General features: G+C 40.6%; 16 protein-coding genes and 1 long non-coding RNA gene across 30 annotated transcripts; 10 read left to right on the top strand and 7 right to left on the bottom strand.

Moving 5' to 3' along the window:
- Positions 1 to 447: 447 nt before the first annotated feature.
- shisa8b (shisa family member 8b) lies at positions 448 to 27,514 on the top strand. The gene is made up of 5 exons (XM_055057630.1): positions 448 to 810; positions 2,072 to 2,744; positions 14,282 to 14,406; positions 21,000 to 21,113; positions 23,400 to 27,514. The coding sequence occupies exons 2-5, from the start codon at positions 2,104 to 2,106 to the stop codon at positions 23,930 to 23,932; spliced, it is 1,413 nt and encodes a 470-aa protein (XP_054913605.1). The 5' UTR covers positions 448 to 810; positions 2,072 to 2,103; the 3' UTR covers positions 23,933 to 27,514.
- Positions 27,515 to 28,605: 1,091 nt separating this feature from the next.
- On the bottom strand, positions 28,606 to 32,212 carry desi1b (desumoylating isopeptidase 1b). The gene is made up of 6 exons (XM_055057631.1): positions 31,866 to 32,212; positions 31,775 to 31,819; positions 31,609 to 31,678; positions 31,406 to 31,515; positions 30,383 to 30,505; positions 28,606 to 30,066 (listed from the first exon to the last, which is right to left on the bottom strand). Exons 1-6 carry the CDS (start codon positions 31,934 to 31,936, stop codon positions 29,985 to 29,987), a joined length of 501 nt encoding a protein of 166 aa, XP_054913606.1. The 5' UTR covers positions 31,937 to 32,212; the 3' UTR covers positions 28,606 to 29,984.
- Positions 32,213 to 33,453: 1,241 nt separating this feature from the next.
- xrcc6 (X-ray repair complementing defective repair in Chinese hamster cells 6) lies at positions 33,454 to 39,936 on the top strand. 2 transcript variants are annotated; one of them, XM_055057695.1, is made up of 13 exons: positions 33,454 to 33,522; positions 33,949 to 34,038; positions 34,768 to 34,880; positions 35,066 to 35,207; positions 35,275 to 35,526; positions 36,014 to 36,200; positions 36,702 to 36,888; positions 37,625 to 37,793; positions 38,269 to 38,430; positions 38,619 to 38,748; positions 39,089 to 39,189; positions 39,310 to 39,426; positions 39,512 to 39,936. In XM_055057695.1, exons 2-13 carry the CDS (start codon positions 33,966 to 33,968, stop codon positions 39,715 to 39,717), a joined length of 1,839 nt encoding a protein of 612 aa, XP_054913670.1. In that variant the 5' UTR covers positions 33,454 to 33,522; positions 33,949 to 33,965; the 3' UTR covers positions 39,718 to 39,936. The 2 variants fall into 2 exon arrangements, with proteins under 2 accessions (XP_054913670.1, XP_054913668.1); XM_055057693.1 differs by having other exon boundaries at positions 33,480 to 33,539.
- A 128-nt stretch (positions 39,937 to 40,064) lies between these two features.
- Positions 40,065 to 43,584, top strand: LOC129377559 (GTPase IMAP family member 4-like). The gene is made up of 8 exons (XM_055057593.1): positions 40,065 to 40,211; positions 40,355 to 40,409; positions 40,636 to 40,713; positions 41,303 to 41,353; positions 41,464 to 41,514; positions 41,613 to 41,663; positions 41,803 to 41,853; positions 42,562 to 43,584. The coding sequence occupies exons 2-8, from the start codon at positions 40,367 to 40,369 to the stop codon at positions 43,293 to 43,295; spliced, it is 1,059 nt and encodes a 352-aa protein (XP_054913568.1). The 5' UTR covers positions 40,065 to 40,211; positions 40,355 to 40,366; the 3' UTR covers positions 43,296 to 43,584.
- A 1,824-nt stretch (positions 43,585 to 45,408) lies between these two features.
- Positions 45,409 to 54,618, top strand: josd1 (Josephin domain containing 1). Its single transcript, XM_055057687.1, has 5 exons — positions 45,409 to 45,562; positions 46,953 to 47,767; positions 48,923 to 49,051; positions 51,922 to 52,116; positions 52,553 to 54,618. The coding sequence occupies exons 2-5, from the start codon at positions 47,409 to 47,411 to the stop codon at positions 52,650 to 52,652; spliced, it is 783 nt and encodes a 260-aa protein (XP_054913662.1). The 5' UTR covers positions 45,409 to 45,562; positions 46,953 to 47,408; the 3' UTR covers positions 52,653 to 54,618.
- A 330-nt stretch (positions 54,619 to 54,948) lies between these two features.
- On the top strand, positions 54,949 to 73,340 carry cbx7b (chromobox homolog 7b). 2 transcript variants are annotated; one of them, XM_055057466.1, is made up of 7 exons: positions 54,952 to 55,346; positions 57,179 to 57,222; positions 58,699 to 58,764; positions 59,563 to 59,629; positions 59,804 to 60,113; positions 60,894 to 61,093; positions 73,253 to 73,340. In XM_055057466.1, exons 1-7 carry the CDS (start codon positions 55,278 to 55,280, stop codon positions 73,271 to 73,273), a joined length of 777 nt encoding a protein of 258 aa, XP_054913441.1. In that variant the 5' UTR covers positions 54,952 to 55,277; the 3' UTR covers positions 73,274 to 73,340. The 2 variants fall into 2 exon arrangements, with proteins under 2 accessions (XP_054913440.1, XP_054913441.1); XM_055057465.1 differs by lacking the exon at positions 73,253 to 73,340 and having other exon boundaries at positions 54,949 to 55,346; positions 60,894 to 63,740.
- On the bottom strand, positions 66,416 to 94,238 carry ep300a (E1A binding protein p300 a). 4 transcript variants are annotated; one of them, XM_055057461.1, is made up of 31 exons: positions 93,725 to 94,238; positions 89,880 to 90,526; positions 87,661 to 87,834; positions 87,219 to 87,537; positions 86,285 to 86,404; positions 85,734 to 85,961; positions 84,816 to 84,921; positions 84,588 to 84,713; positions 83,558 to 83,675; positions 83,309 to 83,444; positions 83,064 to 83,135; positions 82,887 to 82,972; positions 82,591 to 82,743; positions 81,137 to 81,631; positions 80,037 to 80,436; positions 79,830 to 79,948; positions 78,756 to 78,819; positions 77,328 to 77,503; positions 76,168 to 76,256; positions 74,928 to 75,038; positions 74,762 to 74,818; positions 74,617 to 74,694; positions 74,425 to 74,492; positions 73,213 to 73,363; positions 72,814 to 72,960; positions 72,590 to 72,703; positions 71,945 to 72,110; positions 71,658 to 71,825; positions 71,378 to 71,539; positions 69,864 to 70,145; positions 66,416 to 69,606 (listed from the first exon to the last, which is right to left on the bottom strand). In XM_055057461.1, the coding sequence occupies exons 1-31, from the start codon at positions 93,816 to 93,818 to the stop codon at positions 66,613 to 66,615; spliced, it is 8,220 nt and encodes a 2,739-aa protein (XP_054913436.1). In that variant the 5' UTR covers positions 93,819 to 94,238; the 3' UTR covers positions 66,416 to 66,612. The 4 variants fall into 4 exon arrangements, with proteins under 4 accessions (XP_054913436.1, XP_054913438.1, XP_054913437.1 ...); XM_055057463.1 differs by having other exon boundaries at positions 74,928 to 75,008; XM_055057462.1 differs by having other exon boundaries at positions 86,291 to 86,404.
- A 2,831-nt stretch (positions 94,239 to 97,069) lies between these two features.
- l3mbtl2 (L3MBTL histone methyl-lysine binding protein 2) lies at positions 97,070 to 115,376 on the top strand. 4 transcript variants are annotated; one of them, XM_055057558.1, is made up of 18 exons: positions 97,070 to 97,225; positions 97,523 to 97,946; positions 98,021 to 98,126; positions 98,221 to 98,354; positions 108,118 to 108,190; positions 108,317 to 108,393; positions 108,611 to 108,728; positions 109,728 to 109,862; positions 109,939 to 110,024; positions 110,107 to 110,353; positions 110,722 to 110,792; positions 111,515 to 111,619; positions 111,729 to 111,876; positions 111,986 to 112,068; positions 113,321 to 113,555; positions 113,665 to 113,730; positions 114,601 to 114,729; positions 114,800 to 115,376. In XM_055057558.1, exons 2-18 carry the CDS (start codon positions 97,596 to 97,598, stop codon positions 115,111 to 115,113), a joined length of 2,478 nt encoding a protein of 825 aa, XP_054913533.1. In that variant the 5' UTR covers positions 97,070 to 97,225; positions 97,523 to 97,595; the 3' UTR covers positions 115,114 to 115,376. The 4 variants fall into 4 exon arrangements, 3 of the variants coding, with proteins under 3 accessions (XP_054913533.1, XP_054913534.1, XP_054913535.1); XR_008607940.1 differs by lacking the exon at positions 114,800 to 115,376 and having other exon boundaries at positions 113,665 to 114,017; positions 114,601 to 114,714; XM_055057559.1 differs by lacking the exons at positions 97,070 to 97,225; positions 97,523 to 97,946; positions 98,021 to 98,126; positions 98,221 to 98,354 and adding exons at positions 100,053 to 100,383; positions 100,639 to 100,817.
- LOC129377543 (uncharacterized) lies at positions 98,929 to 99,988 on the bottom strand. The gene is made up of 2 exons (XR_008607941.1): positions 99,672 to 99,988; positions 98,929 to 99,379 (listed from the first exon to the last, which is right to left on the bottom strand). It is a non-coding gene; the product is annotated as an uncharacterized LOC129377543 (long non-coding RNA).
- Positions 115,377 to 115,698: 322 nt separating the features above from the next.
- On the bottom strand, positions 115,699 to 121,557 carry chadlb (chondroadherin-like b). Of its 3 annotated transcripts, none has more exons than XM_055057576.1 (12): positions 121,488 to 121,557; positions 120,774 to 120,847; positions 120,009 to 120,170; positions 119,603 to 119,797; positions 119,200 to 119,355; positions 118,937 to 119,082; positions 118,520 to 118,801; positions 118,216 to 118,435; positions 117,239 to 117,515; positions 116,747 to 117,159; positions 116,509 to 116,675; positions 115,699 to 116,411 (listed from the first exon to the last, which is right to left on the bottom strand). In XM_055057576.1, the coding sequence occupies exons 2-12, from the start codon at positions 120,831 to 120,833 to the stop codon at positions 116,174 to 116,176; spliced, it is 2,316 nt and encodes a 771-aa protein (XP_054913551.1). In that variant the 5' UTR covers positions 120,834 to 120,847; positions 121,488 to 121,557; the 3' UTR covers positions 115,699 to 116,173. The 3 variants fall into 3 exon arrangements, with proteins under 3 accessions (XP_054913551.1, XP_054913552.1, XP_054913553.1); XM_055057577.1 differs by having other exon boundaries at positions 117,239 to 117,512; XM_055057578.1 differs by lacking the exon at positions 120,774 to 120,847 and having other exon boundaries at positions 121,488 to 121,530.
- Positions 121,558 to 122,686: 1,129 nt separating this feature from the next.
- rangap1b (Ran GTPase activating protein 1b) lies at positions 122,687 to 128,722 on the bottom strand. 2 transcript variants are annotated; one of them, XM_055057531.1, is made up of 16 exons: positions 128,628 to 128,722; positions 128,204 to 128,324; positions 127,971 to 128,098; positions 127,392 to 127,451; positions 127,120 to 127,299; positions 126,912 to 127,046; positions 125,917 to 126,075; positions 125,718 to 125,831; positions 125,546 to 125,645; positions 125,330 to 125,414; positions 124,711 to 124,867; positions 124,512 to 124,586; positions 124,307 to 124,409; positions 124,008 to 124,096; positions 123,083 to 123,204; positions 122,687 to 122,875 (listed from the first exon to the last, which is right to left on the bottom strand). In XM_055057531.1, exons 2-16 carry the CDS (start codon positions 128,313 to 128,315, stop codon positions 122,800 to 122,802), a joined length of 1,695 nt encoding a protein of 564 aa, XP_054913506.1. In that variant the 5' UTR covers positions 128,316 to 128,324; positions 128,628 to 128,722; the 3' UTR covers positions 122,687 to 122,799. The 2 variants fall into 2 exon arrangements, with proteins under 2 accessions (XP_054913506.1, XP_054913508.1); XM_055057533.1 differs by having other exon boundaries at positions 128,204 to 128,327; positions 128,628 to 128,710.
- A 528-nt stretch (positions 128,723 to 129,250) lies between these two features.
- Positions 129,251 to 143,820, top strand: zc3h7bb (zinc finger CCCH-type containing 7Bb). Its single transcript, XM_055057530.1, has 21 exons — positions 129,251 to 129,472; positions 130,108 to 130,169; positions 130,268 to 130,304; positions 130,395 to 130,592; positions 130,691 to 130,849; positions 132,203 to 132,343; positions 132,418 to 132,460; positions 132,536 to 132,774; positions 133,602 to 133,887; positions 134,768 to 134,826; positions 134,934 to 135,033; positions 135,882 to 136,043; positions 136,129 to 136,334; positions 136,779 to 136,879; positions 137,001 to 137,182; positions 137,661 to 137,740; positions 137,940 to 138,193; positions 138,268 to 138,373; positions 138,522 to 138,630; positions 139,075 to 139,208; positions 140,033 to 143,820. The coding sequence occupies exons 2-21, from the start codon at positions 130,108 to 130,110 to the stop codon at positions 140,066 to 140,068; spliced, it is 2,694 nt and encodes an 897-aa protein (XP_054913505.1). The 5' UTR covers positions 129,251 to 129,472; the 3' UTR covers positions 140,069 to 143,820.
- Positions 143,821 to 145,108: 1,288 nt separating this feature from the next.
- Positions 145,109 to 156,715, top strand: tefa (TEF transcription factor, PAR bZIP family member a). 2 transcript variants are annotated; one of them, XM_055057615.1, is made up of 5 exons: positions 145,109 to 145,350; positions 151,196 to 151,552; positions 152,412 to 152,632; positions 153,552 to 153,763; positions 154,862 to 156,715. In XM_055057615.1, exons 1-5 carry the CDS (start codon positions 145,275 to 145,277, stop codon positions 154,881 to 154,883), a joined length of 888 nt encoding a protein of 295 aa, XP_054913590.1. In that variant the 5' UTR covers positions 145,109 to 145,274; the 3' UTR covers positions 154,884 to 156,715. The 2 variants fall into 2 exon arrangements, with proteins under 2 accessions (XP_054913590.1, XP_054913589.1); XM_055057614.1 differs by lacking the exon at positions 145,109 to 145,350 and adding an exon at positions 149,045 to 149,422.
- A 990-nt stretch (positions 156,716 to 157,705) lies between these two features.
- phf5a (PHD finger protein 5A) lies at positions 157,706 to 159,381 on the bottom strand. The gene is made up of 4 exons (XM_055057619.1): positions 159,268 to 159,381; positions 158,935 to 158,958; positions 157,974 to 158,140; positions 157,706 to 157,888 (listed from the first exon to the last, which is right to left on the bottom strand). Exons 1-4 carry the CDS (start codon positions 159,317 to 159,319, stop codon positions 157,799 to 157,801), a joined length of 333 nt encoding a protein of 110 aa, XP_054913594.1. The 5' UTR covers positions 159,320 to 159,381; the 3' UTR covers positions 157,706 to 157,798.
- A 1,192-nt stretch (positions 159,382 to 160,573) lies between these two features.
- On the top strand, positions 160,574 to 171,362 carry aco2 (aconitase 2, mitochondrial). The gene is made up of 17 exons (XM_055057638.1): positions 160,574 to 160,674; positions 162,194 to 162,336; positions 162,457 to 162,715; positions 162,944 to 163,036; positions 163,724 to 163,882; positions 164,304 to 164,454; positions 164,538 to 164,642; positions 164,761 to 164,852; positions 165,515 to 165,620; positions 165,704 to 165,861; positions 165,965 to 166,038; positions 166,906 to 167,017; positions 167,103 to 167,381; positions 167,461 to 167,652; positions 168,308 to 168,440; positions 169,443 to 169,564; positions 169,661 to 171,362. The coding sequence occupies exons 1-17, from the start codon at positions 160,639 to 160,641 to the stop codon at positions 169,793 to 169,795; spliced, it is 2,349 nt and encodes a 782-aa protein (XP_054913613.1). The 5' UTR covers positions 160,574 to 160,638; the 3' UTR covers positions 169,796 to 171,362.
- A 1,339-nt stretch (positions 171,363 to 172,701) lies between these two features.
- Positions 172,702 to 180,558, top strand: csdc2a (cold shock domain containing C2, RNA binding a). Of its 2 annotated transcripts, none has more exons than XM_055057682.1 (4): positions 172,702 to 172,867; positions 176,992 to 177,189; positions 177,310 to 177,432; positions 178,201 to 180,558. In XM_055057682.1, the coding sequence occupies exons 2-4, from the start codon at positions 177,002 to 177,004 to the stop codon at positions 178,361 to 178,363; spliced, it is 474 nt and encodes a 157-aa protein (XP_054913657.1). In that variant the 5' UTR covers positions 172,702 to 172,867; positions 176,992 to 177,001; the 3' UTR covers positions 178,364 to 180,558. The 2 variants fall into 2 exon arrangements, with proteins under 2 accessions (XP_054913657.1, XP_054913656.1); XM_055057681.1 differs by having other exon boundaries at positions 176,860 to 177,189.
- An 11,717-nt stretch (positions 180,559 to 192,275) lies between these two features.
- Positions 192,276 to 201,845, bottom strand: LOC129377541 (ATP-sensitive inward rectifier potassium channel 12). The gene is made up of 3 exons (XM_055057556.1): positions 201,751 to 201,845; positions 201,389 to 201,646; positions 192,276 to 193,743 (listed from the first exon to the last, which is right to left on the bottom strand). The coding sequence occupies exon 3, from the start codon at positions 193,581 to 193,583 to the stop codon at positions 192,282 to 192,284; it is 1,302 nt and encodes a 433-aa protein (XP_054913531.1). The 5' UTR covers positions 193,584 to 193,743; positions 201,389 to 201,646; positions 201,751 to 201,845; the 3' UTR covers positions 192,276 to 192,281.
- Between the last annotated feature and the right edge of the window lie 30,240 nt (positions 201,846 to 232,085).

Here is a 232,085-nt window from a genome sequence, read left to right as displayed (position 1 = left end):
ACATAGCAGCCATGTTCAACATTCACACTTTGAGGAAATAATTGGCTCTGAAGTCAGGAAAACACAGGAATATTTTTTCAAAGCATTTTTTTTTTGACTACAAAATGCATAATGCTAATATTTTTGGTGAATGTCGTGTCCAAAAAATAAATCCCTTCTCAGGGTATAAAACAAACAAGATGGAAAAAAAATCAGGAGTCCTGACTAATTACTGTCTTTCAGAGAACATCTTAGTTTTTCCCTCCATTTTTTCCTTTTTTCTTCCTTCCTCCCTCCTTCCAGGCTTTTTTCCTGTGGGTATGATGGGAGATGCAGCTGGATGTTATGCCCCCCTCTACACTCACATTCAGATACAGAAACACGTGCTTCCTCTCTCTCTTTCTCCCTCTCTCTCTCTCTCTTTTTTCTCTCTTTCTCTCCCCCCTTCATGTCTATCTAACTCTGCGGAGAGGTAAACAGAAGGGGAGATCTCATTTAGTTCCTGAACTGTTGCAGCGCTCTGTGCTGCCGCTCACTCTCTCTTGAATCTTGGTCATTTAGACGCACCAAGGAGACAAAAACAAAACAAAAAATCTTGGACTGGACTTGCAACTCGGAAGCATTTACAGAAGGAGAGAAGGCAAGAATCAGAAAGAGCGACAGGGATCAGAGGAGTGCAACGTTTTGCACACAATAAGCGTCCAGCTGCCATGGAGAACACATGAGCAACTGCAGGAATATGAGGAGTGATGCTGCTGAGTGAACTTTGTGGATATCACTGAATTCATTCCCTCAAACTTGTGGAGGGAGTTGACTGTAAAGACAGAAAAGGTAAGAAATATTCATTGTGTTTGTTTCACTGCTCATTAAGAACCCCCTCTGAAATTTTCACTTTATAAAGAAAAAAAGAATTGGTTACCCTGGTTTCCTGGATGTGATTACTGACTTTTTCTTTAGTAATATAAAAGTGGAATGATTTTCTTGAATCAGCACTTGGTTTAAAACGCTCTCTATCCTCAATGTTTCACCGATTCCTTAAACATGATGCAAATACCTTTATTTTAAGGTCAGTTTTAGAACCACTTTCTGCTGCAAAATGACATCCAACAAAAAGACAGTTTTTCATTTTTTGGTGTTCAGTCCTGCATCTTACATGATGGGTCTGGTTGCCTGACAGTGTCAGAGGCAACCAGAAAAGGGTCGCAAAGCTGACTTTATTGAATTAACAGCAGGACTGACTGTGATTGGGCAGGCTACCGCCATTTATAATGCAAGATGAAAATTACCTTATGCTACAAAATAGTGCAGTGCATAAAATGGTGACAGGCAGTGGTACTAGACTGGGGTGACCCAACACAACTTTTTCACTACCGCTAGTGAAAAAGTTACAACATTTCAAGACTGAAATTACAACATTGAGTATTGGACGATATCGATATTGACCCGATACAATATCAGCAAAATCATAAGTACTTTTTTTACTTGTGGTGTGGGATGCTAGAAAAGGTTGGATCAAGTGATGTTGTCATGACAACACCTGACATGTTTATTATTTAGCAATTGGTTTGATGCAGGATAGAAACGCTGAGCTGCTAAACGCTGGACCAGACTAAATGCTGGGCCATACTAAATGCTGGACCAGACTAAATGCTGGGTCAGACTAAATGCTGGACCAGACTAAATGCTGGGCCAGACTAAATGCTGGGTCAGACTAAATGCTGGACCAGACTAAATGCTGGGTCAGACTAAATGCTGGGTCAGACTAAATGCTGGACCAGACTAAATGCTGGGTCAGACTAAATGCTGGGTCAGAAATGCTTATTTTCTGGCACAGAAAATAAGCATTTCTGAAATTTATGATTTCAGAAATTGGTCCTGAAATCAGAACCAATTTCTGATTTCAAGACAGTCCTACCAGGGGTCAGCAACATTATGCCCAATTTTTTTCAGCTTTGTCCGGTTCATTATGAAACACAAAAAAATTGTCTTGACATTTTATGTATCAGTGCATCTAAATGTAGCTTTCCTGTGTGTGACCTTTGTTTTGTCCCAACACTCTGTGTCTGAAATGTCCCCCTCCGGTTGCCTGAAGGTGGGACACTGGAGACGGAAACTGTGAGAAGCATGGCGGCCACCAGCCCTTCCTCCTGCCACCCTTTTCTCTTCTTCTTCCTTTCTTTCCTGGTCAGCCGGCCAGCGCTCACCCAGGACACTTCCTTCTCCACGGCGACAGTAACCGAGGGCGACCCTGCGTTGACCTCCACCAAACTGTCTAACCAGACAGCGCCCAGCTTGGAGGACGTAACCCAGGGCACACCTCTGGAGACGGGGCTCTCCACCCCCACCAGCGGTGGCGACGCCGACGACGAGGACGTCCCCCCGGTTGGAGGGACCCGTTGCCAGGGTTACTACGACGTCATGGGCCAGTGGGACCCACCGTTCAACTGCAATGCTGGGGTCTTCCTGTACTGCTGCGGCACCTGCTTTTACCGCTTCTGCTGCCAGTTCCGTCAGCAGAGGCTGGACCAGACCATCTGCTCCAACTACGACACGCCCATCTGGGCCAACACCGGGAAGCCTGTGGCCACCATCACTGAAGGCCAGGGGGATTCAGACCGCGATCGGACGCACCTCATCGTTTACATCATTTGTGGCGTTGTCGCTGTCATGGTGTTGGTGGGCATCTTCACCAAACTGGCTCTGGAGAAAACCCGAGGAGGAAGTGGAGGAGGGGCGGGGATACCTCAGACTGACCTCAACTCCAGGTGAGGAAATGTGTCTGGAAAGCTCCTGTTTGCTGTGTGACCAGTTCTGTGACTGGTTCTGCTCACTCATCTTAGGGGTGAAATGTCACAAATATTTTAGGCATTCCTTCTTTGCCTAAGATGGAATAACAATACAACATACAATACCAAGAACTGCAGGCTCAAGCTTCAAGTTCTCTAACTGAAACTTGAATTTCAGTTTGACCCAACTGGGTCAAATTTCTACATACAAACTCAAGCATAAGTTTAATTATCTACATAATACTTTCTGAAATATCCCTTAGCACGGTGCATCTCCAGATAGGCTTTTTATAACTATCAACACCTTCTTCTTGACAGAGAAGAGGTAGAGTTAATTAACTTCATGGGTTTTATACCAGATCTCAGGCTTTTAAGCGTAGTTTGCACATTTTCACAGGGTTAAAGTCGGGGGATTTTGGGAATCCATTGAGCAACCCTTCCATTGCGCATGTAGATCATTACCCAAAGGTTGACCTCAGCTGTCACCCTATTGTGGAACAAGTTTATCAAAGGGTTTGGTTGGTTTGACACCGAGCAGCGTGAAAATGAACCACAACATCTGAAAATGGAACAAATGTTGCAACTTTGGTCTCCAAACGTATCAAGTCTAACAGAATATCAGGTGTGAAAACACCCTGAGCTGTCTCGCTGTTCCCAGTTGTAAAAACAATACCTTGTTGCCATGGTTACACATGGTACAAAAGTAGGAAAGTAAGAGCAAGAAATCCTTCCAGCAACACAGCATCCAAAACCAGAGGAAATGATTGTCCGATCATGCAACGCCTCAACCAAAAAAAGGAACAAAAGTCTACAAAAAGAATAAATCAGAATCAACGTAACAGAAGCTGCTCCAACACGAGCGGCGTAATGCCAGAAGACTGTGTGTTTCTGTGTGTTTGCCCTGGAGGTGGAACCATAATGTGAGTGAAAAGGAATATTGATCATGAAACATGGAAATGCAGTGGAAAAGTTCTGTTAGGGGAAGGATAGATTTTCATTAGAGTTAGTAATGACACTCATTGGTCATAAGCTGCCATCTTTAGATGAAAGTGTACTTATTGCTCTGGATTATTATTTTTTCTTTATGAGGCAGTAATGAGATGTTTGCTCATAAAAGGAACAAGATTTCTTTTCACCGTGGCTTAAACTTTTGTTTTTGCTCGTTTTGACTGTTTCTAATTGTGTCACTTTTCTCTTTTATTTCATTGTGCTTCTATTTTCGTTTGGGTTTTTGGCTTCCTCTGTTTCTCAGAGACATTTCCGTGCCACTCTTTCCCTCTCTTTCCCACCACATGCCATTTTATTTGTCCTAATCTTTAATGTATTTACCATAAGCCTTCCAACATCCATATTTATTAACACCCTTGGCAGGGACATGTAAAAAGCCTTCCAATACATTTTCATTTCACAAAAAGGCAACATAGATGTTATACATCTATTCCCAGTAGACGCTTGTAAGCACTTGAAACCTGAACTTTGGTCAAATGAGACGTAGTTTGAGCTTACATGTTGGACTGGTGTGCAAAAAAAAAAAAAAAAAAAGCTTTAGCATGAAATGTCATGGAAAAGCTCATCATCCCCACTGCTAATTATAGTGGAGGGCCACCTGGGTGGACCTAGCAGTTTCCAATTTACTGCCTCTCAAAGCAGCCCTCCCCCATTTCTCCTTCACTCAGTCCCTTCAGACTAGTCAGCAGCAATCAGCAAACACCTAGTGGAACTGCGCATCTGCTGAGCTTATCATACAAACTACCTCTCAGTGAAATGCTGGTAAAAATTTTGTCAAAGGGTCAATGGAGGAGTCATGTTGCGATGACTTCCTGAAGGCTGAGTTTCAGACAGAGCAGGAGCTTCTTAAAGAGACAGAGGCCCAATTTCAAGATATTAAATTATGAAGTCAAATTTCTTTTAAGTCATGTTTGATATGTACAGCATATTTTAAAGATTTGCACGTAATGTAGCTACTTGATTGCGTTACATAATGACACTGTGCCTGGAAAACAGAATATCGCCCCTGGTTCTGGTTTTCTTCATCTTTCCCTCATCACCTTCCTCACAGACCCAGACACCTTCGCTGCTAGCATCCTCCAGTATGGAGCTCTGTTTCTATTTCTCCTACGAACCTGAACGGCACACACACACTCAAACACACCCAGACAAGCAGGATTAATACATCATGCAGGGTGGCACCTCACTAAAATAGCAACAGTCTTGCTGCATAAATGGGCTGCCTCTGTGAGCCCGTCTCAGCAGATTACCTCCCCTCCCTGAGATTAAACACTTTTCTATGAGATTACGGCTCCTCCGCTCCTGGAGTGCTCTTCCTCCGCGCTTGTTTTGTTATTAGCCTGCTGACATAAATCCCCCTCGGTCCTGGAATGCATAGCCAGGAGCTTGTGTGGCACACGCACTTTCTTAGGTGATATCTGTGGCAATGAGCCCACCTACTTCAAAGTTTGGTCATAAAGAGGAATGTTTATTTTATTTCATGACACTTACTTCGTTCTCTCTTCCAGCGTTACGACTGTGGAAGATGATTAACTCTGAAATCCTGATAGTTTCCCCAAAATCAGTTTGGAAATTAAAATCTGGCGCCTGTAATCCTGAACGCATGAGTTCTGCAGTGCTTGTTCCAGCTGAGGGTCTTTGCTTGTTTGCACTCTGCCCCTCTTCCTCACACTCAGCCAGCAGTAAGGAACAGAAAGGGCCGCCCTCGGCATTAAAGTGTCACGTCTAATGAAGGGCTCCATCTGCGGCGGGCCCTCAGCTTTGGTACTGAGAGAGTAAACAACCACCGGTGACCTTCATGATTTCACACAAACACAGCAACACATGTTCTCGCGCTAATTCACAGTTTCATTAGGAATGGGAATGATAGTCGTGGCATTTCGGTTCGGTGAGTGCAACTCAGATGAACTCGGAGAGAGAAAGAGAGAAAGAGTTCAGGACCGAGATCCGCACACCAACAGCGACTGGTGCAGGTTAACACTGGACTGCTGTGAGAAACTAATCCTGTTCCTTAAACCTTTTTGCATCATTAGAAACCACAAACTTCACTTCATTTCATTGGGAATTTATGGTTTTCTAGGTTTTATTCTTTACTCTGATGCACCTAAATAACATCCAGTACAACTGGTACTACACTGCAAACAACACAAAATCTTACTAAATATTTCCATATGGTTTTTCCAGTTGTTTGAATAAAACCAACTCTAAACAGTTGGGGGTTTTAATATTGATCTAAAGGAACTCCGTGTTTGAGCTGTTTTTCAGTTTTCTTGAAGTTTGTTCCAGATTTGTGGTGCATAGAAGCTGAATGGCGCCTCCCCCTGTTTGGTTCTGGTGATTCAGAGCAGAACGAGAATCAGTTCTAGACCAGAGGTCTAGAAATCTGGCTTTCATGGAAGAATGCAAAGGAGATTGATACCAAATATTGATTTAGAAGAAGTCCTTCCCATTGGGCACAAACTGCGTGGGATGCGAAGCAAACATGTGGGACAAAATGCTCTGCAGGTCCCACATGTTCAGAAGAAACGAGGCTGGCTCAGCAAGCTTGCTAGGGATTGTGGGAAACGGAGTAAATTGTCACAAGAGATGTAGCCAAACACCTGAATATGTGTAAGCCTTTAGATTGAAATCCAATGACATTAGACTGGCCCAGTCAAAGTTCAGACCTAACCTCAACTGAGAATCTGTAAGCAATTCATAACGTCTTCACTTCTTGCAATGCTTAAAGTCCCAACGGCTTTTGAATCAGCACAGAGACGACACTCACATTTATCTGTTGCATGTCAATCTGTTGTTCACATGACCCACATCCTCTCTCTGAGTGTAAATAATCGTTGTATAAGTGAGGACACTGAGCCAACGTTGTGTAGGTTCTGCTCTGATTTAAGGCAGATAAACATGGATGAGCCACAGTCGATGCAGGTTGAACTAATGGGCCGTTTCCAGCCAGCAACAAGTGGGCTCACCCTGTCTGTCCTCCACATTCATTGAGCCGACAGAGCAACGGTTCATATTTCAAGGGCATTTCTCTCACAGTTTGTCAGGACTTTTAAAAACTGATTTAAAACTTTAAATTGAACGACATCAGGGCTAGTCAGTCATTAGTTATTGACTAGCCTAATGTAAAAAAAAAAAACAAACAAACAGAGACAGTAACAAAAACATAGCTGATGCTTCTCAACAATGTGTTGTTGCTTCATGTTTAAACCCACATAAAAATGTGCTGTTGGACCTACCAACATGTAAAACAAGAGACTGCATGATGACGGGAAAAACTGATGCAGGGAAAATATTTACTGGTCGGAAAACTCTTTATTTTAAATGTCACAAATCAATGGAAAAGTATCTTTAACTGGTTAACACTATAAACCACAGATTATGGCTGTTTTAAAAAAGTACATTTCTGCCAAAATTAATCAGAAAGGTTTCTAGAAAAAACTTCTTTTTTTTCCGCTGAATTTGTGACTTTACCAGATCAGAAATTTCCAAGATGTTTTCTGGAAAATATCTAAGATTAATCTAAACATTTCTGAGTTTTTGGGTGGAAATTTCTCTCTTTTTTTAATCTACAATGGTCCTGAAAGAGCGTCGTATACATTTGAGGTTTTTGAAAAAAGTTACACATTTAGATAGTTTTTTTCACAACCCACCTGTGATTACAGCTTTGATGACATGGGGCAATTAAGATACTGATGAACGGCGATGAGATTCCAGTTCCTAATCATCTCATCACCAGCCTTCATTACAGCAATTAACAGTTTTGCCATGTGAACATCAGAGATGATGGTAATTTCCCTTTTATTGTCTTCTGGGCAGGGTGGTGTGTTTTAGGGGTCGATAGAATGTTAACGTGGTGGTTTATGTATAATGCAATTTTACATTTCAACCAAGGCTCACCAAGGTGCTGAAAGAAATGCATAAAGTAGAAAACATAATGCACATATAAAATATGGAAAAATATTAATAAAATATAAAAACTATATCTGAAGATTTGAAAAGGAGCTCAGCTGATCTGGAGAGTCCCAACGTTTAGGGCCGGCATGTTTCCAAACAATAAATTGTCACAAAAAAAAACTGATTTCAACTAGCTAGTACATTATGTAAAATGTACTTCTTGCTAGCTCTACATTATGTTACATTGTTATTCATAAAAACATACTTGAGTGTTACTTTGATTTCAAGGTCTGATCTGGAATCAGACTCGATTCCAGACAGCAGGTCTTTTTCTTTTTTTATCTTTACAGGTAGTCCACTCAAAGGGTTCTGAGAAATGATACTGAGATTTGACTGCAGGTTATGAACCTTTGCGCACATTTTGGATTTAAGATCAAGGCCTCATTTTCCAGAGTTACATAAAATAATCTCGCTCTGGGCTGCATCAGAATTTCAAAGGTTTCTTTTTTGTTTTTTGCTTCTGCACACCATTTTCAGTCAGTTTGATAGAATCTGGCTGGGTAGACTTTGCATACCCTGCTGACAAGCAGACATGAAACAGGCCTCTGATTCAGCAGAACTTACTTTAGTGGAGCGAAGCTGCAGCATCATGTCTGCTGCTGGCACAACTCAGGAACCCTGAGATGAACTGCAGGTCCAAAACAACCCAGAGACAGACGACTCATTCAAACAGGGTGGGATTATAGGATGAGTTCTGGGTTAGACGTTTAACCCCTGTGTTGAATTTACGGCCGGTTGATTTAAGGCAAGAATGTTGAACATGAGCCAGCTACTTCGGAAGGCTGATGCTACGTGAGGTGAACAAACTGGTTCTCAAAAGCTGTTAACAAACCCACTGACATGTGGGTGATGATGCATTTATTGCAGAATTTCACAAAGACGACTTTATTGTTACATTTATCATGAAATAATATTTTTTCATCTTCCAATCTAAAATGTTTGAAGAGTTTCTTTCCTCTCTGCTAAACTTCCGCCTCCTGCAGGGCTGTGCTGTCACTCTGTCACCACGGCCTGGTCCGCATGCATGCACGCTTCCACGCAGACGTGTTAAAGCGTACCTAATGTATGTGCCTGCGTCACCGTTTGGCACGATTCTTCCCAAAATGGAGAGACAAAAATATTGATGGATTTCTGGTTGCATCAGAAGTGACAAACCACCCAAATCCCTCAAGCTGCGTCACCCTCTTCCTCCATCTTACCTTCCAGGCTTTACTGGGCCCACACAAACCTAAATGTGGGTCAGCATCCACAGTGACTGGAGGGTCTGGCTGTGTGCTGTTTATGCTTGTTTTTTTTTGTTGCTTTGTTTATTGGAGTAAAGGGAATGAAAAAATAGGAAGGTGGGTGCGGGGGGGGGGTTATGTCTTTAACTTGGTTTTTCAGGCATAAAAAGTGTTTCTGTATTTTTACCCAAAGCCAAGATTTTGTCTGTTGCAGTCGATACAAAAATGGAAGTTCTGGTTCTCTGGTACACACCACTGGCTCCATCTTATCATTTTCCCACACTTTGAATTGATCATTTGTCTGTGGTTTCAGAAATACCAGCAGTCAAAAACATTACCTGAATAATTAACATTGTAAGAAAAAGAGACTTTCTGTTAAAGAACTAATAATGGGGAGCAAACTCTCTGCCTTTGTTTCTACAAATTGATTTTCAGAAGTGTGTTTCTGTATTTGCAGAATTACTTTGGACACTTTATGTCTCTTTATGTAATAGACCATCACATTTTTAACATGGCAGTGCATTTGGATTAAACACCTATTTGTTTTTTTGTTGTAGTTTTTTTTATTATATTCTTTTTATTTAGTTCTGGTGAGTATGGCGTGGGATTCAAACTCTACTTAACCTGGACGCCTAAAGTAAAAGGTTGTCCTTCAGAAATCATCTACTACTACTAATAATAATAATACTAATAATAACAGAGAGCAGATGTGTGTCCAGTCGTGACGCAGCATATCCACACCAAACTGTTCCAAACATGAAAACCTCTGATCATCGTAGCATTTCGCAGCGTCTTCAGTTCTGAAAGTCCCAGGTTTTGTTTTAACATGTATTCAGACGCATAACCCCGCTTTTTGTTTAATAGTTGGCGTGAAACCGTAACTAGAACACAACACTTACAGCAACAACAAATATGTTCACACTGATTTCATTTAGGCAAGCAAATGAGCGACGCAAACACTTCCTGCCAGAATTATTTTAAACCACAGGTCACAGATGTCTGTAAATAAAGAAGTATCAGAGATATGGGTGTTTTAGCAGTGTGTCGTCATAGTAACTTAGACATCAGTGACGGGGACGGTAGCCTGAACTGTTTCCTGGTTTTTAGTAAACAGTAAAAGTCATTTTTAGCAGCAGACAGATGCTGAGATTAGCAAAGGACATCACACGCTAACATTGCATCCACAAACATAACCCTTAATCTTATTCTCTTATTGTAGATACTAATTATTTAATGCGATCTGAACTGCTAGTATGTGAAAAAATAAAAAAATGTGAAATCCTGCGAGGATGAGCGTCATAACTAATCAGTGTGTGTGATCTAATCTGGTAATTGATTGTTATAGAACATTAGCAAAAACTCATCTCACTGAATCTGTAATGTGATCAGGAACCATGAAGAGAACATGGCTCAGATTCAGTTGCATAATTTAATCCAGATTATTAAAGAGCAGTTGCTGATTTAATCGCCAGAGCATTGACGAACGATGGAAGTATTCAATGTACAGCACATCAGCTGCAATAAATATAGTTCTTCCTATTTATCACTGAGTAAAGAATCGAGTCTGAAGAGAAGAGGGAGACGCTGTTTGCATGTCAGTCATAAGAACTGGCTCTAAATTCAAACAACACAGATAAAAAATGTAAAAACAAAATCATATTCAGCTCCCCACTAGAGCTAACATGAGCTACTTTATTTACAACTCTTTCAAGAGATATATAAAAAAATCTATGACTTATTAAATGCTGGTAGATGAGATCTTTACTCAGTCTGCATGGTAGCTGTATCATCACTTTGCACGCAAGACTGATCGCTAATGATGACTAGCATTGGTTTTAGCTATTGTCAACATATCACGCTACATCATAAATGTACTCCTGATATGTAACAGAAAACAGGATGCAGTGCTTTGCTACTAGATAACAATGTCCAAGGGTATATAGCATTTCACATTTCACAGGTCAGTGAAAAGTTTTCATTTTAAAAAATAGAGAAAGAGAGGGAAGTAGGTCAGAGATGCTAGCTTGACTTTGAGAAACTTAATATGTAGATGTGTTGTGGAATTCAGTGTGTTTCGGTTCAGTTTTTTTCTTTTTTTTTTTAAAAAGCCGACCCTCACATGTTTTCTCTGGTTAACGTAACCAATCAAGCACCGCTGTCTTCTGATCACAATCAGTATACTTACATATACTCCAGTGTTACTGAATTTGTGTAGGTCTCACAAAATCCACTGTTATCTACCACACCTTGCTCCAGCTCATTCTTTTCTCAGTTGGGGGGTTAGCTTAACTCCTTTGGAGGCATCATCTGAAATTCTAATGAAAAGTCTATAAACACCATCCAGCCTGGAGGCAGGTGCAGATTTTGTTGGAGATTAAACGTCTAAATCAGCAAGTTGTTTGAGCGGCGAGCCAAGAGAAGAGAGCATAGCTTGAAGGCAGTGAGTCAAAGAGGGACGAGCAGCAGAGAGAGTAGAGATGAAACACATTTTTAGATCGGATCCAGGTAGAAAACGGGCCAGAGAGAGAAAAGTGTTAGAGTTTAAAAGTGAAGGGAAAAAAGGGGCTTTTTATGCAGCGTTTAAGTCTTTGTGGTGCGATCCAAATGTGGAGTAAGCAGACGAATGCATCCTGATCAAAAACCTGTGAGTGAGCTCGGTGTGTAGGAATGGATTCACAATCACTCTGAGATCTGAATCAATTTAAATGAATGAATACAATTTCCTGATGCTTCTGTAACAGGAGCAAACCTAAACATTATTCATGCAGCTCCCATCGATTCTGAACCCGGACCTACTCATCCTGATGATTGGGATCGTTAACATTCACCTCATGCATCTATTACGACAGAGTGTTAGGGCCAGGGTAGAAAAAATGTCTTAAATCACAAGACCAAAGTCGTGACATAGCAAGAAGAAATCATACCGCAATTAAACCACAATATTAAAAGAATAGTTGTAAATAAGGTTGCAGATAATACACTCGAAATGTTACGAGTAAAAAGTTGTAATGATTTGAGATGAAATTTATACCACAAAAAGTCACAATATTACAAGAACAAAGTCATCATCATAATAATACCAAAAAAAGTTGGAATGATACAAGACAATGCGGAATGATGATATTACCTGAAAAGTCGCATGAGAAATATGAAATAGTACAAGAATAAAGTCATAGTATGACCGAAACAAAGTTGTAACATCAGTAGAATGAAGTAGTAATTTTATAATTCCTAAATAAAAAAAATAACAAATTAAGATGGGGACTAGTGAAACATCTTGTGGAGTTATTATTTTCCTATTTTACAAATAGGAAAATAATATTTCCACACACCAGCAGTAGTTTGAAATGATTGAGTGAGTCTTTCTTGCAATTTTAGGACTTTCTTCTGATATTTTTCTAACTTTATTCAGCTAGTGCTATGGCTTCCTTGCCATAATATTATGACTTCATTCTCTTGATTTAAAAAAAAAAGAAAAATCTCTCAGTCTGGCCTTAATTCTCAGCTGTAATTAAGCCTCCGTCTCAGGTGATAACCAGCGGGGTAATGCGGAGCAGCCTCTGTGACTCTGACCCTCCAGAGTATCATCACACCTGCAGACAGCTCATGAGCGAAGTGGCTGGGTGTGAACAAGCGACCCCTGGCTGTAGTTGTCAGGTCAGTGATGCTCTGTGTGTGTAACCTCAGGGCTGTAGTAGTAAAACAGAGGAGTGTCTGTGGACATCGACTTTGAAGGCTGGCCGCAAATTCTCAATCGGATTTAGGTCATAAGACGTTATTCAATTAATTCATTTTAACGCGTTAAAAGTTTATACATATATATATATATATATATATATATATATATATATATATATATATATATATATATATATATATATATATATATATATACATATATATATATATATATATATATATATATATATATGAGTGTGTGTGTGTGTACACACATTGTAAGCACTGAAACATTTGGATTTGCATGTTTCTTGTACATCTATAAATCTGACTCCTGCTGTGGCGATGGGCAACCAACCTGCTTCACCGAGAGTTAATTTCTGCTGCAAGGAATGATCTGATTGGACGCTGGAAATGATTATGTTGTATTGTTACGTTAAGAGGAGTCAGCCTAAAATAGCATCTCTATTCCTCGCGTAGTGCTGCAGCAGCGCAGACGTCCCCAAAGCTAAACGTCAGCATCCACATTTCTAAAAAAGCTCCATGAACGATCAGAGATTCCTGAAAGACCTGAAACATGAATTGGTAAAACAGCATTTTGCAACATATAAATAATAGATTAAAGACAATACATATCTTCCTTATTGAGCTTCTGTTTTTATTTAATCAGTAATTTAGTGGCAAAAATGTGGTTTGGACTGAAATTCTGTTGATATGTGGAGTTAATTCATTTCAATCCCTGCGATTAACTTTGTGAGAAATGTTTTCATGGAGTCCCACCGCTAGCATGAGCACACTAAGTGTTTCTGCAGTCACATTTGCTGTGTTGCTCCTGCAACACATCAAGAGCCAGAGAGTCTAAATGAGGCCATATTGCATGGATGTCATGAAGCAAAAAGGCCTCTGGTCATGTTCAGCTGGATGAGATGTACACTCTAAAAAAAAAAACACACACGGACACTGAAGCCGAACACGATGGACTTCTTCAATCAAACAACCTACTGCATATTTCTCTGTTTTATGAGTTGCTGTGCTTAGAAAATGTAAATGATTAAAGCTGGACTTCTTGGGTCAAACCTAACCGAAAATCACAAATCAGCATTAGCCTGGGAATGCTTTGTTAATATGTTTCCTAAAGACAAATCAAATGCAGACTTAATGTGTTCAAGAGGATTCTACATTTTTAACATTACTGTTAAAGGAGTTGCACGATGGGGCAACAGTTAGCCATGTTGCCTTGCAGGAATAAGATCTTGGATTTGAATCCTGCCATGGAAAATGGATGGATTTCTTTAGGGAAAATGGAAAAAGGAATAAAATGAAGAAACTTAAACATTTTTCCATTCTCAATTTTCTTTCTTCCAAACAATTTAGAGTGATTTAGTAATTGGGAATGAGGGAAAATAGGCAATCCCAAAGGTTAAACATTTTCACTTAGGATATTATTTAATAAACTAATATACCAAAACAATAGTGTTGATGTTGAGGGTGGTGATGCCCTACATACGACGTGTCGACATATCGACAAGTAGAAATTCAAATTCTTTGAATCACTAAGTTTAACAGTTACTTGGTGTCTTTGCACAACTTTAAATCAAATAGCGGCTCTTTGTGTCGCTTCAGTTGCTTTAATAAGTTTGTGTGAGTCCGCAGGACGCTGACAGACCTGCTGAAGCAGCAGGGCAGCGAGGCGAGCTTGGTAGAGAACGCCGCGGCTGGATCGTCCAGCGGAGGGAGAGCCAACGGCGTCTCGGCCAGGATGCCACGCAGCAGGAGTGGTGAGTGCAGATCCGCCGTCTGGAGGCATCAGTTCACAAATCCAACCTTCAGTTTAAAGTTATCATATGTTTTCCAGGCATGCAACATCATTTTATAGCACAATCAGCACAAAATGCTGTATGCATCAAACATGATGTCGCAATTCAACACCTTGAAATTGGGTCTTCTTCTCTTTAAAAAATCCTGCTCTTTCTGAAACTCCACCTACAGGAAGTAAGTCATCACAACATGGCTCCTCTATTAAACCTTTAATAGAGGAGTGCTCAGTGTAGGAGCTCTGAGAAGTAGCTCAGCTGAGGAGCAGTTCCACCAGGTGTTTGCTAATCGCTGCCGGCTAGTCTGAAGGAACCTGGATGAACAAATCAAGGAAACACTCCATGTATTTCTGTAGTAACATTATAATATGATGGAAAGCTTAAAAAACTGGTATTACTGCCTCTTTAACTACATTTATGCATAAGACACCTATGAATTTCTTAAATAAATGTAGCTGAAGCATTTCTGTTTTAATTTTATTTTATTAAGTCTCCACATTTTTACTGTGTTCAATGTTGAAGCAAATTTGTAACTGTAATCTTTTACTACAAGGCTCATTTTTTGGCTAGAAGAGAAAAACAAGGTAAAATAGTCAAATCTGTGCAAATGCAACTAGCCATAACCAGACTAATAATTTAAAGGATTAAATCAACGTTACATGTGATAATCTGAGTTTGTCTTATAGAGAGGATAACGGTAATGCTAAGGGTTTCCATAGCAACCATTTATTTTAGGGTGTTTTTCTGTGCATTTTCAAACAGTGTTGTTTATTATTGTGAAGGTTCAGCTCAATTCAATTCAAATATACTTTACTGATCCCAAAGGGAACTTGCTGGTGATGGAGGTAATGCAACCTGTGCCTACAGGTGAGAAAGAAAACAAAAAGTTTAGGAAAAGTCTTTTTTTTTTTTATTTGCTGTAATTGCACAGTCATTTTTAACAAATAAATATATATTGGAAAGCAGGGAGCGCAACTTTAGAGGAGCTCATTAAGCTGCTTTTCCTGGAAATAACTAAACAAATCCCCGCTGTCGAGTTTTTTTCTTTTTTTTTTTACAGTCTGCCTGCTCAATGAGCTCCTCCACTGCTCACTGTGTGACACCGTGTGAGGAATTAAACATGTCAGCCCTGGATATCTGGGGCTTCATGAAAAATCGCCCACGTTGCACACATTGTGGCTAAAGGATTTTGATGGATCTACTGCTGTTTGTTCTGCACATCTGATCTCTTGTCAAATCTGTCAGAACTGAGGTGGAAGTTCAGACAGTCAAGATCAAATCCATTTAGTTTATCATCTTGTTTCTCTTAAAAAAGACAAACGAAAAGGTAAACAATCTTCAGAATCAGGCTGTGCAACTAAAATAATCACTTTAATGAAAAATAAACAAACATATTGTTTTAATGTATACATCTACAGAGATTACATGCACTTCTGTCATTCCTGATTTAATATTAATATTTGTAAAATGGCTTAGCAGTTCAGACCCTGAGCATGTTTGACTGTTAGTGTTGAACTCCATAATCATCATGTTAATGTAATCAAGCTGAGCTCCATTAGGCAGCTGGTCTTTCCTTACATTCGACTCAGACGCAGGTTGGCTTTGTGCTCAATCAACACATCATTCATGCATATGTGACGCATTTTAATTACCCACTTTAGTGTACTTTATCAGGACTTGATGTGATGAATCAACACAAAGCAGTAAGTTAACTTTTTTATATGAATAAAAAACTGAAAAGTGTGGAGGACCCTTGTTTATAGTCTTCTTGACTTAGTTCTTTATTTGAAACCATTCGTCCTGAAATTACAGCTGTGTTCTTCTTTTTTTTTTTTTTTTTACCAGCTTTCTATATCTAAAACATAATATTTTTGCCCATTTTGAGTTGAATAGTAATAGAAGTTTTCCTGAAATGTAAAACATATTTTTCTGGTAATTATGTTGAAAAACCCAGTCGACAAAATTAGGGAGGGTTTTGCACCTTTAAAGAGGCTGAAATAGATTAAATTGACTTTTTTGAGCTTTACATCATGTTATAATGTTATTCCCAGATGGAAAACACACCTGGAGCGTTGGCTTCATTCTTTTATGCATGTTTGAGGAATTATTTCATCTACATGGCAACCATTCAGCAGTGCAAAACGCCTGGCACCGCCTAATGAGAGGTGCAATTTCCAAACTTCTGAGATTCCCTCTTATAGAGCAGTCCAACCCTGAGACTCCTTCAGACTAGCCAGTAGCAATTAGCAGACACATGGTAGAACTGTGCATCTGCTCATTATAGGAGCTGCTTCCCAGTGAAACGCTGGTAAAAATGTTGTTAAGGGTTAATAGAGGAGCCATGTTGTGATGACTTCCTGATGGTGGAGCTTTTAAAGAGACAGGCTCAATTGAAAGTCCTTAAATCACAAAGCAAAATTTCTTTTAAATCATATTTGATATATATATAGCATTTTTGTAACATGTTACAAAAATGCTTAACTGAAGTTAACATAGTTGAGTGTGCCATGGTACATTGCACTATGTTCCATGGAAAACATGGTTCACTTCATCATATGAGGTTTTCTTGATGAATAAAAAAGTTAGTAATGGGAATATTGCCTCAACAGTAACTATAAGACGTCACCTCATTTAAAAATTTTGTTTGTTTTTTTTTTGCTTTGTTTTTTTTCTTTCAGCCATATTCAGAGCACCACAGTGTTTACAATGAATCACCCATTCTGTCCTAGATCTTCACTATTTCCTCTCTCCAGTCCAAAGTTTGCATCAGGTGCACAAATGTTTCTGTAGCATTTTAGGATAATGAGGTTGTGGTTAAAAAAAAAAAAAAACCTTCCTAACTGAGCCACAGGACAGAGCTGAGTCCAGCGGAACAGCATTGGATTTTCCATTACAGATGAGACAACAGACAAAGTGTTGGAAAAAAAAGTTCTGCTCATTAGACATAGTGACTGAACCCATTTGGACTGATGGGTGTTTCTGTTAGAGCGACTGAGGCTCATCTCTGTGGCCCATCGCTGATTTTATAAGTATAGAGACAGAAACTAATCATGTTGTCATGGGAAATAAAAGCAGCAGGAAAAGATTCATTTGTGACGCCTGTCAGTGTGTCATTAAAGTCTCTCGTTTTCAGGGATGCATCGACACGGAGGCCATTTTGTTTGCCTGCGCTAACAGCTAGTGCAGTTAGCGGGGGATAATCAATAGCTTAATTTCCTACATGGCTCCACACGAAGGCAAACATCCAGGCGCTGCTGTTGGACGTTCTGATGGCATATTTAAGACATTAGACCAGGAGTTCCTGAAGTGGGGGGTCAGGAGCCCCCAGGGGGTCGAGAGACCAAGTTGGGGGTTAAAGATGATTTCAGATTCATCATGATGTGACCTCTGAGGTGTATGGAGAGCAAAAAATAGGACAAAACTACATGGATAACCACATCATAAGATAATTACATCTTAATTACATTAAGAGGTAATTATATTTAAGTATGGCTTAATGGGATATTTACAAGTATGAATCCCATTCAAAAGGTTTATTTAAAAATATCTATTAAATTAAAAAGAAAATAAGTCCATTCATCAACACACGTGATAATGTCTCTCTATTATTTATTTCGGAAATAAACAAATTTAGAATGATGGAGGTAAACATAAAAAACAAATAAATATTAGTTTATTTAAGACTTTTCACCAGTTATAAATACAGTTATATTTATTTACTTATTTAAGGTTTAGCTAACCAGGCATGTCGATTGAGAATAAATCTCGTTTTTGACAATTTACTTAAACGCTCACTTTAAAACAGACTGATGTTTTCAAGCATTTATTTCTCGTAATAATTGCTTTTTTTCTTAAACTAGAATAGCAGATGATTGTAATATGACATCATGAAATGAAATGATTTCAGACTTGTGTAGGGCTTTAATAGGACACCCAAAGATGCTGCCCTTTGAATTTCCGTTTTTAAAGCCATTCTCTTTAATGCATTAAATCTGCCACATTAGTTACGTTTGGTTTTGAAACACAACTTTGACATGCCAGAGGAGTCACAGATCTCTGAAGCTGCATCTGTGAAGACTCACATTAGCAGTCTGTGCCTGTTCTAATCTCTGTACAGGAGGCAAATATTTGGACTGAAAACCTCCAGCCAGCATGACTCAGTGCTGAAAAGAGGCTGGAAGCGAAATGAAATGACCTAAATATGAAACGACAACTGCAGAAGTAGAGTGACCCAGTAATAAGTGCCACTTGATGACATGAATTTCACCTTTTCCTGCTTTTAAAGTGAGTTGTTTTTTGGGGTGGGGGGGTTGGCATTACTCTCTCTCCTTTATTACTTTCCCTACGGCAGGCACACACAAAACATATAAAGAAATACTTTCTCTTGGTCTTGAACATTCACTAAAGACCAGTTCAAAGCACGGCCACATAATGTCGACCTATATTTTATGTGTTTGTGTATCTGAGTCGGAAACGCACATGTATTCCAGGGCAACTAAGATTTATTTCAAATTCAACGTATAACAGTCAACTTTGTTTTAGTTAGTTTGTGTTGAGCAATCAGTATCCTACCTGAAGTAGACTGAGAGTAGTACATAACGCTGAAACGATTGTTTGTTAATCAATCGTTGTTCAGGTTGTCACGCTCATCTGCGTCCACTGTGGCTGCGAAAACATCCCACTGATAATTGACCACTTCATGCTGCATGTTCATCAGCTCAACATTTCATTGAATTAGCCAGATGCAGTCAGCAGCCTACACATTTTGTGGCTCTACCAAGGCGCAGACCCACCAATGAATGAAAACGCCTGAACTTCTTCAGCATCTTATTCCATCTCCTGTTCAGCACATTAACTCTTTTTCGGAAAAGCCAAAAACCACTTGGAAATCCAGAAAGTTATTCCACGTTTCCACCTTTTCTAATGCGATGACTCAGAATGCACATTAGACTCAGGATTTGGCGCTTCAGGCGAGGGCTTCATCTGCAGAGGTGAATTTTTAAGCAAAAAAAGCAAAACAAACAGAAATATTAAAATTGGCTTGGTGTAGTTTATGCCACCTTTATGAATCATTCATATCCCTTTAATATTTCCCCATTTTACTCACGATTCCCAGAGTCCCCCTGTGCTGCTTGTGACAAACTGCTATCCAGGGATGTCCAAGGTGCGGCCAGAGGGCCATTTGCGGCACCTGGACTGATTTTGTATGGCCCATGACTGCAGTTAAAACATACTACAAATTAGCCAACTAACACAGGGCAGCATTACAATGGAAAATATTTGGTACAACACAAATGTTTGCTGCGTAATAACCACACTTCCTTGCGTTCTCTTTAATTTCACAGAACAGTGCACCCCATTCATTTGCAGCAAATAGCAGAAAATCACCAATACTTAGAAAAAACAACGAATAAAACAGAACAACCACTTTCCCTTTCTTTCAGTTACCCTCTGTCTCTTTCTCTGTGCTCATAATTTCCACCGTTTCTCTCTAATGTCAGCCTGTAAAGTACTTAGCATTCATAAGTTGCTGCTCTTGCGCATATTTCTCCATCCTTCCCAGCAGTGACAGGATCAGATGAAACTACGTCTTCAAAGCCATGCTGTTTTATCTTTTATATATATATATATATGTGCACACATTTAAACATCTGACCTTAATTTAAAAAGCATATCAATGAAGTTGATTTTGTTTTGTAAACTGAACATGCAAGCTAGTGAACTGATTAAACAGAGACATAAAGATTCAGCAGATGTTGTGAGTCTCAAATGACCTGGATGCTTAAGTGTCCCTGTGAGCATCCATGAGTGCTGTGCATGTATTTATCCATCCCTGCGGCGGACACCACGCGCGCCGGGTGCATCAGATGGCTTCATTAATGCTAAAAGCCAGAGCTTTACTCCCTCTCCCGCCTGTTCCATTGTTCATTAACCTCGGTTCCTTCGGCACGAGGCCGGTTGGCCGTCTAGGATGTACCACTGCCTCAAAGTCACCAGCCTCATAGTAAAGAACTAACCTGAGCTCCTTACTATACAGTATGTTGGTATCACATTAAATTACTGTAAACTCTGTCAAAAGACCATGTCAGTGTTTCTAGCCTATACATGCTAATGGACAGGAGAGCAGATCAGAGCATGACCAATCTAGACATGCTAGTCACTAGTCCTTCTCATTTCCCATTTGCTGGCCGTTCACTTACTGATTATATAATTAATCAGCTCAGCAGCTAGCTTTGGATTGGATATAACCTACTGCCATGAGGAAGTAGTAGTGGTGTGCAACAGTCATAATTTTGGCCCTTGAACTGCAGCATACTGTAACAATCTCTTTCCACAAATCTCTTGCAGATGTACAAATCTCAAACTCAGAAAGTTTGAGATTTGTAGAAAATTTTTTTGAAAATTTTGGAAAAATTTGCAAGAAAAAAACTCAGAAATTTCCATGGAGCTCATGCCGCATGCCCCCCTGCCCGGTTGCCAATGTGGCCCACATCAGAACCGCCACTGACTATATATTACTGTATGTTTTACTTGTGTGTGTGTGTGTCTCTTAACAGAGCAGTACCAGCTGAATAACGCAGCCTATGGCGCATTTGGACAGGGCCTTCCGCAGCCGCATAATAACCACAGCACACTGGGACTCAACAAGTACGCCTCCCTCAAAGCCGTGGGTACGTGGCAACACCCCAACACTCTCCAAATGACGCTGACTGCAACCGACACAGTGACCTTTACTGTATTCTCAAGATAGCAGTACAGGACCTGCATAAAGACGAGGCTGCCTTTCCCTCTGGACAAACCAGGCGTCGATCTTAAAGACTTAACTCCACATGTTCCTCATGGCATCATTTTTCTACTAATTATCAACGACAGGGATCTAAAATCTTGCTGTTTTTCAAGTAGAAACTCCCCTTTTGCCGAGCATAGTAATCATTCTGTAGAAGGGAATTTTCTGATTTAGCCAGTCTTAGGAAAAGATTGGCTGCTGCAGTTGTAGAGAAAATGTGGTTTTGCAAAGGAGCGCTGAATGTAAATGTTTTTAAAAATGTTTCCTAAAGCGTCGAAAGTCTATTGAAGCCAGAGGTTTACACACGCTGATTAAAAATGACGCTTTTTGTTTTTTCTCACTGCCTGAAGTTAAATCAGATCGAACTTCTGTTAAACTGTTAGTTACCAAAATAATGTCAGTTTGCTAAATGCCAGGAAACAGTGAGACGCACATAATTCACATATAGAAAAGGCAGCTGGCGATCGAGACCATATCTAAAGTCATTTGAAGGAAAATGCAGCTTGAGAAGCTGAAATACCTGGTCAAAATGCTACGAGACACGCGATTGGCTGGCATTCGCAAAGCAGCCAATCCAGGAGGCCCATAACTCCACTGTTAAAACTGTAGAGGCTCTTCACAGATTTACCACAAGGTCAGGTAATGCAAACTCAAAGAAATTACGTAAAAGGGGAATTCAGATGTTTTACACCGAAATAATATATATATATATATTTTTTTTATGTAGCCAAATATTTTAGTGTATATTTAAAAATATCAGCAATATCAGCCTAACACCACAATGATAAAACAGCTGCATTTAGAGGCCAACTGTTTCCAAATTAAAGCACTTCTACAACATTTTAGCTTTTTTATTTTCTTTTTTGAAGGAATTAACCTTTAGATTAAATTTATGACACGATTAACTTACAAACTTATGACGTGATTAAAATTTTCGTTCCATTCAAGCAATGATCTAATAAAGTAGAAAAAGATGGTACAAAGTTGCTTTAAATGAAATAAAGCAGGTATTGTAATTAGACTTAGTCTTGGTCCAGGGATGACTGTAGAGTCTGGTCCATTGAAATCATCTGACAAATATTCACAGGCGATTTTTAGACTTCTGATGGGGGGATTTATGAAACTGTCCGACACGCATGTCTTTACGCTCATCGTCTCCATTGCACTTTTCAGGAAGTCTGTCCTTCTCAGGCTGCCATATGCCGCCAAGGTCTCAGCAGAAGATGAGTGAAACTGCTGGCTCACCTTCAGGGCATGCAGCGATTTAAAACAGTGGAAAACCCTCTGACCTTCTTCAAACCATTCCCCTCATCTTGACCTTCTTTTCTTTTCTATTGTTTTTTCTTTTTTAATTCCAATCCAGACTTCTTTATTTTTGAAAAAACTAAATCAAACTCTGCTAGAGGAACTAAGCTTTCAGCTCCCCCTAAACAAACGATTTGAGGAGCAGATATAGGCAAACCCGAAAACTTGACAGAAGCCTCATTTTTGCATCGGCAAGTTCCTATTAAGAAACATGCTGAGGGCAAGGAACCTAAACACATCGCGGATTAAGAGTGATTCAGAGATGGGTGTTCTTCCCGAGACAGACTGTGTTTTCACGTGGACGGTACGTTTAGGGCTGCTTCTATCTGACTCAGTGCTGAAACACACTGTGACAAATTCAACATGACTCCAAAGAGTAAACAAGTTTAAAGAGGCCAAATGGAAGAAAAAAACGTTTTTCTACTGTTGGCCTAATTATCAAATGAAAATTCATTTGTTGCAGTTATTTAAGAATATGGCAAGAATGTTCTTTCTGTGGGAAAAGCAAAGGCTGAGAATAATAAGAAATATAAATATATATCATATATAGCAGAGGTATGAGGCAGCATTTATGCTAAACAAATAATTATGATTGTAATAATTCTTGAATAGAAAACAAATGTGAGGAAAAGTGACATTGTGAATGTTTGTTTCTTTATATATTTGGTAGTTGGTCTGTAGATATGGAGTCCCTGCCCAGAAGCTAATGCTGTTTGCAGCATTCAGGAAGATAAAACCACTACAGTTTGCATCGCATAAGCTCTGATAATGACAAAATTGAACACTTTAATAATGTTTTAACTAGAAACTTTTTCAATGAGGAGTTGATCTGAATTTGAGATACGTCTTGCGTTTCCCTCTGCAGCAGAAACCGCTTCCCGCAGCTACTACAAGAGCTTTCCTGTCATGGACTTCTCCAGTTACCAGCCCGTAGCGCCTCCTGCCTTCCAGCCCTCGCAGCCTAAGGAGAAGTCCTACATCCACCAGCCTCTGCCTGGGCACCGCGACCTCCACACCCCTCTGTCCATTTCCATCCCGTCCAACCACCTGGAGCACTCGCGCCTCCCCAAGACCAACACGCACCCGTTCATCTCCAACTCGGCCTTCAAAGCCTGGGAGCCGGCCGGCCGCCACGTCCACAGGCAGACCTCCGCTCCGGCGCACACCTCCTCCTCTCTGCACAGCTCCACCCGGAGACACGGCTACTCAACACGACGGCAGCAGAGCATAGAGAACCTGCAAGAAGTGGTTAACCACTCCTATGGAGGCGTGTATGGAGGAGGAGGCGGAGGGCAGGGTCACCACGGCCACGGCCAACACGCTTCTCAACCCTCTTACTACAACCACAGCAGGCAGAAGAGCTACTCCACCCACAGCGCCACCGAGGTGACTGTCTGAGTGACTACCACAAAGAAAAACTTTGGAGCAAGCTGCACTTCCTTACAGTCCAACATGACCGGGGTTAAGCAAGGACACGCCTTCCAATGTACACAAAAAAAGCAAGAGCTCAGATATTCAATATGTGGGAAAAAAAACAGGGGACAGAATCATTGCTACTCATGAGGGACTCAAGATAGAAAATGGGGCTCAGGCTCCTTCCTGCTGCATTGGGGGTTGAAGATGTTTAACCGCCAAAGTTTTGCGACATCACTGGATTACGGATGATCAAGCTCTGGATAAAACAAATGTTTCTCTGTCTATATTTTAGAACTCGGAGCTTTGCTTTGTCCACAAACATGGTTTTATTTTAAATGTTTTGGTTTTAATATGGATGTTGGAGGAGCAAATTCCAAACCTGTGTTAGCCTGGTAAAGGTTCTGGTAGCTAACCTGGATATGAAACCAAAACCCAACTAGTCACACTGTAATTAGTTCCTTTAATCCAAAACAAAAAAAGAGCCACATTTTAGGGAACTTATGCTGTCTTGCCTGGAGTAAAGATGGTGTATCAGTGACACTGCTATGCAATATGGGACAGTTGGGAGTAGATGGAGTTAGTTAACACCACTTAGCTAGGCAGTTAGCTGCCTGGCTAACCAGCTGATCATATTAAGTCTGTGGTTAAACAATGACTGATCATTTTATCAGAGTCTGGTACTACCCAGAACCACCGAAACACCAGGATATATATTCATAACAGAAGAGGAAAAGGCTAATTTTAGCGTCTTTCATTGTTTTTTAATGAAATATGCTAATTACGTCAACATAAACCATGAAACAGAAAGATGCATCTCATACAATGGGAGAAGCACATAAAATTCAAAACTGGCTTACTATAATTGCTTTTTGTTTCTGTATTTATAATAATGCAAACAGCTTGGAAAGCTAGCGTACAAGCTAATAATGCTACTAGCCTTGTAGCTAACTTGTTTGTCCAAAGAAATTCAAACTATCTGAGAAACTGGAAAGTTTTTGTCATTAATAGTAGTTCATAAAGACAATTTTCATTCTTAAAATAAAACGAGTCTCAAGGTAGTTGAAGTAACTAAATGTTTATTTCAGAAATAGTTATACGATAAATTATAGTTAGCCTGTGTTCAAACTGGCTTATGTTTTGTGGTTATGTGTAGAAAACTGCTCCTTTGAGTTTTATAATTCAAACATGGTGTTTATTTTATGCATTTTCAATAAATATAGGGGGTAATAGAGTAAGGAATCATGCAGTGCCTTGCAAAAGTATTCATACCACCTGAAATATGAATTATGTCGTATTTAGTCACTTAATCACAGCCTCCAACGTAATTTATCTAGTTTTATGTGAGTTTTTGGCCACTTTACACAGAGACCCCAAAATAAAATCCTGCGCAATCAACTCCCCTGAGAAGACCTCTGTTATTTCTAATTTAATCTCAGAATAAATAAATAAAAACTCTTTCTGTTTCCAGGTGAACAAAGCTAGTAGAAACACCCCAGAAGACCTGCAGCTGTAACTGCAGCCGGGTTCTAACAGGCAATGACTCAGAACTTCAGAGTGTGAATATTTCTGCAAGGCATTGAAGTGACGACTCCTTTTAACCAACAGGGGTATTTTTTTTTCTATCAGATATCTTTTGTTGCACTGTTAAAAAACACAAATAGTAATAAAATGATCAAATATGCACTGATTCTTTAACTTGATAAATGCACAGAACTATTTTTTGTTGTTCAAATAGTGTAGGGGTTCATGCAGCCCCATCTTTGCTTTATAGGGCTGACTTCTGTCAAATTTTTCACTTCATTCATGACCTTGAGTTAAAAAAAACAACAAAAAACTGCAGTTTCCAAAATGTACGACTCGTCTAGTAAATAAAAAGAGCGTCCTGGAGTGATCGGCATAAGTTTAGGTCCTTTAGTGACGACTGAGAAGTTTGAAATTGTGTCGCTTATGGTTTAGGGAGATCAAAAAATACGCCTCGCTTTATTGTACAGCTGAAGAGTTTCGCTCACTGTTCTCTCGGTCCACCTCTATCCGTTGGCCTTTCCCCTGATTTTCCGCCATGAAACACACTTTGCATTCTTTTCCGTCAGGCCAAGCGTACATGGACAGCTTCCCTTGGGTCACATTAACTTGATGGTGAGGACAATTCCACCGTCATGTCAGTTTCTATCAGCCTCCATCCCAACAGGAGAGGGGGTGAGGGGACAGCGAAGGAGCCAGAGGCTAAGACTCTTTAGAAAAAGAAAATAAAGGAGGTAGAGAGTAGAGGAAAATAGAAAAAAAAAACGTACGTTGCTACGTGTCTTCCTTCCTCGGAGGGGGAAAGGAAAGGAAGTCAGTGTACATCTGGGTCTGTCACTCCTGAACTGTTTGAGTCGTAACTTCCGAGTGTGTAGATGTGTGATTTCTGACCCGCGGGTTATTATTGCAGGGGAATTTATTGAGGCACTTCCAGGCCTGAAGGATTTGACATCTTTTATTTGATGTGGCCTGGATTTCAAAGGACGTTGTACGCAGCTGCAGCTGTTGCTAGGTTCACGCAGCAGCTGATGGAATCCCTCGCCTGGACCTCACAGCGGACGAGACCTGCAGGAACCGGCGCAGTGCTCGGCGCATCCATCTAGGAACGCTTCCCGTTAGATTAGACAATGAGATTTGTTGGTTTTCTGGCAGGTTCTCATTTTGTTTTTTGTTTCATGTTGTAAATCGGCGATGCTTTAGCGTGGGTTCTGAGTTTTGAAATTAGGTGAGAGAATCTGAATTGTTCATTATCAACTCCTGGTTACGACATTGATCGAGGACTAGAATGATTGCAGCAGCATAGTCTCACTGAAATATTTAGAAAAAAAATCCAACCGTTGATTCAAAGTCATTCATTTGTTTTGAGAAACAATCATTTTCAGAAATATCACTTGGGGTCACTAAGTCTTCATGACAGCCATGCAATACCAACCAGCCTACCATCACAAACATAAACTCAGAGTTTGCTGAAAAAGTGAACTGGAACTGGGTGCCAGCACGGACACTGTTTTGTTCTGATGAGCCGACCGGTTTCACAAGGACTTTCTAGCTATAGTGTAGCAGGTAATTGAAGATGTCAGCAAAATCCAACTTGGTAAAGATGTTCCCAGGGGTTTGCTTCTTAGCAAACAAAAACAAAATAAATTATTAGCAACAGTAGTAACATGAACCCAAAAGACATCTCAACATTCTGATGTTTGAAAAAGGGAAATATTTTTAGTAATCCTTATTGGCCTAAACCCAGAAATGATTCGCCTGATTGATTGGCGAAAACTCAGTGCATGTTTCAACGTGGATCCATTGTTTTCCAAACTGACATCCAGATCTTGTTTTATTCCACACATCGTCCAATCAGAAACTCACCTTTACTTTAACGGCTCAAAACAGCTCACTGCAGGTTTGACGCATTTTCAAAAACTCCTGTATTCCAGTATTTTTTGTTTGTTGTTGTTGTTCATTTGGCTGCTTTTTACCACTAGATGTAATCACTGGAGTATTAATGAGTGCTGTGACAGAAAATAAATCAGACTCTTGTTTATCTTTCTCTGCACCCCGTTTTTCTGAGCTGCGATGCAGGAGTCCTCACTGTCTGTGTTTGCTGGTTGTTATTAACGCTCTAAAAATGGTCCCTGGTCTTAGCTTCCTTCCCAGATTCAGGGAGAAAATGTTTTTTATCACTGTATTAAAAAAAATCAAAACAACAAAAAACATTTTTGTATCTGCTTTGGTAAACTACTTCACCTGTTTGTTGTGCGTTTATATATAAAATTTTACCGTGTGCGTAGATGATTTCTTTTATGCACACTGTTCTTTGTTGTTTGAGGAAGTGCATCAACTTAGAACAATCCTGCTGTTCTATTATAATCACTGTCTATGTAAAGGTGTTCCTTTCTCTTATAAGGGCTGTAAACAAGTAGCTGTTAACTGCAGTGACATTACTCCATGTCAGGCTCAGAATGACTGTTCAGTGATGAGTGGTGCAACTTTCTCATGTGCAATTTTGTAAAAAATAAAACTATTTATGGAGCGGAGGAAAACGGGACAAACGTGAACCGTATCATTAAAGTTCCTGTTCAAAATATGACAGAGCTGCAGAACATTCATATTTGCATCCGTTTTTGTGATCTTGCAGGCTTTACAAGGTGAAAGCTTGCTTCCAAGACTTTGAAACTAATCTACAGTAGCATAATATATATATATATATATATAAAAAAAAACATGACAAATGATATTTATGCTTATATAAATGCAAAACAGCACATTGGTGTGACAATATGCAGAAAAAGGTGTATAAATATATTGTATTCATCTGTACTTCTTGCAACTAATTTATACCCAAAATGTTCTTTGTAAGACTTTGTTTAGACACGGATGCCACTTTTAAAGATGAAATAGTAAAGACTGTATAACATATGTGAGGCTTTGTCTGTTTTATTTTAATGTCAAATGTTTTGTTGAGAGGTTAAAACCTCTAAAATATCGTGCTTTCTATACCAAAGTACACTCAATTATGCATTTACAATATAATCCATGATGCAAGTCAACACTTTTGGCTATGTGAAGCCATCTTGTGGTTGTTCTTCGTACTACATGGACACAACATTCACATTTTCTCAACAGAAGACAGAGAGAGCTTATAGCAGGGAGACTTTAATAATTCAGAATCAGAGCTTCATTTTCAAACATTTAACAAAACCCAACTTTAGCATCATTTGAGAATAATATGTTTCACTTACACAACTTCACACTTAAAATTGGGATTAATAACATTTAAATGAGGTAAAACATGTAAATTAAAGCTTGTTTTTTTGTTGTTGCCCTTAGAGCCTTCTGTAGGTAATGTATACTTTTTTTTCATCTGTAGTGACCTGCACATAATTTATAGTCATAATCAAAAAATTTAACAAGAGTCCAAAGGAAAAAACTACTTCAGATAAACTTGATGTCTCAACATCATTAATAAGGCCACTTTGTACAAATACCTGATTTTGGTACTTAGTGCATAAAAACAGTCCCTGCCAATGATAAAAATCCAAATGTAGCAAATCAGAGGTATGTAGCTGATTGGTCCAGAAAAAGAACATAAAAAATGTTACTAAATGACATAAGGTTCAAATATGATGTTTGTTTTTTTAAAGTGCTTTTTAAATACATTTTAGAGATACCTTAAAATGGGTAAAAACAGGTTTCCAAGACAATATTATAAAAAACTAGCAGAACAGTTTTGACTACCCAGTGATGGTGGGTCTTACATTTGAGCTTTAGGAATAGAATACAAATTAATACCACAACCTAACCAGAAAAGAGCTTCATAGATTTGTAATTTATACTCATCAGCAGCTAAAAAACAAACTGTCCCCATAAACTCTTAAGGAAAACCATCAGGTAAAAGTAGATTTTTTTTTTATGTTTCTTTGCAATGTGTTTAAGTGGACCCGACAGCTACCTATGTAGCTAACTGTGTAGCTATCGTAGCTACGTGTTTTTACATTCTATTTTAGCTAGTCATCCATGTTGCAGACGGTTGTCAGCTGTCACCAATTTGGAGACAGACAGTAAAAGGCCAACATTTAATCAGAACAGAAGATTTGTACTGCACTTGAAAGATAAATCCCGTTTGTAGATTAGGTTCAGTACATGGCAACAGGATGTTTTGTAAAATCACTGCACCGTTAGTAGTTTTTGATGTTAAATCAATGGGACAATTTCAAAACTATTCTACAGCAGAAAACACATTTTTGGCTGAGCAAATGGAAGTAAGTTTATGAACAAAAGCAAACAGAGTGAAAATGTTTTGGTTTTTTTTTTTTTGTCCACAGGCTTAGTTTGCTGGTTTTTCTTGCCATATATTTACATGCAAAAACAAACCTTGAAGGTGACTTTTTTTTTTTTTTTTTTTTCAAAAGTAGAGTAAAGGGCTCCAATGATGGCAGCTTAGCTGTAAATGTGACTGGTAGCAGAGGTTGCTGGCACAAAGGTTATAAAGTGCATTCTTCTGTATGCATAGCTTTATTTATCGCTGTCCAGTGATGTTGTTTCCTCCTGGATTTATGGCCATTGAGTCCAAGAGCGGGCGGAGGGCCTGGCCAAACGGACTGCAAAATGAACACAGGGAGAGAGACGCTGAAGTCAGAACAAATGCAAACAATCATTCGCTTAGAGGAGTATACAGTGCCTCTTGATATATTTCACTTCACAAAATGCAAACTGTAATATATTTAATGGGAGTCTCTGTGACAAACAATAAGTCCAGGATGGCTCTGGAGGAGGTAAAAACACGCACGGCTCGGGTAGAACGGATTTCAGATCTTAACGTTCTGATTCGCTCTCCAACAGCAAAGAATGTTAAGGAGTAGCGACAGCAATATTTGACCAACAAGTTAGACATGGTTCATGGACGTGAAAACTTACGTGGAGAGTATTTCCGATGGAAGGTCTGTGATGTACGACGGGATCTTTTTGCCGGTGAGGAACTGTGCCACGTCGTTGCTGAAGGTGTTGCAGTTGTGCTCAAACACGTTGTACTTGTCGCCTCTTCGCAGCCAAAGAATGGAGAGGAAAAACAAGTTTCATATTTTGGAGAAAACTGTAACCCGGCCAACGCGAGAGAAAGGCGAGAAGTAAAAATAAATCATTTCATTCAAACATTTAAAAAAACTAATATTTTTCAAAACAGCTTTACTAAAAGTCAACCAGTAAAATTACTTATTTGACCAAAACAACGGTGTCCTATTAGAATATGTGTCTTTTAGTAAACATGTTACAAGGTAGAGTTTTTGTAAAGCTTGATAATTGGCCAAGAAACTGCAATTGGTGCACCCCTAGAGTCATAAAACCCCAGAGCACGACAATGCCCCACCAGGGTTCCTTTGGTGACTGGCGGGGTTGTTTTGTGAAAAACGCAGCGTTTGGAATCTTTGTCTCAAACGCCCAACTTCAGATCAAGATACATTCTCGCGCAAGGTTTCATGAGATTTCAGGAAAGTCTGGAAGTTTTCTTTGAGAAGAAGGAAATCTGAAATTCTTATTAAGTCCAGAGAATCCAGCAGTTTATAATTATTATTGTCATTATTCCTGCAGCTCCTTCAACGTAGCATTTAGCCGCTTTACCACATTCAGTCTCATCTTTCATCATGGTTAGAGAAATTATTTATTTTGTCCCCTGTTTTCTCCTGCCTTCATAATGTTATGGTGTGATAATCCAGCTAATGCTGTGGAGTAATTTTGTACCCTTCTCCCGACTGATACCTTTGAAATCTGTTGCTTTAGCTAAAAGATTCAAATGAGAAGATTTGCGGACGTAAACTTAGAAAGCTGCTTCAACAAGACGGATTGAAGGGCGTTTAATCAGGTTATCACAGGTTCCTTTCTATGTCCTTTTCCTATTTTAACCAGATCGAGGTCCGCTGCATGCACTTCAATGTCTGCCGCTACCTGTAGTCTGACTCAGCCAGCGACTCCAGATACTCCATAAACAAATCTTCATTCACCTCGGTGTGACCCAAATCCACTACTGAGTTCGGCTGGCCCAGCACAGTGCCACACTGAGAGAAAACAGAACACACACGTCAAACGTTTAGTGGACAAACACCAGTAAGTCCTCGAGCCACTACTGGAAAGATGGAGATGATTCTTACAGGCAGGCAGTGGTTGATTCCTGCTCCACCAAAAAAAAACTCTTTTCCGTGGACAACAATACCTGTGTGCCTGGAAAAAAAAAGAAGAAGAGGCAAAGAAGAGGCTTTTATATTGTTACCAAAATAAAAGCTGGATAACGAGCTGTCATTCAAGAAATATACTCACCATATGCCGTCTAACTGTCTCCCTGTGAGGATAAACACACACAGTCTGTTTATAATGTTTTTCGGTCCCACAAACGTACCTAGCAACAGACTCGCGAGCCATTCCCCGGGACAGGTCGTAAACGAACAGTTTCACCGGGAAAGAGGAGTTGTTCTGGGCCATGGAGCAACAAGAAGCAACAACGAGCAACAAGGAGCAACACGAGTCTTTTCCAACTGAAACCAACGGCGAAGTTGTCTGACTTGACTCGCCAAAAGTTGACCTAGCAACAGAAAACGTAAAGTAAAAGCAGGGTTATAGAAATCACGACGAGATAAAGACTTAAACCGGGAAATTCAGTCAAGTTCAGCTTGAGATTGATGGGCGAAAACAGTGCTGTGTCACTGTCTTAATGTCATAACGTGACTGTCAAAAAGTGCCTCCGCATTCTGTACAATAAGCTCCACCCCCTTCATTGTGATTGGTCAATATATTTACTTCTCAGCAGAGAGGCCAATGAGAACCGAGTCTTCTTTGACGTGAATGGAAGGCTGACAGTGCCAAAACATTACCCTGTTTACTGTACATGTACAAATATTTTTAATATAAAGACTTATTTTTTATGTGTAAAAAAAAAAGCTACTTGAGAACTAGAATGTGTCAGTTATCATCATTCTTATATACTAATACTCATTACTACTTTATTCACTAATCTGCAATTTACACAAAAATATTGCCAACGTTTGAAATGAAAAGGAAAAACCCAAGAGGACGATTTAGCATCTCCTCTTTGTTTGCTTCCCAATGTGAATGTAGATTTGAGATATCCATAAAGAAGTCCAGATTAATAAAGATTGTAACAGGGCAGGTTTAGTAAGTAATAGATCATTTAGCTGTGTATGAGTAGAGCAAAATAAAGTACAAATGTTTATAGTTCAGATTTATTGTTATTACTACGGTCTGTTTTGCCTTTCTTGTCCAAAAGACATTCTCAACTAGTGTATGAAATCTATGAAATTATTTTCAGCCTTACACAATTTAAAGTAAAGTCTAGGTTTATGTTTTAACCTGCTAATAAAGGCATTGAGGGGAATGATGAGCAGATCATTTAGCTATGAAAAAACTTAGAATAATGGAAATTGTCTTTAGTAAATCCGAAATTAAATTGATTATCAAGTACCAAATTAAATTTGGATGACAGCAGCTTTGGTAGGAGGGAACTAAAGATCAACATTTGTTTCTCCCTACTTTCTGCTATGGAGACAGCAGAAAGTAGGGAATATAGAAACAATTGAAGGAAGTTGAAAAGAACAAGCAGCGATGATTAAGTTACAGCTACAACATGTAAGGCTGTAGCCAACATGGAGGGTATTTATTCAAGAGGAAAATGTGGCATGGATATGAGACAGTAAAACATAAAATTTAATGTGAACATCGCTTGTGTGGAGAGTGATTTAAAACAAGAATTAAAGAAGCATTAAGGATGAATATGGCATTGGTTGAACATGAAAAGATAAAGAAAGTATTTATTACATTTCTAAAGGAAATGGGAATACATATTCAAGAATATAAGACAGTTCAATCAGGCAAGACAGATACTGTGGTACACACTCCAGCACAGTAGATGGCGATAATATATCATAACTATAGTTGCAAACCGACAAAAAAAAAAAAAAATCAAAGAAGAAAATGTTTTGGCACCATCCCGCTTCCATACCGGCGCGTTCACGTATCCGAGCTCCCATTGAAAGTAGGTTGGACTTGGACTGGTAAGTTGTGGAGCGCGGTAAGTGATGAGGACCACTGAATATCTCTTATTCCTGTGCTTATTTTAGTATATATAGTTTATACGCATCACAAAGGAGACGGAAGCGTCATTAAAGCAGGTGGAAGTTATCAGTCTATCAACACAGAGTGGTTACGTTAGGCTAGCTAGCTAGCGTTATTGTTAGGCTTCAGTTGGTTTTATTTTAGAGGTAATAATGGCACTGAGTAAATCTTAGCTGACTTCTAACTTGCGCGTAGTTTCGACGTGCGCATTTGAGATTTCCGCTGAACACTTTGCTGCACAGCAGTTGACGCTTAAGAACGGATTTGTGAATACAAAGTTTCTGCGTAAAAGACGTTGCTTACGTGCGAAGCACGGACGCAAAACGTCCAAGGTGTCTTGTTGAAATGACTGCGTCCCGGTGCAGAGCAGACAGCCGGCCAGATGGCGGAGTGGAACGCTTTCTACCAGAACGAGGACGACGAGCAAGAACAAGAGGAAGCGGAGCTGAGTGGAGGTAAAACCATGTTGGAGCCAGATGCCTGGCATCACTCTGATCTGTCCAGATCCAGACCTGAGTACAGTGAACTCATCGGCTTGATTAAAAAAAAAAAGAAACAACAGATTGACATACGGCAATATGGTAGAAATGGTCGTCAGAAAATGGGTCACTATTAAGGTCATAAAGTTACTTATAATTCCTAAGGTATCTGGGGACTACACCATTACACCATCACTTGTGTCAAATTCTGATTTGAATGTTGCAGCTGAAGTCAAGACTCAATAGTCCTGACAACATTATTCCAATTGTGTTAAGGTCAAATTTTGGTAAGTTGTTGTGAATTCCATCTCTTCTGCTGCTGGAGTCCATATTTAGTTTCAGAGAGATAATATTCTGTACACCTCGCTTGTGACAAACAGTTATTCTTTTATATACATTCAGACTTATCACATATGTGCTGCGCCATACAAATTTGACATCCCCCAACACATAGCTCTAACTTAAAGTGCAGTCTTTCATACAGGCACGCACTTTCCACACCTCCTTCCGTCCCTCTCTTGAAAATACATTTCTACATTCACAAGATCATGCTGGCGTCACAAAAAAGCCACTCATCAATCTAGCGTTTTGTTTTTTATTAAGTTTCTCTTTTTGAAGTGTTTATTTTATGATGACAGCATCCTGGAGTTCAGACAAGTTGAGGGTAAAACATTGCAAACTAAAGCAAGTGTCTGTCTTTGACAGGAGATTACAAAGTCTCAGGCAGGGACAGCCTGGTCCTCTTGGTAGACGCCTCAAAGGAAATGTTCATCAAAGGCGAAGATGGACAACCCTCTAACTTTGACATGACCATGCAGGTAACAAGTTCAGTTGTTTTTGTCTTTGTTTGTTTTTTCAATCCTGTTGACATTCTCTTACCTCTGTATTCCGTTGAAACAACCAAAACCTCACATCTTTATGTGTTTTCAGTGAAACATTCTTGAAATGGTTTTAAATCTTCACGCTGCCGAGATGAATTCATCCCCATCTCGTGTTGCCGCAGGTCGTGCGGAACGTGTACACCAGTAAGATCATCAGCAGCCACCGGGACCTGGTGGCTCTGGTGTTCTACGGCACAGAGCAGAGCAAGAACCCCAGGAACTCATTCAAACACGTTTACGTGTACCACGACCTCGACGAACCAGGTCAGAGGCCGCGCGGCGGCGAAAGGGGAAAGTTACGGCGTGAGAGTTAACACCTCTGCCCTTCCAGGTGCGAAGCGGGTTCAGGACGCGGATGCTCTGCGGGGCGAGAAAGGCGCGCAGCTCGCAGCGCAGACGCTGGGGAGCGGGGAGACGTCTCTGGGCGACGCCTTGTGGTGCTGCGCCAACCTCTACAGCGACATCAAGCTGCGCCTCTCGCACAAACGCCTCATGATCTTCACCTGCAGGGATGATCCACACGGGGGCGACAGCGCCAGGGACCGGCAGGCCCGCACCAAAGCCAGCGACCTGAAGGAGACGGGTCAGTTTGGAGAAAAGCTGCCTCTGTTGACATGGTTAATAAAAGTGTCTTCTGTCAAGAAAGTACATTAGGTTGCCTTCGTCCTTTAAAGAAAATAATCACATATCCACAAAATTGATGCCTAACTTTAATTTTATGTTCCTCTTCTGACAGAAATTGGTTTACTTGTAGGGATGAATCCCAAATAACTTTGTTGTATAAGATATTCCCTTTGACTTAGCCATGATTCCATTTCTCAGCTTGAATTTTTATGTGCATTTTAACTTATTGTCACGTTGCAGGTCCTCTGACGATCCCTGGTAGAATTCATGGCAGATTTAAATTTATAGTACCTAGGTGCCTACATATGTTAGAAAACCCCACGTAAGCACGTGTAAATCACAACCGTTTTCTAACTTTACAGCAGCATCTGACACACAAACGGTTTGCAGCTTCCTGTTCGATCAGCCTGTGTCTGATCTGTCCTGACCCCTCTGGGTGTCCTCAGGTGTTCTCATCGATTTAATGCACCTGATGAAACCGGGCGGCTTCGACGTGTCGCTCTTCTTCCGGGACATTGTGAGCCCGCCCGAGGACGACAGTGAGCTGGGCCTGCAGCTGGAGCCGTGCGACAAACTGGAGGACCTTCAGAAACGGGTCCGGGCCAGAGAGACCAAAAAGAGAGCCTTGGCCAGGTAACAGGAAAAAACAAAAAAAAACATTTTTTTGTTTCTACACAGAAAAAACATCTGTCTCCGTTTTGCCATTTACTTGTACTAGGTCAAATAGTGGAAGACTGGCTTCTATATTGTATTGGTACAAATAGGACAGAGACAGAAGGACATGTTCTTTAGTTCAACCCAGATATTTACATACGCTGTAAAAAAAATGAGAAGCTTGTTGTATTTACCTGTTGACATTAAATTAGATTTGTTTCATTCTCATTGTATGTGTGCAGTTAATACTTTCTGCTAAATTCCCAAAATAATGACGACTTTTTGTTTCATTAAGCCAAAACCGTACAAATAATTAATAATTATTGGTATGTAAACATCCGGTTTTAATTGCATGGAATCAAATCGTATCAAAAAGCCAGAATTTCCCAATACGACCAAACAAATATTTCCATTCACAGGCCCCCTGCTGGTAGGCTATGTGTTCACACCCTGCCTGTCCCTGTGCTGTGTCATGTTCAGGTTAAGTTTGACTCTTGGTGAGGGTCTAAACGTGGCGGTGGGCGTGTACGCAACCGCGGTGACGGCTCGGAAACCCGCCCCCGTCAGACTGTACCGAGAAACCAACGAACCGGTGCGCAGCAAAACCCGCACCTTCCACACTCAGACCGGCAGTCTACTGCTGCCCAGTGAGATCAAGAAGGCCCAGGTACGTGATGGCTGGGTTTAAATATGAATGAACTTTTTAAAATGAAATTATTAGCGTTGTTTGGCTGTAATGCTTAGGACCATTTCTGGGCCTTATGAGGGCCAATGCCTAGTACCAAAAAATGCGTTGTTCTTTACTTCACATGTGTGCATTAGTAACATTTTCAGGCTATTTGTAATTTAGAATAATAATAAAAGAAACAAAGCTATGGCAGAAAGTAAAATTTTGTTTCAGCTCAATTAAAACCCGACATAAATATTGATCTTATTTCAGGGGTAAAGAGGCAGTTAGTCAACCTGGGGCGTGGCGCTGCTCACTGCTTAGTCACCATTGTATCGAACTCAGCTCAGGGGGTATAGTGGCATGCTATGTATCTTTAATTGTGTTCTAAAAACAAAAGTTCTACAACTCACCCTAAGAAACTGAGAAACGCTCCTGCAGATATCAATTCCTTCCCGTGTTTTCTTCCCGTCGATATCTTCATTTTCTTTAAACCACTTAAACACAATCCTTTGGTAAGCTAAATGCACACTTTGCACTTTGGGTTCGCATCACAACAAATGATGGGCCACTAGGCGGCGTCAGCTGTCCACAGTTTGATAGACACTGATCTAGAAGTATGGCGTGAGTTAATAGGGTAAATGTCCGGGCTGGACATAAATGCAGTAATTAAAGTGAATGGAAGTACATACAGAGCCCTAATACGGGTAAAATTACTAACTTGTGTGTGTTGTAGGTGTACGGTAGGAAACAAATAGTGATGGAGAAGGATGAAGTGGATGCCATCAAGAAGTTTCACGACCCCGGACTGTTCCTGATCGGATTTAAGCCGATGGAAAAACTCAAACTGCATCATCACATCCGACCTTCTGTTTTCATCTACCCTGAGGAGGACGAAGTGAAAGGTAGAACTGTGGATCTGTTCTAATATTTTGCTTCATTTTAAAGCTCTTCTTCTGGCTGCATTTAAGGGACTAGTGTTGGCTCCTTCAGACTAGCCAGCAGCAATTAGCAAACACCTACTGGATGTGCTCATCAGCTGAGTTTGTTGTAGGAGCGACTTCTCAGTGAAACGCTGGTAAAAATGGTGTTAAAGATTCAATAGAGGAGCCATGTTTCGATGACTTCCTGAAGGCGGAGTTTCAGCCGACCAGGAGCTTCTTAAAGAGACAGAGGCTCAATTTCTACACGTTAAATTAGAAACTCCAATTTTATTAGTCATATATACTAAATTTAGTGTTTTTATAACAATCGAAGTTGCCATAGTTACTTGATTGTGTTTCAAAATGCCACTATGTGTCTTGAATATACATAACACCGCCCCTTTAAAACTGTTTTGTTTTCTTTTTGTATGTGTTTGTTGTTGTTTTGCTGCACCAGGAAGTGCCTGTCTGTTCTTTGCTCTGTTGAAGAAGTGCATGGAGAGAAACGTGTTTGCTCTGTGTCGCTCTGCCTTCCGCCGAAACTACCCACCCAGGTTTGTTGCCTTGGTGCCTCAGATGGAAGAGGTCGACGAAGGGAAGGTCCAGCTCACACCTCCAGGTAAACGACCGTTGGCATTCTCGTGTTTGCTGTGACGCTTGGTGGTTTTAGCGTCGCAAGAAGCCAAAAGATTAAACCTAGATCAAGAAGTTGAAGTCATAAACAGAATCTCTGTTGCAGCTATTTTTTTTTTTGTTTTTTTTTCTACGATGGATGTACATAGATCTACTCTCTGCTCCCTTCATTAGGTTTCAATGTCATCTACCTGCCGTATGCCGATGACCTGCGAACTCTCGATCCTCCTAGATGTCCGCCGGCCTCACAAACACAGGTTAACAAGATGAAGGAGATCATCCAGAAGCTCCGCTTCAAATACAGGTCAGTTTACAAAGACACAGGTTTTAGAAAAATTCTCACTTGTAAAATATATGCAAGCAGAAACATTTGAGAAGCTTGGAGTTTACAGAGAGAGGAGCTGACAGTAATCATGTCACTAGTGTTTAGTGTGGGGTTTTTTTTGGTTTTTTATTAATGTTCAAATTTATATAATAAATAAATATGCTTTTATTGATCCCATTTTGGGGGTTGGCTTTCATTTATTTATTTATTTCGTCTGTTTGCAGTGCCTTCGACATGCCGTTGTATAGATGTGATGACGTCTCATTATTTATTGTGGTCCTCTCTGTAAGCTGCTTCCTTCCTCCTCCATGTCATGCAGGAGTGATGCTTTTGAGAACCCGGTCCTCCAGCAGCACTTCAGGAACCTGGAGGCCCTGGCTCTGGACATGGTGGCTCCAGAGGACATCGAGGATCTCATTAGTAAGAAGACTTACTTTACTTTCTGTTTCCCCACATTCAGTACTTCTGTCTCTACTCTCTAACCTTCTGTTTTTCTTCCTGTGTTTTTGTTTTTATTTATTTTCTTTTCCCACACCTCAGTGCCTAAAGTGGACCAGATTGACCAGCGACTCGGCCCTCTGGTGGATGAGTTTAAGGATTTGGTCTACCCTGCCGGATACAACCCAGAGAGCAAACCGGCTCCCAAACGGAAAACGGGTCAGACTCTCGATTCGGTTTCCGCCGCCGTGCTTCAGATCAGACGCCGTTTCCAGCCTGATTGTGTCTTTCTGTTCGCGTGCAGTCGATTCTGGAGCTGGGGCCGGAGCCGAGAAGAAGCCCAAAGTGGGGGCGACGGCGGACGAGCTGAAGGCCCACATGCAGAACGGCACTCTGGGAAAACTGACCGTGCCGGTGCTGAAAGAGGCCTGCAAGCAGTTTGGAATCAAAACCACCGGGACCAAGAAGCAGGATCTGATAGACGCTCTGAACGAGCGACTGGGTTCATGAGGACGTTTTCAGACATTCAGGGAGGTTGTTTTTTTGTATGTGCCGGATTAGAGAAGTAGTGAAAGTTAAGTGGAAGAACAAGCTGAACGTCTTCACTTGTGTTGTGGAAATCCCAAATCTTCTTTTCCAGGCAGAATCATTGGCACACGACTGTAATTAAACAGACAAGTGATGATTATTGATAATGTGTTGCATTAAAACATTTCTTTATAAAAGCGACTCTTAGTTTTTGATTATTTCAAACTGAAAGAGGTCGTAGTTCTCAGGCAGCATTTCCAGTTCTGCCGAAAAAGAAGGCGCGCCCTTCCAAAGGCAGGCCCATCACACACATACCTGGAGGCGTTCTGACGTCTCCGTTCGGGACAATAAAACAGGCGCTGATCGTGTTGAGGGAGCGTCTCCACACTCAGCAGGAGAAAAACGTCCCGCATGTGAACTGTGTCGGAACCAAACGACGTTTCTCAGGAAGGTTTACTTCAACACACACACACAAGGTAATGAGTCTTCAGATCCGTTTTACTGTTCAGAGGCAAACATAGACTTTGTGCTTTGTTGGTCTTTGCTTATTGAAACCACATGTTTCCGTATTGTTTCAAAATAAAGGTTTGAGGTGTGTGCGTGTGCTGTTTTTATAAAGGTTGATGCTGAAATGGAGTGTCAGTGTGAAAACAATGCCGAGGCTGCCCCTGCTGGTAGGAATCTAAGTTTATGAGAAAAAAAATCCATTATTTGTGTTAAACGTGACAATGTAGGAATTGATTTGACCTCAGAAGGCCTTGCATATAAAAGATACCGCAATTGGTTTAATTTTGGAATGCTGTGTGACTTGTGATACATGTGAAAACAAACACACACACCCCTACGAAATAAGTGGGAAATAGCAGTGCTGTACGAATAATCCTTCTTTATTTTGTTTAGGCTGGGTCATGGGAGGCAGCAACATCCAGATGGGAGCCTTCGCTGTGGTGGGCTACCTTCTGTACAGGTTTTCACAAAGTCAGTCGCATATTCACAATCTAATTTTAAACAAAAAAAAAATACTCAGAGTAGTCGCATTGTTCTGCTAATGTGTCTTTCACTGAAGTACGGAGCTTGGACACAGTGCCTGCGTGTGTAGCAGTCTGATCAATGTCCAAATTTAAATCATATCAAGAGGTTATGACATGACCTTACACATGCTAAATGTGGTTAAAAAGCATGCAAAGAGTGAAACAAAAATATTTAGTAGAAGTTTGAAGATTTAATAGAATAGAATAGATAGCATTTATTGTCACTGAACAGGATTCAATGAAATTTAATGAAAGCATATTTTCCTGTTATGGCCTTTACTGTCAAATGGATCATTTCATTTATCGAATGCAGTAAAACTTCAATAAAATACATTGAAGTTTGTGATTATAACGTCACCAAATGTGACAAAACTTCAGACACTTTTAAGTTCTGTCACAATTCCTGTTATTTTCTGTTTCATGACACAAGGATTGATAATATATTAAGACAATGGACTAAGGTGACTATTATATGAAATTCTCACAGTGAGAGTCATTTTTATCCAGACGTTTTACGCCGTTTGGTTTTCCTGCAGCTCTCCCGGCGCTGATCCGTTGGCCGATTCGTTTCTTCTGCTACATAACTGGTGAGTTTCTTTGGGGGGGTTTTGGTTCCCCTCTGACATATTGACGCTTCACCACAAAGTTTGGCCGGAACCGGAATCACAAGGCAAACGTTTTGTTGGTCCTGCCTCAGGTCTGCCAGCTCTTTGGGGCTGGGTGAGCCGCCTGGTTGGAACCTTCCGCGGTACGAATGATCAGTCTTCCACCCAGTGATGAGCTTCCACATGAGAGCTTAAAGCAGCCGAAATAACAACTCTTTTACTTTTCTCCTCTTTGTCTCAGGAATCAAGAACCTGTTGAAATGGGTTTCTCGGGTTTGGCGGTTTCTAGACGGTGAGCGCCTCTTCCTTTTCTGGAGGGTGATGTTTTCAGTGTTTCATAAATTGAAATGTACTGCAACTATTCCAGGAACAAAAACACTAAAGCCTGTAATTACAACTTAGACTAACGTCTTAATTTGATGTGTCCTCAGCATTTTCCTCCAAATTCAAGTGGATGGTTCCCATCATCAGAGCCATCACAGGTCATTATGCTCCTCTTTATTGTTTGAAATTGTGTGGTAATTTCCCAAAGGTTCTCCTTACTTCCGACAATTCTCCTCATTTATATTTTGAAAAGTAAATCTACTTTAACGTTTTTAAAAAGGCATTTACATTTCCAGTGACATGTTACCAATTTACTGGCAAAAAGCAGAATTGCGTCGCTCCAAAATAGCTCCAAAAAGTTTATTAAAAAAAAAAGATATTATTTGTGTTAAACGTGACAGTGTAGAAGCTGATTTTGCCTCAGAAGGCCTTGCATAATAAAGATGCTGCAATTTTGGAACTTTGTCAGAATACTATTCACACTTCCCACCGGATTGGCAGCAGTTACTTCCATCATTGCAAATGTATAAACTAAGAAAATGTTTTACGTCAGTGAGTGTATTTGCAGTCGCACCTCCAGCCCTTTCGTTTCCTGAAAAGCTCTAATTATAGGATCCACTAACAGTGGTGGTTTATGCATGAATGTGACCCTGCATGACCTCTTCCTTCTGCCCCCAACAGCCCACCTACCCAAAGCACCCTCCCAGATTCCCCCAGTCAATTGTTTTTTGTTCTGGTTATCTTAATCTGCTGAATTATGACAATACACTAACAATAAAATAGACTCTGTTTATATATATATATATATATATATGTATTTTTTAAGATCATTTAAGTATTTGCATTAAAACTTCTCACGTCTACAGGATCGTCTGAAGATGGACCACAAATCAGTGGCACTTCACGAAAGTCAGATTTGAGGTTGATCTTCCTGGGGCCAAACGTAGCGGACCAATACATCATAGCGGACGATTTGTTAGCATTAGGCAGCAACAAGACGAGGCCATTCAGCGACATGGCAAAGAATAGCATCAAGCAGACCACAGTACTGGACGGCAGAGAGATTACAGTGATCAGCACCCCCGATGTTTTAGGGTCGTCGATGGGGAACGCCAGCCGCGCCAGGGAGGCCCTCAGGAGCCTCCAGCTCACTACTCCCGGTCCGCATGCCTTTCTGCTGGTAATCAAGGCTCAAGGCTCCGGCGAGTCGGTCGGCCAGGACCTCAACAGAGCCTTTCGAGGAACGCTTGAGCTGTTTGGAGAGGGAGTCACAGGATACATTATCCCGGTGATCTCTTATGTGGACGGCAGACAAAGCTTCACCGTGGAGGAGCTGCTTGAGGGGCTGGAAAAGACCTGCTCTTTATGTGGTCAGAGTCCAGAGCTTGTGGACATCAGTGCATGCATTCCACCTAAAGGACAGTATTCAACTAGAAGGTCAAAAGACTGTGCTTACAGAAATCTGGTTGAGCGGGTGTTGGATGTGAAGGACAGTAGGGGCCATTTTGTCCATGTGCTGTACAGGAGGGAGGACGAGCTAAGGAAGAAGCTGCTGGATGACATGTCCTCCACACTGGCTCAACAACTGGACCACAGGTAGAGAGGGCAACTACACAGAGAGAGGAGTTGGAGTGTTTGATATCCTCGGCCAAAGAAAAAATTAAAACACATCTACATATATTTGTTTTTGTTGTTTTTTCATTTGGCCTGCGGTTTTGTCACTAGCTGCATTTCCATCGAAAATGTGTGCAAAACTTTGTCGATATTTTGATAATGTTGAAAAAACACATTTGTAACAGCGGTGTTTACATAAAATAGCAAATGCTGTTATAAACACTTGGAAATATGTTTGCACACACAGTAAGTTAGTAAAAAACATCCTTCAACTACTCATCTTCTTCTTCGTTGTTTGAGCCTGTTGTAACATCTGGTTGTTGATCACGTGACTCCAGTGATGCCAAGAACATGTCTTCATTTCCATCCATCGCGCCAAAACCTTCTTTTTTTTAATCAAAAAACGCTGCAATATGTATTAATTGCAACGTTTCCTTTAAAGCTGCAGTATGTAATTTTCATAAAGTGTTTCATGGAGCAACTATAACATCTGAAGAAACACCGCTCCCAACCTAAACTAACCAATCAGAGCCAGGAGGTGGATCCTGGCGCTGGTTGGTGGTTTCTAGTTGCCACTGGGAGAAAGCAGAGGAGCATTTTTTTTTTTCATATCATTGACAAACCAAACTTTCATGACATAGTGACAGTTGCAACAAATATGTAAAAAAAAACAAAAAAAAAACTTGGTCCACAGGGTGAATTATTAGATATTTTCTCGAGCCAACACCAGAAACGGCTTAATCAGGTTTGTCACATTTTCAACTCCAAATTCCATTTGGACTCTTTTTGTAAGTTATGGGTTGCACGTGGCCTTCACGTGTGATTTAGGGCTTTCACATCACCAACAAATGAAATGAATAGGTTTTACATGAATAAATGAATTTATTTAAAACGCGGCAATAAACAACACATTAATTAACCGCTGAGGGAGAGATGTGCTCTACCAACCTACAGCTGCAAAAATTGCTTGTTTATTTATATATATATATATATATATATATATATATATATATATATATATATATATATTTGTGTGTGTGTGTGTGTGTGTGTGTGTATATATATGTTCGTGTGTGTTTTTTGTTGTTGTCTTTTTTAATAAGAGGGACATTTTTATCAAATTGGCTGATATCTGACACAATGAAACTCAAAACCAAAAGCAATATTACAAGATGGAATCATAACAAAATATTACATTTGTGGTTCTTGAGATGAGTGATATAGTTTTATTTGGGCTGGAGGAGGATCACAACAACAAAACAAACAAAACACACACATACACAAAAGTCATTTGTGCCCCTGAGAATTTTTCTTGTTCATGTAATGTAATATTGAAATGGGGCGCCCCCAGTGGTGAGCATTGTGTTAACACTGAGACAACATATTTCCAATTTAGGATTATGCCAAATTAAAGGGCTATTTTGGTCTTTTTCTTTTAAGTCTGTACTAGAATTCCGATCAGATATAATGTTTATTTATTTATTAATATTTATAATGTATGTTTGGACTTCTTAGACTTTAACTGCAAAACTGACTCGTCAAAGCACAAGATTAGAAAAAATAGAACAAATAGAGAAGCAAAATAAAATCTATAATATAGTGACCGGTCAAACCTGGATTAAATCATTATTGTAGTGATTATTGTTGCGTCCGAGCACAGCTCGTCATTAAAGCTGTGAACTCTGTGAAGAGTTTTAAGTTCTCAAATTAATCAATGCAACTTGATTGGATTCATATTCACTGAAGACGCCAAAGAGGTGACACCACATCCTTTTAACAGATGCCCAATAAAAAAATTACAAAAATTCTTAAATGATCGATTTGCAGACAAAGGTTCAATAGGTTGTATGTGATGGAGGCAGAAAAAGCCTCGCCCAGGGCGTCAGAAATGGAACATCCGCCACTGTTCCCGTGACAGTAAAACATTTCCTACCTGTATCATTTGAATTTTAATCCCCGTAAACAGAACCCAGGGTGTGTCTCCTCACAGACGAGACTTACAGTGGAACATTTTAGGGGTTTTATTCTCGGGGGAGGAACTGCTCCCGTGCTTTCTGACGCAGCCAGGGAAACGCTGCTGCGCATGCGCTCTTATCTTCACGGTCGGAGAAACAGACCTCACAACAGGAAAAAAAAAAAGTGTTAAAGACAAAGGAGCGGACAGCCTTTAGGGAGAGTGAAAAGCAGCTCAGTTAGTTTTTCGGAGCGCTTCGTGGAGATTCGGCTGTCTCCCCGCCGGTCGGAACCGGGCGGGTAAGTGTTCGTTGTGGAATAATGAAGTTAGAGGAAAGGCGCTGTGTTTGTGTTGGCTGGAGAGACGGAGTTACGTAGAAAACATCCACAGGACTAACGTCAAAAAAAAGAGAGAGAGAGAAATGCTGCCAACATGGATTCAGTACTACAGTATGAGTGTGTTTTTAGTGTGAAAGAGCAGCTGTCCTTGGTTAGTGTGTTTGCTTTCTTATTGCTGTGACCTGTGTGTGTTTGGCTGCTGTCACATTTAGCTAGTTCTCTCCGAGCAGCTCGCTTCCTCTATTCAGAACTAGCTGCTGGAGATGTTTACTTTCTGCCCATTTTGAGGTCCGCCGGCCGAAAAGAAGAGTGAAGCCTGTTATTGTTGCATTTTGACCTTCTGCATACACCTTTAATACATTCGGCATAGCTTTGAAGAACATTGTTTGTGGCTGATAATAATTTGTTCCCACTTTCTTCTTTTTGAACCTTTTAGCAGCTGTGCATTGCTGTGAAAAAATGTGTTTGTCCCCTACAAATTTCTTTTCTCTTTAGCTTTATGTCTCGCCTGAATGTTTCAGATCATTAAATATATATCGATATTTTTGCCAAATATAACAAGGAGGTAATTTATTATGGGGGGGGGGAAGCTGTCCAAGCTAACATGGCCCTTTATTAAAACAACGACCCTTTTGGGTGACAACAGCTTTGGCACAAATTCAGTTCAATTAAAAAATATTTCATTATCCCAGAAGGAAATGAAATGTTGCAATCATGTCGTGGACAGTGATGCTGTGAGCAGGAGCAATCTGCAGTAGCAGTCCGTCTCGCAACAAATTTGGAGAGGCTTCTGACTGAACACTGTTGGTCTTGTGACCATCATGACATGCGAACAGCAAATGCAATGTTCCACAAAATTATGTCTCTGGATGACATCATCAGTCTGGACTTTATTAAATTACAGCATACCTTGAAAAGTGATTGTGTTTTTTCTAGTTCTTTGACCTTAAGAAATGTATTGGGGTGCATTTATAGATCAGATTTCCTTAATTTTCTGTGATCAGCTTGTACTTGCACATGAAACCGATCCTATCTACTTGCGCAAACGTCTGAAATTCAGTAGCTGCCCCCATTTTGCTCTGACATGAGAGTCGCCCCATTTTTGCTAACGTAGTAATTCCATCACCATAACTAGCAACTTTTCAGACAAAAAATAAAATCTGCATATTAATGGTCGGTAATCAGACAAAAAACTGCTATCGGTGCACCCCAAAAAATGTGTTTAATTCAGACCTTTTTAAGGGTGACAAAAACGAAAAAAAAGATTAGATCGTAATCAATGTAGCTCAATGAAGCGGAGTACTTGAAATTACGGTCAATGTTCTAAACTGGTCGTAACATCTGTTTTCAGAGCAACGGGAGAGAAGCTTCATGTTCAGTTTTTTGGTGATGGAAAGTCCTGCAAAAAGGCACGCCTGTTGACCCGAGGGACACAACGGTCAACGCACACAAACACTCACAGGATGGAGGAAGTGGAAACAAACAAGAGAGGAATGACAACTTGATTTATAATTTTTATCAACGGATCCCATTTTCTTCATACTTTTTATTTTTCCACCCCTGCCTAAATTCTGTCCTGAGTTCTACTTTTTTCATCCTCTCCTGTTGAGAGAGGTGGTGTTTATTTACCTTCCACCTTCCTCTGAGAGCCTACATAGCAACACAGACTCCTCTCTTCCCGGAGGTCGAGGGGGCTGCCATGGGAACGGCTGTCCTGCCTTCGACGTAGCGTCCTGAGGGCAGTAGTGGTGGAGCTGGAGGAGGAGGACGTGGCAGTGGTGGCGGCGGCGGCGGTGAACGTCCAGGGATGGGGAGTACTCCGTATCCAGCCAGCGAGTGGAAGCAGAAGGGCCGAGGCGGACTGCAGGAGCTGGGCTGCATGCCCTGGAAGGTCAGCAAGCAGAAAGCTGCAGCAGGAGGGGGGGAAGCGGTTTCAGGAGCAGCGGAGAGGAGGAGCAAGGATCCGAGGGATGGTCAGCTGCAGCAGGATCTCTCGTCGTCATCGTCCTCCCTCTCCCCGCCGGCTCCCCAGCAGACTTCTCCAACTACTCCGGCCATATATCACGAGAAGCAGCGGAGGGAGCTGTGCGCATTGCATGCGCTCAACAACGTCTTCCAGGATGGGACGGCCTTTAGTCGGGACACCCTGCAGGAGATATACCAAAGGTGAATGAGCTGGGTCACTAAAATGCACCAGGAATCAGCTTTGTCTTGCAAAAATACTTATACTTCTTGAACTTTTTTACCTTTTGCCTCTGGGTTTGATGAGGTACACCCGCACAAGGTACCATGTAATTGTGAGGTGAAATGAAAATGATGCATGATTTTAGAAATTATGCTCACAACAAAATAATATGGGGGATGGAATTGTATCCAGGCCCCCTGAGTCAATACTTTCCCTCTCTCTCTGTCTCTGCAAATAGAGCTGCTAAATCTTTGCTAAGTCTTTGAGGTATGGCTGAATGCATTGAATATTTCAGCAAACATCTTTAACATGTGGATACAAGAACCCTACTTGGCACAGATGTTCCCATGGTCTTGCTATGTATTTTGAAACAAAAAACAAAAATGTTAGCCACTGAAATACTGAAGGGGGCAGTTTTTCGAGATGGAAAACTGCTAAAAACAGAAAGATATTCAAAGAAACTAAATAAACAGCTAAACAAATAAGCATATAAGCAACATAAGCTCATGCTAAACAAATGAAAATATAATGATATGCTAACACTAACCCACTATAGACATAAAAACATTAGCAGAAGTTATCGTTAAACATATAAAAGTATCAGCCAAAGCTAATGCTGAACTGCTAAACAAATGAAAATATAAAAATATACGTTGAACTGATAAAGAAATGGAAACTTTAATGGAAGCTAATACTAAACCGCTAAACAATTCAAAAAAATTAGCGGAAACTAATAAGAACGAATCAGTCCAGTCTTCTTGTTTTGTTGTTTCAGCTGTTAAACCTCAGTTTCAGTTTTGGCATCTGATTATCATCTGTTATTAGTGAGTTTTATGATTAGGATGACCATCGTTGAAAACATGATGTGACATAGAGTTCATCCAAGACATGAAAATGGGTAACATTTTATGCGCATAACTGGTTTAAAAGTCATGTTAAAGGTGTATTTATGTAAAAAGGGCTGTGTTCAAATGCACGTTACACTTTCCATTTATGATTAGCAAAAATTAGAAATCCAAGTCTTCTTAGTTGGGCACAACTTTGTGTTGATGGCATAAAATCCCAAGAGAAACCATTGATGTTAGCAAGTCAACATGAGAGACTGAGGTTGATTTCTCGTTTTCAACACGTTGCAGGCTATGTCCCAGCACTATGGTGACGCCTCACAAAAAGAGCATGCTGGGAAATGGGAACTATGATGTAAACGTCATCATGGCGGCGTTGCAGACCCGAGGGTTTGAGGCAGTCTGGTGGGATAAAAGAAGGTATGTAAGTCATTTAAATCTAAGTCTAAGTGTATAAAACGCTACACATTCCAAATATGCAATTATTTATCAAACGACAACAAAGCCATGATGGTATGAACATCATGGCTGTGAAAGCAGAGTCTTTCTGCTTTCAATTTAGCCATTTCTGAAGTTTGTCAAAACGTTTCAATGGATGTCATGTTTCTCTAGGAATAGTTAGTTCTGATACGGTCCAGGTTTGCTTACCGGTTAGTCGTTGAAACAAGTTGTGTGAGGAATGGACATGCAGTGCTTGTTTCCAGGCTGTAGTATGTTGGATAACTCACTTTCTGGCTGTCTGTGAAGATCCAAACACTGTCAGAACATCGGCTGATCAATCTCAGACACGAACGGGACGGGTTTCTCTGCTCAGGTCAGAATTGATCAGATGATATGGGACTCTATGGACTTGGACCCACACGCACTAAGTATTGCAAAACACACCAGGGGGCTCTTGTTGTCCAGTCTAAATTATAGGATTTATAAGTACAGTATCTTTAAGTTTTACTGCCACAGAAGCAAAAAAAAAAAAAAAGAAAAGAGAAAAAACATCCAGACATATCAGTTGATAAATAATTGAATAACTCATGTAAACATTTTTATGCTTCTCACTTGGTTTTTGCTCAGTCAGCACAGTAAATCTAAAAAAAAAATTACTTTTCAGTTTATTTATACAGCGCCAGTACACAACAAATGTTTTTGTCCTTCTGAATATTGACTTCAACAGTATATATAAATATATATTTTTCTGCATGAAGAGAGAGAAAGACCTGTCTCAGATGAATTGTTTCACAAACAATTAATTGTTTCACAAATGATTAATCGTTTCTCACATTGAAAAGGAAAGCTATTTTTAGTATTATCAACAATTATTTTAGTAATTGATTATTTTGTCAATTATTCTGATGGTCAATTTTTAAAGAATGGCACATTCTGCAGATTTTTTCAACAATGTAGAATTTTTTTTTTTAACAACAACATGCATTAAAAATACAAATGAATGAATTCAGTTCCATTTCAGCTATAGCTAAAAAATAAAAAAAACTTTTAACATCAGCTTGTGAAAAACTCATCCCTTTCTGCTTGACTTGGCATCAGCACAGAGTAGGACTGATCTGTTGATTATTTTTGGAATAACTAGTTGGTGAAGATGAATTTTTTTTTTTTTTTACAGAATTTGAACCAGGTGAAGCCAAAACACCCACTAGAGAAATTCTGGGTAGAACAGATTAACAGACAAATATACTTCTTTTTCATCTTAAGTGCAAAATATTTATGTTTTTCATACAGTTGTGCTTTAATTGCTGCTCTGACTGTGTTGTCTTCACAGCAAATTGACTCTTTTTGAGTCTGCATATAATTTATTGGTTACTGAAACGATTATTTCAATAACTCCTCTGATGAATCGTTTCAGCCCTGTTGTGAGTCTACTTCTGAACAATATAGAGCAACAACCAGAATGAATCTTTTGGAACTCTAAGATATTTATTTTTTGGGTAAAATCTCCACAAAGTGCGCTTGCGTTGGTTGACGGTTCACTTTCCGAGCTGTTGGAGAAACACCAGTTGTGTGTTTCCCTTCGAATTATAAATATCCTGCTGCACCAAACCAAATAAATCTAACTGGTTTGTTGAAAATAAGTCAAACATCGACATGAAAAATAAAATAGTCAAGCCCCCCAAAATCCACAAGCTATAAATATGTGCTGTGCCACACATGGCGGTCTTGACCAGTGGCATGAACAGATGTTCTTCTAGTCTCTCTCCAGTAACTCCAGAAGGTTTTGAATGCACCTTTAGTCATTGCAGCAGGATGTGGATACATTCATCAAATGTATTGTTTCTTGGATTGACATCGCTGTCTTAAACGAGACCAACAAAAACCTTTATCTCTGTTTGAGTCCTATTTTAGATCCCTTGGTGAAACTGCATCGCTCTGTAATTGAGATTTTTTTGTGTGTGTGTATTTGTAGTGCATGTTCCGCTGTTGTCTTAGTTTATTTCCCAGAATGATCCATGAGGGGGTTGGCCAGAGGCCGCACAGCCAAAACATAAACACTTTTACTCAGGTCCACATGTTTGGTTGATTTTTAAATTTTTTACTTTTTTTTTCTCATATTTGTTTCTAATCTTGACTCTTGTGAACAGGAAACTCCTCATCCAACTCGAACATCTGCAAATCCTAAATGTAAACAGGAGGCCTGCTTCCTCCGCTGAAACTACATTAACTTAATCAGCCGAGTCGTCAAAGATCCATCAGTTGGCCTGTTTTTATTATCAGTACTTGTCCTTTCTTCACTATCAGTCCCACAGGACTGCTAATGGCATCAAGAGTCTCTGCCTTTTTCTGTGAAAATTAGTTCCTGTCTTTCTACCCTGTGCTAAAACCGGAACATAATCACTGCCATTAATCAATTGACAACATAAACACGACTCTCTTTCTGTTACTGTTTTTATGCAGCACAAAGCCAGTTTGCATATTTGGATTACTTTCAGATTTACGCAGAGTTGAAAAAAGATGGATTTAAACGAAGGGATGTAAGCACCACTAAAAATCTTTGAAGAGGATTTTGAATATTGGGAAGAATCCAAAAATTGACATGTTTATTGAACACTCTGCTCCACCTGAGCTCAGCACTTTGATTTACAGCAACTTACTGATTTACAGCAGCTTATTGAAGTAAATCACAGCCTTATGAAAATGTTCCATATTTTGTGATGCTGTTGTACAGAATTACAAATGACCTCATCAAGTAAAGACACCTCAGCATAGCATCCAGATGGTTTGTTGTCCATCTTGTTTTATAATGTTCTTTGCTTAAATAGCTTCTTTTCTTTTCCGTCCCCCAGGGATGTAGGCAGCATTGAGCTGTCCAACGTGGAGGGCTTTATCCTGAACGTGCCGTCCAATCTGCGCTGGGGACCCCTCCGGCTGCCACTTAAACGCCAGCACTGGATTGGAGTCAGGGAGGTGGGAGGTGTCTACTACAACCTGGATTCTAAGCTACGCAACCCTCAGCCTATTGGCAGTCCTGATGAGCTCAGGTAAGAGGCAAGGTGTTCTGGGAACGTGACCCTAACAACATCCCGCCACAAAAAGAAACCCGGCTCAACCATTGTCATAATATTATTATATTTGAAATAAATATGTACAAAGCATATCAATAGATTAAAACAATTTAGCAATACAAAAGTAACATATTTTCCTAAAAGAAAGGGGAATCTCCTGTGTGTCCTTCTCTCAGACGAGCAGAAAAACCCTGAAATTATTTTACTGTTGTAGACAGAAAATGTATTTTACATGCAGCTATTTGCCTAATACACTAAATGTTGTGCATTTGAGATGTTGTCCCATGCGCTCCAAAAACATACGTCAGCCCATTTTTACTTAACAAGCAAATAAACAATGCTTGTTTATTTATTTATTTATTTTTAGCATTATCGCAATTGACGTTTTTTGTTTCCTTTATCACAAACTCAGGAAGTTTCTCCGTCAGCAGCTGCGAGGGAAGAACTGTGAACTCCTGCTGGTTGTCTCAGAAGAGGTGGAGGTCCACCAAACATGGCGCTCCGACAGCTGAGTGTTGCACCAGCCAATCGCATCAGCCAAACGGGCCTGTCGCAGGACGAACTGGAGACGAAGTAGCGTTGTGCACCGCCGATTGCATCATCGATGCACCCTGGCAGTTATCGTTCCTCCCCACCAACCCTGTATTGTTTTGTTTTTTTTCTTCTTCTTTTGGGTTTTGTTTACACGGCCATTTCTGAACACTTAGCTGATCTGAGACACAAAGTAATGAAGGAGGCAAACGTATATATATGCTTATTTTTTCTGTCTTTCCCTTTTTATTTTCTCACATTTCTAAAGTTGTGAGAGTTTTGGATCTAAGGAACAGGCAGATTTTTACGTTTACTATTTTTTTTCTCCTTTTTTCCCCCAATGTTCTATTTTACTCCATATTTTCCCATCTTTCTCACCAAAGTGCACCCTTGCTTCTTTTCCCCTCATCTCGATCTCATCGAATCCCAGCTCAGAGTGAGAGGTTTACCACGTTGCCGACCGTGTGTGTATTTCAGCAACTCCCTACACTTCTGGCACCGGCTCACCCTTTACTGTAGAAACTTTGCCAATGCAACACTTTTTATATTATGGCAACAAAGCAATGCAACACTCTGGTCAAGTACTCCCTCTAGTGGATATTTGCTCCAGCTTGCTTATATCAACGATCATCTAGTCATGTGTTTTTAAATTTCTTTTCACTGTATAGACGCTTCTGTAAAGGAAAGAAATATGCTATTTGTTTAAGCATATTTGCACTACTCACAAACATCACCCGTCAGTAAAGAAATATATGTTTTGGGTTTGATGCTAAACTCTCTTCCTCTTCTGATCAAATGCAGCAAAATGCATTCACTAATTCAGGAAGGTAATTTTCATGCTGTGAGTCATGCTGACTTCAGATTTAAAGTGCAGAACCTTTTACTGAGTGAATTTCTTTACTCCTGCTGAGGGAATGATCAAGAGTAAAAATCACGACTTTACACTAAAGGTTTAGACTAGCTAGTTCTTTACCAATTAAATGTATCCCTTTGTCCTGATTCGTTGTTGCCAGTTTCTTTTCCAAAGGGTCCCAGTCACAGCAACCCTCTAGCACAGGAACTCAGCAGATAAAGGGCTTTTCCTCATCTTCCTGTAGTTTATTGTCCCCCCTACACCCCACTGTATATGAAAAGCAACTTTGAAAGGAAATCCCTGACTGTCCCAGCAAGTTATTGACTGTAATCGGAGGAATCTGGGTCAAAGAAAGTTGTTTTTAAAGTGTAGTTGAGTAAAGAAAGTTATTTGCTTGTATACCCTAAAAGGACCTGGAGGGCAAAACAAAAATATTTTTGCAGGTGTTAGTCTAGAAAGTTGGATGAAAAACGAAAGTTGTTGTTGATCTGGTGTCGTGTCTAAAGGAAGAAAGATTTTCGGTAGTTTGTGAGGCGATTAAAAGTTCACGTCTCCAATTGTTAAACTCTTCGTATTATGCATGTTAGTGATTAAATCGGCCTTAACTTGTTTACATGAAAAGTATGGAGATTTTGGAGTTTGGCACCATATCAGAAAATCCAAAGGAGCAGTTCATTATATTTGGGAGGAGAAATGGCAGACGCCCTTCCATTTTTACAGAGCAACTACTCCCATGATGAGTTTTCACTTTTTTTTCTGCCAAGGAGTTTGTTACACTTTTTTTTTTAAAAATAAGCAATCCAAATATATAAGTTGTGCATGTTTTATTTCAAATTGGAAGCAACATCCTCATGTTCAAGACCTGTCTGTAATCCTGTGATGTCACATTGTATCCATGAGAGACTGCGTTGAACTGTCACATATTTTTATTAACTGAACACGGACACTGCGACCTCTGTTGCACATTCGCATTCGTATGCCTTTGCTTTATTGCCACGACAATCCATTAAGTCCTTCCCCCTGGAGGAATCCTGATTATCAGTGTACTTTATTTTTTTATTAAAAAAAATAAATAAATAACAATAAAATCCTCATATTTGGCATTTCACGTGTCATTGTGTTTAAAATGGTAATGAAGGGCAAATTTGTACATTTACTTCACCTATTAGGATCTGTGGTGCTTTTAAAGGAACAGAGAATTGCAGAGATGTATGGATTGAGTTTGTGGTTGTTGAATGGCGTGAAAAATATTGAATGGGTGTGAATACTTTTGCAAGTGACTATATTCCCATTGATAAATGTTAGCATTTTGACGCTCTGCTGCCTTAAGGGGTGGGTGTGTGTGTGTGTGTGTGGGGGGGGGGGGCAGGTCTATGTGTGTGTGAGAGAGAGAGAGATGGAGAGAAACTACGACCGTTTGGTATCCAGTAAATAACGGGGATGATGAGGCAGCCAGTGGCGCGCGCCGACTCATCCTTCACGGGGAACGCGCTTTCCTGGCACGAGCGCGCGTGAAGCGGTGTGCAGATGTGTCGCAGATTTTGTAAAGTCACTGGACGAGTGCTGAAGGAAGTCGCTCCAGATAAACCGGCCTCTGAAAGTGGGAGCAAAGCGAAGCGGCGACGGAAAAAAAGAGGGGAGGACGGAGCTGAGGCACGCGCCCTCAATAGCAGTTACCGTTAGCTTAGTTTGTGAGGGAGAAGGACGTTAGTTTGACAGTTAAATCCCCGCGGAGGTTCGGTGCGCACGAGAGATGGAGCTCTCTGCGATTGGAGAGCAAGTGTTTGCCGTGGAATCAATTCTGAAGAAAAGACTCCGAAAGGTAAGGGTTCAAAAGTGGGACGTGAATTATTAATGACGTGTTTAGCAGCGGGGTAATGTCAGCGTGCGTTGCGGTGTCGTGTTTATTTTGGGAGGAAGGATGCTAATTAATGCCTGGATATTAGTAGCACAGTTGTCTTTTAACCTGGTTAGCTAATTAAGAGGCTTTGTAAGGGGGTCAGGTGTCCCCTGAATCTAACAGTTGTAACTGCGCAGCATCTTCTGGCGTAAGCTGTTTGACTCATTAAGCCCTACGAGGAAACATTCAGGCAAACTGTTATCATGGGCCTGTCTGCCTGCTGAGTAGGTCTCGTGCTGTGTTGTTGACATTAGCAGGTGCGTACCTAGAACTTAAAGGTTCTGGAGCACAAAAGAGGAACCCGAGAGATTTCTGCTTTATTTCTGAGCATTGTACTGGGTGGAGAGAGGCAAGCTAAAATGTGAGTACAGATTTAAACTGAGCAAAATGAATCCATTTTTTAAAAATCTGTTTATTATGATCGACACTGGACTTTCAACAAAATTTGACTCCACCCTATGAAAAAGTTACAGGTTTTAAAGCTGGAAATAAAAAGGGGTCTGTCATACAATGACAGCAGTTTAGAGTCTGTATAAAGGGATCTTAAATGCGCAGAGTTTTCTCTGGCTTCACTTGTAATGACTGAGATCGAAACAATGGAGTTTCATTGTGAGTTTTCGGGCATTTCTACCTATATCAAGGTTAAGAGGGAGTTGCTGGCGACACATTGAAGTATTATTGCAATAAAATCCGTGTTGTCGCTTATCCACCAAAACCTGGTTCCTCTACTACTTATTTTATGAATTATAATTCATGTTTTGGGAAGTTTTAGTAAGAAATGTCAGACACTTCGAATGTCACATTTAAAGAGCTGAAATCGTGACTGTAATTGAACGGTCATTTTAGCAAGTCTAGCTGGTTCAAGGGAAATCTGAAAAAAGTGAGAAATATTTTAATTAAGATAATAATAAGACATTTTATTAGCAGTTAATTGGTGTATGTTTTTGCATAAAGACATTTAGATGGTTGTAAATTTTAGGAGTTCACAAGAGCCAACGGTCTGTTTCGATTCACAGACATCATTCACACTTTGTTGTTTAAATATAGAACCGCTGACGTTCATGATGATTTCATACAGTAACCAAACAACAAACACAACAGAGTTTCAGATGGTAGCCTGACGAGTCAGAGCTATGTTGAACTTATTTACTGATGTACTCAAAATCATGTGATATTATATAAGTTTACAATACAAACATGGGCTTTTTTTTAATGTACTGAATTTTCAACTTAGGTCAAAGTTAAATATTGAGATTTATCAGACCAAATATAGCTCCTCCTGATTATAATGCAACTTCATATTCTCATGAGATCTAGACAAAGTTTGTGGAAGTGGTGAGTTCATCCACTGAGAATACCTTTAAGAGGCCATAACAGGATGACTTCACCAAGAAATGACAGACTCTGAGTGCTTCGGTTAGTACATTAATATTATTGCATTACACGTCATGTGACGAAAGAGCGTCGTCTCCATAACTCAATGGTGGATCCAATAGAAGACGAATAATAAGACATTTCAAGTTGCCACTGGAAGAATCTTAAAAGTGAAGGTTGGGTGGAATGTTTTGATCAGAAGTAAACCGGCTGTATTTCACAAAGCTTGCTGGCACCTTTCACTCGGTCATTAATATGTTTCACGAACTGCAAAGCACTGATGCAGAGCTACCAAAAGGATCATCATAAAAACGATGCAGCTCTAAAAGCTGTGGTATTTTCTGCTCCTTTGATGCTGGTCTGGAACCTTTTCTCCACAGGGTAACGTGGAGTACCTGCTGAAGTGGAAAGGATGGCCTCCAAAGTGAGTATGTAGACATGGAATATTTTATCTAAAGAGAGCCTCCGCTTTATATAAAAAATCTAATCATGTGTACAACATGTGCTATAAAAGTAACACAACTGTATAGGGTAGAACAAAAATATCCTACCTAGTTCCACAGTGGGCAGCATGTGAAGGTTAAAAGAGACACAGATGGAAAAATATATGAAAGAACTGAAAAATACTAAAGTGTACACTTCACAAAATAAGGAAAATAATACTAAAAAACTACTAAAAATAGTAAAATGATTAAAAAAAATTGCAACTGAGGAGGGTAGGTTTGAAAAAAAACGAGTAAGATGTGCATAAGAAGCAGCAACAAATGATTTACAGAAGATTTAGAAGAACATTGCAAATAACAGCAGGGTGCAAACACTGAGTTCAATCAATCAATATCAATCAATAATGGCATAATAATGCATACTCCCCCCTTTTCAAAGACCAACGAACTCTAATTTAGTAAAAAAAAAAAAAAAAACTAACACTGGAACTTGAAGACCAAGATCAATACATAAAACACAACAGAAACCATAAATAAAATGGCTCATGATGGCTCTGTTAACAAATTTGGCCTTTAAAAAAATATTAATCATCAGAACGGAAATGATCTAGCTCAATTTAATGTATCCTGTGAGTCATTGTTCTGCAACACAACAGCTTTACTCAGACTTGAATTGAAGTTGGAGTTTGAAAGCCATTTCATAAATTTCTCCCCCCCTCAAAATTGTCAAATTATGAAAATGTTCCTGTGGTTCCAATAGTTTTACAATGATACTGAAGAGTATGTTTATTTTTTTTCTCTACAAAAAAAATTTGTATCGGCTTGTTAAATTTTAATACAGTGAGAATGTGAGATGCATCAGAGATTAAAAGCAACATCCTCACTGATTTAAAAATATGGCATAAATTGATATTTCCAGTTTGTTGCTGCTCTAACTCACCAGATGTTCTGTTGTCTCCTGTTAAGTTCATTTGCGGTTGGAAGCTCAGCCTGACCAAACATTAAGCCGATAAGGAAGTTCTCTCCAATCAATTATGCATGCATTCAGAGGTTTCTGTGAAGGATTTCCAAAACAATACTTTACATGAGCTATTCTCCCAACCGGCGACGCAGCTCACATCAAATTCAGACATATTCTGCTCGGTTTTAACATTTAACGTGTTTTTTTTTCTTCATGCAGTATAAAAAATGAAAATAAATTCTATGAATTTTAAAATATTTTAAAGAAACAAACTCCTTTTCATCTTTTGACAAAGTTGCCTTTCAATCAAAACTTCTCCTTTTGCTCAAGAAGATGGAGCTCAGATTAGCTTAGTTTTTTTTCTTTTCAGTCTTTGTTTTAATGAGATGTGCTGTGAAAAGTTGGACTTGTTTCATTTGCCGACTAAACGACAAAAAGACAAAGAGAGATGGAGTTTATGGAAAAACGAATATCTCTTTCTCACATTGGCTCACAGGTACAGCACCTGGGAACCTGAGGAGCACATCCTGGACCGGCGCCTGGTGCAGGTGTTCGAGGACAAGTGAGACCCTCCTTCAAACAGAACACAAACAACATGAGCCAGTCTGACATTGCGCTGGTGTTGTCAGGTTTTTAGCATTTCTCATCGCACACTGAAATTTTCACAGTGGGCAAATTCAGATGTAGGCTCACACCAAGATAAGAAGTGTCAAAAATGTCAAAAAACAACAACAACAAAATCCCCCAACAAATTTACGAATATGACACGAATATATACAGCATGAGGTTGTCTGTATGTCCGCAACGTTGTAACGATGTGAATTACCTAGACTGAAGCGTCTTGTATAAACTATTCATTTATAGCTATCTGTTCCTGTCTGTTTTTTTATGTGTTTTGGTTTCTTTTCATGTTTTGAAATGTAAAAATAAAAAAGATAAAATAAAAAAAGGATAAGATTATACATTAAACATCCAGTGTAGTTATCAGAAATAGCACACTTTGATCCAGTCAGTGTGCAGCGGACAAGGATCAGTTTTAAAAAATGTACATAATGGACATTAAACAGACTATTTGCGATTTATGAAAACAGAAAATAATCTGTGTGAATACAGCAGGAATGTGGCTTGAAATGGGCAAAAATGTTCAAAAACACATCAGGGGTGTAATCACTTCTTGATTTTGTTGGGAGCAGTGATGGTTCTGGAGGAAGGATCTATGTTAACGCTCCTTAGTGCACTCAGGATGCCAGCACTGAGCTTCGCTGACATTTATTTACAAGCCGAGGGATGACACAGCAAATCCACATCTAGAGAATCTAAATTCAGATAACCTATTCCTTTTTTTTTTTCACTTTCCCAGAGAAGAAAGAGACAGAGTGATTGGCCACCGGAGGAAAGGATCCAAGTCAAAACGACTCCTGATGCAGGTAATGTGATCAACACATCTAGAGAGCTCCAGTCCACATGACCCCCGAACTTTGAACCCATCCTGTCCTTTCAATAAGTTTCCATCGGCTTTACAGCTTCCCTGCTGCTTTTGCAGAAAATCCTCCCCACATTATGATGCTGCCAAACCTTTCTAGCTCATTTTATCATTTCAGAACACCGTTTACACCATGGATCTCCGCAGCGCTCACAAGATTCCCGCCAAGCCTGCTCCTCGCCTGCGTCTCTCTCTGACGCGCTCCCTGGTTCCTGACGATGAGGAGGATGAGGATGAGGACGACGCCTGCGTTCCTTCTCGAACGCATCGAAACACCAAGCAGAGCAGACGACTTAGCTTAAACCTGCAGAGACCCTCACAAGATGCCTGGGAGGAGGAGGAGGATGAGAAAGAAGAGGAGATCAGTGCAGAGGATAGTGAACACAGAGAGGAAGAGGAGGCTGAGATGCGAGAAGGTGTTTTTAACGGTATGTGTGTCACTTGGTCAGAGAGTTTAATCCAGCCAGTCTTGTCCCAGTTTGGTTTGTTTTCTGGGCATACGGCCAACGCCTTGCATCATCCTGAGCTGATTATAGAACCAATCCTCCAGAGGCTCATTAAAACTGCAAGATGTAACTTTTATAAAAAAAAAATTAAAATAAAAATAAAAAAAAGTGAAAACTGTCAGCATGTTTTGGCAGAGGCAGATAATCTGTGAAAAGAACGATCCCCTCCTCCTCAAACAGCTATTATTGCTGTCTGCAGAAATTCACAGCTCCTAAACAAAAACAACCAATCACAGCCAGGAGGAGGGGCTTAGTGCTGTCAATCAACCTCGCTGCTAAATGTGCTAATGGTGGAGAAGCATCTCATCATTCCAGCAAAACAGTTTATCCACCGTCATGCTGACTAGCCTTAGCATTCCTAATATTATACACTAGATTGACAGCGCTAAATCCCGCCTCCTGACTCTGATTGGTTGTTTCTAGTTAGCACTGGTTAGCAGGGGAGCTCCATTTTTTCCACAAATTTTCAGTTAAGACACACTAACAGTTTCAACAAGTATCTAAAAAATTTATTTCATAAAAATGACATACTGCTGCCTTAAAGGCACATTTTTCTATTCACATTTAAATAAAAATCTTAATTTATGAGTTTTTCTCAGATTGCGTAGCCTTCACTCCTATCATATGCTACATGTTAACCACAAATGAAGAGGAATGAAACAAGTTTCATTCCTCTTCATTGACCCTTCACCTTTCCTTTAGGACACAGGGGCCCAGATAACTGGAGCACAGCCGTGGGGTCCGGCGGCACGGCCGCTCCAGACAAACTGTGGCGACCCATGGTGGGCCCAGGAGAGGTGACGGTCACAGACGTCACCCTCAACGCCCTCACAGTGACCTTCAGGGAGTCCAGAGCGGCCAGAGGATTCTTCCGGGACTGGGGCCTGGAGGTGTGGGAGCAGGTGGGTGACGGGGCCCCTCAGAGCTGCTGGAGGCACTGACTGTGATACGCTGCTGGAGCCGTTTGGTTTATATGCACAGAGTCAGCAGTGCCTTACAAAAGTATTCACATCCATTGCACTTGTCCACTTTTCGTCATGTCACAACCGTAGAGGTCACTGTGTAATATGTGTATTTAATGAGACAGACCAACACAGGGTAGACATAGAACATCAAGAGAAAGAGGTCTGTTTATTAACATTTTATTTATTTATTATGAAATGTAACATCACATCTTAATATGTGATATAGGTTCTAGAAGAAAACACTTCAGATTTTGACAAGTTGAAACCATGATTTACTTTTCCCTTCACAATTTTGCTCCACTCTTCGTTGGTCTCTCTTGTGAAATGGCAATAAAGTTACGCTTTAAACATAACCAAAAGCTGGAAATCTCCAAAATGTATGAATATTTTTGCTATGTGTGGTTGATCTGGTCACTTTTAAGTGGAATACATCCAAATTGAAACCCATCACGTACTTGTAGCTGACAGGAAGGAAATGACACGAGCACTGACAGCTGGCTTAAAGGTCTTCTTCATTCCAGTGAATCGTAACACATTTTAAATAACACATTTCTGTTTAGGCTGGTGGGCAGTTATTTCCAGAAATAAAACCTCTTTACTTATGAAACCATACAGACTTCTTGATCAGATGAAATAGTTTTTGTTCAATCAAGCAAACATTGGTTTCCAAACGGGTTGCTTCATTTAGCTTGTGTGTAAAGTGTGTCAAATTTAACACCACAACAACCTCAAGGACCCGTTAGCTACCTGATGCTAACGTGGAGTTGATGAGGAGGAAAACTCATCAGCTAGCTCATAGCTAACTTTTTAACAGCTAGCCAGGTGTTATATTTGTATTTCTTTCCATAATGATCAACATATTTAATACCCAATCAACCTTATTTTGAAAGAATATTTTCTCACATGAAATTGTGTGATTCATAGCAAAATGTTAGCATAAAATGCAGCCATTTTAGATAGAAGACGAGGAAATGCACTTTGTAACATATCAGAATGAATTGGAGCTCTGATGACGAACTAGAAGGGAACTAGGTGAGTCCATGTGAAGAAGAGGAGTCTCTGTGCATGTAAACACAGCCACCAGCTCCTCTCTTCCACCCTAATCTTACCAGGCGTTATCCTGGATTCAGACATGTTGTACATACTCCAAACTACCTAGTCTGGGTTTGTAGCGTTTCAAAGTCTACTGGGAGACAATTTGAGCTGCCCGCATGCCTCTCTCCTCTCTCCTCTCGTGCAAAGACGCACAGCATAGTTTCTCTCAACCACCCAGCTCTACGTCATGAAAGCATGAAGCAGAAGGCACAAACCTGAACCAAACTCTGAAACCACATGACAGAATGTATTATGTTGGTGTGTTACACACCAGTGATGGACACACACTGGCCACACTGGTGTGTGTCCATCAGAGCCTGACCGGAAGTTTCATTACAGTTTCAGAATCTCAACATTACAGTGATTGTGTAACGTTACCAGGCTGATGTTTGATTTTATCTGCAGTTTGCAGATTTAGATTAAAAAATACAAAAAATAAACAGAAACAATCCTGGACGAGTTCTGTTTTTAAGATGAAAAAGCAAACTTTTTTTTTATTATCTTAAATCTAAAATGTATATATTTTTTTAGCTTAATCACTGCTCTGAATATGTTATTCATCCAGCAACTGGCCTCTGCTTGAGTCTGTATGCTCCAGTTAACAATTAATTGATTGATAAATTAGTTGACAGTTATTACCGATTAATCGCTTCAGTTCTACAGAACTGTGTGCATTTGAGATCAGCCCCACTTACTTTGCTGCCTATAAATAAACTCAGAAGGCACTTTGAGTTTCATGCATATGTGGAAATCTCTGCATGAACTCAGCTTCTCAAGATTTGTTCCAGAGCTGATCCATCTACTTAGCGTTGGTCTATTGTATAAAGAAAATTATTACAATCCACTGATGTTTATGACCTAATGTGACAAAGTGTTGGAGTTCTGCACATTTAATGACCCAGTAGCTTTAGCCAGACTCTGTGAATACAGGATCTGAGGTGATGTCCTGATGATGATGATGATGGACTGTTTATCAATGAAAATGAAAGTGCCTACTGCTGCACTGTTTGTTTCCATGTAACCGTGGAGCTTTTAAGAATATTGTCTCTCCACATGACTAATTACTAGAAGTGTTTTATTTTTCTCCTCTCCACTGATGTAAGACAGAAACTGTTGCCTGGAGACCGCCTGGTTGGACCGCAAAGCAGAAACACATTTTTCTAGTCATTTTTCTACATCGACCTGAATGTATATTTATTGTGTATGGGTCCTGCATATAACCGCGCGATTGTTTTATACAGTTTGTTTTAACCAGTTCATGTACAGAGTAACTGTACTAATGTGCTAGAACGAGCGCCCCCTACAGGGGGGCTTCATGTTGCCTCCTGTTGTCGCTCGCGCCGCATCCGTCGCCCTGCACCGCGATGTGAACCCGCACATTGCCTGCTCCGGTCTGTCAAGTGTTGTGCTGTTTCGACTGCTTGTTGGGTAACATGAAAAAATAAATGTTGCACATGTTCACTATCATTTTTGGCGGCCATGTTTCATCGAGGTAGAGCGAGTGAGCAAAATGGAAAAAATCCACTGCATGTTCTGTGACGCACCTTGGAGTACATTAACCAGCTAGGAGCTCATCAGACCCGCCGATAACCTGTTTACTTATCAGAGGTAACTTATGAATTTATTGGCAAGTTGTAAGTTATTTACTTATCAGTAAGCACCAAAAATGATCCTTGTGTTTCTCCTTAAAAATAAAAGAAAGAAATTGTTTTGGAAATTTCCGTTTCAGATGCAATTTCAAGCTCAGAAATTCCCTACTTTTTTTCTAGAACATTTCTGAGATTAATCTTAAAATTCCTTGTTTTTTTTTTTTGTTTCATCCTCATTTCAACAATCAGGAGCTCCAAACTAAAACTCTGAGGTTGAAAAGTCCCTTAAAACTCTCCTTTCACACATTTTATGTGAACTTGAAACATGTCAATTTCTGTACTTTCCACTTAATTCAGAACTGCTTCAGTTTTTCTTTTTTAGAACAAAATGGTCAGACCGTAAAGGAAACGGGAAACTATTCTAGACCATGTTTTTTTTCTATATTTGCATTTTACATTGTATTTATGGATTTCTAAGTGAAGTACTTATCTAGCTGACAAACCGATTTGATAGTAGTGGCAAAGAAGAAAGCAATTTTTTTTTCCAATAGTACAAACATACTTTATTGTACAATTAATTTATTGGCAAAAAAAAAAAACAATCAGACCACCAAAATAACTTAAAAAGAAATTGAGCAACAGTTATTTTTGCTTTCTCTCAGCAAGCACCACAATTGTTAAGAGGAAGAAAAGGAGAAAAGAAAAAGTGGTCAGCGATTCCATTTGAATACTAAACAAATTTAAATATCTTATTTCCAGTCTCTTTTTAGGAAAAGAAAATTTGTTCAGTTGCCATTTGTTTGTACAGTGATTCAATATGTATACAACTTTATTTATGTACATAAACATCTCATCAAAAGGATGGTAGAATGAAGTCCACAGCCTCTCCAGGGCAAATCCAATAACTGTCTGCAGTGTCTTTTTCATCACCATAACACCTTTAATAGAAAACAAAACCATTTTTTATCTAATAATTCCTGTAGCTTCAAGTTTTATTTCCAAAAAAATTAAATTAAATAATATATCTATATATAAAAGACAGTTCATCCATGTTTTTTTTTGTTTTGTTTTTTTTTTATGTATAAAATAAGTCTCGAGATATATTGCAACCTGGTTTTGATGTGTTCCTTCCCCAAACCCAACAACCCCGACTTTCAGAGAAAAACAAATAGTAAGCGTGTGAATATTGTGTCTTCAGTCCTCTCTGTAAAAAGCTAAATAACCAAATGTTCGGTCTTTCAGATCGATCCCTTGTTTTGGCTCCGTTTTGTGCAGGTTTACCGCAGAAATTTTTTTTGTTTGTTTTTATTATTTATTTATTTCTTTGTCTACAATAACACGGGTGCGATAGACCCTCCCTCTCCGAAACTTTGTCGAAAAATACACTAAAAAAAAAAGGCGCATTGGTGCTTGTGACCTACAACAACCCATACTGTACACTTAATAAAAAAGAAAAAAAGGTTAATACTGTACAGTAGCTTAGGAGCACTTCTGTCTTTTTGTTTCAGACACAGCACATATACCATGAAGAAGGGGGGGAAGAAAAGGAGCAAAAACATGTGGTTTGCACAGATTTTTTAAAAAATATGTACACTTTTTTTTTAGACATTTCTTTACAAAGAAAAACAAAAAAATGTATCAAAGTCCACAATTTCCTATTTTTACAGTACTAACAAATCAAACCTTGCTGCTGCAAATGGGAAACAAAAGAGGCAAAATAATTGAAAGGAAAACCGTTAAGGTAGAGGGCAAAGGCGGAACTTTCTCAATGTTTCATATGTCACATAAAAACAGCGCTGGAAAATATTTACAACCTTATTGAGGAAAAAAAAAAGAATAATAAAGAAAAACGGCAATATGCCTTTTTTATTCCTCCACATATTGTAGGGGATCAGTAAAAGGGACTGGAGGGATGCATATTCACAAAAAGGCTGAGAAGTGGCAGATTTGTGGCCAAAATCTGCCAAAATGTTTAACAAAAACCTGTAATAGAAACCCCTGATTCTCTCTCACACACACACCTACAAAATAAAACTCACGCACGCATACATTTCCTCCCACCTGCTCGAAGTAAATAAATATCTGGAATTTGCTGCAGTCACGTACAAAGCTGTGTTCACCGTTCTGAAGAAGACTGCTGTAACGGAAGATATGTTCGTGTTCCTTTTACGATTCATCGACGGAACAAAAATACAAAATAATCAGACTGGAAAATACAATCATGACAGGGTGATTCAGAGGAAAACAATATACATATATATGTGTATACAAATATATGAATATATATGTATATACATATATATACTTATTTTAAAAAAAGGTACATCACTCACTTTAACTTTGTTATAACCACATTTGAAATCTTAAAAATTTTCTTAAAAAGGCAAAATACTCAGTCCCCGAAAATATTGTCAGATTTAAGGAAGAAATATCTCCACCAGAAACTCTACCCTTCTGCCTTTTTGTACACAGTTGGCAAATATATATATATATATATATATATATATATATATATATATATATATATATATATATATATATATATATATATATATATATATATTAACAGCAATAACTTACCATTGTTTTTAATTTACTCATTTATTGATTTCTAAGTTTAAAGTCACATCTCCCATAGGAAGGAAGCTTTAGTTCGTATTTATACATCACAAAAATGTTTAAATAAAAAATAAAAACTTCAAAAAGCCCCGGCTCACTGAATGGCAGTTTGTCGTCTGGGGCAACAAGTCAGAGCAAAAAGTGGAGGCGAGGCTACATGAGATTGTGGTTGAGCTCCTGGCTGTTGCTGCTGCCATTGTTATTGTTTCCCCCCAGCATGTCTGGCTGCGTGCCTTGCCCTCCGTGAATCCCTGCCATCCCGCTCAGCTGGGACATGATGGAGTTCTGGTCACTGAACTGACCGGGATCCACGGAGCCCCCTGGTGGCTGCTGCTGCTGGACCTGCAGCGGTTGGGGCGGAGCCATGCTGGGGTGGTGCTGGGCAAGGTGGCCCGGGTGCGGCGACCCGCTCTGTGTCTGCGGGGAGATGCGGTGAGGCGAGGGCTGCGGCTGGGAGGAGGGCTGCATGCGTGGGGACGGGCTGGAGTGTGGCGGCTGCGACTGCGGCCGGGGGGAGGGCTGAGGGGAGCGGACCTGGCTGCCCAGTGAGCCTGCCGGGCCAAGACCGCCTTGGCCCGGGATGTGGGGAGACTGGGCCATCTGGGGGCTCATGGGGCTGCTGTGCTGGGCGGGCGAGCCGCCCCCCAGGTGTGATGGCTGCAGCAGCCTCTGCTGGAAGTTCTGGTGAACCATGCCTTGGGACAGCTGTGGCACTCCGACTCCACCCTGCTGCTGCCCTGGCCCTGAGGAACCCTGTCCGGGCTGCAGGGGGGTCCCAGAACCCCCGACACTCAGATCAGGTCCTTGGTGACCACTCATAGGGTTCTGCTGCATCTGCACCTGATGCAGCCTCTGCTGCAGCGCAGCAGCTACTTGTGACATGGGGTACCCTTGCTGTGCCCCCTGTGGACCTTGTTGCTGCTGCTGGACCACCACAGTGCCCCCTGCAGGCTGCGGCTGAGAGGATGGAGGCATCCCTGCCTGTCCTTGTCCAGGTTGCATGAAGTTCTGCTGTGTTTGCTGCTGTTGCTGGAACGGCCCATGGTTTGCCATTTGCTGCTGCTGCAGTTGCTGTAGTTGCTGCTGCTGCAGCTGCTGTTGCTGCTGCTGTTGCAGCTGCTGTTGCTGCTGCAGCTGTTGTTGTTGCTGCTGTTGTTGTTGTTGCAGCTGTCTCCTCATTAGCAACTCTCTGAACTGAGGATTCATATTTGCCAGGTTGCCTTGTTGTCCAGCTTGCATTGCTCCCTGTTGCTGCTGTTGTAGAGCAGCCATCTGCTGTTGCAACATGGGACGCTGCTGCTGCTGCTGTTGTTGCTGCAGCTGCTGCAGCTGAGCCATGGTGGGCATGTTGCCTCCTCCGGCTCCCCCCTGAGCGATATTCATCCCCATCTGGTTAACATTAACCTGTTGTTGCCCATCCAAGTTGCCAAGCGGGTTGGCTCCAGGTCCCCCTACATTGGGCAAGCCTCCAGCAGAGCCTGGGAACCTTACACCTCCAGGGCCCCCTGCTGGTGGCCCCCCAGGGCCTCCCTGAGAACCCTGGTACCGGGCTGTTCTCTGGCGTATAAAGGCAGCCATCAGAGTTGGGTTGGAGCGCAGGATGTTGAGGACTTGTTGTTGCTGCTGAGGTGAGGTTGGGGAGCGGAGGGTACGCAGAAGCTCCTGAACTGCTCCCTGGGGCAAGTTACTCACTCCCCCTCCTTGCATCAGCCCAGGGGCCCCTGCTGCCCCTTCTGACACACCCAACACCTGCATCAAACCTCGGTTTCCTGCTTGGGTCTGCTGCGGATTCATTGGTGGCTGCTGCTGCTGAGTGATGGCAGCCTGCTGCTGAGGCGGAATAGACCCTATCATAGCTGTCCTTGTTTGTGGGTTCATGGTCGGCCCCCTCGGTGCCCCCCACTGCTGGTTTGTTGGCTGAAGTGGTTGCTGAATTTGAGAGGTCAGCTGGGATTGTGTGCCAGCTACCATCCCATGTTGCTGCGACTCCAACATAGTCCTGCCAACCACTCCCTGAGTCTGGGGGGCCATGCCCTGGGCCCCAATGTGGGGCATTACCATCTGTCCTGGGCTGCTCTGGTGGTGGGGGTGTTGGGGGATCATGCCGCCCTGCCCCAAGCCACGAATCTGCGCCTGGGCCTGAGCCATCCGACTCTGGGTCTCTGCTAGTCGTTGGATCTTTAGGGCCGTTTCTACTGCGGCTAGAGGAGGCCCTTGCGGCTGGCTCTGTACAGGCATGGACCCCTGCCCCTGGTTGGGCTGCTGCTGTTGGGGTGGGGTGGCTGGACCCAACCCAGGTTTTCCTAGCGAATGATGGAGAGAAGCCGGCCCCTGTGGCCTGGGGTTGTACGGAGGTAAACCTCCAGGGTGCTGCAGCTGCTGCACGTTGGGCGCCTGCTGCTGCTGATTCACCATGTGCTGCTGAGGAGACATCATCATCCCTTCTGCCTGGAACTGCTGGTGGTGATGCTGAGGGGTCATCGCACCGCCTGGCTGCTGACCTGGAGTGACCATCCCGCCCATCTGAACTCCTGGTGGCTGAGGAAGCGGGGGCATGCTGCCCGGGGTGGGGGTCTGTGGGGTCGGAGGCTGCGTACCAACTGATGTTGGGGTGGCCGGACCAGTTGCTCCGTTGTTGCCACTCGGAGACGGCAGCCCGTTCCCCCCAGGTGGGCCGCCCGGAGGGGCCTGGCCGACCCTCTGCATGCTGGCCATTCTCCTCCTCAGCATCTGGGCTTGCTGCAGCCGGTGCTGTAGCTGCTGCTGCCGCAGCTTGTGCTTGATGTTCAGGCAGAATGGCACTGGACACTTGTTCTCCTGACAATGCTTGGCGTGGTAACAGCACAATGCAATAAGCTGCTTGCAGATGGGACAGCCGCCGTTGGTTTTCCTCTTGCAGCCTTTTGTGTGTTGGACGACCCGTTTCATCTTCTGGCAGGATGGCAGGGAGCAGTTGGCGTTGCGACACTGGCAGGCGTGGACCAGGGACTGGATGCAACGCTGGATGCTGAGGCGGCGCGAGTCTCCTGGGCTCTGGGTGGTGGCAGCGGCCTGGTTGCTGCTCTCATCGTCCAAGCCCAAGCCTAGCTTCTCCATCTTGTGCTCGTGGCCCTTAGTGTTGTAGCAGGTGATGCACAGGTCGTAATCCTGTAGCAAACGCCACAGACAGAACAATTAGGATGAAAGTTGCAGAAGGAGAAAGTTAGAATGTATCAACATTTTTTCATGGAGACATTTAACGTGTTCCCAGACTCGGATATAAAAAGTAAAGAATAGATGACATTTAAACTAGACCCTTTTATAGGGTCTAGTTTAAATAAAGTCTAGAAACAGAAATCTATGTCCACACTTGTCCAGTATACCTTCCAACTTCAACAGGTCCGACCCTCCATCCTGACACTCACCTCACAGACGGTGCAGTGGAAGCGTGTCTCCACGTGGTGCTTGCACTCATTGCATGTGTAAACAAAGCGGTCCTGGCTTTGGTTGTGCAACTCCACCAGCATGCACATGGAGCTCCACTTGGCCCTCCTCAATGAGCTGAATTCAAGGTGTTTGTCCCGGGCCAGTGTCAGAAACGCATCTCGACCGTCCATCAGGTCGCATGCCATCAGGGGGTCCGGGTCCACGATGGGAGGCAAGGCGTTCGCCATGGGACCAGCGATCAGCCGGATCACAAAGAACACCTGGCAGCAGGAAGAAATGAGGAATGGGTGATTAGCAGTCTTTAAAAAAACACTAAACAAAGGAGTTCACTTAAAGCTGCAGTAATATTTTTTTTCTGATTTGTCACCATGTTGTAACATTATAATATGAGACAGGTAATCTGAAAAGATTGAGCTCCACCAATTAATCATAGCCAGATTGGTTGTCAATTTGATTGACATTGATCAGCATTGTCAATCAATGCTGATCAATGTGCTAACAGCAGAGAAAAAAAACTTACCATTCCAGGAAAACCATTTATGCAAAGGCTATGCTAACCAGTCTTGGCATTCCTGGCAGGCTATATTGTGGTGAACCAGGTGTAGCGTAGCAGAGAGCCAGGGTGAGGGGGTTAGCATTAGCACAAGCATGAATGACAGTGCCGTAAGACCCTCCCCCGGGCTTTGATTGGTTGTTTTTCTGACGTATTTCTGCAGTTTACACCACAAGTGTGCAGAGCTCAAGTTTTTCACAGCTTATTTATATACTTTTACTGTCACAACGTGATGCTAATTTTGAAACACATTTTTTATGGGTGTATACTGCCATGTTAAGATTATTCAGTAAAGGTGCCGAGAGATATGGGCTGGTGTTCGTGATTGGACAAACACCAGCCCAATCCAGAGTGATTCAAATGTTGTATTTTGTTTTACCTTTGAATAACCAGAAAACTTTAAAGATATTTTAATGAATATGCTGTTTGAAACCTGCACACGGTTCAGCTAAAATACTATTTTTTATTCTATGTAGCCTATACACATTTTGGTTTTATTCTGTTTGTGTTGCCAGGTCGTTGTTTCTAAATGAGAATCTATTCTTAATAACTCAGCTGGTTAAATAAAAATGAATAACAAACGTATCTTTTGGCCCATATTTGTTATGGAACATGATGGATTAAAAATGTTTGTTTTAGAGATCAGAGTTAGGGTTAGGGATCAGTTTCCTGTACAGAACACACATGAAGACTTTTTTTTTTCTATTATGCTACCCAAGCAAACGGGAAAAAAAAAAGATGCACATTTAATTTACATTTACTTGACACAGAGGCCTGATATCATCTCTGTCCCTTATATAAACAAGTGATGACTAATTTGCTTTAGGTTTTCTTCTTGTATGCCACTGGCTGACATAGATGTCAGAATTGGACCACAAACGCCAGATTGGTCTAATATTCAACAGGTTAAGATGGGCCGCGCTGCGTGTGCCATCATACCTCTTTGTGTTTCTCCATCGTGGCGTAAAGTTTCTGCGACAGATCATTGGAAACGTTAGGCATCCCTGGTTTCTTCTTATTCGAGCGACTCAAGCTGCTTTTGTTCTTGCTCGTCTTTTTGTTGTTCTTCTTCTTTGCGTTTTTGCTGTCGCTTTTTGCATCCTGCACAAAGGAGAAAACCTGTGATTGTTTCATAGATGCGTTTTGGAACCGGTTCATGACTCCTCTTCCCAGAAACACAATCTGAATCAAAGAGCAGAGAGAAGTGACTCAGCCTTACATCAATGCTCTCATTGGAAGTACTGCTCTCCTCTTTCTTCCTCTCCTCCTCCTCCTGCTCCAGCTCCTTGATACTCTCCTCCAACACGTTGGGCCAAAAGTCGCCCTCAAAATAAGGCAGTTCCTTTGCACTGGTTAAACGATCCTCCGTCGCCTGCTTGAAAATATCCTTTGACGCAAGAAACAAAGCAAAGTTACAGTTCTGCAAAACTGATTTTAATCTGACATCCTAAACATTTTCCGGTAGAAGGAAACATAGAAACTAAAACAGGTTTCAGTGGTGTGTACCTTGTAGTCGTGCACTATGCGCTCTGCTACGGCTTTGTCGAGCATCTTCTTGTACCACTCCTGCAGTCGCTTGGGCTTTGGGATCTTCTGATCCAGAGGATGGCAGTGGAAGATGTAGTCGTCGCCCTCGCTTGGCGGGCAAGCCCAGATGTGACCAGTGGTGTAACTGGGCAAAACAGAAACCCAACACAGGTCAAAACCAGCGGCTCCTCACTCACTTCAAGATTCCACGCCGTGACACACTTAAAGCTTTAGATTTGAGAATATTTTAGATATTGGAGGGGGAAAAAAAGATGAAAAAGATTCTGATTGAATCAAAATCTATTGACACTGATTTAGAAAATCTGAACTGGATAATAAGATTAGGTGCAACTGGTCTTTTGGGGTTTAGAGGCAAAAAGAGTTTAAAAAGTCAAGGCTGTTTATTTTTTAATGACTTGGTGTTTATCTAAGGTGATTTTTTAGGTCAGCTTCATTGACCTAAACAATCAATGAAACTGAAATTTAGAGTTTTTTATCTTCCAGACTGGAAAAAAAAGATCAACTTACATTGCATTCTTTAAACTTGTTTAAAGTTTGTGTTGAAAGAAAAGGACATCCAAGAACTCATAAACTCATAAATAAGTTCTACTTTGCAGCACTCACCCTAACTTCTTGACGTACTCCAAGTAGCTGATGAGAATTTCATGGTAAACTGCTGTTCTTAGGCAGCGAGGACGAAAGAAGTGAACACTGTCCAGGTAGGAGATGTAGACTCGCCTGGAAGGAAACCATGAGGAAGACTTGATTCAAACGAATTCACCTGATTTTAAGTCGAGTTAAAATCACAAGAGAAGGTGGACAAGGTGTGGAGAGGTGGGTTTCTGTACCTCTGGTTGGGCTGAGGGCAGTCGGAGCCGTACTCCTGAACATGCATACCAAAGAAGCAGACATCCACACCGTCGATGTCCTCAAAGGCAAAAAGAGCTTTGGTCCTGTAAGGGAACGACTCGGACATCTCTCCACTGTCCACAAACCTGAGAGCAGAAACATCGGGAAATCATGACTGTGACACATAAACCAACACATTCTGAGGTAGAAAAGCACCAAAAGGTTAAGAAAAATTGAGAAACATCCACTTTTTGCATTTAAGGCGACATCTTTTAGCTCAGAAACACTCAAGGAATCTGAAGGTTAACTCCTTCGTTTTAGCAATCGTTGTAAAACGACCTACTTTTAGATGACAAACCATATTCACAAGTCTTTTTGTTGTTGTCTTTTTTTTTTACCTGGACTTCATTCCTGGTTTGACTTCTACCACTTTGTCAGAGACGTGGACGACCCGGATGAAGACCTCGCCGGATTCAGGATGGGCCTGGCGCTTCAGGAAGTCGTTCACTCTCGACTCCAGGAAGGTTCCGAGCTTCGTCTGGGGCAACCCTGTAGGACGAACAGCAGAGAACGGTAAAGAGAAGCGCCATCACTTCTAACTACAATGACACTAAAGGACAATTCTCGTCTCATTCATCACGTGTATGTAGATTGTTATCCAATATGCATCACCAGTTGGCTGGAAGATCAGAATACAGGAAAAAAAACTGCAATCTGGAGTCAATCTATTACTGTTATTGTTACTGCCTATAGGCAACACTCAAGGTCCCAACACATTTTTTATGTCAAAACTTCAAGTTTTCCCACTCAAGATTTATTGCCTTGGTCCCTTTTAGTCATAATTTAAATGAATAAAAAAGCTTGCTAAAATTTATGGAGATATTTTTAGAATGATCCAGGTTTAAACATGGAATTTGGAAATCTGGAGCGGAAAATGGAAGAGCACACGGACAAAAAGAGGGATGAATGAAGCCATGGTGAATGAAAACAGATTGAAAGATGATTGAAAAAGATGACTTCATAGCTGATGGACAGACAGAAGGACCAACTTGCAAAAGGAAGAATGAATTGATGAGCAACAAGACAAAATGTTGCAAGAATGAAGGAATGGATGATGGACAGATAGATGGACTAAATGATGGAGGAATGATCAATTAGATCATATCAATATCTAATTGTTAATATATAAATAGTATATTATATTACAGTATATTTATATTATATAAATATTATATTACAATATAATAAATATTATATTACAATATAATATTTACGTTATGTACATAATAGAAATATTATTTATATTTTTCAGCTATTCAGAATTTGACAATACTTAAATTCCAGACTTCTGCAAAATGTAAAGGAACTCTGTATTTAATTATAAAGTCTAATTAATTCATAATTAAATCAGCTTAATGCACTGTTTGATAACTACGACTAATTGGAATACATGTATGATGGAACTGAAATTAATTTTTGTAAAGTCCCACAGGATGTCATTTTTTGTGAATTCGTGGTGTAAATGAACTGAACTGAGTTCACTTCTGCCTCACCATCAATTTGTAGAGTTGGTTCACCATGAATGTATCACAACATCATGCACTACTCACTTTTGGCAGAATACTTGTTCTCTTTCCTCGTCTTGTTTGTCTTCTTTAAACAGCCGTCGCAAACAAAACTATGAAGCACAGAGCAAGCAAAAAGGGAAAAAATCCCCCCAGAAAAACAGGTCAGGTAAAGATGAATAAAAGAAGCAGTTTGTAAACTAATTAGCTATTCCATATGAAAACTATGTTGCTTACCCTGCTGGCCAGATTGTTTCATTGTGCAAAACGCAGATCTGATGCATCCTGCGTCCGCAATCCATACATTCAACTAGCCTGGACAGAGAGACATGTTAGGTTCAGGTCGCCATAGCGCCATGGCGTCTAATGGCTCTAGACTTACAGCTCAGGGTCCAGTGTGTCGTTTTTCTTTTTTTCAAACTGATCCTTGTTTATGGACCTGAAACGAGAGCAGTGCGACAGGTTGAAACCTCAGCTATAGAGTCGGAACTGATTAAGACGCAGCAGCGATGCTGCAGAATGTCAGCAAGAGAAACAGAAATACTCACGTTTGCGGCTGGGTGGGGTCGTCGCCCAGGGAAACGGTCTCTCCCTGGATCTCGTTGAAGCACTTCTCGCAGTAGTGGTACCTGTCAGCAACAAGCCCAAATTTTGGTGAACTACACCATTCCCCCACAGCACAGTCAACCACAGACAGCGCATGGAAGGGGCGGGGGGGCGGCCACCAAACAAGGCAGGGAGGAGGACAGCAGGACGGCGGGGGAGTCGTCGTCAACATAGCCAGGCAAGATTTCAACGGGGAGGAGAGACGGGTGAGGGGAGGGATTGGGGGAGGACAAGCCAGCGTTGATGTCACAGTGAATGGGAGAGAGGACAGGAGAACGAGACGGAACAGGACGAGACGAACACCAAGGACAGTAGAGAGGCGAGGCAAAGCACAGATTAGCAATTTGGACATGAGAGGATGAGCAACAGGTAGCATCGCAGCTAACGAAGCAGGAGCAGAGTTAACAGCCGCTGTACGGGGGGAGGGTGTATGTGTGTGTGTGTGTGTGTGTGTGTGTGTGTGTGTGTGTGTGTGTGTGTGTGTGTGTGTGAGTGATGGTGGAGGGGGGTGGTCATGTAGATTACACAGAACAACAGGGGAAGCACAGGAGAAGACTCAGCTCTTCAATTAAGCAGCTCATTTTAAAGTCGGTCCTTTTACAGTGAACTGGTTTACTTTGGTTAGCAAAGGTCAGAGGTGAAAGTTAAAAATGAAGCAATTGATAATTAATTTTATTTATTCTCTGTGTTGTTTTGTTTATTTATTTTGTATATTTAAAATGCCCTACGGTTCCAGTGTTAAATGTTCATTAAAATTTAAAGTTTATTGATCTTTGACAGTGTATTCTTGCATTATTGTGCCATTAACATCACATCACTTGAAAATGGCCCCAAAACAACAATATCATTGTTTATCCCACAACTCCTAGGACAATTTATTGTCCATAAAAAATTGCTATAATGACATATATAATTATTAATTTACGATTACTCTTTGAGTTTCCAAAAAATCAAAGAATGTGATCGTAGGACTGACTGGTAAAATGCCAGTGCGTCAGGAATCACAGGGAGGTTAATAGAAATGGAGAACATGAAGTGAAATGTTTAGGGAAACCATAAATCAGACCAACATGTACATATAAGACTTATGTAAATACAGATAGTTGATTACTTGTAGTAATTTTACCAGTCAAAATACCTAACTGACCCCTGTGTTATTCAGTAATCATCTCCTCTACATACCTGTTTTGGTAGCTGAAGTAAACGGCATCTCTGGGAATGGTGCACAGCTGCTTCCCGTAGCAGCACAGTGTTTGCGGAGAAAACTCCAGCTGATGGACACAAGAGGACAGGGGACATGTCAATCTGATGGCTCTCTAGAACTTGAAGTTTGAAGAATAACATTGTCAGGGATCAAGAAGACACCTTCAACTAAAAATGCTGTCATTTTAAAAGCATTTAGTGAGTGCACTCAATAATAAGTAATAAGGAAGAAGACTAATTCAAACTTCACCATCTGCCATTAGAGCTAAAACGTCATACTAAGTTGTTAAACGTAGATCAGTCATTCAGGCTTTCCTCATATACACAGTAGGTTTAGGTATTTGTCTGTAAAAACAAAAATAGACCCCCCCAATAAAAAGTGAAACATGATATTGCAGTAGTGTGGCCCTGACTAAAATTAGTTATGAACCAACGTCACAGGCGAAGCAGACTTCATTTTTGCATTTGAGAGCCGGATCAGGTTTCAGTAGCGGAGGAAACAACTTGCCAGAAAACAAAAGCTTCTACAGCAGTTAGTAAACTCAAAGTATATAAGGAAATGGATGAATAGTTAAATTAAACAACGTTTTGTATATACAAGAACTGGTTGGTGTCACCGAGGTTTGACTGGGCATTTCATTTTATTTGGCTTATTTTCTGTCTTTTTATCATTTGTTTGTCCAAACTTTGTCTCCTTTCACTTTTGTGTGACCAAAACATCTAAATCTTTTGTCACATGGGACAAAGTCATCAAGTCAGAAATTTCTGAGCCAAAAAAAACACCTTTGTTTTTTAAGAGATAAAACCACAAAACAAACAAACTGAGCATACAACAATTTTAAAGAAACAAGTGAAGAAGTCTGTTTTTTTGTTGTTTGACTTGGTCAAATCATAAAAGAATAAATTCAGCTTATCCTCAGCAATAAAAGCAGAATTTAGGTCCTTTTTTTAAAATTTGCAATATCAATCCAGGTATAATCAAAAAAGAAGGATTTTCGTTCTCTAAAACCTTTTTCTAAGTAGGAGTGAGTTGACAGGTCTGGCTTTATTAATTATGGGATCAAAGAGAAAGCCAAAAGCGTGTTTGGTAAAAGATAAATACTTTGCGATGCTGAAAGAAGAACTGTGCGCCTACACACCTTCCTGCCGCAGCAGTAGCCCAGGCCCTGCATGACGGGGTCGATCTCCTGCTCGAACACCTCGGCCAGCTTGGAGCAGTACTTGTAGACGCGGGACGTTTTACGATTGTACAGCCAGGCGTTGTTGAACATCAGCCAGATGTCGTCCACGTACTGCCACGGGTCCTGGTACTGACCTGCAGCGACACAAACGCCACGAAGACGGAGTGAAACCCCAGCTGGTCAGTTAGTGTGTGATCACTGATGGACCCAGAGTTTTAAATGATTCTGTGGTAAGTAGAAGAACTTCACATTACAATATAAAGGGAGGGGACCACTTATTAGTTAAGTGACTTTGACATTTTGCAGTCACTTCATAGGACATACCGAGCTGTGCAGTAGTCATGAATTTTTTTCCACATTCTGTCACATTACAGCCTCAAACTTTAGTGCATTTTATGTGACAGACCAACAAAATATCTCATAAAAAAAACAAACAGCGGTTTTATTATTTTTTTTCTCTAAAATATCAATGAATAAACGTGGCATGAATTAGTTTTCAGTCCACCTGATTTAGCTCTGGACTTTAATTAGGCCATTCTAACACTTGACAATGCTTTGTTCCAAACCATTCCTATGGGCATTAACTGTATGTTCTGGTCACCATCCACTGACCAGCCACCAGTCAGGAGCTCCATTTACTGACCAACATCTGACAACACAAAACTTTATTTTGGGGTGCTAGAGCAGAGGGGGTGAAAGTTGTCAAATATTTTGAAAGCAGAATCAGATTTTTCATCTTACGTCACAGTTCTCCGAGGCAATTTGCACCGGTTTCAAATCCAATATAGAGATACGTATCATTTTTGCGGTGTGGAAAACGCAGACAGAATTTAATAAACAAATTGGAATCCACAATATTCATGTTCAGTGGTGGCAAACATGGAAGCTAAGCGCCAAAATGATGGCAGTCATCACTTCACTGGAGATGGAAGAAATAAAACTGAACAAAAGGTCCTGTTCTTTAGGTAAGTGTGCATGAGCTTTTACTATTTACTGTTTTGGTTTTGGGGCTTTTTTTTCTGATCAACTAAAGTGTTTTAATAAGGGATATTCTCTTTCACTTTAAGAACAGAATTCTTAATATTGCTCATAATGATCAAAATAGAAAAAAAAATTAAGGGGAAACTCTTTAACAGCTTGTAAAACCACAGCAGGTTGTTTCATTTGTGACAGAATAGCAGGAAATGTTGACCTCTACCCATCGATATGTTCCATTTTCTTTTTTACTCACACTTTAATCAAGTCATTGGGTTAGTTAGTAAATATGGTTAAATTGGAAAAAAAATGAAATTCTGAAAAATTCAAGTGGAAAAAGTGGAATTTGGAAAATAAATGTAGTGGAGTTTGTTTAAGGTGTAGAAATACTCCGATGAGGTATACACTCACCTGTATCCAACTTTCTCTTGATAGTCGACAGGTCCATCGGGTTCTTCACTATGTCAAAGTAGTCCTGTCCAAATGTTTCAGAGGAAATGTCATTAGACACATGCTGACACAGTCCAGACAGAAAGAAGCTTTGTTTTCATTACAAACGTTTGCAAAACTCTGTCGATATTCCACTAATTAAAAAAAAGACTACACAATTTCGCAACCGTCGTGCTTCCATTAAATAAACACAGTTAAAATCAATAAATAAAATTTGTTCATGTCTCAGTCATTAAGAAAAATGATCCTCCAGCTACTTGTTTTGTCTTCTTCACCTGCAGTGAAATCGAGTTTTTGACTTGTGTTGCTAGAAAAGTCTTTTTATTGTAGCTTTGATACAAAAGGCAAAAACAGAAAAGAATAAGAAAAACTCATGCTAACTGAAAAAATTGTTTTGACTCTTTTCGAAACTGCTGTGTTTCTATTAAACAAATAAATTCTTGTGATTCCAATTAGTGCAGCTGTGTGGTTAATGGGGGGAAAAAGATGTGCAATTCTGCATATTTAGATATTCATCCAATATCAAGTAAATACAGGGCCTGTATTGATGATACCAATATTTTTTATTCAAATTTGATCTTGATATATAATCAAACTACTGGAGTTTTTGTTGTTCCTTTTTTCTTTGAATTATTTTTGTTCAAATAATACATTCTGGGACAGACTTTGGACAAAGTGAAAATATGTACCTACAAAATAATTTAATCACATTTTAACATGATTTTTGTGCATTTTTTCTAAACAAAGCGGAAAAATTATCATTTGAGAGAAAAACAAAAACAAAATTATTTCAGAGGTAGATTTGCGAATACAAAGCCCAAATAAAATCTCAAGATGGCATTTTAAACTAACGTATGAATCTTAGCACGCTAATGCTAATATCGACTTGGTATTGATGATATTGATATTTTGGATGGATCCGCCCACTTCTAGAGGAAACGCAGCTATAGTAGGAACATGGAACTGGTAGTCATGGTCGTTAAGAGAGAGAACGGGTTGAGGACATTGGACATCGTTTTGACTCAGAATACGTACGGGTATGCAGAGCAGCTTTGGGTCCACAGGCATCCTGAATGGGAGGGATTCTGGGTCTTGTCGGTAGAGAGACTCCAGCGTTGGCATGAGGGCCTGACGAAGCTCCTCCGGCTTGAAGACTATGAAATTATGGAGAAGGGAAAAACTCAAATTTAACTCAACTGGTCTGCGCCGTAGTATTTTCAGCTCTGTAAAACAACGTCTTACTCTTCTTCTTCACAAGAGCCTGTGGAGCAGCTGCCTCTGAACTCTCCTCTTCCTTCACCTCCTTCTTCACCTCTGGCTTCTTCTCTTCGGTCTTCATGGGCGCTGACGACGTGGACGTATCCATGGGAACTCCTTTCCCACCGTCTCCGGAACACTCCTCTTTCTTAGGTTCTAGTTTGATGGGTTTTTCCTCCGCTTTGTGGTTGCTCAACTTCCCCCCTTTGGAGCAACTGCCCGTGTCACTCTCCTCCTCCTCATCCTCGTGCTTCACCTCCGCCTTGGGCTCCATCTTGGTGGCGGAGGCGTCCAGCGGCGGCTGCTGGGACGTGGCGTCCAGACTGCTGACGGAGGCCGGCGTCATGGCCTGGCTGTCTGCTGGGAAGGAGCCCTTCTGGGACAGCTGCAGGGGCCATTACAGGAAAACTCCAGTTAATTGGATTAAATGAACAGAAAATAACTACAAAAAGTGGCCTATTTTTTTCTTCTGTGGGTTGTACAACAACTTTATGGGATTATAGTCAAAATATTGGCAGAATAAAGACGGGCTTTTACCAGAATATTTTAAAATTATAAGGAAAAAAAGGTGTTTTAATAAGAAAAACAGCTTCCTCTCAGAGATCAACTAACTTTTGTTGTAATTTTGTACAGACCACTTAATACTGGACTGGAAGATATTTTAAATATCCGAAAGAAAATACAACAAAAAAACAATAAAGTGGAAATAAAAACCACACAGGACCAAAACCATAAAAAAATTTTTGTATTTCTGTAAACAAAATTGCCTGTTAAAAAATATTCATCAGAATGGAAAATATGGAGCTAATTTATCGTGCGATAAATTGATTTATTGCTTGTTGTGACAGACTCGGTCTGTACTACAGAAACTAGATTTCTTTCCATATTTGTGAAAAAAATCCTGATTTTCCAAAAATTTGATCTACAAAAGCCAAAACCTCAATGAATCGATGAAATCAATTAATTATCCAGGCCTACTTTACAAGACACTTGAAATGTAAAGAGAAACGTCTTGCAAATAAAACTGAAACTAATGAGATCAACTTATTTTCTTTAGAACAGGAGGAGCTGCAGCTCTAACTAACCGGAGTGCGGGGCAGCTGAGCGGCATGTGGCGTGGAGCTGGGGGCTAGACCGGGGTGAGACGGAGTGGTTGAACCCGAGGGCCCCATGTGTTGCTGCTGTAGGGGCTTGTTGGAGCCAGGCCCCTGGCTGAGCTGATTCTGCTGATGGGCCAGTGAGGGCCCCGCCAGCTGAGGAGCGTTGGGGGTGTGTGGCTGCGGCGTCTGTGAGCCCGCTAGTCTGGGGGGGGTCTGGTGGGGCGTTGGGGAGCGACTGTGTGCCGGGGAGGGGGAGCTGCCACGCATGGGTCCCAGGTGGGGGATGGAGTTGGCTTGCTGGTTGGAGTTAGATGAGGTTATGGATGGAGCGGGGGTGCCAAGAGATGCGTTGGGACCGCCGCCTCCTACGCTCTGGGGACCCATGGGCCCCACAGTGGGGACCCCACTGGGACCACCCACTGAACCGGGCTGTGCCAGAGGACTGGCCACGGAGAGAGAGGGAGGAGTTCCCATCTGGGCCTGCAGGGAGAAGGAAGAGGACAGGGTTCACCAACTCATATGTAAAACTTTTTAAGATTTTTTTGACATTATACTGAATGAAATCTAAGAGTTGTGATGTACAAAATAAAATAACATATTTTATACTATAGAGTCAATGAAGCATCATATCGACTGGCAACAGAAATTTACCAATGGCAAAGACAAACTCGCCGATAATATGCACCCACAGTGGACGCAAACAAGCTAACTAGCAGTAGCGTCAGTCAGCTCAAGTTACAGAACAGGATGACGATGATTGAATACAACTCAAAATTTTGCCTGACAGAAAAGTCTTGCAAAAAATATGAACTACATGTGGTATAAGTAATTTTTTTGCCAAGTTTTTGGGAGGTGGTAATTTCTTTTCTTTTTTTTTGATATTGAAAATGTTTGTCATATTCTCAGATTATACTCAGTTAAAGAAAAGCTTGTGCCTGGTTCAAGCGTCTGAGTTTAAAAACGTAAGAGACCACAAACATGACATATATATACTGCTCAAAAAAATAAAGGGAACACTCAAACAACACAATATAACTCCAAGTAAATCAAACTTCTGTGAAATCAAACTGTCCACTTAGAAAGCAACACTGACTGACAATCAATATCACCTGCTGTTGTGGAAATGGAATAGACAACAGGTGGAAATTATTTTCATAGATCTAGGATGTGTTATTTGAGTGTTCCCTTTATTTTTTTGAGCAGTGTACATATATATATATATATACATTAAAAAAACTTAGCTATTGCAGGTTTGCTAGTACAGTGTTTGGTGCTGAGCCACAAGACAGGAGTAACACATGTGAAACTGATTTCACTCACTACCATTCAGATTTCAGAGAATGTCACAAAACCTATCAATAATGTCAAGACCAAACATGAGTTCAGAGTAAATAAAGATGGCTGACAGGGAAGAATTGAAGGAATGTGAGTCTTCCTACTTGTGCCATCCCGCCCTGGGCTCCAGGCTGGGTCAGTCCAGGCTGAGGTGCTCCAACTCCAGGCCCTGACCCAGGAAACTGTCCATGGGACAGATACTGGGTCGGCATTGTGTTGACATTGGGCTGTCCCACTCTGGGCCCAACCATTCCAAGCTAAATGAATAAATGTGTAAAAAAAATAAACTTTTTAAATGATCTTTGATTAAAAAGTCATCTCTATGGGAGCATATTTGTCCAAGAAACAATAAATGGCTCTATTAGCTGTAGCATAAAACAAAACAGAGCAAAGCGCTGACCTGGTTGCCGGATGCTCCGATAGGAAGAGGCGGTGTTGACCTCTGACCCAAAGCTGGCATTCCCATCTGATTGAACTGGTTCATACCTGACAAAAATTGATAGTGAAAAATTTTTATTTTTTGTGCAAATAAATCATATCTGAGCAGATAAAACAATCCTTCGAGGAAGTTCTCTACCTGGGTTTTGCATCCTGTTGATCTGATTGGGTACAGGCGGCCGCACCATGGATGGATCAGAAAGAGGGCCGTCTGCAGAATGAGATAAAAACACCCATAAGTGCACAATGGGAGAAAGTGATTTACTGAGATGCAGGTTGCAGAAGTTATTTACACTCCAAATACAAGATTTCTATGCAACGCATCAGATTAAAAACAGAAATAAAAAATTAGGCACTGATATGAGAATCTAGATGTCCACTTACTCTGAGCCAGCCCAGTTGGTGACTGACCCATGCCGGGCCCGGCTGTGCCCTGTTTCTGCAGCCGAGTCCGTCTTTTCTCCTCCAGCTCTTTCTGGATCTTATAGATCTTCTCTGCCAGCAGGTGATAGTACTCAGCCTGGGGAAAAAAATGAAGAAAAAATGAGAACAGGAGAACCACCAATGAAGAAGACTGAAGTCTGCATATTCCATTTTTGTGTAATTAGTGAGGATGAGAAGAGAGCAGCTTACTCTGCTGTTGGCCGACTCGTACATGTCTCCCTCTACCTTCCGGGCGTAGGCCACCAGGTTCTCCATCCGACGGTCTTTCAGCGCGGCAGGATCCGGAGTCGGAAAGATAGCCTGGACACTGTGAGCAAACAAGCAGATGGGAAGAGACTAGTGGAGGAGGGAACAGCAGAGTCTGTCACTGACTACCGGAAAGCTGTGGAAAGTTGTCATGTGGAAGGAAATTGATGCATGGGTTTCAAAATTTCACAATTGAAATTCTGAATTTAAAGTGTGGCATCAACCCCTAAATTCTAGTATCCCTGAATAAAATGTAGTGCAATCAACCGATTTCAGAAGTTATCCAATTAGTGAATAAAATCCACCTGTGAGTAACTTAAACTGACCAAGGAATACAGACAAATTAGAAATAAAGATTAAATTGAAGCTAGAATGGTTCAATCAATCATCTCAAAATGGAAGGGGGTGGCAGCATCATGAAGATGCTGTTTCTTTCCCTGTGGTAGAAACAAGCAAGTTGGCTACAGTACTGAAATGGATGGAGCTAAATACTAGGAAAAGTAATTTAAGCTACAATGTAATGGTTTAGATTACAGCACAATCATGTGATTAAATATCCTAGTCAAAGTCAAAGTCCAAACCTGTATCCAGATAAGACACTGTGGAAAGGCTTTTAAAAGAAAGCTACTCAGACACTAAAAAGAGCAACAAACAAATAAATGAAATAAAACTGTAGCGTGTGGAGCTGCAAGAGACACTGAGAGGCGCTTTCACAAAGTGATGACTCAGGGAATTGAATGCAAATAAACGCCACGCTTATCAGACTTTTCTTATCAACAGCTCAGAAAAATCTGATGTAATTTCCAATGCACTCCACAGTGAAGTTCCACTTTAATTTGGAGCATTTACATGAAATCCTAATAAAATAAGTTGATGTTTGTGCTTTTAATATGACAAAACATTGAAAATCTCAAAGGGTTTTCGAAGTGGTGACACAAGTTGAAGTGTGTTGTGTTTTGCTGGTGACGCTTACAGCTTGTGCACCAAGTGGTTCCGGAGGTCCTGTGTGATGTCTTCATGCCAGCCTTTCTTTATCCCTGTGGCGGAGGGAGGGGCTGCTGTGGGCATGGATCCGACTCCTACAGCATCATTCATCAAACTGGAAATATAAAAAAAAAAAAAAAAAGTGCAGCATTATTAAACTGATTTCTTGATATTTTAAGTCAAACTGCTCATCACACATCATGGTGCCATTTCTTACCTTTGGTTATTCACATTAAGATGCATCATGGTGTCCTGTAGTAAACTGGCTTGTTGACTCTGAACAGGGCCGCCCACGCCGCCATTGACCCCAATCGGATTCACACCTACACAAATAATAGACTGGTTTATACAACTCTGATGACGTTTCTTCTTTCCAAACAGAACGCTCTCTTATTGGGAAACTTTTGTCTGCAGTTTTACTCTAAATAATTCAGTTTCACCTAAATTTTCTGGGGGGTTTTGGCAATAAGGCATTTCCCAGGTCGGGCTGGGCAACATGGACTTAAAAGTTTTATCACAATATTTTGCCGTACTATTGCGATAACGATAAAAGTAACTACATGAAGAATTTATTTCCTCATTTTTAGGTAACTGTATGACATTAAGTGTATTTTCATTACATATAACTGCACAATTTGACATTTGGAAAATAACTGATTAATAGAAATTTTGAAAATATTTTGTTTTTCATAAAACATGTTAGCGTTAGCGTGAGGTGGTGTTTGTGGCTGTATTAAAACACTGACGGAAACACTTTCTTGACGAGTCACATGATCAACAACTAGATGTTGGTGCAACATCTGGTTGATGACAGGAAGTAGTTTGAGTGTGACGGTGCGCCATGTTTTTAGAGATATAAAGAAGTGTCATTTGTATCACACATTATTTTCAAATTTACTGATTTTTATTGACGTTTTCGTTTCAGTGGAGAAAATAGCAAAACTGACAAAAGTGACAGTTAAACATCATTAATTGGAATGTATCATAATCATACGTATAAATTCTTCTGATAAATTTACCATGATAAATTATGAACGATGCGATAATTGCCTAGCCCTGAAACCAGGTGGAGAACAGATTATTCTGGAATTACATGGATGTTTTCTGTTAGCTTAGCTTGTTTTGTTTAACTTACTCATTGGGTTCAGAGGCCTCATGCCAGCCTGACCTTGGCTGGCATGAGGTGGACCAGTCTGACCCTGGATCTGGTTTCCCTGGTAGGTGAGACCCAGGGCGGCGTATGCTCTCTCTATTGAACTGGGGTCAATCTGGCTGGGTGGGTTGATGTTGGGAGTACTGGGCTGACCACCAGGGACCGAACCCAGCGAGCTTCCCAGGCCTGAACTTGCTGCACTCAGCAGAGCTGTGAGGACAGCAAGAATAATATTGGATCAGTGATTATTTACCTCCTCTGCTCGAAAGCATCAACAACAGTGATTTTAAAAAAATATACTTTTAAAACTTCTATGCAAAAGCTTCTAAAAGAGCAACGTTTACAAGTGAGGTGAAAATGAGGTTGTTGGTTGTAATCCATTACCAAGCAAAGCTGGACAATCTTAAAATTAAAATGTCTACAAGCTTCTGGAGTAATCAAAGCTAGTAAAATTATAGAAAAAAAGCAGATGTACAGTATTTGGGAACAAAATAAGAAATAGTGTAGATGTGTCGGTTTGGTCGGATACAGACACTCACACTGCGGGTTCCTCTTGTCCCCGGCGTTCTTCAGTGGCAGACAAACAGGACAGTCGTGCCGCGTGCAGTTCTTCCAATGGGAGATGATCTGTCTGGAGGAGGCACAGTGAGCCACTGCAAAGGGAAAGAGGGGACAGGGGTGACACAGAGCACAAAATGTGAACATGAAATGTGAGCACATGAAGGACGGTAAAATAATCGATGTGCCGATTTCAGTTTTCTGACTAATCATCGATCTTTAAAAAAACCTGAGCTGCCCTGTCTGATTTTGACCAATACTGATATTTTGTCTAAAATTCTCTAAGTTGACAACAAGACCCTGATTTTGGTAAACCATGAATGTGAAGATGTGACATCTCTGTCTGTCAGTCCTCTCCCACAGAAGACAAAAGGGAGCAGTGGCTGATTCTCAGACCTTGGCAGATGTAGATAAGATTAGAAACTCATGTAAATATCAGCCGACAATCAGAACCAATTTATTAGCACCCATCGTCTTAGCGCTGTCAATCATGCTCATGTACATGATACTCACACCATCCCACCTTTCTCTCTGCTACGCTAAAGCTGAATTTCAATAGCAAAGTCTGCCATGAATGCTAAGGTTCATTAAAATTTCCTGGAACAGCAAGTCTATGCCATTAACACATTTAGTAGTGCTTATACAAGATTAATTGGCAGCTCTAAGCCCCTCCTCCTGGCTCTGACAGCAATAGTAGTTCAGGGGGTCTCATACCACACTGTCAGGATATAAAGTCACTTTAAGCAAATATGTAAAAAACTGATTTTAAATGTATTTTTTTACAAAGTCATATATTGCATCTATGAGGGCTGAACTTCAGCAGAGTCAAACATACTTCCAGAGAAACGCAGTCATCATATTAAATCTGTCTGACATAAGGTAACAAGTTTACAGCGCCGTGACTCTCACCTTGACAGGACTTGCCGGCCTGGCAGTGGGTCATGTGGTTCAGGACGTTCTTCATGGTGCGACAGTGGGGCAGGTTGCACGGCCGGACCTCTCCGTTGGCCTGCTCCCGCCGCTGGCACTTGTGCGCGTGAAGCAGGAGGACCAGCTGCTGCTGGATCAGCTTGCGCTTCTCCGGGTCCGCTGTGGGTGGCGCTCCGGCCGCAGCGGACGCCGCTGAGGCTTGCGCGTTGTATCCTGCTAGGCCGGCCTGCGCGCTGGGGACCATCCCTGGTGCTCCTCCCACCGGTGAGCCTGTTGGACCGCCCATACCTGTCTGCGACTGCCCAAAAATTGAGAGCAGCATTGGGGGGTCAGTTGTTTGTCATGACAAGTATTCTGAAGAAGCGGTAAAAACAATGATTGTGTTCAGCTCGTCATAATTAAATCTGAGTGCATGCCTCACCATGGCACCCATTCCTTGCATTGGCTGGCTCTTCTTCTCCACATTGAACTGGGCCAGGTTGTTGGCCATGGGCCCTTTGTTCTGGAGCTGAGGGCCCAGCCCTGCAGCTCCCAGACCTTGACCTCCTTGATATGGACCTCCAAATGAGCCGCCTGGGTTTCCCATCATGCCCGGCTGCAACAGAATGCATCTGTCTGTGAACTACAGCTTTTCATCAATATAAATAATTATTGACTTCAAAAGAACTTATGCCATGCTGAAAAGTTACTTGTAAGTCTTATTTCAAGTCTACCAACATATCTGATATTATGGACCAAAAGTACTTTGTAAGATGTGGAGTTTTTAGGATTGTCATCATAACTAAAATTTATAGCTTTAGCTACAGAAGAATCTTGTTATAATATCCAAATAATCCAAACAACTTCCGTTTCATGCTTTACTTTCTTTCTAATCTTTCCTTTAAAGTCTAGTAAAGCACGTTGTGTGTAATTACTGCTTTATAAATAAGTAAACCTGGTTATCTCTACTCAACCATGTAAACTGTATACAATCTAATAACTGCATATGAACGCAGTGAAGATTTAGACTTAAATGTCTTCCAGCTGTAAAGAGCCCAGTGAGGGATAAAGAAAAATGATTCCTTGGGATAAATCTCCAAACACGCTTAAGATGCTAAATACAATTTGTGTCAGGCATGGGAAGTATGAATTTGAAGTTGTAATAATAATAGTTTGGTGGATGTATTGCAAATACAGTCTTTTCTGAGTCTGAACTAGACGCTTAGAAACAAAAGTTACAGAAACAGAGGTGGGACCAAGTCTTTTTTAACAAGTTATTTGACCAATTATGTAATTTAATCAAAGAAATAATTATTGAGTTTTTTGTAATTAATTGAAAATGGGTTATTTTGTTTAGCAGTAGCAAATATGAGTAACATCAGACAATTAAATTCACTCAAATTATGCATAGCAACCATATGAACAGGAACTATATGATGAAGTTTATTTAATCAGATAATTGTTAATGAATCTAATTGATTCTGATAAATCAATAAGTCATCCAATGTGTGACTTGAAGTCACGTCTCTATTAACACAGCTGCAGCCAATCCAGTTGCTAGCACGTATTACTGCCCTCAACCAACACTGAGTAAAACACTCTAAAAGTAATGTCAACCAGTAATCAACTACTGAGGTTTGAAAAGATTTATAACTTATTAGTACTAACACAGGACACCAATTTTGATTATATTTTTTTTGTTCGTGGTAGATGTTAAGATATGGCCCACCAGTGTTTGTGCAGATGTTTTTTTTCCAAACTATTTTACGATGAAAAAAAGAAAGTACCAAACATGCCAAGTCCAACAGCAACCGTATTTTAATGCTTATTTTATTCATTTAGAACCATTTCTTTTAATAAAACAGTCTCGTCTGTAAGGTTTTGCATAATTATTCCCAAAAAACTTTTTTTTAAAATAATGTTAAAAACTTGGTTAATATGTTTTTAAAATGATGGCAATTCATTGTTTTGATGCATTTACTTAAGCCCACTGATCACCAATTAGAGCTGATCAATAGACAAATACTGACTGTTGCATTACCAATAATAACAATGGTAATATAATATGAAATACAATATGAAATATTGTATTTCATGAACTTTTACTGTGGGTCTTCTTACATATTTTCCTGTAGCATGGCTCACTATGCAGTCATTTTACTTGATGTTTTAGATCCGTCTCTAACAGTGAATGTACATCCGAGGATTCACGTTCAGACCCATGTGGCGTTCAAGTACTTAAATGATCCAAACGGATTCCTCATAACATCACCTGATTGGATAGCATATTAAATATTGTAAGACTAATGTTTTCCTAATATTAAGACATATTCTCTATCTGTAGACTAATTAGCTGCCTCTCCAACCAAAGTCCAGGTTTCCCCCCCAACATGAATGTTGATAAGAAATGTGATTTTTGTTGAGGTATGATAAAACATACAATATATAAACTAACTCTTTAAATAAGTTAATGTTTCAGGCTGATCAACTATAAAATTGCCAACAATATTAGTTAATAATTAATTAGAACCAAAAAAATAACATTATTTTTCCATTCGACCAAACAGTATTGTGTTGGTTTACACATGTAACAAGAGCATCTTCAGCTGGATGTGACTGAACTTCATCAGCTCTCCATGTGAACAGGCTCAGGGCCCCTACCTTGTTCATGGCTCCGTGCTGTTGGCCCCTCATGGCTCCTGGCCCCACGGCTCCCTGCTGCTGCAGAGTGTCGGCCAACATGTTGCCGCTACCGGCCATCCCCTGGTTCCCGAAGCCCATCCTGGGGGAGCCGTTCACCTGGCTTCCCATCATGCCCGGCTGCGGCTGCTGGCCGTTATTGGCTTTCTGCTGCACGCCCATCATGCCCCTGTTACCCATCATCCCCGGCTGCTGCATCATGTTGGCCTGCTGCTGGGAGAGATGCTGCTGCTGTCCCCCCATCATCTGCTGAGGCCCCTGACCTGAGGATACCTTTATATTGGCTAGGTGCTGCCCCATCACTGCAGGGCCTCCGGGGCCACCAATGGCTCCCGGATGCCCTTGTTGACTGGAGGTGGTTGTACGCAAAAGCTCTGACAGTTGCTTGTGCTTGGCCACAGCGTCTTGGCCCCCGCCACCCCCACCGGATTCCCCCCCGGGACCGGGGCCGAAGCCCAGCCCCATTCCCCCCGCTGTTCCACCTGGGGGTCCTCTTCCCAAGCTGCTGTTCAGCTGGTTCAGGTCCCCATCGTTGACCAGAACCGGTTCACTGGGGATGATCAGCTCATCTGGGAGGTCGTGCTCCAAGTCCAGCAGTGTCCCAAAATCTGAAAATAGGAAGAACAAAAAAATAAACTTTTTTTTTTTTAAATCAAAGATTAGAAAATGTAACAGGATTTCTCCAGGTATATTATAAGCCTGGCGGGCCACCAGGCTTTACTTGTGTCCCCACCAGGCTCAGTCTTACTTATTTATTTAAGTCGTTTCAAAAGTTTTGCATTTTTTAAGGTTTTATAATATCACTTGAAAATATTGTCAAGTGATATTTTCAAATTTCCTGTCAACTTTAAAAATGTTTTGAACTCAAAAACACGACAGGCCGCTGGATGAATGACTATCCTACCACTCAACCACCGGGCTTAGCAAGATTTCTGGGGGTAACTTTGGGTGACATTAAAACGCAAAAAAATCACCACTGTCACGCTAAGATATAAAAAAAAGTGCAGGAATCCATTAAGACAAATTTAATAAATCATATTCATTCAGGAATAAATACAAAGGCAACGACAACTATTGCACCGATTAGGCCTGTAGCAATAAGTAAAAATTGAATTAACCACACAATAAATGAACGACCTTAATAAATTCCATTTGCGTGATTTATAATTTTTCTCTCTTTTTACCAATAACTTTATGATAAAAGTCTTCAGTCTGGTGCTTTTGAATATAATTAATTTTATTTGTTGTTTCTGATTTGTTTATTTATTTGGGATATTAAAATGTTTTCCAGTTTCTAGTGTTAAATGTACAATAGAATTTAACATTTGTTATTTTAGAATGTTTTTGCATTATTATCTCATTAACATTATTATATTACTTAAAAACGATCTCAAACAATATTATAGTTTAGCGCGTTACTAGATAATTTATCGTACAGCAGGCCTAGCACCGAAACAAACATTTTGACAGCTACTGATATAAATATTACTGTTATCAATATTTACAGATGTTATATACATTTCTCTACCCTTTCAACACTGGAAAAACATAGAAACACTGCTGACACCGTTTCTGTGCTTCAGTCAGAAACCCTTCGTTACTGTCAGATTCCCAATGGACACTATGTACAAACCCACTTTTTCTCAAAACAAAACAATGCATTTTATTTTCACGACAGTACAGATTTTAAATGAGTTCTCACAGGGAGTGAAAACATATGGAAACTGATGGGAGTCTTTGCAAATTCAGCTCTTTGCTGTTTCTTAACACCCATCAAGTTTCTAGAAGACATGCAACACCAACTTCTACACAAAACTCAATTAATATTTTTGTTGACAAGGTAAACTAAAACCACATGTCATCACCTTTGTCAATGTCCAAAGTCATTTTGACAAACTTTTTTGTTTTTGACTAAGCATCTTTTGGAAAGAAAGATTGTAGTGATTTATAATAAGCCATTTGTCACGTTTTTATTATCATCATTATTATTATTATTTTAACAAAAAAATTACTTTGGTCAAAAAAATAAAAAGATTTTTACCATTCTTCTTTGCAAAATAGACTCAAGCTGAGTGAGAATGGACTGAGGCCGTCTCTTCAAGCATTCCTTCCAAGTCTTGCCACAAATTCTCAGTGGTGCTTTGACTGGGCCATTCTAATACAATAATACATTTTAATCCAAATCATTTCGTCACAGCTTCGTCTGTGAGATTACAGTCAGTGTGATAATAGACAGGTAAAAAAATAATAATAATAAAATCCACCCCAGAACAGTTCTCAGATCAGTGTCTGAACAGCATTTTTTCCAAGTATATTCTCAACTGATTTTAGATCTGAACTTTGACTGGGACATTTTAAAGCAAAGTTGCATTATGATCTGAATCATTTTGTCATAACACTGGCTGTGTCCTAACTACACTGAGTGAACAAATTAAAGATGTTTTTGGATGTTTGACCAAGCTTGTGAAGATGCTGGTGTGTTTGAATGTGATGTAATGAAGCAGAATTATCAAAGAAATGTGTAATTAAGTACATTTGAGTATGTGTTTTAAGAAAGAATAAACATTTACATTTTAAATCAATTCAGTACAGTTTTTCTGAATCAAATCGGTATCAGTCAATACTAAACCTCAGATATTGGTATTGGTACAGGTATTAAAAAAAAAAAAGAAGAAAAGTACATCAGTGCATCCTTAGTTTTCGCTCACAATTGTCCTGAATTTAGCTAACCCTGTTTTGTGTAAAGAAAACCAGGTGTACTGGATTTTATACAAGGGTTTTTGGGTAAAAATGGCCACGCTCCAGCTTAACACATGAAATAAAACATAGGTAGCACATTCCATTTCAACACTATGCGCTACTTTGTTGTTGGTCTTCCCATAAAAAGTGTGCAATTGTAGGTTGACTTCTGCAAGCCACTGTCACATACAGCAGGGACAATACATTGCATCCTTGGAACCTTAAGATTTCCTTGAAGACAGCAGTTCCATCACAAAATACCATAGAGAGCTACGTGACATGTGTGAAGCATTCTGGATGGATAACCTGATGACAAGTTGGTGACAATCGTGCCTGATCTTGTCAGAAAAGTAGTAAAACAAAAAAAAAATTAATCACGAGCTGTTTATTGTTAACAGCTCCTTGAATTGGAGCAATGTTAGAGACATGGCGATGGAGAATTCTCCTAGGCCATTATTCCAGTTGTTCCCACAAACCATCAACCAATTAGTAACAATAAAAAAAGCAGGATAAAAATGACAATTTTAGCTTAACGACAACTGAAGCCCGAATTTACATCTCATACACCGAGAAGTCCCGTTTTAAACACGCTGCTTTCACATTCTAACATTTTCAGCGACATCTCATCATAGGTGAGACAGAGAGCAGAGCCTTTAATAATGCCTTGTATAATATATCAGCCTATCCAGACATGTGTCTATGTGACACAATGATAAAGCTCCCAAAACTTTGGCATAAGTTCCCCTGGGACAGAGCTTTTAATCAACCAAGACGAAGTAGCCATTAGGCACGACATCGTCAGCTGTGGAGCCGTATAGCGCTTGGAGTTAGCCCCGTGGCTAACGCAGCTTCCTCCGGCTAAAATGGCTGTTAGCACGGGAGCTAACAGGGGAGCCCTTCCTCACGTCCGACACACACACTCTCATAGCAAGCTAACGTTAGCGAGCCGCGACAAAAACAGCCAAATAATGCCGCCTCGCCGTCCTCTTTCAGTCCTAAACGCCGCAGAAAAACATTTACATAAACCAATATCACGGCAGCGGTGGATAGGTTAAATCAAAACTTACCATTTCCATCGCTGGCGGAGGCGGAAAGTGCCGGAGAGGAGAGTTTAGGCCTCTTGGCTGAAGGCGGGCCAGAGTCCAGAACGTTCTCGGCCATATTTTTTCGAAATAAAAATATATAAAGTATCCACAATTGCAGACGTTTTCACGCCTTTAGAAGCCCATTCCTTCTCGTTGCCAATATTGCGACTTTTCCCCCTCCGTTTGGGGTACTAAGAGGGGGAAAGTCCCGTGTACAAATTACTCCGCTTTCCCTGGGTTCGCCTCTCGATTTCAGCCTCGGCGCATATCAACCCCCCTCCCCTCCCTCGTCGGATTTTTTGTTCTTTATAAATTTCTGCCAGCGGAGGAGGAGGAGGGGGTCCGTGGAAGTAAAGACGGGGGGACACACGCATCTGCTTCCCTCCAGCAAACTTAAAGCGGCTCCTCTGGCGTAAATAAACCGTCCCCGGGTGTCGCCTCCATGGTCGCATCCGTCATTTCAGCCTCCTTTCCTGCGGAGTCAGGATGAAGATAATGTCGGGCAGAAAGGCTCGCTCAGGCTGCGAAGTGACGGCGGTGGTGCTGCTGGTGGCAGCGGGTGAGGATGATGGGATGCGAATCCAATGTAGAAAACTGACAAATGTGCGCCAATAATGGACAGAAGTGTTTTCATTAATATTTTCACTGTAGTTCTTACAGGTAAATTAAAAAAAATAAAATAAAATAAATAAAAAGTCTATTAATGCAGAAACAAACTTGCATATCCTCGTTTTTTTAAGTCACCATATGCAAAAAGATTTGAATTATTTCAGTTAACAGTTATCTTTGACAGAAGCTGACTGGTTTAATGGGTTTTTCGGTTTGTTTGTTTGTTTTTGTGTTTTATTAGAATCAAGCAAACTTTGTGCCCACAACACCACAGATGATGTTCCAACTCTACAAATCTATAGTCCTTACAAGTTATTAACACCCACTGAACTTTTGTTCCAACCAATTTGAATATTTTTAGGTGGAATTTGATCAAATACATCAATACAAAGTAGCCCATGGCTTTACTTGAAAGAAAAGTGACACTTTTGTTTTTCCACAATAAAAACCTCCTCTGAAAACCATCATCTGCTCATATGATTTCAGGCTTTTCGATACAAATTTGCATTTGTATTTACCTCTGGTTAATTCATTCTACAACCACCTTTTACCGCAATTACTGTTGAAAGTTGTTTGGCATGCACACGAAGAATAAACTTTGACTGGGCCATTCTAAAAATGTATATGCTTGGATTTAAACTATTCATCTGTCGTACAAAAGCAAACATACAGCAAAAATTGTAAGTTCTTTGAGACATTAATGTTATTATGGAATTTGACTCCATATACTGTATCTTCTCATTGATTCTAACTAAGTTATAATTAACAGTTACTTTGGTCTGTCACATAAAATCCCAGTAAAAGTTTGAAATTATAACATGACAAAATGTGAAGAAATTCTACGAGTATGAATATTTTTGTAATGCATTTCATGTATAATTTATTTTAAAGATGCATCTTTCATGCTTGATCCTCAATAGTATTTTTTAAATTATTTTATAGGTGCCATAACTTCTAAAATAAAGTTGAACCAACCCATAAGTCATGTCAAGAATTGTCAATGTATTTAAAAAAAAACAACTCTCAAAGTTGAAATTTCAAAATTTAAATTCAAGCAGCACTTACTATTCTCTCACTCTTGATCTCACAGCCTTTATTGCCCCACTCATCTGTATTTTACAGCGGGGATATGTTTACAGTATAATGATCCATAACAAGATGTTATGAGAATACTGTCTCACAATTCACCAAAACAGAATGTGAGTGTGTTATCTGCTGTGATGATAATAACTTTAAACTTTTGCTGTGCTTGCAAGATAATGTAAAAAAAAAAGCATATTTAAGAGCACTGATTAAAAATATACTAAATCAAATTGCCACACTTTTTATATTTTTGCCCTTGTAATCAAAATTGATCAATGCCATCCACTCAAAATAAGCGGTGTTAGAGAATCAGCCAGTACACGTCATCCACTAAACAGGTATTTTTTCATGCATGGGAATGTTTTTTAGAATTTTGTACATACATATTCCTATGGGAATATCAGCAACCACATAGGTGATGGCTCTGTAACTTGATGTGATATGGACAAGAGAGCTGCTAAATAAGAACCAGAATGTTTTGGCATTGAACATCCTTATTGGTTCACAATGTCAGACAGGCCCATTGTTTCAAACTTCAAATTTAAAATATTTTCTTAACCCCAAATGGGAATTATGTGATTTTGTAACTTGCATTAGCCAAGTTTCCTCTAAGAGTTCTTGGAGATGGTGATGGCTGTGGAAGGATCTCCTAACGCAGTCAGTGTCTCAGCGATGATGAAGCAATCTCTGAAAAAGGTCAACGATTGTTCCCAGAACAGAACCATTCATCTTTGTCAGCTTGTTGAGCCTTTTTAAGTCCCTGGCTCTGATGCTGCTACCCCAACGAATGATGAGCAATGGATTTATGGAAGATATGCCTCATTGTGCTCCAAACACTGATGGAGCAAAGGGTCCTCAAAAAGTACCGTCTACTCTATATTTTCTTCTAGACCGCCTCACTGTTGGTTCACAAGACACCTTGATTTATTAGTCAATGATCAATATTCACATGATTGTAATTACAACCATATGTCTTGACTGAAAAGATGATTTAGACTGGTTGTTGCCAACTGATGGTAATTGGTGAAAGACACATCAACAGATTCAAACCGGCAACTTACCGATTAGAGGATATACTCTAATTGGTACAGTTGGCCACCACAATCATCCCTCATTGATATTAGTGGCAGTGGAGAGCATGGCTGACTCAGACTTCTAGTGAGAGATAAATATCTGCAGAATATATCAATATTCTGCCATACTAATATATATGACAGAATATATTAATAAAACTACCCATTAAAGAACTGGTAAAATTTCAAATTAAAATGCAGATTCACGTAACACTGTTCAGAGTTTGAGTTGCATCCTTTTCTGCCACTTCACATTTATTCACTAAAATGCTTTCGGTAACAACAGGTGGCAGTATTGAGACATCTGCCGTTTTGCTCGACCACTAATAACTGTTTCGTTAAGTTTAGTTAAATTATCAGAAGTGTAGAAGGGGGGGGGTGCTATTTACTTACATTGCAGTTTCTTCGGTGTACTAACATATTTAGAATTATTTAATTAATTCTTATTTTCATTTGAGTTTATTTTTAATTTTATTTTGTGTCAATGTCAGAATTCTGCTATACGCTCCTTACCAGTTGGTGGCAGTAATGCGCCATTAGGTTGTTTACCGACCGCCAATAACTGTCACAAGAAGAAGAAAAAGAAGAAGAAGCTGTCACTACTCTACATATATTTTGCTTCCAAAGATGTCGAACAGCTCATGTGTGAACATGCTACATGTTACACATCTCTAAACCATGTTTGGACATTACTAGACACAGGAAGTAGCAATTGAAGGTAATATCGAATGACGTGTTGCATTATTGACGGACAGATGGGGAAGTATTCATACGGTTAGCAGCTGGCTTTGATTTATAGTTTGTCACATTTTGGTTTGATGTGAGTGAAGAGCCTGTAGAAAGCTGAGACAGCTGAGACTCTTCATTGTTTTAGTATTTATTTATGAAAGCTTAGCTTACCGTGTTTAGAAAACCCGGCTGTCTGTAAAATATCGTTTTCGTTGTGATATAACAGAAAACATGACCCTTGCGTTTGAGAATTGATTTTTGTTGCATGGATTTTCATTGGAAACAGCTCACATGTGGAAAAGCCCAAAACCCCGCCACTAAACCCAGGCCCGTGCGTGAATCTCAGCGTTATCTTGACGATGCCCTACCACTGCGTGGCCTACGGATGTGGCAAAACTGTCGAAGACGGGGTGACTTTGTTTCGGTTCCCAAAGGATCCGGATGAGTTCCGCAAGTGGGAGAAGCAGGTTCAGAGGACCCGCGTGAAGTGGGCGGCCACAAGCTTCTCTCACCTCTGCAACGAGCACTTTGGCAAAGAGTACTTTGAGGACAAGGTGCCTTCCGGGACGCTGAAGCTGAGGCCGGGAGCGGCTCCCACGGTGTTCGTCCGGCCACACTGCTCCTCCTGCGGGGGAGTGGGCTGCAGACGGTGCCTGCCATCCATCCAGCGCCGCGCCTCCGCAGCAGAAACAACAGAGCGCAAGAGTAATGTAAGTAAGCCGATCGACTTGTGGGGGTTTTCTCCAGTGGTCCAACATGAACCTCAGCATCCGTTTCTTTACAGGGAGAGCACAAAGGAAAGGAGGATGACGACAAGAGCATTCGCAAAGAAGAATGTTTGCCAAAAGTACGGGTGATCAGGAGGGAAAAAGCAAGGAGTGATGGACCACGTGAGGAACAGATATTTGAAAATAATAATTGTAAATGCTTTGCAAAATAAAAACAAAAAAAAATTAATCTCTGATTGCATTCTCCACTTCGCAGTGATTTGTGAGATGTGTGGAACGACCGGCAGTTTCAGCACCTTCTTTTCAAAGTCAAAGCGTTTTTGCAGCTTGTCCTGTTCCCGCTCTTATTCATCCAACTCCAAGAAGTCGTCCATACTGGCACGTCTGCAGGTTAGAATGCAACACATCCTGTTGGCATATGCCATATTTTAGGTAGGGTCTTCTTTTCAATTCTGTTTTAGCGAATTTGCCAAACAAGTCCTTAACGCACACTTTGGTACACATTAATTGTTACACTCAATCTGAGTGTCTTCCACCAGAGTTTGAGATTCAGCTTGACTCCTTGGTATTGATCCATTCAAATCTTTTTGTCAAATTAAAAAAGTTGTTTTGTTGGACATGTTTCTGATACAGTCAACTCTAGTGTCCCATCTACACATTAATCAGCTCAGAGGTTTTGATCTGAGTCGTTTGTTAGAATAAATAAAAAAATGGGTATTTCTTGAGTAATTTTACAGGAAACGAAATTGAATGCTCTCTTATGTCAAAGAGTAATACATTTATGAGAAACAGATTAAATTTACCAGTCTGTCACAGATAGCCAGTAACAGAATTACACATTCAATATTTAAAGATGGGCTCTTTCATCTGGTTTGTTTGTTAAATTAATTGTTTACTGCAAAATGTCAGATTATGTAATTGTTTACTTTAATCACACAAAATGTTTGTAAATGAAAATATAATCTTTCATTACACATGTTTATTACCTGAAACATTTTAGATATCAAAGTTTTACTTAAAATGTGATTCATTTCATCACCTGTTTACATGCAACTTGAAATGCTTGAATCAAACGTTTCATGAATGTTTATCACATTAAATTACGAAATGAGAGAAAACAGACACCTCCAACTGTTCACATATTTCAACATAAATGGTTCAAATGTTCCTCTTCAGAGTGAGCAGCCACGCTGAGCTTCTCTGCTGGGGTTTCCTCCTCAGCCTCTTGCTCCTCTGCTATGGCCCCTGTTCCTGTGACTTGCTCCCCCACTTGATGATCCATCATGGTCTTGCTGTATTGCCTCTTTAATTGATCGCATGTCGGTCCCATGTTTTGGCGTTTACCTCGCAGTCACCCAGATTAAGCGCTGGAACCCAGTCTGGATCTTGCTCATCCATTTCATACGTCGGTTTGCCTTGAAGAGGAGATATCAGAACACACATCAGTATTAATACTGTACATTTGATAACGCTAGTAAAATAGTTTACTTCACAATAATGGAATAACATCGATGTCCACAGACAAAGCTTAGACTATGCCACATAAAAAATACAAGACCCGACCAAAACAAGGTCGGGTTAAGTAAACGTTGAAACTTAAATAAACTCAACGTAACTTACTGCAAAATGTCAATAAGTGAGTAACCTGGAAAAAATCACAGCAAAACATTATGACACAACACCAACAAAGCGAATTTAGACACTCACCATGTCTGTAGCAAACTAGTTGATAACTTGGGATGTTGGAGAACGTGATATCAGGACGTCTGACCGCTGATACCAGGACATTCGTCTGCTTTTCGTTAGCTCCGATAGCTTAGCTCCGTTAGCTTAGCCCCCTCGTGTTGTTTACAGGCAGGAAAACGGTGAAATAAAAGTCCGTTTTCCATCTTTTTACCATTTCGGTCGTGTGGTCGGACATTACACCCAATAACGGAGCAAGTTTATTCGGTTATGTTCTTTTCTCGGTTATGTTTATGGCCATAAAAGATAGCGCGCAGATCCTTCCGCCTAGAGGAGTGACGTCACGAGCGTAACGTCACTGCTCTCGGCGGAAGGAATTGAAAAGACATCTTGTTTGGCCATAACAATAACCGAGAAAATAACAAAACCTATTGTCTCACAGATATTTTGAATTTTTGAATATTTTAAGTTACTTAAGTTTACTATAATTTAGCGATGGTACAAACTTGCTGCGTTATTAGGTGCAATGTTCGATCACACGATCGAAAGGGCAAAAAATTGGAAAACGGACTTTCGTTTCACAGTTTTCCTGCCTGGAAACAACACCAGGGAGCTAAGCTATCGGAGCTAACAAAAAGGAGACGAATGGCCTGGGTATCAGCGGTGAGACGTCCTAATATCACCTTCTCCAACATCTCAAAATACCTAAAAGTTTGCTCCAGACATTTCCATTCAGGTGAGTGTCTAAATTAGCTTTGTTGGTGTTGTGTAATCATGATTTTGTCCGTGTTACTCATGTTCAGTTATGTTGATTTCATTTGATTGGGTCAACCTTGTTTAGGTCGGGCATATATTTTTTATGTAGCATTGTCCGAGTTTTGTCAGTGGACATCGAGGTTATTCAATTATTGCGAAGTAAACTGTTTAAGTTTTCTAGTGTTATAATTTACAGTATTAATACTGATGTGTGTTCTGATATCTCCTCTTCAAGGCAAACCGTCCTATGAAATGGATGAGCAAGATCCAGACTGGGTTCCAACGCTGAATCTGGGTCAGTGCGAGGTGAAGGCCACAACATCAAACCGACATGCGCGTCAGTTAAAGAGGCGATACAGCAAGACCATGATGGATCGACAAGTGAGGAAGCAAGTTACAAAAACACCAGAAAAGGTAAATACTGAAAACACAGTGGAGGAGGCTGTAGAAGTGGAGCGAGTTCAAGAGGGTGAGGAGGAAACCCCAGGAGAGGAGCTCAGCAAGGCAGCAAACTCTGAAGATGAACATGAAACAGCAGCAAAAAGGCAACAAATAGAATGTCACTTGTGTGAATAGAGAAGAGAAGAAATAATCCGCCTGTTACAGGAGAACAGGGAGCTCAGGTCACAGCTGAATAAAAAACTGCTGGACACAGATGTTTTCAAGGATGACACCAAAAAAGTAAAATATCATACAGGTCTTCCTTGCTTTGTCATTTTGTTATCATTGTTTAACACTGTTAGGCCTTTTCTGCCAGTAGTGATGGACAGATGAGGCCCCATTGGGTGTATGGCACATTTCCCAACTGTTTCGACACTGTGTTGAAACTGTGTTGCTGTATCACTCAATGGTGACATCTGCTGGATTTAAAAAGTAATTGCAGGCAACTTCAATAAAGTCTAGAGACAGACTGAACAAGGTTCATTCACACATTTTTATTTAGAAACATCAGCTGCGTTAACATCGCCAATGGAATTGGCGATTGCCTTGGCCAATGGGCCAATTGCCAAGGAAACAAAAAAAACCCAAAAAACTGACTTGTATTATTTTTAATTGTTTACAAATCAGCTGAGATGAATGCTGCAGTTTCTTCCTTCTGACGTATTTCTATCTTGAAAAATGGAAGGTGCAATTAGATCACATTAAGAGGATTATTTTTACTCTGAACTACAAACATTTATTTTGATTGATTTTAGTTGTTGAAATAGTAAAAGCCATGTTAAAAATAGGATGCAGATTTTCTGCACTAATAACTTTGCAGCTGAGTAAAAATTATGTGACAAATGGATAAAATGTGCTCCATTGTATTAAGGTCAGCATAAGAAAAAGGGAGATTCCGGAGGTGATAATAAGCTGTGATCTACTTCCGTCATGGAGTCTGGATGACGTCTGTGCTAATAATGACTAAATTGTGAGGTGGCTTGTTGCTGTAAGACTGACCACTACTTAATTAGTCTGTTTTATTTGAACATTACTCTAAATCCAAAAAGATAATATGCTAATGCGCTAATTTTTCATTTAGCACACTTACCTTCCCCTGAATAAAATTGTCCAAATAAATGCTAAAGCATTCAATTACCTGGCTGTTTCTTAAACTTTCAGTTGAGGAAATATCAACATTTATATTGGAGTATTGTGGGAGTATTGGTTATCTCTTTATATTCATGCTCTTATTTTGAAGTATATTAAGTTAAATTGCTTGCCATCCGCCAATAAAAAAACTAAAGAAGAAAAAGAAGTAGATTAAGAATGTCTATGCAACAGATCCCTTTCGTCTCATCGTGTTCGTCAGCAAATGACACTTTGGCTCTTTTCACACTGCAGCCAGAAGTGGCACAAATACTTTTAAAAAAATTTTATTTGCCTTAATACGGCCTTTATCTGATCTTTTCATGATAGTCTGAACAACACAGATTTTTTTAATGCAACCCAGGCTACTTGGATATGTGGCCCTGAATCCGATACGAGTCTGATCTTTTTAAATGAGATCCGGTGTGTATGGCCTGGTTGCGTTCATCCGAACTTAACGTCATTGATACACGACAAAATGTCACTATTCTGCGCCCTGATATGCGCAAGAAAAACAACCATGGTGGACGATAACCAGGATTAAGGTGCTGATGTGATGGCTCCGGTCAGACATTTCCATCCACGTTTACTCAGTGCTCAGTGTTTACGAACACTGAGCACTACTTCATTTTTGTGACAGTTGGCAAAACACTGAGCTAGCTCTATGATATGTGACGTTGTTTATTGCGCCATCTGCTGCGCATGCGGTACATTTTTAGTTCGTTTGCGGTTCACATACAAGTCGTATATATTTGGAAGTGTGAATGACCCCCTTCATATACAGTTAGGGCCAGAAATATTTGGACAGTGACACAGGTTTTGTTATTTTAGCTGTTGACAAAAATATGTTCAGAAATACAATTTATATATAGTATGGGCTGAAAGTGCACACTCCCAGCTGCAATATGAGAGTTTCCACATCCAAATCGGAGAAAGGGTTTAGGAATCATAGCTCTGTAATGCAGAGCCTCCTCTTTTTCAAGGGACCAAAAGTAATTGGACAATGGACTCTAAAGGCTGCAAGTAACTCAGAAGGCCTTTCCCTCGTTAACCTGTAATCAAGTAAGTAGTTAAAAGGTCTGGGGTTGTTTCCAGGTGTGTGGTTTTGCATTTGGAAGCTGTTGCTGTGACCAGACAACATGCGGTCAAAGGAGCTCTCAATTGAGGTGAAGCAGAACATCCTGAGGCTGAAAAAAAGGAAAAAATCCATCAGAGAGATAGCAGACATGCTTGGAGTAGCAAAATCAACAGTCTGGTACATTCTGAGGAAAAAGGAATTGACTGGTGAGCTTGGGAACTCAAAAAGGCCTGGGCGTCCACGGAAGACAACGGTGGTGGATGATCGTCGCATACTTTCTTTGGTGAAGAAGAACCCGTTCACAACATCAACTGAGGTCCAGAACACTCTCAGGGAAGTAGATGTATCTGTCTCTAAGTCAACAGTAAAGAGAAGACTCCATGAAAGCAAATACAAAGGGTTCACATGTAGATGCAAACCATTCATCAATTCCAAAAATAGACAGGCCAGAGTTACATTTGCCCAAAAACACCTCAAGAAGCCAGCCCAGTTCTGGAAAAGTATTCTATGGACAGATGAGACAAAGATCAACCTGTACCAGAATGATGGGAAGAAAAAAGTTTGGAGAAGAAAGGGAACAGCACATGATCCAAGGCACCCACATCCTCTGTAAAACATGGTGGAGGCAACGTGATGGCATGGACATGCATGGCTTTCAATGGCACTGGGTCACTTGTGTTTATTGATGACATAACAGCAGACAAGAGTAGCCGGATGAATTCTGAAGTGTACCGGGATATACTGTCAGCCCAGATTCAGCCAAATGCTGCAAAGTTGATCGGACGGCGCTTCACAGTACAGATGGATAATGACCCCAAGCATACAGCCAAAGCTACCCAGGAGTTCATGAGAGCAAAAAGGTGGAATATTCTGTAATGGCCAAGTCAATCACCAGATCTTAACCCAATTGAACATGCATTTCACTTGCTCAAATCCAGACGTCAGACGGAAAGACCCACTAACAAGCAAGACCTGAAGGCTGCGGCTGTAAAGGCCTGGCAAAGCATTAAGAAGGAGGAAACCCAGCGTTTGGTGATGTCCATGGGTTCCAGACTTAAGGCAGTGATTGCCTCCAAAGGATTCGCAACAAAATATTGAGAAAAAACTTTTTTGTTTGGGTTATGTTTATATGTCCAATTACTTTTGAGCTCCTAAAATGTGGAGTGTTTGTAAACAAATGTGTACAATTCCTACATTTTCTATCACATATTTTTGTTCAACCCTTTAAATTAAACGTTACAATCTGCACTTGAATTATGTTGTAGCGGTTTCATTTCAAATCCAATGCGGTGGCATGCAGAGCCCAACTCACAAAAATTGTGTTACTGTCCAAATATTTCTGGCCCTAACTGTATTTTCTAAAAATAAATGAAAACTTTGATCTCACAAAAAATAAATAAATGAATAAATCTGAATTGAGAAAATGGGCAAACAGAACCACTATTGTTCTGACCCAAAGGTTTTGCACTTTCTCGTCCTGTTCTGCTATGAAAAGCAGACGTGTTCAAGTGGGTTGATTCTTTCAATTCTTTACTTTGGTTTTGTCTTCTCCAACTTTTCCCTTCATTACAGTTAAGTATAAGAACTCCAAATTCCTTGCAGAAAAATTTGCTAGCATTTAAACCTCTACATCACATTACATGTTAATGAGTTATGTTTTTATTCAGAAATTAATCAGTCTTTCAGAACTTATTTGGACAAATGTGTTCATATCATGTTTTCTCTTTGTTCCTTTTTCTGCATTTGATTCAAGTGTAGATTAATGCATTCTGCTTTTGTTTTAAGCTTTCATTTTTTATTGCTTTGTTGCAGGAGATGACCTACAAATTAGCTTTAAACTTCTGCATAGAAATGGATGTTTTACTTGGCTTCAAGGCCCCTTTTTGCCTCCCGAGCAGTAAAGTATATTAACCGTTTTACTGCAGCTGCTAATGTAACATTGAGCTCTCTGATTGTGATAATTTTCCTTTTCTTGCGATCAGCAGAATTTGTCTAATTTTCCCAAAGTCAAATCCTCATGTTGGCTTTTTCAGTTCTGAATGCTTCACCACAACTTCTTGTTCCTTCTCTACTGTCTTGCGTCTAAATTCGCTTATTTTCAAATGATAAAATACTCACCTTTTGATTGAGCAGAGGGATCAGGCTTGTCTGTAAAGTAGAGGGTAATAAGGGCGATGCAAACACACGACAATGTTATGAAAAGAAACATCAACATTTTCTCCAGGTTGCTCAATGCCCTGGACCGACGTTTTCCCTTCTCCACATCCATTTTCCTTACGGTGACGGAGATGCACCAGACTGAGCCTTCTTCACAAATTCACCGGCTTATTAACAATCCAAGGAGAAATGAACCTGAACTTTGACCACAGCCGTGACGTGTCGATACGTTTTCTGTTTATAAATACAATTTGTCGCGTTCACAACCAAACGGCATGGGAACTGTATCGGTCACGTGGTTTTCCTTAGAGATACGCGCACCGACACGGGGCTTCGCCTTGTTTGCTCGGGGCATGCGCCGAGCTTTCAGTGTCATCAGTCCCATCACTATCTGCCAGTATCAAAAAAACTTTCAGTTTCAAATGGTTTTACTCACATTAATGCGTCTAAGACTTGATCTTCCTGTTCAGCATCTTTGCCATCTTTTTGTGTCACATAAAACTCTGTCTACTGCCTTTGCTGACACTCTTGATGTGTTGTATGCATGCCTAAAGCCCATGGTAAGCTGGCCTGACAGGCATTGCTTACAAGCCACAATGCCTCCTCAGTTTTTGGAAACATTTGGAAAACATGTAGCAATTATTGTTGACTGTTTTGAATTGGGCACAGAAAGACCCTCAAATTTAAAAGCACGAGCACAATCCTTCTCCCGGTACAAAGGCAGACGCGCTATGAAATGCCTTATTGGTATAACACCTGATGGGTCGATTTCTTTTATTTCTGTGGGGTGGACATGCATCGGACAAGCACATTACAGAAAACTGTGGCCTTCTCTCCAATTTATTACCTGGGGACGTTGTGTTAGCGAACAGAGGCTTTGATATTAAAGACAGTGTAGGAAGGATGTGTGCTGAGGTTAAAATGCTGTCATTCACTAAAGGGAGATGTGAACTGGATGCTAAAAATGTTGAAGACACACAAGCTTTAGCTCACCTCAGAATTCATGTGGAAAGAGTGATCAGTTGTATGAGGAACAAATACAAAATGTTACACAGAAGTATAATTAAGTTGCTGCTTACATGTGAGGGTGAACAGGTGACATGTCTTGACAAGATTGTGTATGTGTGCTGCAGCTTAGTGAACACGTGTTCTCGTGTGGTTGTGAACCCTAATGCAAATGAAACCTGCACGTGTGAATATGAAAATGCAATGCTGCACTGATAATTGGAATGCAGATTGAAAAAAGAAATTTTCTGCACTCCTTCTTTTGAAACATTTGTACAGTCAGTACTGTTTTATGTAAAGTGTAGTTAGCAAAAAAGAAAAATTGCATTTTCCATTTATGATTTTTGTATTGAAATATGTGTGTAGAATTGAATAGTAACATGGAGTGGCTGTTTTCTCTCATTTAATAAATTAATGTGGTAAACTTGAAACATTCGATTCGGGCACTTGAAGTTGCATGTAAACAGATGAAATGGATCATATTTTAAGTAAAAATTTAATTACAATATTTCATATAATCTTTTTTTTTCAAATGAAAAGAAAAAAATCTAGAAATGTCTATTTCTCTGGCAGAAATGTACTACTTCGTTCATATGTTATCATGATTATTTGCATCCTCAATGGCCCTAATCTTCCATCTTCTCATAACGTACAGCGTAATTTCTGGCAGCAAAACTACAACCGATGATTTTGTCGCTACAGTCCTCTCTATGGGAGACAATCTTAGGGTTCCCAGAGTAATTTCAGAGTAAATTCTTGAGTCTTGTTGTTACAGTGACCAGTAGGTGGCAGCACTCAACTACTTTACGGCTTCAATCAATAAATAAAGAAGAAGACGAGCGCGCTGGACTTTAAATTGCTCCTGTTGCTGATGTGAGCAGCGCGTGCTGGTTGGGCTCAGCTCGCAGCCGCCCGGTTCCCCGCAGAAATGCCCAGAACCTGTTGCGTGGACTCCTGCTTGAGCAGGCGGTCTGACTTTGTGTACCACCGGTTTCCTGTCGGCCACCCGGAGCGGTTGAGACAATGGCTGTTCACGCTGGGCATGGACCCGAACACCCCGGTCCACGTCGTCAGCAAGATTTTCGTGTGCCAGAAACACTTCCGGCCGGACGATTACCTAGAAACGGACTCCTGTGTGAGACGCCGAGGCCCCATGCTCAAAATCACCGCGGTCCCGACCCAATGGGTGGACGACCTGTTTGGCGTTCGATGCACGCGCAAGGCGGTGAGTTCCCGCGGTCAGCACGGTGGACGGGAAGCTGGAAAACCTCACACTGACCCCAGCGTCGGGTCACCGTTTGATGGGGACGCAGATGTCTGAGGAGAATTCAAACGTTTATATTTGATGTCGGAAAAATCATTCAAATATCGATCCAGTCCCAAATAGTTTGGAAAAGTATTACACTTCTACGTCATTCTGAGAGTTTGGAGAAGTATGCAAAAATACATTTGTTTGGAAATTAGATTTCATCTTCTAAAAGGAGATCAATGAGAACTGAGTTTTCAGCTACACTTATTTAAGTTCACATTTAGTTTTGATGGACATTAACTTCATGTTGGCAGAAATGCAGCCGTCTGTTTTGTTTTGTTTTGTTTATGAGCCAGTGCTGATTTCTGCTTCTCTTTCAGGTCTGACCTGCTGAGTTTGAGTTTGACTGATTCTAATTTTCAATCTAAGCATAACAAAACATTAAAGAGGAAAAACAAAGTTTTACTGATACCTTTATTGGAGATAGATGTAAGAATTACAACAAAGTGTTGTATCCTGATCGTATGGGGCCCCCCACCCTGACATACATGTAATATGTAATACCACTAAACAATTGATTTCTTCTTCTGTAGTTTCAGTAGTGAGAGCAGAGAAACGGATCGAACTTTATATATAAAGCACTTTCTTCTCTTTAGGGGCGACCACCCTCAAAAAAAGCTACAGTTTTGAACAGAATGAACAAAACCTCTGCTACTGCAGGAGTAGAAGGTAATGATACATGCGCGCACACTCGTACACACACACAGTTAGCAGCATCTCTCATACTTGATGTTTCTCTCAAGTATGAGAATTATTCAAGCACACACGTGGCTTTCTGCTCTGCTTGCTCTGCAGCACATTCAGTGTTCGACTGGGGCTCCTACCTGACGACTGAAGCAGCGCTGGCTGCTCCCGTCTCCAGCTTCGCTCATGTGAGTTCACCGTACCACGTCCTGCAAGTTACACACATGATGTCCTTTGTTGCTTTTAAGAACTGCCTGGTTAAATGTAGAGAACGTCTTCCCATTGAAAATACCGCTCAGACTTCGTGTTGCTGCAGAGAAGGGAAAATGACCAGAAATGGATTATGGGTAGTTGTGAGCTTGTGTTGTGCATGAAGAAGGCGGCTCATGATCTTCCCCTCTGCAGGCTCCACTCAGCTCTGACTGGGACGATGTGGTCGTCGGGATGAAGGTGGAGGTCCTCAACACCAACGCTGTCTTGTCCAATAAAGTCTACTGGATTGCTACTGTTCTTCAGGTCGCAGGTTTTGTAAAGCTTTTCTGCTCATTTTCAGTTAATTTGCCGTCACATTGTGCTTTTTAATACCTGCTAACAAATGTGCTTTTGTCAATTATAAAATTTGGTGTAGATGATGATTCAACTTCATATGTTTATCATCTCTATACTTTTTTGCACTTGTTTGCAAAAAGTATTCACACCCTTTGAACTTTTCCATATTTTGACACATTACAACCACAAACATGGATATATTTCAGTGAAACTTTATATGAAAGACCAACACCAAATAGTGCACAATTGTGGAGTAGTAAGAAAAGTATACGTGATTCAAAACATTGTTTATAACAAACTGAAAAGTGCTGCTCCTCCTCAACTCAGCTCCTTCAGACTAGCAAGCAGCAATTAGCAAATACCTGCTCATCAGTGGAGCTCATTATAGGAGCTGCTTCTCAGTGAAACGCTGGTAAAAATGTCGTGAGAGGGTTAATAGAGGAGTCATAGTATTGAGTAGGTTCAGAAAGAGCAGAACTTTCTTAAAGAGACAGATGCCCAATTTTGAGGTGTTAAATTAAAAAGACAATTTCCTTTCATATTTGATATATCTTGTATTTTTTTAACAACTGAAGTAAACATAGTGATTTGATTGTGTTATGAAATGGCACAGGGTACCTGGAAAAACATACTGCCCCGTGCAATGTATTTGTTTTTGGTTATTTGGTTTTTATTTACCTTTTTTTTTAGTTTTTGGTTGTTTGAATATTTAAAAGATCTAGTGCAAAGTGTTGTTTTCAAAATTAAAAGGTTATTAGTCTGCTTTATTATGTGTCAATGTCAGTACAGGCTGCTAATTGAAAAATGGTCTCGATGCATCGCCTAGCAAAGTTTGTTATTGTGATATTGCTCTTAGGAAAGCCATAGAAATTTGTGGTTGAAGCGAGATGGAATATGAAAACCTTCTCGCCCCATCCTGAGCTGCTACGTGACGTTGTGCTTTCAACTCCGTCCTCCGCTCGCCCGTCTGCAGGATACAAAGCTCTGCTTCGATACGAAGGCTACGAACACGACAGCAGCCACGACTTCTGGTGCAGCATCGTGTCGGGGGAGCTGAACCCGATCGGATGGTGCTCCATGACCAGCAAGCTGCTGGTGCCGCCACGGGGTGAGCTCCTGCTTTCTTTAGAATTGAATCTTACATAACCATAAAAAAAAAAAAAAAAAACTCGTCCTTTTTGCAGATGCGAAGAACATCTCCGACTGGAAATTGTACCTGATGAAGAAGCTGGTGGGCTCCACCACTCTGCCCGTCGACTTCTACATGAAGGTAGACGTTTCTTTGCTTTTGACGCGTTTCCTCTTCCTGGACGACGAAACTGAAGCCGAACTGTTTGTTTTGGCTTCGTCAGCTGGCGGAGAGCATGAAGCCCCCGTTCAGGGCCGGCACACGCATGGAGGTGGTGGACCCCAAACACGTGAGCCGCACCCGCCTGGCGGTCGTCGACGCCGTCGTCGGCGGCCGTCTCCGGCTGGTGTACGCGGACCAGAGCGACGTCCCCGACAATGTGGTCTTCGACTTCTGGTGCCACATGTGGAGTCCTCTTGTCCACCCGCTGGGCTGGTCCAAGTCCGTGGGTCACACCATTAAAGCATATGGTGAGTTCAAAAGTGGGAAAAACATTGGATTTTTAAACACTTTTTATACGGAGTGTTGAGCTTTAGAGGACATGTTGTATTATAGTTTGTTCTTTTTACATGTTCAGGGGAGCTAAATTTGGATTATTATTATTTTTGTATTGCTGCATATTAATGAATTCTTGTCATAATGGAGAGCTTAACCACTGCTCTGCTGGTTTCTGCTCTGATCACCATTTATTTCCACTTTGTTGTGTATTGGGTGTAAAGTCAGAAACAAATCAGTCATGGGAACATGAAACAAAAAACTGTTGACTTGTGGATAATAGCTTACAATAGTGAGGTTTTTTTTCTTTTTACTGTCAGTTACTCAGTCTTCTTGTTTATAGGAAGCAATATGGATGCTTCAAGCAACCCAAAGGGAAACGGTGACAATATCTTCCAAAGCCTCTGTAAAAAGGTAAGCTGTATCTCTTATGCGACTCCTGTTTCACATTCTGTGAAGAAGCAGCTTCCCAACTTTGGAAAATATAAATAAGACAAAGGCTATGACCTAGCATGACAAAAAACATATCTTGTGAATAACATTTCCATCTTAAACTCATCATGGATCAGGTAAATACTTTATTAAAACAAATAAGGTTATCAGATGTCTAAAGCACAGCAGATGTTTAACTTGAAAAGAATTTTACCAGTGTGTGTTAACTTAATTTAGCATAAATAAAGAATGTTGCATCTGAATTTTATTAAGTATGATGAATCAAAAGCAGATTTGGGTGCAACAAAGTCTGCTTTTGGGTAAAATGTATTAGATAAATATGATCCTTTTGAGATTAAAGAGAACTCGGAAAACCTTCTTATTAAAGGACCGACACGGTTAGAATTTATGTGCAACAATTTTGCCCTAATTATGAATAAAGTATTTGAATCAACCTCCTGGGCCGGGGAAACTTGGAGATTCCCCACTTTGAAATGTTTGTGCTGCTTTAACTCACCACTAGTTGGCGTTGTTTTCCTGCCTTTGGTTGGTTTTTATAGTGGGTTTTTTCCCCCCCTCATAAACTAGCGTGGTCTGAATTCTTACTTGGATGATTTCAGCTGTTCTAGTTTCAAATTGTCAGATGTAAAAGAATCTTGGATTCCTGTCTGTATGAATTAAAAATGTTTCGGTGTGACCTGCAGCCCAGGTTCGTCTACATGGGGGAGGGATTCTTTGAGGAGGGAATGAAGCTGGAAGCGATTGATCCTCTAAATCTGGGAAACATCTGTGTGGCCACTGTTCACAAGGTAACAAAGCCTTATTAGTTCTTCTGTTTGGGGGAGGCGCTCGCATCTGAATGGCCGACTCTGCCTTCATCAGAATCGATACCTCTGCCTTGTGCCTGGTCATCTACAGGTGCTGCTGGACGGTTACCTCATGGTGGGCATCGACGGGACGGAGCAGAACAACGGCGCCGACTGGTTCTGCTACCATGCCTCCTCCCACGCCATACTGCCCATCAACTTCTGTAAAAGGAACGACATCACCCTCACCGTGCCCCGAGGTGATCGTCTGCTGCCTCGTCTGCGCTCCAAACGAGTCGTTCTCCTGCGGATTGTGATTCGTCGGCTTGTGTTTTAACAAGAAAGGTGATCCGTTCTGTGTCCTGGCAGGTTCTGATCCTCAGACTTTCACCTGGGACAAATATCTGCAGGAGACTAAAGCAACGGCTGCACCAGCGCGACTGTTTAACACTGTGAGTTCTGCTTTGGGAGGCAGGAAGTCTGAATTTGGTTCTTGTTATATGACAGTTGGAACAGTCATATAACTAAACCACCAAGGATTACAAACTACCTTGGAAACTTCAGGTTATACATGTTTCACCATTTTAAATGGGCCGTATTATGGAAAATAGACTTTTTTTTTTAAACGTTATATCATGTTATGTTTTTCCCTCATCAAAAACATACCTGGAGTTTTGCCTTGATTCTTTCATGCACATTTGAGAAATCCTTTCATCTCCATGGCAGCCATTCATCTGCGCAAAAGTCCTGGTTGGACCTAGCCCCGCCTTTTCTGAGCTACAGTTTCCAAGTTTCTGCCTCACAGAGCGGCCCTCCCCTGTTAGCTCCTTCAGACTAGCCAGCTGCAATTAGCAAACACCTGGTGGAACTGTTCATCTGCTGAGCTCATGATAGGAGCTGCTTCTCAGAGCAATGTTGGTTAAAAACGTTGTCAAAGGGTCAATAGAGGAGCCATGTTGTGATGACTTCCTGAAGGCGGAGCTTCTTAAAGAGACTGATACCCAATTTCAAAATGCTAAAGTACAAAAGTCAGATTTCTTCTGGGTTATGTTTGGCATTATAACAACTAATAACATAGTTACATGATTGTGCTATAAAATAGGCCTAGAAAATACATAATACTGCCTTTTTAACACACCCGATTCAGATGATCACAGTTTAGTGAAAGCCTGTTAATCAGCCAGCAATTGTAATGAGGCTTATTGAATCAGAACGGCTAAAACATTCACTTACTAGAGACATACCTCATAACAATTCAGAGCTGATACTGCAGTAAAATGCTAAGAGGAGGTGAATAAAAATCCTCTGCCTGGTTTCCTGGTCTCCACTGAAGGAAAACATCCCCACAGCCTTATGCTGCCACCACTGTGTTTCAGCAGAGGTGCAGCTTAGATTGAATAACAGTTGAATAGTTGTTGTCAATAATGAGCAGGATTATTAGGTTGTTGAAATTTTTTTTTCCCATGTAGGCTGCAGGTCCTGGTAGCTTTGTTTTCTTGTTAGGCCACTTCTGAATCTAATTTGTCGTGCCAGACTTTATTTTGGTGCGTCAGAGTAATTGGGGGCAGAATAAAAATGTATACAACTCTTAATTTTTCTTTCCATTTGACAATTCGTCACTTAAAATTCCAATATGTTTGAGGAAATGTTTTTCTCAGTGTAAATACTATAAACCATCACAAGTTTTGTTTGTTTGTTTCTCAGGACAACCCGGGTCACGGTTTCTCCCCCAACATGAAGCTGGAGGCCGCGGACCTGATGGAGCCGCGGCTGGTGTGCGTCGCCACGGTGAAGCGCTGCGTGGGCCGCCTTCTGCTGATCCACTTCGACGGCTGGGAGGACGAGTTCGACCAGTGGGTGGACCACCAGTCCCCGGACATCTACCCGGTCGGATGGTGCGAGCTGGTGGGCTTCCAGCTGCAGCCGCCTCCAGGACTGGGTGAAAACATCTGGAGAGCTTTTTTTTTTTTCTTTAGCTTTCATTCTTAACCCCATCTCAGCAGTGTGTTGGATAATGGAATGACAAAGGTTTCTTTTTTGTTTTCCAGCACATTTGACTGAAAACCATTTGGCGCAGTACAAGAAGCCCAAACCCATCGTACACGGCAGAAAGAGTATGTGAAACGTTTCCCCACGTGCAAAGCCGCTTCCTTTGCACGTCACCAAGAGTTTACACACGAAATGAAACACTACCAAGTTTTACAAGCAATGTGATTGTTTCTTTTCGAGCTGAGATTATAGAAATAAGGCCTGCAAAATGGAAATATTTTGATTACATGATGACAAGTGAACGATTAGACATATCAGACTCTGAACAGCACACATGTACATGCTTCAAGCGACTCATCGCCCTGAGGGAAAACATCGGGTTCATCATGAAACGGCTCTGACGGCTCGTTAGGTGACCACCGCATGGTGTATTTATGTTTCTATTTATTTATCTTTGTTAATCTGCTCTGTACAGTTTCTGACAGTGGTTTGGATTTGGGGAGATCGAAGGTCTTGCACTAAATGTAGCGAAACAAGCCGAGCGAAATGATCCAAAATGCCAACATGCAGTGACTGGCTGCTGCCAGGAAGTCACAGGAAGATGCAATTTTATATTTTGTAGATTTGTTCTAAAGATCTACAAAACTTGAACTTTTTCATTAGATTCATTAGATAACCTCAGCTATAAATCTAATAGTGTGTTTTCTAGTATTTGTTAGTTAAATATTTAGTTTTTATTAGAATTAGTTATAGTTTTTTTTTCTATACTTTATTAACATTTTTTTGTGCAGAATTCAAAAAGGTCTAAGTATGTTATTGTGATCGTGTGAGTTCCAAAAATATAGGATTTCTGTTTGGGATCAATGAAGTGTTTTTGAATTGAATTCATTGTTGGCTGTAAATGGAGACCCAGACCCAAAAATATTTAAATTGCCTCGCAAATGACAGATTCGTCCGATTTATGTTCCTTTATTTTATTCTATTCCCTGCTTCAGGAAGGAGGTACGGGAGGAAGCGGACGATCCAGGAACAAACGAGCGGCGCCTCTAGCGAGCTGCCAGAAAGTTCCCAGAGTAGCCAGCCGGAGATCCCAGCCATCAAAACGGAGGCAGAGGAACAAGAGAGTGAGTGAGCGACTCAGATCCGTCACTTCTACGTTTCAAACAACCGGCTGAATGAGGTTTGTCTCTGCAGTCGTCCCGGTCCAGGTGAAAGCGGAGGAGATGGAGACTCCTATTGAGAGTCCTCACAAGACTCAGGAGGCGTCTCTGAGACCCATAAAGCAGGAGAAGACGGAGCAGCAGACGGAGTCGACGCAACCCAGGCGAGAGGAGGTCGGATCTCCAAAGGAAAACTTCAGAGGAATTACTGTTCAGAGTGAAAACAAAAGCAAAGATCAAGAAGGCTTGGAGGCCGGGAGTCGAGAAAACGACAGCAGCCAGGATGAGACGTGGGAGAGCAACACTGAGCAGGACCGGGCTGGAGAAACAGAAGACATAGATGTATGAGAGGGAGAGATTTTAACGGACAATGAAACCCTCGCAAGTTTAGAACAAAATATAGTTTTGACAAATATGTAAATGTCAATCATAGCATGTAGAGTTTAGGAACTACCTCACTTTACAGACCATGTTAAAAGCATGATGGATAACTTTGGCTGTAATGACAAAGTTTTTTATTTTCTTCTGGTTTCCGTTGTCTTCTGCAGATCACTTTTGTCTAAAGTCTGTAAATAAACCAGCTGATTCGCTCTCGTCCTTTGTGAAAGTTATAGATGTTTGTGTTTATGGGTCTGGAGCAAAAGCTGCAAAGCCAAGAAGGAATCATTTACTTATCCAGACAGAAACAAGTCCCGGTATTTAACAAATTAGAGCTTAATGACAATTAGTTAAAAGTTGCAAACCCTTGTCAGGATATTAATACGGAATTTTATTTTGAAACATAGAACTGTCTGACATGAGTTGGGAATTTTCAACTTGTGAGAAACTAGATTAAAAATGCATGCGGTTTGATTTTGGCATCAAATTTCCCCCAAAACCATCTAGACTGACAATATTGCTTATATTTAAAACAGAAAATACGGGACTGTACAATTGAAGAGAATATACTTTATTGTCTCCGAAGGGAAATATGTTTTTGGCAAAGTGCTACAGTTAGAGGAAAAAAACAACGATCAACCACACAGCAAGTAGAACAATATTTTATAATATACAGACAGGCAAAAATGCAGCATCAACACCTAAGTTTCAAAGATATTTTCAATTAAATGTGCTTGTTGCAAACGTCCTAAAGGTGTCCCTGCATGTGGAGTAGAGAACGAAGACACAGACGTGTATGGAAGGCAGTGGTGGAGAATACCTTGCGATTTTATGATCAACTTAATCCTCATCGGATGTCCACCATGGTTGTTTTTTTTTTTCTTTTAATGTATGATGGGATCTGGATTATCTGTTCAACTTGTTCAATATTAATTAAATGCAACAGAATAACCCACGTCGATGTAATTTAAATAGAATACAACGGAATATTTTTGACGGCATCAGTTAAAATGTCCGACAACAAAATAATTTAGTGCCACCTTCGGTTTGCATGAGCGCTGGACCTTTTTTTATCAAAGTGGGAAGTAACACTGACGGGGGTCCTGGGTAACCTCTTGTTCTGCTTTTCCGTGCCAGTGGTCTTGTGCGGAAGACTTTCTCCTCCCGGACATGCCTTGAACACGTAGACGTCTTTGACCTTTCGACCCTTCACCTCAGGGGGATTAGCGCAAGTGGCTCTCACCTTGAGATTAACCTTCTCAATCCACCTATATGAAAGAGATGACCAGAAAATGTCCAAGTTGTCCATAAGTAAAGCCAAAATGTCTGCCAATGGGATATCTTTAAGTCAAAGAAGCTGCTTACAGGCGTAGCGACAGTAGGGGGCAGTCGCACATCAGAGGGTTGTTGGCCAGGTTGATGACTTCCAGGGACGCGAGTTGGTGGAAGTCGGGCACCAATTCCAACTTATTGCCTTCCAGAAACAGACTCCTTAGCCCTGGACCCACACCAACTAGGGAGTTCTCAGACATCTACGGTTAGGAAAACATCATCAGAAAGAATTGCTATGCACTTGGTTAAGCTCTTTAGGGGAGAAGCTCACCTTCTCCAGCCCCATCTTATCCAGATACAGTTCCTTCAGAGATCCCTGCAGCGGTTTAAAAGCGTTCGGGCCCACCCAACGGATCAAATTACCGGACAACCTGAGGTCCTTGACGTTCCTTGCCTTGCTCAGTGCCTCGGTGGGCACCTCCTTCAGCTTGTTTCCCCCCAGGTGGAGGTTTTCTAGACCACTGGCCTGATCCAAAGCCCTGGGTGAAATGTTCCCGATCTTGTTTCCAGTGAGGTAAAGAGCTCTGAGACCCAAAGCTCCAGTCAGAATACCAGCCTCCAACCTGGTGATGCTATTGTTCTCCAAGTGAAGTGCTAGCAGACTAGGCACCAATTTAAAGGCTCCTTTGGGGAAATCAGCAAAGCGGTTCTTCTCCAGGTGCAGGTAAGTCAGCTGTGGTAGACCTGTGGATTCAGAAGATTAACCAAGCTTGCAATTATTGAGAGAATAAACCTTATAGATTTTTTTCCTCACAAAAAGCACCTTTAAAGGCTTCAGGACTGAGGGACGTGAGGTTGTTCTCGGACAGGTACAGGTATATCAGTCCCTTCATACCGCTGAAAGCCCCGTCCTCCACATCCACAATCTTGCAGCGCTGCAAGTGCAGCGATACCACTTGGGCTACACCGGGGAAACTGTTGCTGGGAATGTAGTGGAAGTTATTGCCTCGCATGTCAAGAAGACGTGTCTCGGGAGAGAAACCTCGAGGCACTTTGGTGTGGCCACGGTTCTCGCATGAAGAGTGGTGCGTCTCTGCCTGCTGGCAAAGAATTATAGAAGCATTATTGGTAAAAACTCAAGGACCCACACAGACACACACAACTACCAGTTTAATCTATCCATAAGCCGATTTTCTGTTGGTATCATGACAGGAAGGGTAGGTTACCAGTTTTTACGCAAAACTAAGCGTAAATGTCTCAAACCTGTCCAACAATGTGGTGGAGGGACGATGCTTTTGACTCATTTTGAAGTCCTCCTGATCTGGGGAACAAACAAGCATGGAGTTGGCCATGAACTCTGTACGTAAATCAAACTGTTGTGGAGTCAATTGTGACTCCACAACAATAGTTCGAGAGACACCCTGAGTTCTACACCTAAACCACATCAATGTAGCTGAAGTGCAACTGAAGTGACAGAAACATAAACAGCTGAAAGTGTTTATCAAGGCCTTTATAATCGACGCCTCAAAGAAGTTCACAACCAAGTAAGACAAAGAATAATGGCTTTAAGGTATTCCTGCTGATCTTGGTTCAATGGTCCAGATGATCTAGTTTTCATAAAACCTTAGAAATATAAAAATGTGCATTCTTTTTCTCCATAACCTGTACTTGCTCTCTAGTATACTGAATCACAAGAGAGGGCAAGGCAAATGTGAAAAAGACAAAAACAAAGCAAAACTTGAAACCCTTCATTAATCTATCCAATCCCCTGAATCCAATCCCCTGAAGTAACCCAGTCACCTCACAGACACAGTTGGCAGGACATTTGATCTTGTTTTCTGGCTCTTGGGTGGGTGGTGGAGTTATCCTGGTTGCTTCCTCAAACTCGGCCTTCAGCATGGCTTCCTGGCTCTGGCAGCGCAGCTCTTTAGGGTACACAGCCTCCAGGCTCTCCCCTGAAAGATGGGCCGGTCCTCCACAAGACCCCAGCAGCTTCACTTTGCGATAGATTGCCCACTCTCTGCAAGGTGGTGAAAAAAAAAAAGAAATCAAAAAACAAACATTCCTGTTGTCGATAAAAACCAGTCAGTGAGTTTTGCTGCACCTGAGTGGACGCAAGTAGCAGTTGCAGTTGATGGGGTTCCCACCCAGGCTGAGACGTGCCAGCTTCGGTGAGCCTTCAGAAAAGGGCTGAAGGACACGCAGCTGGTTATAGCTGATGTCCAGGTGTACAAGGTTGGGAGATTTTGATACAGCCGTGTTGACCAGGTCCTGCAGGGACATGTGGTCCAGGAAGAGGTGTGTCAGCTTTGCCATGGACACTGCGTTCTCTCCCAGATACGTCATGGGGTTATAGCCAAGGTCCAGACGAGTCACCTCTGGCAGTCTGGACACAGTAAGGAAAAGATGTGGAGAAAGAAGAGGGAAGCATCAGGACATGTATGTTACTGCGGTAGATCTGGTGTCTGGTTTAAGCTCACTCCCCACTGAAACCAGAGGTCATCTCTCCGAGCATCCTTACCTTGTCATGGTTTCAGTTGGAAAAAACTGCAGCTCGTTGTGGTCGAGGCTGAGCCGGTTGAGCGTGAACAAGCCAGCAAATGCCTCAGTGTCCAGGTAATTCAGAGAATTGTGACTGAGACGAAGCCACTTGATGTTCTGCAAGCCCTTGAAGGATGAGCATTGGCCTGTTATCAACGATGATGACTACAAGAGGCGCTGGTGCCATTTTCTGATTGGTGTGTGCGCAGTTTTCCCTTTTGGGAAATTTTGGTGATTGTATACCTGGAAGGCCAGGTTGGGCATGAAGACCAGCTGGTTGTGGGTGATGGAGAGGAGGTTGAGGAAGCCCAGTTGAGAGAATGCTCCAGGCTGGATCTCCTCCACACGGTTATGGTCAATGAACAGCTGCTTCAGTGAGGAAAGACCATCAAAAGACTCCTGGACTCAAAAGACATAAACCACAGTTTTACCCACTTTGCCCTGAAAACATAAGCATTATTTTGAATCTGATCTGACTATTGATCAACTGGATTCATTTGAAGTGAATTGTTTTTTTTTAAGTGGATCTAAATTGGACTTGTCTAATCAATGGCATTGATTGAAGAATGGTGGTGAATTTATGGCATGAAGAATGAAGAAATTGGGACGGCAAAGGTCATAGCTGTATCTGTGACTTTCTGATCACCTGGTAGAGGATCTCTATGTTGTTGTTGGCCAGGTTAAGAAAGACCAGGCGGCCAAGGCCACGGAAAGCCCCCTCCTTAACTCTGCGGATGTTACACCTCGGCAGCGAAAGGTGAGTCAGATAGGGAGTGTGTCTGAAAGCTCCTGAGGGAAGTTCTTGGATGTCATTGCCTCGGAGATCCAGCTTCACGGTTATCTACAACAAAACACACAGCAGCTGTAGCCTGAGAGTTCAGAGACAAACTGTATGTGTAGAAATCCTGATGAATCGGTGTGTGTGTGTGTGGGTGTGTGTGTGTGTGGGGGTGTGGGTGTGTGTGTGTGTGTGTGTGTGTGTGTGTGTGTGTGTGTGTGTGTGTGTGTGTGTGTGGGTGTGTGTGTGTGTGTGTGTGTGTGTGAGGAGAAACCTCATCAACAGTGGAAGGAACTTGAGTCAGGTTTTTGTTCACACAGGCCACTCTGAGCTGGATCTGGTCACAAATGCACTGCTGCGGACATTTTGCTGTGTGACTTGGAGGGATGCAACGGAGCAACAAGCTGAGCAACAGAGCCCAGAAAGGGTTCGGCATCTGCAATGAAAGAGGATTTAAAAGAGGTTTACTTCAATATGCGGCGCCAGCTCACTTTTAAGCGCACAAAGGCGTGAAAACTGTCAGCACATCAAAACTGAAATCAGTCCTTTTCACTCTGTACACCTCAGACATCTGTCCAGTGCTTCTTAAAGAAGCTTGGCTCATTTATAGTTGGGGCCACAAAATGGTGCAGCGCTTCTGTAAGTCTGTGGAGGAGACTGTCATCTCCTCTGGTTTTGAAAAGCATGTTCCTTCCATTTTATGATTCTGCATTTGTTCATGTGGGCCTGACATAAGATCCCCATCAATGACACTGATGGATTGTTTTTGGTCTGTGTACAAACACTTTTGCAAGTCTCTAATTTGAGAGGTACAGAAGAGGATTAGAGCCACTGATACAAAAAGGAAAGACTTTTTCCTCAAAAGTTTGATTTTAATCTGCAGAGATCAAGTCAGAACTTTGAGAAAAATTCTGAGGAAAAAACGTGAGATTTTTACAAAAGAGGCCCAGACCCTCCTCTGTAGCGAAGAGTCATGAAAAGTAATGAAAACCTTAAGAAGTCTGAGCTTTTAAATACGAAAATGCTACATAATTCCTACCTTTATGCCACTGGCCCTGGTTCGAGTCTCCATTGAAATGCCCTGAAGCCACATTCCCATGTTGGATAAACAGCCTTGATCCCCAGGAGCAGAAACCAAAAGCTTAACAGTTTCATGTTCAGAGATTTGGAGAACTAAAACAATCTTACACCATCAGGACCGTAAAGAAAAACCACACAGCAAAGACATAAACGTAGGATTGTATATAATATCTAAAAACTTGGTTAGAAAAAAAAACAAATCCTTTTTAAGATTAGGTTATATGTATAAATGAAGTACTGTTAAAAATGTTATAGCTTTATCCCTTAAAGGGAAAACACTGAAACTGGAGACGGAGGAATGTTTGCTCTGACCCTTACTGGGGTGCAGACTGCAGAGTGGAAGCTGCGTACAAAGACATAGTGTCCATCTGTCCCTCTGCAAAATAAATAATACAAAAAAAGGAGTCCTTCCAGCTAGCAAGGTGTGAAAACTATTTTACACGGATTTTAGACATTCCCATGCATTAAAAAGCCAGGAGGTAAATGGATCCATCTCTGGTTGATCTTAACGCATGGCAGCAAAACTAGGACGAAAACAAACTGAAGAAAATAAAGCATAAATCACTGGCTAATGAAGCATCATCAGTTGTTACCCAAAAAAAAAATAAATGAAAAAATGATAGAAAGTTTTTAATCCACAGATTTTAGTTAAGCATATTTTTGGTACACTAACCTCTACTTCACTGCAGCTCACAGACTCCACTTCTCTTTACCCGGCTGTACCTCATCCAAAACAAAGCCTGCTTATCCGACCCCCCCGGCCACCTCCCACTCCAAGGTCGGCGTCATTTCCACCCAACTGTCGCTTCCATGAACAACGCCGCATTCATGATTTAAGCTTCCAGGATACTTAGGTAGCAGAAGAAGAATAACAGAAAACACACCATTCCAGTTTGTTTAAATGTTCCATATATTTATTATATTCAATATAAATGAACACCAGGTAAACAAAAGTATCTTAACAGAAATGGTTTCCGCCCCCATTTCTACAGCTTCTCCTCATACAAAATTGTATATATTTTCTTCCCTTTTCACAGCAGAGATCCATCTAGTCAATAAGCAGATACATCTGAGGTAAGACAGAATAATCAAACATGCACAGCAAGCACTAAGTGATAAAGATATGTGATGTGGTGTTTGTTGGAAGGACAACATTTCACATTCAGGCTGGTCATGTGACATGTATGTTTGATGAATAGATCCTTCTGATTCAGCTGGAGGTTTGACGCAGCAGGATGTCAACCGATATGCTGTTTTATATGACGGATATGAAATAAAGTTTGCATTTTTTATTTTAAATTCAGTCAGAAAAGTGTTATATTTTTCCCCATTGATTATTTGCCAATTGCAGCTCCAAAACTAAATGACAAATATTGGCCAACAAATTAGGCTTCCTCTGAACTTAACAAAAATTCTTGGCAAAAGTATTTATTCTGAGGGTGCCAAGAATATTTTGACAAAGTGCTGACTTCCTTCGGTATCATGATTATGTGCCACATTATATTGGTCCATAAAGTACACTGTGGTTTGATTGCGAAGAGATGTGAATACTTTTGCAGACCACTGCATGTTTAAACAAAACAATGTAACCCGATTTTGACAAAACTACATTTTTGTTGACATCCCTGATTCACACTTTATGGCACTAAGTTGTTTTGTCTACCACCTTGCAGTTCATTTATCGTCTTTCTAGCATTTGCTTTCCTACTTGACATCATGTCATCTACTTCAACTGCCTATGTGTGGTTTGTATTTTTAAAATTTGGATGTTTTATTTATAAAAAATATATATAAATATGTCACAATCAAAAAGTAGAAAAATAGAGATTAAGACATTGCATCTTATAAAATATACAAATCAGGAGGCATAAATAGTGGCTTTACTTGTCCCTTTGTTCAAGTGGGAAGTATCCCTGCTGGTTACACATCCAGAGAAATAAAGAACAGTGTGTTTATGTCCCAGTGTTGGTACTGGCTTTAATCAGTCAGTGGCTTTTCTTCTCCAGAGCAGAGCTCAGCCTGTCTCTGGCGCTACTGCAGGACTTCAGAGCATCACTGTTTCTGCACAGAGAAAAAAAAAAACAACAACACGAGACTGAAGTCCCACTTCTTCACCGAACGCATTGGTTAAGAGAAATGAGCGAGATTAGAACTGGACTGTAAATAGAACTCCATCGATTCCTGCATGATTTCTCAGAGAGCAGAAAGCAAGCAGATTGAAATGCCTTCTTAGTTTAGCAAAGACAGGCTGAGATGGTCGAGGGTTACCTGGACAGCAGCGTGTGGAACACAGAGGCCTGGTCCTGAGTGAAATACTCCTGCTGGACAGCATGTTCCAAACACAGCAGCTGACCGGGGACCAGTGGCACCTTCTTCACTTTGCCCTCTCCCTAAAACAAAAATGATGTGGTAAAGGAGACAGAGCAAGATTTTTATTTTAAATTAGGAGATTAAAGTCATAATATTAGTAAAATAACAAGGCAATATTACAAATATGAATTTCTTAAATTATGAGAATAAAGTGTCTTTAATGAGATGAAAATCTGATGTGGTTCTCGTTTGCATGATTTTTCTTAAAGTCCTGCTACTGACAATCTGATGCTGATGTGTGCTGATTGGTATTGATTATTTGTAAAACCAATACCAAAGCTCAAATTCACAAGATGCTCAACATTCCTCATTTTACTTTGAATTATTCTTCAAGAACTAAATTCTGAAAAAAAAAAACAATTATCCTAAAATACAACCTTATGTTACCTTATACTATGCATTATTACAACTTTACTCTTGTAAAATTATAGCTTCATTACTACTTTATTCTGTTAAGATTATCCCGTCATTGTCACTGTATTATACAACTTTAATGTCACTGTTGCATCTTTCTCACTTGATTAGGACTTTGCTACTTTATCATAGTTTTACTCCATTCTCTGTTTTATTACGACTATTTTTGTAATATTATAATTATAGCCAAAATGAAATAAATAAATAAATATTCTGGCCCTAATACGCTGTTGTATGAAAATCGCCATTTGCTAAAAGCTAAAAAATGCAATTTTTGATGGCTTAATAATTAGCATTTTCCTTTGGATTGCCGATAGCAGTGCTTTTGTGTAATGAGGGTTTTTGTGGAGTTTTTTTTTGCAATCCTTCAGAGACGTAGGAGCCTGGAGGCTGTTGAGCTGAACTGCACCTTCAGGACTCCCATCAGGACCAGCAGGGTAGTGAGGAAGCAGTGTGACTGGAGGGCCGAAGCAGAGAGAACCTTCTTCAAAACGCCATCTGTTAAAAAAAATAGTAATGATGATTACAAGAATCCCATCACTAGCATGATACTGCTGGGTGTAGCTTTGTGAACAAATATTTGACCCAAATTATACATTTTAAAAAGGCAATACTAACAAAATATGGCAACACTTTATTTGACAAGGTGTGCATAAGACTGACATGACCCTGTCATAAACATAAGCATCGATGCAGGAGTGCTTTTACCAATGACTTCAAAGACAGCTGTGTTAGCCTCAGCGTCCTGGCTGTGCAAGGAGCCAATCTTCAGAAAGAGCTCTGCAGCTTTGTGTGGTTCAGACACATTAACCTAGAGAAGAGACAACAGAGACGGATATTTCAGAACTGATTTTACCAACACCTTATGCATAAAGAGTGAAAACTTTAATGAGGAGAAGGAAAACAAACTCACCTCTTGCTGAAGGTTCATCTTCATATGAGACAACGTTTCTGCTGAGGGGTTACTGAGGAATGACAGGATTCCTGCCTGAGGGTTTGGAGAAATTAAGCTTTTAACTCAGGACGTCCAAAGTGATTCAATAAAAAAAAAAAAAAAGAAACTGTTGCATCCTAATATTAGACATATTGGTTATGAATGTGACTTGCTGTACTTGACTCTGAAGTTTTTCTGGGCTTTCTCCTCCGTTGATTCCGTTTTCTTTCACAATTTCCTCACATTGGCCAGTCTCACAACATTCATCACTGCCATCGCTATCGCCGGCATCACTGTCTTCATCTTCACCATCATCTGGCTCACCCTCATCCTCACTGCAGAGGAATAGAGAAGACAGCAATTCCTCATTTAGTAAAAAAAACAAAACAAAAAAATAATAGATGGATTATCCTATTAATTATTCTGATGACTAAAAGGACTGGCACATTCTTCAGATTTCTCATTTTACTTTCCTGTTAAAGCAAAATGTGCTCAACAGGAAGTGTATTTTATTTTTCTATGGTATTTACAGAATTTGAACCAAGTGAAATTAAAACTTCACTGATGGTGTTCTTTCACCAATGAACCTTTTTGAGTCTTTATCCTCCAGTTAACAATACATCAATAATCAAATTAAAGATTATTTCAATAGTTGATTCATCACAATTAATCTGATTGATCATGACATTTACTTTATGACATTTGATTCTGCTATTCACTTGCGCATGGATTCAAAGCTACAGAAGCAAGAATAGCATCTTTCCCAATGACAACCAAGTGTTGGACAGATGCTTTACCTGAGTGAGGCCAGCATGTCTCCTTTGTCCACATTGTCCAGAACTTCTCTCAGGACATCACAGCCATCCTCACCCAGGCAGTTACCTGTTAAAATGCAATTTTAACCTATATTTATATTCACCTGTCCGGTTCCATACAAATTTAAAGGCTTTATAGTCATAAATAAGTTCAATCTAAAAGCCACAGGTGGTCCAGTCCATTGGTGTTTCTCGTACCATTCAGATTGACTTTCTCCATATGAGGTTTGTCAAGGACAGCCTGAGCGACCACCAGAGCCGCCCCCGCTGTGATCTCGCCGAATGACAAGTTGAGTTCCTGCAGACACACAAGAGCGCCATGAAGTGCCATGAACGGTTGTGGCACAGAGGAGCCAGACGTTTCGCTCACCTTCAGGACCGGCAGTCCTTCTGTCAAAACTGCAGCGAGAGCGATGGCTCCTTCAGACCGGACCAGACAGTCGCCAAAGTTGATCACCTGGATGTTCCTGAGGTGCCTGAGAGCCTGCAGAGTCAGCATGGTGGGTGTGGCTTAGACACACGGGGTACAAAATGGACTCCTCTGGCTTTAACAAAGGAGCATGTCTCACTTGGGCCATCGCCAGCGTTCCCCTCTTGGTGAAGGTGTTGTCGTTGAAGTTGAGGACTCGGAGCTCGGGGTTGTGACGGATGGCTGAAGCCAACGCTATCACACCAGGGTAGTTTATTCCATTCTGAGGCATGTGGATCTCCTCTAGGCTGCCCATCAGCTTAGATTAAAAAATAATTATAAATCATAGAAAGGCTATTAGCATGGGCAAAATAAAACCTGTAGCCAGGTTAGCGTAGCAAGATTTTAACTTAGGACATCCTATCATAAACAAACAGGCCTGTCATAATAAAATTTTTTGCTGAATGATAAATTGTCCCAGACATTGTGCTAAATGATAATCTTGTTATTTTGAGACCATTTTCAACAAATACAATAATAATGGCTTATTATTTGCTTTTGAAGTATACCCGTTCAAATGTAAAAAACCCCAAAACAAAACAACAACAACAAAAAAACCCCCAACAACTTTCACTTCTAAAACAACATTCAACACTGGAACTGGACAACATTTAAATATATAAAATAAAACTAATAAAAAACACAATAGTAAAATTGCATTTCAACTGGAAAGTATTTTAAATATCCAAAATATAACTAAATAATACAACTGAAACAAAACAGTAATTAAAATGGGACTATGAAATCTTGTTAAAAATTACAATTCAAAAAAGTAATAATGATTCTGCTTAGACAGAGAAAGAAGTGGCAGGAAGTGAACCTAACTACTTTGTGCTGAAAGTCAAATGTTTGCAGCATTTCTCAAAATGGCGGCTTTTCTGCGATATTAAAGAGGAGCATCTCTTCACTGGCTGTTGTTGAAGTGGAAATGATCACATTCATTTCAATTAATAATGCCATTAACATAATGATTGCTTATTGTGACATGCTGCTAAATAATGTATTTAAAAGGTTATCCATCAGTAAATGTGAAAAACACATAAAGCATCAATGTGACTATTATAAGGAAACAGATGGAAAGCTCAGTTAGTCTACCTGGAAGGCCTTGGCCAGGGCGCTCGCCCCATCATTCTCCAGGCGGTTTCTCCCTGCAACAAACACTTTCAGCCTTAGAACGGATCCGACAGCTGTTGACTTCTTGTGGCACTCAATAAGTGCTTCAGCCAGGATCTGTTTACATAAAAAGAAAAACCTTTAGTTTCTGTTTAGTTGTTGAAGTACACTGTCGTTTACACGGACTGACCTTCCCCCCTCCTACTCCCATGCCACAGTTGTTGAGTCTCAGTTCCCTCAGCGTGTGGCAGGAGGGACTCTTCAGCAGCTGCTCGATGCCTTTGACGCCGTCAGGCCCGAAGGCGTTGTCGCTCAGGTCCAACTCAGTCAACCGGGCACCAGCGCTCATCAGTGCACCGCTCAAACACATCTGACAAACGCGCAATCGGATTATGAAACAAACGCAGGAGCCTTAAATGATGGGGAAAGGGAGGAATAAAGAAAGGGTGAAGCTATTCTCACCAGAGCGGTGGGGATTTCAGAGCGGAGCCTTCCTGTGAACATGTCACTCCAGTAGCATCTCTGAAAAGAGACGATTGACAAAATCAGGAATCAGGAATAAAGCACCTCTTTGGGAAAATGAGTGAAACACGTTGTGAACAGGAAGGCAACAAAAAGATGCAAAATTCACCTGTCAACGAGTTTTGTTTGACAGGCCAAAACAAAAAATAAACATTTACTGTTTATTTTTTGATTTTTTTCCCCCCAATCAGTGAACACAACACTGACACCAACACTCTTCTGTAAAGAAGTTGCTATAAAAACATGACTCAAAGTTGTCCAAATTAAATGAGGCGTTTAAAATTTTGTCAGACGAGAAAAATGCTTTCTTTTTTAAAAAAATATGACTATTCTACAGTGAGGTGTAAAAGCTTTTTATACTCAGCATTAACATTTTCCAGGTAATTGTCACAGTGAAAGTAGTGCATCTCTTTACAATCTTTTACAATTAAATTTAGAGTCTTACTGTTTGGCAAACCTACAGGCAAATCCAAGTGAAATCTATCCAGCATTGACAGTGGGATCGGACGTGACGCGTACCTGAAGCTGGTCTTTGCTTTCAAGAGCTTTGGCGATGGCTTTGGCAGCTTCCACTCCCACAGTGTTGCCCTCCAGGCGCAGGGCTCTCAGACCCGGGTACTGCTCGATCTTACCGAGCAGCTCTGCCGCTGAAAACGCAGACAGCAGCTCGTCAGATCAGAGGAGGTTCAACAGAAATCGGACGGTTCCAAAAAACAAAACAAAAAATAAAATAAAAAAATACGTCTTCTGACCTGACTCTGAGTCGTCGAGCTTCAATCCCAGACCTTCAAAACTCAACTCTCCATCACCAACATGAGTTTTTGAGAGAGCATCAGCCAGCTGAGCGATGTCATCAGAGGCCATGTTCTATACCTGCTGAAAAGTTAAAACATAAAGGAGGGGGAGTGAAGAGGAGTTCCAGCTCCGAACAACCGCGTCAGGTGATGCTAACATTTATCGGTTAGCCGATGGCGAAACACCAGACCCAGAGTATGTCTAGAAGCTAGCTGTGATAGCTTCACCGGTGCTAACTACCGGTAAATGCGCAGCAATAATAAAATAGGGAAAAAAAGCCATTTGGACAGACTTGCCAAAGTCGGGCTTTCTGTCTCAGCGTTAACAATAATGTAAACTCCCGTCAGAGGACCTGTGAACAACACTATTGGACAAACTCGCCTTTTAAAGACTTGTCAATTAAGTTGAAATTAGAAACACGAGCGTTGCTTCCGCGCGGCGCGCCAGTTGCTAAACCTTCTGACGTCACGATGCCCCAGTTCGGCTTTTTCGTCAGCGTGGTTGTCAAGTAGCTCAAACAACAAGTGCGTTTGCGCCATCTGCTGGCTCTTTTGTAAAACTGCGACATGGTTTTCTGTCAGTCGCTGGCGCTTTCTCCGACTTCTTCTTTGGGGTTTTAAGGGAACTTAGGTCTTGAATTTCTTAACTTGTCACCATCTTCAGGATAAGACATCCATCACACTTATGGCCATATTCGGCCTTCTACCAGATGGTGAACCCGAATATGAACGGGGAGAGTGGATTATCTACACACTGCTACATATTTTCCAAAGTCTCATAATACGACCAGTATCAACCAAAAAACGAATATTTTTTTTCTTTTCCTTCAACTTTGTTTAACTAAAATAATATACCCTTTAAACCCGGTTCCGCTGTACTCTGGCTTGACCCTCCATATAAATTAGTTTTAAACAACCTGGAAAAGCCTGATTTTTAAAAAACTTCAAGAGGTTTTGCTGCCATCTTCTGGTGGCAACCGGATCTGGAAACTTGTTGCGATCTAACCAGCGGCTGAAGCAGCTAGCTGCTAGCTACGTGAGGAAGCCAGTCCGGTGTGCAGCTGAAGCAGAGAAACTGGTGTTGGGTCCACTCTCCAATGACTCGGATCCCCACCGTACAAAAATGCGCCTGGTTATTGACTGATATTCGGTTGCCCAGATTCCTCAACCTTTGTGTCCGACGCATCGGGGAGCTAACCCTGATCTGAAAAGCGCAGTAACTTCTCGGTGAGTTGCCATGCTATGCGCTGTAAGGGCTCTGGCTAATTTAGCCAGCTAACTTACTTGAACGTTAAGTCCCGCGGCATAACTCTTCAGCTGTGTTAGGTAACACACTAGTAACAGAGCGGCTGGCGTTGAACGCGATAATTAGCCTTTGCTGCTTTTTTTCATTAAAGCTAAATCTGACTTAGCCAAAATTAGCAATTAGCATTAGCTGGCTAACAACCCCCGCCAGGTAAACTCAGGTGGGGGTGCTGATGGCAACTGAATTAGCCACTTTCTCAATTCATATTGTGTATTTATGGTCAGCGTGAAATGTAAGTTAGCAGATAACATGCATGTGTGTAATGTGCTGGCTTACATTAGCAGATGTTTCTAAAATGTTGCTCTTTTGCTGCCATTTAAAATCATCTGCCTTGAATTGCTGTATGTATTTTGAATGAACTAGTAGTAAACATATGGTGATTCCTATGGTTAGTGGAGCTAAGCTAATTAACATCATCAGTAGTTGAAGGCTGAGGTCTGTATTTACAGGCCTTCCATCATCTCAGAATAAAAGTCAAGTGTTTCCAAACCACGTTTGTGTCAAAACTGAAAAGATTGTGCACATTTTGTGGAGTCAGCCGTGTTTCTGTCCTCAGATGATGGATCCGGAACGACAGAGGCGACGAGAAGAGATCCAGAGGGCAATGAGCTTTATCCAGTAGGAAGCATAAAACCGGCCCAAAGTTTCACACCATAGCCAAACCACACGTTAAATGCATCAAGATCCTAATATGCTTTCACTTTCCCGTCCACCAGGTCGTCGTTGCCCTTCCCTGAACCAGAGAGTTACGAGGTCAGACTTGATTTTTTTCTCGTCTTTCCCTACCACCTTGGCCTATTTAATACTAATAGCACTTTTGTTCTTTACCTAATTTGCCTTTAGGCCTTCCTAATGCAGTTGGTGTGCAATTTGCTTGATGAGGGGAACTGCTGCTTTCGAGACGGCGACTGGCGTCAGGCGGCTCAGCAGTACGGGGAGGGGGTCAGCGTTGCCCGCTACGCGCAGGCCGAAGCCGTCATCATCCCCCACGAGCTGCTGGAGAGCCTCTACGTCAATCGAGCCGCCGCCTTCTATCAGATGGTGAACCCGAATATGAACAGGGAGAGTGGATTATCTACAAAAATGTATTCTGAATGTGAAAATCTGATAGTCTGTTCTTTATTTTTTTTCCTCTTCAGAGGGAGTATGAGCGGGGCATTCAGGACTGTGAGAGCGCACTGTGCGTGTCGGAGGGCAGCCGCAGGGCTTTGTACCGAAAGGCGCTCTGCTTCAGGGAGCTGGGGCGGCTCAGAGAGGCGTACGAGAGTGGAACCAAATGTCTGCTCACAGCACCACATGTATGTATTTGATATTTTATTACGGCTTCTGACAAATGTATTTGGTAAGGGCGCACCAATAAATGCCCGGATTTCCTTCATTTTGGGAGATCAGCGATCGACCGATAGAGAATTGGCCCCTCTTTCTCTGCAGCCTAAGCATTGCTGATTTATTTCAAGACTTTTTGGCAGGGGTGTCCAAAGTAGGGTGGGCCCAGGTGATAAGTTTGATCCCAAAATCTTCCCTGAAGAAAGACAAAATTAAAATCTTAAAATGTGAGGTGCAGCACAAAGTATTCATCCAGGTTGTTCCTCTCAATTTAATTTGATTTATTAGTAGTCGAGGCCAAAAAAATAGGCCTGCCTGTCACAATAAAAAAATAAAACTGTCCCAGCAATCACTGCGATAAATGACTAAATTTTTGCTTTGAGACAATTTCCCAGTAATATACTTAAAATAGCATGACAATACAAGTTTGTGCTCTGAAATATCAATAAACCTTTTTTTTTATTTTTATTTTTTTAAGGATCACTTAACACCGGAACTTCTTGCCATCCAGAATAAACACAAGAACCAAAAAGAACAAGTGGGAAACAAAAAGCACACACAACAAAAAACATAAATAAAATGGGTCTCTGTAAACAAATTTGCCCTTTCAAAAAGAATCTCAGTCGTCAGAATAAAAATGATCAAGCTCATTTTAATTTATCATGCGATTAATTGACTGATTAGTTTCTTATTGCGGCAGGCTTCCCAAAAGCATCCAGCTGCTTTAGCTGAAATGCAAACATTTAATCAATCAAGTTCATTTTCATAGCAAGTTTCAGCAATGAACCAGTTCAAAGTATTTTCCATCATTAAAACGAGATACAGGCACCAGTTTGATAATGCCGTCTGCTGTTATCAAAATTATCAATACATATCAATATGTTGGTCAGTGTTCCATTTCTTACGGTCCCAAAGCAAATCTAAACAGGTGCATGTTTAGCCTTGATTTAAAGGAACTTTTGTCTGCTCTGCAGTTTTCTGGAAGTTTGTTCCAGATTTGTGTGCAAAATAAAAGCAGCGAGTGAACAATATCCTTTTCCTGTTGCTGAAAAGCCACAAAAGAAATCTAGAAAATATGATAAACCTGAAAATGTTGGGATATTGTCTACAGAAATCTGACTCCTTTTCTCATTACTTTAGAATATCGTGTGCTTTAGTTTGTCTAACAGGGAGATAAAATCATAAAGTAGGTTTCATTATAATTACAAAGAATTTGATTATTTTTGGCCGCCATGCCAAAAAGTTTGAACACATCAGCTTTATGTTATTTTAATAGCACAAAGCATCGACACCCGTTCCTGACCGTGTCTTTCTACCTGCTGCAGGATATGCTGGTCATCGACCTGGCCCAGGACCTGGCCGGCAAGTTGGGTCTGAAGGGCCGTAAAGCCTACGTCAGCCCCCAGACCGAGTCAGCCGCCACAGAAGGGGAGAGTCTCGGGGAGACTTCCCCGCCCACTGGAGAAGTAGGTGCTACTCAATCCCAAAACCCTACATCTGTCGCGCAGCGACTTAAACCCGACGTTTTCCCGTTCTTTAGATGTCCTCCAACGGGCTGGAGTCCATGGGCGACATGGGACCAGGTATGACGCGCCCACACAATTCGAGTCCTGCTCCCAACGTTCCCGTTAAATGCTTTCCCTTGTCTCCGGACTTAGCGGACCTGTCCAACGCTCAGTGCATCCCCGCCCCTCTGGCCACGCCCATTCCGGTGAGCGACGACCCCACGACCACGGTGGTGACCTCATGCACGGAGCTGCCGGAGAGCCCCAGCAGCCAGACGCTGCTGCCCATGCAGTACTCCGTCCCGGTGTCAGAGCACATGGACGAGTGCAGCAGCGTCATGAAGGACGGGCTAGAGAGCCTCTTGGACTGCATGCCAAAAACAGTTAGTGAGGTGAGGACACGAAGAAAACCAAATCCTCATCGAGTGCTGGTGACAATTTATCAGGGTTTCCCCCCAGAAAAACTGCTACGCCCTGTCAGTTATTCATGTTTTTGAGTTAAGGAAAAAATACAATTAAAATAAACCTAAATTCTCACACTTCAGTTGTTTCATTCAATTTAAAGAGTCCAAAATCTTTTAATCCTTTATTCTTGACTTATCACTTTATTTCCAGAAGTTGTTGGCATGTAAAGCGGTAATTTTTTTTATTATTATGAATAATAAAAAAAATAGACACCTAACCTCTGTCTCCCAATGTGGTGACATACTGACCATGTTATGATCTGATTCAGGTATTGTGGAAGCACAATGGATTTCACAAAGAAGCAATTTAATCCGCCTTTGCCATCACTGGTCCTGCTGTATTAAAAAAAGTATAATTAGAAAACAATGCTTATAGTGCGTTCACACCAAACACATTATGAGCATCAGGCACGTCAAGTTTACATTCAAAGTCTATGCGGAGGCGCGTGGAGGCCCACTGCCTCGACAAGTGCTTAAGAAGCACTTGTTTAAAACAAAATGTCAAGCGTCTGCATTCAAAGTGCAACACGCGTCGGTCACCCTTTTGACACACCTATTGCTTTTGATGTGAATGCATCACTGGCCTGGTGGGGGTGCAAGTAAAGCCTGGTCTCCAGCCAGGCTTATAATACACCGGAGGAAACCCTTTTAATGTCGCACTAAGCGAATGTTGAGATCATCAGCTCCCTTCTTTTTATCTCATGAGGTAATCAGTTTTTTTTTTTTTTTTGCTTGCATATGTCTCCGTCCCCCAGAATCCGGTTCAAGGTGCTATCCCCACCAACCTTCCCAACACGGCCGTCGGTCTTCGGCCTCCGTACTCGCCCAGCCTCCCAGCTCCGTCGCCCCAGCTTCCCCCGGCCTTCTTCAGCTCCCCCATCAGCGACATGCCCCCCCTGGAGTCGTACCCACCTGTGCGGGACCAGGGCTCCACCCAAGCGCAGGACGCACTGGGAAGCTTTTCTACAGGGGCTGCAGATGGCGAAGGGAAAGGGGTCGCTGCTGGTGGGCTGGACTCGCTATCTGAGTACACACTACCTGGTGAGCCATGCAGGTCTTTATGGGGCTGGGTGATAAATCCATTTGATTGATTCATAAAATTCTTGGTTTTTCAAGATTTTATTTTTGGGAAATTCTGTGTGTTTGTTTTTTGTTTTTTTCTCACACCAGTGGACCCCTTGGTCTTCCATAGTTCAAAAAGGCGGCCATTTTGTTCTACTTCTTCTATTTGTTTGGACTTTGAATTCAGGTCAACGCTGCGTCAGAATATTTTTAATTTTTTATTTTTGTGTTAATTATGATGTTTTATGAGGTAAAGCATTTTGAACCTCCTTGTTACTGAAAAGTGCTGTACAATTAAAGTTGATTGATAATTATCAAAATAAAGATGCACCAATACTCAAATAAACTTGTTACATTACCCAAATAAAGACATAATATTATCATCATATTTTCAGCACAGTAAATTGAACAGGCATTTGAAAACCACAGCATGTTTTCGAATTACAACATTTGATCATTACTGAGTTGGTGGGTGATCCATTTCATTAATCCAATATAAGGAGCAGGATTGAAAAAGTGTTCTTCCTACTCCTCTTTAACAAGAAAGAAGTGGAAGGCAAATTATTTTTGTTTGATTCTGTGTGCAGGTCATCTCTTGTCCTGCTGGTTACTTGCTGTTTTTTTTTTTTCTTTCCTTTTTTTTAATAAACTTGTTTGAAATAAATCAAATTAAATAACGTGACAAAAACGTGCAGAGGTTCAGGCAATTGCCGTACTTCGACAAGACGCTGAGAAGCGACTGATGCTCCCTAGTTGCGGATGAATTTGATAGGTCGCAGTGTTTGATGCTGTCATCAGAGGTGAGTCGGCATCGTTGCAACATGCCGTCTGATATCAGCGTCTTTGTTTCTGTCTTCAGGGGGACGAGTGTGTCACAGCTTCATCCCTGGAATGCGCAACCACAGCGCTGGGCACACGGTGAGTAAAATGCTCACTTATGTCCCACTTTTTAAAAAATCTTATTTTAGGGTTTTAATTGTGATTATGAGGGAGTCTAACTCTTTGGTCACACTTTTCTCTTTCAGAATGGACCGGGAGGAACCAACCTCTCGCTTCTCTCCAGGAATCCTCTGGCTGCCACTCACGAGTTTCGGCAGGCTTGTCATGCCTGCTACAGCCGAATAGGTAGGATCCTTAAATGTCACCGGTTAAAACCAAAATGTTTAATTTAAATAGCATAATTACATATTGATAAAATCAGGCCAAAGAAACAGTTTTCCAAATCAGTTTCTTTCAGAGTAAAATTTTTGAAACCTTAAGAGAAACTGCAGGTCTGTGTCTGTCTGGTGAATTTTGGTTGAAACAAACCTGATCTTCATTCTCTGAGCTTACTCACAGTAGGAAGAGGATCCAGAGATTTTACTGCAAGTGAGAGCAGCGATACTTCATAATAAAATCACTCGAGTGAAAATACTGCTAAAACTACATTTTTTCCCCCAAAAAGTTCCTCAAGTAAATATATCTGAGTAAATGTCTTCAGTTACTCAGTAGGCATTCCTCTTTTTATAAGGAATGCCTACACACCAGAGCGAGATGATAAACCAATCCTGCCTCCTCATCAAATTGTTGGTGTTTGAAAGATACATTTTTAGAAATTTTATTTTTATTTTTTTCACCAATGTGCTTTGTATTTCTGTAGTTGAGAGTGATGTCGGCACGCCAAGCATGTTTTACAGCTTCTATTTCCTTACAAAGAATACAGTTGTATTGATAAAAAAATCAAGTCATATGACAATAAAAACAAAATACTATGGGGAAATAAAATCATTTTGTAAACTTGAACTCGGGGAGCTAAAACTCCGGTTAACGATTAATCAGTCACTAAATTAGTCAATGATTATTTCAAAAATTCATAAATGATCAATCTGATAAATTGTTTTAGTTCTATTAGTTATGACAACTAAGGAAGATGTTTGAGTTGAACTGAAACAATCATATGTAGATTAGAGGTAAAACTCTGCGCCCGTTTAAAGGTCCTCGAGTGATGGACTACAAGTACCAGCCGGAGGCAGCTCACCGCTGCAAGAGGGACGTGTTGCTGTGTCGCCTCAGAAACACAGACGACCCCACCTGGAAGAGGATCCGCCCCAGACCCGCTCGCAATAACTTCCTGGGGGCGTTCGTTCTCTGCAAAGGTATCTAAATCTGCGTTTGAAATCGACTGTTGAATCGGCTTTGGCCCGTGGGGGGGAAATCTTCAACATCTGATGTGTCCGACAGAGGTGCAGGAGCGCCAGGAGTGCCAGTACGGGGAGAACTGCACGTTCGCCTACTGCCAGGAAGAGATCGACGTGTGGACGCAAGAGAGGAAGGGAGCGCTGAGCCGAGAGCTGCTGTTCGACCCGCTGGGCAGCACGGAGAGGCGCGCGCTCAGCGTCACCAGGCTGCTCCAGCTGCACATGGGCATGTTCATGTTCCTCTGTGAGGTGAGGAGGGGCGGGGCTTAGTGTAATATGTTTATCTCCTGTTTAGTGATGGGTAGATGAGGCGTCATGAAGCGTTTCGACCCATAGCAAAACTGTATTGATACTGTGTCACTGAATACTGACATCTGCTGGACATTAAAAATCCAGCAGATGTCAGTATTTTGAAACATCTGCAACGTAGTTGACAGACGGATTTGATGACCTAGTCCAGGGGTGTCCAAAGTGGGTCCTCGAGGGCCGGCATCCTGTTTTAGTTCTCTCCCTGGTTTAACGCACCTGGATCAAATGATGGCTCATTAGAGGCCTAAGAAGAACACTGACATGCTGAAAAGGTTGTTGGTACCATCAGGGAGAGAACGAAAACGTGCAAGATGCCGGCCCTCGAGGTCCCACTTCAGTCATTATTATTGCCTTATTATATCAGTTTTATTTTTTCTTGTGCAGGAATGTTTTGACAGTAAGCCTCGGATCATCAGTAAACGCAGCAAAGAGAACTTGGCGGTCTGCTCAAACCTCACAGCACGGCACCCATTCGACGACAACAAGTGAGCGAACGTCTGCGCTTCGTATAAATCTCCTTTTTCCTTCAAATGAACTGAAAAAATATGCAAGTAAAATCGTTTTTTGGAGCGTATTGCTCTGAACGACTGTGAATGGGTCCTGCAGGTGCCTGGTCCATGTGGTGAGGTCAGCCAACGTGCGTTACAGCAAGGTTCGGCCTCTGCACCCGCTCTGCCAGTTCGACATTTGTCGCCACGAGGTTCGCTACGGCTGCCAGCGCGAGGACAGCTGCTCCTTCGCTCACTCCGTCATCGAGCTCAAATGCTGGGTTCTACAGCAGGACACTGGTACGCAGGACACAGGAAGTACCATCCATCATCCATCCGTCTCACTCTCTCTTGCTCTATCCACACCTTCCTCATCTGTCCAGCTCTTTCTTCCTCGCTTCCTTTTGTCTCTTTTCTTTGATTCTGTTTTCTTTCTTTATTCTTTTTTTGCTTCCTATTTTTTCTTTCACTTTTTCTTTCTCATCTTTTTTTCTTTGTTTCATCCTATTGTCTTTTTTTTCTTTGTCTCTTTTGGCTTCTTTTCTGTTTTTCTATCTTCCTACTTTTTCCTTAAGCTCTGTTCTTTTTTCCTTCTCCTTTCTCTTTCATCTTGTCCTTTCTTTTTCCCCTTTTCTCTTGTCTTTTTTTTAAAACTTTTTTCTTTCTTCCTCTTTCTCTCTTTATTGGTCATGTGTATTAACTCTCTGTTCTAAGATGCCATACCGTTAAATAACGTTGCATTATTATTCCTTTCACTGTGTGTGATGTTTGTCTCCAGGAATTACCCATGAAGAGATGGTGCAGGAGTCCAAACGACACTGGCAGAGGTTGGAGCAGAACTCACAGAAGCAGCACAAGGTGTGGGGTGTGGTTTACTTTCAGATAGGGGTGGTTTTAATCACGTTCCAACTCTAGTTAAATGTGGGGGGAAACATTATTTGAGGATGGCGAAACATTTAGGTTTGTTAAATTTGGAGAAAATTCTAATAAGTGTTGAGTGAATCAGGTCTGCAAGGACTCTTGTCTGTAGTAACAGAAACCTCTCTGCCTCTTTCAGCCACTGCACATATCCCATCCGGGCAGCAGCCTACCAGCAGGGGGCATGGCGGGCCTTGGGGGCGGGGAGGGCGTGGTAGCGGGCGGAGTGGGTCCAGTAGGAGGTGTTGGGGTAGGGGGCCTGGTCGGAGGGGCAGGAAGGGGCCGCCCCCTCAACCTGAAAATGAAGTTTGTCTGTGGCCAGTGCTGGCGAGAAGGTCAGGTCAACGAGCCCGACAAGAACCTGAAGTACTGCACAGCCAAAGCCCGGCACAGGTAGGATCTGGAGTCCAGACCTGTCCGCTTCCTGACCTGGTTGTCTTTTGACCTCATCTTCCGCTCGTCTGCAGCTGGACAAAGGAACGCAGAGTCCTGCTGGTGAAATCCTTCGAGAAGAAGAAGTGGGTTGTTGTGCGACCTCTGCCCTTCTCACGCTCGTACCCACAGCAATACGACGTGAGTCTTTCCACAGTCCTTGGGGGGGGAAAAAAGCATTCGAACGAAGGCAACCCGATGATCTGTAAAACTGAACAAAAAAACAAAGTGTTTAGTAAGTAATTGTAGTCCTATTGATGTAAAGTGATGTGCTGTCTTTGTGGAGCAGATGTGTGTGCATGTGATGAAGCAGAAGAAGTGCCACTATATTGGGAACTGCTCCTTTGCACACAGCCTGGAGGAGAGGGACGTGTGGACGTACATGAAGAACAACAACTGTGAGTTCCCACTTCCTCTTCACACTCTGTGATAAAGAAAGTTAAGCTATGAAGAATGACAGAGGATTAAAGCCATAAGATTTTAATAAATAAATAAATACCATGGTCATAGAGGAGTACATTTTTGCCAAAAAAACTGAACATTTCAAAGGGTAATGGTACATTTTTAAGACAAAATGTACTGTTTTTTATTATTAAAGCCAAAGATTTCCAAAATAATCAAATTGTTATGAGTCTGGAATACACAATCTCAGTCCTAACATCGGTTCTGATCTGGGATGAACGAAAAGTGATCCTATCTTTACTTCAGCTCTGTTTCTTTACTATCAGTTGTCATTTTTTTTAACTGAAGTTTGCTCTTCAGGTTCTTTAAAATAAAGACGAGCTTAAACCTTTCTTTTCTTTTTGAAGTTATTGCTCGTTTTTGTCGTCCTTTTTTTCCAGTGAGAGACATGCAACAGATGTATGAACTGTGGCTGCAGCTCACCAATCAGAACAGACGGACGGAGAACTCCGCTGTAACTCCGCCCCCCGACGACAAGCAGGTCACCATAACAGCAGACTACACAGAAAACCTGGTAAGTGGGTAAAGATCCCCAGAGCTGGAAATGCTGGTAACAGTTTATTTTTTTAAATTATATTTCTGATTTTAAAAATAACAGATGATGCTAATTGGTGCCAGTCATGACAATTCATTAGAGCGCAGTGCGTTGCTCTCCTATGCACCCTACTGGTAATGTCAACATGCTAGACACTTTACATGCTAGTGAATAGCCCTCATGCTAATGTTAGCCTTACAGCTAAAATAAGATTTTTAAAATTATTTTTAAGGCATTAGCTGTGTTTACCATACTCTATGGAGTAAGTTAATGTAAGTCCATATACAAGTGATAGCATTTAAGCTAACCTTAGCATTGATGCTTATTTTTAGCATAAGAATGCCTGACACTTTAGCAGGTCCCTTTTAAATTTCTTCAGAAATGTTCTAGCTTATTTAATCATTTTCTTTTAATTACAGAATCAACATTATATTTCTCTTTTAAGGTTTTAGAATAAAGTAAAAAAATAAAATAAAACTTTATCAAGCAAAACCCTCATACCGTACTGCTGTTCACATGATGTACTTTATTGCATTAATTTATATTGCTTTGAATTTTTTGTTTTATCGCCCTACTTTTTCACTCTAATTCTGTTATTGAGAGAAATAAACAAAATTGTTTCTTTTATATAAGCGAATAAATGGATTTTATTGCGTAGTAGTGGATAGTAATAAATACACTGAGCTTTAGTATTAATACCTGCAGCTGCTAAACCTGCTAGCTTCTCTTGGTTCAATTTTTGATTTATCAGAGAGGTGATTTATTTTATTTATTTATTTATTTTTCTTTTTGCATCATTGTAGGGAGGCCAGCATCTGTCAGACGGCGATGACCTCTGATGGTCGCTCGTTTTGGAAACGCATCTGATCATCGCTGAGCCGCAGATGGAGACCGCGGTGAGCCAATCATGACCAGGCGCGGCCGAACCGCCCGTCACCCAGCCAGTCGGACCACCTGTGAGACGGCGGCCCGGCGGGCCCACAGGACGTTCGAACCCCATGACCACATATTCACGCACTCAGACATTTACACGCAACACACAAACCCACAGGCACCAGTTATCATGAAGAGAAGGCTTACGAAGCGAGACCTGAAAGTCAGGCTTTAACGTTTTTCTTCGGGGGTTTTTTGTCTTTCTGCAGGAATTCAACAGCCTAGTTTTCCTCTAACAGTCTACTTCCCTAATATTTAGAGTTTGTGTCCCCCTGGCAACTCTTTTCTTCTTCTTCTTCTTAGCACTGAAACGATTCACATTTGGCTGCGCTGGTCGCAGTCCGTCGATCTGCTTTGTTTTTAACGCTGAAACTCCCAGTGCTTCCTAATACGAGTTGAAACTGTAAACCACTGGCAAAAAGAGATATCATGTTGACACGCCTCTCTAAACTTAAATGACCAAATCCTGCTCTCTTTCCTCTCCAGGAATCTAAACGGAGAAATTAAACTAAATTAAGATGTTTTATTTTTTATTTTAGCAGTTTTCTTTCCCAAGGGGAGTTGCGCTTCCTTGTTAATATCCGCCATATTGGTGGAAAAGTCTGAATGTAACGCCTGCACAGGCCTTCAAAAACAAGGAAGTAAGTCATTTAGGATGTTAATGTTGTAGAATGTATGTGCGCACATGCCCAGAACATTTTCAGTTTCACATCAGATGCTCCTTGCGTCGGATCACGCAGAGATTCAAGTTCCCCTCTCATATATGCAAGAGAGATTAAAATGAGTTTTTGGCAACGAAAGGTAAAGAAGAAGAAGACGTTTCGGTCCTTGTTCCTATAAACTGACTGAAGTTGGTGTAGGAGGAACACAGAAAACATGATCCAGTTTAAGCACATTAGGCATCCAATCGCTGACCTGCTTTTTCCAAATAAAGATAACAAATGTTTTCTGTGACTTCCTGGTTCAAGTCTTCAGTTGGGAACTCCTGCAGCCTTCAGTTTGGAAACCTAATGTTTGTCGTCTGACCCCCATAAGCCCCAAATATTTTCTCCCCATTTGGTCGGAGAGGGCCCGAGACATGGAGAGGATTCACGCCGCATACCGTGCCTAAAAACACGCGACACACACACACACACACACACACACACACACACACACACAGACAACGCACATGAAAACAGGCAGGAAATGTGTTGCCATCTTATTCTAGCCTTTTAATGTAGACATGATGAGGGTATGTCTTTATTCAGCTACACGCATATTATACATACATATGATATACATACTACTAATAATAAATAACTTAGCAGTTAAGCTTAATAAATATGTAACCTGGAAAACTTGTATTGATTACATAGATAAACTTCTTGTTATTGAGGTTTTGCTATATAACTTGTATCGCCGAAATAGATGACTACAGTGTTTTTGTTTTTTTGTTCTTTTATTTTGAGAAAAATTTTTTCCCTTAACTGTGGGTTGTTCCAGACGGGGCTAGTTAATTGAAAATAAAGGTGAAGATGGTCTACACTGAGAATAGAGACAAGGCGACCTTATTGATATATAATTACGGTGAAAGCAGCGTTGATAATTGAAGACGTTTGCATCTAATTAGCGACTGAAACTCGGTGGAGCTTTATTTCACGGGTTTAAGGAAGATGACGCATCCAAACCGTAGAGTGGAATGTGATTATGTAAAACAACCAAAAAAAAAAGACGACGGACTCAGTTGCAGAGAACGTGACTCGACTGCTTTCCGTAATCCCGCCTCCGTCTGGAACAGTCCAGGTATTAGCTTCCTTGAGGGGATCGTATTACTATCACTCCTAGTATTATGATGAATATGATGACTATAATTATTGCTATTCCTATTTCTCTTCTATATGCTATTGATATATGTATGTTAATTGCAATGTATACCTTTCTCTTTATATATGTATCTATGTACGAATATAATAATTGACGGTAATTACGCCTCTGCGCTCCACTGCAGACAGCTCTGTCTCTACAGTTTGATCAGTCAAGGATGGATCTGGACATAAAGGAGCGCAAAGAGGCTTGTATACTCCCATATAGCGCCTTATTCGTTATACTACACCTATAAGATACATACATACCCCTATTGTATAACCCTACTTACTATATACAGTATATGATACCTGATAACCTATGATTATACTTAGACATCCTTTATAAGATGTTTTAGATAAGAAACGGTGGCCTGTCTCCTTTTTTTTCTTTATTTTTTCCTGTGGCTGTGAAAAGTGCTGTGATCAGAAAATCGGTTTTATCTTTTGAAGATAAAAGGCTCAGAGCCGCACTCCTAACGCTCTTTATCTTTAACTTCAGCTCGACACACATCCGTTTCAACATGAGTCCCCACCAGAGTGGTGAACAGGAACATGTCAGTCGTTTTGAAAATCCGAACGGTTCAAATAAAATGCGAAGCGTGAAGGTTACAGGAGGTTTTTTTTTTTATGACGTATGTGTGTCTTCAGGCATCTTTTTAAAAGCTAAGATATAAACAATAATGGTAATAAAAAAAAGCATTAAAGGTGAGCGTTCTCTTTAGTGTTGGCAAAAGCCCAGAAATGATTATGTAACTCATGACGGACGTCAGTTCTGCTCACTGTGCGTCGTCAAGAAGGGATGTGAATCATGACGAAAATGTTTTGAGGAGTGTTGTTAGGTTTCCATGTAATTCCAAATACTGCTAACATGATACTTCATAAAAAAAAGTTTTTTATAAAGAAGTAGATTTGTTGAAACTGTTACTATGTTGTGACAGTATGGTATGAGATGGTTAATCTCATACCAGTGCAAACTCGAAAACCAATCAGAGCTAGAAGGCGGGTCTTTGCGCTGTCAATCTCGCCTTTGTGTGCGCTGCACAGCTTTTCCCCATGAATGCTAAGACTATTTAGCATGGCCACTGGTGATGGTGCACAATTTTCCTGAAACAGAGTTTGCATTAGCACTTTTCACGGCAAGTTCAGAGGGTTGATTGACAGCACTAAGACCCTCCCCCTGGCTCTGATTGGTTGTTTTTGGTGCATTTCTTCAGGCTGCAAAAGAAGCTCAAAGAGGAGATGGAGGAGATCAACATTTTCACAGATTTTCTGTCTCATATACTGTCATGACATGGTGACAGTTTTAACAAAAATGTAAAAAAACAAACAAAACAAATTCTTTATAAAAGTTATATACAGCGTCATTAAGTTAAAATATACTCTTTGGGCTAAATTTTCCCTAAATAATTTGAAGGTTTGTTTTAACAAAAAGAGCTTTCATTCTGATGCTGCTGAAGTTCATGTTGCAGTGAAATGACATGGCCCTCAGCTACAAACTGTCTTCTCTGGAAACATTCATGTGACTCATCCTGGCCTGTTTTCCCTCCTTTGGTTGAATGCAGCTACTGAAGAAGTTCACCATCAACTGGTCATCGGCATATTGAAGTTGTTTTCTGGAATTTCACAGAAAACGACAGGGACATAGGAAGGGGCAGAAAGCCTGTTTTTTATTTTTCACGTTTTATTTTTGTTACAGTTTTATGTGTTTGGTTGTTTCCTCTAATCTTCCTTTCCTCCTCCCTTTTTGGAAGTTCATGATCACACAAGTGGACCAAAATCTTTTGGAAGCGTTCAATAAAATGTTTTAGAAAAAAAAAAAGTGTGACTGTGCTTTATATATATTTTTTTCTTTTTTTGCAAAATTATTCACACTTTCGGAACTTCATTCAGTCACTTTGGAATTGTAATGTTTGTGTCTAATTCAGATTTTGTGGTGGTGAAAAGTGAATTACATAGTTTTTCACTTCTTTCGTGTAAATCTTTGGAGTCTGGTGTTGTTGCTCAGAGTCTTCCTGAGCAGTGGTTCTCTGCAGCTCATCCAGAGATACCGGGGGCAGCTCTTGGCTGCTCTCTTGTCCATCTCGTTGTGCCATGTTTAAGTTACAGTAGCTTCCTGGACGTTGTTTTCTAGCCCAAAACCACTGTCCCACATTTGTGTCCTGACTCATCTTTGTGTTCTCAAATTCAGGATGTTTGTTCACTAACGTTATCTGACAAACCTCTGAGGCATTTCACAGAACATCTGGATTTATGCGACTACTTTACTTACATGTACACTCCTTGCTAATTATTCAATTTTGGAAAACCTACGGTGGCCCAAAAGGGCTAATAAAATGTAAAAGCCTTAACGCCATAAACTTGCTACCATAACTAGGACTTTAGCATTAATTCTGAATTTTGTGTATCATAATTCCGCTATTTTTTCCAAACATGCGAGCATAACTTCTGAGCTTAAATCCCCTGTTATGTTGGCATGGAATTAGTTGAGCACGTGTCTGTAGAACATTCTACCAAACCTTTCTGCACGTGCAGGCTTAAGTCCACTGAACCTGCTCTGCAAAATGCAGGTGTCATTTTGTGTTTTCGGTATAAAAAAAACATGGCTTGCACCAAAACTTTTGGGACTGTCTTAATCAGTAGAATCCTAGTGGATACTTTAGTCAACAAAATGTTAACCTGCTCATTTTATTTGCCTCAATTTGCACCAAATCCACGTATTTGTTTGAAGTTACAGCTCAGGTGATGTTGGCCCACACTTCCATAATACCGAGCTGAATTCACTAGTACAATTTAAGATTGTTTGAAAACTCACTGAGAAATTCTGCGGATATCTGAGTAGTATTACGTCTCGTTCTGGCCTAATTTATTGGTCAAAAGAAGATTTTTATCACACTTTTTTTTTTTTTTTTTACTCTTAAGTAATGTAACTGCGTCTCGTGATTGGCTGTTAAAGTCGCACCGAACAACACCGCGAGCCAGTCGGCGTTCGCTCCGTTTATTTCCCAGGTAACGCGCGCTGCTGATTGGCTGACGGCGGCGAACGGAGGCGGGGCCTCGTTAAGTAACTTGTCCAGAGTTCGCAGCGAGGGACCCGTTAAAGTCACAAGCCCAACAGGTTGCGGGTCGGTGCGTGAGCTGTCTTCCTCGCTTTCGTTTTAATCCCCTACAAGCTTAAGTTGTCGCCCTGAGACGTTTTATTTATTTTTATTATTATTATTATTTTTACTTAATTCCAGGTTAAAGGAGAAAAACAAAAAAGCAAAACATGACTACAGAAATCCCCGAGATTTTCAGGTCTCTCCTTGAGCACCCGTTCACTCTCCCGAACTTTGACGACAATGGTAAGTCAAGTTGCACATTTGGCTCAGGTGAATCGTTGCCCGGCTTGTTTCTGCCTGCAATTCGGATCACATCTTGAGAGACGGTGAGAAACTGCAGACATGTTTGAGTCGCAGCGGGCTGGTTGTGTAATCTGGTGTCAGCTGGGCTGCAGGAAAATGAACTCCTGGCTCCAGAAAGGAGTCCGAAGGTTTGGAGTTTCAGCACAGAGGAGGGGGGATCGGTTCACATGCACAATCCAAGGTGTGGCACATCCTTTTAAGACGGAGATCGAGTGGCTTTTGCATGGGAATCGGACATGGTCACTACTTTGCGATTGCGTAATTCAGTAGAGGAGTGTGTTTCAGTGCACGGGATTCATTTAGTCATTAGGAAGTTATTTTGCCTCCACTTGACGCTGTCAGTTTGGTGGGCAAAATTGATTTGCTGTGATAAATGTATGTTTTCATCAGAGTTCCTTAATGTTCCAAAGTACATTCACATCTGCATGAAAGCACAGGGCCACGCCCCCTTCTAAAAAGAAAGGAGAGATAAACTGGTAGAAGGTTTACTTTGGGTGAGCAGAGATCAGTGATATCTGTCCCTTTGAAGTGTCGGGCTCCATACGTTTCTGTTGAGTCAATGTCTGGAAAAGGGAGTGGAATTAAATGATTAAATTATATTACCATTCTGCTTTGTCTCCGCTTGAAACCTCACAATGATGTTATGCGTGTTAGTAAACCACGTTGATTTCAAATTGCAGGATCTTGCCTGAAGAGTAACAGTGAAACCGACTCTTCATTGGGGGTCAACGAAGGGTTGGCTTCGTTGAAGTAGTGGTGGGTCAAAGCTGTACCAGTCAGGGTTTGGTTTTCATGGCAGTCAACTATTTACTTATTTTTTTTACTAGCTGACTGAAGTTGGTAGTCTTGCTAATAGGGATCCAAACAATCAATGGGCTTTCAATTGATTGTTGTTTAGTGGTTTATTAGATTCAAATGGTTGCATTTAAAAATGAAATGACCATGTGGGCTTACACCTTTTACAGCTGTAGTTTGGCTGCCGTCCAGAAGAGGGCACCGCTGGTCATCATTAAGCAGAGCCAGTTGATACAGAAACAAAGATGGCAGGGTCATACTAGAACGGGAAAGAGAAATGGTCCAAACACTTTATGAGGCTCTGTTTTGAAATATAAGTTTCAGGATTTGTTTTTTTAAATTATTTTTTAAATCTAGTATATTATGAAAAATTTTACCCAAAGATGGCAGAGTATCTTCTTGTACGAGAAAACTCAGTTTTGTTTTTAAACAAATTAAAATCACGCCTGTTTGTCGGATACACCGCAGTAGGAAAATTAGTTTTTTCAGCATTAAAATATCTAAAAAGCTTTGCACACATTCGTGATGGAAACACAGTTACCGTGGGCAATGTTGTAACTGAGTACGGCTGTGGTCAAGTAGTACGGCTTGGAGCTGTCGTAGCAGTGTTCGATAATGTTACAGTCGCAAGGTTTTCTTGTTTTTTTTTTTTTCCAGCTCTACTTTGTGTCCCTTAAAGCTGTAAATAACCCCTCCAGTTTCCTGTTGGACGTTTTTCCTAGCCAGAAAGAAATGTGTTCGCCGCATCCCGTGCGCGCTGACTCTGTCAGCTCGTTCCACGTCGGTTGCTCAAGCAGCTTCTCCTCCCTGGCAGGACACCCAACAATAGTCAACAGTTTAATAGTGTCTCTAAAAATTTTCCATAATGACCACAGTCGCAGCAGGCATGGTTAAATGTAAGCTTCCCTGAACAAGGGTGACCACTGTCTGCCATTCTAGAACAGGACAAAACACAAGAACCTTCTCTCAGATAGAAGTGGGTGTTTTCTGTTCGCAGCTGTTCCTTGATTCCATTTGGTATTCAAGTACAAAAAAATAAGCAAGAGAAAATGTAGGAGATGTAAAAATAAAAATGGCAAAAGACCTTCTCTAGGTTTAATTTTATGCCCCATCTTGGCCACCAGCTTGTTCTCTCTTTCACTGTATCCCATGATGCCTTTCTGTCAGGAGATTAGCCGTAACAAATCAATGCCAGTTTCCACTTTTGAAGCTGCTGTTGTGTCGTAGGAGGCCTTAAGCTGACCACAATAGTGAAACTAAATTGGAAATTCTAGCGAGAAAGACAAAAAATGACCAGGAAGTGAGAAGTAGTGTTCTGAATTGCGATGAAGAAGTCGCCTCAAAACTCAAAGTCTCGTGATCAAGAATTGCTTTTAGATAAGCATCAGAACACGAAGCATGTCTCAATCACTTGTTTTTTGTTTTTTCAGAGCAGCTAAAAAATGACATATAGCGCCTAACCTTCAGCAAACTCATGACTTCAACCGTTTGTCAGCACAAGCAGTACCTAAAAGAAGTCACACGTGTTTCCTTTTTACACAAAGAATCGTTGGGGCCCCTTCTACTGCCATAAAAGTCTTTTACAGCTCTAGGGTTGCGTGCTTGTTGTAGTTACTCGCAATGCTGGCCAAATATGTACAGACCGTACATACTGTACATACGCATACCAAATACCTCCTAACTACTACATTGTTGTGAAAAAGTATCTGCTTTACAGATTTCTCCTGTTTCTGCGTTTTTAGACCATCAAACACTTTTAATTTGTCCAAAGACACAAAATGTTTTTTTTTTTTTTTCAAACCATCATTTTCATTTAAGGGAAAAGTCTAGTGAACAATTTGGTGCGGTGTGGAAAAAAGTAAATGCTCCCTATGCCAAAATAAACTGGTTGTTTCACCTCTGACAGCAACAACTGCCATTAAGCATTTGACATCGGGGAGAGAGTGGCCCTCACCTGATAAACGAGATCATTGTTCGAAAAACGATTCATATGAAATGTTTTGGTGGCAAAAAGGGGGAACAAAAACGTAACAGGATATGCAGATTGCTTGTCTTGGGTCGTCTCCAGCTTGCAGTGGTTTCCTTGGCAAGACACATGGGGTACAAGTGTTTGAATGTACATTATGATCACAACCCCCCCTTTTTTATTTACCCATAACTAACCTGGTCATGCTAATTCTGCCTTGCCATGTCTTCTGGACAAGACGTCCAGGTTCTTTGCCCTTGGTGTCTCTGCTCAGCCGGGCTGCAGGAGAAATTGACACCTGAAGGTGTCAGACAGGCATGCATAATTACTACGTTCTCCACCGCGGCCGCCCTTTTTGCGCACCCTTTGCATGTGAGACACAGATACAGAGCCGCGGGGCTGGAAGGAGCCAGTAGATATGTAAGCGGTTCACGTGTGTCCCCACGTGAGCGGCGCCGCAGCGCAAAGGCAGAGGCTCGTCGCGATGAGCCAGTTTACAGTTCTGTTGCCAGTTTGGGAATTTGGTTAATTTGACGTGAAATGAGGGACTGACGTGTCATACAAAGCCGCCCCTAAGCAGAAGTTACGCTAAAACGTATAAGTTGGTGCGTTGATAGCTTTTTTGACAGAAATAGGTAGCAACAGCTGGTTCAATATGTGTAATGTGCGGTGTTTTGACTAAAAATTAATACGTTTGTCCGCGTGACAGGTCTTTTTTGTTTTTTTGCACAACTCCGTGAAACATATATAACTCTGTTAACCAATAGAAGCGCGGCTCCTACCCCACAGCTCCGCCTCCTCATGCAACTCAATTAATATTGATGAGGTGCGGTCCAGCACGCCAATCGAAAGAGCAGACATGTTAATAAGAAGGCTTGGTTTCCTCCAGTACACCAAAACCTCAATAAATTTTTTTTGTTGTTTTTTTTTGAGAGGAAGTGGGTTTCAAGGAGCGAACTTATTGCGATGCTTTGACGTTCGAGCAACTTTTCAGCGTTTTCGTGTCAACAAACTGCCTTATATCTTTACGAATAAGTAATATCGCAGACGGTCAACTCAGGGTTTAGTGGCAAACAGCGCAGTCCGCTTCTTTCGCCGTGCACAACAACAAGAGAAGAGAAGAGGGAAACATGTCGGTGGAGCCGATTCACATAAAGCTGGAAACAGCCGGAGAGCCTCCGAGCTCGTTCCCGGTGGTTCTGAAGAAAATAATGGAAATGCCTCCACCGAACATACTGGACGGGGACGACGGTAAGAGAAAAACATTGGCAGAGAGAGAGAGAGATAGAGTGGACCTGTAAAAACTGACTTCTCAGACCTTTAAAAACGGAGGGAGAAGCGCGAGACCGCCGTTTACTACAACGGGGTTTCCAATACAAGCGACTGAGAAAGCTATAACTACATTAGCATCGTCTATAGAAACATGGCCTCTGTTCACAGCGGCCTCTGCTCCTTTGACACAGCTCACAGTCTAGATGTTTCTAGACACGCCCCGTGTTTTCAATGTAGCTTCGTTGACGCTCACGTCTTATTCCGCGTCGACATTAAACATTTAATCTGGCTTTTAGGTTAGTATCCTCTGTGTTTGGTGCAAGTGTAGCTTCCCGCGAGATCTGGTCGCTCTCGTCTCGTTATAAATGCCTCCTGGACAGAAAGCACTCACTGTTCAGGCAAAATATTGTAGGGTAGCAACAACATTGGGTTACTGTAGGTTTCCTACAAAAACACAGCTGCGCATAAACCACTGCTACTGGTTTTATGGACGGTGGATGAAGAACTAGGACGTCCTGTACTGGCTGGTCGCGGGTATTTGAGTCCAGGCGGGAGGGGCTTGCGTGGGCAGGGTGACGATGCGGTCCGGATGCCGGATGGTACTGCAAGCTAAAATGTCAAAGTCCCAGTGAAGCTTTGGACGGTTTTCTCTGTCCTATTTTCAAGTAATTTGCCACTCACTGCACAAATAGGTCACAAATGGTGACCTATTTTTAGAGTAGGTCACGACCCAGGGTGCCATGACCCAGGGGGCGCCACTAGCACTTTCGATGTCCTCAAGTGAACACATTTTTTATTGGCTATTTATTATAGGCCAATAACAAATTTTGTTGAACGATAGATTATCCCAGAAGATAAAAGTATTGTTATTTTGAGACCATTTTCAACTAATATAATGGTAATGGCATAATATTGCAAGAAAACATTCTCAAAGAGCGATAAACTTTTAACAAATTTTTGACACTGGAACAAGAAATATCTAAATTATGACGTGTCTGTAAACAAAATTGTCCTTCAAAAAAATGGCTGATTGAGACCAAAGCACCAGGCTGAAGACTTTTATTATTCAGTTTTTGGGACAAAGAAAGGAAATGATAAATCGGGCAAATAGAAATGATTGAGCTCGTTCCAATTTATCATGCAACGGATTGATTTATTGCGACAGGCCTAACTTGAAATGTGGTTTCTAAAGGCTTCATACCGAAAAGGTGGCCATACCTGTCTGGTTCTAACATTCCCCTACTGATTGACTCAGGCATCAAAGTGTCAGCCATGGGCTCTTCCCTTAGCTCCTCCCACTCTACTTAGTGAAAAAAACTTTTTTTTTTTTTTTTTCATTTACTAAAACCAAATTTTTTTCGTTCGCACTACAAATTTTAGTTGGCAGTCAAATGGTTAACCTGATTTATTTTCTATCTGAACACCCTATAGGTGATTAAACTTCTCGTTTTGCCTTGGAGGCAAAAGCGAAGTCCTTTTGTTTCACTGAAGGAGTGACATGTTAACTCCTGTTGCAGGTCTAAACGTATATTTAAAGTGGACTGTGCCTCTGCATACTCCGTCACCTCCTCTTGCATGTCAAAACCACAAGCTCGCTGCTCACTTTCCCCGTCTTTCACACATTTTTGTTCCGCTCAGGAATTGTTTTCATGTTGGAAAAAAAACTCCCTTTGTTTTCTTTCTTTCTTTATTTTTTGTAAGACACCTTTTTAATAAAGAAGTGCAACCGTAACCTGCTGCTGCCTCTTTCAGACACGGATAAGGAGAAGTTGGGTCTGGAAGGCAGCGCCGACCTGGCCGGAGGGGGAAGCGACATGGGGCCTTCGGCCGCGCTGACCCCTGCTATCTGGGATAAAACCATTCCCTATGACGGTGAGAGCTTCCACCTGGAGTACATGGACCTGGAGGAATTCCTCATGGAGAACGGCATCCCGACGTCGCCCGACAACGCCACTTTAAAGGGAGTCCCAGAAGTGAGCCAGGCCGGAACTGAGAAAGTAAAGAGCAAGCCCGTGATCCTGCTGCCCATTACGGAGCTGGACAGGTGCGAGGAGGAAGTGGTGATCATCACAAAGAGTGATTTGGACATTACCTGTGACGTCAGTACAGGTGAGTGAGAAACCTATGCAGATATCGCATTATTCTGTAAATTGAGGAAATGTTTGTTGTTCAAATTATGATTCAGAAATTCTAGAAATACAATGTATTGGGCAAATTCACGATTATTTTCAGACAAGTTTTGATCAGTAGCATAGCTCAGTATTTATCATCAAACAGAGAAGTGGTCTCACCTGTAAAAACACAATGTTTCCATGTAAATACAGCTGAAGTATTTTTGTACTTTTCTACTTGCTGAAGCTAATCATTTCTATTTAATATCCTGATATTAAACAACTTTTTTCCCTGAATGCATATTTTTAATATTGTTTATTTAAATAAGAATTGCTGTCATAATAATATAATTGTAGAACTCAGAAATGATAGAAAAGAAATCTCATGCACATCATCAGTCTATGCCAAGTCCTTCACCATTTACAAGTTTATTTTGCGTTTCCCCCCATTTTGTATTTTAACTTGGTAATAAGTTGGCTTTTTTTGTGGTTTCTATTTTGTTTATGTACACATCAGATATGTTAAAATGAAAATCTGCTTTAATATTTAGGTGGTCTGGTGGTTATAGATGGTTAGAAACATGATATGCTGTGACCTTGGTTACAGCATGTCACACTGCATTGAAACAAACCAGGAGTGAAAATAGTTTTGGCTGCATAGTGGAGAGGGTAGAGTTCACTACAGACTGTATACATGGAAACCAGTATAGCACACAATAGGAACAGGAACATGGAAGGATTAAAATAAATACATACATGAGTATAAAAAAATATATATCTGTGTCAGTTTAGGTTATTTTTATTTTATCCCTGCAGCTGTCTGATATCTGTATTTTCATTTTGCTCGTCTGCTTAAGAGGTCACCACCTCGCAGGAAAGGGCGACTCCGGAGCCCATCGACCCAGAAGAAATCGAAGTGGATGTCAACTACGAGCCGGACCCCACAGACCTGGTCCTGTCGAGCGTTCCCGGAGGTGAACTGTTCAACCCGCGCAAACACAAGTTCAGTGAGGAGGAACTCAAGCCGCAGCCCATGATAAAAAAGGCCAAGAAAGTGTTTGTACCTGAAGAACAGAAGGTAAGATGAGGCTGAGAGGAAGAGATCAATATGCATATAAGTCCTTGTGATTTTTACAAATTGTTTTCTGTATTGTATATTTAAAAGACAAGAAGTGTTGGTGGGTTTGACTGGAATGCAGCAGATTGTAGTGGATTCATATTTCTCTTGAATATTTGTAAAAACAAAACTCAGTATTTGTAGCGAGCAACTTTATTGGAATATTTTCCGACTTTTCAGACAAAAAAAACTGATATTGGTCAAAATTTGAATCTTCAATGTTTTCAACCATTCAACTGGGTGTGTCACTGAGGATTGGATTAAATAGCTGTCAGTTATTACAGCTTGTCTGTAGTCATGCTTTCCTTATAATAAAAACTACAAACTGAACTCTGATTTGAACAGCTTTTATGATGAAACATATTTAAAAAATTGGTTTTCGTGTAAATTTCTGAGCTTAATGTCTTTTATGGTGGATAATTACAAACTACTCTAAAAACATAGTTTTTAGTACTTAAACTGCCTCTTAGAAAAAGATGTGAAAGGAAAAAAAAAGATGTGTGGTTTTGATTTCCTGAGATGTGAAGGAGGGACATCATTTCATCCAACAAATTTCAACAGCTCACTGAATTAGGTTTTGGCCTCTGTGTTAAAACGATTCATTAAGAGAAAGTTGTTGTTATTGCTGAAGTGCTTTTGAATGAATAGGCTGCAGCATCAGTGCTTCTCACAACTCAGAGTGACTCAGCGGTTTCCTGAAATCGACATTTCCGGTCTCAGTCTCCAGGCTCGCCCCAGAACACAGAGCTTCGCTTGTAAACACAAAGGAGACTGGCTGTCTGCCATCTTGCTAAAAGGCAGAATCAGATTCAAACGGATGCGATCCGATAACGTCCCTGGACTCTGGTCTAATCTGCTCTTTGCCATCTCTTATTCCCAGGACGAGAAGTACTGGCAGAGGAGGAAGAAGAACAACATGGCCGCCAAACGCTCGCGAGACGCCCGCAGACTGAAGGAGAACCAGATCACGGTCCGAGCGGCGTTCTTGGAGCGCGAGAACACGGCGCTGCGGCAGGAGGTGGCCGAGTTGCGGAAGGAGTGCGGCCGATACAAGAACGTCGTGGGTCGCTACGAATCCAAATACGGACCAATGTAAGGGGCCAGGAGGAGGAGACGCGTTTGAACGCGTCAGTGGGACACATTCACAGTTGATGGCGCAGTGTCCCACCTCAGCCCCACAGAGTCCCGCTTGTTAGTAGCAGATGGCAAATAATCCATTCTGCTAAAATAAAAACCCAACTTTTTCTTCGTGTTTATTGGGTTAAACATGAAGAATGACAGTAGAATAGGGTGGAGAGGGTGACCAGGATGTATTTCTGATTAGTAGTTAATTGGTACAAATCCAGCCTCATCTGGTGAACTGTCCTGTTTTCGAGCTACATTTAGTAAGTAGCCGACTGCAGGCCAGCCTTGCAGATAGCCTGAATGTCACCTAGGTGTGCTTGAAACGCTCAGTTTTTGTTGAAATGTCAAAATAAGTCGGGGTGCACCGATCGAGCGACTGATTCCTGCATGCCAAACCGATTTTATCTATAGACGTCAGTTGAAAGTCAGTTGATGTCTGCGTTTGCTTTGCTGTGAAAGAGAACGTAGAAATGTGGAAAATAAAATTTCTGTTAATTTAGTATTTTGAGTGCTCTCAACTTTTTAATTTGAGAGCACTACTAAATTTCTAGTAAAGCAAACTTGTATTGTTTCACTGGTATTGTTTCATATTTTTCAATAAAATAAGATTGGAATGTTGGTCATGTGGTTATAGTCAAGTGCTATAACCAGCACTTGACTGTGCTGGTTATAGAAAGAAAAAAAATTTAGTTTCAACCAAAGTTGGTGATTGGTCAGAAACTATCGATCAGTGCGCCCCAAAAAACTAAAGTTTTTTTTTCTTTTTTTGTAATAATTGTACAGTGTGTGAAAATTGGGCTCTGTCTTCTGTCTTGAAATTGGAGAGTCAAATGAAGTGACAGTTCAGTGGTGCATGTGTGAAATAAGCTTTCTTGTGATGATCTCATAATCTGGCAAAAAGAGAGCTATTGATGAGACGCAGTGACGTTCTCTGAGTGAGCCGGTGAATTAAAAGCCGATTCTCCTGTTAGATTCACCATTGATGGACAAAGAAACGTATTCTTTCTGCTTCAGCACCTGCTGCTGTTTGCCCGCTCATTCATCCCTGTTCTCTTCTCTTTCAAGTGCGCCGCCAGATGACGAGTAGACATCAGTTGATTTATTCATTTATTTTCTCTGATGAATAAATAAATCAAACCGTTGGCGGGGGTACGCAAGAACCGATCTGATGACGTCAAGGTGGAGAGGAAGAGCTTGTGAAGGCAGGATCTGACATTGCCATGGAGATGTAAAATGTTAAGATATCATTTGTTGTTTGTGTGTTTTTTTTTTTTTATTCTTTGTATTATCACCTTTCTGAATGAGGTGAACGTAGGTGGATATTCAAGTGCTTCTTCAGCACGCCTTGTTCGTTTGGTGTACTTTCTGATTTGTACACCTGTAGCCTGAAAGAGATCATTTTTAGAAGAAATCCCAAGTTTTGAAGTCCTGTCCGGTGATATTTAGGCAGTCCATGCCATGGTTTTAGATTATATGAGGTAATTTCGTTTGCAGTTTTATTTTTCATACTTCTCTAATACCAGATTGCTTTGAAGAGCTGGGCCTGTCTTTGCCCACTGGAATGTCTGACTGTGACTCTTCCAGCAACTTTAAGCTCCTTCAGGGGATTTCAGTGACACGGCAAAAGGAAAAGAAAAAAACAAGAAAAACCAGAACCAGGCCGTGCTCACTTTTTTATTTCTATGTTTTCATTACCACTCCAGAGGCGAACTGCTTTCTAACACCCTGCTTTGATGTCTGTCGTCTGTCCGTCTAGCACTTTCTCACCAGACTGGACTCCTGCTTTCATCCCTAAAGGATGTCTGCTGTTTCAACTCATCCATTTTACTCAGCTTCAGATGTGTTGACTTTGTAAGCATAGCTGGCAGGTTTAACACTCCCGCAGTCTCCGCTCGACTTGGCTTCGGAAGAGTGCAGCAGATGTCACGGTCAGACAGCGGGGAACGAAGGGTCAGCTCACAACACCACGAGGAAAACAAACAAACAAAAGAAAATCAGATAAAAGTGCGTGTGGGGACAGTGCAACCGCAACTCCGCTGGGACCGTAAAAAGCTCATGTGAGGTCCATTCAATGCCTCTTACGATTGCGGGAGGGTTGAGAAAAAATATGTAGCCCTTTTAGGGAAAAGGAAAAAAAAAGCATCATATTGCAGATATTTTAATGTTCATATTTACAGTCGTTTCATACAAGTTAGAGCAAATAATCTCTAACACATGGCAATATAAGTTCACCTATCAAGCTAGCTATTTCCAAACGCATTTTTACTGCAGCACGTAAGCTAAATGCGTCTGTTCTGTATCACTGGTGTTCTCTGATACATACTGTGATGGGGCCTCTTTTCCACAGATAAGGACTTGAAATCTAAAGCATCTCCTTCGTCTAAAGCCATTTCAATGCAGCTTGCAATCTCCCAGTTTACAGTCCCAGTTCTGACCAACCCTCAGGTTATCTAACTTTCCAGCTTTGACAATAAAAGGGAAAGGAGCTTTTCTTATGTAGCTCTTTGTGCTTCCGTTTTGATCAGATAAGTTCAATACAATGTCCTTTTAATTTGAAGAGGAGTTTGAAATGTGAGGAATATAATCACTTTAAAAAAAAATTAACAGCATTTGTACGTTTAGGATGTACAAGACATTACTAGGGGAATATTCTAGATTTATTCAACTAAAAGCTTCATTATTTTCAGTCACGTAATGGATTCTATTTTCCAAATCGGGTTTTTTATGGGTAAAAAAAATAAATGTTTGACTTTTTTTTATTTTTATTGCCTTGTGCTGTAATGGAGGTCGAATCAGCCTTTTTCTTTAAAACAGGTCAAATTCTTAACTTACTGGTTACTTCTTTTTTTAAACATATGGCATTTTGAGTGATGCTGTCTTGTATATATTGTATGAAAAATTAAAGCCTTGTTGACACAGGTCTGGACTTTTTTTCCCCTTGTCTTTCATTTTAACTAACAGACATCGGATGAATAAAAAAAGTCTTCAGAATGGTTTTGCACTGAAGTAAAGAAAACCTAAACAGGTTGGAGCACCCTTTTGTGACAATCTAAAGTTTGGGGAGATTTTTTGCAATTTTTTTTTTTAACTGTCATGGAAATTGTTTTAAAATCTTATCTTTTGAGGTATAAAAAATATTTAGATGCAACTTTCAACTCCCATTTTAGGCATTATTACAGTTTTTTAATTTGCTTATGTATGAATAACCAACTTTAAAATTGGGCACATTTTATTTATGGGGGTGGGAGGAAATCCCATGTCAAATGGTTCCACAGCAGAACATGGTTTGTGTGCCAGTGTTCTAGTTTTACTCATATTATTCATTTAAATTCATCTGACCTGAAATGTTTGAAATTGTAACAAGGAAGATAAAACTAAGATTACTTTTAGAGAAGTAGTGCTGCTTTTCCAGCATGAAATATTACTGAAGTAGAGTGATTTTACTTTTTTTAAGCCATAAGTTTAGCAGGTTTGACAATAATACCTATCGACAATTTGAGTCGATAAGTATCCAATTTTACTTTTGCTGATAGCCAATAGTTAAGAGGTGTACATCTTTCCCAACCACCCAACACTGAAAAAAAACACATTGCTTCTCTACTTCAGTTAAACACTCCACAGTCATATCACCAAGACCTTCCCCCTTCACGAACACAAGAAGGAAATAAACATCGGCTGCCACTGATATAATGCCAATATATCCTGGATCCCTAGTCTCTACTATATTCTGTATCTATTAATTCTGTGGTTTTGAAATAACTCATGTTTCTGACAAAATTTGGAACATACACCATATTGAAGAAGGTATATTCAGCAGTCCGAAAGTCAGTCTGTTGATTTTTAGACTATCTTTGTGAAGGGACTTCTACAAGCACAAACACTCAGGCAAAAATAAATAAAATGCACAGAAACAGAAAAAAGCTTTATTTATGAAAAAACAATGGTTCTTTTTGTGGATGCTTTAGAAAAACTGCAAAACTAAAAGCCCAGACTTCGGTTTCTTCACCTCTTCTTGAAGCCGTACTTCTTCCTTTCATAAAACAGATCTGTTTTAGAGCTGCCCAAGTTCACAATCTTAGGACAGCCATCCCGCTGCACACAAAATCAAAAGAAAAAAAGTTTAGGAAGTGTTAGGAGAAGCACACAGCAGACAGAAATCGCAGCAGAAGAGACTCACGTCTTTCTCCTGGATGGTGCACTCTTTGCAGTAGTAAGCATCAGATACACCAGGGCCTCCGCAGATCACGCAGCGGCCCTGGTAGGAGCCGTAGTTACACTCGTCACAAATACGCACCAGCGTGCACGGCCTCACATAGGAATCACAGATCACACACTTCCCATCACCTGGAAAAACACAGGAAAACAGAGAGCCAGGTGAAGAACCGAGGGGCAGGGAAGGGACTTTTAACTTAACTGTAGTATACACTTCATGTTGTTCCTAGATGCTTCTCATGTCAGAATGCCAGTTTTTCCTCAAAATTCTCACTCCAGTTATGTCCAGAAGTAAAACAAGGTGCAAATTTAAGACTCATGGTCATTTTAAGGAAGATATTTCCAGAGAGGTAGTGGCAAGACTGCTTTAGAGTAAAAGTCTTCAAATAAATACAATGAAATTAAGGAGAACACAAAACGTATGGCTACTAAAATATGAATGTTTTCTATTGTATTGAACATATTCCAACATGAAATATTAATTGTCTTGTAATTCTGCTCTGATAAACAAAATGTCTCCATGTGTCTCAAGCACCTGTGTTGGCAGGACAAATTTTGGGCAGTTTTCAAATTGGAGTTGGGGAACACACGCAATTAGTTTTCTTAATACAAATGTCATTCTATGACTACATTATTTTCTTTTTTTAAAATATATGGTTTACAAAGCTACAATGCTGAACAGTGGACGAGTTTTCTGGCCTCTGTTTTATTAGGTAAATATAACCAACTCAGCACACTCCGCCTGAATCTGTTCTTATGTTTCCCCTCCAACAAAATGACGAGCTTACAGGTGACTCCATATTTAATTTGTACATTTAACCAAGAAATCAAAGTAGCACTGCAATAAAACCAGATGCAGCAGATATTCGTTCCAGTTCCTGAAACAGGGTTGTTGGTGTTATCCAAATGCAGATGACAACACTTACATTTCTCGCAAAGTCTCCCGATAGCTGCGGAGTTGAAACAAAGAGGTTAGTCAGTCAAACTGGAACATTTATTAAAACTCACACTTCAAAACTGTATATTTTTTTGCTCGTTAAACAAACCATAATAAAAGTAATTGAGAGTATCTCAGGGGAGAAAACATGCACGAAGAAAAGTAAAGTCTAACATCACAGCTAATGTTTCCATTGAAATCCATGCTCCAACAATTAGCTTAGCGGCTAATGCTATCTAGCGTAAGAGTGTAATAGAGATAGGTATCTGGTGATGTAGAGCTGCTTGGTATGTTATTTGTAGATGGACTAAGTCAGACCTACCGACACCGGCTTGTTTTCGACAAAAAATCAAATCTGGATGATGCTTGGCCATTTTAGGCTAACTTACACCGAGCGGTGCTAGTACGTTTCAACTGCAACCTTTCACCCCAGTCCTGTGTTCCTGTTACCACATTACCGCCACTTAGAGGCTCCAATAAGGAACTACACCTTTGGAATTCATTTCTCGAAATTAAATCAGTACATCGTTATTCGTCGAAATAATAAAATGACACAAGAAGTTAAATAGTCACGTAAATGGATGTTAAGTAGGAGATATATCCATAAAAATACCAGGCTTCTACAATAAATACATGAAATAAAAAGTGGACTCTGCAGCATTCATATGTATTTACAGATTTTTTTGTTTGTACTTTTAGAAATAGTATATAAATATAATTTGATTTTAAAAAAGAAAAAAAAAAGAAAAAACAGAAAAAAAGTGAAGATGATGAAACCTTAGAGCTGTGAACATGGCATTTGACCAAATAAAAGTTTTCCCAATAGAAAACAGCTGAAGGGACAGAAATAATATTTAGTTGAAACAGAGTATGAATAATATTATTATTAATGAAAAACAACGTTTGACCTACGGTAGTCAGTTACAATTAAATGAGGGTAGGATCTAGGTACATTTACTCACTCACATTTACTTGAATAACTTTTTGGGCAAAAAATACTTTTAGGAGTAGATTTACTGCGCTGTGTTTTTTGCTTTTTACCTTAACAATACTACTCAAGCAATATTATAAGTCTTAGTTGAGAAAAATGTTTGGATACTCTGTCCAATGCAAATAACTTCAATGAAAAGAGAGAAAACTCACCAGCTTTGTAGTTCTGATGTTATTTTCTATCTGCAGAACCTGTTTAACCATTCTTTTACCATTAATGAAATGCATTAAACACTACATATTGTCATTGGAAGTATGTTCCCCAGTAATAATACACACTATACAAAAATGTAAATTTAGACGTTGAAAATTTATGTAAAAATTTTTTTATTCTGCCTGAATTTGAATTTAATAATTGTGCTTTTTATTTGTCTTTAAAATGTCAGCATTTGCACATAACTTTATGTTTTATGTGTGATGAAATCATTTTTAAAATATTAAATCATGTCATATTATGTTATTTTTCCAAATACTCGAGTGATTTGTTAGAAAGCTACTTCTTTTTTATTTTTACTCGAGTAAAAATATGTTGCAGAAGTGCTAGTCGTACTTGTGGCACCACTACTAATTTGTAGTAATTGATTTTCTCCAGTAGGAGGCGGCACATCGAAAGCGCCGACTCCTCCCAACCACAAAAGAAGAGAAAGGACTTTACAATCGCGTGACGTCACACTCGACCCTCACATCTTTGTCAGTGAACAAAATGGCAACCTACTGTCTGACTGTGGCCCGGCTCCAGGTAAGACTCTCAAAACTCAGCTTAAATCCCCTCAGCCGACAGGAGAGGGGGGTCAGCTGCTCTCTCCGAGCGGATAAACCTGGTAGGAGGCGTTAGCAAGCCCGCTGGAGGTCAGAGAAGCGTGGCTGGGAGCGAAGAAGCGGCTCAGGTCATCGTGTCCCGAGCCTCTCTGAACGTTTGTTTCGCTGAAGACAGCTGCTTCAAAACTAACCGACTCCGCAAATCACAGACGTTCACTATTATAATGAGATGTTATCGTGAACACCCAAAGCCTTCAAACGGCTACGGTTGCTTTGGTTCTAACGCTCGGGTTTGGTCGCGACTAGCAAGGTTAACAGCAAGGTTAGACCTCTCAGTGGGCCCTTTAAACACACAAGCTGTGGTTTTCAAAAATGGTTGCTCAAATCTCTTTGCTTTATTTGAAGTTAGCGGAATGTCTTCTGTTTATTTTTGCCTTTGAAAAGGTCCCAGATTTCTGTGCTGCAAGCGGTTGATTTTCTACTGAATATTGTCCTCAGGTGACCAAAAACCCATAAATCAAAAAAACACAAGCAATCAGGTAATACCTCCCTAAATTTAACATACAAAACAACAAACAGTTGAGCCTCTGCAAACGAGTATATTGTTACGTTCCCATCCGATGTCAAATGAAAACTCAAAATAACTTAAGACTAATAAAAATAATTGCTATTGTTAGACATAAATGTTATGTTATAAACATGTCCTGGGCTACACAATCGTTTGAAATACTGCTGAATTGAAGTCTATTCAGAAGACAGTTGTTGACATGAAAGGTCATTTCCAAAGAAGCTGACTGAGTTCAAGCTTATTGAAGAAAAAAATCAATTCATCACAATTAACTAATTGTGATGAATCACAATTAACTAATTGTGATGAATCGGTTATTGAAATATTTGTCAATTAATTTAGTCATCAATAACGCAAACAAATAAAAGGATGTCAGAAGATTGTTAGGTTAAGGCAATTTAAGAATTCCTGTTGACTGGCAACGCCACACATCCAGGATGTAGACATCGACTGTCACATTTATTGTGCTGAAGCCAGTCCGAACCCAAGTAGGAAGAAAACTGGACTGTCGGATTTTCACCAAAGTCCTGAAAATCAGGCTGATGGCCTCCATGTTACGCCACATTGACAGTAATCGTGCAAAAGGAGCCCAACCAAATACAGAGTATAATACTGGACACACTTTTCAGTCATCTGATATTTCTGGATTGAAATATCTTTATTATTGGTCTGGTGTCATATCAACACCTGAGGTTTTTATTAAAGAAGCGATATCTGCATCGGTCCAACATTGAAAACAATTCTAAGGACAGATTTATTCAATCCAACTCTATGCTTTTTGCACTGACTTATTATTTACATCATATTTAGAATTCCTAATTGCACTTTCAGAACCATTTGAAAGAAGGTTCGCTGCAGTTTATTTTTTTTTACATGTTTGACCAAAACTTGATGTGTGTGTGTGTGTGTGTGTGTGTGTGTGTGTCTCCAGCTGGTCCTGGGTCATGGTGCCCGGCGCCTGCATGTATCGGCCGCTTACAGAGCCAAGGCCAACGTGGCCATGAGCCGCTTTGAGCCCACTTCCTTCATCAACTATGAGAAGCTCCATAGCAATGTTGAAATTGTCCGAAAAAGGTCAGTGCATAATGCTGTGGGTTTCCTACAACTCTGCCTTGTCTGTGTTGATGTGTATTCTAGCAGAATTTTCTCTCCTCAGTCCAGGCGGAATATCCTCAAAGTTTATTCTGTCTGCAGGCTCAATCGTCCTCTCACTCTGTCAGAGAAGATCGTGTACGGCCACCTGGACGACCCCCACCACCAGGAGATCGACCGCGGTCGCACCTACCTGCGGCTGCGACCCGACCGCGTGGCCATGCAGGACGCCACGGCCCAGATGGCCATGCTGCAGTTCATCAGCAGTGGCCTACCAAGGGTTGCCGTGCCCTCCACCATCCACTGCGATCACCTGATCGAGGCCCAGATCGGCGGAGTCAAGGATTTGGCCAGGGCAAAGGTGAGAAAGTTATGTAAAAAAAAGAAGTAGCAAATAATTTTTGTTCTCACAAAATTATTGTGATAAAACTTTAAGTCCATATCCTGCTGGCCAAGGGATGCATTAAACCTACCATCATTAGTTTGTACTGTGTTTATGACTTCCAGCCAAGGGGTCCACCTTTGTAAATCCAGCCTGGCTTGTAATTTGAAACCCACAATTGAGCCACAGGTCTGTTTGTTCCCATAGGAAGTGAACCAGGAAGTCTACAACTTCCTGTCCAGCGCTGGAGCAAAATATGGAGTGGGCTTTTGGAAACCTGGCTCTGGAATCATCCATCAGGTACAGTGAAACAGGAACTTTGAGACCAAGCTGCTCTCAGTATGGCTGTGGTTTAGTCTACTACAGATGTAGCTCTATATTTTTGTAGAGACTGAAACATTTAATTGTGATGAATCGGTTATTGAAATATTTGTCAATTAATTTAGTCATCTATTAATCATTAACTTGGTGATACAGTCTAAAAAAAACATTTAGTGAAGAAACAACACCGTTCTTTTCAATTTGCATTTCAGATAAAAAAAAAAATTATGTAAATTTGTAGCTTAGTTTTCGCTTCACCTGGTTGAAATTCTGTTTAAAAATATTAATATTAAACACCTCTTATTCTTCAGTTATTAATCTCTAAAATAATCACCAGATCAGCCTTATGCTATTGATGTTGGGTGAAGCAGCCAGAGCTGAGTCTCTGACATGTTGATGTTAGAAAGATTGTTTTAGCTGCAGATGCATCCTTTGCTACAAATGATCCAGCGTTCACTTATGGAATGCTGGGTTATTGCATTTAATGTAATAGAACGCTTATTTTCTTGCTTAAAAAAATCTATTTATTTGCATCTCTCAATGTATTTCTAATTTTTTTCATTTAACTAATTAATTATCAGAATAATTTATAGAATAATCGATTGCTAAAATGAGCATTAGTTGCAGTGTTAATTTTCCCCAACAAGACAATCTGCATCTCCATAGATCATCCTGGAGAACTACGCCTACCCAGGAGTGATGCTTATCGGCACAGATTCCCACACACCAAACGGCGGCGGGCTTGGCGCCATCTGCATCGGAGTGGGCGGAGCCGACGCTGTAGACGTCATGGCTGGAATCCCCTGGGAGCTCAAATGTCCCAAGGTTGGGCCCCTTCCTTTTTTTCTTTCTCTCTCTCTCTTTCTCGCTCACATTCCTTACAGGTTGTCTTGCAGCAAGAAGGTCCTGGGTTTGATTCCCAGCTCAGTGTCTTTCTGCATGTTCTCCCTGTGGATGGTGGGTTCTCTCTGGGTACTCCGACTTCCTCCCTCAGTCCAAAAACATGACTGTTAGGTTAATTGGTCTCTCTAAATTCTCTCTCGGTGTGAGTGTGTGTGTGCATGGTTGTTTGTCCTGCCTGTCTCTGTGTTCCCCTGCGATGGACTGCCGACCTGTCCAGGGTGTCCTCTCGCTCGTTGAGAGCTGCAGATAGACACCAGCAGCCCTCCCGACCCTTGTAAAGAAAAATGGATGGATGAATCGTTTCTTCTTATTTTAATGCATTCCCCTGTTTGCACTCTTCCAGGTGATCGGCGTGCGGCTGACCGGCACCCTGTCCGGCTGGACGTCTCCCAAAGACGTCATCCTGAAAGTGGCGGGCATCCTGACGGTGAAGGGAGGGACCGGCGCCATCGTGGAGTACCACGGACCGGGAGTGGACTCCATTTCCTGCACTGGTCAGCACCATGAAGAAATCAGTTCAACATATGAACATTATGATTCAGAAAGCACGACTGCTGAATCATCTCCTGCTGTTTAGGAATGGCCACCATTTGCAACATGGGAGCAGAAATTGGAGCAACAACCTCTGTGTTTCCATACAATCACCGCATGAAGACCTACCTGGAGAAAACCGGCCGAGGAGGTGGGCTTACAGTTTGTGTCTTTATGATACATCTGTAATAAAAGAGAGAGAGAGAGAGAGTGATCCGTCACTGAATCTGCAGAGCGGCGATCACATAAATATGTGTGTTTTCGCTCAGAGATCGCTGCTGTGGCTGATCAATTCAAGGACTTGTTGGTACCAGATGAAGGCTGTGAGTACGACCAGATCATCGAACTCAACTTGGACGAGGTAGGTCTTAACTCCTTACTGCCTGAATTTATTTATTTATGTGGGACAAATAAATAAGTTTTTCTGCCAAGCTGATTGTTAAGTTGAGCTGAGATTTATAAATTAAACTCTAATAAACATTTAACACTGCATCTGGAAGACATTTTAAGTTTTCAAAATAAATAAATCAATAAACAAAAACAAAAAAACAACAAATAAAAAGAGTTACAAAGTCTCTGTGAACAAAACTGACCCTCAAAAAAAAAGGTTTTTATCATCCAGTTTCTGGTAAAAGTAAGAAAGAGGAAAACAATAAATTATGCAAATGGAAACTATTGAGTTAATTTTTAATTTTTATTTTAATTAATTCATTTATTTCTTATTGCAACAAGAATATGTCAGATATTTAGCTATATAATGGCAGGAGTAGAAATCCACATTAAACACAAACTTCTGGTTATAAACTTCATCCATTTTCCACTTTGAAATCAAACAGTTCTGCTGCATAATGAAACAGTTATAGCCTGAAGGCCTGGCATCTCATGTGTTCAGTTTAATAATAAAATGATGCTTTCTCACCTGCAGTCCTTTCCTTTTGCTGTTATATTGAATAGAATGTCCCAACAATTCATCATTTATTGGATGTTTTTCTTCCTAACTGTTTTCTCGTTGTTTCTTTCCAGCTCAGGCCTCACATCAACGGGCCGTTCACCCCTGACCTGGCGCACCCCGTGTCTGAGGTCGGTGCCGTGGCAAAGAAGAACGGCTGGCCACTGGAGGTCAAAGTTGGTGAGGACAGACGGCGATGTGCTGCTCTTCATGTATCCAAGCTTGACTTTTGTTGAGGATTTCTTCCCTGTTTCACTTTGAAGGTCTGATCGGCAGCTGCACCAACTCCAGCTACGAGGACATGGGCCGGGCCGCCTCCCTGGCCAAACAGGCCCTGGACAAAGGCCTGAAGTGCAAAGCTCAGTTCACCGTCACCCCTGGCTCTGAGCAGATCCGTGCCACCATCGAAAGAGACGGATATGTAAATGCTGGCTCAAACAGACTGCACATAACTTCTCGTTCTGAAGTGATAAAATTATCACTATTCTTTGTGTTTTTTTGTGTGTTTTTTTTTTACCTTTTAGTCAAAGATCCTCAGTGATGTTGGAGGTGTGGTTCTTGCCAATGCATGTGGGCCCTGCATTGGACAGTGGGACAGGTAATTAATTTTAAAATGACATCAGGTGTGGAAAATAAATAATATGCTTATGAGAAAAAAATATTTTTAACACTAAATATTGGAAAAAAAAAAAGCTGTTGGGTCATGTACCTTCCAGTTCTGTGCTACTTTGGGGTGGTCTATCACAGGGGTCTGCAGCCTGTGGCTCCAGAGCAGCTCTTTAGGCCCTCTGCTGTGGCCGTTCACAACTTTGGCCCAATCTGCTGAAGAATTTATCAATATTTTAAAATGTAAAGGTAATTTAGAAGTTGTTCATAGGTGTTTTTATACAATATATGCAGAACATCTTCCCAAAGAATAATGTTAATAGTGTTAGAAATATTATGTTTTACTAAAGGGCATATTTATGTCAAACTGACTTTTTATTAGCTTCTTACCATAATGTAATGCAACTGAAGGTAATCTCATTACCTTCAGCCACATATAAAGTGATAATATGTGGCTGAAAATACATAACACTGCCCTGTTAAGTGAAGTTTTTATTAGTAAGTGTGTTTTTGTTCAAAGGTCCTAGAGGTTACACAAATCAAACATCTCATTGATGTATTAAATCCCAAAACGAAATTAATGGGACCTGGAAGGAAAAATAAAAAAAAAATCTGAACAAATTTTCTATAGTAGGTATTATTAAAAAATGAGCTATTTGTCTTAGTGACTCATGTTGCTAAACAAATGCTGTTCAACTGGACTGAAGGCAAACTTGGCTATTAAAATTGTTGAGGCCGCTGACCCCTGGTCGATTTCATGAAATCCTAGTAAGGGTCTGGTTGTGTTGTCACTTCCTGTTGTAATAAATCAGCTTGATCAAAGTTTGTATTGATATTCCGTATATTTGTTTATGTGCAGGCGGGATGTGAAGAAGGGAGAGAAGAACACCATCATTACGTCCTTCAACAGGAACTTCACCGCCAGGAACGACGCCAACCCTGCCACTCATGCGTTTGTCACCTCTCCTGAGGTAAACCCAGACCGGTCCAGACCTCCCAGCACACACAGGTTCACATTCTGTACCTACCGTCCTGCCTCCTGCCTACTTCCCTCAGATCGTCACTGCTCTCGCCATCGCTGGGACGCTGGACTTCAACCCAGAGACAGATTACCTCACAACCCCTACGGGAGAGAAGTTCAAGCTGGTGCCCCCCACCGGAGATGAATTACCGGCCAGGGACTTTGACCCAGGGCAGGACACCTACCAGCACCCTCCAGGCGACGGCACCAGCCTCTCGGTGGACGTCAGTCCTCAGAGTAACCGGCTGCAGCTGCTGGAGCCTTTTGACAAGTGGAGCGGAAATGATCTGGAAAACATGCTGGTCCTCATCAAGGTGGGCACACGCCAGTTTAGATGGGAACGCTCTGACGGCTGCTGGCGTCGGAGGGTAACTCTCACCCGTCTCTCTGTAGGTGAAGGGGAAATGCACCACAGACCACATCAGCGCAGCAGGACCCTGGCTGAAGTTTCGTGGCCATCTAGATAACATCTCCAACAACATGCTGATCGGTGCCGTCAACAGCGAGAACGACGCCGTAAACAAGATCAAGAACCACTTGACGGGAGAGTACGGAGGAGTCCCTGATGTGGCACGACACTACAAGGTGAGAGTTCAAGATGTGACTGTTAAATAGGTTTGCACCGATTGATCAGCCAGCCGATTAATACACATCCATTTCCTTAATTTTTGATGATTTGTGATCAACCGATAATTACGTACATGTGAACCTGATGTTATCTACCTCTGCAAAGGTCTGAAAAAACATCACTCCCTCCCCAATCATATCGTATAGAACCTCCTTTCAAGCCAGAACACGTAGCGACACAAGAAAAGTTGAAAAAAGTTAAACTTTTGTTTCTGTTGCCATTGCTAGCACTACTATTTCTAACACCGCGATTGCTATTGCAGTTTCATCGCTATCGCGTCCCATGTGTTGGGTTCACCTTGAGTCGTTCGTCACACCACGTCAAGCCCATTAGCAAATTTGTAGCTGCATTTAGCAACATTTGAAACAAAAAAAATTGCATTGCCCAAAATGGGAATCAGCAGGTCAGGCTCTTTAAAGTCTGGTGATCGGCCAGGAATTGCAAAACGATTCACCCCTTTATGTAATAATCTTTAAAATTGTATGTGAAAAATTACAATCCATTCCTATATAATTTCTATTCTGGTTTCAAAAGGTGTTTGTCTTTCATAATAAGCTGTAAAATCTCAAATTGAAAGTCAGTGAAACTGTTTTTATTGCTTCTCCTCTGCAGGCCAACGGCGTGTCGTGGGTCGTGGTTGGAGATGATAACTACGGCGAGGGCTCCAGCAGAGAACATGCAGCTCTGGAGCCCAGGCATCTGGGTGGAAGAGCCATTATTGTCAAGAGCTTTGCCAGAATCCACGGTGAGCCACACAGTTCATGCCGCAAATAGCTATATAAACATGAAGCCAGCTGGGTCAGGTTTATTTAAATAGCCCAATTTTTTAACAAGTGTCCTTTAAAAGACAAAAGAGTTCAGTTTCTATCAAATATAGAACCCTACATAAAATATAATCATACAATACATGACATATAATATAACACAAATACAGTTGGATGATGTATTTGCCATTTGGTAAAATGTTGCCTTAATAAAAATCAGTCAACTTCATCAAGTCTCAGCAATCTGTTCTTGTTAGCAAGCATGTAGCGACAGTTGAACGGAACCACCCAATCCTAACAGGAAGAAACCGTCAGAAGAACTGGCTTAAAATATATTTATTATAAAAAGTAGGTTTGCCTGTAATATGTAAATCACAGGCCTTAAATTTTGTCTATTTATTCATGTATATCCCATATTTTTATTTATTTATTTTCGCGGGACCTTTTTGTTAGGCACATTTGAAGTTACACTCAGATATCTTCATTTTGTGAATAGACCGTTAAGGCTACCATGAACTCCCTGCTAACATACTCTCGCTAAATAGCTAGCTAACTTTTTTGCAACTATCACGGCAGGAAAGTTCAAATTTCTCCCCAGTTGGCTGAACAAAGTTCATACATTTCTGTGGAGACGAAGGTCTTAAATTCTATTCACAGTGGTCTGAAATTTGAGTTGGTGAAACCTGCAAAAAACGGCTCCCCAAAGAACCACTGAACCAGGGCTACTTACTATGGACAAGTAAAAAAAAATAGGGGCAATATCTCCATCAGTGATTCCTTCTAAGAAAGAGAGAGCCAGGAACAAAAACAAATGGTGAAGTGTAGATTCTATAGAAGATGATAGGAAGTTGATGGCAGCAGTAATTACAAATCACATAAATTTGTAATTACTCAGCAGTGAGTAAAATGAAGAACATTAAAATTGTGTCATTCAGTTTGGTTGAGTTTCATCTGAACTGAACAGTTTGTCCTCCATGTCTCAGAAACAAACCTGAAGAAGCAGGGCCTGCTTCCCCTCACCTTTAGCAACCCATCCGACTACGACAAAATCCGCCCCGACGACAAGATCTCCATCAAGGGACTGCAATCCTTTGCACCAGGAAAGGTACAATCTAACATCTGGTATACTTTAGCTGTTCAGACATAGATAAAAAAAAAACATTTCCTCTGAGGGTCTTTTCTCTCGTCTCATCGTTCTCAGCCCCTGACAGCGGTCGTGACGCACAGCGACGGCAGCCAGGAGACGCTGGAGCTCAACCACAGCTTCAACGAGACCCAGATCGAATGGTTCCAGGCGGGCTCGGCCCTGAACAGGATGAAGCAGCTGCAACACTGAGCCGTGGAGGGAGGGAAACAGGGTGGCACAGTTTGGGAGGAAACAGAATGTCAAATAACCATTTCATCATCAGAATTAGCTTGCAGCTTTCACTTAAGTACAATTACCAGGAGTACCTTTAAATGTCAAGCTAATGATTTTGATGGAACAGTTGAACTTCGTCCTGTAATTGTTATCTTTTAATCCTCATTCAGCAACATTAAGCATATTTTTTAAATGATGTGAGGCTGCTGTATGTTCCTCGAGCAGAGAGTACCAGTTATAGATCCACACACACTCTTGACACAATAAGCTGTGACCTGACCCGGGACAGAGTGAACGCTGACCCCTGGTCGCTATTGCAGTTGTGTAAACAAGTTTGCACAATGTTGAGCAGCCGCCCGGTCAGCTGAACAGTCACTCTGTTGCTTTTAGGCTCATCTTTACAATGGTTTCTTCTATTTCTGGACTCGTTAACAAACCTACGGAACCGTAGCAGAACATTAAAGGATAAACGGAACTTTCTCCGTCCGAGACCAGATACTTTCTCGTGCGCAACAGATGGCATCTCCTGCGCTCGAGACGCTACGAAGTATTCTCCGCATACTTGATACCATCTCGTGCGCACCAAATATCTGCTTCTCGCGAGATGGTATGTGGTTCGCGACATATTACCTGGCGATAATGACACATTGATTAAGTGGTGTGTATTCGGTGCGCTCGAGAATGTTTAGTTTTTCTTTAGTCCTTCAATGTCCCGCTACGGGTTCTGTACAAACTTGTGTTACGTCACACGGACCTAAAATAAACTGTCACACTTAACGCTCGTTTTTTCTGCCCTCTGGTGGCACAAAGGCGGTACTGCAGAGCATCGGAGCTGCAGCAGGCAGACCTGTTATATGTATATGAAAGGAACGTAAAGATGACTCGTGAGACGTACTGAACGTCAGATTGCTGTATATCTAACAGAGTTAGACCAGTATGGGTCGTTTTTATATTTATGTGTTAGTTGGTTTGCAACACAGCACAGCAGCGCTTCATTCGCTTTAATACGCTGTGAAACTGTTGTAACTCTTCCCCTATGCTTCCACTGCTCTCATGATCACTTCCAATGAGGACAAGCGCATGATGTTTTCTTTTCTGCTGTTATGTATTTATAATAATTTTTCTGCAGCAGCTCCAGGCCCTCGTCATTTCACTCACAGGGTAACCTTGCAGCTTGTGTTTTTCTTTATGTGCATCTTTCATATTTTTTTTTTAGCCCCGCTGAAATAATTTAACAGATTTTCTTGAGCAATGAGAATTTTAAGAAAGTCATAAAACTGTTCTTGTTCTGAGCTTTTGTTTATATACAAAGATAATTCCCAGCAAAACTTGTAGATTTGGGGAATGTTGGGGGGGTCAGTCAGTCAAATCAGAAAAAAAAAATTTAATTTTTGGATTTATTCTGCCAATCAGACAAAGGCTCTTCCTTGTAACCACTCCATGTAAAGTGTCTGACTCTGTGTTTGTTTTGCTCCCAGATGATCTTTTCTGTACAACAGAAATTAAAGCAGATTGTAAAATAAAAATCCACTGATATAATTTCTTCAGCTGGTATTGTGGCTGTTTGTTGAACAGTATTAAAAATCAATATAATCTGGAAAAATGTAAGAAGTTTTTTTTTTCTCCAGCAAAAGCAAAGTACACAAGTACATTGCTCCAGCTGACTTTTTTTTTCTTACACAGCAAATTCAAAAGTGTACAACACAGCATGCAGTCGCACTGTCTCAAGAGCTTCTCTATATTGAAATTGAAGAAGTGTATCAGGGGAAGATCATTTTATTTATATAGCATATTTTCAGAAACAAGGCAATATAAAGTGCTTTACAGTAATTAAAAGGAAATGCAAGCAAAAGTACTCAACGCACCTGCAGCAGTTTAACATCATTTTAACAGTCTGTTGTCTTACCAATACATTTTACCACAACCGGCTCTTCCATGATGTTTATGATCTTGATGGCCCGAGATGAAAATCAGATTGACTCCTCTGTTTAAAAAAAAAAATCGAAATAAATATCGCCATGGATGATTCAAAACTTGGAACATTTTCGACTTTTCTAACTCAAAAAAATGTCAAAACTTTGTTGAATTGTCATTGTCATGTATTGAATTGTTTCAAGCAGGTTATTAAAAACAAGAAAAGAAGCAATCAGTAAGAAATGAGAAAAACGTGCAGACACGTAACCAGTGCACGTCCATCCATCCATCCATCCATTTTCTGAGCACCCTTCTCCCTAACGGGTTCGGGTCGGGAGGTGCTGGTGCCTCCGGCTGCGTTCCGGGCGAGAGGCGGGATACACCTTGGACAGGTCGCCAGTCTGTTGCAGACCAGTGCACGTTTGAAACCTTTTTCTTTTCAAACGCAAATATGCAAGTGTTTTGTTTTTGGAGGGTGATTTTCCCCCCGAATTTATTTTCGACAAAATTTCCGAGGTTTTTTCTAGGAAATGTTTAAGCTTATAAATGTCCTTGTTTTGTTTTGTTTAGAACATTTCTGAGACTAACCTCAAAATAAATTGAGTTCTTTGGCCGAAGCGTACCCCTCCTTTCTTCCTCTGTCTCCAGTGGCCATAATACCAACTCGTCGTACCAAACAGCTGTGATTAATTTTTAATTTTTATTTTAACTAAAACATTAAGACGCATATCATCACATGAAGCAGTCATGTTGTGAAAGGTTTTGTCCTGAAAGCTCCACTGACTGTTTCCATCCATTCTGACAACAAAGAATTGACTGTGGTTTAGTGAAGCCGGCTGTTGTTTGGAGCCCCCCTCCCCGTCCACACACCCCGTCTCTGCCGCCTCCTCTTTCATTCGCTGCCCGTCTCTCTCTCTCTCTCTCTCTCTCTCTCTCTCTCTCTCTCTCTCTCTCTCTCTCTCTCTCTCTCTCTCTCTCTCTCTCTGTGTGTGTGTGTGTGTGTCAGACGCATCCATACCCAAATCCCTTCATTCATTCAGCTCATGTTCCCGCACCTTTTCGCCGGTTCTCGTTACATAACTGCCTTAATTAAGAAGAAGAAACCTTTTTGACGTCCGCGCGACGTTTTTATCGGTGAGTAACCGCTCCTCTCTCTTTTCTCCCCCACTCCCTTGTTTTGTTTGTTTGTTCTTTCATCCTTTCAACCGGTCACTTTGTCTGAACGTCACGGCGCCTGGTTCAAATTCCGACACGGCAATACAGATGGTGATATTTGTCCCCTGGCGGCGCGTGAGAGTCCGTCGTTTTACGGCAGAAATGAGGTTTTGTCCGCAGGCATCCTCTTCCCTTCTTGTCTCGCGCTCCCACAGTGTGAGAATGTTCTGGAAACAGCCGCCTGAATGGCTCGTGCTGACTATTAAATCATTTAGTTCCTGCTAATCTCAGCCTCCGTCAGATTAGACCACAAAACGGGCCACTTGTCCCTTAAAACGGCCAATTTGAAGTTTAAAGACGGTGTGTGTGTGTGTGTGTGTGTGTGTGTGTGTGTGTGTGTGTGTTTAGAGGAGTTGACGCGTCCCTCATGCTGATGCAAATGGCCACTGTGTCCTGGTTTCTTTCGGGTGGTGCTTTTGGCCCTCTTTTTTTTCCCCCACCGTCAGTACTAAAGTCTACAAATGAAACCCATTTCAATGCCTTGTTTCAGTGTGAAACATTCACTGCAGGCTCGTTAAAGTCCAACTCCCGGCCTGCTGGCAGTCTCACAAGTGGGCCAACTCAGCCAGTCAAGTTTGTGAATTATTTATTGTCCGATTTCCTCCAGCAGTCCTCAGATCCGTCCTTTCCTCCAATACGTGCTCTCCATCACTGCATCTGCACCACCTGAAAAAACGTCAGCCATCTTTAATTTACATAGACTGGAGCAGAAAAAAACAAAACAAAAAAACAACCCCAAAAAACAAAACGTAGAAATATTCTTTACTGTCTGGGGAAAATCTAAGTGCATGGGGAGCAAAGTGAAAGACGAATAGAAGCATACAAATTCACACAAAGGTTAAACATTTATATTAAAAAACAGAACAATAACAGCAAAAGTGAACAGTAAGGGGAAATTTACAGCACAAGAAAATATCACCAAGTTATTTAAAAAACCCAGAATGCTAGAGACTAAAATAAATGTTCAGCTGAGGAGCGTAATCTTAAATTTACAAAATGTGCTTGTATATTTGTGCATAATAAAAACAACAGACTATTTACAAGAAATGGAAAAAATGCAACTCGCAGCAAGAATGTAAACAATCATTGTGTTTGATTTTGTTTGGAGCAGTGATGGTTATAAAGTCGGGCAGCAGCTTGGAGGAAGGACCTGTGTTGACGCGTCTTTGTCCCTTGAGGACGCAGCAGTCTGTCAATTAAAGGGCTCTTAAAGTTAAATGCTGAAGAGTTGTTTCAGACATGAAACATAACTCAAAATTACTCTAGAGACCCCCGTTTTGAGTTTCTAAAATAATTTTTGGTGGGTACAAATGGGTAGATGGTCAGTACAAAACTTCCAGTCATAGAAATCTCACTTTCTTTCCTGAAAAACTGGGGAACTAAATTATGACAGGGCAGACCTAAAACATTTCTGGATATTGAAACTTCACAAGGGCTTTTGCTATTAGTTTGGAAAGTGTTTTATTGTGCACAAAAGTGTTTGTGCACAATGAAACAAGATAAGATCATGTTCTCATATTCTAAATCAGTCAGAGCAGTTTGAGCTTTAAATGACAGTTTTCTGTAGAAAACAACCGGGATTGCTGAAATCGACACTAAAACCTTTTTTTTCATTTCAAGTTAAAGTTTACAAAGCCATTACCTTGCTGCAGCTAAAACAGTTTATACATTTTTTTATGGCTGTAGGATTGTTGAGGACATTTATTTCTTGGCATTTTGATTTTAATGCACAGACGGACAGATAAGTGGCTGAACATGGGAGCAAGAGGAGCAGAAAGAAATCTGATCCATCCCTGCAGCCAACCAGACAAAGTCTCTGCTTACTATTATTATAATAAAATAAATATGGGTCAATAATATATTGTTATTGATCATGTGTCTATTGCTGTTTATATTGTTGTTGATTTGTTTTGGAATAACTATTTTTTGCGCTTTATTGAACAAAATTTTGTGGCAACAAAAGAACACGTTATTATAGATAATAAGCATTAATATCAAGTTTAAGGGAAACAAAATAAAGGATGTATGGCTAATTAGTTTTTATCTGTTTAAAAAAGAAGAAAGGCAGGTAGTGGTAATGCAAATGCTTAGTTTTATACATTGGATGACTGTTTTTTTTTCTTAAAAATGAAATAAAAATAATCACTTTAAAACAGTTTTTATTCCTCTGATATATCAGTACCATTGCAGATGGAAGAAAGAAAAGGAGGAGTACGTTTCTGCTTAAAACATTCAATCTAAAAAGTTTACAATCTCAAAAATATGCTTGAAAAATTTTGGAAATATTAGATAAACCTCAATATTTTCCTTGAAAAAGTTACATTTCTGAGTTTCAAAAGTCCACTTATTTTTTGTTTTACTTTCAAACACTGAAAACAATTTAGACTTTTGGAAATCAGTAATTTCCGAGTTATTTTTTTTTTGAGAAAATGTATGAGATTAATATCCAAACATCAGAGTTTTTACTCCTACAATGACCCTCTTAATAAGCCATTATAGACACCAAATTGTGTTTGACGAGCCAAAATTAAATAAGCGTAAAAAGGGAAAACGAGTCAGAAGAAATCTGCAAGACCTCTGCTTAAACACATCTTTGGTGAAACACATCAGTTATTTTTGCTGAGAGATCTCATAACCTGCCTCAGACTTGAAGCTGAAACACTTCATTTCTAATCTAAGGAATGTGTGAGTAAGACTTCAGGTCTCCTGCCTGGACATTGTAGTCCACCTCAGTAATGGCCCCAATCCAACCACTCTGAACTATATATAGACTGATGGGAAAAGGCACAAAGTGTGCTGCTCGGAGCCTTCGGGAATCACTCTCACACACACACACACACACACACACACACACACACACACACACACACACACACACACACACACACACACACACACACACACACACACACACACACACACACACACACTTTCCTCATCAGTCTTTCTCAGGCTTTCAGCCTGCCTGTATACGGCTGCTGATGAAGCTGGTGACTCTTCCACCCGCAGCTGTGTTTTCATCACAAACAAGGTTTCGGTGTGAGCGCTGAACCTTTATTCGCCCTGCAGTTATCAGTGTGTACACAGATTGTCATAATAATGAGCCGGCTAACGATGCAGATCAATTCTCCCTGTTGTGACGGGATAATTTGGTTTGTGTCAAGTGGGTGACTGAGCTCATTTGTGCAGGAACGGCTGTTATGAAATGATCCAATGAGCAGCTCACCTTTGAATAAACCGTAATTAATGTTAGTGTTGTGGAAGTAATACTTTTTATCTAATAATGTCTGATCAGAGGATAATGAAGGGGATTGTTTTCATGTTATCAGGGTCTTTTTTAGCTGTCAAAAGCTAAAAAAGACCCCAGAAAAAACATCAATAATATCGATACCAAGTCGGTACTGGAGTGATGCTAGCTTGGTAAGATCAATACTTTTTGTTTCTCTCAACTATACATCAAAGATTACTTTAGCTTGATTCAATATTTGTCCAACACGGACAGAACGCCTTCATTCACTTCCTTCGGTGCCATTTATAAAACTACAGGCAGACTACAATTCTAAAACAGCTCAGAAAAATCAACATCATCCTTCAAAACCCTTTTAATACTTGTACACAAGGGGGCGCAACAGGGTTTCTTGCTAATATTGGTTTGTGATGCCGCTGGTTTTGTCAATGCCAAACCTTGGGTGGAGGCAGCATGATGCTGTGGGGTGGCATCTCAAAGTAAAGTGACCGAGCTCTCTGTTCCACAGAGCAGAGTTTGTCAGACTATCTCCAGAATTTGGAGCAATGAGGAAGGAATGTCCTGCATTCCTGACCTCGGTCTCATTGAACCCTTTGGCATGCAGTCACACTGCCTGACTTTTCAACAAGTGTTCCACCCTTTATTTTTGCCTTCTCCGCTCCAGGGTGTCGTAGCTTCATCCGTCCACCTTGAAGAGCTCCTCTCTGGGCTTCCTCTCCCCCTTAGAAACTCTCGTGCCATGCAGGAGGTGTAACCCTCCACCCTTTTCTTTTTTGTGTGCCACGGAAACCTTAAGCCAAGCCAAGATGTCGGGCACCGACCCGTCATTGCCGACAGACCCCCAACTGCCTTTGACGTCCCCCCGCACGCCCCTGCAGCTTTCTTTTCCTTTCCTGAGGGAAGGCAGCCGTGTTTGGGAGAGGGAGAGGAAACCACCTCAGCCTGGAGAGCTGCCCAGCCCGCTGCCAACAAAACGCACACGCACATACTCAGCGTGAGTACAAACACAGTACACGAGTTTGTCTTTTGTGTTTTTCTCTTGATTCTTTTAAGAAAGAGCTTCTGACGACCATCAAATCAGCCTGTCCATGTCTACGTCTTTCTCTCTCTGCAGGACAGTACGAGCCAGATCAGGTCCTGTATTTAAGGGCGTGTGTAAAAACTTTTCCAGATCTCAGGGTCATGGATTCATCCGCCCTTCTCATGGAGGAGAGGACATCTTCGTTCACATTTCTGAGTGAGTTTTCCTCACCAAGCTCACCATCCTTCATTTTAAGCAATCTCTGCTGACTCCTCTGGAGCTTGTGGCCGTCGTTTTGGGGCAAACTATGTCGTGTCCTCGTTTCTCACCTGTCATTTTCCTTGAGGTAACATTCCAGTTGCTTCACAATCCTGGAGCAAGAAAATGTAAAACTTAGAGAGCAAATCTATCTTTGTCACCTATTTACTTTTCAATGGACTTTGGGAAAATATTGTGCTCTGTCCTTTTTCTGCGATTCCAGTAGCTGCGTTTCCATTACCATTGTTCTCAAAACTAGGGCTATTGTAGAAGAATATCTTAGTATTTGAGAACTCTGTAGAATATTTTTACAATTAATCGAATTTCTCTCTCGCAGATGTGGTATTTCCATTGAATAAGAAAAGAAATTGAAATCACCTGTCAATAAGTTTATTCACGCAGTGAGTGATTGAACATGCCACACCATCATCCTCTAACATCTGGTTGTTGATCACGTGACTTATGGGATGTAAAAAAAAAAGTGTTTCTACTGCAGTTTTGGAAAATAAACCAATTTCAAAAACCACCACATCCTGACGGCAAAGCTTCCTTTTTTTATTCTAAAAAAATCTATTTTTCCTTATTTCCTCAAAGGGAGCTTGGGAATGCACTCTGATTTGTAATATCACAACTTCAGATCCATTCTGAGGGGAAAAGGTCTATTCAAGCTGTGCGTTTGACTTTTATGCGGTTTTTATTTCATCGTAATTTCTCCTCTCTGGACAGCATTGACGGGGAGTACGTGCCTATGGAAGGAGACGAGGTCACCTACAAGGTGTGTCCGATCCCGCCCAAGAACCAGAAAGTCCAGGCTGTGGAAGTGGTCATCACCCACCTGAACCCAGGCACCAAGCACGAGACCTGGTCGGGTCAGATCATCAGCTCCTAGACCGGCGCTTCGGAGGTCACGGCGACAACGCAACGGAAGATTAGGATTTTTTTAATTTTAGGTTTTATGTTTTTGAGGTGTGGCAGGTAAGATCAGGCACGGGGCAATCTGAGCTTCTGAGAGGTACAAGGTGGGCCACGGATGTTTTGGTACGGAGGGCGAAGCGTGTCGTTAGGCTTGAAATGAAGCACTGAATGTATCTGAATGTCTTTCTAGTGAAGGTTTATGGGGTTGTCTTTAGGATTTAAATGTTTTACGTCGAAGCCTCGAGTTCGGAAAGTAACACCGCAATCATTGCTCATTTCATCTTGATAGGATGTGTGTTAGTAGGCTTTGAGGATGTGATGTCTCGGGTTTATTTGGGATGTGTGGAAGAGGCCAAAATGAGCTCAGATCAAACAGGAAACGGTTTTGGCTCATTGACTGCCAGTGGGAACCATGTGACTTACAAATTCAAGGGACCAGCTTGCTAGAGCTATTTTCTTTACTTTCATGCTAGAAAGTGGCACACACTTTTTCTTAAAAAAAAAAAAATTAAATGCACACAGTATATTTACCCTTCTGTTATTTCTGTTTACAGACTGCATGTTTTAGGGAGAAAAACCTAGTTGTTTTCACGAATGCTTACAAGTACATATTCTTTAGTCAAAACCTTATTAAGGTCGTTCTTTATGCCGGTAAACCACCAATTGAGTGTACTCACACAAGCAGTTTGGTTTCACAGACGTCCTGTTTGTTCTAAAGACGTTTTGGCCTCAGCGACTGTTTAGGAAAAATCCTTTCAGTATCGTAACACTTTCTGTTAGTAGATAAGGGCGGAAGTCCAGTTTTATTGTAGCCAGCTCCTATGACGGCCGTACATTTTCTGTGGTAGAGATGGTATAACATTGTTAGCCTGCCACTGGAAAACAAGGCCAGAGGGTTTAGGTGTGAGGGAGGAACATGGCAACGGTAACAGGTCCTGGGTAAGGGCACGAGATGAAGGGAAGGACTGAGCAGTGATATTTAGGGAACGTAAGGAAGGAATATAAAGATTCAAGTCAGTACATTGCAAACCATTGTTCACAACCTGAAAGTGAACTCAAAAGAAATAGTTTGAGATTTTGAAGAAACAGACATCTATCACACATAAATATTGTGTCTTTAGATATCATTTGAAATCTCAAACTGAGCAGTGATTGATATTTAATTGACAAAGCAAACAGCGTAGTGTTGCTAAGCTAATAAGCTGCTTTATATAGCGTATATTAAACGTAAAAGCAGCTTTTTTTTTTTTTAGTTCTTGCCAAGTCAGCAAATAAGCATATTTCACAAATTGCTGAGCTAGTTCTGACACATTGTTGCTGAAAGAAAACAGCTGTTCTGGTTTTAATAAAAAATATATATATCTTGATTTCCTGATATCGTTACAGCGTTACATACATCTTACATTTTCTAATTGTTACGATAAAAAATAGACACATTTTTAATTTTTACCTTAAAATAATGAACACCAGATTTTTTTTTTTTGTTTGTTTGTTTTTTTTTTTCGGGAAGTTTCTTATGTTACATAAATACTGTGAAACAGACAATAAAAACACAGGTAAAGCTTCCAGATGTAAGAAAAAAGTAATTTATTTATGTACTTATTTATTTTCATTTGTATCTATGAACAAAAAAATAGGTTTAGCAATTAAACACTGTATTTCTATGTATTTGTGTAACTTTAAGCTGTTTAAACGCTGCACATCTCACTCTGATGATCCTTCCCTACTAAAGTCTCCTTCCTGCCGTCATGTTATCTTGAAAAAAAAGAGAGAAAAAAACCTCAACACAATTTTCTAATTTCTACTATATTTGTCTAACTTTTAATAACTGAATGATGTCCGAGATACCATGCAGGCTCTCGCCAAGTTCTTCACGAGTTGTTTAGTTGAGAATGTGCTATAATTCAGTTTCATCATGCAGTAACCCAGGCGAAGCCTGTAGAGGGAGCTGTTGTCTCATCTCTCATCCTTCCTGGATTCCTCACTTTTAGAGTGATCTAGTATCACAGTAGCACTCTTTATCTGTTGGATGTCTGTACTGTGGAGAGAAACAAGTTTGATTGTGTTTTTGGAGCACTTTTATTTTTTTAAATTTATTTTTCTTTTGTCAGATCACTGTGATGTTTGTCGTTTCTTGTTTAAACGTTAAATAAAGCTTACAGCTGCATACATCGAGGAGTTTGGAAGTGTGTTTGAGCGACATTTCCACTCCAGCAAATATTCTGTAGTTTTATCCCTATAGCGTCGCTTCACAACAAACATAATCTCAAGACTTAATGGGGCAAACAGATCTGTTTCACAGAGTTGTTCATCCTGTTCCGTTACTGTCCACTAGAGGACCTCGTTGTACAAGTCATTTTGCATGCAAAACATGCAAAATTCACTTTTTGCATGCTTCTGTACGACCATATGGGTATCCCCAGCTGCTAGAGACAGTCCAAGAACAGCAGCAACAACAAAAGCTGTTTTTTCACAATAAGTAGATGTTTTGGTGTCCACAAAAGGTCCCGTTTCAAAAACCTCTAAATTGCTGTGTCACAATTTTGTGATCTACCACCCCGAGACGTGCCCAACCCCTCACCTAGTCACCCAAGTGAAGCTCCACCCATTTCCCGCTGCACAATGGCTCCTGGAAAATGAAAATGTTTCGCTATGTGCTGCAGAATAGAGCATCTGCGTGGCATCATTTTATTCTTAATGGTAATGTCCCTGCGATGTTGCCAGAGAAAGTTTTTGCTTGCAAATCAGTCTAGTCTAGGAAGGTCAGGTGTCCTCTGACAACTGCCAGAAAACCACACGGGATTTACCAAAAGACTTGGACTGTTCCACACGAATAATGGAAATGTAAGTAGATGATGGAAATGTTAGTATATAATGTAGTTGTTTGGCAGGAACAGGATTCGCCTCTGCTAGTCCCATGTCTCATGTTACATTACCCACAATGTCTGCACATTTACTGGAAATTGTAGTAAACTCAGTGTGATAGTCCAGATGCAGTGTTTGTGAAAGTATTGTCTGAGATTTCTCGACAATCGTTAAAATGATAATGTCGTTTTAACGCAGCCGTTCTGTGAAGGCCTCAGAGGTTTGTCAGAGGGCATCATTGGTTGATACACGATCAAATGTCAAAAGAGGCAGAATAGCATAAAATAACAGAAGCAGACATAATTACTGTTTCATATTTCAATTTATTTATAGCCAATCTGTTGCAGTTGAGCAATTCTGTCTTTTTCTTCTTCTTTGCTTCTTTCTCAAAGACACACTGAAGGGCCTCCAGGCACACAGAGATGATTACCCAGAGTGGAGAGGCAGGAAATGAGAGTGGCGCCATCAAGTCCTCTCAGGAAGCCTATTTATGTTGCCGTGAATCAGAAGACACCAGAAGGATCCCGCTGCAGCTCGTAGCAGAAGAGGCGTGCAATATGTCAGCATGTTTAACTTAGAGCAGGTTTTTTTAAACCTCCAACCGGCAGCATTGATTATGGGATTGATGTTGCAGCGAATTATGTTGGATATTTCTCTGTTTCTTATTTTTCAAGCTCATCCGACAAACCGTTTTTAATCGAATAACGTACACAGACATGCAGAAAAAAAAATTCTGTACGCAAATTCTGTTTTACATGTCGAAGATTTTAAATGGCCGACCCCAAGAGGTGGAGTTAAAAAAACAGAAAAGGAAAGAAAAAAAAACAAATAAATAAGCTGCACACATCGCCTTTTATTCTACACTGAATCATGTGAATGTTCTTCACTGTGAACATGAACATATCTTTGTTTTGGGAAACATCCAAAAAAATAAAAATCTAAAAATACGCCGAAGTTGGAGAGGTGAAGAGTCTGCGAATGACGAAATGAAGTTGTGAACCTTTAGCATCCATCTGTGCTCTCTGAAAGAAAAGTCGGTGTGATTTCTTTTTATAGATACATATTTTTTAAAATCTCCAGTCATGTGCACTTGGGCTCTGTTCACAGCTAACAAGTGGGCTCTTAGCACAAGACAACAAGCGTAGGCTGCAGGACAAGGCTGTTGTGTTTTTGTTTCTTCCATTAGGGGAACTGACCAGAAAACGTTTCTGACACATTGAACGCACCGTCCCACTTTGGAATGAGACAAATATTGACGTTTTGATGTCATTTAAACTTTACGTTTATGACTCGTTCCAAAAGTCCAGCTTAATCAGTATACAAATGCTAAAATAACCTAATGAATTTGTCATCTTTTTAAATTTTAAAATAGGTGTGTGATTCTTGCATCTGCATCTGATTCTTGTTGGGTCGCATTTGCTCACTAAGTTCATCGCTACATCCCTGCTAAACAGGCTGATATTAATTACAGTAATACTTCCTGTGTCAGGCATATATGAACACACATCTCAGAGCCCCGCTGAGTATCTCTGATTGAGCGATACTATCACAGGAACTGCATTAGTGTGAACAGGAGCCCCCTGGGGTTTAGTGCTAAAGCTAAAGGTCTTTATTTAGGCCAGTGTCTCTCAACGTTGTTTTAGTCCATTATCCAGGTCCCCCGTCAAAACATTTGCAGGCTTCTTTGCACTGACTATTATTCTATTATAAATATCACTATCACTATTGCTGTTGTTTTGATTATTATGGTTGTATTTTTGTATTTAGCATCAAAAATAATCTCGCGGAGAACAAAAAAGCAACGTGAACAGAAATCATTTTTACAGGCATCTGTGAAAAAGGCAATGAATGAACATTCAACTTAAAATCAGTAGCCCTAAAAGCAGCCAGTCAGAGTGGAAAGAGATATTCTAGTTCAGTTAGTTTAGTTTAGCTGTAAAATCTTTTGCAAAATGACCAGATAAAAGATGTGCAACGATTAGTTAAACTTTAAACTAATCGCAAAAGACTGAGCTCTGCAACATTAAAACATGGCGAACGGGACATCGGAGTATCGTCCATAAAATTTCACCCACATGACATTTATTATGCAAACCAGAGCTTTCAGTGGAAAAACAAAAGGTTCCAGATCTTTCTAATGTCACACAAATATGGGCTAGAAATATGGATTATATCTTTATATAGACCCGACTATTGGTTTATAGATTAATAATTGACAAAGTTCTTATGGAAAGGGTTCTTAATTCAATCCTAATGAGTCAAATTGAAAGTGTCATGGAGTCACTGAACAGCCTCATAACACTGTTATGAGAAATTACACTGAAGAAATAAATATGTAAAATAAACATAAATAAGTAAAATATATTTTACTGTTACCAGCTGTAAAATCTATTTCTTCTTCTTAGTACTAGGTAGTTCCTAACAAACTTGCCATACCGTCCTCTCTGTATTAATTATTACTTGAAAGGTCTTGCCATACCAGTTTATTCCTCTGTATTTACTTTAGTTTCTTAGTTCTTTCATTTTGTTCATTTCCATTTAGTTTTCTTTGATTAATTTCATCCTGTTGGTTTATTGGTTTGCCCTCTTTAGTTTCTTTCCTGTTACTAGTTTTTATGGTTCACCACCAGCAAACTTCACTCGTTATGCTATTCACCTGTTGTGTCACGTCATCAATCATGTTTTTCAGCTCATGTGTTGATTTTCCATTCATGTTGATTCTTCACTCTTCAGTGCCGGATTCTTTGTTTTTATGCCCTGATTCACATCTCGTTCGTTGCTCCATTCTGCATCCTGGTTCTGATGTTTCAGAGTTTTGCACGTCGTTTCTTCCTTTCTTTTTTGTTTGTTTGTTTTTACCCCCGACGGTGCGGAGCGTATCGGGAAGAAGTATCGATGGAGAAAAGCAGCCAGTTAGAGTGGAAAGAGGTGCCGTAAGCTTTTTAAAATGATGGGAAAAAAAATCCTGGTATTCTGATGATTAAAATTCAAAAGTGCTGTGGTAATGGCGTTTCATACCGGATCACTTTCAGCACCGATGTTAACTCTTTAAAATAAATGCACTCTATCTTGGTATCACCCATCTTTATTTAAACTGGTTAATTTTTCTGTATCATGATACTGTGAGTGTATTGGGATTTTAGTTACATATTAGCGATATTTCGTTGCATCCAGATGGACAATAAAACATGTTTTAATATAAGTTGCTTCTTTGACGTGATCACTGCCAAACATATGCACTAAAAAGTCTCAATGAACATAAAACATTTGAAAATCAGACACCAGACAAGCAACGTCATCAGCCGGTGTGACACTGAACTGACGCGGTAAAGCTACCAGTAGCAGGAGAAGCTAACAACAACACTGGAGAGAAGAAGAGCTGCCATCAATGCAGCTGCAGCCAAGCATGTTTTGATGTTGAACAACACTGTTTTAGTCAGTTGCACAAAGTCTAACCTGGTATTGTTGTGCATTTAAGGTGTAAAGTTTGCCTTCGAGCAAACGCCCCCAAAGGAATCGCAGAGGCCTCCTTTTGTACAAATTTCTGCCAGCGTCCCCTGCCGTCCTCTGAACACCCCATTGAGAAACACTCATTTAGATGCTATACAGCTTCCCCTCGTGTTACCGTCAGCAGCAATTCAATCCACAGGGAGCTTGTTTCACTTTTAACTCTAGACAACAAATTGCCTGGCCAGGGTTTGCCATGCTATCGCTTTTGTTTGAATTTAAAAGGTGCAGCGTTTTTTTTTTTAAAATCATGTGAGCTATTGCATGAGTGCAGATCCCAGCTGGCATGACCAAGTATTCCCTGGGAACCACAGAAGCGACGTTCCCAAGAGATCTGAGTTTTAGTCCTGGTGTTGTGTTGCTTTCCTTTCTTTCTTTCTTTCTTTCTTTCTTTCTTTCTTTCTTTCTTTCTTTCTTTCTTTCTTTCTTTCTTTCTTTCTTTCTTTCTTTCTTTCTTTCTTTCTTTCTTTCTTTTTTTTCTTTCTTTCTTCTTTCTTTCTTTCTTTTTTTTTTCTTTCTTTCTTCTTTCTTTCTTTCTTTCTTTCTTCTTTCTTTTCTTTCTTCTTTCTTTCTTTCTTTCTTTTTTTCTTTCTTTCTTTCTTTCTTTCTTTCTTCTTTCTTTCTTTCTTTCTTTCTGTTCTCTTTCTTTCTTTCTTTCTCTCTTTTCTTTCTTTCTTATCTCTCTCTGTCTCTATCTATCTATCTATCTATCTATCTATCTATCTATCTATCTATCTATCTATCTATCTATCTATCTATCTATCTATCTATCTATCTATCTATCTATCTATCTATCTATCTATCTATCTATCTATCTATCTATCTATCTATCTATCTATCTATCTATCTATCTATCTATCCATCCATCCATCCATCCATCCATCCATCCATCCATCCATCCATCCATCCATCCATCCATCCATCCATCCATCCATCCATCCATCCATCCCTTCGGCCAGCGGGTTACATGGCAACAGCCTCCATATGGTAATTAATAGGTTCTACTTGCAGAACCCTTGAGTGTGACGTGGGTCTGGTGCATCAGTAACAACCTTCACTGTTTACTCGGCCCAGTGGGACCGACTGAGAGAAGCTCGTGTTTGGGCTTCAACAGACACCAGTTCTACGCTTCAGATTCTGTAACTCGCTCTATCAAGTTATGAACAGCACCCTTCATTACATAACTCAGCGAGGAGGCGCAGGGATTGAACTCGCTGGAAGGAATTAGTTTAATTAAAGTCACAGTCTTTCCGCTGTGGTGAGCTGCACCCGTCCCGTCCAAACGGCATGTGACCGGGATCACAGCGAGGGCCTCAGTTTGCATCGACATGTCCTGAATCAGCCGCGGCGCTCCGACGTCTAATCACACAGTGCGGCTCTCTATCCGGGTTGATGTCACAGCTTTCTGCATTTAGAGAGCCGGGTCTGAATCTGCCTTCTCCTTCTGGGTTTAGAAGGTCTACTATGTTTTTACGCGTTGATCTCTGTTCATCTCTAATTTCTCAATGCTCTTATTTTTATATTCTGACCTGCAAGATTCCCATCATTTCTGTCCTTTTTTTGTTTTTGGAGAAAGCAGTGAAGTGTATTTTGCTGAGATTGGATGCTCTACGCTACCACATGAATGATATAGAATTGTGATGGAAAAAGATGTGTAATATGCATAATGCATCATTGCATAATTTTATAAATAATTTTATAGCCCAGTCACGTAACTCTGTTGACCTCAGTAGTTTAAAAAATTGCATATTTTATTTTTTAAGTTTTAAAAAAAATTACTTTGTAATTTAATGCCTTGAAATTGGCCTTTGTCTCTTTAAGAAACGCTCCCTTTCTGAAACTCAGCCTACAGGAAGTCATCCCTACATTGCTCCTCTGTTAACCCTAGTCCCACCGTTCACACTGCCACACGACATCTGTGTGTTCTGCAGTCTGAATGGGTAAAGGACCTGAAAGTGTCCAGCATGTGCAGTAGAGGGCGCTATAGCGTCAGCGCTCCCAGTGTTCTGCGACCTGAACCTTCAGGTCGCAGAAGAGATACGTTCCGATTTTGAGAATCGGATACGTATTCGATCCGTATCGAATACGTATCCAATACGTATCGGATGCAAGTCCATTCGAAAAGAAACCGACCTGTGCTGTTCAGACTGTCATAAAAAGATCGAGTACAGGTGACATTACATAAAGCAAACTTTTAAATGCATATCTGAAATATTATGTCCTGAGAGAAAAAAAAAGAGTTTAAATCTGGAAAAATGCTTGACTTCACGTAGGATTTGATTCAGCCAAACATGCAACTCGAGGATCCAATCCTTGAATTAAAAGAAAAAATCTATTTGGTTAAAATTGTGAAAGACATGCATGTCTAAAGTTACTGATGGAATTGACAATTAAGATAGATTATTTCATTTAAAAATGTGTGTTTAGAGTTTGTGTGTGTGTTTGGTTAGTTTTCACCTCCTGGCCGATGGAAATGAAAGAGTGAAATCCTGAAGCGTCATCAACTGTTGGAAGCCATGAAGTCATAAAACACTTGACGTCCATTGAGGACTTTCACTCCACATTGAGATGGAAATAATAAAGTGACGTAAATCCTAAAGCGCCTCATGTTCCCATTTCTACTCTAGTTTTGTGTTGTTTTTTGTCTTTTCCTTTTTAAATGAAAATGATGACAAATTACAGTAAAATCATAAATGTTAATATTGCTCTGTCTCTTTCCATTTCCACTTTTCAAAACTTCCTCCGTAGTAAATAACAGAATATTCCTCCACAGTGAGCTGCTGCATTGACAATGACTAATCATTGAACACAGTGAAATGATTAGAGATGAGATTTGATTTTGAGAAAGAAACCATGTTTTAAAATTGACTGATGCAATGGAGTGAACTGAAAACACATCAATCCCTCGGTGAGGACTTCGACTTGAAGGTTTTCCGAAACATTAAGACTTCCTGTTGCGTTCATGATCACTCATGTGTTCTTCAATAAATCAGCTGTGACCCTTCTTACATTTTTCATTTTTTCCCCAGAGGGACCAAAAGGGCCCTCAGCCCGATAGTTGTTCATGTGTTGCTGTGATTAATTGATGAGGCGTCTTGAATGAACGACCAAGGAGCCGCTGACTTTCTCACCGCAAGATAAAAAAAACAACAACAGTAGTCTTTTTGTTTCACAGAAAGTTTTTTTTGTTTGTTTGTTTTGTTTTTATTGAATAATTAGAATTTCTTTCAATGAAAATCAAACGTCCAGTAGACATTTCGCTGGACAAAGGAAGACTTCTACAGAGGTCAAAGTTTTTTTTTCTCCTTTTTTTTTTCCTCTCATTCCTCCATTTAAAAGAAAAAGAAATAAAATTAAACGGTTTAATTATGAGCTTCTGTGCAGAAAATAGAGAGCTGAAAATAAAAACGCTTCTGACAAGAATATCGATTTTTAACTTACAGGTGTGATTTCATTTTAATACTCTGGTAAAAACAGATAAATATTTATTGCTGCTTCTTCTATCAAAAAAGAACCTTATATAAAAATAAGCAGGCTTAATCTGCCTGACATTAACATTATTTTGTTAAATCTTTATGTCTCATTTAAACCTTTATGTCTGCTTCCTCTTTAAGGGCTCGTGGGAACAATATTAAAGCTGAAACAACTTTTCAAGAACAAAACAAAAGGAAATTGATCTCGTGAAGAAGTTGTTGACTCTTCACTTTTATTACCTCTACAATTTAATAATCAGGTGCAGAAATATGATACTTTAGTTTACACGACCTTCCCAGAAGGTAATGAGCATAATAAATAGTAAAAGTGGGGGTGGAGGGTTGCTAATCAAACAACAACAAAAAATATTTGTACAGCAGGGAAAATAAGTGGTGAACAATTTCAGGTTCTGACAGATGTTGGCAACAACCAGAATATCCAGAAAAATCTAAATTTCAGAGTCAATAAATGATATGTTACAAAGTGAAATGACACAGGAAACAGTATGGTTTCCTGTACCATTTAACACGGTACAGGAAATTAATTGAAAACTCGACAGAAACGCTGTTAATAATAACTATGGTCTGAGTTATGTGCTTTGCTCAGCTTTGAGTTTTGACCCTTTCTTATCATATACCGCCGTTAGATTTTCACATTTTTCCATAGATTTCCATTGATCGGTTGATTGACTGGGACGTTCTAGCAGCATTATTGTCAGGCACAGAGATCCCCCTCGGCTGTGTGTTTGGTACCATCGCCTTGCTGAATTCATCTTCGGGTTTTTATCAAGAACATCTCGGCACATTTCTCCACATTGGACGTTTCTTCTTCAGCAGTGGAGCCTGTTTTCATAATTCTTTTCCTTCCTCTGCCAAAAATCGTGGAAAGTGCCTGGTCATAACCACTCTGATGAAAATGTGTTCAATTCTAGATGTTGACACCAATGATGTGTGCGATACTGGACATATCGCAAGTTTAGAAACGCAACCGTTTCCTTACTCATCAGGACGTGACGAGAAACCTTCTTGTTGGCCATCTATAAGTCTCAACTTCCTGTCCCTTTATTTGCTGCTTTCATTCATTCATAGCTTCGCTTTATGCAACATTATTACTTCATATATGGACGTATTTGTTGTCATGATTTCCTAATTATAGACTGTACAGGTTGTTACCAACATCTGCTCTGAATCTCAAGTTAACATGTCGATTCTTGTCCTGCAAAATGAATTCAATACTTATTTGCGCCCAACTGTACATTTTTCTGTTCTTTAACAAATTACTAAGAAATATGATCAACAGACATACCATTTAAATGACTGTTAAGAAAATATTAGTGATTGTGACCAAACATTATATGGTTCTTCTTCTGCTTTCATATTTCACCACATTCCGTTATCTCTCTTCTGTAGATGTGTGTGAACATGAACAAAAATCAGTTCAAGCGAGATTTTATTCTTGTTCTTATCATTATTATTATTAGTGATAAATTCTGATGAAGCATCCAGTGTGGGATCTATTACACTTCCTATTGTCTGTGGTGGGGAGAGACAATGTTGCTTTAAACTAGACTTTTTCTTGTTTTTCTGTAAACAACTGTCAGCCTAAATCTTTTTTTTTTTTTTGATGGTTGCTGTGGGAACAATCAGTTTTTAACTTAATTATAAGCAACACTTTGTTACTTTGGTATCAAATATATACAAAAACTAATAGTGATACAGGTACAGTTGAAATGAAAAAAAGAAACAACAAAAAAAGACCATTTCCATGATATCCTTCAAAAACTTCTTTGGATTTATAAGCTCCACTAAGAGGAAATCGTAACACATTTGATTAAATTGGATGAAAAATGATGTGCTTCAGTGTTTATTGCTTCTATTTATGCCTCTCTATGCTGACTCGGCTCTTTTTGTCTTAGCTAAATATCTGTCTACAGCGTGACTTTAACCAATCAGATGATGTTAGTCATTTGCTGCCTTCTTGTTCACAATCCTGTTTTCTAACGTCTCTCATTCTATTAACAGCCATGGCGTTTCCTCCTCTTAACGAATCAAAACACATTAACTGCACGTTAATATGCTCTGCTCATCACAACTGATGCAAACCGAATCATTTTTGTGGACAGATATTTTCCACTTCCAGCTTATCTTCACCTTTGAATTTCCCTTTTTCGTCATAAAGAAACGTCTACTCATGGAGACCGATTTCACACCATTTTTCATTTCCTACAGCGGATATTGATTAAAGCAATGTCATCACACAATTGTTCAACATACAGATTAGATTAGATGTTTGTCCCCTGATTTGGGTAATATGCATAGATTCATTTTAAACAGAAAAACCCCCAACCCAGACGAAGTGTCAGCCATCTGTATCAGTTTGGATTACGTGGATTGCAATTGTTTCTACAAACTGGGGTCGTGTGGATTATTTGCGAGCAGTAAATGTTTTACCTGAAAATAACTGGAGATGTTCGCACAGAAGATACAAGCTAACAGCTTCTTAGTGCAGGACCAGTTTCAGAGTAGTTAGCTGGGATCTGACGCAACATAAGCTTAAAATATTCTTTGTGTTTTGAGGGAATGCTACAGTTTGTATTTTTATGTCAAAACAAATTCACATGATGCATTACAATTGATTCTACTTTGTCTGTTTTCTCAATCGATCGTCTTCTGTGTCATGACTTGATAAAACCTGTACATTTTGAAGACAGCTGGAAATGTTTTTGTTTTTTTAATTGAGTGTTAGAATAGAAAAATTATTACTCACAAACATTTTCCTGATCAAATTTGTCTGAACTTTTACTTCAGTTTTAGTTGTAAAAAAAATTTGGTTCTTCAGACTGAGGAGTTTGAAGGAAATTTGCCTGAGCTAAATGATAGAGATCAGATGAAGAATGTTTTTATCAGCACATGGTCTTCTCTGGATATATAAAAAAAATCTCATGCTAAAATTATAAACTCTCAAAATACTTTATATAGCATTTGGATATTGAATTTGAGTTGTTTTAGATGGTTGATTTGGCCATGAGATCTCTGACTGAAGTTCAGACACTGAGATTCCTGCTAAGATACTGATGTCTTGCAACTGCTCCACACGCTGGGCATGAGGAACTTGTTTGCATTTAAACAAAAATGCAAACTATTGCTTAAGTTTCATATGGAATATATTTGAGTTTATGGGTTCCAGCCAAAACAATTAGACCTTGTTGGTTACATGCTATACACAAGTATGTTGGCAGTTCCTTTAGTTTGTTGTTCTTCGTCAGGTTACAAAGAACAGCTTTTCATGGGTGACTTTCATCAGGATAAACCTGGATTATTGCCGCATGTCCTTAAAGCATGTGAATGTTACTTTTCATCACTTTTGCGTTTGTGGTTTTTATGTTAAAACCATGACATGAATGACTCGTCTGAATTCATCATAAGTGCTGTTGTAAGTCATAAAGTGTTTGTGCTGCTTCATTTCAGTTGATCGTTACATTCTTCGTCAAACTAAAAGCACATTTAATGTTTCCTGCTCTCCGGTAAAAAATGAGACTTTTGTGCCAGAATATAAAACAAAGCTACGAAATGATGTTGTACTTTTGTGTCTGAATTCTTAATGTCTTCCTTTATGCTTTGTCCAGCAAATTACTGCTGAAGAGAAGATCGAGAACATCACGACAGGTGGCCAAGAACACGTTCTACTTTTAAAGGTGCTTTTGAATCTGGTACTGCACACAAAACGGCTTATTTAGGAAATTTATTTACACCTAAGATGTATCATAAGGTCCTGCCGAAAAACATAGCATCCTTAACTCAAAATGACCGCATGAAAAAACATTCAAGTTTTGGTGAAGGAAGGAGGTCTATCTTTTCCTTAATTGCAGACATTATTTACCGTCGCCATCTACACACATTTCCAAAAAAAGTCCCTTTTTAAGGGTTTTGTATTAGTTTTCAATTCTCTTACCATTCTTAGCTCTACCTATGGCACTTTGCATTGTTCTGCATTATTATTCCATGGATAAAGTTAAAGGAATCCGATGCTTGGTCAATGAGCTTTCGTCAAATTTCCGACTCTCTACGATATGATCTTTGATCCAACGACCTGGTGGCCTGTAAACGTTCAAACTCATGTCGGCTGTTCCTGTCCGGACTCAGATTTGCCAGTGCTCTGCTCCCGCCGCCCAAGTCGTCCTCCTCCTCGTCGCGGTTTAGGAAGGCCAGCTCGTTTTCATAGCAGAAGGTGTTGGAGCTGGGCATGAGGAATTTGTTCTCCACCATGTCCTTGGCACTGCAGCGAGGGGTGGACGGCACCTCGTACGTTTTGTGAAAGTGTGAATAATCCACCTTGTACAGGTTTTTTTCCTCAAACAGGACAGGTTCAAACCTGTGGCCCCAAAGAACCTCAGAGGCTAGGTAGGAGCTGCGAGCCTGCGTGGTCATGGCGGTCGCTTCGACCATTCCCTCTAGGATGACGACAATCTCAAAGTCTGCCGTCTCCAGGTCCTGCTTGCTGATTCCAAACAGAGGGCTCTCCTCATCTATCTCATGGAGAATAGTGATGGGTGAAACCAAGAAGATCCTGTCCAAACCTTTGTCAAACCCTACATTAATGTCTATCTGGTCTAGCGGAATATACTCCCCCTCATCGGTTATCCGAGGTTTGATGAGCTGTGCTCTGACATGGGCTTCTACAATGTGACTCTTGCGAAGGTTTCCCACTCTCCACATGAGACACAGCTTTCCATCCCGCATGGCAATGACCGCGTTGTGGCTAAACAGGAGCGTTTGCGCTCGCTTCTTAGGCCTCGCCATTTTTGCCATGATGGCGCCTATCATGAAGCAGTCAATGATGCAGCCTACTATTGACTGGAAGACGACCATGAAGACGGCCACTGGGCACTCCTCGGTCACGCAGCGGTAGCCATACCCTATGGTCGACTGTGTTTCAATGGAGAACAGAAACGCGGCCACAAATCCGTTGACCTGCAGCACGCAGGGAGTGAAGTTGTCGTCTCCAGCTGGGTTGTCTAGATCCCCGTGGAGCAAAGCAATGACCCAAAAGGCCAACCCAAAGGCCAGCCAGGATAAAACAAACACAAGAGTGAAGACTATCAGCATCCATCGCCAGCGGATGTCGACGCACGTGGTGAAGATGTCGGCCATGTAGCGCTGTGACTTGTCGTCCATGTTGGCAAACTGCACGTTGCACTGGCCATTCTTTTTCACAAAGCGGTTGCGGCATTTGCGGCGTGTGTGGATCTTGCCATTCCCAAAGCCGTTCATGCCATGCATGGTAGTGAGGCGGAGGCCCTCTTCCTCTGACGAAACAATGCTGTAGCGGTTGATTCTTCCCACACTCATGCTCCTTGACGTCGTCTCCAGCTGCAGGGCTTTTGTCAGATGGGCAGGCCTGGAGTCCAAATGTGTGATCAAGGCCCCTTGCAGCTCGATCACTGGCCAAGCTGCATTTTAGTGAGTCATTTAGGGGGCAGAGCGGGAGCTCAGTGCATGAATCCAGTTCCTGTAGAGAGCGTCAGGAGAGAGTAGTGTGAGTTACATGATGGTCAGGTCATGTAAAACAGCACACCTGTTGGCACATAAAAACACTACGTTTTTATTTTTTTTAAATTACAGAACCACTTATTTGCAAATAAGAGTTTTCTGCAGGGCATTGGCAACTGTGCTTGTTTTCAATATCTTAATTTTTTTTTTTGAAAGATGTAATATCCATGAAATATTTTTTTAGCTCTATTTACTAACTACATGTATGTATGGATGGAAACATAACTATTTATAGATTTTTTTTTGGGCTGGTTAATCCAGGAGGAAACAGGAATGAAGCTCTAATGAGAAAAATTACACATCTAGTAGGAAGTGTTTGTCTATAATTCCCAGTTCAGGGTCTACAGTGTTAGAGCTCATCCAGTTACTGTGGTTACCATCCTCTTTTTCTCCTGCCCTCTTTAATCATCATGACATTAAATCCAATTAATGCTCCCAGAAGAGTCTTCCTGCCTTTTGATGTGAGCTAAACAAGAGCAGGGCTGGCCTCACACGGTCGCCACTTATGTCAAATTACCTTTCCTGTGTTTTTCTTTAGAATGATTAAGAAAGTTAGAAGTGACAGCTAATCAAAGGGATAATTCAGGATTTTATAAATTATGTTCTGCGTGAGGCTTATAAATCGGTTAGTATCTCTTGGATCCAGATTAGTTGGAAGGTGGGGGCTGAAACCACGACAAACTAAGAACAAAGCGAGCGTCTACCGTTTAAAGACAACTTCAAGCTCCAAACTTTAAAACGGTTTATGAGGAAACTATTTCATAAACCTTGAGAACTTAATCAAGTGGTGATTTTCGCAGAAGCCAAAGATCATGGATACTGGAAATAGAGGTGACGTTGCACCACAACTGATCTGCCCAAAATATTTCCATCCACTAGTGACCTAAGACTTTGTTGCTGTACTTAAGTAGCTTATTCAAGAATCCATGCTGTACTTAAGTATTTATTCTTCTGATGATGTTTTACTGCCTTCAATTGAACACAAATAACTGTCCTCCCTACTCACTACATTCTCCTAACTGGCTTGTTACTTCGACGTTTATCGATGACGACAAAGTTGTGAGAAAACAGGGAAAACGAGTTGGGCAAACAGATTCAGATTACAAGGCATTGCCTTGTAATTGGACTGACTTTTTGGTCCGCAAGAAAGAAGTCTTTTTTGTTGTCGTTTGGTTTTGTTTTTTTTCTCAAGTCAAACATAATAATAATAAAAACACACTTTTAGGTAAACATATTTTTAAGAGAGGTTGTGAGCAAACAAGGACAACTTTTTGTTTTGTAGATTTATGAGGAATTGTTTTGTGTGAAGGTGAAAGTTATGCTTTTTATATTTAACTTTTCTGCTATCATTTAAAACTTGTACTTTATTTTACTTTCACGTAAGGAAAGAATTTTACTTCAGTTCTTTTACTGAAGTAAAGAATGTGAATACTTCTGTCAATTCTCCCTGAAGGAAAGGAAAGGCAGTGAAAAAATGAAAGTAGAGGATTTGCTGAACTGACATATTATATAAAGCAATATTTTTGCTTTACACTAGAAAATCACCAGTGGCCCACAGCCTGCAACCTCTATTTTCTGTTCTATTTACCAACCAGGGAAAATGGGACAGCAGTTGAAAGGTTCATAAAATAGTGTTAGCATTATGATATTTTAGGATTGGATTGGATTACAAGGCAGGAGAGCAGAAGGTCAATTGAAGTTTGTTCTTTCTCAGACTAACCATTAGCTCCAAGCCATTATGTTCAAACAACAAAATAGCTGTCCACTGCAGATATAATAAAGAGATTTTAATAGTGGTGGAAAGCCAATAGATGGGCAGTAGGAAGCTAAGCGATAGTCTCTTGTGGAAGTGCAGATATTTAATATCCATAAACGTTTTCCCTTTGAGAGGTTTTGAATTGCCAACGTCAGCTGAAACGATTAGCTAGGCAAGCTAGCTGTTAGCATGTTGCCACACATGGCAAAAATGCTAACAGTTTCGCTGTTTCATAAACTCACTGTAATAGAACATTTGGCTCCAACAAGTGAAAATAACTTCACAGAACCTCATATCAGAAAGTCGAAATGATCAATGTAAGTCAATACAAAATGCCATGATGACAGTGGGACTGTACGGTTGTGTAATTGTCATACGTAATGTATGCTCATCAACAATATTATGCATGGATATCTTGGCTGTATTCAGGGTCTTTCAGCAACATGCTGTGCATTCGTCACACATCTAACAGACAAAGTGTGCTCTCGTTTGTTCTCCTGTGGCCTAAGTTCGCCATTGTCCTCCGTTTACAATATTTATACTATGGGAGAACTGGAGGGGGGGAGGTTGTGTGTACTGGAACTCCTGTGGGAGTTGTGTGTCTGCCACTGATTCATTGGTCACGCAATTCCAGATGCTGCAGAGATGCAGACCGAAGGACTCTATTTATTTGACCTCATTCTGTAAAATTTGCAGTGTTATTAATCATGCAGTGAGAATGCACTGAAATAGTGTCCCCTTCCCTTGGTGCTTCCTACAAGAGTGAAGCAGATTTCTCACCAGTATCCTGGCCTTTACTATCTGTAATTAAACAAATTGCAGAAATATATACTGTGTGTGAAATGTGTATATCAAACATTACTTTAGAGAAGTTTGACTTTGTAAGTTAACTCCTTGAAATTGGGTCTTTATTTCTTTAAGAAACTCCTGCTCTTTCTGAAACTCTGCCTTTAGAAAGTCATCACAACATGGCTCCGCTATAAACCCTTTAACAATGTTATTACCAGCAAAAAACTGAAAAACAGCTCCTATGATGAGATATTATGGCTGCTAATTGCTTGTGGCTAGTCTGAAGGAGCTGAGTGGGTGGGGTGGGGTCGCTGGTGAGGGTAGAAACGTGGAAACTGCATCCTTCAAAGCGGCACTAGGTCCACCCTGGCATTTTGCACAGCTGAATGGTTGCCATGGGAGATTATAGGATTTCTCAAACATGCATGAAAGAATCAAAGCAACACTCCAGGTCTGTTTTTGATGAGAGAATCACATCATAACATGATGTAAAGCTCAAAAAAGTTTACTTTACATAATACTGTCCCTTTAAGGGAATGAATACTTTTGAAAGGCACTGGTTGTCCCAAAGAGTCTGGACAAAAAATGAGCAGCGGGGATGATTTTGGGACGTCTCTTATATCATTGCCTGTCAGGCACGAGATGACCTTACCAAAGCGCTGAGTGTTGAGCCCTGGGGTCAAGATGTTTACCTCCTGGGAGGTAGTCTGAAGTCCCCCTGGGCACAGACAGCCCTCATTGTTTTGCATCATCCGTTCTGTGTGTCTGCCTGTCTGATTTGGACCCCAAAGACCCAACAGTTCACTCATGTGCGCTTCCAAATCCCGAGTGCCTTGCCGTCTGCCATGCACACTGCAGCCCCGCTGCTTTACGTGTGCACTCCCTCACATGGAAGCTCTGCTGATCTGCGGCCGGATCTCCACGTTCCGTCCCTCAGGGTCAAACCCAGGAAAACGTACTGTAGCCAACGCCGCTATTTTTATATTTTTGACGACATTGCTCATCAAAGCGACAGCTGTCGGTGCTAAAAATAGGGTTCGTTATGCTCAATTCATTACATTCTGAAACACACGTCGGACCTTTTTTTTTTTTTTTCTCCTCACACAAGTGGAACTGGGGAGGTTTGTATTTTACAGACAACTTCACTGACTCTGTTATGTAACTGAAACTAATCAAGAACTCCAGCATTGTCGTGGCATGTTGCACCAAAGCAGGCCTGACCTGAGCGGCCCGTACAGCGCAGAGCCTCCACAGCCTCCCGCAGCCATGCAGTGTCAGGTGTCTAACTGGTTTGTTAAATGAAAGTCAAAACTCCTCCTGAGCCCTCAGAGTCATTGGATAAGAGCCTGAAAATCCTAAACTGTACAGTGTAGACCACATTGTGCCTCAACACTCAGTGCCACTCCGGGTAAAAACGTCCACAAAGCCCAAAGATGATCTGTTTTTTTGAAACAAAAGTCCTTGCTTTCTTCAGATTAACTTTCTCACTACAGATGGCGGCTAAATAATCTCTTCTGCTTCCTTAACTTTGTCACAGTTCTGGATGTTCTGAACGTTTGAATTGTTGCTCTGACTGTAAATACAAGGAGACAAATAGATTTTTTTTCAGGTGAACATTTCCTGACTGTTGAAGATCAACGAGGATCTGGCTTGCATGAATGTTATAAGCTGTTGTCTTTCCCATTTTGAATAGTGGCTAAGAGATAACATTGCTAATGTAAAGTTGCGAGCCACTCAGATCTACTTAGAACGGTAAAGTACTGATTCCCGTCCACATGAAACCGTTTCGGACCATTGAGGTCCCAGATGACTGAAAATGTACAAAAATGCTTCAGTTGCACTGACTTCAATTAATGAGATGATATGGCGCTGAAATAAAAGACACTTTTTGTATCTTTTTGAACCAATAGCAGTTTTCAACTCATAAGAAGATCAGAAATGCAACCTAAGAAATATGAACACCAAAATAGGAACTGAAAACTGAAATAATAAACCATAATCATCAGCCGTCTTATTGACAAGGCACATTGGTGAATCAAAAGATAAAAAACGCCTTTTTGAGGTCAATGACTTGATGATTCAGTTTAAATTAAATAAACTTACAGCTTCACAGTTTGTGTTCACAATGTTGCAATCAAATGAACGATAAAAAAAAATTAAACAAATAATAATAGACTGATGTTTTATGTGTATGAAGTGCAGAGATGAACTGATCAGACTTGCAGTTGTTGCTGCTTGGTTTTGAGTTTTGACCTTCAGATTTTGATCCCCCCCGAAAAAACCTTTAGGTTCTTTGATAGAGATCACTGCTTTGATTCTCACAGAATCTAACAGCATTTATGTACCGACCCTGAATAAAAAATAAAAATGAAAATAGTGCATGCTGGTTCAAACAAAAAGGGAGTTCTTGATTTTAATGAATTTACTGTAAACAAAATAAACACTTTTTTCACTCATCTGGACCAATCAGAGGGATGTCTCAAATTCCAAAAGTATTCACACCCCTTGAACTTTTTCATCTATATTTTGTCACGTTACCACCGCAAACGTAAATATATTTCATAGGACATTAATGTGAGAGACCAACACAAAGTGGTGTACAACGGTAAAAGAGAAAGAAAATAATACCAGTCCATTTTTCTTTTTTAAACCGACAAAAAAACTGAAAAGTGCGGTGTGCAACAAGTTGCCTCCAGAGGTTGCCTGATGGCTGCGGGTAGAGTCCATCTGTGTAATCTAATCTCGGCAGTCCATAGTCGTGTCAGAGAGAGTGATCTTAAATTTCTTCCAGAACTTTTGTCCGATATTTTCTCTTCATGGAATTTAAAAGAGGAGACCAACAGAACGCTGATAAATAACTTGATGCAATAGAAACAAGTGGGAGGGAGTGGAGAGAACAACGAAGTCTGCTGGGAGAAGGGAGTCCATCTCAAGTAAGACGCACAGAAAACTGAGCTGCTGAGGATCCGCCTTATCCCCCTTTATCCCCCAGAGACCTTTGTGAAGAAAACTCAGAGGCTCAGGTGTCACTTTATTTTCCTATAGCTTACCATGTGGAACTCAGCTGGTCTCAAGTGACCTAAAAGCACTTCCTCATAATAGGTAACGTAGCATCTTAAGACTGGAGAAATGCCGTCTGAATGCGCTAAGATTCAATGAAATAATCATTGAATCCATTATTCCAATTCTATAACTGCAGCTCACAAACAATGAAATCCAACAGATTTTGGATGGTGACTGACCCTGCAGGCTCCCGTATCTAGGCCACTTCCTGTGCATTATTCAGGCTGCTCTTTAAAAAAAAAAAAGACATGCTAACTTACAGCAAAGTGCCGAAACTCCACAGAACCGATCCCCCCGCTTCACTGTTTTAATAAACGACTCGACTTGGCGCAGGTCTGACGTTTCCACCTGCAGCCGCTCCACTGCACAAACACCTGACGGTTCCCTCATCACAGCTTCTTCCCTGGGCCGTGCTGCGCTGTAGTGGTGCAGCTCGTTTTATTATTTGTACAACTTCACAAAGCCCGATTCACCCACATCACACCTTCGCTCTGTAATTTTCTAATTTTAAACAACACTGGTTAGTTAGAGCACACACACACACACACACACACACACACACACACGCGCGCACACACACACACACACACACACACACACACACGCACACACGCACACACACACACACACACACACACACACACACACACACACACACACACACACACACACACACACACACACACACACACACGCTAAAGCCTGTTACCTAACACACCACAGCCACGATGAGTCTTAAAAAACACAAAAACAAAACAAAACAAAAAAGATTTGAAGCTTTTTCTCCTTTTGGTAAATGACATATCAATGCTGTTTTGTCCAGGTGAGCAGGTGAATGAAATCGAAATAGTCTTAAGAAGACATGACCTGCAGTTCTGCATTACATAACCTCCATCCTGCCTTTTTGTTGTCTTTTTTTTTTTGCACCTGCACATCCCTGATTGTTTCAAGCCAGAGCAGCACCTGAAGCAACACGTTCATCCAGTAACGCGTCTGCTTTCTGTTCTCTGATTCTTGTGCTGAACTGCTTCCTCATTGAATGTAAAACTACTGATTCAGACTTTATAGTTTGTTCACACTGACAGGATTCATGACTGTTTCTCACATTTGAGCCATTTTTTACATATATTTTAACATTTTATTACATTTCTTCAAAACCTAATTGGAGATTTGCATCGTATTTGACCAAATTTGATGTCAATATTCTGAGCATGGAAAGTTCACCTGATACTACAGCTGCTGCCACTATTAATTAGACCAGTCATAATCATGATATAAGTAGCCTATTTTGTTTATTAGAGTAGCCATCTTGTTTTAGGTTGTTTCTGTTGCAGCTCATTTTTTTTGTTTTAATTCTTCAACTGCAAGTTATTTTATTTTCATAAATGTGAAAATGGGATTGATTTTATAGGGTTTCTGTTTTAAAATATTGATGATTTTGTGATTAATTAAAATTTTATGAATATTTCAAATTCTGTCTAGATCATAGTTTTCTCTGTGTTTTTATAGTTAAAAAAATGCCATTTGGACATTTTGACAATGTGTTCAAATAGAAAGAAACTCAGAGTATGTATTTGCATAAAGATAATAAATAAATAAAATCTTATATTAAAATGCAGAAATGAGCCCTATTCAATTGTTTAGGTTGCAAACTAATCTGATTTCTGAAGTTGTTTCATTGTTTTTTTTTATTTCTGCCATTTTCATTTCCATCAGGTGTTTTTTTTTTTTTTTTTTTTTTTTTTAAAGTTTTTATCCCCTTGACAAACTGATGGCCGAAATAAATCGATCTAGTTTAGTTTGCTGTCTTGATTTCAACTGACATTTCTGTTTGGGAGCAGATCTTTTTAAAAATATCCAGTGAGACTCCAGTGAGTATTTACTGTGAAACAACTCAGGACATGTTCCACTGGGATGCAGCTCCACTGCTCCAAACAGTGACAGACGTCGATGTGACAGACGGGCTGAAAGTTTGCGGTCAACTTCCTCGTCTTACCTCTTATCCCCACCTGTCTGAGACGGGGGCTCCAGAACTGTGGGGCGCTGCGTCCTCTCCCAGTGCTCCCATTAACCAAACTGAGGCATTCTGCGCGTCTGCAGCTTCTCCTCCTCCTTCTGCTCAAAAACAGAAGAGGGCCGCTCCGTCATCCTCTGCACCTTTGGGTCTCATCATCCTTTTCCAGTGCAGACGAAATGTAGTTGCCACCCTTGAACCTCAGGGCCCCCGCTGCCGCCACTCGCTCTCTGCCTGGACCTGCAAAGTGGGGTGCAAAGCTTTTTAAACAGAGCTATCCAAAAGACAATTCGGGTTTTTGCATCTCCATCCTTGAGGCAATCGTTTCAGCAGGTCCTTCCTACTTTTACTCCTTTACTCTGTCCGTTTTTTTTTAAATCCTAAAAATCAGTCCCCAACTGCTCTCTCTATTACTCTTTAGCTATCTGATCTAGCTGGACGGCTGTTCCCTCTCTCCTCTTCCTCTCTCTCCCTGCTTCGTGTGGCATCACAGCCGCCCTCCTCTTTCTCTCCCACTCCCTCCCTCTATCTTTCTCTCGGTGTCTCTCCCTCCCTCCCTCCCACATCATGGCACTACCAGTTGACAGCAACTTGATGCACAGACTCATCATTCAGAAAACACCATCAGACCATCAGAGCACCATCCGTGTTTCGTGAAAAGTAGGTGAAGCATCCTCGTGAAGAATAGGAGCTTTATGTTGATGCTGCACACAAGAAAGGACGGCTGAGTCACTGCACATCTCATCTAGTGCATGTCTACAGAGCCCTGCAAACGTGGGCTGTGTGTCTGTGCTCTGGTACCTCCAAACAGTCAAGTGCAACAGTTGTCTCTGGAAGTCACTTGATTGTTCAGTTGTTAGAATAATTATCAGTACAACTGTACAGGGCTTTCAAAATGAACAACATTTACTAATTAAAGAACATCTGGACCAAACACCTGGACTGGATTTCTCTCGTGGACTTGTTGTTGGACACTACGGTGTCCAAAATGGTCTACAAAAGCAATAGTTTTTACAGGCCATTTGAGTTGAGGTGACGCATGATAAAATGATTCTTGTGCCTCAGAGAATTTGTGACCCAAATAAAATATGTATGTTTCTTGAAGAATTTGTGTTCACCTCACTTTAGAATCGTCTAATGCAAAAAAAAAACAAAAAAAACAACAAAAGGCTTCGCTATGCTAACTTTGTATTTTCACACAGAACCAATGAGCTTTGTGTTTTTTTTCAGTGCATAATGACCCACAATAAGTGTAAGGTTGTTAAATTTTGATATAGAAACCAAATTACTATTTTTTTTTGCTTCGTGTTAATAGGAAGCTACAAAACAAATCATCTTTAGCATCGTTAGCAGCTAGCCGCTAGCCACTGAGGGTAGTCTCACTGCCGTTAAGAATATCTAGATTTACTGCCTGCTTGTACATTAGGTATTAATTTGCTCCTGTTTCACCAGACAAAGTCATGGTGAGCAGGGCCGGCCCAAGGCAGTAACAAACTAAGCAGCCGCTTGGGGCCCCCAGGCTACTAAGTGGCTTTTAGTAATAATTTCTATGTCATTATAATATCAAAAACACACAATTTCACGACAGAGCGATTCGTTTTTACAAAAAAATATATTTGATAATGTATGTAGAAATTATTATTTTATTGATAAAAAGAAAAAATAAATTGCTCTCGGGGGCCCCTGGTGGCCGCGGTAGGTATCACACGCTTCACCGGTAACGAGCGGCTGTGCAGAGAATCCAAATGTCCAAAGCTCCAGTCAGAAGTTAATTAAGCAAAACAATGTCTCAAAAAAGAACTTATCCTTCAGGAAGGGAGAATAGAAAAAGAGGAAAGAATAGAAAAAAAAGAGGAAGAATAGAAAAAAAGCCAAGATAAAGTTTGTTTTAATGTGTCTTGGTAATGTAAAGTAACTGAAAGGATATGTAAAGCTGCTAATAGAAAATGAGCTTGAATGGTTCAGTTCAACAGGCAGATATTTATGCTAGCGTCTTTATGTTTATGTGAAACTAAGTTAAACTTTAAATGAGTTGATTCTCATGGTTGGGTCTGTATATTTCTGAGGCATTTTTGGCTTCAAAACGCCATTTTTGATAACGTTTGATAACAATAATTGAAACTTCTCAATAATCGATATTGTCTAGCAAAATGCTTTTTTGTCAGGCTACATGGCTGCTACATCGATGAGCTGCTCTATGCTGTAGGTGGGGATATGTTGTTTGATGCTAAGCATCATCATTTTGTGGCTAAAACAATCATTAGTTTTACATCAACTTCTAAGTTATGTGAAACTTCTGTTAAAAACATTTGAAAACTCAGAATCAGTCCAGTACCGGTACCGGTCCACATTGTCAGGGGAGAAAGACTCACCTGGTATAAATGACATTTTTAGCTATTGGAGTAACGCTAAAGAGAAATTTATTTAATCAAAAAATATCATGAATATGTGTGTAGAGGTGCATCAATTGCAGTTTTCTGGCCGATCCCTGGTTACCGATCTTTAAAAACCCTGACCTGCTGATTTTGATTTTGGCTGATATTAATTTCTTTTTGTCTGAAATGTTGTTTTATCACTTCATATGTCTTGAAATAAACTGACATGGACTGCATATAAACATTAAAATAATGTTATTTCACTACCAATAGAAGTTTAAGTTTTAATCGTAAAAAAAAAAAAAAACAGGAAAATTCCACAGGATAGAAACACCTCAGAGTTGTGTATACTGTTAACCTTTTTTAATAGCTCTTTATGTTTTCACTTAAAACATGTATTGTTTACCATGGATTTAATGAACAGAGCTAAACTGAAATAATCTGTAAGACAAGGCAATGTTCAAAGAACATATTTGTGCTGACAGGCTGTTATGACATTTTTTTGCAATTCAGTTCAACTTCCATTTTACACTCTAGATAACCAAAGCTCTGGAGACATGCAGCAACTTCTGCAGCCGGCGAGGTGTTTATGGTTGCGGCCGCATCACAGTTTTGAAAATGCTTTCCTTCAGCACGGACGGTAAAGCTTGTCAGAAGATAAATGAAGCTAAAGAGAAGACGAACCTAAAGGAAAAGCTGGTTTGAGCTACAATGAGAAAACTAGCCTAAATACACATGCATGGCGGAATGGTTTTCATATTAGAATGGTCCAATTAAAGTCTCAATTGAAAAAAAAAAAAAAAACTCAGTCTAAAAATTTGCATCTGTTGAGTCGTGTGACTGAACCTGAGTTATCCAGTTTGTCCTACAGCCTCTTATCCCGCCATTAACCCTGATGGAAAGTTAATGAAGGTTAGTCTGTCGCATCAGTGTGAAAAAAAATGGCCTCGTCTTTGTGGTGGAAGGTGAGATGTCCAGCTGCACAGCTGCAGCGGGACCGGGTCGAGTCTTCATGTGTCTGTTTGGCCTGTTGGCTCGTTACACTAATGGCTAGTGGCTGCTGCTGCGTCTTATTGCAGATTTGTCAACAGCATCTACTCTACCAGGTTTGACCCGGTGATGTGTCTGTGTGTTCATATGTGTCTGACAGTTCCCTCCCTGCTGGGACCCCCCGTGTTTTGATGAATTAGAGTTATTAAAGTGCTGCCAATCGTTCATTAGCTCGCTTTTTTCATGGTGTTTCAGTGCCATTGTAGATGGAAGAAAAGGAGTACATTCTTGTCAAAAAACTCAGACATTTTGAGATGAATTTCTAAATTTTTTTTGGTAAAAAAAAAAAAAAAAAAACTAAGAAAGAAAAAAAAAGAAACAAGAAAAATTTGAAGCTCCAAAAGTCAAAAATTTGTGGATGGATGCCAGAAATGTTCTTGGAAAAAAGTTGGAAAATTCAGAATTTCAAAATTTTGAGAAGTTTTAACCTCTGAAACTAGAACATTTCCACATTTAAAAATTTTGGAGCTCAAACATTTTCATGATTTGTTTTTCTAGAAGATTTCTGAGAACAATCCCAAAAACGTGAATATTGACTCCTTCTGCTTTTTTTTCTGTCTACAACGACCCTAATATTCCACCATACACTTATGCACACTTTTACCTGAAGGAAAACAGACAACTCATCCTAAGCAAGAGGTCTAGTCTTTGCCCACACTAAAAATATTGAGATATACTCCAATACAACAATCCAGCAGTATCTGCCAGAGTCTCTGCTGGTTCTGCTGCTGGAACGGACGGGCCACGGCTCCAAGACGCCGAGACAAAGTGTGACATTATCCTCAGAGGCCCGCTGCTCTCCTCTCACATCGTTCCAGTGTTCCAGTCATCAGTCAAATCCCAAAAAAAGAAGAAAAAAAAGAAATGGAGATGACAATTAGTAAAGAAGAGGGCTGAAAGAGTGAGAAGTTTCTAAATCCAGAAGCGGCCTCAGCTTTATCACTAATGATTCATCAGTGCAGAAACCCTGTGTCTTTTTTCTCCCTCCTCTTTCTCTGCTCCTTTTCTGTCATCCAGGCTCTGATTTCAGAGTTGTGAGAGGTGATTTGCAGTCGCTTGTGTGCGATCATCACCGGGCCATTGTGTTCGGCCGAGGGACGTCGACTAATGGAGCCCCTCTTTTTTTCAGGCGCCTCTTGGTCTGCGTCGGCAACAGGTACCACGCCGGGCCCCGCATAAAGGGAGACCTCAGCTCTGGGAGAACAGCGGCTCACGAGGTTCACACGTTGCATTCAGACTGTAAACCCTTGTTATGTAACGGCAGCATAATCACAGGTGGCTGCTCAGATATCCTTTGCATGTCTGCGTCTAAATGAGGAGGGCTTTGCCTCCCAGGGACGCTGCTAAGTGGGACTTGCTGCTGCTTCCATGGCTACAGCTATAACACATTTTCACTATTTTCAGAACCAATAAGAGCTGGCGGAGATGTCAGAACAAGGGAGGGAGGGGGGGGGGGGGGGAAGATGAAATCCTGGGCTTGTACGCTCTGATTATCACTGCCGAGGATTGTTCTCTCACCAGTCAGGATACTTTTAGCTTTGCCACTTGTTGAATTTCAATTTTTGCATCAATTTATGTTAATCTGACCGCAAAAGCCTGATGACGGGTGCAGCTCAGTTAAAGAATCCGAATATGAGCGATGATGGGAGGGCCAAGAGTCGTCATGGTGAAACGGCGGCCTGCGTTTGTTCTGGGGACTGTGCTCCTGCCGCTTGTTTCAGCAGCAAGGTGTAATTTGCATTAATCAGGAGGGTCCTAAGAATAAACTTTTCATAATCTCTCTGGTGATGGTGACGGTGGCGTTTCATCTTTTTACAATGGCACTCGCCTCGGGGAGACGCTGCATGGGAGCTCTGTTGACTTATTGCGGCTGACAGCTCAATCTCTCTCCATCATAATCAAGAGCTATCAAGGAAAGGGTTTTGCCACACAAAGGAGAACATCCACTGTTCATAGCTTGCGGTGCTAAAAAATGACTTAGTGTTGGAGGGGAAGTATTAGTTCCACTTTGTCAATGTTTGAGGTTTTGCACACGAAATCAGGTTTCAGTATCAACTCTGGAGAAAAACTTCCAGAAAACTGCAAAATGGCTGAAACACTGAGTTCCTTTAAAACAAGGCTAAAAACTCCACCTGTTTACATTGACCAATATGTGATAAATATTGATTATTTTGACGATTGTACTTGGCAAAAATGTAATGTAGGTTAGTTAGTAAAGCTACAATGTGTTTATAATATTTTTTTATGTTTTCGCGATGTGCTACACAAACAAACTTGACTGACTGATGTAATCATTGATCGATTGATTGATTGATATTGTGGTGTAAAGGCATTTTCACACCTGTAGTTTATTTCCTTTGGTCCCAGTCAGTCTACGAGTTTGTAATCTTGTAATCAGAAAACTCTGATCAAATCAGAACCTGACCGAGTGAGAACGTTCAGTCTGTTCACCGGTCAGATGTCTCAGGAAGAAAACATTGTGTAGTAGAAAAAATATTTCTGTCACCAGTGTGATTCTCTGCACTTTTCCTAAAATGATCTGGTACAGTAGACTGAAATGTTTTACGAGGGCGTTTTGAATGTTGCGTGGGGTGGTGAAAAAAAAAGAGATGACAAAAAAAAGAAAGAAGAAACCAGCAGCGCTTCTTCACATTTCTGATAAATACTTCTCCTTTGACCCTTGAACTTACATCTCTGCAACTATTTGTCCGACAACAGTACCTCAGATTGGTCAGAGGACCTGAAGAGCCACGGCCTCGGTTACATAACCCAGTGAAACGCCCATTTGATCCGACTTCATTTCTGTTCGGATTAGAAATGTGATATTCTTGTACTCCCACTGACAGAAGCAGTTGTGAAAAGGTCTTTGTGTGTTCAGGTCCAGCTGGTTGTTGTTTACTGTGGCTAGAAACCAGCAAGTAGTAATAGCATCTTGCACCAAAAGTAAAAAAAACAAAACAAAAATAACTCACCCAGAGTATAATCACAAAGCAACTATTTATGCTTAGTGGAGATATATTTGATAAATTGTATATTTTGACTTCTGGTTCTTTTTACCCAATTTAATTTCACTGATGCATAAATATATGGATGCATCATAATGTTCTTCAGCTGAATAAAACTAAAAATGAAGTAATTATTTTTGGACCCAATCTTGAACAATCTAGACTCGGCAGACAGCTTCAGTTATTACATCTGGAAAGCAGTGATCTGACCTGAAGTCTGGGCTTAGTGATGGACTGAACCCTCGGAGACACATAAACACAGTTACAAAATCAGCCTTCTGTTACCTGAAGAACATTCCCAGGATTAAAGAACCAACATCCTGCCAACTCCTTTGGGATTTCTTGGTTTGGTAAAGTTTTTTGACAACTTTAAACCGTTTGTGAATGTATTTTAAGTCAATTATTCTTGAGGAAATATTCCACTCTTCTTATCAGTCCTTGATAAGAAGGGCCTTTAAGTGCCATAAACCCTGTTAGTCAGTTACGGTGACAATAAAAAAAAACTTTTCAAAAATGGGCAAATATGTTTTCACAGCCTTGTGTTTTTACGAGAGCTCACTCTGTACAGATTTAAGAATAACTCTGGAGCTCTTATGTAGGTGGAAATTAACTGGCATATCGTCTGAATGTGGAATTAGCTGCTGAGTCACAATCTGTCTCACAATGAATGCTTGAAATGAAACTGTTTTCAGGAATACTAAGTGGATTAATAATTGTTCAAATTGGAATTTGATTCATAAAATTAGTAAATAGCATCTACTTAACAACCCAGAACGAGAATCAGACATGGAGAACCAACATTTAGTTTGAACAGAACAAGAATCCAGGGAAAACCACTTTAGTTTATAAATTATGGACTACTTGTTCTTATGAAACATGGGGAACCAAATTTTATACTTTTACCTTATTGTCTTTCTTTTGGTTTGTTGTTTTGTTTGTATTTCCTTCTAATTTGTATACATCACTTTGAGCTGCCTTGTTGCTGAAATTATGCTCTGTAAGTAAATGACCATACCATAAATAATTCATAATTGAATCATTTATGGCATGTTAAAATACCACTTAAAGTTAGATGGTAAATATAACATGATGAATCTCAGCACATAGCTATCCATCCATCCATCCATCCATCCATCCATCCATCCATCCATCCATCCATCCATCCATCCATCCATCCATCCATCCATCCATCCATCCATCCATCCATCCATCCATCCATCCATCCATCCATCCATCCATCCATCCATCCATCCATCCATCCATCCATCCATCCATCCATCTTTACTGCTGGTCATAACTACCATCTCCTTATAGATTTTCACATGATGAATTCTTTGGCTTAAAGACCAAGTCAGACTGGACCGGGCAGCGCCTCTGAACGTCCGGTTTAGGTTTAGCTACAGATCATGTGCAGGTTTTTAGCTTAGATTTGGACTAGGCTAATGTGGTACAGAATGCTGAAAACGATCTGACATGCAGCACTGTTCTCACTGTTCTCAGTCCGCCCAGTCAATTTAAGAAACGTCTGAAAGAAAAAGCCATTTTCTGGGGTACTATAAATTCGCCGTCCCTCAGTCTTGAACCTCAACTTTTCCACAGTAGTTTCATTTGGTAACAGAATCCAGAGGTTGTCGGCTTGGTTTGGTCACACCTCTGCAGCTCCTGCACCGACATCCAGGGGGTGAAACATTAATCGGCTTGGTATCCAGTGTTCTCTTCTGGCGACATTGACCTTCTGTCAGAATACTAACTGAATCATTGGTGAACCAATCAAGAATATTAACTCATCAGTCTTCATGGATGTGTTTAGTCAGTGGGATTCATTTCTCTGTTCTCACCTGGACTCTGATCTCAAGGCGTGTTCATGTGAGCCGGATTTATATTACAGCTATTTTGTAACATGAAACCAGTCAATAGGAGCGAGTTCGGCGTGGAAACATCAAGCCGGCTCTGTGTGGAAGATGCTGAACAGCTAAGTGAAAAAAATTAGGGTGAAAAAAAAACAATCGACTGTGACACCTTGTCACCTTGAGTTTGAGTCAGGCTGATGCTGCTGAGCGACAAGCTAACCTGTCCTTTATAGTAGTAGAAACCTCCATAAGAACCCGACTCCAAGTGTTCTGGCTGACAAAGAAGCACTGAGAGTTAATGATGTGAGTGACAGGAACAGCTCCGGCATTGTCTCCTTCCAGTGAAGAGACGCGGCTAAACACCGAGGCACTGAGCGACAAATGGCATCCATATTTACACCTTGGGTTCCTCAACAATCTATCAACAAATGTAACTTTCTTTGAACTTTTTTTTTGAATTTACCCAGGCTGTTTTTGCTGTTTCTTTTTGTTTGTGTGTGCGTGTGTGTGCGTGTGTGTGTGTGTGTGTGTGAGAGAGAGAGAGCTAAACGCCAGGCAGTTAATGAAGGTACATTACAAAAACACAAAGTCTTACCAAATATTTTTAGTCTAGTTTCTTGTGCAAACATCTTAGTACAAAGGAAATAAGACAAGACTAACTTAGAAGTAACTTTTCAGCAAGATATCAGTGCTTGTTGAATATTAATGAAAAGGTACATGTTATGACATGTAACAATTGAAATAATCCGCCATGGAAAATAACAGCTTTTCATCAATATTTAAGAAATTACTGACTTAACACAAGCTGCTATATCTTTCTGAAAAGTTACTTGTAAAAAAAAAAAATCAAAATATTCCATAATTATTTTCACTTGAAGGGGCAAAAATCAAGGCGTTTGCATGCTCAGGTGAGACTGAATACCAGAGGGAGGTACGAGTTTTCTGAGACCTCTGGTAAGGGATTTTTAAAATAAGTCTAAAAACAATTTAGATTCTACCATTCCACTATATGGAGCATACCACTGCACAAACCACAAAAAAGAAGAAGACAGGAAGTAGTTAGAGGCTCATGGTGCTGCATGTCTGTAATGACTTATCATGTGGACAAACTTATTCCCATGTAATGAATTGAGTTTCTCATTGGAAACACATCAATTGCAAAATTGTCTTTTTTATTTTACATTACCAGAATATTGGCAAAGTTTTGCAAACCGTTGTAAAGTTGCTTCTGAATACATTGTGACTTCCATGTGTTGTCCTCTTGTTCTAACCTTGATGGCGGAGCAGCGGCTATGGAACAGTTTCTATGTCTTTGACTTAGTTTCTAATAATGTGGCCAATCACTGAAGTGTGAACATGTGACTTCAGTGGAAGTGAGGAAAAGGGCAGAAAACAAGAGCACGTGGCGTCAGACTCCACAAGGACACGAAGTAAAATGAACATGATGTCCTCACCCAGAACTCTTCCTCAATTAAGAAAAAGAAAAAAAGGGTGAAAGCTGCTGTGTGTTTAAACTGTGAAGAGCTCCATGTGCAGCAGGATCTGTGGGCGGACTCACATCTGCGCTCCAACTTGTCTCCTTGTTCTGAACTTTTACAATCGCATGATCCACACAGGAGAGTGTGTGTGTGTGAACGTGAGTGTTTGTGTGTGTGCGCACAGATATTTGTAGCAGGTCTGGTTCCCTGGGAACTCATCCTCCATCTGTCGGTTTCACACAGCCCAGTCCCGCCAAGCCCTAATTTTACCCTAAATTTACCAGCAGCTGACCCCCTTTTTTATTTTGTGGTGGCATCACTGATACGTCTCCTTGCTCTCTCTCACTCACTCTCTCTCTGCTTTCTCCTCTTTGTGACCAACACACACACACACACACACACACACACACACACACACACACACACACACACACACACACACACACACACACACACACACACACATCAAGAACTATCTTTACTCTCCATATGCTCTTTCACACACTAAAGCACACTTTCACACCTCTACACTCTGTTCTGACACGAGAATAGACTGAAATCGGTACATTTATGCTAAATGGCAGAAAGCTTTTGGAAGTCAGAAATACCACCAGATGAAGGAAAAGCCATGATGAGTTTTCCCTGAGTGTTGGTTTCTGGCATATAAGAAGCAAAAAATCAGGCCTTCAGCCATGGAGAAATTAATTAATCAGTGTTGCATATGGTGGAGGGAGGGTTTTTTGGAAAGTGTATGGTGAAATGTTGCGTGTCCCTTCAGCCTGGGGCCTTTTGGAGGAAGCAGACTGGCCATTCATAAGACTGAACTGAGAGGTGCTGGTCTATATGAGAGATGGAAAAGAAATAAAAAACAAGACATGCAAGAAGCTTGTGCTTCATTAATAATGACAAAAAAAAGTTGTTTTTTTTGTGTTTTCCAAATGATTGCGACTTGAAAAACACAATTCCTTTGAAGCTGCAGTATTTAACTTTTACAAAAATGTATGTTTTGTAGATATTCCTTCAAATTATAATTATAATAATTAAGACAGATAATCTGCCAACAGATTCTAACTCCTCTGCCTTTTAAATGCATCTGTCTCAATCTGCTTTCAACCATCCCTTGATTAAAATACAACGGATTCAGTTTTCTTTTTAAGACAGATGATGCGCAGCAGCCGCTGGCAGCAGAGCCACAGCACTCTCTACGTGTCAGCTGGATTCTCTGCTGAGGCTTTAATCCCGTCCCAGCAAAAGGTGCTCAATGGCTCCGCTCGTCAGACCCAGGGGCCAAACATTTCTGTCTTTGTTCCCTCGGCAGAGATCGGGTTTAAAGGGATGAGCAGGACAAGGGACGGTGTTCAGCAACTTTTTGGGACAATTGTTGCTGTATGCAAGCCGGGTTAAAGGGGGGAGGTTAGACTGTACTCTCTGTCAATTGTTTGTATAAATCTGACAGAGAAGCAGATGCATTGTGTGGACTCCAGGTGCTGCTCGTGCTTTTGATTTCCAAAATTTGACCTCAGTCTCTCTTTGTAGAAAGTGCCGATTAGATTACTTTAGTAATTGCTGACTTTGTCCTCAATGAGTAAAATTCACAGTTGGCTTTTATGCCGGCCAATAACTAAGCAACGCCTGTAATCCTGTGTCAATTGTTTGCTTATATGTAGATATTAAAGCCTGAAACTGTAACAACGGGCCCCAGGTGTTTGCTTTGAATTCAGAAATGACTCTCTTTGAAGATGGCCATAGAACTTAAAGGGGCAGTATTAGGTGTTTTCCAGTCGCTATTTTATAGCATAATTAAGTAATGGTGGTTACTGTCAGTCGTTTTAGAAAATGCTATATGTCAAATATGACTTTGAAGAATTTTGACTTTATAATTTCACATCTTCAATTTGAATGTCTTTCTCTTTAAGAACTTTTCCTCTTTCTGAAACGCCGCCTTCAGGAAATCATTACAGCATGGCCCCTCTATCAACCCTTTCGCAAGGTTTTTACCAGTTTTTTATTGAGACGTAGTTCCTATAACGATCTTAGTAGAAGCTCAGTTCCAGGTGTTTGCTATTTGCTCCTGGCTAGTCTGAAGGAGCTGAGAGGAGGAGTCACAGGTAACAGTGGTTCCGTGACGAGGAAGATAGGAAACTGCTGCTCCGAAGTTGAGGCTAGGTGCAACCAGGTGTTTTGCACAGCTAAATGGTTGCCCTGGAGATTAAAATTTTTTTGTGAACTTTCAGTTTTATTAAGCCAGAACTTCATTTGCTTCAGTCTTACCCAAGAGCTGACCAAACCTGAGCTGTAACTAGATACAGTGATGAGTTATTCCTCACTGAGCAGTTATCTTACTGTGTATGTCAAAATATAGTAAGATTTTTTTTTCAGGTTTTTGTTCAGGCTTTAATTTAACTTAGAATTAGACAATCATAAACGGTGCAGTTTGTTGGCTGAACTGAAGTGCTAATTCTACTAAACAAACTGCAAAATCAAACTTAGTCTGAGCATTGTTTTTACTCTCTGGGTTGTAAATAGACTTTTTTTGCTTCTTAAAGGAAGCTAAGTTTTTCATTATCAATGATGCGAAAGCGTTGGTGTTGGTGCCCAGAGACACCGGGGCATTCTGACCGTGTCTACGTATGTGTCACTTAGTGTCGATGACCCAGTGAAAGCTAACTGGGTGGAATGGTTCTTTTTTTGAGCCACTGTCCCTCTAACAGCTCTCACCGTGGGTGTGTGGGTTAGAAGTGAGAAACAGACTGAGGCTGTGTGAAACGGATTAAATCAGTCCTTAAATGATTTGTGGGAATCGCGTCCTGTTTGGACTAAGTTTAAACCAGTCTGTCAAGAAAACACTGAGGGGCATCAGTATCGACTGCTAATTCAGTTCTTCTTGTTTGCAGATCAGGTTTCAGTGCCAATAGTTAGTAAACGGTGAAACTCTTGGTTTAGAACAACATCTTTTAGCTGTGAGCTAATGTGGCTGTTGTCATTTTAGATCCTGATAAATAAATCTTGAAGGTGCAGTAACTTTTATGTATTTTCTTTCTAAAATTTTTTATGATTCCGGGTTGAAGAAAAGCATCAATCAAAAACAACCAATCAGAGCCAGGAGGAGGGTCTTAGTTCTATCAATCACCACATGTACTCGCTGCTAAATGTGCAAATGGTGGAGAAACAACCATTTATCCTCCATCATCGATGGTTATGCTAACTAGTTAGCTGTACCTGACAGGCTGTGGGAGACAGGGAGAGAGGGGAATGAGCAGCACCATACAGAGAGGAGATTGACAGCGCTAAGACCCGCCTCCTTGCTCTTAATTGGTTGTTTCTTTTTAGCATTGGAAGAAGGCAGAGGAGTTGATTTAACAACTATATAAAAACATATAAAACACTGAAAAGATATATTTGTTTTTTCTTCTATCACACATAGTGAAATTACAATTTTTTAATAATTTTTTCATTTTGTCTTTTTCGCTTCTCACGGTGTGTTTCGTATGTTTTTGTTTTTTTCTTGCTTTCATTTCTTGATGCCTTTTGAATGAGACACTGCGCTTTAAACTTTTCAAAATAATTTGTACAATTCACAGTATTTACGTAAAAAGTGTAAGCGGTGCTTCATGTGGAAGAGGTTTGTCGGAAAAAACTAGCTGTAAACACGTGACACCTGCACCTGTGGTGGTGGCAGCATCACCATGCAGCCACCATGGAGCACAGCTCCAGCGCAGGGTGGAGGATGCTGAACCAGGTGGACTGAAGATAGATGGAGTTAAACGACAAAACAAAACGACCTTTTTTAATACAGAAATGTGAGCTTAATGAAAAGCATGCTAAACCTAAAAAGGGGTTGTCATTTTGAAAATCTGACACACACTTCTGCATAACCTAATGTGTTAAATATGACTGCATGGCTGCATGAAGAGCAACGTTTTCGTTCCTCTTTTAAACCCTTTACTGTTGACGAAAAAGGCAGAGGATCCAAACAAACTAGGTTTGTCCCATGGATGGAATACTGCCAGTTAAAGGGTTCTGTAGCATGTAGTTGATTACATTTCTAAAAAAGTTTCTTTATAACGAGAAGAAAAAAAATAATACATTTCTGAAAGCTAAATACCTGACCGTAGCCTCTCAATGGCATGATGCTGCCACCACCATGCATCACCTCTGCATCGGGACTAATGACGTTTTGAAATCTTAAATTACTTTGAATGAAGAATAGTTAATACAGAATATGTTTTTTCATGCTTTGCTCCATCAGAGCATCTCATGTTGAGTGGTTAACAGACGGAGCTTCCTCCCGCTGCGCTCCTGTTTCAGCTGTTGGTCCCCTGCGTATTGGCCCTGGCACTGAACCCGCAGCATCGTGAAAGAAGAGGTGCAAATTTGGCACTCAGCACTCGTCTCTGTTACACTCCTATTAACCCTGATAATACACACAGCGGGGAGATCAGAGACAGAGAACACCTCCTGAGGTGTCGTCTCTCCTGCAACTTCATCTCGTGTCTATTAAAGAATTAAGCTCTTTGAAAAAATAAATAAATAAATAAATAAAATACTGCGATTCGGGTGGAATGGGATGAAGAGCGAACAGGTTTAGTGGTGGACTTTACTGCAACTTCAGACTAAGTCAGATCTACTCAGATCCTGTGGGTTTTTTTTTTCCGACCTGGTCAGTGTCCAAAATTTTGGATGCAGCTGCAACATCTCTGAAAATAACCTCCACCCACAGGCAGCTCTTAGTCCAAACCGGCAGCCTCCGCAGACGAGTTTGTCTTCTTCGCCGAGTTTTAATTTTGGGCCCGAAAGATAATCTGCATGTCAGAATCGTCCCAGTGGCTCAGTGACTCGGTGTGCTGCGCTGGAGCTTCACAGGCCAACAGCAGTGGAGGACAGGAAGTTCCCCGGTACCGATGTTCAATGCTCTCATTCTGGAGGATGTGTTTTATGTTTGGCCCATTTGCTAACGCTTATGGAAGTTTGCATTTGCATTGGGGTCACCTGAGCCGAGATACCGACTGAAACAAACAGTGGTGTTTTTCCCTATCGCCACATGTGTTGTGTTGGACGGCCTGGTGAAACACCAACATTATGTCAGGGGGACTCTCAAAGAGCACCTAAACCCCGGGTGAAAGCATACTGCTGTGTGGAATGCTTGAAATACTTGCTTTGAACATTTTTAGGGATTTGTTTTAAAAAATGTTGCTACTGACTTGCAGTTTTCACCATGACATCGTTTAAGTTTTTTCTGTTCTCCCCGTTGGACAAATGATTTGGAAACAGTTTTTCTAGATTATTTGGTTCTCGATAAGGAGACCAAAAACGTTTGGAGGAAAAGCACTTGACCAATTCCACCCACAAATCAGATGTCATTTTTCCTCCCACTTTGCCGCAATTTTAAAATAAAAAAGATGGTGTCACTTTGTGTTTGTTCTCGTCTCTCCCTGAGGAATGATAAAGTGCTCTGTGCTCTTTTAGACCTCAGCACTGCTGAGCAGGCGTCTGTCTGTCTGTCCAGCAAAGTAAACCGCAGCACTGTCACAGAAGTGAGATTCCCCAAGCACAGCAGGGCTTTCAGTGTTTTGCAGGGTCATTGTGTCGTTGTTGTTTTATTTTTTTGTTCAGCTACTATCGAACTGCGCTAAATGATTATTTGAAAACCAACATTTTTTTTTTTAACAGTCTATTTTGTTTGGGATTCTTGTCAAAAGTGTTTAACACCTACGCTGCTGCTGCACAAGTTCTAATATCACAACTAATGACAAGCAAAAGTTCAAAATAGAAAACTGAGCATGGCTAAAGAAATGCTACTTAAACACTGGGAATATGGTGCTCAAGAAAACTTTCCCTGTCTTCTTTGACAGTTTTTTAATCCTCTTTTCACTTCTTGAGCGAACATGTGAGGTTTGATGGAAGCAGAATCAGGACAGCAGGAGATAGAAGAGGGTAGAAAATGTCTGTGCAGGAAGAGAAGAACGTGTATCTTATGTGAAATTCAACGTTTTTATCAAATTATTGCCAGAATAAATTTACTGACACTTTATACAGTTATGGTTCCAAAACTTCTACAATTTTCCATCATAGTACGCCTGTAGTTTAAAGTTTCAGCAACTTTAAAGTATCAGTGGCACTACTTCACTTTTTTTATTTTTACTTTTTTATTTTATTTTTTTAGAAGAAAGACATATATGGTTGATTTAAACTAAAGTGTAAGTATTTTTCAGCATCTTGGCCTCAGGATAAATCAAAATAACAATAAATAGAAGAATATTGCTGTAATAAATATGCTATATTATTTTAGCAGCTAATCAAATTAGAATCAGGTCACGCTTCACAATTTTGTACACATTTTTCAAAATCTAAATGCCATGTGAAAACATGAAACAGTGGACGTTTCATCCAAGTTTATAGCGAGTCGTTGCATTTTGAACGTTGATGGAGTGTTCAAAAAAAAAAAATCTTTGAGAAATTAACCAATTTCAACACACTTTATCCTAATGCCAATGTATAAAGTTGTTTTCTTTTTAAATTGGCATGGTTCAATTGAGCAAATATATTCTCAAAATGCCAAATTATGCAATTATACAGCCAATGGAAACTCAGCTAATGACATTTCTTGTTGTGGCATACCAACCACTGTTGTTGGTATGAACATTTTACATTCAAAATTTTCACCCAATAACTTTCTGTGATTATCGTATATGTAGTGATGTAGAAATTGGTATCTGCTGCTGTAATGAGTGAAAAAGACTTTTTGGTCGCGAATAAAATCTTTCTGCCATCCGGCCGTGGCAGTGACCTTGAAGAGGTCATGTGTTTTGAAGGAGCTGCGAGGCAGACTGAAGCCTGATGAGAAGTGACAGGAACGATCAGCACTGACCTGCCCATACAGGCAGACATCCAGCTGAGAACGTTTTAGCAAAAATTCACTCGGCATGGTGAAGTCACAATGCGATTCTCTGGGAAATGTCCTGTTCTGATCAGTATAGATCACTCCACTTATTATCAAAGTTTCACTTTTGAATTACTATGTAACAAATTGTCATCTTACTGTGTTTAACTTTGACACGCTACGTTTCCGGCACAAATTAGATATCTTGTTTTGGCATCATCTCCATATAAGTATTAGCATGTTCACGGCGGCTTGTGAACTGAATCATAAGACGGCTTATTCTTGCCATTTCTTTAAAAAATGTCTCAGTATTCAGGCCCAAAACCCCAGTTTTCCTGTTTGGTCGAAGCATCAAAAGCATTAACTCTTGGTGAGTAAACTGGCATTTTGAAAACCACCTAAAGGTGAGGAAATGGAGGCAACTTTGTGGAACATCTTACTGTTTTTGATGCGCTCTGGTGCGCTATAATGTCTGCATATGGAGAACAACGGGGTGGAATTCACAATGTCCTGCTGGTCATGACAAGGTACATTACTTTTCCATGTTTTTTTGTGTTTTTTAAATAATGGATCAAATGAGCAGTTGAAGTTATAAATCTTAATCATCAGTACAACAGAATGCCTTCACTTCCACTTTCAGTCTGAAGCATCTGCCTACCTCATGAGTGAATCATCTTCCTACAGTAGCATGAGATCACACATTGCTTCTGAGTACTACTGTGCTCAAGTAGCTAAAATATTCAATATCACCAAACAACTGAAATAACTTTCACGCAAATGTAATTCTCTTTTATTTGGAGCCTCTAACGTGATACTTAGCTTTTCCTAGTAAAAAAGGCTGATGGTGACACACTTTGGATTTCTGAGTCATTCATAGGTGACATTTAAAAGATAATTCAAGGTAAAAAAAAAAAAAAAAAAAAAAAAAAAACTTTCAACAAATACTTACAGGAAAAAAAATAACTTTTCTTTCATCATTATCTGTTCACAATAAGACATTGAACACTAGTTTATACTAGCATCTTGGACAAGATTGATGTTCTCCTTAAATTCATTTCTTTGCACTGCCAGGAAATTACAATCTTCTCTTATGCACAAAAGTATTTTTTTATTGCTTCAGGATAATTTGTAAACCTGCTGCATTGTCTACTGACATTTAAAAACACATGAAGTCAACTATTGAGAACATTGACCTACACATAGCATCACATGTGCAGTAAAGATGAATCAGATTTCAGTTTAAACGCTTTGCTGTGAATTGTCAGCCTTCCTACTCGTGTCGACCACGCTCTCTTTGTCTGCTCTCCTGTAATCACTCTCAAAGTGAATCATGCTCCACTCTGAGCACATCGTTTCTGACCAGGTTAGATGCTCTGGTGGAACATGTGCAACATCACAACAAACACCAGCCGGACTCAACTCTGCGGCATTCTTTGAGTTTGCACTCATTGCCCTTCTGGATGACGAACAACATGACCGTCTGCTTTTCTTCGAACAGACACAAACAGAGAACAGTGGCGGAACGAAGCGGCGAAGCAGATGTGTAGATAATAAGAAGGTGAAAAACACCACAGCTGGAAGGGAATCTCTGCTCATTGTTCCTGTTTGCGTACAAGCTAACATTAGCATTGCAGCACAGCTATCGTTAGATGCATAAGTGAATTTAAAACCTGTGTACTAATATTTAATATTGAAAGATTTAATATTGAAAGATTTTTTTACGGCATATTTAGAGATTTTGCTCACGTGTCTGGTGTGATGGCCAAATCCATCTTTTCATGCACAATCAATAAAAACATTTATTAGTTGATTTGGATACATTTGTTCCATTTGTTAACACACACATTTGGTTAACATATGTATTTTCATCAACTTAAAGTTAAGTTTATGTGCTTGAGATGAGCTCTTGGTTTGTTTTCCTGCTGGTTCTTTCCTGCCTTGGAGTTCCCAGACTAAAGATGGGGGCCAGGCCTCAGCAGGCTTAAATGCTGATTGGACTGAACCACTAGTTCCTGCTGACAGGGGGAATTTGTAGTTTCTTCGTTTAGATAAGTAAATATTAGTAAATATTATGTTTGTCTGGGCAGCCAGTTTGTCTACATTTTTGCCTGAGTTCATTTTTGTTTCTTTGACCTATTTTATGAGCTCAGTTTATTTTGCCATTTACAATCTTTGGATTAAAATAAATAATAACAAAAAAACAAATTCTAATATATCCTGTGACTCCTCCTGTTTTGAACTCGGTCCATCACATTAAGTATAATAGGCATTTTTTTTTCTATTATAGTTTTCCATGTTGTGTTCACAAAGCTTATAGCCACTGTTATCAAAGTTTCTCGGTCAAAAAATCACCACCATAACACTGTCGCATTTTGGTGCCAGAGGAAAACATATTGCCATGGAGAAAATCACCCTCAGTTGAATGTGGATTTAACAATATAGTATGCTGAACCAGGCTGTGACAGAGTTTTTGGACATGTTGAAAAATTACCCAAATACCCAAAGATAACATCACCTAATGTCATGCTATGCTGTCTGCACTGACTAGAGGTGGACAATATGGAATTTTATCACGTTATTTTGATGTATTGTTGTGATTATGATCAAAAAAACTATTTAGCCTACTACTTATTTTTTTAGGTGGGCACAACATACTTAATAAAAAAATTCCCATTTGAAATAGGATGGTACTTACTTTAAAATCGGTCTTGTATGGACCTAAACTACACACAGTAGCGGTATATAATAATAATTTTATATGAACATGTTTATGTTTGCAAACATGGAACAATAGAGAACATAGCACATACAACATTTCCAATAATACTGTCAGAATTGTTTTTCTGAACTTACTATTAATAACTGATATTTATCATAAGATTAAATCAAAATGCTCCTGGAAAAGTTTTTATAATAAATGATAAACAATGCAATAATCGCCCACCCCTAGCACTGATGAAGTACGAGTTACCTCTTCAAAAATAAAGTAATAACACTAGAAAACAGATCACTAAATCCTAAACCCTTGGTCCCTACAAGTATGTACTATTCAGAGTGGTTGATTTAATAATAATAAATCCTGTTCTGTCTATTCTGCTGTGTCATTTTGTTTTGACCTGATTAACATACTAATAATCATCCCTCTGCCTTGAATCTGTCTTTAACAATTGAGCACCAACAGTTGAGATATAGGCTAAAATTACAGGAGCACATGGTGATGCGTCTCTCGTAGCAAGGCATATTTAAAAAGGTGCAGACAATCACACCTTAAGACCTGTGATTATTCATTTTCACTTCCATACTCCGGCTGACACTTTACAGCAGGAGGTGCTGCTCGTTAAGTCCAGCTCTTCTGAACATAGCGGCCATTTAAAAAGGTGTATGCTGATCTGAGCTCTGTTTGTCCAGCTACCCGTGTTCACTTGCCTGCAACAAACACGCCAGGATTCCTCCTGTTCATTCTGAACTTTAGCATGGACACCGGTTACCATGCCTACAATGGCACACCGGTGCACTTGAACACAGTCAGGTGGAGACACCCGCATGCAGTCAGCATCGTTTGTCACTTTCACCACGCAGCGCGCACAACAGATCCGCTCTCTATATGAGGATGTGAAGAAGCTTTTTCCACACATTCTCACTTAGAAATTTAAAACACTTTGTTCATTCATACTTTATTTATTAATTCATTGTCTAGCAAACATATCATCAACTTCCTAAAATATTGGCCTAAGTAATTTTTTGTTTTTCTTTGCCAAAAGTGTCAAAAGAAAAATAAAATCTTTTGACAAAAAAAAGCCAAGGTGACCATATATTTATCATGAATTGAATTGATTCCTGCAGTTTGACTCACATACCTACAGTTCTGCTTCAAGTTACTAATTCAAAATCTGCTCTACTAATGAACGATTAGGGTCCTTATCACGGCACAACGGAACAATTCCCATCCAGGCAACTTTTTTTCCGGCCTGTACAATGAGGAAGGTTGTATTTGCTGACATGACTGCGTTCCCTGCAGGGTGTGGTTTGGCCGCCTCACTTCTTTTCCATTTTTGCCTGATGAGGCCGGTGTCGGCGGCTCCTTTCAGCGGGGCTGTCTCCTCACTTTCACTGCACAGCGCTGAGACAACCTGGCACTCTGCCCTGTCCGCCTGCTTTTTCTCCTCCTGCCCTCGTGCATTGTGTTTCCATCTCACCTGTTGTGTGTCCTGCCTCCTCAGCCTCCCACCCCGTCTCCATCCCCCCGCCCCACTCAGGGGAGCTACAACAGTGCTCCATCAAGTGAAGATGTAAACCAAGCTAGTCCAACACCAACAACACCCTCTTTCATTATTCATTTGCTCCTTTAATGAGTTTTCCATCCACCTTCAGGTGTCTGTCTCAATTAAAAAAAAAAAAATATTGTGTTTGATCACTTTAAATTAATCTAATTAAATGTGTATACCTTGAATTATAATTAAATTCCTTGCTGTAACTGTAGGAGATGTGAAGATCCACAGATAAAAGCCAAGGAATTGAAGTATTGCTCCACGAATCTGGCCTTCATGAAAGAGTGAAAAAAGATGGTAGAAAGTAAGGAAGCCACAATAAGATCTATTTACACATGTGTTAAAGACAAGACATTACTTATCCATTAAGAAAAATCTGGCTAAAGATGACTGAAAACATGTTCTATCCTGCAGTGGCGCCCCCAAAGGGTGGCCAGAGGGGGACCACAACCACTCCTGGAAAATGTCTGTTCACTTATTCTTATTGTGTTCTTAGCATCTTTTCTGAACAACACAATTTAAGATTTTTAATTATTCAAAGCCTTTTAATATTTTTCTTTTTTGTTTAAGTTTCATTGTTGTGGATTATTCACAGATTAATCAACTGGTCAGGGTACTCTGTTTAAAAAACAACGACAAGAAAACTAAAACTGAAGTTTTTCACCTTAAAGAAACACTATGCTATATATATATATATATATATATATATATATATATATATATATATCTATATATATATATATATATATATATATATATATATATATATATATATATATATATATATATATATATATATATATATATATATATATATATATATATATATATATATATATAATATATATTATATATATATATATATATATATATATATATATATATATATATATATATATATATATATAAATTCCCTTCTCACCCACCGCGGGTGGTTCTTATCCTCTGAGCTCGGGTCCTCTACCAGAGGCCTGGGAGCTTGAGGGTCCTGCAGTATCTTGGCTGTGCCAAGGACTGCACATTTCTGGACTGAGATGTCTGATGTTGTTCCTGGGATCTGTTGTAGCCACTGCTCCAGTTTGGGGGTTACTGCCCCGAGGGCCCCGATGACCACAGGCACCACTGTGGTCTTCACCTTCCAGGCCCTCTCCAGTTCCTCCCTGAGGCCCTGGTATTTCTCCAGTTTCTCCTGCTCCTTTTTCCTGATGTTGCAATCACTTGGTATTGCTACATCTACCACAACGGCTTTCCTCTGATGTTTATCCACTACAATGTCTGGTTGGTTCGCCATTACCATTTTGTCTGTCTGGATCTGGAAGTCCCACAGGATCTTAGCTCTGGCGTTCTCCACCACCTTTGGGGGTGTTTCCCTTTGATCTCTGGGTTTCCAGTCCATATTCTGCACAGATGTTTCTGTACACTATGCCTGCCACTTGGTTATGTCGCTCCATGTCGCTTTCCCTGCCAGTATCTTGCACCCTGCTGTGATGTGCTGGACTGTCTCAGGGGCCTCCTTGCACAACCTACACCTTGGGTTTTGTCTGGTGTGGTAGATCTGGGCCTCTATTGCTCTGGTGTTTAGGGCCTGTTCCTGGGCTGCCAGGATGAGGGCCTCTGTGCTGTCCTTGAGTCCAGCTTTTTCCAGCCATTGGTAGGATTTACTGATATCAGCCACTTGGGTTATTTGCTGGTGGTACATCCCATGTAGGGGCTTGTCCTCCCATGATGGTATCTCTGGCACCTCAACCTCCGTTCCCTGTTGTCTGAGACATTCACTGAGCACATTGTCTGTTGAGGCTTTGTCCCTGATGTATTTATGGATCTTAGTTGTTTCGTCCTGGACAGTGGTTCTCACACTCACTAGTCCTCTGCCTCCGTCCTTGCGGCTCGTGTACAGTCTCAGGGTGCTGGATTTGGGATGGAACCCTCCATGCATGGTTAGTAGCTTTCTAGTCTTAATATCTGTGGCTTTTATCTCCTCCTTTGGCCAGCTAATTATTCCAGCAGGGTATCTGATTACTGGCATGGCATAGCTGTTTATCGCACGGATTTTGTTCTTGCCATTGAGCTGGCTTCTCAGGACTTGTCTTATTCGTTGGAGGTATTTAACTGTGGCTCCTTTCCTTGTGGCCTCATCGAGGTTGCCATTTGCTTGTGGTATACCTAGGTACTTGTAACTGTCCTCTATGTCTGCTATTGTTCCTTGTGGGAGTGAGACTCCTTCTGTGCGGATCACCTTCCCCCTCTTTGTGATCAGCCGACCACACTTCTCTAGTCCGAATGACATCCCAATGTCCGTGCTGTAGATCCTGGTGATGTGGATCAGTGAGTCGATGTCTCGCTCACTCTTGGCATACAGCTTGATGTCATCCATGTAGAGGAGGTGACTGATGTTGGCCCCATTTTTGAGTCGGTATCCGTAGCCAGTCTTGTTGATAATTTGGCTGAGGGGGTTCAGGCCTATGCAGAACAGTAGAGGGGACAGAGCATCTCCTTGGTATATGCCACATTTGATGGACACTTGTGCAAGTGGTTTGCAGTTGGCTTCAAGGGTGGTTTTCCACAGCTTCATCGAGTTTGCAATGAAGGCTCTCAGAATCCTGTTGATGTTATACATCTCTAGGCATTCAATGATCCAAGTATGCGGCATGAGTCATAGGCTTTCTTGTAATCGATCCAAGCCATGCACAGGTTGGTGTGTCAGGTTTTGCAGTCTCAGGCAACTGTGCGGTCTACGAGGAGTTGGTGTTTGGCTCCTCTGGTATTTACACCGATACCCTTCTGTGCCGTGCTCATGTGTTTATCCATGTGTTTGCTTATCTTGGCCGCTATGATGCCTGACATGAGCTTCCAGGTTGTGGAGAGGCAGGTTATTGGTCGGTAGTTGGGTGGGACTGGACCCTTTGATGAATCCTTCTGGATTAGGATTGTCCGCCCTTCAGTTAACCATTCAGGGTGAGTCCCACTTTGTAGCAGCTGGTTCATTTGGGCTGCCAGTCGCTCATGGAGAGCAGTGAGTTTCTTTAGCCAGTAGGCATGGATCATGTCAGGCCCTGGTGCTGTCCAGTTTTTCATGCCTGAGACTCTTTCTTGACAAATATATATATATATATATATTATATATATATATATATATATATATATAGAATAGATATATAGATATATATATAGATATATATAAAAATAGATATATAGATATAGATATATATCTCAAGGATCATTGTTCTTGCAACAAACACGCCAGGATTTGGCGTGTCCATACAAGACCGATTTTAAAGAGTTGTAGATCAGCTCATTGGTTTCTGTTATATAAAATATAAATAAAATGCTTTTTACAAATTTGTTAAATCTGTCATGACAGAATAACATGAGATAGATAATCCTCCACTTCCTCCCTGAACTCCTATTACTATGTGAAGAGCCAGGAGGAAAGTTTTAGCGATGTCCATCATGCTCATGTACCTGCTGCTGACTGTGTTAATGGCAGAGAGACAACAGCATTAGTGACCATGTTAACTAGCTTGAGCATTCACAACAGGTTATGCTAGCTCCAGTGTAGCAGAGAGCAAGGGGGATGATTGGCACCACTAAGACCCGCCTCCTGACTCTGATTGGTTGTTTCTAGTTAGCGCTGTGAGCATTGGAAGCATGAGCTCGATTTTTATTTTATTTTTATTTTTTCACAGATTATCTGTTGCATACTATGTGGTCACAAGTATCAACAAATATGCAAAAAAAAATATTGTTTACAAAAATTATATACAGCAGCTTAGTTACAACTCATTCAAAATATTGAAACTAGGGCAAAAGTTTTCCTTCCAGCACTACAGTGGCATTAAACATACAACTACAGCTACAATGGAAAGGCTTCTATCACAGCAAAGTCTCCATCTACTCCCCTTTCAATCTGACTGTGTCATCATGCAAAGAAGAATGGGTAAAAATTTCAGAAAATACTATGATATTAAGAGAAGCATAACTATAGATGAGAGTGGAGTATGTGGGCCTAAAAGCAGCGTTTTCTGGATGCTACACTGAAACCTATTTATCGTTCACAGCCACATTTGCAACACAGAGCTGACTATATCAGATTGTTTGCTCGCTGTGCAGAATGTAAGCCAGCATGAGTGATGTTCCCTTCAGTCTGATCGAATCTTACTGAAATTAATTTGACAAATAATCCTGGTCTGTGACCTTCGTGTTTCCTTCTACGACGCTGTAGTGCTGTCTTGGCTTTCACTGATGTGCCAGGCTGGGAGATTGAGTGTCAGTCAAACAGGTAATATGCTTGTTTACATACCATGATTGTGAAAAGGAGGGCAGATAAATTTTTGATGACTTCTTCAAGTTACTCAGGAACCTTGAGTTGGACCTCAGCATTGAGGGTCATTATTAAACACCTCTGCAGGACAAGACTCTGGACGCTTTCTGTTTGCGCTTCTGTTTGCAGCATATCCTCAATTATTTTCAATTTCACATTTTTAAAATAAATGAGCTTCATGGAAATGCTTCACCAGATTGGAAAGAAGAAAAAAAATTTTTAGGGTTTTTGATGAAAGATTTTGGTGATAGCCAAATTGAAATCGGTTCATTTCGCAAAACTGCAATGGAAATGATGTCACACCATCATCAGCCGGACGTTGCCACTGGTGTAAACCTCAAAGAAAACAGGAAGTAGTTGGAGGGTGACGGCGCAGCATGGTTTCTTGCATTGACCCTTCACGCAGTAATCCCAAGCAGCGTCCCAGGAGACGAAGCTTAGCCACGTGACTCCGATCCGTCTGCAACACGTTCGGCGAGACTTGCTGCCACGCTGTTCGGCTCAGCCCACGCTCATCTCGGTCCTCCTCCTCTGATCGCGCAGCAGCGTCTCTGAGAGCTCAGACAATGTGAAACGTATAGTCCAAACAAAAGGCCCAGAGAGAAGACAAGAAAGTGAGTGGGACGGGAGTGAGGTAGAGAGCTGGAGATGAGACAAAAAGTCTTTCGACACAAGAAAAGAGCAATTAGACGCTTAGTCATGATAAAACGTCTCGTCCCTGTTGTTATTGTGCTGCTCTAAAGATAACGCTTTAAGCTGGAATATTAAGAAACTGTCAGACGGCTTTTGTGAAGTGATCATTTCTCGTTAATGATAGCGCTTTAAGATGGAAGCCTGCGTGCTGCTACACTGACTTGAAAAAAAGCTCCAGACTGAACTATTTTCACACTTTTTTCTCTTCAGGGTATTCTTGTAGAATTTTATGTGACAGACCAGCATTGAGCAGATTCATTGTTTCCTAATAATAAATCGAAAGTTTTTTTCCCCGCAATTATTTCTGCAAGTATTTCCAGGAATGTCTGATTCCACTCAATATGTTAGAGTGTTATTAAAAAGTTCCTCTATTTCACTAACTCCAGCATGGAGTGAAACACATTGTACGGATGAATGCCACACAGACTGATGTTTTCACGTCTTTCTTCCGATTAATTATAATTTTCTCCTTGTCAGAGAAGAGGTGTTTGATTGGGAACAGGGTGCAGCTGTGAGGGGAGACCAGGCAGGCAGGCTGAGGGAAACAGACCAAAGAACACGAAAGGAGCTGAGGAGAAAATAAACAATAACCAAGTAAAGACTTAATCACATGAAAGACTTCACTTGAGTATATACAAAAGTACAAACACAGAGGAACACTAAGCAGCCCAGGAGTATGACTCAAACCACCATCTTAGATGGATACTTTCAGGAAATGTTGAAACCAAAAATGATGAAAATTTTGCAGTCCATGTACCATTTTATTTTCACACTGTGATCATGCTCTCATTTGTCTTGATTTATTACAACAAACCCATTAAGAAAAATAAAAGTTTGTGGATCTAAATGTGACAAAACGTGTAAACATGCTTGTCGCTAAATGTTGTACCAAATGCATTTGAATTGTTTGGCACAATAATATGATTTTGCTTTTCCTTGTGTCTTTTATGGCGTCATCAACCTTTATATTTTATTTAAATGATGGTCATCGGGACACCTGACCTTGTGTTAGAGCACAAGGTTGACCTGGTAAGACGAGGAGATCCCCAATTACAAGCATCTAATTACCTCATTGCAACTCCTTAATTACTACATAAGAAGCTCTTGCATTATTCTTTGCCCCTTCCCTTCCCTTTCCTTTTTTCCCCTACATGCTGCTGCCTCAATGTTCCCTCCACCATATTTCCCTCGGGGGTCTCTGAAACCCCTAAATAATGCACACGGAGTGAAGGGCTAAAAGGGGCTGCAAGATGGATCCCTGGCTTTCATTCGCAGCATTCTTTTCAGACTGAAGTCTATTCATCATTTTCATAATGACATGGCACTCAGGTGGATTTCTCAACAGCTATATTTAGCCCCGCCCCTCAATGATCCAGTTTTTAGTTTGTGACATCGCAGGAGAAATGGGTCATTCAGAAGCTCTGAGGCAGTTTGCTTACTGGGTGAGACTTCACAAACTGTTTGCAAATTTACTGTAACTTAGGTTTTACATATATTACAAGAGTTTGGAAAGAACTTTGCATCTCTAAGATCTGATTTGAGTTTCAAACTCATTTTGTTTGTGATCATGGGAAATGTGGGCAAAGAGCCGTGAACTTTGGATGACCTCTGTGCTACCAAAGTTTTGGTGACACAAAAAGCTCTTGCAGTGCAAACCAGTGAAAACAACAGATATCACTTTTTTTGAGCTTGGCAATGAGGACTGGCTGACTTTTGATCATCTACATTTCAACTCACAGATGAAAATTCATGCTGCACTAATGATGATTAACCTACCACAAACGTTCGGCACCATTTGAAGAATCAGGTTGCAGTTTTTCGTCATGGGTCTTTGAAATTATTGTGAATGGTCTGATCACAGTAGCATGATCATAGATTCATAAGGTTAGCTGGTGTGCTGCTTATCATGCAGATTATCATTTCTTCTTGCCATTTAGTTGTTTTGAGGAACACTGGGATCCTCCGGTTAACGCCTCAGTTAGATTAGCCCTGCTTAGCACACCTGTATCTTTATCTTCAATGTTCCTCACATACTGTAACTCAGCGTCTTGTCCATCTCTGATTCACCCAACAACTGCAGTCATCTTAGTATTTCTGTAGATGGCAGAAGTCAGACTTGTGCTGGAAGTCTAAAGTGTGGAGAGGGAAAAGGAACGATTTGTGTACAGAGCGCTGTGGTGCTCCTGTGTCACTGACCACCTGGTTGGACACACAGTCCTTCAGTCTCACAAACTGAAGGACATGAAACATTTATCCAACCTTATTGGTGGATAAATGGTGAGGTGGACATCGATCCAGGTGATTGTTGAAGCCTCCACCTGTGTCTTCTGCAGTTTCTCACAGAGCAGATCAGGCTGAATTGTGTTCAATGAAGAAATCAAAGAACATGATCCTCACACTGCTGCCTGCTTTGTCCAGATGACAGTAGGTTTATTGAAACAGGTGTATGACGATGTCTTTAACTCCAACTCCATGGTGATAAGCAAACTGGAGGGGGGCCTGATATGAGCTTGTCTGCTTAGTCAGGTGGACCAACATGAGTCTCTACAAGACCTTCATGATGTGGGACGTCAGGGAACTCCAACATTTTGATCAAGGATTAAAAATTATTTTCTACTTTAAACTATTAAGCGCTGCAGCACTGAATGCTTTGTGACCCCTGGGGGATAAAACATTAATGTCAGCATTTTCTTTGTACTGTTAGATCTTCTCTGCGTCTTATCAGCTTTGACATAGCGACGGAAACATTCCTCCCTGTGCGGTATCAGAGATGCGTCCGTCCTCACTTTGATTCAGCTAAGTCAGATGTAGTTGCAGGCTCAGCTTCCCACTCTTTCCTTGCCTGACCTCTTGTCATTTAGAAGATTACTTTACAATCCGTCTCCCTTGAGGATTCCGTTACAAACCTGATTTTCTCTTGGCCACACTCACAAGGTTCTGTAGCTGCCATGAAACATTTATCCAGCCTTATTCTTCATCTCCCCACCCCCTGCGCTGCATGAGGACATTTCTGTCAATGTAGGACGGTTCCACATTTAAACCAGGGCCATTTAATTTGACCACGACTCTGTTCACTCCTGAAGACTTCACAGCCCAGATGCCTGAGGTGGTACCTACCGTCGTCATCCTGCAGCGTCTCTGGACCTGCTGTTCGAATGGCTCCATCATGTGGCTGCATGCAGGGTGAGGACAAAGGAAAACGTCCCTAAAAAGCTCCAGAGCGCAGGAGGGGGGACTGTCTGCCAAGGTGACTCATTCCAAGGATTTCATCAAATCTACAGTAAATTCTGAGTTTGGGGATGCCAGAGCTCAGTTATTACACAGCTTTGTAATGGATGAACGCAGAAGAATAGTGAATAGTGAATGTGTGAGATTACCAAATGTCACGCACTTCTGGTTTACCTTTTACGGCGAGAACATGAAAATCCCACAGGTTTTTATTTATTTATTTATTTTGCAAAAGAAATTACTATTCAATAGGGAATTCAAACCTACAGTATAAAAATGTTGGATATTTATACTAGTTTCTCTGAAAGTTTTGTACATTTTTAATGCAAATATTACTACAGCTCAATTAAATTACCTTGATTAAATAAATTCTTGCAGTTGATTCACAAAACAGTAGAATTTATTTCTATTATATGGGTCAAATCAATAAGTCGTACCCAGTGGGATCTGATTGGTTTTAATTGCCATACACTTCCACTCCAGGACCTGGAGCCACACAACTGGCACCATTTTTACTTAAAGTTGAAGTTCTTAGAATCTATTAAATGATGTTAATTATCACTTTGTTGCCATAATTTATTTTAAATATTAGGATTGCATGTTACATGTCAAAACAACCTGTACCAACAAAGCAGAGTGAGTGAGTGCTCTGCCTCCAGATACTCACTCTGTTTTTTCATGAGTCACAATGGAGGAGAGAATCTTTGACTCACCTGCAGGCCACTGTTACCATTATCATGACTGTGTGAATCTTTTCTAATGGACAAACTGAGCTCCTGTTTCATCACCATTGTATCATTATAATTCCAACAGGAGAAGGAAAGGTCAAAGTAAGCCTGCCATAATGTCACCTTATGATTGCCAAATAGTGTTGCAACACTCTGGGCTGTTTGAGCTTACATAAACTCACAAAGGATAAATCTGACAATGAAAAATATGTGTGGTTCGTTACACTGGTTTCATTTTTTATTATTATATATATATAAATATAAATCAACAACAGCGAAAAGGTGCTCATATAAAATGATTTTGCACAAGTCTGCTGTTGTACATCTTTGTTTTTCTTGCAAAAGCTGCAACAGTCCGTTGTAGTTTTTGCTGGTCACTCAAGTCCCCCTTTGTCCTTTAAAAACAATGGGTATCACTCAGGCAACAGCCCAAAACAAAACAACAAAAAACAAACAAGGTGAACTAAAAAGAAAAGAACCTAAGTTCTAAACATTTTACTGTAGAGTATGTTCAGTCCAGGTCAAGTGAACCTCACAAAGGTTTCAAGCTGTGAGAATACCTTTTAGAGGCGGCGGATGCGTTCAGTAGCTTGGTCAAGAATGACACCTTGTGTTCAAATGAGCTTATTCCAGGAGTGTGCATTGTCATCCCCTGCCCCCCTCATTCATTCTCAACCAGTCGTCAAGTGAAGGTGCTCACCTGGCAGAATCATGTAGATTAAATGCAACGACAGTATCAATATAAAGAATGAGAAGGTCTTTCAATAGATTAAAAGTTATATTGTTTTATGCTTTTGTATTTA

This window comes from Poeciliopsis prolifica, unplaced genomic scaffold (assembly GCF_027474105.1).
Source record: "Poeciliopsis prolifica strain line A6 unplaced genomic scaffold, Auburn_PproV2 SCAFFOLD048, whole genome shotgun sequence".
NCBI lineage: Eukaryota > Metazoa > Chordata > Actinopteri > Cyprinodontiformes > Poeciliidae > Poeciliopsis > Poeciliopsis prolifica.
Note: the sequence above shows the minus strand (reverse complement) of the source record. Positions and strands in the feature narration are given on the sequence as shown.

Bases quoted from the DNA above. Each gene is read 5' to 3' on its own strand.
- shisa8b (XM_055057630.1), top strand. From the start codon at position 2,104: ATGGCGGCCACCAGCCCTTCCTCCTGCCACCCTTTTCTCTTCTTCTTC. The intron at 2,745-14,281 runs GTGAGGAAATGT...GTGAGTCCGCAG, and splicing joins CAGACTGACCTCAACTCCAG to GACGCTGACAGACCTGCTGA. The intron at 14,407-20,999 runs GTGAGTGCAGAT...GTCTCTTAACAG, and splicing joins GATGCCACGCAGCAGGAGTG to AGCAGTACCAGCTGAATAAC.
- desi1b (XM_055057631.1), bottom strand. From the start codon at position 31,936: ATGGCCCAGAACAACTCCTCTTTCCCGGTGAAACTGTTCGTTTACGAC. The intron at 31,820-31,865 runs GTCTGTTGCTAG...CATTATAAACAG, and splicing joins TCCCGGGGAATGGCTCGCGA to ACTGTGTGTGTTTATCCTCA. The intron at 30,506-31,405 runs GTAGCGGCAGAC...TTGGCTGCGAAG, and splicing joins CTGGCTGAGTCAGACTACAG to AGGCGACAAGTACAACGTGT.
- xrcc6 (XM_055057695.1), top strand. From the start codon at position 33,966: ATGGCGGAGTGGAACGCTTTCTACCAGAACGAGGACGACGAGCAAGAA. The intron at 35,208-35,274 runs GTCAGAGGCCGC...CTGCCCTTCCAG, and splicing joins CCACGACCTCGACGAACCAG to GTGCGAAGCGGGTTCAGGAC. The intron at 35,527-36,013 runs GTCAGTTTGGAG...GGGTGTCCTCAG, and splicing joins CAGCGACCTGAAGGAGACGG to GTGTTCTCATCGATTTAATG.
- LOC129377559 (XM_055057593.1), top strand. From the start codon at position 40,367: ATGGAGTGTCAGTGTGAAAACAATGCCGAGGCTGCCCCTGCTG. The intron at 41,354-41,463 runs GTGAGTTTCTTT...GTCCTGCCTCAG, and splicing joins TTTCTTCTGCTACATAACTG to GTCTGCCAGCTCTTTGGGGC. The intron at 41,854-42,561 runs GTCATTATGCTC...TCACGTCTACAG, and splicing joins CATCATCAGAGCCATCACAG to GATCGTCTGAAGATGGACCA.
- josd1 (XM_055057687.1), top strand. From the start codon at position 47,409: ATGGGGAGTACTCCGTATCCAGCCAGCGAGTGGAAGCAGAAGGGCCGA. The intron at 47,768-48,922 runs GTGAATGAGCTG...AACACGTTGCAG, and splicing joins CTGCAGGAGATATACCAAAG to GCTATGTCCCAGCACTATGG. The intron at 49,052-51,921 runs GTATGTAAGTCA...TCCGTCCCCCAG, and splicing joins GTCTGGTGGGATAAAAGAAG to GGATGTAGGCAGCATTGAGC.
- cbx7b (XM_055057465.1), top strand. From the start codon at position 55,278: ATGGAGCTCTCTGCGATTGGAGAGCAAGTGTTTGCCGTGGAATCAATT. The intron at 59,630-59,803 runs GTAATGTGATCA...TTATCATTTCAG, and splicing joins CAAAACGACTCCTGATGCAG to AACACCGTTTACACCATGGA. The intron at 60,114-60,893 runs GTATGTGTGTCA...CCTTTCCTTTAG, and splicing joins GCGAGAAGGTGTTTTTAACG to GACACAGGGGCCCAGATAAC.
- ep300a (XM_055057461.1), bottom strand. From the start codon at position 93,818: ATGGCCGAGAACGTTCTGGACTCTGGCCCGCCTTCAGCCAAGAGGCCT. The intron at 84,922-85,733 runs GTAAGTTAAACA...TTATTTGTGTAG, and splicing joins GAGGCCTCTGAACCCAATGA to GTGTGAATCCGATTGGGGTC. The intron at 74,695-74,761 runs GTAAGTCTAGAG...CTCTCTGTCCAG, and splicing joins GACACACTGGACCCTGAGCT to GCTAGTTGAATGTATGGATT.
- l3mbtl2 (XM_055057558.1), top strand. From the start codon at position 97,596: ATGCCCTACCACTGCGTGGCCTACGGATGTGGCAAAACTGTCGAAGAC. The intron at 108,729-109,727 runs GTTTTGTAAAGC...GCCCGTCTGCAG, and splicing joins TACTGTTCTTCAGGTCGCAG to GATACAAAGCTCTGCTTCGA. The intron at 113,556-113,664 runs GTGAAAACATCT...TTTGTTTTCCAG, and splicing joins GCAGCCGCCTCCAGGACTGG to CACATTTGACTGAAAACCAT.
- chadlb (XM_055057576.1), bottom strand. From the start codon at position 120,833: ATGGGAATGTGGCTTCAGGGCATTTCAATGGAGACTCGAACCAGGGCC. The intron at 118,436-118,519 runs GTGCAGCAAAAC...ACCACCTTGCAG, and splicing joins TGCTACTTGCGTCCACTCAG to AGAGTGGGCAATCTATCGCA. The intron at 116,412-116,508 runs GTAAGCAGCTTC...TCTTTCATATAG, and splicing joins CCCCTACTGTCGCTACGCCT to GTGGATTGAGAAGGTTAATC.
- rangap1b (XM_055057531.1), bottom strand. From the start codon at position 128,315: ATGGCCTCTGATGACATCGCTCAGCTGGCTGATGCTCTCTCAAAAACT. The intron at 127,300-127,391 runs GTGAGAATAGCT...CGCGTTTGTCAG, and splicing joins CTGAAATCCCCACCGCTCTG to ATGTGTTTGAGCGGTGCACT. The intron at 122,876-123,082 runs GTAACCCTCGAC...TTCTCTGTGCAG, and splicing joins TTCCACACGCTGCTGTCCAG to AAACAGTGATGCTCTGAAGT.
- zc3h7bb (XM_055057530.1), top strand. From the start codon at position 130,108: ATGATGGATCCGGAACGACAGAGGCGACGAGAAGAGATCCAGAGGGCA. The intron at 130,850-132,202 runs GTATGTATTTGA...TACCTGCTGCAG, and splicing joins GTCTGCTCACAGCACCACAT to GATATGCTGGTCATCGACCT. The intron at 132,461-132,535 runs GTATGACGCGCC...CTCCGGACTTAG, and splicing joins CATGGGCGACATGGGACCAG to CGGACCTGTCCAACGCTCAG.
- tefa (XM_055057614.1), top strand. From the start codon at position 149,302: ATGTCGGTGGAGCCGATTCACATAAAGCTGGAAACAGCCGGAGAGCCT. The intron at 149,423-151,195 runs GTAAGAGAAAAA...TGCCTCTTTCAG, and splicing joins CATACTGGACGGGGACGACG to ACACGGATAAGGAGAAGTTG. The intron at 152,633-153,551 runs GTAAGATGAGGC...TCTTATTCCCAG, and splicing joins TTGTACCTGAAGAACAGAAG to GACGAGAAGTACTGGCAGAG.
- phf5a (XM_055057619.1), bottom strand. From the start codon at position 159,319: ATGGCCAAGCATCATCCAGATTTGATTTTTTGTCGAAAACAAGCCGGT. The intron at 158,959-159,267 runs GTAGGTCTGACT...TCAACTCCGCAG, and splicing joins TCGAAAACAAGCCGGTGTCG to CTATCGGGAGACTTTGCGAG. The intron at 158,141-158,934 runs GTAAGTGTTGTC...GTGTTTTTCCAG, and splicing joins CGGGAGACTTTGCGAGAAAT to GTGATGGGAAGTGTGTGATC.
- aco2 (XM_055057638.1), top strand. From the start codon at position 160,639: ATGGCAACCTACTGTCTGACTGTGGCCCGGCTCCAG. The intron at 164,643-164,760 runs GTGGGCTTACAG...GTTTTCGCTCAG, and splicing joins GGAGAAAACCGGCCGAGGAG to AGATCGCTGCTGTGGCTGAT. The intron at 167,382-167,460 runs GTGGGCACACGC...GTCTCTCTGTAG, and splicing joins ACATGCTGGTCCTCATCAAG to GTGAAGGGGAAATGCACCAC.
- csdc2a (XM_055057682.1), top strand. From the start codon at position 177,002: ATGTCGGGCACCGACCCGTCATTGCCGACAGACCCCCAACTGCCTTTG. The intron at 177,190-177,309 runs GTGAGTACAAAC...CTCTCTCTGCAG, and splicing joins CGCACACGCACATACTCAGC to GACAGTACGAGCCAGATCAG. The intron at 177,433-178,200 runs GTGAGTTTTCCT...CTCTCTGGACAG, and splicing joins ATCTTCGTTCACATTTCTGA to CATTGACGGGGAGTACGTGC.
- LOC129377541 (XM_055057556.1), bottom strand. From the start codon at position 193,583: ATGAGTGTGGGAAGAATCAACCGCTACAGCATTGTTTCGTCAGAGGAA.